Source organism: Microtus oregoni, unplaced genomic scaffold, assembly GCF_018167655.1.
Source record: "Microtus oregoni isolate MIOR12 unplaced genomic scaffold, Mior012 000010F_ref0000083, whole genome shotgun sequence".
Lineage (NCBI taxonomy): Eukaryota > Metazoa > Chordata > Mammalia > Rodentia > Cricetidae > Microtus > Microtus oregoni.
Window position 1 is genome coordinate 32,297 of NW_024543069.1, and position 288,358 is coordinate 320,654.

Here is a 288,358-nt window from a genome sequence, read left to right on the forward strand (position 1 = left end):
CTTAATGTCAATGGACTCAACTCACCTATAAAAAGGCACAGGCTAAGAGATTGGATAAGAAAACAGGATCCAACATTCTGCTGTTTACAAGAAACACACCTCAACCACAAAGACAGGCACCTACTCAGAGTAAAGGGCTGTGAAAAGGCCTATCAAGCAAATGGACCTAAGAAACAGGCAGGTGTGGCCATACTAATCTCTAACAAAGTTGACTTTAAACTTAAATCAATCAGAAGAGATGGAGAGGGGCATTTTATACTCATAACAGGAACAGTTCATCAGGATGAAGTCTCAATCCTGAACATCTATGCCCCTAATATAAAAGCACCCACGTACATAAAAGAAACATTGCTAAAATTCAAGGCAGCCATCAAACCGCACACACTAATAGTAGGAGACTTCAACACTCCTCTCTCACCAATGGACAGGTCAATCAGACAGAAACCTAACAGAGAAATAAGAGAATTAATGGAGGTAATGAATCAAATGGACTTAACAGACATCTATAGAACATTCCATCCAAATAGAAAAGAATATACCTTCTTCTCTGCAGCTCATGGAACCTTCTCGAAAATCGACCACATTGTCGACAACAAAGCAAACATCCACAGTTACAAAAAAATATTAGTAACCACCTGTGTCTTATCAGATCACCATGGATTAAAGTTAGAATTCAACAATAATGCTACGCCCAGAAAGCATACAAAGTCATGGAAACTGAACAGTCAACTATTGAACCATACCTGGATTAAGGAAGAAATTAAGAAAGAAATTAAAGTCTTCCTGGAATTCAATGAAAATAAAGAAACAACATACTTAAACTTATGGGACACTATGAAAGCAGTCCTAAGAGGAAAGTTCATAGCACTAAGTGCCCACTTAAAGAAAACAGAGAAAGCTCACATTGGAGACTAAACAGCCCACCTGAAAGCTCTAGAAAAAAAAGAAGCAGACTCACCTAGGAGGAGTAGAAGACTGGAAATAATCAAACTGAGGGCTGAAATCAACAAAATAGAAACACAGAAAACAATACAAAAAATCAATGAAACAAAAAGCTGGTTCCTGGAGAAAATCAACAAAATTGACAAACCACTATCCAAGCTAATCAAACGGCAGAGAGAGAATTTGCAAATTAATAAGATCAGAAATGAAAAGGGGGACATAACCACAGACACAGAGGAAATTCAGAGAATCATTAGATCTTACTACAAAAGCCTATATGCCACAAAATTGGAAAATGTAAAGGAAATGGATACTTTTTTAGATAAATATCATATACCAAATTTAAATCAGGACCTGGTGAACAATCTAAATAGACCTGTTAGTCGCGAAGAATTAGAAGAGGTTATCAAAAACCTCCCTACCAAAAAAAGCCCAGGACCAGATGGTTTCAATGCGGAATTCTACCAGATCTTCCAAGAAGATCTAATACCTATACTCCTTAATGTATTCCACAATATAGAAACAGAAGGGTCATTACCAAACTCCTTTTATGAAGCCACAATTACTCTGATACCAAAACCACTCAAAGACTCAACCAGGAAAGAGAACTACAGGCCAATCTCACTCATGAATATCGATGCAAAAATCCTCAACAAAATACTGGCAAATCGAATCCAAGAACACATCCGAAAAATTATCCATTATGATCAAGTAGGCTTCATTCCTGAGATGCAGGGCTGGTTCAACATACGAAAATCTATCAATGTAATCCAGCATATAAATAAACTGAAAGAAAAAAACCATATGATCATTTCATTAGATGCTGAAAAAGCATTTGACAAAATTCAACATCCATTTATGTTAAAAGTCTTGGAGAGATTAGGGATACAAGGGTCATACCTAAATATAATAAAAGCTATATACAGCAAGCCGACAGCTAACATCAAATTAAACGGAGAGAAACTCAAAGCCATCCCACTTAACTCAGGAACACGACAAGGCTGTCCACTCTCGCCATACCTCTTCAATATAGTGCTTGAAGTTCTAGCAATAGCAATAAGACAACATAATGGAATCAAGGGGATTCGAATTGGAAAGGAAGAAGTTAAACTTTCGTTATTTGCAGATGATATGACAGTGTACATAAGCGACCCCAAAAACTCCACCAAAGAACTTTTACAGCTGATAAACAGCTTTAGTAATGTGGCAGGATACAAGATCAACTCCAAAAAATCAGTCGCCCTCTTATACACAAAGGATATGGAAGCAGAGAGGGAAATCAGAGAAGCTTCACCATTCACAATAGCCAAAAACAGCATAAAATATCTTGGGGTAAATCTAACCAAGGAAGTGAAAGATCTATTTGACAAGAACTTTAAGGCATTGAAGAAAGAAATTGAAGAGGATACCAAAAAATGGAAGGACCTCCCTTGCTCTTGGATTGGGAGGATCAACATAGTAAAAATGGCAATTCTACCAAAGGCAATTTATAGATTCAATGCAATCCCCATCAAGATCCCATCAAAATCCTTCACAGATCTGGAGAGGACAATAATCAACTTTATATGGAAAAACAAAAAACCCAGGATAGCCAAAACAATCCTATACAATAAACGATCTTCTGGAGGCATTACCATCCCTGACAAAGGTCTGATCTCCAAAATATATAGAGAACTCAAGAAACTAGACTTTAAAATGCTAATTAACCCAATTAAAAAATGGGGCACTGAACTGAACAGAGAATTCTCAGCAGAGGAAGTTCAAATGGCCAAAAGACACTTAAAGTCGTGCTCAACTTCCTTAGCAATCAGGGAAATGCAAATCAAAACAACTTTGAGATATCATCTTACACCTGTCAGAATGGCTAAAGTCAAAAATACCAAGGATAACCTTTGCTGGAGAGGCTGTGGAGGAACGGGTACCCTCATCCATTGCTGGTGGGAATGCAATCTTGTGCAACCACTGTGGAAGTCAGTGTTTCGGTTTCTCAGGAAATTCGGGATCAACTTACCCCTGGACCCAGCAATACCACTCCTGGGAATATACCCAAGAGATGCTATTTCATATGACAAAAGCATTTGTTCAACTATGTTCATAGCAGTATTATTTGTAATAGCCAGAACCTGGAAACAACCTAGATGCCCTTCAATGGAAGAATGGATGAAGAAAGTATGGAATATATACACGCTAGAGTACTACGCTGCAGTAAAAAACAATGACTTCTCGAATTTTGCATGCAAATGGATGGAAATAGAAAACACTATCCTGAGTGAGGTGTCCCAGACCCAAAAAGATGAACATGGGATGTACTCACTCATAATTGGTTTTCTAGCCATAAATAAGGGCCACGGAGTCTACAATAGGTGAACCTAAAGAAGCTAACTAAGAAGGTGAACCCAAGGAAAAACATATAGTTATCCTCTTGGCTAAGGGAAGTAGACCAAATTGCCGGGGAGAAAATTAGGATCTTGGGAGTGGGGTGGGATGGGGGTAAGGGGAGATGGGGAGAGAAAAGGTAGAAGGGAAGGAGGGGGGACTTGGGGAATCAGGAGAATTGGGATAAAGGAAAGGTGGATAGGGGAGGACGGAACCACAATTCTTAGTTAAGGGAGCCACTTTAGGGTGGGCAAGAGATTTGAACCTAGAGGGGCTCCCAAGTGCCCAAGATGAGGTTCCCAGTTAGTTCCTTGGGCAGCTGAGGATTGGGAACCTGAAATGACCCTATCCTAGAGCAATATTGACGAATATCTTGCATATCATCATAGAACCTTCATCTGGTGATGGATAGAGATAGAGACAGAGACCCACACATGAGCACTGGACTGAACTCCCAAGGTCCCAATGAGGAGCAGAAGGAGGGAGAACATGAGCAAAGAAGTCGGGACCACGAGGCGTGCACCCACCCACTGAGACAGTGGAGCTGATCTACTGGGAGCTCACCAAGGCCAGCTGGACTGTGACCGAAAAGCGTGGGATAAAACCGGACTCTCTGAACATGGCGAACAATGAGGGCTGATGAGACGCCAAGGACAATGGCACGGGGTTTTGATCCCACTTAATGTGCTGGCTTTGTGGAAGCCTAGCCAGTTTGGATGTTCACCTTCCTAGATACGGACGGAGGGGGGAGGACCTAGGACTTACCACAGGGCAGGGAACCGGGACTGCTCTGTGGACTAGAGAGGGAGGGGGAGAGGAGTGGGGGGAGGGGGAGAAGGGTGGGAGGAGGGGGAGAGGGTGGGAGGAGGGGGAGAAGGGTGGGAGGAGGGGGAGAAGGGTGGGAGGAGGGGGAGGGAAATGGGAGGCTGGGAGGAGGTGGAAACTTGTTTTTTGTTTATGTTTTTTTTCCTTCTTTTCTTAATAATAAAAAAATATAAAAAAAATATTTTATTGAGACTATTTGCATCCATAATAGACAGTGATCTACAATTTTCTTTTTTGTTGATTCTTCTTGTGGGTTTTGATATCAGGGTAACAGTAGCTTGATAAGGATTAGGAAATGTTTCTTCATTTTCTATTTTGTGGAACAAATCTGAGGAGTATTGGAGTTAATTTTTCTTCTAAAAAATTAAAATCTGGTAAAATCTGGTCCGGTAAAATTCTGAGTTGAATCCATCTGGTCCCAGACTGATTTTGGTTGAGAAAGAGTAAAGACTTTTAAAGTATGTCCTTATAATTCTCTGGATTTCCTATGTCTATTGAAAGGACCTACTTTTCATCTCTAATTATATTAATTTAGATGTCTCTCTATATTCCCTGGTCCTGAAATTTTTTTTCTTCCTAAACTTAACTTTGTCCTCTTCTCTACCAACACCTCGCCAGGTCCAAGAGACACTGGACTGTTCCACATCACAAATTCTGGACAGGAGTAAAGTAATCAGCTACCCCTGCATCTGCCTTCTGCTGTTTAGTGCAGGGCCTGCCATGTTTTAGAAGATCCTGTGGGTTAGGAAATCTGTAGGAAGATACACCTACCTTGACCTGAGAAGCTAAGCAGTCAATTCCATTTGATTCTTAGTCCACACCTGGAGATCTTTAGTTTAGATGAAAGGCAGTTTTACTCAGTGGTTAGTGCTTTCACTTGATGAAACAAATTACAAATGGACATTGTTCTGTGCTCATCTGTCCTCTGTTTGCTTTGGAGGAAATAAGAGTGCTGATGCTAGGGGCCAACCTGTCTCTCTGTTATGAAGAGTCTTTTAAAAACTGAACATTTGAATGCAATATCCCCAGATCTCTAAACAGTTGAGGGCTGTTTATTGGGTATAGATAAGTTATAATTATGGTATAGGATCTGCCTGGAGAGCTGAGTCCAAGCCTGACTGTACTGGTTTTTAACTTGACAGATGAGATTTATAGTTGTGAAGGACAAAGAAGAAAAAACTGTTCACAATAGAGGCTTACAACAGCTTAATATATTTTAAATCAGGGTTGGATCACATATGCAGTATTTTTGTAAGAGATTTAAAACTACATACCAATTTAAAATATGAGATTTATGTTTTCTTAGTCTGGAATGAGATTCAAAGAACAGACTATTTAAAACATTTAACAGTAAGTATATGTACATTTACACACAGTTGAATTTAGTTACACAAAAGTTAAATAAAAAGTGAGTGAGAGAAAGCTGGCTTTTCTAATGGGAAAGCAGAGTTGTTGCAGGGGAAGAGATGTACTATAGTAGCCTGTTAGCAGGCTACCTGCACTGTTTGGCTGGGGGTAGGACCTCCTATGGAAAACCTGGCACTCTTCAGCTAGGGGCAGAATCTCGTGAGTCTGTGACTCCTTCCTTTTTTAAGTTCAAAGAAAATGGTGGTAGCTATGGGTGCCCACATGCTATTTACATTTAACCATACTCTGATAGAAGTTAGAAATGTCAGCCTATTTCTCATGGGTGAGGCAGAAAAAAAAATGAATGCCTGGCTCAGGCTGTTACCTATTAATCCATAAGATAACAGGGGCCAAGAAAGGGCAGTCTCCCAAGAGGCACCAGGCCAAAAGAGAACATTTGGTAAGAATTTCCACATAAAGCCTGAGAAAACTTTAAAAAGGGAGGGAGGGATTCTGTACAGACAAGAACAGAGTCACGTACAGTTTCTTGGTCTTTTCTTCAGTAGATTCTGTTGCTGGTAGTGAGCAGAGGCATGGCTACTTCAAGAGAGGCTTCCTAACTCAGCATTAGCAGCAAAAACCTCACAGTTTTTTTAATTAATTAATTTATTTATTAAAGATTTCTGTCTCTTCCCCGCCACCGCCTCTCATTTCCCTCCCCCTCCCCCAATCAAGTCCCCCTCCCTCATCAGCTCAAAGAGCAATCAGGGTTCCCTGCCCTGTGGGAAGTCCAAGGACCACCCAAAGTTTTTTTTAAGAGGCTTTGCCACCAAACTCTTAAATGGTGTTAATGGGCAGCTGGCATTGGTCTTTGTGGTGATAGCATGGATCTAGAATCTCCAGAGTTTTGACAATAAATATGGCTCCCACCAGAACCTCCACCATAAAGCTAGACTCTCAAAAAGATAAGGAATGGGGTGGAGCCAGACACCAAAGCCACAACTTTAATCTTAGCCATATTGCTTGCTTAGTAGATTAAAAACTCATGTGTCTGTCTCCTTTCATCACCTGATGAAGGTTAATATTCAGGAGGATGCCTATATGTTTTTGTTTGGGTTCACCTTCTTATTTAGCTTCTCTAGGATCGTGAATTATAGGCTCAATGTCCTTTATTTATGGCTAGAAACCAAAAAATCATGGGATAAAACCGGACTTGCTGAACATAGTGGACAATGAGGACTACTGAGAACTCAAGAACAATGGCAGTGGGTTTTTGATCCTACTGCACGTACTGGCTTTGTGGGAGCCTAGGCAGTTTGGATGCTCACCTTACTAGACATGGATGGAGGTGGGTGGTCCTTGGACTTCCCACAGGTCAGGGAACCCTGATTGTTCTTCGGGCTGATGAGGGAGGGGGTCTTGATCGGGGAATGGGGAGGGAAATGGGAGGTGGTGGCGGGGAGGAGGCAGAAATCTTTAAGAAATAAATAAATAAATAAATAAATAAATAAATAAATAAATAGACTCATGTGGTCAGAAAAAGATAGACATATACAGTGATGACAGATTCAGATTTAAAAAAACTCTAAACAGCTTACAGTGTGTTTTAAAATATGCATAGGCTTTGGAGAGAAAAGAAAAAGAATAGAGAATGTCCTTTAAAGGGGGCTGAAGAGATGGCTCAGAGGTTAACAGCATTGCCTGCTCTTCCAAAGGTCCTGAGTTCAATTCCCAGCAACTAAAAGGTGGCTCACAACCATCTGTAATGGGGTCTGGTGCCCTCTTCTGGCCTACAGGCATATATGGAGGCTAAACACTGTGAACATAATAAATAAATAAATCTTTTAAAAAAAAAAAAGAAATAGAATAGTCAGGCATGGTGGCTCATGCCTTTAATCCCAGCCCTTGGGAGGCAGAGGCAGGAGGATCATTGTGAGTTTGAGGCCAGCCTGATCTACAGAGCGAGTTCCCAGACAGCCAAAGACACACAGAGAAACCCTGTCTCAGAAAACCAAAAATTAAAAATAAAAGAAATAGAGGGAAAAAAGCCACATAAAGATGGAAGATACACAAAGAGTCTGGATACTGTATGATATTGTGTCATCTTTGAATTGTTTGCTGAGAAAGGAAGCAATACATTAGATTATAAATGCTGCTGGGTTAATCCAACCTATATATTTTGAAAATGGTTTGACTTCAAAATTTAAGTCAAATGATATGTTACTTTGGAGAAGAGATTTTACTTTTGTTTCCATGGGAAATGGGAGGATGTGGATTCTTTCTTGGTTAAGAAAAATAAGATTTGATGGCCAGATGATCTAATGTTTCAGAACACCTGTGTGCAGTTTACATCCAGAACAGCCTCAAGGCTGCTGGCTGAGATAATCACAGAATATTCCAGTTAGCATTTAACATAATACTAATTATGTTTTGGGTCCCCATAAGATTATCAGTGCTCTCAATCAGCATGAAGTAGCCTAGAAAACTATGCCCACATTCCCAAATATGGATTATGGATGTTTGTCTTGTTTAATGTGTTGGTTTCAAGTTTTTATGGATAATAACCAGGGAAAAAAACTAAACAAAGGAAATTAGATTCAGAAATGTTGTGGGAAGCCGGGCGGTGGTGGTGCACGCCTTTAATCCCAGCACTCAGGAGGCAGAGGCAGGCGGATCTCTGTGAGTTCGAGGCCAGCCTGGTCTAAAAAAGCTAGTTCCAGGACAGGAACCAAAAGCTACAGAGAAACCCTGTCTCGAAAAATCCAAAAAAAAAGAAAAAAAGAAATGTTGTGGGATAATGTTCTTGTACACTGTCACTCATATTAGTTTAATAAAATTCTGATTGGTCAGTAGCCAGGCACGAAATATGGTGGGGCTACCAGACTAGGAGAAATCTGGGAAGAGGAAAGGCAGAGACACAGTCACCAGTCAGATACAGAGGAAGCAAGACGAGAATGCCTTATGGAGGAAAGGTACCAAGCCACATGACTAAACATAGAAAAGAATTATGGGTGAGTTTAAGTTGTAAAAGCTAGTTAGTAATAAGCCTGAACAATAGGCCAAATAGTTACAATTAATATAATCCTCTGTGTGTTTATTTGGGACTGAATGTCTGTGGGATTAAGTGGGACAGAAACTTCTGTCTACAGCAATGAATTAAAGTATTCCCCTTTGCCCACATCCTTGACAGCATGAGCTGTCCTTTTTTAAAACCATTCTGACTTTTGCAAGTTGAAATCTCAAGGGAGTTTTTATTTGCATTTCCTCTGATGACTAAGGATTTTGAACATTTCTTTTAAGTGTTTTTCAGTCATTTGTGTTTCATCATTTGAGAACTCTCTGTTTAGTTCTGTGTGCAAAGTTGTCATCAAAGGCAATCTGTGATTCAGCTAATCCTCTCCTTGGCTTTCACACATCTCTGTGGAATACTGCAGGGTGATCTGATAGCCAGGAAGAAATGCATTTAGATGAGCATTTTCGGGAAGTATATTCAGGAGGTAGTTCCCAGCCCTTATGACCTCTGAAGTTCAGGGCATGGCCTGGAACTCCCAGTTACACAACTCTTTCCTTTAAATAAACCAAACTAAAATTAAGTTGTTCCCTTTTTTCAGTAAAAGAAACCCTGTCAGTCTATATGACTCTCTGCCTTTAGGGCTATTGAGCTTTATCAGGTCTAAAGGAACTCCATCTCCCCTAATTCTGGCAGTTAGACAGAAGCCAGCATTCCTTGGGAACTTGAGAAAAAAGTTCCCTTTTACAAAAGGATCCATTCCCTTATCACTGGTGGAAGGGACAAATGGTGCCTAATAGCATACCAAAGCACATGCTGGGCTCCATGCTCCCTCAGTATTACAGGTACCTAGTTCTCCTTACCACCTAAACTTCTCCAGCTCATGGGCTTCCCTCCCTTCAGCCACTCACTTCTGCTTATAACCCTGCTATTTCAGCTATTTCTTTGTCTTCATCTCTCAATTCCACCCCCACCCTCTCTATTCAACTCCTGCTTCTCTCCTGGCCAGGTCCATGATGATGGCCATGTTTAGTCTACAACTTTCTCTCTCTCTCTCTCTGCTGTGGACTCTTCCAGATGTCCCTGGATAGTCTCTCCCTCATATCTGCATTAAAACCAACCCCTTAACCATACCATGGAGTGGTCATGTCATTACTACTTATACACTCCTCCCTTCCAGAAACTCCAAGTTTTAACATTTGCTATGCTGCATATGGCTACTTTCAATTGGGTATTGGTCTTCTTGATGTCTAGGTTTTTAGAAGTTCGTTATATATTCTTGATATTAACCTTCTATCACATGTGTGTCTGTTAAAGATCTTTTACCATTTTCAGGCTCCCACTTTGCTTAAAGGTGTCCCTTACCATACAGAAAATTTTCAGCTTCATGAGGTTGATTTATTAATTTCTGTTTTTAGTTACTGTGCTATTGGTATGATTGGTATGCTGTTCATAAAGACTATTTTTGCGCCATGAGTTCAAGACTATTCCCCACTTTCTCTTCGATGAAATTCAGAGTATCTGTCCTTATGTTGAGGTCCTTGATGCATATAAAGTTGAGTTTGGGGCCAGGTAATAAATATGGATCTTTTTACCTCCTTCTACATGTAGCTATCCAATCTGACCAGCACCATTTGTTGAGTATGCCGTCTTTTTTTCAGTGTTTATTTTCAGCTTTTTTTTTTCAAAATTCGGGTATTCATAGGTCTATGTCTTAGATCCCATTCCATCAACATGTCTGTTTTTATGCCAATAAATACTATGCCTTTTTATTGTTACTTTAGCTTTGTGGTACAACTTGAAATCGGGGATGTGATATCCCCAGCATTTCTCTTACAATTCAGATTTGTTTTAGCTATGCTGGTGTGTGTGTGTGTGTGTGTGTGTGTGTGTGTGTGTGTGTGTGTTTGCATACGAAGCTGAAAATTGTCTTTTTAATTTCTATGAAGAATTGTTTGGAATTGTGATGGTGATTGTGTTGAATCTATGGATTGCTTTAGATAGGATGTCCATTTTCACTATATCAATCCTTCCGATCCATGAAAATCAGAAATCTTTCATCTTGTGTCTTCAGTTTCTTTACTTACTGTCTTAAAATTTTTACTATGTAAGTCTTTCACATCATAAGTTAGAGTTATCACAAGATATTTTATTTTTACTGAGGCTGTTGTGAAAGATGTTGTTGCCCTGATTTCTTTCTCCATCTGTCGTTAATATATGGGAAGGTTACTGCTTTTTTTAATACAAATTTTTTATTGTGCTACTTCGCTGAAAGTGTTTATCAGCTGTAGAAGTTTCCTGTAGGAAGTCTTATATATAAATTCATAACTGCAAATAAAAATATTATGACTTCTTCCTTCCCTGTCTATATTCTCTATATTCAACAGGTCTGGAGAAAGTAGATTTTCCTGGTTTTGGTAGAAATACTTTGAGTTTCTGTTTAGATTGATGTTGGCTGTGGATTTGCTGTAAACTTCCTTTATTTTGTTGAGGTATGTCCTTTGTATCTCCAGTTTCTCCAGAACTTTTATCAAAAAGGGAGGTTGATTTTGTCAAAGGCTTTTACTGCATCTAATGAGATGATCATCTAATTTTTATCTTTTAGTTAGTTTTATGGCAGATTACTGTCAATGTCTAATGCATTGGGGTCCCTGGGTAAGGGTCTCATGCAAATCAGGACACAGGGGATGCAGAGTGTGAACAACTACATAATAAGCTTTATTTTGTATGGCTTTTTATACAGACTAAAAAGCCTTACCTCATCTCCAAAATCCTCCTTTACTCATGTACATGATCATGAGAAACTCTTGCCTCACCTTGCAAGAAACAATACCTCAATTAATAACAGTAATAAAAATGAAAAGAAGTACATAGAAACAAGACAAAAAGTATACAGGAGCAAAGCACTCCTTTGTAACTGGTAGAGCGTGAAGAACTGAGCTCAGAGGCCACTTCCCTATCCAGGGTACAGATTCTGACAGAACGTTTGAGAAATGGGAAGAGAAAGTTTGCTTTCATCTATGCTTGGTTTGCCAAGCAACCGTTTCCCAACTTCGTCTCATTTGTTCCAGGAGTAGCCTGCACTCTAAGCCAGTTCTGTGTCTCCACAGATTATGTTTATCGATTTATGTATGCTAAGCCATCCCCCCATCTTTGGCCTGAAGCTTACTTGATCATGGTAGATAATCTTTTTGATGGGTTCTTTGATTTGGTTTTCAAGTATTTTATTGTGAACTTTCGAATTTAGAGTCATAGGTCTGTAATTTTTTTCTCTTTGTTGGATTTTTGTGTGGTTTAGGTATCAGGGCATTTTTGGCTTTGTAAAAAGAATTAGACAATGTTCCTTTAGTTTCTATTTTGTATAATAATTTGAGGAGTATTGGCATTAATTTTTCTTTGAATGTATGGTAGAATTCTGGGCAGAATCTATCTGACCCTGAGCTTCCTTTGTTTTGGAAACTTTTAATTACTACTTCTATTTCACTAGGGGTTCTGGCGCTGTTTAAATTGCTTATATGCTATGGAATTGCCTCTTTGAACTCTCTTCATTTTGTCCCATAGGTTTGGGTGTGTTGTGTTTTTATTTTAATTCAATTATAAAAAGTCTTTTAGTTTCCTTCTTAATTTCTGCCTCCAGTTTTCATTCAGTAGTGAGTTGTATATTTCCATGAGTTTGTATACTTCCTGTTATTGTTGATATTCAGCTTTCATCCGTGGTGGTCAGAATGTAGGGTATTATTTCAATTTTCTTATATCTGTTGAGACTTGATTTGTGTCCAAGTATGCTGTTAATTTTAGAGAAAGTTCTATGAGAATACAGTATATTCTTTTGTGTTTGGATGAAACACTCTGTATATATCTGCTAGATGCACTTGATTTATGACATCATTCAACTCCAGCATTTCTCTGTTTGGTTTTGGTTTTTGTCCAGATGACCTGTCTATTGGCAAAGTGTGGTATTAAAGTCACCCACTATTGGGGGCTAGAGAGATTGCTCAGTGGTTAAGAACACTGACTGCTCTTTCAGAGGACCCAGGTTCAATTCCCAGCACCCACATGGCATCTCACAATTGTTTATAACTCCAATATTCAACACATTCATACAGATATACATGCAGGCAAAACACAAATGCACACAAAAGTAAAAATTAATTATTTTTAAAAATATGATGAAGGTAAAGTCACCCACTATTACTGATTGAAGGTCAACAAGTGGTAGTTTTTTTGGTTTTGTTTGTTTGTTTTGTTTATTTTATAAGTCCTGGGTATCTTTGCATTTGGTATATGAATGTTTATATCTTCTCTACCCCAAGAGAGGGGTCCTCAAAGATTTGGAAGTATTGAGGGAAAGAGGAGTTCCTGCAAGTTAGTTGTAGTAAGACAAAGAATAATCTGGAGAGACAGGATAAAAAGTTTATGGGGACCCTTAAAAGTTTATGAGTCTGTAACAAAAACAGAGTCTCCAGTGAACTGAGTTGAGGTGGAAGAGGGGAACCTGCAAGCATGTGGCTCATGGTGTCTGGAAGAGGCATATTGTTCGTGTTTGTGGTATTTGTCCTGGCATCTAGACATCTAAAGTAATGATATTTAAAGTTTTTCTTTTTATTTATTTATTTTTTAAAGATTTTATTTATTTATTATATACACAGTGCTCTGCCTCTATGTCTGCGTGTGCACCAGAAGAGGGCACCAGATCTCATCATGGTTGTGAGCCACCATGTGGTTGTGGAAATTGAACTCAGGACCTCTGGAAGAGCAACCAGTGCTCTTAACCTCTGAGCCATCTCTCCAGCCCTTGAAGTTTTTGTTTGTTTGTTTGGTTGGTTGGTTGGTTGGGTGTGTGTGTGTGTGTGTGTGTGTGTGTGTGTGTGTGTGTATTTGGTCTTGTCTCTATTTGGTGTGCATTCTCTTCTATGGTTCCTGTTGCCTACCCTATATCCTAGGCAAGTGGAATTCTTAGTAGAGAATGTTTCTTCCTGTCAGCCAGTGACATAAAGAATGGAGATAGGCTAGAACAGAAGTCCACAGTAACGAGCTATGAGGATCCTGGGTCTGCACCGAGAAGTGGAGTATCGGGGAATGGGAGCTGAATGCAGGGTTTCTGCGGACAGAGTGCCACAGGACTATGAATAAGTCTGGAGAGACCAGAGTAGAGGGCAAAAAATATAGTGAAAATCTACTGTGTCTCAGTTTCTGTGAGTTTATATGCGCATCAGTCCTACTGTATTTAAGCCTTGTTGTTCTCCAGCTCCTCTAACTTTCATAATCTTTCTGTCTTCACTTACACAGAGTTCCCTAAGCCCCGAGGGAACATTCCATTTAGGACTGAGTTTTCCAATGTCTGTCACTCTCTGCACATTGTCCATTTGTGGGTCTCTGTTTGTTCCCACCTACTGCAGACGGAAGTTTCTCTGATGATGACTGTGCAAGACACTGACTTATGATTAAGAAGAATATCATTAGGAGACATTTTATTGCTGTGTAACTTAATCATCACAGTAGAATCTTGTTTTCCCTTAGGGTCCCAGGTCTACATAGTCTCAGGGGATTTGACACCTTCACAGCATGCACATAAAATAGAATGTAAACGATCCATTTTCTGCTTATTACCAGAAACTCATCTTAGAATGAAAAAAAGATGCCACATGAGAGCTTGGAAAAATCATTCTACTCAATTAAATGGGATCAGGAAGCAAGCAGGGATCTCTTTCCTAATAACGAGCAAAATAGGCTTCAAACTAAAACTAATCAGAGGAGACAAAGAAGGTTATTTCATTCTAATTAAGGGAACAATTAACAAAGAAGGCATGATGTATAGCCCTAAGAACATATGCACAAAACATATGGAGCACCCAGTTTCATAAAGGGCCTTCTACTGGATTAAAGACATAGCTTAGGGATGGAGAGATGGCTCAGTGGTTAAGAGTGCTGCCTGCTCTTCCAAAGGTCCTGAGTTCAATTCCCAGCAACCACATGGTGGCTAACAACAATCTGTAATGGGGTCTGGTGCCCTCTTCTGGCCTGCAGTCATACACACAGATAGAATATTGTATACATAATAAATAAAAATGAATAAATAAATAAATAAATAAATAAATAAAAGACATAGCTTAATGTCAACCCATTAATAATAATTGATTGTAATACCCCCACTTTCTCTAATGCACACAAAGGTCATCTGAATAAAAATAACAAATAAATGGCATCATATGCAATAAAAATTAAAATGGACAGCAAACAAGTCTCTAATAAGTACACAAATTAATGGAGATTAAACAATGCATCACTGAATGATGAATAGAAAATAGAAAAAATAAGAAAAGAAAAATATCCTGGAACTAAACAAAAATGAAAATACAGCAAAAAAACCCCTCTGTCCTATTTTAAAATATATCAGAAAGAGCAAAAAAAGACTTACTGACACAACCCAAAAACCTGGAAAAATAAGAATAAACCAATCCAAAGTACATTAGATAGCAAGAAATAAATATCAAAGCAGATATAGAAGCAAAGAGAACAATAAAAGAATCAGTGGATCTAAGAGAAGATCCTCAAGATAATAAACAAGAAAATCAACAGAACCTTGGCCCAACTAGTCCAAAGAAAAAGACGACCCAAATTAGCAGAATCAGAAATAAACCAAGACACAATGGCATAAAAGAAATTCAGAATATACGTGGGAATACTTTAACACCATGCACTCCATTATTTTGGAAAATCTAAAATAAATGGATATATTTCTACATTCATCCAAACCAGCAAAGTTAAACCAAAAAAAGGTTAATAACCTAAACATACCCATAATAAATGAGGAGATTGAAACAGTAATAAAAAGTCTTCCAAATAAAAGAGAAAATCTCATGTCAAGGTAGATTCATAGCATAATTCTGACAGACTTACATAGAAGATCTATATCCAATTCTACTTAAATTATTATTATTTTATTTTGATTTTTCAGACAAGGTTTCTCTGTGTAATAGCACTAGCTATCCTTAATAAAATCATAGCAAACTGAATACAGGCAAATAAAAGAAATATTATCTACCAAGACCAAGTTGAATTTATCACAGACATTCAGAGACAGTTTAACACATGAAAATCACTATCAGTGTAATAAGTCACACAAATGGATTTAATGACAAAAATCACATGGTCATTTCAGTAGATGCAGAAAATGTTTTTGACAAAATTCAACATGCGTTCATGATAAAGGGCTAGAGAGAGCAGGAGGGAATATACCTCAATATCATAAAGACTAAATATGACAAACCCACACTCAACATCCTAAAGGGGAGAAATTCAAGGCAATACCATTAAGATCAGGAATGAAACAAGGCTGCCCACATCCCGACTCCTCTTCAATACAGTATCTGAAGCACAAAGCTGGAGCAATAAGGCAAGAGAAGGAAGGTAAAGGGGTAGAAATAGGAAAAGAAGTAAAACAACCCCGTTTGCAGATGATATGATATTCCAAAAATTCCATCAAAGAGCACCTTCTAGAAATGATCAACAATTTCAGCAAGGTGGCAAAATACAAAATAAACTTATCAAAATTAATAGCTTTTCTATATGCCAACAATTAACTTGCTGAGAAAGATATCACAGACATACTACAATTCACAATAGTCTCACAGACAATGAAATATCTACGAATAAACGTAAGTAAGGAGATAAAAGATGTCTGTATTAAATCTCTGGAGAAAGAGGTTGAGAAAGACATTGGCCGAGGCACTGGAACATCATATCTCATGCTCAAGGATGAATAGGCCTAGTGCTGTAAAAATGATCACCCTACCCAAACCTATTAAAGGTCTATTGCCATCTGCATAAAAATTCCCATCTCATTTACCCAAAGAAACTGAAATTCATATGGAACCACCAAAAAAAAAAAAACCTGATAACCAAAGTAATCCTTGACAAAAACAAAACAACACAACAGCAAAACCAAAAATGAGGGAGCAATTACCATTCTAGATTTCAAAACATATTACAGAGCCAAAGTAATAAAACAGAATGGAACTGGCACAGAAATAGGCATATAGATCAATTAAACAAAAAAGAAGACCCAAACATGAGTATACACAAATTACAGCCTTCTGATAATTGACAAAGATGCCAGAAACACACACTGGAGAAAGGCAGCACCCTCATCAATTCTGGAAAATCTGAATGTCTACATGTAGAAGAATGAAATAAGACCCACGTCTACCATCTTGCGCAAAAGCTCACTTCAAATGCACCCCAGACCTCAGGGTAAAACCTGAACACTGAAACTCCTGGAAGACTACAAAGGCAAGACTACAGGATGGAGGTGTAGGAAAGGGCCTTCTAAATAGAGCTCCAATGCCCAGGAATTAACCAACAATGACCAGTGGGATCCTTATAAAACCAAAGGCTTCTGCCCAATCAAAAAAACAAAAAAAGAAAAACAACAATTGAGTAAAGAGGAGGCCAGTGGATTCGGGGAGAATCTTTCCAGCTATTCATTTGATAGAGCGTTAACAGCAAAAGAATACAAAAAAAAAAAAGTCAAAACATTAAAGACCCAGAAGAAGAATTCTCAGACAGAGATATAAGAATGGCTAATATTGTGGCAAATGTTCATCCTCCTTAGCAATTAGGGAAAAGCAAATAGAAACAACTTTGAGATTTCATCTCACCCCGGGTTAAAGGCAAAGGTCACACACACACACACACACACACACACACACACACACACAGCTGGAGAAAATGTGAGGGATGGGAGCCTCATTCACTCCTGGAGGGGGTTGTAAACTGGTGCATTCACTCTAGAACAGCTTGGAGAATCCTCAAGAGGCTAAAAATGAATGCAGCACATGGCCCAGCTATGCCACTGCTTGGCATATGCTCAGAGGACGTGACATCCTACCCCACTGATATTTCCTCAGACATGTTTGTTGCTCTTCATAATAACTAGGAAATGGAAACAACCTAAATGATTTTCAACTGACAAGGGATAATGGAGATGTGGGACATTAACACTATAAAATGCTATTCTGTATTGAAAAAAATGAAATCGTGACATATGCAGGTAAATGGATGGACATAGAAAGCATTGTATTCAGTGAGGTAAATCAGATCCCAAAAGTCTGCATGTTCTTGCTCCTCTATTTCAAAGCTTCCAAACTCCAGATGTGAGAATACAACCCAGAATAACCGCTGAAACTAGGAAGGTGAAAAGGGACTATGACAAGCTGTCTTAACGTTTCCACTTCTGAGATTAAAGCAGTATGGTCAAATGTAGCTTAGAGAGGAAAGGGTTTGTTTAAATTTACATCACTGGGGGAGCAGGAACTGCAGCAGAGAGTTGCCTGTTTCTATCTCCCAAGTGCTGGGATTACAAGCATGTACCACCACACCCAAGTAACGGTCTATTTGTTAACAAAACTTTTCAGTGTCATTTCAGACTGTTTTGGGAGCAATATCCAGTAAAATAAGGTCTAGCTGATTAGAGCCACTGTGTTGGACCCACGGGTCCAACAGCCCACCCCAAGATCCCAGCGTAGAAGGGAAAACCTATCCTCCAGGACTCTTTAACAATGCGACATAGCAGGAATAAAATTAATGAAGGCAGAATGGAAGGAGTCGTGGTCAGAAGATGTGACCTTTTTGATCTGATATCCCTACCGGTGATTATAGAAAGAACAAAGAAGCAGATGAACTAACACTTCTGTAATTACAAGGCCTATGTGTTAGGAAGAAAGGTCCATAAAGCTAGCCTCTGTGCAGGGTGTGGAGATGGGGCTTTCTAGCTCTCCTGCTTTCGCTCACACCACCTGGGAAGCTTGAGAAGGCTCTTCTGAAAAAACAGCATTGGGGTTTGGTCTAGTGGAAACAGCTAGCCATGGGCTCGGAAGCATGAGTTCCCTAAGATACCTATTTGTGCAGAGACCTTAGTCAGGAAGAAGCTGCATCTAAGACACTGGATCATGTGAGGCTGAGAGTAGGTTCCAGATGACACTCAAAGGCAGACCAGAGCAGGGCCAGGATGCTCCTCTAGGCCATCCTGATGATGACTTTTTCTTCCCAGGAAGGCTGTTTCCATACAGAAGGTTAGGGTGACAATGAAGGTGGAGATGTAGAGAAGAGGACCCACTTAAGAGACAGGACGAAAAGACAGAGCAAGCTGATGAAGGAGAAAATAAAAAGGAACGAGGAAGACGGTATCCGGTGGCTGAGGTAGTCTGCTTTACCAGTGATGACTTCTTTCTTGGGGTAACTCACAGTTCTGAGTAACTATTTTGTCACTGCTTCTTTCCAGTGTGAGAAATAGGGAATGACCAAATCCTGGACACACCTTGTAATCCTACCTCCATTCTCACTAACTTGAGAAGATTGAGAGTGGGTGGGAAGGCAGAGGAAGAAGCCAGTAGGCAGGGTTGGCCAGAGGGCAGGGAACCTGAAGGAAAGATTCTTTTTTTTTTTTTTTTTTTTTTTTTTGGTTTTTCGAGACAGGGTTTCTCTGTGGTTTTGGAGCCTGTCCTGGAACTAGCTCTGTAGACCAGGCTGGTCTCGAACTCACAGAGATCCGCCTGCCTCTGCCTCCCGAGTGCTGGAGGAAAGATTCTTGATTGCAGATATCCTGCTTGTTTCCCCTGTGCTATGGCCCAAAGAGTGTGCACATCTTGTCACTCTTAGCTTTTCTTCAGATCGGATTGCCACAAGTCTTCAATTTGCACAAACCATGATATAGTGCAATAAAATAAAACACACCTGTACTCTCCTGAAAGGGAGGCAGGAAGACAGAGAACAGATCAGGTTAGGGGGAAAGTGTCTGTGGACCCCTGATACAGGAGATTTGGGGATAGGAATGCTGTGAAGGAACTTAGCCCACCCAATCTTAACCTCTCAGTGTACCGATGTGAGAATCATGTCTATCCTTATTTATTCCAAACGTGTGGAGATCTGGAAGGAGTCAGAAGTGTAAAACAAAGTAGCACCTGCAGATAATCACTGCTAGCCAGGTCGAAACTTTTCTCCTTTCCTCCATTGCATTTTTAATATCAACGAAGTTTTAATAAAATTACGACGTTTTGTCTCACTTTTAACATTTAGATGGCAAACCGGTCTCAACCTCTTTCTTAATGCATGGGAAAGAAGGTTGAGAGAAGTTGATTGCTCTCAGAGGTGCTGATTAAAGCTGTATTCCCAAACTCAACCACTAGGGGGTGACTTTGTAAAAGAATAATTCATTTGCCAGAGCCTGCTCTTCCGCATTGGGCGGTCGCTTTGCCAAAAACCCAGAGCTGTTCTCCTCAAGCAGTGTGAAAAGAAAGGGGCAGAAGTCGAAGCCTAGGGCTGTATAAACCTCTGGCGCCATGTGGAACGTATCGTGCCTGTTGTTTTGGGTGTTCGCGTGGGTCTGGGTACAATCAGAAGGTGAGTAGAAGGGCGCACAGAATGGTCTGGAGAAGGAGGAAGAGAGCGTGAGGCTAGCAGAGCTGTGGTCCTGTGTGGGTGGAGGTGGACCCTGGCTGGCTTGAAGTGCACTGGTGGGAAGAAAGTATGCTGATCTGGCTAAGACCTAAATGCTGTTTTGAACCCTACTCTCCCTTTGAAAGCCCATTAAGGCTTTTTCCTAACAACCTGCCTGCTGAATTGGACACTTACTGTGATCATTCGGTTTTCATTCTTTCCAGCCCAGCAAAAGAATTTCCCCTTCCGCTGCCTGCAGATCTCTTCCTTCCCAAACAGTAGTAACTCAAGCACAGATGGCTTGGCCTGGCTGGGGGATCTGCAAACTCATCGGTGGAGTAAGGCCTCGGACACCATTGACTTCGTGAAGCCCTGGTCCCAGGGCAAATTCAGTGACCAACAGTGGGAGCAATTGCAGCGGATATTTCGAATTTATCGATTAAGCTTTACCAGGGACGTACAGGAATTTGTCAAAATGATGCCTAATATACACTGTGAGTGGAGGGATGGAGTCCTGAAAAGGTACCTAGTGGATGAGAGAGAACCCCAGACCCCAACTGGATAACTGTGGGCCTACTTGATGAGATTCTCTTTTTTTCTCCACCCTTAAGATTTTCACTTCTGTCTAGAGGGATCCTTGTCTCTTCTGAAAATAATCCCTGTCTCTGCTCCAGGACCCAGCAATCATTTCCCTCAACTGGGACATAACTATTATCTCCATGTCAATTTCTTCTCCTTTCTTCCAAACTTTAACCATTCTTGAATCTCTACACACTCCCCTTTACAGATCCTGTTGAGATCCAGATGTCTGCTGGGTGTGACGTGTACTCTGAGAATGCTTCAGAAAGCTTTTTCTATGTAGCATTTCAAGGAGAATATATCCTGAGTTTTCAGGGAACTTCCTTTCAGAAGGCCCCAGATGCCCCACCTTGGACAGAGTTGGTTATTAAAGTGCTCAATGGTGATCAAGGGACAACGGAAACAGCACAATGGCTTCTGTATGACATCTGCCCCAAGTTTGTCCATGGCCTCTTGGAGGCAGGGAAGGCAGAGCTAGAGAAACAAGGTCAGCCTGCTTGCCTCACCCCGGCTCTCCCTATGTTTTTTCATCTCTGTAAACTTTAGAGGAAGGGCAAGGCCTAGAAGGAGGTGAATAAGACATGTGGGGTTTATTCTTGTCACTGGCACTCACTCTTATTGAGTTAAATGAACACTGGGGATCAGAACTGAGCCAACTGGTATTTGAGACATGCTATATCAGCTGAACTCAGGGTGTTCTAGAGTACAGAGGAGGACTGTTCCTGAAACACTTGGATCAAGGAAGGGGTGAAAGGATCACAGACCGTTTCCCTAGTCACAGTGATACAAATGGATTTAAACTAATGGGCAACATCATCTCCAGAAGGGGACCTGTGGAAAGTGTAAACTTAATAGGAATTCTGGAGCCTCTAATATAAATGTTTTTGCTTTAAAATATTTTTATTCTCTTTCTGGGTACAGAGAAGCCTGAGGTCTGGTTGTCCAGTGGCCTCAGTCCTAAACATGGTCATCTACAGTTGGTGTGTCATGTCTCTGGCTTCTACCCAAAGCCTGTGTGGGTGATGTGGATGCAGGGTGAGCAGGAGCAAAATAGTACTCAGACAAGTGACTACCTGCCCAATGCTGATGAGACATGGTATCTCCAAGCAACCCTGGATGTGGAGGCTGGAAAGGAGGCTGGCCTGGCCTGCTGCGTGAAACATAGCAGTCTAGGAGGACAGAATAAAATCTGCCGTTCACGTAAGAAAAAAAAAAAAACCTGTATCCTGGGTGAGAGCAAGTAGAGGTACCATTCAAGCTTGGAATGAGAACTAAATAAACTGAGTTTCAGATATGAAACCCCTAACTATTATAGGAGAGAGAAAAAAGGAGAATTCTAGATACAGAAATCAATCCCAGTAAATTTGAGTTAAGATGTTCTATATATGTGAGAGGAATGTAGACCAAGAAACTCAGAAGACCCAGAGGCATAAGGGTAGATAAAGAAGTTCATGAAGATACACACCCCAGGATAGAGGATCCAAGCCCAAGGCATAGCTGTAGGTTATTGATGCCTCCTCTGTGAGCACTGACCACTCTGTTACCAACATATCAGTTCATCACTTAGTTTTGAAGCAAATAGTGCTATTCTGACTTTATATATAAAGAGGTCATTGCTAAGATAAGGTAAAGTCATTCTGAAAATTCAAGAGCTGGGGTAAACAGATTCACATCTGTTTGGAGAGCATACAGTCAAATCCTGACAATAGATGGTCAGTCTAAACTCATGAAGACTAAAAGAATAGAGTTTAAATTAAAAAAAAAAAACAATGGTATGGCTTCCTCACATGTGCTTAGAATAGGGAACTTGAAATAGGTCTGGGTTCTTTGTTTAGTGATACCTTGCATTCTTCCAAAGCAGGTGGCAGACATTCACCCATGGGTATTATTATCGCAGCAGTACTAGTAGGACTAGTACTAATATGTGCTGGGTGTTATGTGATCTACACCAAGAAGCACCGGTAAGTCTCCCCTGTCATGTGTTCTTTTCTCAACATCTCTGCTTTGTTACTTCCTTTTCTTTCCTAATGGCCTCTCTCTTTTCTCTCAGCTCCTATCGAGACATCCCGTAGGTCTTCCTTATGCCTGCCTTTCCTGAGACTCAGACCTTCTGGCTTCTAGGACTTCAGTCATGGTTGTCTGAGGAACTGAGGAGAATAAAAGAACCTTGAAGAATGTGAAGAGCTACCAGCACACTCTTTCAATATTTATTTTAAAAATTAATTTCTTTTTCATTGTATTACAAGTTTATAAAAGCCCAGGTGGTTTGGAACAAACACAATTGCAAATAAACATACCTGCCAAGAACAAGCGGTGGGCAGTATTTTATGGGATTTGCACTGAACTGGAAAGCACAGATTCTGCCCAAACCAATGGTTCCAAGTTTGTTGAAAAATGTAAAGCCTAATGCCAACATGGCTGAACTCTACAGGTTTCAAAACCTAGAAATACTTATTTGAGAGGAGCAGGGACATACAGATATTAAAGTAAACTCAAATATTCCCAAATATCAGTATTCTTTCATATCTTAGATCCACACCTGATGGATGTCCATCTAATGACAACCCAAGGGCTTCCAGTTTGTGGCTCTTTAAAAGAAAATATTTGTCCTAAATGCAATAATGACAATCTTATGACAGAGTCTCGATTGTAAACATGCATTCATGACTGATGTGTGTGTTCTCTTTAAAATAAAATTTAGGAGGTCTCTTGGGGATTTACTTGGAATCACTGTATTTAAAAAAAGAAGTCACAGTGTATACCTACTTACCTTGAGATATTTCCCTCAAACACTGCTATAATTTCATTTGAAATGTATCCCAACAGACCATTTATCAGCCCATGGTATTATCAGGATGTAGTACTTACGTTAACAGGTGAGGCCCACTAAAAAGGAGTTGACATAATGAGTTCATACAGTCATAGTGGGACACAAAGTCCCTTTTGCCGTAATGTAATTCATGGATTTAGAAGGGAACTCAAGGCCTTTTTTCTTTTCTTTTTTTCTAGTCTGAGATATGCTTTCTTTTCTCCATTTTATTTATTTATTTATTCATTCATTCATTTATTGCTTCTTTGTCAAAAATCAGGTGTTTGTAGGTGGATAGATTGATGTCCAGTCCTCGACTCAGTTCCATTGGTCCTCCTGTCTGTTTTTATGTCAATACCAGGCTTTTTTTCAGTACTGTAGCTCTGTAGTAGAGTTTGAAGTCAGGGATTGTGATGCCTCCAGAAGTTCTTTTATTGTATAGAATTGTTTTGCCTATCCTGGGTTTTTTGCTTTTCCATAAGAAGTTGAGTATTGTTCTTTCAAGGTCTGTGAAGATTTTTCTGGGATTTTAATGGGCTTCGCATTAAATTTGTAAATTGCTTTTGGTAAGATTGCCATTTTTATTATGTTAATTCTACCTACCCAAGAGCATGGGAGATCTTTCCACTTTCTGGTGTCTTCTTCAATTTCTTTCTTCAAAGACTTAAGGTTCTTGTCATAAAGGTGATGGGCGGAGAAATCAGGTGCTTAAAAGACATCTCACACTGGCTCAGAATTGAAAGTTAGACCATTATTTACCTGCCGGAGGCGGGGGGGGGACTTACAATACCATCCAAAAACAATCCTACCAGCCAAGCAGGATCTAGGGGGATGCGAGAATGGGACGGAAGTGCTTCCGCATCCAGAGAAATAGTCTATGAGGCCAACCCCCTGTAGGCGGGTAGTTACTAGCTGTAAACCTTCCAGCAGATTACAGGTTTTTTACTTGTTTTGTTAGAATTACACCAAGATATTTTTTGTTATTTGTGGCTATTATGAAGGGTGATGTTTTTCTGGTTTCTTTCTTAGTCTATTTATCATCTGTATAAAGGAGGGCTACTGATTCTTTTTGAGTTAATCTTGTATCCTGCTACATCACTGAAGGTATTTATGAGTTGTAAAAGCTTCTTGGTAGAACTTTTGGGTCACTTATGTAAACTATTGCATCATCAGCAAAAAGTGAGAGTTTGATTTCTTCTTATCTGATTTGTATTCCCTTGATCTCATTTTTTGCCTTATTGTTCTAACTAGAACTTCAAGAACTATATTGAATGGAAATGGAGAGAGAGGACAACCTTGTCTTGTTCCTGATTTCAGTGGGATTGTTTTGAGTTTTTCTCCATTTAGTTTGATGTAGGCTGTTGACTTGCTGTATATTGCCTTTGTTATATTAGGTATGTTTCTTGTATCCCTACTCTCTCCATGTCCGTTATCATGAAGGGATGTTGTAATTTGTCAAAGGCTTTTTCAACATCTAATGAGATGATCAGGTGCTGTAGGAAGTCTTACAACTAGTGGCTACCCGCCTACTGGGCGGTGGCCTCTTATACTATTTATGATGATGCAGACCCTGCTTCCGGCCTCTTTCCCAGCCTCTCTGTCCTAGTTGCGGATTTCATTTTCTGATCTTCATTTCAGCAGAGGATTCTGATTTGTGAGTCACCCCCAAATAAATAACCATCTATCTCTCAATTCTGAGCTAGTGTGGGATTTCTATTAAGCATCCTTCTTCTTTTGGCACCCATGTGGACAATTGCACCCACATAAAGCTTGGGAGAGCTTGTGAAGTAATTCTAGACAAAAAAGAATAGAGTTTGGCACAGCTTATTGATAACAGCATTTTCTCAGGTGGGCTCTTTGCTAGAGGAAACTGCATCTCATTTAAGGGAGGCTTTCTGAATCATCTTAAGATCTAAAACCTTGCAGTTCTTTTAAGAGGCCCTGCCACAAAACACTTAAATGGTGTTGATGGAAAGCTGACTGCATGCTTTTTGGTTTTCAGCTGCAGCAGGAAAAAAGCCGCACCGTTTTAAAGTGCTGGCTTTTTGGGCCATCCTGCCAGTGCAAATTCTGACTCTTACAGGCAAGAGGTGGCCAAAAAGCATTTGAATGTGGTTTAAAGAGTTAATAAGAAGCCTGAGCTAATAGGCCAATAAGTTTATATAGTTAAACTTATTATATATATACCTCTGTGTGATTACTTGTGACTAAACAGCTGGAGGACCAGGCAGGACAGAAACCCTGACAACAATCATGTGTTTTCTTTTTCAGTTTGTTTATATAGTCAATGACATTGACATATTTTCATATATTGAACCATCCCTGCATCTCTGGGGAGAGGCCTACTTGGTCATGGTCGATGATTTTTCTGATGAGTTCTTGGATTTGGTTTGCCAGCATTTTATTGAGTGTCTCTGCATCAATGTTTATGAATGAGATTGGTCTGTAATTTTCTCTCTTAGTAATGGTATCAAGGTAATTGTAGCCTCATGAAAAGAGTTTCGCATTGTTCCTTCTATTTCAATTTTGTGGCACAATTTGTGGAGTATTGGTATTAGTTGTTCTTTGAAAATCTTGTAGATTTCCGAGCCTTAAACATCTGTTCCTAGGCTTTTTTTGGTTGAAAGACTTTTGATGACTGTTTCTTCAGCAGTTATAGGTATATTTAATATGCTTATCTGGTCTTGATTTAATTTTGGTAAGTGATATTTATCCAGAAAGTTGTCCATTTCCTTTAAGTTTTCCAATTTTGTGGAGTACAGATTTTTGAAATATGACCTGATGATTCTCTGTATTTCCTCCATGTATGTTGTTATTTCCCCTTTTTCATTTCTGATTTTGTTAATTTGGATAGTCTCTATCTCCCTTTCGGTTAGTTTGGATAAGGTGTGTATATATTGTTGATTTTCTTGAAGAACAAACTCTAGGTTTCATTGATTCTTTGTATTGTTTTCTTTGTTTCTATTTTGTTGGATTTTAGGAAGTCTTTAATATCTTCTTTGACCCATTGATGAATCAGGTGAGCATTGTTTAATTTCCATGTGTTTGTGGGCTTTCTGAAATTTGTTTTGCTGTTGAATTCTAATTTTAAGCCATGATGATCTGATGAGATACATAGGGTTATTCCAATTTTTTTGTATCTATTGAGGGTTGCTTTTGTTACTCAGTACGTGGTAACTTTTGAGAGGGTTCCATGAGGAGCTGAGAAGAAGCTATATTCTTTTATATTTGGATGGAATGGTATATATCCGTTAAGTCTATTTGAGTCATAACATCTTTTAATTTCCTTATTTCTCTGTTAAGTTTCTGTCTGGCAGACCAATCCAGTGGTGAGAGTGGGGTATTGATGTCTCCCACTATTAGAGGGTGTAGTTTAATGTGTGATTTAAGCTTTAGTAGTGTGCCTTTTACATATGAGGGTGCCCTTGCATTTGGGGCATAGCTGTTCAGTATTGAGATTTCCTCTTAAATTTTTCCTGTGACTAATTTGAAATGTCCTTCATTTTCTTTTTTGATTGAGTTTAGTTTGAAGTCTATTTTGTTAGATATTAGGATAGCTATACCAGCTTGTTTCTTAGGTCCATTTGATTGGAATTTGTTTTCCCAACCCTTTACTCTGAGGTGATGTCTGTCTTTAACATTGAGGTATATTTCTTGTATGCAACAGAAGCATGGATTCTGTTTTTGTATCTAATCTGTTAGCCTGCATTTTTTATAGGTGAATTGAGCTCATTTATATTAAGGGATATTAATGACCAGTGATTGCTATCTCCTGTTACTTTAGTTTTCATTGTTACAGATGTTATCATGTGTGTTTTTCCTTCTTTGGGATTTGTTGCTCTGCGATCATCTGTTGTCTGTGTTTTTGTGTATGTAGCTAACTTACTTGGGTTGGAGATTATTCTAGTACTTGAGTAGGGCTGGATTTGTGGCAAGGTATTCGATAAATCTGGTTTGTCTTAGAATATCTTCTTTTGACCATCTATGGTGATTGAAAGTTTTGTTGGGTATAGTACTCTGGGATGGCATCCATGATCTCTTAATGTCTGCATATTGCTTGACTAGGACCTTCTGGCTTTCATTGCTTCCTTGGTAACTCAGGTATAATTTTGATATGTCTGCCTTCATTTGCTACTTGATCTTTTTCCATTATAGCTCTTAATATTCTTTCTTTATTCTGTATGTTTAGTGTTTTGATTATTATGTGGTGAGGGAACTTCTTTTTTGGTCCAGTCTGTTTGGTCTTCTGTTAGCTTCTTGTATCTTTGTATCCATGTCTTTCTCTAGGTTAAGCAAGTTTTCTTCTATGATTTTGTTTAATATATTTACAATGTTTTAAAGTTGGACTTCTTCTCTTACTTCTATTTCTATTTTTCTTATATTTGATCTTTTCATGGTGTCCCATATTTCCTGGTTTGTTGTATTAAGCTTTTGTTAGATTTAATGTTTTCTTTATGAGACTCTAATTCCTCTATTGTATCATCAATGCTCTCGTCCATCTTTTGTATTCTGCTGTTTATGCTTGTGCTTATGGTTCCTGATTGTTTCCCCATATTTTCCATTTCCAGAATTCTTTTGGTTTATGTTTTCATTATTGTCACTATTTCAGTTTTCAAGTCTTGAATCGTTTTTTTTTTTTTTTTTACCTATTTTATTGCTTTTTCTTGGTTTTCTTTAAGGGATTTGTTGATTTCTGAAATTTTTTTGTTTGTCTCATCCTCCATTCCTTTGAGGGAATTTTTAATTTCCTCTTTAAGGACCTCAAACATTCTCCTGAAGTTATTCTTTTAGGTCATTTTCTTCTGATTAATCTGTATTGGAGTGTTCAAGTCTTCTTGTTTTAGAGCCGCTAATGATTGTTGGTGTCATGTTGTTCTTTGTGGTGTTGAGTCTCTTCTTACCTTGTCTTTCCTCTGATTGGTATAGTTGGGGTCGTGTCTCTTGTAATCACTCTTCCAGGTGGATGCAAGACTCTGATGGTTGCTCCTTGTGGTGGAGTAGAAGCCATGGTTCCGAAGCCAGAGGTCACTCGGAGTTCCTGGAGGTTACTCTGCAATCCTGGAGGTCATTTGGGCCTGCTCCTACAGAGGTCGCTGTGTGAGAGCTGCTGCAGAAAATATTTTTGACAAAATTCAACATACCTTAATGATAGAGTGCTTGAGAGGGCGGGAGGAAATGTACCTCAATATCATAAAGACTAAATATGACAAGCCCACACTCAACATCCTAAAGGGGAGAAATTCAAGGCAATACCATTAAGATGAGGAATGAAACAAGGCTGCCCAAATCCCCACTCCTTTTCAATACAGTATCTGAAGCACAAAACTGGAGCAATAAGGCAAGAGAAGGAAAGTAAAGGGGTAGAAATAGGAAAAGAAGTAAAACTATCCCAGTTTGCAGATGATATGATATTCCAAAAATTCCATCAAAAAGCACCTTCTAGAAATGATCAACAATTTCAGCAAGGTGGCAAAATACAAAATAAACTTATCAAAATTAATAGCTTTTCTATGTGCCAACAATTAACTTGCTGAGAAAGATATCACAGACATACTCCAATTCACAATAGTCTCACAGACAATGAAATATCTACGAATAAACCTAAGTAAGGAGATAAAAGGTGTCTGTAATAAAATCTCTGGAGAAAGAGGTTGAAAAAGACATTGGCCGAGACACTGGAGCATCGTATCTCATGCTCAAGGATCAATAGGCCTAGTGATGTAAAAATGATCACCCTACCCAAACCTATTAAGTTCCAATGCTGTCTGCATAAAAATTCCCATCTCGTTTTCCCAAAGAAACTGAAATTCATATGGAACCACCAAAAAAAACCCTGATAACCAAAGTAATCCTTGACAAAAACAAAACAACACAACAGCAAAACCAAAAATGAGGGAGCAATTACCATTCCAGATTTCAAAACATATTACAGAGCCAAAGTAATAAAACAGAATGGAACTGGCACAGAAATAGGCATATAGATCAATTAAACAAAAAGGAAGACCCAAACATGAGTATACACAAAATACAGTCTTCTGATAATTGACAAAGATGCCAGAAACACACACTGGAGAAAGGCAGCACCCTCATCAATTCTGGAAAATCTGAATGTCTACATGTAGAAGAATGAAATAAGACCCACGTCTACCATCTTGCGCAAAAGCTCACTTCAAATGCACCCCAGACCTCAGGGTAAAACCTGAACACTGAAACTCCTGGAAGACTACAAAGGCAAGACTACAGGATGGAGGTGTAGGAAAGGGCCTTCTAAATAGAGCTCCAATGCCCAGGAATTAACCAACAATGACCAGTGGGATCCTTATAAAACCAAAAGGCTTCTGCCCAATCAAAAAACCAAAAAAACAATTGAGTAAAGAGGAGGTCAGTAGAGTGGGGGAGAATCTTTCCAGCTATTCATTTGATAGAGCGTTAACAGCAAAAGAATACAAAAAAAAAAATTCAAAACATTAAAGACCCAGAAGAAGAATTCTCAGACAGAGAAATAGAGTGGCTAATATTCTGGCAAATGTTTATTCTCCTTAGCAATTAGGGGAATGCAAATAGAAACAACTTTGAGATTTCATCTCACCCCAGGCTAAAGGCAAAGATCTCTAACACACACACACACAAAGCTGGAGACCATGTGGGGGATGGGAGCCTCATTCACTCCAGGTGGGTTGTAAACTACTGCATTCACTCTAGAACACAGAGAATTCTCAAGACCCTAAAAATAAATGCAGCACATGGCCCAGCTATGCCACTGCTTGGCATATGCTCAGAGGATGTGACATCCTACCCCACTGATATTTCCTCAGGCATGTTTGTTGCTCTTCATAATAACTAGGAAATGGAAACATCCTAATGTTTTTCATCTGACAAGGGATAATGGAGATGTGGGACATAAACACTATACAATGCTACTCAACTATAAAAAAATGAAATCGTGACATATGCAGGTAAATGGATGGACATAGAAAGCATTATTCAGTGAGGTAAATCAGATCCCAAAAGTCTGCATGTTCTTGCTCCTCTATTTTAAAGCTTCCAAACTCCAGATGTGAGCATTCAACCCAGAATAACTCCAGAAACTAGGAAAGTGAAAAGGGATTATGACAAGCTGTCTTAACGTTTCCACTTCTGAGATTAAAGCACCATGGCCAAAAGCAGCTTAGAGAGGAAAGGGTTTGTTTAAATTTACATCACTGGGGGAGCAGGAACTGCAGCAGAGAGTTGCCTGTTTCTATCTCCCAAGTGCTGGGATTATAAGCATGTACCACCACACCCAAGTAACGGTCTATTTGTTAACAAAACTTTTCAGTGTCATTTCAGACTGTTTTGGGAGCAATATCCAGTAAAATAAGGTCTAGCTGATTAGAGCCACTGTGTTGGACCCACGGGTCCAACAGCCCACCCCAAGATCCCAGCGTAGAAGGGAAAACCTATCCTCCAGGACTCTTTAACAATGCGACATAGCAGGAATAAAATTAATGAAGGCAGAATGGAAGGAGTCGTGGTCAGAAGATGTGACCTTTTTGATCTGATATCCCTACCGGTGATTATAGAAAGAACAAAGAAGCAGATGAACTAACACTTCTGTAATTACAAGGCCTATGTGTTAGGAAGAAAGGCCCAAAAGCTAGCCTCTGTGCAGGGTGTGGAGATGGGGCTTTCTAGCTCTCCTGCTTTCGCTCACACCACCTGGGAAGCTTGAGAAGGCTCTTCTGAAAAAACAGCATTGGGGTTTGGTCTAGTGGAAACAGCTAGCCATGGGCTCGGAAGCATGAGTTCCCTAAGATACCTATTTGTGCAGAGACCTTAGTCAGGAAGAAGCTGCATCTAAGACACTGGATCATGTGAGGCTGAGAGTAGGTTCCAGTTGACACTCAAAGGCAGACCAGAGCAGGGCCAGGATGCTCCTCTAGGCCATCCTGATGATGACTTTTTCTTCCCAGGAAGGCTGTTTCCATACAGAAGGTTAGGGTGACAATGAAGGTGGAGATGTAGAGAAGAGGACCCAATTAAGAGACAGGACGAAAAGACAGAGCAAGCTGATGAAGGAGAAAATAAAAAGGAACGAGGAAGACGGTATCCGGTGGCTGAGGTAGTCTGCTTTACCAGTGATGACTTCTTTCTTGGGGTAACTCACAGTTCTGAGTAACTGTTTTGTCACTGCGTCTTTCCAAAATGAGAAATAGGGAATGACCAAATCCCGGGTACACCTTGTAATCCTACCTCCGTTCTCACAAACTTGAGAGTGGGTGGGAAGGCAGAGGAAGAAGCCAGTAGGCAGGGTTGGCCAGAGGGCAGGGAACCTGAAGGAAAGATTCTTTTTTTTTTAAAGATTTATTTATTTATTGTATATTGGGCCAGAAGAAAGCACCAGATCTCATTACAGATGGTTGTGAGCCACCATGTGGTTGCTGCCAATTGAACTCAGGACCTTTAGACAAGCAGGTAGTGCTTTTAACCACTCAGCAATCTCTCCAGCCCCTGAAGGAAAGATTCTTGATTGCAGATATCCTGCTTGTTTCCCCTGTGCTATGGCCCAAAGAGTGTGCACATCTTGTCACTCTTAGCTTTTCTTCAGATCGGATTGCCATACGTCTTCAATTTGCACAAACCATGATATAGTGCAATAAAATAAAACACACCTGTACTCTCCTGAAAGGGAGGCAGGAAGACAGAGAGACAAGGCCAGCAGAGAACAGATCAGGTTAGGGGGAAAGTGGTCTGGGGACCCCTGATACAGGAGATTTGGGGGTAGGAATGCTGTGAAGGAACTTAGCCCACCCGATCTTAACCTCTCAGTGTACCAATGTGAGAATCATGTCTATCCTTATTTATTCCAAACGTGTGGAGATCTGGAAGGAGTCAGAAGTGTAAAACAAAGAGGCACCTTCAGATAGCCACTGCTAGCCAGGTTGAAAATTTTCTCCTTTCCTCCATTGCATTTTTAATATCATCGAAGTTTTAATAAAATTACGACGTTTTGTCTCACTTTTAACATTGAGATGGCAAACGGTCTCAACCTCTTTCTTTTCTTTTTTTTTCTTTCTTTCTTTCTTTTTTTTTTTTGCCACCTAATCCTAGAAGGCATTTGTGAGAAGGGTTCAATTCAAAAGGAGCTTTCCCATAACGAAATCTCAACGATCTCTCTAGGAAGCCCAAATAACTATAATACCCAAGTGCCAATATTTTTTTTATTTTTTATTTTTCATTGAGAAAAAAAAAATTTCCTCCTCCTCCCAGTCTCCCAGTCCTCCCCCCATCCACCCACTCCTCTCCCCGTCCCCCCACTCCTCTCCCCGTCCCCCCACTCCTCTCCCCGTCCCCCCACTCCTCTCCCCCTCCCCCCACTCCTCTCTCCCTCCCTCTCCAGTCCGAAGAGCAGTCTGGGTTCCCTGCCCTGTGGAAAGTCCAAGGTCCTCCCCCCCTCCATCCTGGTCTAGGAAGGTGAACATCCAAACTGGCTAGGCTCCCACAAGGCCAGAACATGTAGTAGGATCAAAACCCAGTGCCATTGTCCTTGGCTTCTCAGCAGCCCTCATTGTCCGCCATATTCAGAGAGTCCGGTTTTATCCCCTGCTTTTTCCCATACTGCTGAATCTTTTGCATATCACCATAGAACCTTCATCTGGCGATGAATGGAGATAGAGACAGAGACCCACACTGGAGCACTGGACTGAGCTCCCAAAGTCCCAATGAGGAACAGAAAGAGGGAGAAGATGAACAAGAAAGTCAGGACCAAGAGGGGTGCACCACCGATGGAAACTGTGGGGCTGATCTATTGGGAGCTCACCAAGGCCAGCTGGACTGTGACTCAACCTCTTTCTTAATGCATGGGAAACAAGGTTGAGAAAAGTTGATTACTCTCAGAGGTGCTGATTAAAGCTGCATTCCAACACTCAACCACTAGGGGGTGACTTTGTAAAAGAATAATTCCTTTGCCAGAGCCTGCTCTTCCGCATTGGGCGGTGGCTTTGCCAAAAACCCAGAGCTGTTGTTCTCAGGCACTGCAAAGAGAAAGTGGAGAAATTGGAGCCTAGGGCTGTGTAAACCTCTCGAGGCATGTGGAACATATCGTGCCTGTTGTTTTGGGTGTTCCCGTGGGTCTGGGTACAATCTGAAGGTGAGTAGAAGTGGGCACAGAATGGTCTGGAGAAGGAGGAAGAGTGTGGGGCTAGCAGTGCTGTGCTCATGGGTGGGTGGAGGTGGACCTTGGCTGGCTTGAAGTGCACTGGTGGGGAGAATGTATGCTGATGCAACTCTGAGCTAAATGCAGTTCTGAACACTACCCTCCCTTTGCAAGCCCAGCTAAGACTCTTTTACAACCATCTGCCCGCTGAATTGGACACTTACTGTGATCATTCGGTTTTCATTCTTTCCAGCCCAGCAAAAGAATTTCCCCTTCAGGATCCTACAGATCTCTTCCTTCCCAAACAGTAGTAGCTCAAGTACAGATGGCTTGGCCTGGCTGGGGGATCTGCAAACTCATCGGTGGAGTAATGCCTCGGACACCATTGACTTCGTGAAGCCCTGGTCCCAGGGCAAATACAGTGACCAACAGTGGGAGAACTTGCAGCGTATACTTCAAGTTTATCGATTCAGCTTTACCAGGGACATACAGGAATTTGCCAAAATGCTGCCTAATGTACACTGTAAGTGGAGGGATGGAGCCCTAAAAAGTTACCGAGTGGGTGAGAGAGAAACCCAGACCACAACTGGGTAACTGTGGGCCTACTTGATGAGATTCTCGGTTTTCACTTCTGTCTAGAGGGATCCTTGTCTCTTCTGAAAATAATCCCTGTCTCTGCTCCAGGACCCAGCAATCATTTCCCTCAACTGGGACAAACTGTTATCTCCATGCCAATTTCTTCTCCTTTCTTCCAAACTTCTTAACCATTCTTGAATCTCTACACACTCCCCTTTACAGATCCTGCTGAGATCCAGATGTCTACTGGGTGTGACGTGTACTCTGAGAATGCTTCAGAAAGCTTTTTCTATGTAGCATTTCAAGGAGAATATATCCTGAGTTTTCAGGGAACTTCCTTTCAGAAGGCCCCAGATGCCCCACCTTGGACAGATTTGGTCATTAACGTGCTCAGTGGTGATCAAGGGACAATGGAAACCCTCCAATGGCTTCTGAATGATACCTGGCCCCAGTTTGCCCGTGGCCTCCTGGAAGCAGGGAAAGCAGAGCTAGAGAAACAAGGTCAGCCTACTAGCCTCACCCCGGCTCTCCATATATTTTCCCATCACTGTAAGCTTTAGAAAAAGGGCAATGCCTAGGAGGAGGTGAATAAGGCTTGTGGGGTTTATTCTTGTCACTGGCACTCACTCTTATTGAGTTAAATAAACACTGGGGATCAGAACTGAGCCAGGTGGTATTTGAGACATGCTATATCAGCTGTACTCAGGGTGTTCTAGAGTACAGAGGAGGACTGTTCCTGAAACACTTGAATCAAGGAAGGGGTGAAAGGATCACAGATTGTTTCCCTAGTCACAGTGATACAAATGGATTTAAACTAATAGGCAACATCATCTCCAGAAGGGGACCTGTGGAAAGTGTAAACTTAATAGGAATTCTGGAGCCTCTAATATAAATGTTTTTGCTTTAAAATATTTTTATTCTCTTTCTGGGTACAGAGAAGCCTGAGGTCTGGTTGTCCAGTGGCCTCAGTCCTAAACATGGTCATCTACAGTTGGTGTGTCATGTCTCTGGCTTCTACCCAAAGCCTGTGTGGGTGATGTGGATGCAGGGTGAGCAGGAGCAAAATAGTACTCAGACAAGTGACTACCTGCCCAATGCTGATGAGACATGGTATCTCCAAGCAACCCTGGATGTGGAGGCTGGAAAGGAGGCTGGCCTGGCCTGCTGCGTGAAACATAGCAGTCTAGGAGGACAGAATAAAATCTGCCGTTCACGTAAGAAAAAAACCTGTATCCTGGGTGAGAGCAAGTAGAGGTACCATTCAAGCTTGGAATGAGAACTAAACAAACTGAGTTTCAGATATGAAACCCCTAACTATTATAGGAGAGAGAAAAAAGGGGAATTCTAGATACAGAAATCAATCCCAGTAAATTTGAGTTAAGATGTTCTATATATGTGAGAGGAATGTAGACCAAGAAATTCAGAAGACCCAGAGGCATAAGGGTAAATAAAGAAGTTCAGGAGGATACGCACCCCAGGATAGAGGATCCAGGGCACAAGGCATAGCTGTAGGTTATTGATGCCTCCTCTGTGAGCACTGACCACTCTGTTACCAACATATCAGTTCATCACTTAGCTTTGAAGCAAATACTGCTATTCTGACTTTGTAGATAAAGAAGTCAGTGCTAGGATAAGGTAACCACCCAAAGTCATTCAGGAAATTCAAGAGCTGGGGTAAACAGATTCACATCTGTCTGGAGAGCATACAGTCAAATCCTGACAATAGATGGTCAGTCTAAACTCATGAAGACTAAAAGAATAGAGTTTAAATAAAGAAAAAAACCAATGGCATGGCTTCCTCACATGTGCTTAGAATAGGGAACTTGAAATAAGTCTGGGTTATTTGTTTAGTGATACCTTGCATTCTTCCAAAGCAGGTGGCAGACATTTATCCATGGGTATTATCATCGTGGTAGTACTAGTAGTACTAGTACCAATATGTGCTCTAATTGGTTATGTGATCTACACCAAGAAGCGCCGGTAAGTCTCCCCTTTCCTGTGTTCCTTTTTTCAGTATCTTTGTTTTGTTACCACCTTTTCTTTCCTAATGGCCTCTCTCTTTTTTTCTCAGCTCCTATCAAGACATCCCATAGGTCTTCCTTACACCTGCCTTTCCTGAGACTCAGACCTTCTGGCTTCTAGGACTTCAGTCATGGTTGCTGAGGAACTGAGGAGAATAAAACAACCTTGAAGAAAGTGAAGAGCAACCGGCGCCCCCATTCAGTATTTATTTTATAAATTAATTTCTTTTTAATTGTATTACAAGTTTATAAAAGCCCAGGTGGTTTGGAACAAACACAATTGCAAATAAACATACCTGCCAAAAACGAGCTGTGGGCAGTATTTTATGGGATTTGCACTGAACTGGAAAGCACAGATTCTGCCCAAACTGATGGTTCCAAGTTTGTTGAAAAATGTAAAGCCTAATGCCAACATGGCTGAACTCTACAGGTTTCAAAAAACCTAGAAATACTTATTTGAGAGGAGCAGGGACATACAGATATTAAAGTAAACTCAAATATTCCCAAATATCAGTATTCTTTCATATCTTACATCCACATCTGATGGATGTCCATCTAATGACAACCCAAGGGCTTCCAGTTTGTGGCTCTTTAAAAGAAAATATTTGTCCTAAATGCAATAATGACAATCTTATGACAGAGTCTCTATTGTAAACATGCATTCATGACTGATGGATGTGTTCTCTTTAAAATAAAATTTAGGAGGTCTCTTGGGGATTTACTTGGAATCACTGTATTTAAAAAAAGAAGTCATAGTGTATACCTACTTACCTTGAGATATTTCCCTCAAACACTGCTATAATTTCATTTAAAATGTATCCCAACAGACCATTTATTAAAGGTCAAGTTACCAGCCCATGGCACTATCAGGAATTAGTACTTACGTTAACAGGTGAGGCCCACTAAAAAGGAGTTGACATAATAAGTTCATACAGTCAAAGTAGGACACAAAGTCTCTTTTGCCGTAATGTAATTCATAGATTTAGTAGGGAACTCAGGGCGTTTTTTCTATTCTTTTTTTCTAGTCTGAGATATGCTTTCTTTTCTCCATTTTATTTATTTATTTATTCATTCATTCATTTATTGCTTCTTTGTCAAAAGTCAGGTGTTTGTAGGTGCATAGATTGATATCTGGTCTTCTACTCAGTTCCATTGGTCCTCCTGTCTGTTTTTATGTCAATACTGGGCTTTTTTTCAGTACTGTAGCTCTGTAGTAGAGTTTGAAGTCAGGGATTGTGATGCCTCCAGAAGTTCTTTTATTGTATAGAATTGTTTTGCCTATCCTGGGTTTTTTGCTTTTCCATAAAAAGTTGAGTATTGTTCTTTCAAGGTCTGTGAAGATTTTTCTGGGATTTTAATGGGCTTCGCATTAAATTTGTAAATTGCTTTTGGTAAGATTGCCATTTTTATTATGTTAATTCTACCTACCCAAGAGCATGGGAGATCTTTCCACTTTCTGGTGTCTTCTTCAATTTCTTTCTTCAAAGACTTAAGGTTCTTGTCATAAAGGTGATGGGCGGAGAAATCAGGTGCTTAAAAGACATCTCACACTGGCTCAGAATTGAAAGTTAGACCATTATTTACCTGCCGGAGGGGGGGGGGGACTTACAATACCATCCAAAAACAATCCTACCAGCCAAGCAGGATCTAGGGGGATGCGAGAATGGGACGGAAGTGCTTCCGCATCCAGAGAAATAGTCTATGAGGCCAACCCCCAGTAGGCAGGTAGTTACTAGCTGTAAACCTTCCAGCAGATTACAGGTTTTTTACTTGTTTTGTTAGAATTACACCAAGATATTTTTTGTTATTTGTGGCTATTGTGAAGGGTGATGTTTTTCTGGTTTCTTTCTTAGTCTATTTATCATCTGTATAAAGGAGGGCTACTGATTCTTTTTGAGTTAATCTTGTATCCTGCTACATCACTGAAGGTATTTATGAGTTGTAAAAGCTTCTTGGTAGAACTTTTGGGTCACTTATGTAAACTATTGCATCATCAGCAAAAAGTGAGAGTTTGATTTCTTCTTATCTGATTTGTATTCCCTTGATCTCATTTTTTGCCTTATTGTTCTAACTAGAACTTCAAGAACTATATTGAATGGAAATGGAGAGAGAGGACAACCTTGTCTTGTTCCTGATTTCAGTGGGATTGTTTTGAGTTTTTCTCCATTTAGTTTGATGTAGGCTGTTGACTTGCTGTATATTGCCTTTGTTATATTAGGTATGTTTCTTGTATCCCTACTCTCTCCATGTCCGTTATCATGAAGGGATGTTGTAATTTGTCAAAGGCTTTTTCAACATCTAATGAGATGATCAGGTGCTGTAGGAAGTCTTACAACTAGTGGCTACCCGCCTACTGGGCGGTGGCCTCTTATACTATCTATGATGATGCAGACCCTGCTTCCGGCCTCTTTCCCAGCCTCTCTGTCCTAGTTGCGGATTTCATTTTCTGATCTTCATTTCAGCAGAGGATTCTGATTTGTGAGTCACCCCCAAATAAATAACCATCTATCTCTCAATTCTGAGCTAGTGTGGGATTTCTATTAAGCATCCTTCTTCTTTTGGCACCCATGTGGACAATTGCACCCACATAAAGCTTGGGAGAGCTTGTGAAGTAATTCTAGACAAAAAAGAATAGAGTTTGGCACAGCTTATTGATAACAGCATTTTCTCAGGTGGGCTCTTTGCTAGAGGAAACTGCATCTCATTTAAGGGAGGCTTTCTGAATCATCTTAAGATCTAAAACCTTGCAGTTCTTTTAAGAGGCCCTGCCACAAAACACTTAAATGGTGTTGATGGAAAGCTGACTGCATGCTTTTTGGTTTTCAGCTGCAGCAGGAAAAAAGCCGCACCGTTTTAAAGTGCTGGCTTTTTGGGCCATCCTGCCAGTGCAAATTCTGACTCTTACAGGCAAGAGGTGGCCAAAAAGCATTTGAATGTGGTTTAAAGAGTTAATAAGAAGCCTGAGCTAATAGGCCAATAAATTTATATAGTTAAACTTATTATATATATATACCTCTGTGTGATTACTTGTGACTAAACAGCTGGAGGACCAGGCAGGACAAAAACCCTGACAACAATCATGTGTTTTCTTTTTCAGTTTGTTTATATAGTCAATGACATTGACATATTTTCATATATTGAACCATCCCTGCATCTCTGGGGAGAGGCCTACTTGGTCATGGTCGATGATTTTTCTGATGAGTTCTTGGATTTGGTTTGCCAGCATTTTATTGAGTGTCTCTGCATCAATGTTTATGAATGAGATTGGTCTGTAATTTTCTTTCTTAGTAATGGTATCAAGGTAATTGTAGCCTCATGAAAAGAGTTTCGCATTGTTCCTTCTATTTCAATTTTGTGGCACAATTTGTGGAGTATTGGTATTAGTTGTTCTTTGAAAATCTTGTAGATTTCCGAGCCTTAAACATCTGGTCCTAGGCTTTTTTTGGTTGAAAGACTTTTGATGACTGTTTCTTCAGCAGTTATAGGTATATTTAATATGCTTATCTGGTCTTGATTTAATTTTGGTAAGTGATATTTATCCAGAAAGTTGTCCATTTCCTTTAAGTTTTCCAATTTTGTGGAGTACAGATTTTTGAAATATGACCTGATGATTCTCTGTATTTCCTCCATGTATGTTGTTATTTCCCCTTTTTCATTTCTGATTTTGTTAATTTGGATAGTCTCTATCTCCCTTTCGGTTAGTTTGGATAAGGTGTGTATATATTGTTGATTTTCTTGAAGAACAAACTCTAGGTTTCATTGATTCTTTGTATTGTTTTCTTTGTTTCTATTTTGTTGGATTTTAGGAAGTCTTTAATATCTTCTTTGACCCATTGATGAATCAGGTGAGCATTGTTTAATTTCCATGTGTTTGTGGGCTTTCTGAAATTTGTTTTGCTGTTGAATTCTAATTTTAAGCCATGATGATCTGATGAGATACATAGGGTTATTCCAATTTTTTTGTATCTATTGAGGGTTGCTTTTGTTACTCAGTACGTGGTAACTTTTGAGAGGGTTCCATGAGGAGCTGAGAAGAAGCTATATTCTTTTATATTTGGATGGAATGGTATATATCCGTTAAGTCTATTTGAGTCATAACATCTTTTAATTTCCTTATTTCTCTGTTAAGTTTCTGTCTGGCAGACCAATCCAGTGGTGAGAGTGGGGTATTGATGTCTCCCACTATTAGAGGGTGTAGTTTAATGTGTGATTTAAGCTTTAGTAGTGTGCCTTTTACATATGAGGGTGCCCTTGCATTTGGGGCATAGCTGTTCAGTATTGAGATTTCCTCTTAAATTTTTCCTGTGACTAATTTGAAATGTCCTTCATTTTCTTTTTTGATTGAGTTTAGTTTGAAGTCTATTTTGTTAGATATTAGGATAGCTATACCAGCTTGTTTCTTAGGTCCATTTGATTGGAATTTGTTTTCCCAACCCTTTACTCTGAGGTGATGTCTGTCTTTAACATTGAGGTATATTTCTTGTATGCAACAGAAGCATGGATTCTGTTTTTGTATCTAATCTGTTAGCCTGCATTTTTTATAGGTGAATTGAGCTCATTTATATTAAGGGATATTAATGACCAGTGATTGCTATCTCCTGTTACTTTAGTTTTCATTGTTACAGATGTTATCATGTGTGTTTTTCCTTCTTTGGGATTTGTTGCTCTGCGATCATCTGTTGTCTGTGTTTTTGTGTATGTAGCTAACTTACTTGGGTTGGAGATTATTCTAGTACTTGAGTAGGGCTGGATTTGTGGCAAGGTATTCGATAAATCTGGTTTGTCTTAGAATATCTTCTTTTGACCATCTATGGTGATTGAAAGTTTTGTTGGGTATAGTACTCTGGGATGGCATCCATGATCTCTTAATGTCTGCATATTGCTTGACTAGGACCTTCTGGCTTTCATTGCTTCCTTGGTAACTCAGGTATAATTTTGATATGTCTGCCTTCATTTGCTACTTGATCTTTTTCCATTATAGCTCTTAATATTCTTTCTTTATTCTGTATGTTTAGTGTTTTGATTATTATGTGGTGAGGGAACTTCTTTTTGGGTCCAGTCTGTTTGGTCTTCTGTTAGCTTCTTGTATCTTTGTATCCATGTCTTTCTCTAGGTTAAGCAAGTTTTCTTCTATGATTTTGTTTAATATATTTACAATGTTTTAAAGTTGGACTTCTTCTCTTACTTCTATTTCTATTTTTCTTATATTTGATCTTTTCATGGTGTCCCATATTTCCTGGTTTGTTGTATTAAGCTTTTGTTAGATTTAATGTTTTCTTTATGAGACTCTAATTCCTCTATTGTATCATCAATGCTCTCGTCCATCTTTTGTATTCTGCTGTTTATGCTTGTGCTTATGGTTCCTGATTGTTTCCCCATATTTTCCATTTCCAGAATTCTTTGGGTTTATGTTTTCATTATTGTCACTATTTCAGTTTTCAAGTCTTGAATCGGTTTTTTTTTTTACCTATTTTATTGCTTTTTCTTGGTTTTCTTTAAGGGATTTGTTGATTTCTGAAATTTTTTTGTTTGTCTCATCCTCCATTCCTTTGAGGGAATTTTTAATTTCCTCTTTAAGGACCTCAAACATTCTCCTGAAGTTATTCTTTTAGGTCATTTTCTTCTGATTAATCTGTATTGGAGTGTTCAAGTCTTCTTGTTTTAGAGCCGCTAATGATTGTTGGTGTCATGTTGTTCTTTGTGGTGTTGAGTCTCTTCTTACCTTGTCTTTCCTCTGATTGGTATAGTTGGGGTCGTGTCTCTTGTAATCACTCTTCCAGGTGGATGCAAGACTCTGATGGTTGCTCCTTGTGGTGGAGTAGAAGCCATGGTTCCGAAGCCAGAGGTCACTCGGAGTTCCTGGAGGTTACTCTGCAATCCTGGAGGTCATTTGGGCCTGCTCCTACAGAGGTCGCTGTGTGAGAGCTGCTGCAGAAAATATTTTTGACAAAATTCAACATACCTTAATGATAGAGTGCTTGAGAGGGCGGGAGGAAATGTACCTCAATATCATAAAGACTAAATATGACAAGCCCACACTCAACATCCTAAAGGGGAGAAATTCAAGGCAATACCATTAAGATGAGGAATGAAACAAGGCTGCCCAAATCCCCACTCCTTTTCAATACAGTATCTGAAGCACAAAACTGGAGCAATAAGGCAAGAGAAGGAAAGTAAAGGGGTAGAAATAGGAAAAGAAGTAAAACTATCCCAGTTTGCAGATGATATGATATTCCAAAAATTCCATCAAAAAGCACCTTCTAGAAATGATCAACAATTTCAGCAAGGTGGCAAAATACAAAATAAACTTATCAAAATTAATAGCTTTTCTATGTGCCAACAATTAACTTGCTGAGAAAGATATCACAGACATACTCCAATTCACAATAGTCTCACAGACAATGAAATATCTACAAATAAACCTAAGTAAGGAGATAAAAGGTGTCTGTAATAAAATCTCTGGAGAAAGAGGTTGAAAAAGACATTGGCCGAGACACTGGAGCATCGTATCTCATGCTCAAGGATCAATAGGCCTAGTGATGTAAAAATGATCACCCTACCCAAACCTATTAAGTTCCAATGCTGTCTGCATAAAAATTCCCATCTCATTTTCCCAAAGAAACTGAAATTCATATGGAACCACCAAAAAAAACCCTGATAACCAAAGTAATCCTTGACAAAAACAAAACAACACAACAGCAAAACCAAAAATGAGGGAGCAATTACCATTCCAGATTTCAGAACATATTACAGAGCCAAAGTAATAAAACAGAATGGAACTGGCACAGAAATAGGCATATAGATCAATTAAACAAAAAAGAAGACCCAAACATGAGTATACACAAAATACAGTCTTCTGATAATTGACAAAGATGCCAGAAACACACACTGGAGAAAGGCAGCACCCTCATCAATTCTGGAAAATCTGAATGTCTACATGTAGAAGAATGAAATAAGACCCACGTCTACCATCTTGCGCAAAAGCTCACTTCAAATGCACCCCAGACCTCAGGGTAAAACCTGAACACTGAAACTGCTGGAAGACTACAAAGGCAAGACTACAGGATGGAGGTGTAGGAAAGGGCCTTCTAAATAGAGCTCCAATGCCCAGGAATTAACCAACAATGACCAGTGGGATCCTTATAAAACCAAAAGGCTTCTGCCCAATCAAAAAACCAAAAAAAAATTGAGTAAAGAGGAGGTCAGTAGAGTGGGGGAGAATCTTTCCAGCTATTCATTTGATAGAGCGTTAACAGCAAAAGAATACAAAAAAAAAAAGTCAAAACATTAAAGACCCAGAAGAAGAATTCTCAGACAGAGAAATAGAGTGGCTAATATTCTGGCAAATGTTTATTCTCCTTAGCAATTAGGGGAATGCAAATAGAAACAACTTTGAGATTTCATCTCACCCCAGGCTAAAGGCAAAGATCTCTAACACACACACACACAAAGCTGGAGAACATGTGGGGGATGGGAGCCTCATTCACTCCAGGTGGGTTGTAAACTACTGCATTCACTCTAGAACACAGAGAATTCTCAAGACCCTAAAAATAAATGCAGCACATGGCCCAGCTATGCCACTGCTTGGCATATGCTCAGAGGATGTGACATCCTACCCCACTGATATTTCCTCAGGCATGTTTGTTGCTCTTCATAATAACTAGGAAATGGAAACATCCTAATGTTTTTCATCTGACAAGGGATAATGGAGATGTGGGACATAAACACTATACAATGCTACTCAACTATAAAAAAATGAAATCGTGACATATGCAGGTAAATGGATGGACATAGAAAGCATTATTCAGTGAGGTAAATCAGATCCCAAAAGTCTGCATGTTCTTGCTCCTCTATTTTAAAGCTTCCAAACTCCAGATGTGAGCATTCAACCCAGAATAACTCCAGAAACTAGGAAAGTGAAAAGGGATTATGACAAGCTGTCTTAACGTTTCCACTTCTGAGATTAAAGCACCATGGCCAAAAGCAGCTTAGAGAGGAAAGGGTTTGTTTAAATTTACATCACTGGGGGAGCAGGAACTGCAGCAGAGAGTTGCCTGTTTCTATCTCCCAAGTGCTGGGATTACAAGCATGTACCACCACACCCAAGTAACGGTCTATTTGTTAACAAAACTTTTCAGTGTCATTTCAGACTGTTTTGGGAGCAATATCCAGTAAAATAAGGTCTAGCTGATTAGAGCCACTGTGTTGGACCCACGGGTCCAACAGCCCACCCCAAGATCCCAGCGTAGAAGGGAAAACCTATCCTCCAGGACTCTTTAACAATGCGACATAGCAGGAATAAAATTAATGAAGGCAGAATGGAAGGAGTCGTGGTCAGAAGATGTGACCTTTTTGATCTGATATCCCTACCGGTGATTATAGAAAGAACAAAGAAGCAGATGAACTAACACTTCTGTAATTACAAGGCCTATGTGTTAGGAAGAAAGGCCCAAAAGCTAGCCTCTGTGCAGGGTGTGGAGATGGGGCTATCTAGCTCTCCTGCTTTCGCTCACACCACCTGGGAAGCTTGAGAAGGTTCTTCTGAAAAAACAGCATTGGGGTTTGGTCTAGTGGAAACAGCTAGGCATGGGCTCGGAAGCATGAGTTCCCTAAGATACCTATTTGTGCAGAGACCTTAGTCAGGAAGAAGCTGCATCTAAAACACTGGATCTTGTGAGTCTGAGAGTAGGTTCCAGTTGACACTCAAAGGCAGACCAGAGTAGGGCCAGGATGCTCCTCTAGGCCATCCTGATGATGACTTTTTCTTCCCAGGAAGGCTGTTTCCATACAGAAGGTTAGGGTGACAATGAAGGTGGAGATGTAGAGAAGAGGACCCAATTAAGAGACAGGACGAAAAGACAGAGCAAGCTGATGAAGGAGAAAATAAAAAGGAATGAGGAAGACGGTATCCGGTGGCTGAGGTAGTCTGCTTTACCAGTGATGACTTCTTTCTTGGGGTAACTCACAGTTCTGAGTAACTGTTTTGTCACTGCGTCTTTCCAACATGAGAAATAGGGAATGACCAAATCCCGGGTACACCTTGTAATCCTACCTCCGTTCTCACAAACTTGAGAGTGGGTGGGAAGGCAGAGGAAGAAGCCAGTAGGCAGGGTTGGCCGGAGGGCAGGGAACCTGAAGGAAAGATTCTTTTTTTTTAAAGATTTATTTATTTATTGTATATTGGGCCAGAAGAAAGCACCAGATCTCATTACAGATGGTTGTGAGCCACCATGTGGTTGCTGCCAATTGAACTCAGGACCTTTAGACAAGCAGGTGGTGCTTTTAACCACTCAGCAATCTCTCCAGCCCCTGAAGGAAAGATTCTTGATTGCAGATATCCTGCTTGTTTCCCCTGTGCTATGGCCCAAAGAGTGTGCACATCTTGTCACTCTTAGCTTTTCTTCAGATCGGATTGCCATACGTCTTCAATTTGCACAAACCATGATATAGTGCAATAAAATAAAACACACCTGTACTCTCCTGAAAGGGAGGCAGGAAGACAGAGAACAGATCAGGTTAGGGGGAAAGTGTCTGGGGACCCCTGATACAGGAGATTTGGGGATAGGAATGCTGTGAAGGAACTTAGCCCACCCGATCTTAACCTCTCAGTGTACCAATGTGAGAATCATGTCTATCCTTATTTATTCCAAACGTGTGGAGATCTGGAAGGAGTCAGAAGTGTAAAACAAAGAGGCACCTTCAGATAGCCACTGCTAGCCAGGTTGAAAATTTTCTCCTTTCCTCCATTGCATTTTTAATATCATCGAAGTTTTAATAAAATTACGACGTTTTGTCTCACTTTTAACATTGAGATGGCAAACGGTCTCAACCTCTTTCTTTTCTTTTTTTTTCTTTCTTTCTTTCTTTTTTTTTTGCCACCTAATGTTGTAAATTAGGGGCGGCGGGGCTGCATTCCCAGCACCCCAGCCGCCTGCTCAGCTAGCTTATGCCCCGAAATAACAACACACAAACTCTATTCATTTAAGCACTGCTTGCCCCATTCTCTTCTAGGCTAATTCTCACATATTAATTTAGCCCATTTCTAATCATTTGTGTATGGCACCCCAAGGTGCGCTTACCAGGAAGATTCTAGCCTATGTCCATCCTGGGTCGGAGCTTCATCCCGGGAGCGGGGCATGGCATCTCTCTCAGGCGTCTGCTCCCGAGAGGACAGCGGTCGAGTCTCTGAGCTCACTTCCTCTTCCTCCCAGCGTTCTGTTCTGTTTACTCCTCCCACCTATCCTCTAACCAATAAAATGGGCCAGGGCAGTTCCTTTATTAGCCAATGACCTTCCTCCATCAACCTAATCCTAGAAGGCATTTGTGAGAAGGGTTCAATTCAAAAGGAGCTTTCCCATAACGAAATCTCAACGATCTCTCTAGGAAGCCCAAATAACTATAATACCCAAGTGCCAATATTTTTTTATTTTTTATTTTTCATTGAGAAAAAAAAATTTCCTCCTCCTCCCAGTCTCCCAGTCCTCCCCCCATCCACCCACTCCTCTCCCCGTACCCCCACTCCTCTCCCCCTCCCCCCACTCCTCTCTCCCTCCCTCTCCAGTCCGAAGAGCAGTCTGGGTTCCCTGCCCTGTGGAAAGTCCAAGGTCCTCCCCCCCTCCATCCTGGTCTAGGAAGGTGAACATCCAAACTGGCTAGGCTCCCACAAAGCCAGAACATGTAGTAGGATCAAAACCCAGTGCCATTGTCCTTGGCTTCTCAGCAGCCCTCATTGTCCGCCATATTCAGAGAGTCCGGTTTTATCCCCTGCTTTTTCCCATACTGCTGAATCTTTTGCATATCACCATAGAACCTTCATCTGGCGATGGATGGAGATAGAGACAGAGACCCACACTGGAGCACTGGACTGAGCTCCCAAAGTCCCAATGAGGAACAGAAAGAGGGAGAAGATGAACAAGAAAGTCAGGACCAAGAGGGGTGCACCACCGATGGAAACTGTGGGGCTGATCTATTGGGAGCTCACCAAGGCCAGCTGGACTGTGACTCAACCTCTTTCTTAATGCATGGGAAACAAGGTTGAGAAAAGTTGATTACTCTCAGAGGTGCTGATTAAAGCTGCATTCCAACACTCAACCACTAGGGGGTGACTTTGTAAAAGAATAATTCCTTTGCCAGAGCCTGCTCTTCCGCATTGGGCGGTGGCTTTGCCAAAAACCCAGAGCTGTTGTTCTCAGGCACTGCAAAGAGAAAGTGGAGAAGTTGGAGCCTAGGGCTGTGTAAACCTCTCGAGGCATGTGGAACATATCGTGCCTGTTGTTTTGGGTGTTCCCGTGGGTCTGGGTAGAATCTGAAGGTGAGTAGAAGTGGGCACAGAATGGTCTGGAGAAGGAGGAAGAGTGTGGGGCTAGCAGTGCTGTGCTCATGGGTGGGTGGAGGTGGACCCTGGCTGGCTTGAAGTGCACTGGTGGGGAGAACGTATGCTGATGCAGCTCTGAGCTAAATGCAGTTCTGAACACTACCCTCCCTTTGCAGGCCGGGCTAAGACTCTTTTACAACCATCTGCCCGCTGAATTGGACACTTACTGTGATCATTCGGTTTTCATTGTTTCCAGCCCAGCAAAAGAATTTTCCCTTCAGGATCCTGCAGATCTCTTCCTTCCCAAACAGTAGTAGCTCAAGTACAGATGGCTTGGCATGGCTGGGGGATCGGCAAACTCATCGGTGGAGTAATGCCTCGGACACCATTGACTTTGTGAAGCCCTGGTCCCAGGGCAAATACAGTGACCAACAGTGGGAGAACTTGCAGCGTATACTTCAAGTTTATCGATTCAGCTTTACCAGGGACATACAGGAATTTGCCAAAATGCTGCCTAATGTACACTGTAAGTGGAGGGATGGAGCCCTAAAAAGGTACCGAGTGGGTGAGAGAGAAACCCAGACCACAACTGGGTAACTGTGGGCCTACTTGATGAGATTCTCGATTTTCACTTCTGTCTAGAGGGATCCTTGTCTCTTCTGAAAATAATCCCTGTCTCTGCTCCAGGACCCCGCAATCATTTCCCTCAACTGGGACAAACTGTTATCTCCATGCCAATTTCTTCTCCTTTCTTCCAAACTTCTTAACCATTCTTGAATCTCTACACACTCCCCTTTACAGATCCTGCTGAGATCCAGATGTCTACTGGCTGTGAGGTGTACCCTGAGAATGCTTCAGAAAGCTTTTTCTATGTAGCATTTCAAGGAGAATATATCCTGAGTTTTCAGGGAACTTCCTTTCAGAAGGCCCCAGATGCCCCACCTTGGACAGATTTGGTCATTAACGTGCTCAACGGTGATCAAGGGACAATGGAAACCCTCCAATGGCTTCTGAATGATACCTGGCCCCAGTTTGCCCATGGCCTCCTGGAAGCAGGGAAAGCAGAGCTAGAGAAACAAGGTCAGCCTGCTTGCCTCACCCCAGCTCTCCATATATTTTCCCTTCACTGTAAGCTTTAGGAAAAGGGCAATGCCTAGGAGGAGGTGAATAAGGCTTGTGGGGTTTATTCTTGTCACTGGCACTCATTCTTATTGAGTTAAATAAACACTGGGGATCAGAACTGACCAGGTGGTATTTGAGACATGCTATATCAGCTGTACTCAGGGTGTTCTAGAGTACAGAGGAGGACTGTTCCTGGAACACTTGAATCAAGGAAGGGGTGAAAGTATCACAGATTGTTTCCCTAGTCACAGTGATACAAATGGATTTAAACTAATAGGCAACATCATCTCCAGAAGGGGAACTGTGGAAAGTGTAAACTTAATAGCAATTCTGGAGCCTCTAATATAAATGTTTTTGCTTTAAAATATTTTTATTCTCTTTCTGGGTACAGAGAAGCCTGAGGTCTGGTTGTCCAGTGGCCTCAGTCCTAAACATGGTCATCTACAGTTGGTGTGTCATGTCTCTGGTTTCTACCCAAAGCCTGTGTGGGTGATGTGGATGCAGGGTGAGCAGGAGCAAAATAGTACTCAGACAAGTGACTACCTGCCCAATGCTGATGAGACATGGTATCTCCAAGCAACCCTGGATGTGGAGGCTGGAAAGGAGGCTGGCCTGGCCTGCTGCGTGAAACATAGCAGTCTAGGAGGACAGAATAAAATCTGCCGTTCACGTAAGAAAAAAACCTGTATCCTGGGTGAGAGCAAGTAGAGGTACCATTCAAGCTTGGAATGAGAACTAAACAAACTGAGTTTCAGATATGAAACCCCTAACTATTATAGGAGAGAGAGAAGGGGGAATTCTAGATACAGAAATCAATCCCAGTAAATTTGAGTTAAGATGTTCTATATATGTGAGAGGAATGTAGACCAAGAAACTCAGAAGACCCAGAGGCATAAGGGTAAATAAAGAAGTTCAGGAGGATACGCACCCCAGGATAGAGGATCCAGGGCACGAGGCATAGCTGTAGGTTATTGATGCCTCCTCTGTGAGCACTGACCACTCTGTTACCAACATATCAGTTCATCACTTAGCTTTGAAGCAAATACTGCTATTCTGACTTTGTAGATAAAGAAGTCAGTGCTAGGATAAGGTAACCACCCAAAGTCATTCAGGAAATTCAAGAGCTGGGGTAAACAGATTCACATCTGTCTGGAGAGCATACAGTCAAATCCTGACAATAGATGGTCAGTCTAAACTCATGAAGACTAAAAGAATAGAGTTTAAATAAAGAAAAAAACCAATGGCATGGCTTCCTCACATGTGCTTAGAATAGGGAACTTGAAATAAGTCTGGGTTATTTGTTTAGTGATACCTTGCATTCTTCCAAAGCAGGTGGCAGACATTTATCCACGGGTATTATCATCGTGGTAGTACTAGTAGTACTAGTACCAATATGTGCTCTAATTGGTTATGTGATCTACACCAAGAAGCGCCGGTAAGTCTCCCCTTTCCTGTGTTCCTTTTTTCAGTATCTTTGTTTTGTTACCACCTTTTCTTTCCTAATGGCCTCTCTCTTTTTTTCTCAGTTCCTATCAAGACATCCCATAGGTCTTCCTTACACCTGCCTTTCCTGAGACTCAGACCTTCTGGCTTCTAGGACTTCAGTCATGGTTGTCTGAGGAACTGAGGAGAATAAAAGAACCTTGAAGAATGTGAAGAGCTACCAGCACACTCTTTCAATATTTATTTTAAAAATTAATTTCTTTTTCATTGTATTACAAGTTTATAAAAGCCCAGGTGGTTTGGAACAAACACAATTGCAAATAAACATACCTGCCAAAAACGAGCTGTGGGCAGTATTTTATGGGATTTGCACTGAACTGGAAAGCACAGATTCTGCCCAAACCAATGGTTCCAAGTTTGTTGAAAAATGTAAAGTCTAATGCCAACATATCTGAACTCTACAGGTTTCAAAAAAACCTAGAAATACTTATTTGAGAGGAGCAGGGACATACAGATATTAAAGTAAACTCAAATATTCCCAAATATCAGTATTCTTTCATATCTTACATCCACATCTGATGGATGTCCATCTAATGACAACCCAAGGGCTTCCAGTTTGTGGCTCTTTAAAAGAAAATATTTGTCCTAAATGCAATAATGACAATCTTATGACAGAGTCTCTATTGTAAACATGCATTCATGACTGATGTGTGTGTTCTCTTTAAAATAAAATTTAGGAGGTCTCTTGGGGATTTACTTGGAATCATTGTATTTAAAAAAAGAAGTCATAGTGTATACCTACTTACCTTGAGATATTTCCCTCAAACACTGCTATAATTTCATTTAAAATGTATCCCAACAGACCATTTATTAAAGGTCAAGTTACCAGCCCATGGCACTATCAGGAATTAGTACTTACGTTAACAGGTGAGGCCCACTAAAAAGGAGTTGACATAATAAGTTCATACAGTCAAAGTAGGACACAAAGTCTCTTTTGCAGTAGTGTAATTCATAGATTTAGTAGGGAACTCAAGGCGTTTTTTCTATTCTTTTTTTCTAGTCTGAGATATGCTTTCTTTTCTCCATTTTATTTATTTATTTATTCATTCACTTATTGCTTCTTTGTCAAAAGTCAGGTGTTTGTAGGTGCATAGATTGATATCTGGTCTTCTACTCAGTTCCATTGGTCCTCCTGTCTGTTTTTATGTCAATACCGGGCTTTTTTTCAGTACTGTAGCTCTGTAGTAGAGTTTGAAGTCAGGGATTGTGATGCCTCCAGAAGTTCTTTTATTGTATAGAATTGTTTTGCCTATCCTGGGTTTTTTGCTTTTCCATAAAAAGTTGAGTATTGTTCTTTCAAGGTCTGTGAAGATTTTTCTGGGATTTTAATGGGCTTCGCATTAAATTTGTAAATTGCTTTTGGTAAGATTGCCATTTTAATTATGTTAATTCTACCTACCCAAGAGCATGGGAGATCTTTCCACTTTCTGGTGTCTTCTTCAATTTCTTTCTTCAAAGACTTAAAGTTCTTGTCATAAAGGTGATGGGCGGAGAAATCAGGTGCTTAAAAGACATCTCACACTGGCTCAGAATTGAAAGTTAGACCATTATTTACCTGCCGGAGGGGGGGGGACTTACAATACCATCCAAAAACAATCTTACCAGCCAAGCAAGATCTAGGGGGATGCAAGAATGGGACTGTAGTTTGAAGTCTATTTTGTTAGATATTAGGATAGCTATACCAGCTTGTTTCTTAGGTCCATTTGATTGGGATTTGTTTTCCCAACCCTTTACTCTGAGGTGATGTCTGTCTTTAACATTAAGGTGTGTTTCTTGTATGCAACAGAAGCATGGATTCTGTTTTTGTATCTAATCTGTTAGCCTGCATATTTTTATAGGTGAATTGAGTTCATTTATATTAAGGGATATTAATGACCAGTGATTGCTAGCTCCGGTTATTTTAGATTTCATTGTAAGAGATGTTATCATGTGTGTTTTTTCTTTGGGATTTGTTGCTCTGCGATCATCTGTTGTCTGTGTTTTTGTGTCTGCTCCCACAGAGGTCGCTGCCTGAGAGCTGCTGCAGAAAATATTTTTGACAAAATTCAACATGCCTTAAAGATAGAGTGCTAGAGAGAGCAGGAGGGAATATACCTCAATATCATAAAGACTAAATATGACAAGCCCACACTCAACATCCTAAATGGGAAAAATTCAAAGCAATACCATTAAGATCAGGAATGAGACAACGCTGCCCACATCTCCACTCCTCTTCAATACAGTATCTGAAGCACAAAGCTGGAGCAATAAGGCAAGAGAAGGAAAGTAAAGAGGTAGAAATAGGAAAAGAAGTAAAACTATCCCAGTTTGCAGATGATATGATATTCCAAAAATTCCATCAAAAAGCACCTTCTAGAAATGATCAACAATTTCAGCAAGGTGGCAAAATACAAAATAAACTTATCAAAATTAATAGCTTTTCTATATGTCAACAATTAACTTGCTGAGAAAGATATCACAGACATACTACAATTCACAATAGTCTCACAGACAATGAAATATCTACGAATAAACCTAACAGATCAGGGAAAGTGTCTGGGGACCCCTGATACAGGAGATTTGGGGGTAGGAATGCTGTGAAGGAACTTAGCCCACCCGATCTTAACCTCTCAGTGTACCGATGTGAGAATCATGTCTATCCTTATTTATTCCAAACGTGTGGAGATCTGGAAGGAGTCAGAAGTGTAAAACAAAGTAGCACCTGCAGATAATCACTGCTAGCCAGGTCGAAACTTTTCTCCTTTTCTTCCCTTGCATTTTTAATATCATCAGAGTTGTAACACAAATATGATGTTATGTCTCACCTTTAACATCGTTATGACAAACCAGTCTCAACCTCTTTCTTTAGTGTAAGCAAAAGAAGGTTGAGAAAAGTTGATTGCTCTCAGAGGTGCTGATTAAAGCTGCATTCCAACACTCAACCACTAGGGGGTGACTTTGTAAAAGAGTAATTCCTTTGCCAGATCCGGTGCTTCCTTATTTGGCAGGCTCTTTGCACAAAGCCCAGAGCTGTTCTCCTGAGGCACTGCAAAGAGAAAGTGGAGAAGTCGGAGCCTACTGCTGTGTAAACCTCTCTCACCATGTGGTACCTACCATGCCTGTTGTTTTGGGTGTTCCCCTGGGTCTGGATACAATCTGAAGGTGAGTAGAAGAGGGCACAGAATGGTCTGGAAAAGAAAGAAGAGAGGGCTGGGCTAGCAGTGTTTTCATCCTGGGTGGGTGGAGGTGGACCTTGGCAGGCTCCAAGCACATTGGTGGGCAGAACAGATGCTGATCCCGCTCAAAGCTAAATGCAGTTCTGACTGGTACTGTCCCTTTTAAAGCACAGGTAAGGCGTTTTCCTAACAACCTTTGCTGCTGACTTAGATTCTTACTGTCCTTATTTGGTTTTCATTGTTTCCAGCCCAGCAAAAGAATTTTCCCTTCAGGATCCTGCAGATCTCTTCCTTCCCAAACAGTAGTAGCTCAAGCACAGATGGCTCTGCTTGGCTGGGGGATCTGCAAACTCATCGGTGGAGTAATGCCTCAGACACCATTGACTTCATGAAGCCCTGGTCCCAGGGCAAATTCAGTGACCAACAGTGGGAGCAATTGCAGCGTGTATTTCAAGTTTATCGATTCAGCTTTACCAGGGACGTACAGGAATTTGTCAAAATGCTGCCTAATATACACTGTGAGTGGAGGGATGGAACCCTGAAAAGGTACTTAGTGGATGAGAGAGAACCCCAGATCCCAACTGGGTAACTGTGGGCCTTCTTGATGAGATTTCTTTTTTCTCCACCCTTAAGATTTTCACCTCTGTCTAGAGGGATCCTTGTCTCTTCTAAAAATAATCCCTGTCTCTGCTCCAGGACCCAGCAATCATTTCCCTCAACTGGGACAAACTGTTATCTCCATGTCAATTTCTTCCAAACTTTAACCATTCTTGAATCTCTACACACTCCCCTTTACAGATCCTGTTGAGATCCAGATGTCTGCTGGGTGTGACGTGTACTCTGAGAATGCTTCAGAAAGCTTTTTCTATGTAGCATTTCAAGGAGAATATATCCTGAGTTTTCAGGGAACTTCCTTTCAGAAGGCCCCAGATGCCCCACCTTGGACAGAGTTGGTTATTAAAGTGCTCAATGGTGATCAAGGGACAATGGAAACAGCACAATGGCTTCTGAATGACATCTGCCCCAAGTTTGTCCATGGCCTCCTGGAAGCAGGGAAGGCAGAGCTAGAGAAACAAGGTCAGCCTGCTTGCCTCACCCCGGCTCTCCCTATATTTTTCCATTTCTGTATGCTTTAGAGAAAGAACAAGGCCTAGGAAGAGGTGAATAAGGCATGTGGGGTTTATTCTTGTCACTGGCACTCACTCTGGATTCTATAAATTGAGTTAAATAAACACTGGGGATCAGAACTGAGCCAACTGGTATTTGAGACATGCTATATCAGTTGAACTCAGGGTGTTCTAGAGTACAGAGAAGGACTATTCATGGAACACTTGCATCGGGGAAGGGGTAGAAATGTCAGGGAAGGTTTCCCTAATCACAGTGATACAAATGGATTTAAACTAATAGGCAACATCATCTCCAGAAGGGGACCTGTGGAAAGCATGAACTTGATAGGAATTCTGGAGCCTCTAATATAAATGTTTTTGCTTTAAAATATTTTTATTCTCTTCCTGGGTATAGAGAAGCCTGTGGTCTCATTGCCCAGTGGCCTCAGTCCTAAACATGGTCATCTACAGTTGGTGTGTCATGTCTCTGGCTTCTACCCAAAGCCTGTGTGGGTGATGTGGATGCAGGGTGAGCAGGAGCAAAATAGTACTCAGACAAGTGACTACCTGCCCAATGCTGATGAGACATGGTATCTCCAAGCAACCCTGGATGTGGAGGCTGGAAAGGAGGCTGGCCTGGCCTGCTGCGTGAAACATAGCAGTCTAGGAGGACAGAACAAAATCTGCCGTTCACGTAAGAAAAAAAAAACCTGTATCCTGGGTGAGAGCAAGTAGAGGTACAATTCAAGCTTGGAATGAGAACTAAATAAACTGAGTTTCAGATATGAAACCCCTAACTATTATAGGAGAGAGAGAAGGGGGAATTCTAGATACAGAAATCAATCCCAGTAAATTTGAGTTAAGATGATATATATATATATATATATATATATATATATATATATATATGAGGAATGTAGACCAAGAAACTCAGAAGACCCAGAGGCAAAGGGCAAATAAAGAAATTCAGGAGGATACACACCCCAGGATAGAGGATCCAGGGCACGAGGAATAGCTGTAGGTTATTGATGCCTCCTCTGTGAGCACTGACCACTCTGTCACCAACATATCAGTTCATCACTTAGCTTTGAAGCAAATACTGCGATTCTGACTTTATATATAAAGAGGTTATTGCTAAGATAAGGTAAAGTCATTCTGAAAATTCAAGAGCTGGGGGTAAACAGATTCACATCTGTCTGGAGAGCATACAGTCAAATCCTGACAATAGATGGTCAGTCTAAACTCACGAAGACTAAAAGGATATAGTTTAAATAAAGAAAAAGCAGTGGGTGGCTTCCTCACATGTGCTTAGAAAAGGGAACATAAAATAGGTCTCAGTTCTTTGTTTAGTGATGCTTTGTATTTTTCTACAGAACATGACAAATATTCACCCAACGGTATTATCGCGGCAGTAGTAGTAGTAGGACTACCAATATGTGCTCTAATTGGTTATGTGATCTACACCAAGAAGCGCCGGTAAGTTCCCCTTTCCTGTGTTCTTTCCTCAACATCCCTGCTTTGTTATCTCCATTTCTTTCCTAATGGCCTCTCTCTTTTCTCTCAGCTCCTATCAAGACATCCCGGGCCGGGCGGTGGTGGCGCACGCCTTTAATCCCAGCACTCGGGAGGCAGAGGCAGGTGGATCTCTGTGAGTTCGAGACCAGCCTGGTCTACAAGAGCTAGTTCCAGGACAGGCTCCAAAACCACAGAGAAACCCTGTCTCAAAAAACAAAACAACAACAACAAAAAAAGACATCCTGTAGGTCTTCCTTACTCCTGCCTTTCCTGAGCCTCAGACCTTCCGGCTTCTAGGACTTCAGTCCTGCTTGGCTGAGGAATTGAGGAGGAGGGTAAAACAACCTTGAAGAAAGTGAAGAGCAACCAGCACACCCTTTCAATATTTATTTCAAAAATTAATTTCTTTCTCATTGTATTACAAGTTTATAAAAGCCCCGGTGGTTTGGAACAAACACAATTGCAAATATACATACCTGCCAAGAACAAGCTGTGGACAGTATTTTATGGGATTTGCACTGAACTGGAAAGCACAGATCCTGCCCAAACTGATGGTTCCAAGTTTGTTGAAAAGTGTAAAGTCCAATGCCATCATGGCTGAAGTCTACAGGTTTTAAGAAACCTAGAAATACTTATTTGAGAGGAGAGGTGACATACAGATTTTAAAGTAAACTCAAATATTTGCAAATATCAGCACTGTTTGATATCTTAGATCCACACCTGATGGATGTCCATCTAATGACAACCCAAGGACTTCCAGTTTGTGGCTCTTTAAAAGAAAATATTTGTCCTAAATGCCATAATGACAATCTTAGGACAGAGTCTCTATTGTAAACATGCATTCATGACTGATGTGTGTGTTCTCTTTAAAATAAAATTTAGGAGGTCTCCTGGAGTTTTACTTGGAATCACTGTATTTTAAAAAGAAGTCATAGTATATACATTCTTACCTTGAGATATTTCCCTCAAACACTCCTATAATTTTCATTTGAAATGTATCCCGACACCCCTTTTATTGAAGGTCAAGATTCCAGCCCATGGCACTATCAGGAAGTAGTACTTACATTAGCAGGTGAGGCCCAGTAGAAAGGAGTAGACATAATGAGTTCATACAGTCATAGTGGGACACAAAGTCCCTTTTGCCGTAATGTAATTCATAGATTTAGAAGGCAACTCAAGGCGTTTTTTTCCTTTTTTTTTTTTCTTTCTGAAAAAACAAAAAAACAGTAGGGCAGACTTTGCTTTATGTATAAAAGCTACTTGTGACTACATGTTATCTGTTTTTTTTGGTCTGTGTTACCTCACTCAATATGGTGTTTGCTTGATCCATCCATTTGTCCGCAATTTTCAAGATGTCATCATTTTTTCCAATGTATAGTATTCCATTATGTAAAAGTACCACATCTTCTTTATTCATTCTTCAGTTGAGGGGCATTTAGGTTGTTTCCAGGTTCTACCTATGACAAATAATGCTGCTATGAACATAGTTTAGTACATGTCTTTTTGGTATGATAAAACATCCTTTGGGTATATACTCAAAAGTGGTATTGCTGGTCTTGAGGTAGGTTGTTTTCTAATTTTCTGAAAAACATCATACTGATTTCCAAAGCAGCTGTACAAGTTTGCACTCCCACCAGCAAAGGAGGAGTGTTCCCTTTACCCCACATCCTCTCCAGCATAAAACTGTCATCAGAGTTTTTGATCTTGGCCATTCTTACAGGTATAAAATGGAATCTCAAAGTTATTTTGATTTCATTTCTCTTATGGCTAAGGTTGTTGAGCATTCCCTTAGGTGTCTTTCAGACATTTTAGATTCCTCTCTTGAGAGCTCTGTTTTTTTCATTAGATTATTTGTTCTTTTGAAGTTAATTTTCTTGAGTTCATTGTATGTTTTGGTTATCAGTCCTCTGTCTGATGTGGGTTTGGTGAAGATCTTTTCCCACGCTATAAGCTGCTGTTTTGTCTTGTTGACTGTGTCCTTTGCTTTGCAAAAGTTTCTCAATTTCAGAAGGTCCCATTTATTAATTGTTGCTCTCAGGGTTGGTACTTCTGCAGTTATATTTAGGAAGTGGTCTCCTGTGCCAATGCGTGCAAGTATACTTCCCACTTTCTCTTCTGTGAGGTTCAGTGTGATTGGTTTTATGTTGAAGTCTTTGATCATTTGCATTTGAGTTTTGTGCATTGTGATAGATACTGATCTACTTTCATTCTTCTACTTGTTGAAATACAGTTATGTCAGGACCATTTGTTGGATATGCTTTCTTTTATCCATTTTATTTATTTGTTTATTGCTTCATTGTCAAAAATCAGGAGTTTGTAGGTGTAGATTGATATCTGGTCTTCAATTCAGTTCCATCGGTCCTCCTGTCGGTTTATATGTCAATACCAAGCTGTATTCAGTACTGTAGATCTGTAGTAAAGTTTGAAGTCAGGGATTGTGATGCCTCTAGAAGTTGCTTTATTGTATAGGACTGTTTTGGCCATCCTGGATTTTTTTTGATTTTCCATAAGAAATTTGAGTATTGTTCTTTCAAGGTCTGTGAAGATTTTTCTGGGATTTTGATGGGCTTTGCATTAAATTTGTAGATTGCTTTTGGTAAGATTGCCATTTTTACTGTCTTAATTCTACCTACCCAAGAGCATGGGGGATTTTTCCATTTTATGGTGTCTTCTTCAATTTCTTTCTTCACAGACTTAAAGTTCGAGTCTTACAGGTTTTTCACTTGTTTGGTTAGAGTTACACCAAGCTATTTTATGTTATTTGTGGCTATTGTTAAAGGTGATGCTTCTCTAATTTCTTTCTCAGTCCATTTATCATCTGTATAAAAGAGGGCTACTGATTCTTTTTGAGTTAATCTTGTATCCTGCTACGTTACTGAAGGTGTTTATGTCTTGTAAAAGTTTCTTGGTAGAATTTTGGGGGTCACTTATGTAAACTGTCGTATCATTAGCAAATAGTGAGAGTTTGATTTCTTTTTTTCCGTCTTGAATCCCCTTGATTTCCTTTTCATTTTTTTCCTATCGTTCTGGCTAGCACCTCAAGTACTTTGTTGAATAAATATGGAGAGAGTGGACAACCTTGTCTTGTTCCTGATTTCATTTAGATTTCTTTGAGTTTTTCTCCATTTAGTTTGATGTTGGCTGTTGACTAGCTGTGTATTGCTTTATTATGTTTAGGTATGCTCCTTGTATCCTTGCTCTCTCCAAGACCTTTATCATGAAAGGATATCGTATTTTGTCGGTTTTTTTCAACATCTAATGAGATGATCATGTGTTTTCTTTTTCAGTTTGTTTACATAGTGGATTACATTGACATATATTCATATATTGAACTATCTCTGCATCTCTCGGATGAGGCCTCCTTGGTCATAGTGGATGATTTTTCTGATGTGTCTTGGATTTGGTTTGCCAGCATTCTATTGAGTTTTTTTGCATCAATGTTCATGAATGAGATTGGTCTGTAATTTTCTTTCTTAGTAATGTCTTTGTGTGGTTTGGGTATCAGGGTAATTGTAGCATGAAAAGAGTTTGGCAGTGAAAACAAAAAAAGTGAAAACAAAATAAGAAAAGAGTTTGGCATTGTTCCTTCTATTTCAATTTTGTGGCACAATTTGAGGAGTATTGGTATTAGTTCTTCTTTGAAAATCTTGTAGAATTCTGAGCCTAAACCCTCTGGTCCTGGGCTTTTTTTTGGTTGGGAGACTTTTGATGAATGTTTCTATTTCTTCAGCAGTTATAGGTGTGCTTAATTTGCTTATCTGGTTTTGATTTAATTTTGGTAAGTGATATTTATCCAAAAAATGTTCATTTCCTTTAAGTTTTCCAATTTTGTGGAGTACAGGTTTTTGACATATGAACTGATGATTCTCTATATTTCCTCCACATCTGTTGTTATGTCCCCTTTTTCACTTCTGATTTTGTTAATTTGGATAGTCTCTCTCTGCCTTTTGGTTAGTTTGGATAACGGTTTGTCTATTTTGTTGATTTTCTCGAAGAACCAACTCTTGGTCTCATTGATTCTTTGTATTTTTTTATTTCTATTTTGTTGATTTTTAGAAAGTCTTTAATTTCTTCCTTGACCCATTGATGAGTGAGCATTGTTTAATTTCCATGTGTTTGTGGGCCTTCTGAAATTTGTTTTGCTGTTGAATTCTAATTTTAAGCCATGGTGATCTGATAAGATACATAGAGTTTTCCTTTTCTTTTTTTGTTTTTCATTTATTTTTCCATTTATATATTTACACTTCATCTCCTCCTCCCATTTCCCTCCAGTTCCCCCACTCACCCTCCCTCCTTCCCCTCCCTCCTTAAGAGAGGGCAGGGAATCCTGCCCTGTGGGAAGTCCAACCCCCCACCACACACACACATCCAGGCCTAGGAAGCTTTGCATCCAAATAGACTGGGGTCCCAAAAAGCCAGTACATGCAGTAGAAACAAGTCTCTGTGCCTTTATCAATGGCTTCTCAGTCAACCCCCATTTTCAGCCACATTCAGAGAGTCCGGTTTGATTGCATCCTCATTCAGATCCGGTCCAGCTGGATTTGGTGAGCTCTCTTTAGAACAGGTACACTGTCTCAGTGGGTGGACCAACCCTTTGCGGTCCAGACTTCCTTGCTCATCTCCCTCCTGCTTTTCAACTGGACCTTGTGGGCTCAGTTCGTTGCTCTAATGAGGGACTTTATCTCTATCTCCATCTGTCACCGGATGAAGACTCTATTGTGATATTCGAGATAATCATCAGTGTGATAGTGGGGCAAAGCTAGTTCAGGCACCCTCTACTCTGCTGCCCAACGACCTAGCTGGGGATATCCCCGTGGGCACCTGGGATCCCCTCTAGAACCAAGTCTCTTGCCAACCCTAAAATGGCTCCCTTAATGTAGATATCTTCTTCCCTACTCCTATATCTGTCCTTCCTCCATCTCCACCCTCCCACTCCCCCAAGCACTCTCCAGTCTTTTTCTTTTTCCTTCTCTCTCCCCCTCTCCCCTCCCCCACCCCACCCCCATGCTCCCAACTTTTACCTGGCAATCTTATTTGCTTCCAATTTCCAAGAGGATCTATATATGTTTTTCTTTGGGTTCACCTTGTTATTTGGCTTCTCTAGGCTTGTGAACTGTAGGCTTAATGTCCTTTGTTTATGGCTAGAGTCCACTAATGAGTGAATACATACCATATTCATCTTTTTGGGTATGGGTTATCTCACTCAGGATAGTGTTTTCTATTTCCATCCATTTGCATGCAAAATTCAAAATGTCATTATTTTTTTACCGCTGAGTAGTACTCTAATGAGTATATTTTCCACACTTTCTTTATCTATTCTTCCATTGAGGGGCATCTAGGTTGTTTCCAGGATCTGGCAATTACAAATAATACTGCTATGAACATAGTTGAACAAATGCTTTTGTAGTATGATTGGGCATCTCTTGGGTATATTCCCAAGAGTAGTATTGCTGGATCTTGAGGTATATTGATTCCCAATTTCCTGAGAAACCGCCACAATGATTTCTAAAGTAGTTGCACAAGTTTGCATTCCCACCAGCAATGGATGAGAGTTCCCATTACTCCATATCCTCTCCAGCATAGGCTATCATTGTTGTTTTTGATTTTAGCCATTCTGACAGGTGTAAGATGGTATCTCAAAGTTGTTTTGATTTGCATTTCCCTGATTGCTAAGGAGGTTGAACATGACCTTAGCAGAAAGTGAGTCTGATCCATTTCATTTCTCATCTGTTGTCCTGGATTAAGTACTGAAGGTTTTTGCCGACCTCCTTCTCCCTGGTAGCTCAACTCCTGCCTCCTTGTCTTCTGTAGGTGGTCACAGAAGCTGTGTATTCTTAACTGCAGCAGCCATTGGATCCTCAAATGACAGCACTATATGGTGTTCTTCTCCAGTCTCTCAGTCTTTCCCTCTATTGCCATGTCCTCTGAACCTCAGAGTGGATGGTATAGATGCCTTACTTAGGACCAAGCCCTGTGCAGTCCCTTATTATCAGCACTTGGTCAAGTTGTGATTCTCTGCTTTGACCATCACTCACTGCCTTTGTTGAACCCTAAATTACTGAGGAGGAGTTCCCCCAAGAGACCACTCTCACACTGCAGTTGATGTAAAAGCAAGAGGATTTAATTCTGTCACGACAGGGTCCTTCAGCATTCGAGAAGCCAAAAGACCCAAATGACTGTCACAAGCTACTTTTAAAGCAAAAAGCCATAGAAACAAGGGGGGAAAGTTGGGGGTTGTTTTTCAACTATTAGGGTTGGCTTATTCAAAGGGCTACTAACAATAATTGGTCTGAGCCAGGGCTGGAGAGCAGTTGCCAGATCAGGCAAGGTAAGAGGAAACATCTGAGGGTTACTTTGACCCCCTTTCCAGGGACTGAGTCAAAACATCTGTGGACATCTGTGGGTTATCTTGTCCCAATTCCAGGAATGGAGCTCTATTTGGAGAACATCCACAAGGACACGGGGAGATGGAAAGTCCCCAACATTTCAGTACATGCATGTGTAGTTGCTAGGTTCCTGGGAGGGGGGGGAGCACGAAGTCTGAGAGGCCTCAGAAATGGCATCAGAGTTGTCCTAGAGTTCTACACCATTAGATTTTTTGACTAAGACTGAGAAATGCACTATTCTACATGCATTACATAAGAATTCAGAAAGCAGTGTAACTACATGTTCTTTAAGCAAACACCAGTAGTAAATTCTTTCACATGATTTATGACCTCTCCAGTCACCAGTTTTTACCAGGTTTACAATACTAAAATCTACATTGTCTGTCATGGATTGGGCCTCAGATTAAACCAGGATGTGGTTTGTTATTTCTGAGACAGTTATGGCATTATTCTACCCCTGTGCACATTTTGTTTAGCTTGTCAGTATTGTAGCATACAGGTTCCACCACTGGATTAGACACTCACTCCCCCAGGAGTTTGCATAGCATCTTCTATACTATGCATACTCAGGGCAGAAGACCCCAGCTCAGTTCCACCTTGCTTTATATATTCTGTATTCAAAATGCTTGTTGTCTTCAGTAATAGGGTCTTACTGCCTACTTCTGCTAAGAAGCAAAGAGAAGTAACAATGCCCTGTATTGTTTTGGGGTGGGGACTCTGTAGCTAACAACTCATTGGGAGATATTCTACAACTGGTACTATGACTTTAGATTAATAACCTATGAGTTCCGGAAGCCACATTACCTACCCATGCAGGGAAGAGCTTCTTTCTGTTGGGTTATAAATATACGTTCCCAGTGGCTGTCCTGGTTAGCTTTAATAGTCAATTTGACATAGCCCAGAGTCACTTTATTAGTCAGGGTTCTCTAAAGGAAAAGAACTGATAGAATAAATATTAAAGAGGAATTTGTTAGAGTAGTTTACAGGCTGTGGTCTGGGTAGGCCAACAATGGCTGTCACCTGGTGGAAAGCCCAAGAATCTGGTCGTTGTTTGTTCATGAGAGTGGGTATCTCCGTCGCTCTAATCTGGTGCTGGAGTCCTGGAGGTTTCCTAGAGAGCTGCTGGCCTTTAATCTTTGAGGGAATCCCCCCAAAAGTAGGTTCTAATATAAGCAAAATAATGTCTCAGAAACAGGATGGGTGAATTTGCCGTGAGAGTGAGGACAAGCAGATATGGCCCAAGTTTAGAGTGACTCTTCCACCATAAATGATCCAATCAAGAAATGTCTCACAGCTATGCCCAGCTGCTTAATGTAGTCAAGTTGACAACCAAGATTAGCCATCACATCATCTCAGAAGGGGGTTCTCAATTCAGGGGTTACCCAAATTAGAACAGCCTGTGGGGATATCTATTGAGGATTGTCTTGATTGTTAATTGATATAGGGGGGTCAGCCAGCATCCTCTGAGTAAGTTATCCTGGGCTGTGTAAGGAAGCTACCTAAATATAAAACCGAGCAAGCCAGCGAGACACACTCCTCCATGTTTTCTGCTTCAAGATGCTGCTTGAGGTCCTGGCCTTACTCAATGAGGAGCTGTAACATTTATGACAAAATAAACTCCTTCTCCCAAATTGCTTTTTGTCAGAGTGTTTTCTTACAGCAACAGAAAGAAATTGGAATAATGTCCAAGAGTGACTGAAAGTGCTAACTATTAAATACTCACTCATTGCATTTAAAACCATGCATATGTTAGTTTTATTAAAATATAGTATGTTAGAAATTGCCACTAGAGGTGATTTTCTAAAAGCTTGTGAAAAAATAATTTCTACGATATTAAATCTTCAAAATGAAACCCTCTCTAGAGATCTTAAGTTTTTCCTCATATGGAAAAACAAATAAACAAAAGTCCCACAAAGAAGAGAGGGTAAGGAACATGGGAAAGAGACACCCATATGCTATCATATGCTATATGACATTTTAAAAAATCAAAGATGAAATGTTATTGCTCTTGTAGACTAAAATTTACTGAAATATTAGGAATATTAAGACCCAGAGCTGATACCTTTTTAATTGAAAGATCTTTTGATATTATAGTATAGCAAAGGTTCTGAGTTCCTAAAAAAGAATTACAAGTTATTGATGAACCAGCCTGACTCCATCCTAAGATTAGGAGCCGTCTCATTACAAGATTAAAATAAGTTCACTCCTCTTTTCTTGGGTAAAACTTGGGTTTGGTCAAGTCTTGACCCATATTCAGGAATTTGATATTTCCATACCCTATACCGCCACCCTGATAAGATATTCTCCCAAATAATTTTAAGATGTTCAGTCAAGTTCCCTCACAACTAAAATTCCTCTGGAAATTTCACAACCCTTGAAAATTCCATAGTCTTTAGAGAGATAGCCTTGTCTGACAGAAAATAAAACTTGCATAATTTGACCAAAGAATTTGGGTATTGGTCTTTACTCTCATTCAGTGGGATTAACAGTTATTTGTGATAAAAAAGAAATTATATGATATTAATGTAATAGGCAATATACATTCTATTTTAAAATACTTTGAAAATGGACAGTTCATTTGATTTGGCAATTAAGGTTTTGGAACACACTTTTCTAACTTGTTTAGCTCAGATGAATATTATAAAAATTACAAAAGTTCCATGTTAAATTTGGGCATAGTGGCAAATGCCTGTAATACCAGCATTCATGAGGCAGAGGCAGCCTGGTCTACAGAGTGAGTTCTGGAAGAGCCAGAACTGTTAAACAGAGAAACCTTCTCTCAAAAAAAAAACAAAAAAAAAAAAACAAATTACATCCTCAGTTAGATACCTATTGTTATTTTAAACAATTATCTTAAAACTCTATGTAAAATTTTTATAGCTTTAGCTCTAAATAGGTAGGTTAATTAACATTAATCTTCATTTGTGAAAAAAAACATCTTCTTTAAAAATTTCATTATAGTGCCATGTGAATATAGTGTTCCGCTCTTTTCATTTATAAAAACTGAATAGAGAACCTCATGGGATATTTTACTGCCCATTTGAAAGATTATAATAGGGAGGCAATGTGGTTATTTGTAATTTCATCAAATCCCTTCACGTGACACCATTTTATTGTGTTAATTTTCTATTTTTAATGTTACCAGAGAATTTAAAAAAAAATGAAATAAAATAGCCCTTGCTTTAGCAGGGTGTTGGTGACATATGCCTTTAATCCCAGTGCTTAGAAGGCAGAAACAGGTGGATCTTTGAGCTTAAGAAAAGATTGATATACAGAATGAGTTCCAGGACAGTCAGAGTGACACAGAGAAACCTTATCTTGAAAAAAAACAAAATCAGTAAATAAGATTAAAAAAATAATACTGTTCCCAGGAAACAAGTTCACATGATTTTATTCTTACAGACAAGTGACTAGAAAGTGGCATAGTTACTATTTTAGAAATTTTGTCCAAAATAGTTACTTTACAGTCTCAGAATCATAGATTTAATAAACAACTAAAACTCATACTTTATAGCTTTTGTTTTTCTTACTGTAGTACATACTTTTCTTCCAAAGACACTGAAGGTAGGTCCAGGGAGGTTCTGGAAAAGTGGTTTAAAGCACACACTGGTGCTGCGGAGAAATGGGTCTCAGTTTATAGCTCCCGTATCAGATTGCTCACTCTGTAACTCCAGCTCCAGGGGATCACAGCCCCTTCTGCTTCAAGATAGTTAGTACGCAAGTTCACAGAGACCACCACTATCCAACTCCACGTATATGCATAATTTGAAATAAAATAAATCTTAATTTAATTAAGAGTTAATGTTTCTAAATTTTTTTAATATTTATTTATTTATTATGTATACAATATTCTGTCTGTGTGTCTGCCTGCAGGCCAGAAGAGGGTACCAGACCCCATTACAGGTGATTGTGAGCCACCATGTGGTTGCTGGGAATTGAACTCAGGACCCCTGAAGAGCAGGCAGTGCTCTTAACCGCTGAGCCATCTCTCCAGCCCAATGTTTCTAAATTTTTACAACTCTTGTATATTTAATGATTATCTTTGCACCTCATTGGAGGAAGTATATATTTTGTTGTCTTTAAATGATGGTACTGTTAAGTTGGGAGTGTAACCCCAGCCCCTGGCTTCTATTCCAGACTCCCTGACATGGGAGTTGCTTTGTTCTGGACTCCAAATCCCAGCATGCCAAGTCCTGACAGGAAGGGGGGGTTCAGGACCACTCCCACAGGGTATTTAAGTAGGCTACCAGAGGACAAACACATGGGCTCCCTGCTGCCCTGTCTCCCCGCCATACACTTGGCCACCCAAAGACAGAGTTAAATTAAGGAAAAACAATTTTTTTAGGACCAGGAAATTGAGGGGGCTGTATCTGACCTGTTTAAGGTGGATCCTTTCATTCAGCTCCCTGGAACTCACAAGAATTCTTTGGGTTTATGAAAACAGAAGTTTTAGACACATACATTGTATAATGACTGTGACATATTTTTGTACAATGAAAAATATTTTTAAGATTATGAAAAGCATTATGAGAGGGAAATTTGATCTGAAATTTGTTTGGTGAGGTTGTTTTTTTTTTTTAAGACAGCTGTCTTCCTGCCACCACACCAATGGACCTTAGTGCCCTTAAGCCTGCCCTGCTCCCCAGGGGACCCAGTACTCAAACAGTTAACTCCTAGCTCTCTCGAACCTCAATGGACAGGACCTCACACCATATTCATCAGCACCCCCTTGGATGCTCTTGGGACACACATGCTGGTACCATCTTTCCAGGCTCAAGCGGGCACCTACTCAAGACACTTGGTCTGTCCAACAGACAGGACCTTCCACCCTCCGGTTTTCCAGGATGCCACAATGAAGGGCCTACCTACTCCTCATTCTGGCACACTGATCTTTAGCAATAACAATTTTTTTTCCTAGACACCTACCTTCTCATCTCCCCCAAGGAACAGATGCCTGCCTTCTCTGGGATGACAGTTCATGGGATGCCTTTCCAGTCACACCTCTCGCTAAATGTGAACACGTAGCCCTCCCCTTCCCCACACTGCCCCGTGCCCGCAGGAAGTAGCCAGAATTGAGTCTACACCCTTTGTTCCCAAAGAGAGACTAAGTGTTTGTCATAATTACCATTCCAATTTTCTGTCACCCCTATATCCAAAGAGTCTGGAATGTCAAGTTGGGAACATAGGCCCCTGCCCTCACGTCTATCCCAGCCCCCAGGCCTGGTCTGGACTCCAAATCCCAGCAGGCCAGAGGTCAGGACCACTTTCCCAGGGTATTTAAGTGATTCCCCAAAAGAGAAACACCTGGTCTCTTTTCCTTTCTGTAGTAAAAAGGGCGGCAGGGCTGCGTCCCCAGCACCCTGGCTGCCTGGCTAGCTTATGCCCGAAATAACAACACACAAACTGTATTCATTTAATCACTGCTTGGCCCATTTCTATCTAGCCTCTTCTAGGCTAATTCTCACATATTAATTTAGCCCATTTCTAATCATCTGTGTTGCGCCCCTAGGTGCGCTTACCGGGAAGATTCTAGCCTATGTCCATCCTGGGTTGGAGCTTCATCGCGTGCATCTGCCCAGGAGCCAGGAGCATGGCGTCTCTCTGAGGCGTCTGCTCCCGAGAGGAGAGCTGTCGAGTCTGAGCTCACTTCCTCTTCCTCCCAGCGTTCTGTTCTGTTTACTCCTCCCACCTATCTTCTAACCAATAAAATGGGCCAAGGCAGTTCCTTTATTAGCCAATGACCTTCCTCCATCACCTTCCTCCCGGTGGTGGTCGCATTCCCACGGCTTCCCAGTTCCTCCTCGGGGCCACCCGAGAGTGCAGAACTCCCATTAAACCTGGATATTTCTTAATTCGGCTTGTTTTGATTTGGCTTGATTGGGAATTTTGCATTGGCAGGGAGCTCGCGTTAGGAAATATTCCTAATACCAATGCCTTCCAAAACAGCTCCTTGAAAGGACTATAGCTCATTAGTATTTGGCACTAGAGATATTAAGACTCACGCTAATGAATTTACCCCCTTAGTCCTGATAAGGCAATGTGAGCAAATAGCCGTGAGCTTGGCCACCTTGTTCAGTTCTTCAGAGACATCTGTGTTAAATTCTAGGACATGGCGGGAGAAGGGAGCTGAGGCAGGAGGATTGCTTGGGCAACTCTATAGAGGAACATAGCAAGACTCTACTGGGGAACAAAAAGCTAAATTATAAAATTGAAAATAATCAACACTTTATTTAAAAGAAACAGATGAAGCAAGTTGTGTCCCCAATTCACGAACAATATAAAATTTACATTAAAAAGCTTATAAACTGCTAATTATTATTAAACACTATTTTAAGCACTTACAAATATGAACTCATTTAATAAGTTTAACAAATTCTCAGCAAAGCTTACCAAAATATGTTGGCATTTGTAATCTAGACAAACACCTAAAAGGTTTTTATAACTGCAGACTGAGCTGATTGCTCACAGAAAGATAAAGGTTTTTATAACTGCAGACTGAGCTGACTGATTGCTCACAGAAAGATAAAGGTTTTTATAACTGCAGACTGAGCTGATTGCTCACATAAAGATAATACCTTTTGTTGTTGTGTGATATTAATTTCATATTTAAACTGAAGCTGCTATGGTAAAATGTGGTATGATCTCGAAAATACTTAAAACGTAGTGTAAGAAGCCTTACTAGGTAAACATATGAGCTAAAATGTCATTCCCTTTTCTCAGGTCTTTCAATACGATACTAGAATTTTATTGCTAAAGTAATACTGAAAACTCTTATCAATGTGTGTTCATGGTGTAGCATGTATGGACAAAATGCTATTTTATTAGTGCAATTTTATATATAGGATATATAAAGGATAAATATAAACATCATCTCCCGTATTTACTCCTTTTTGGCCTTTGAGCTCCAGAACAACAACAACAAAAGGGCTTCAGGTGACTACATGATGGTACGCTTTCAGTTCCCCTTAGCTTGCCTGCATATTTTATGGTTTATAAGGTATGTGTTGAAGTTCTGCCATGTCCATTTGGAAAATTCCACTCCAGAACCAGAATTGAACGTAAACAGGCTCAATGTCTTATTGGACTGTTTATTTAGTACTCATCCCTTGTTGGGTCCAGGGATTGTGCAATGACGGAATGACAGACTGCCAAAGTCTATTAAAGCAGAATCAAGCTTTATTCCAGAAAAAAAAAATCACTATCGGGCACACAAAGCTTATCAGCTATAGCTGTGACCACAGCCAGAGATCAGGCTTCTTAGCTGTGGCCATGGGGGCTGGTTTTGAACCCTCCTCTTATAGTAAAATCAAGCACCAGGTGTGGGTCAAAGAGCTTTTACAACCTTGAGGTCAGGATTAAAGTTACATTACATTTTAAGTTTTACAACTTTTGGTCATAGGATGTTATCTTATGATGTTTGTGAAAGTCTGTGGCTGACACAGCCACTTTTCATTGTCCCTGAAAAAAATGCAAGGCAGAGAGTAGAGTCACATAGGGAGACAGTTAAAAATTAATGAAATATAAGCAGAGGGCCTCATAGAGGCAATAGTTAGAAGATAACCTTTGCAATATCTGCCTAGCTGGGAAGCTGGGAGGCAGGAGACAATTGTTAAAAGTTTACCTCTGTACACAGTGACTGCCAGGATGTCAAATGTTTGTTAAAGGTTAACAGTGGCTGCCAGCTTTATTTTTTTTCCTCCCAAAATGTGTTTGGGCTTACAACTTTATATTTCTATATTCCTGGACCAGACCCTTTATTTCTATAATCTATTCCTGGACTCTTCAGTAGTAATGTTGTACTGATTCTCGGTAGGGTTTCCTTGGCTTGAAGTTCTAGGGTTAGCTCATGACATCAGAGAAGACACAGCAGCAGCTACTTGGTGCTGGTCATACCACATCCATAACTGAGAGCAGTGCTTTCGCTTTCGTTGGGATTTGTTACCACAGTCACAGAAGTGAAACTAAGGTTGTTGTTTTCAGTAGAATTTTTTTAAGCTTTTTTTCTGTTTTGTTTTTTGTTTTTTTGAGATAGGGTTTCTCTGTAGCTTTGGAGCCTGTCCTGGAATTCTTTCTGTAGACCAGGCTGGCCTCAAATTCAGAGATCCACCTGCCTCTGCCTCCCCAGTGCAGGATTAAAGGTTTGCACCACCACCACCAGCAGGAATGGCAAGAAGTTTCAACAAGAGAGTGTGTGTGTTATAAGGACAATGTGTAGGTGAATGCAAATGGAACAGTCCCACACTAGCTCAGAATTGAGTATAATAGGGTTTTTTATGTAGAGATACACTCACAGATCACAGTCCTCTGCATGATCAAGGAACAGGAACCGAATCCAAATCCAAGAGAGCGAGCAAACGCATGCATTTTTGGTACTCAAGGCCACACCCAAAATGGTCCAGCATTTCAAAGGTCATTGGCTGAAGGAGTAAGGATTTTCCCTAGCACCTCCCTCTTTTATCTAAATAATAAAGTTTCAAACCCAATATAAAACTATATACAATAAGAACAGATAACAAGTATAAAAACTGAAATTACAACCAGCATAAATAATATTAAGCAAGAAACATATGCTAAATGTTTCAATAATTGTTTTATCCTAAGAAGTCTAAGTCTTGTATTAGAAATGGCTTGCTTAAGTCATGAGAGAAAAGTACCTAGTCTTCAACCACATCAAAGACCTGAGAAGGGAGATAATATTACTTGAGTAGGCAGGAAGTACAACCAAGCAATTTCCAAAAGGTATAATAAATGACAGAGAGAACTGGCTATCTAGGCAATCACCCAAAGTCTCATTTGCAATGTTGGAGCAACCAACTTTGGCTAAGGCCTAGAATAACTGACAGACCATTTTCAGAGGCAGGAAATTTTTCAAAACCATTTTATCCTGTCCTGGCAAGGTTTGGCAGTCTTTTGTTATTGTTGTTGTTGTTGTAGTCTGTTTGTCCAATCCAAACTGTGCATTTTGTCAGTGGTAGAGACATGAGCAGTTTTTTGCCCAAAGGTCAGTTTTGCAAGAAGAAAACAAGCTCCAAGTGGAGTGTCTTTGGTGCTCAACATTCTCTCAGGAATAGATTGGTGCTGCGAGGAGCACTGATCTCACATCAACAGAACCCTCAGTTATTTAAATGCCATATTTAATTCTTTGAAGATTACCTATCTATGTGGAATACAAACTCTATGTATCTAAAGAATATGATTAGTCTAACTACAAGTATAACTGACATGGATAACTATTAACCTATAATATTTAATGCCTATATAACTTAAAGACGAGGACTTCATATAAGAATATTAAACAATCTTTAAACCACTGTGCAGTAAATGAGGACAATGACCTCAAAATGTAAACAATTTATAAGTATCTTGATCAGAGGTAGAAATGTACAGTGCAATATGATTAATATATCCTAAAATTGTATCAGTATACAAAAATGTCTAAAGTAGAGGTAGAAGCATGCATACATACAAATGGACAAAATAACTTTGCACAGTATACAAATATTATAAACAAAATAGGATCATATTAAATATAATAAATATAATTTGAATTTGTATCAATATACAAGAATCTATACCAATGTTAATTGTCTATAAATAATAGCTCACAAGTATTCACTCTATTACTCACTGTTATTATTAGTGTGAGTAAACTCACACTAATCTACCTATTATCCCATTCAATCTCCATTTTTAAAAAAGATCACAGAGCCTATATAATTTCCACCCCAACCCCCAACCCTATACTAGTTATAATTAACCCCTAATTGATGTCCCTAACCTTGAGGACAAAGCTTGTTGGAAGAGGGGATATCGTCTTCTAGAATTACTTTCAGCTGTCATGGGGGCGATGTTTTTCCTATGGGGTCCTGTAAAACTAAAATGATGGTTAGGGTTCAAGATTGCTGTCTGGTATAATTACAAATAGTCTCTGAGTAATTGGTAGGGTTTTTCTAAAATTTTTACTTGGAGTTTTGGCTAGAATATTGTAAGAATAAAACCAAAGAGCATATTGGAGATCTGATTTTTTTCCAAAATGCTAACCTAGGCTCCTCTGGTAGAAGTAAGGAGAGCTGGAGGAAGAAAATAAAATATCCCCATACAAGAAGCCTTTTTTGACCCAAAGAAAACTCAATGAGGCGTCATGAAAAATGGATACACTTTAGCTCACGTTAGTGGAGGGAAAGGATACATGGACCAGCATCAGACAAGGTAATTTCTGGGTGTATCAGTGGAAGGTAAGAAGATTTCTAAATGCTCAGTTTTCTTAAAAAGCAATTTAGTGATGGAAATTTCACAAGACAAAGAACCATAGGTGACTAAAGAATACCGAGAGCAGGAGAAATAGTCTTCCTCAGGGAAGAGCACACCAATCAATTATCCAACACCAAATATTCAGCCTGGAAACCACACATATTATCTTGACTGAGTAGGTTATATTTATGTGTTTGGGGACAAGGACACACACACACACACTAGAGAGAGAGAGAGAGAGAGAGAGAGAGAGAGAGAGAGAGAGAATCTAACAATAATTAAAGAAAATACTATTAATTTATTTTATTTATTTATTTATTTATTTATTTATTAAAGATTTCTGCCTCCTCCCCGCCACCGCCTCTCATTTCCCTCCCCCTCCCCCTCCCCCGACCAAGTCCCCCTCCCTCATCAGCCCGAAGAGCAATCATGGAATACTATGAATTTAAAAGTGCAAAAGAAGAGGTACATTGTGAGTTAGAGAGGGGAAGCGAAGGGAACATTATGTAATTATATTATAATCTCAAAAAGTTAAAAAATTATTTGCAAAATATTTTGGACCCTTTTCCTGTCTTTAATTAAAAACAAACAAGCAAAGTTTAATGTAGATGAAACTCTGTCAAGTTATTGTAAGTGGAAGAAGAGTAAAGGATATACATGAATTCTGCTATTTATGTAACACTTAAGTCAAAATTACCTTAAAATTTTTTTCTTTTTTTTTATTGAGAAAAGGAAGAAAAAAAAGTTTCCCCCTCCTCCCATCCTTCTCCCCCTCCCCCCACTCCTCTCCCCCTCCCTCTCCAGTCCAATGAGCAGTCAGGATTCCCTGCCCTGTGGAAAGTCCAAGGTCCTCCCCGCTCCGTCCATGTCTAGGAGGTGAACATCCAAACTGGCTAGGCTCCCACAAAGCCAGAACATGAAGTAGGATCAAAACCCCGTGCCATTGTCCTTGGCTTCTCATCATCCCTCATTGTTCGCCATGTTCAGAGAGTCCGGTTTTATCCCATGCTTTTTCAGTCATAGTCCAGCTGGCCTTGGTGAGCTCCCAATAGATCAGCCCCACTGTCTCAGTGGGTGGGTGCACCCCTCGTGGTCCTGACTTCTCTGCTCATGTTCTCCCTCCTTCCGCTCCTCATTGGGACCTTGGGAGCTCAGTCCAGTGCTCCAGTGTGGGTCTCTGTCTCTATCTCCAACCTTAAATTTTTTTAATGAGTGGTTAAAACATCATGCTGTATCCCTCCCAGAAAGGGGTCACATAGAGCACACAGTGGCCCCCTAGTGGCATCACTCTGTCAGACACGTGTTTGAGAAAGTTGTTAGAGAGTCAGCATCAATCAGGCATTCAATTACCATTTTATGGTATATGTTTAGTTTTCCAGAAGGAAAGTGGGCAAGTGGCATCAGTCCTAGCACTTACCCAATGTCGGTTAGGGAAAGGAACAGCTTGTTGGTCCACCTCCTCAGGGACAGCCAAAGGGCAGCTTACAAGCGAGAATCTGCCATATCAGCTCCTTATGTACTCAGTTCACTTCTTTGGTTCTTGGCTGCCATTGATTACCTTAAGCTATTAAGGAGATCCTCTGTAACAGGCGAGACCAAGTTATTTGTGCCTTTTAAGTGTCTTGAACTCAGTCAGTTAAATGTCCTGTGACTTCATTCTTATGTTTGTTTGGTCCGTTTTTTGTTTTGAGGTCAGATCTCACTGTGTAGCCCTGGTTACCTGGAACTCACTGTGTAGACAAGGTTGGCCTGAATTTAGAGAGATCTACTTGCCTCTGCCTCTTTGCTGGGATTAAATGTGACTGTTACCACACCTGGATCCATTATTAAGTTTCCTACTGTTTTTGTCATTCCTGAAATTCTTGGGTTTCTTTCTTCCTTTCTTCCTTCCTTTCTTTCTTCCTTCCTTCCTTCCTTCCTTCCTTTATTTCTTTCTTTCTTTCTTTTTTTCTTTCTGTCTTTCTTTCTTTCTTTCTTCTTTCTTTCGACAGTGTTGTGTTGTTTTGCACAGACTGGTCTTGACTTCAGGATTCCTCTCTTAGTCTTTTAAATGTTTCAATGAGAATTAGCCTTTAAAGTCTGGCCTTGGTATTAGTTCTGATCAGTCTAGGGTTAAACAGCTGTCACTGTAGAATGAACACACAAAATACAGTTCCACAGAGCATATGTTAGCATGCTGCATAGTTGTTAGGGCGCCTGTACTCAGGACATCTGTTAACCCACAGTGAGGTCACTGCATTCCAGTGCAGTTACTGTGCAGCTTTTCACTCTCTTCTTTGTTTCTGTTTCATCCTGAATAATTTGATTGAGTCCCTAGTTTCAGAGGTACTGTGTCAGGCAGTCAGTTTTAAAGATTTTGTTATCTTTGGCTTCAGTTTGTGTGTGTCTAGACTGTGGACAACATTTGAAGGCGTTTGTGGGAAAGTCAGAAGTACAAATCAACCCCTGTTGTCTTCAAGTTAGAGAGAGGCACAGCAACCAGTTAGTTGTCAGGCTAGAGAGAGGCACAGCAACCAGTTTGAGTTTCAACTGATCACAGCAGCTTTCAGGGCAGTGTTGATTTTCACCTTCCAGAGGAGAATAGTAAGAAAGGTTTTAATGACTGATGTCCCCATTCCTCCACACCTCCCTAGGCCTTGGGTGTTTGTTTTCTCTGTGTCATAATAAATTTGATGTTTCCATTAATAATTATAACTTGAATTTTTCCACCTTTTTTTGTCTTCCCATAATATGATTTTAAAAATCTACCTGTTGAGGCTGGAGAGATGGCTCAGTTGTTAAGAGCACTGGTTATTCTTTCAGAGGACTGGGTTCAAGTCTCAGAACCAACATGGCAGGACACAGCCATCAGTAACTCCAGTTCTGTGGGCTTTGTTGCCTCTTCTGACCTGTGTAGACTCCTGCACATACATGGTGCACAGGCACACACCCAGGAAGAACACCATATACAACATAAAATAATTTTTTAAATTTAAAACCTACCTCTTTTATTCTGATTGTATATTCAGTGATATACAATCTAAAAAATGGCTGTCTTTTCTGGGGCCAGCTTCAATGGCCTTACTGAGATGTATGGTGTGTCAGGAGGAAGGTGGTGAGGCTTGTAGAATCAAACTAAGCATGCCTAAACCTAAAAGCTGAATGAGCATGGTAAGTCCAAAGCAATAGATGCTGGCAGAGGATGTTAGCCTCTATGTACACAGAGGGTAGTTAGAAAATCTATGTGTAAGAAGTTGAAGCTTTCCATGAACAACTTTCTGAACATACCCTCTCAGCATCATAGTTAAATTGTACACTAACTGTTTACTTTAAATGTTGTAAGTACCAAGGTTATTCTGTATATTTTACAAGGTGAAGAATAAATTTGCCTTATAAAATATTTATAAACTAATGAAATTACTTCATTTTATGTTATTTCTTTGTAGGCCAAAAAGAAAGATAATATGTTTCCATAAATATGTAAGTATTATTTATAAGCATATTCCCAAGTTTCAATTAATGCATTAATAGCAAACAGGTTTTTTTCACTATTAATGAACATTATAAATTGTGGGGTTTTTATTTTGTTTTTTAGTTTTATATTGTAAAGAAGAGATAATGAAGTCACATGTGCTGGAGTTTCTTGCTGTCCAGTACCTGATTTTAACCACCATGCGACCTCAGACATGTGGCTTTCTCTACAGGGCTTCCGGTGACAACTTCTACACAATGGAGAAAAGATTCTGATGTGGTCCAGATTTCTTCAAGGAAATTTCATTACAGCCCTGGAACAATGTAAGATCCCAAGACTCATTGTTATGCTGTGGTTTTGAGTGTGACTATATTTTCCAGAATATTTTTCCCAACAAAACAATTCAACCACATATACCTTGCTCATGTCTATCCACTGAGTGGTGTCACCTGCTCTAGAACTTGTAGGCCATGAGAGGTTCAAATGACAGAACATTCTACAAAGTTATATTCTTAATCACTTCAGTGTGTCTGTAACACTTCCTGTCCATATTGAGGGGAGGAGGCTGCACTAATGACATTATAATATACTTATATTAGGATGTATTCTATAAAATGTCTAAATATTAATGAAAGAAACATGTTAAGCCTTAAAACCCCATTTAAGGAGCAATAATTCAGTTGATAAAGTACTTGCAACCTGAGTTTGCTACCCAGACACTTTTTTGAAAACCCAGGCATGGCTAGGGTACAGTGGCACACCTTTCACTTTTTGTTTATTGTTTGTTTGTTGGTTTGTTTTAGTTTTTCAAGAGGTTTGCACACTTTTATCCCTGCAGAGGCAGGTATATCTCTGTTGGTTCAATAGCCCAAGCCTAGCCTGGTCTACATAGTAAATTCTAAGCCACCTAGATCTATGTAGTGAGACCCTGTCACAAAAACCAGTTTTCTGATCCCTTTCCCAGGGACATCTACCTAGTTTGTTTTTAATTTCAGGATAGGTAGATGTCTGTCAATGGGTGACTGTTTTAAATAAATATACCACATTTATACAATGCATTATTATGCAATATTACTCAACTGTTAAAAAAATAAAATCATAATGATGACCTACCTGTAAGAGATGCTAGTGCAATGGTAGCAGAAGCTTGTCGTAGTAACCACCTAATATCTGATTTGACTTAAGGCCTGCTCCACAAGATGGAACCCAAAACTGACACCGCTTGAAAGACCAAGAACCTGAAACTAAATAGCCCTGGGACATAGGGTGGAACTATACTAGTTCTTTAATAGGGGCGAGGGAATAAAATGGCTCCTGATGGCATTCTGCTGTACTCACAGATCAGTGCCTTGCTCAGACATCATCAGAGAAATTTCCTCTCGCAGCATATGGGAACAAACACAGATACCTACAGCCAGACATTTCAGAGAATGAGAGACATTGAAACATTCAGCCCTAATGCAATGTCGCCATCAAATCCCTCTTCTCAGGGCTCACGGAGCCCTGCAAAAGAGAATATGGAAAGAGTGCAAGAGTGTCATGCTCAGCCACCATCATGGAAATTTCCTCCTCCAAAATATAGGAACAAATACAGAGACACACGGCTTGACAATGTACAGAGAGCAAGGGGCCTTGGAACACTCATTTCTAAATGGAATGTCTCCATCAAATCCTTCCCCGCAGGGTTCATGGAACCCTGATGAAAAGACCGGAAGATTGGAAGAGCCAAGGGAATAGAGGACACCACGGAAACAAGACTTTCCAAACACAGCAGGACCAATTCACATAAAGATGGGGTTCCAGTACAGAGAGGAGAAGTGGACAAAAGCTCCCATCCCTAACCCAGAAGCTCTCTCCAATGGATAACCACTCAAATGAAAAATTCTTTCTCTCCAGCAGAGTCTCCCTGGGTGTACAAACCACTTTTAGGTGTAGGCCCCATGCCCAGCAGTAGATGACCAACACAAAAGAACTCAATGACGTTTTTGGAGATTGTTTATCTCATTATGCTTTATCAGGACTTTTAAATATATATTAGAGGTTCCTTGTGTGTGTATTATGGCTTCCAGATTTGGGGTTTTGTGGGATTCTTGTTTGTACAAACATGTATATCTCTGTGTCTATGTGTGTGTTTTCTTTGGCTCTTTTTCTTCTGTTTGTTTGGCTTGTTATGTTTTTGTTTATTTTTATTTTATCTTACTGAGTTTTTTCAAATGAATGTCTTTATTAAAATGAGAGAAAGAAAGGGTGTAGATTTGGGTGGATTGGGAAGTGGGGATGATTTGGGAGGAGTAGGGGAGGAAAACTATAATCAGAATATTTTGTATGGAAACATCTATTTCAATTAAACACACAACCCAGAGGGACTGAAGGAGGGAGGGAGGGAAGGAAGGGAGGGAAGGAAGGAGGAAAGGAAGGGAGGGAAGGAAGACAAGAGAGAGAGAGAGACAGAGAGAGAGAGACAAAGAGACAGAAAGATCCAGTCTTATTGTTGGCACTTGTAATCTGGATAGGTAGAAAGAGGTAGGTCCTGGGATTCATTATTCAGTCAGCTAGCCTAACCTACTTGATAAGCAAGGCCAGTAAAGTCTCTAAAATAAAATAAGTAGAGTACCTAGGAGACAGCACACTAGGTTATTCTGGATCATACAAAGAACACAGCTTCTGGAAGTGGACCAGGAGCTAGAGGTCACTCAACAGTAACAGGAAGACACAAGTTTGATACCAAGCACCACATGAAACTAGGCAGACTCCTACAGTCTTGGTCATGATACCTTCTTCTTCCTTATTCCAATTGTGGTTCCACAGTATAGTTCCTATTGCTTGAAGGAATAAATTAACCTTAAGAGATGATTACTACACTACAAGATATGTTTTTTTCTATTGACGATTGCCCTTCCTCAAGATATTAAACTCTTTATTCCAAAGATTAAGAGAATAATTTATACCTGTGCCTTATATATGTCACATACTTGTATATGTAGTTTGTAATATATGTTTGTTTATATATAATGTTTGTATATATAAATGCAAACTTTTTTGTTTTGTCTTATTTTTTCCTTTGGTTTTGTGAAACAGGGTTTCTCTGTGTAACAGCGCTGGCTTCCCTGGAACTTGCTCAGTAGACCACAGAGCTGCGCCTGCCTCTGCCTCCCGAGTGCTGGGATTAAAGGCGTGCACCACCACGCCCAGCAAGAAAACCTGAAGTATTTTTAAATTGTCATTTTGAAAACCTACTTTGAGACTTACACAGACATCTTAGAGTTTGCAGATCATTTTAATGGGAACACATTATCCACATCTATAGTTTGAAATTATTAAGCATTTACAGCTGATATTTTATTTACACATTCCTCAGAGTTAGGTGATGCTCCAGGTATGGCGGAAGAAATTTTGTTAATTTTGTAAAGTCTACTGTAAACTTGTAGTCACCTCATGGTTCCATGATTGGCCATATTGGTGAGTTATAATTATCTGAGATGGACAGTCCCATGCTTTCCCTTAGTAATTCATTCATCTCTTCAGTTTTGTCTTCATGTGCTCCTTTTACAGGACATTGCTTGGCAAAGCTAGGAGGAGCACCATGGGATCCCACAGCTTCCTGTTTTTAAAGCTGTCATGAGAGTGCCTTGTAAAACATTGTCTTTTTAATCTTTTTGATTGGGAGTTTATGTGTCCTAAATTAGTAGTATTACGTTCATTACTGTTATTCATTATGGGATATCATGTGAGAGTAACCTTCAGTGGCACTGGGGTCTCTAATCCCACAATTTGATATGTATGCAGACTGCTTGTATGCATTGTCAGTCCTAACTTATTCCTTCTATTCTTGTTATTTCCTTATTATCTTTATGATCTGTTTTAATGACAGTAACCTGGTTACCAATATCTATAACAGATTTTTATATATGGTAATTTTTATCAAAAAATATTTGAATTATAAGTTAATATACTTTATATATATAACATAATTTATCTCCTGAAATCCAATGTGTCATCCTGCAAAATGCAGTTATCATTTTAGTAATTAAATTACTATAGTTAAATTCCTATCCAAAAGATTTCCACCAAGACATTTTCTTTTTATTAGGCACACTAGGTCTTTGTTTATAAGTTATTATAGGCTCATCTGTAGAATGCAGTAAGACAAATCTAGTCCTGTGTGGTGACTTGGAGTAGCTACCAGGATATCACCCTATGGCAGTATAGTCAAAGATGTTTGATGTTAGCTTGTTGAGTTCAACCACCCTGTTCAATACCTAAAGGTACTGAATCTGAGAATCCCGGGTTTAGATGGTGAATTCCACAGAACCACATGCCTGGTGTATAAACTATTGACCAAGGCTCTCTACCTCTATCAGGGGTATGCAATCTTTACTTTGCATGATAAGAGAGCCATCACAAGTCCATTCAATATGCAGTCCTATAATAGGGTACTTTGGGGATATTTATAATAGGTATATAACCCCATTCTGATTGGTACATTCTTGTGGTTGTAGCTACCCAGAATGTATCCTAAGTCTGAATGTATCAAGTGTCTTTCAAGACAATTGGGTTGTATAAATGAAATCCTATTCTTTGAGTTCCGGATTGACTGTTGATAATCATTAATCACTGTATATTTTCATACCTGACCCATCACACTAGATGCTTATGATAATATCTTGATTATTGTCATATTTTATCCATTGGCAGGTTAGTTGAGCCAATTAGCTCATATTATTGTAGTACCAACCTATGCCACTAGGGGATGCACTTACTCCAGATACAGCTCATCTATGTTTGCTAGTGATTTTAGAGTTGGGGTTTTCTGCATAAGCAATCAGTTTCCAGCACAGGTTGAGTGCCCCCAAATATTGTTAAATTGTACCCACAAGTGTCAGGAGTTTGGTTTTACTTCTAAACATACCCAGATCAATTCAAAGTTAGTCAATATAGAGAGGTATGTAGTGTGGGAGGTGATGGATAGTATGAATATGTTTTATTGCCTTTGGTTAACAAAGAAGCTGCTTTCGGCTAATGGCTTAACAGAGTAAATCCAAGAAGGAAATCTGAACAGAGATGGAGAGAGAGAGAGAGAGAGAGAGAGAGAGAGAGAGAGAGAGAGAGAAGGCAGAGTCAGGGAAACACCATGTAGCTGCCAAAGGAGAAAGATGTCCTCTGGAGCCCACTGGAACCTTGCTGGTAGGCCATGACCTTGTTGTAATACACAGAATAATAAAAATGGGTTAATTTAAGATGTAAGAGCTAACTAGAAATATGCTTACGCTATTGGCCAAACATTATCGCAATTAATACAGTCTCTGTCTGGTTATTTTGGGTCAGGGCAGCCAGGAAATGAACAAGCAGCCTCTGCCTATAAATATGGTTTGAGACTGTGGTAGAATTAAACTGATGCACGCCCCCAAAGTCTGGTTTGCAATACTGTAAACTATGGGGCAGAATTTAGAAGGGTAAGTACTTGGTTTTGCTTTAAACTTTTTTGCTGTGAGCTTACAAGAAAGGTCGTAAGGTTTGATGTCCAGGTTCAGTAAGCACAAATGGGTATTGCTATGTATCCCAATACATTACAAAACAGAATTCCATAATGATGGGATGTCTGGTTGGGAGACAGTAGAGACCAACCAGTACCAAGATGGGATTCATGAAGAATTCTATACCTTGCCAGGCGGTGGTGGCACACGCCTTTAATCCCAGCACTCGGGAGGCAGAGGCAGGCGGATCTCTGTGAGTTCAAGGCCAGTCTGGTCTAGTTCCAGCTAGTTCCAGGACAGGAACCAAAAGCTACAGAGAAACCCTGTCTCGAAAATCAAAAAAAAAAAAAAAAAGAATTCTATACCTTATGGGTGGATAGGTAGAGTTGGCCAAAGTATAGAAGGTTAGGGAAGCTTGCAACATTGTATGTATGTATGTTTGCATGTAGGTTTGAATATATGTATGTATGTATTATGTGTGCATGTTTTTTCCCTATTTAAAATGGGGGCACATGCTGTCAGTATGTGGATTAAAGTGATGTCTGAGAAGTAGGTGGTTCTCTTGTTGTTGTTGCTGTGCTTCTTCATTGTTGGATCCTTCAGTTTCTAATTCAGTCTGTGTCTGATTCCATATTGGGTTGGTACCAGAACTGATACCATTCTGATATAAAGCTGGCTTCCATAGCTGAGCTAAAATTAAGATCAGTGAAGGTTTTAGTATGGTTATTTTATTTGTCTAGGTTGGTGATGGAGGAAGGTCATTGGCTAATAAAGGAACTGCCTTGGCCCATTTTATTGGTTAGAGGATAGGTGGGAGGAGTAAACAGAACAAAATGCTGGGAGGAAGAGGAAGTGAGCTCAGAGACTCGACCGCTTTCCTCGCGGGAGCAGACACCTCAGCAGAGACACCATGTCCCGCTCCCGGCATGAAGCTCCGACCCAGGATGGACTAGGCTAGAATCTCCCCAGTAAGACCGGTTCTCACAGATTATTAGAGATGGGTTGATCGGGATGTGAGAATTAGCCTGTAAGTGCTAGAGCTAAAGGGCCAAGCAGTGCTTAAAAGAATACAGTGTCTGTGTAATTATTTTGGGGCATAAGCTAGCCATGTGGGCGGCCGGGTGTGGGGGACGCAGCCCTGCCGCCCCATATTACTACAGCCAGGGTGCTGGGGTCGCAGCCCCGCTGCCCTTATTACTACAGTTGGCGCCCAGACATGTGGACAGCCGAAACCCACTTAAAAACCTGAGAAGGCTTAAAAATAAGGGAGAGAGAGTTTAACACAGATTTTTGCTGTTTGTTGGTGTCGTGCTGTAGAGAGATTTCCTGATTCAGCAACAGTAGCAGAAAAACCACTTTGTCATTTTAAATCGCAACTTCCTGGGGCTGTGCCGCCATTGCGATCTCTGTCTGGCTCCTGCGGGAGACAGAGCTTTTGAATAGAGCATTTGGAATAAAGTGCTACGATTTGTTTGATGGCAACGTGACTCACTGTGTTCTCGGGTCTGCTCTGCTTGCTAGAGGCAAGCGGGCGCGTCATCTAAGAGAGGCTTCCTGACTCAGCTTTAGCTGCAAAAGCCTGCAGCTCATTAAGAGGTCCTGCCACGAAACACTTAAATGGTTAAAGCTGAACGCATGCTTTTCGGTTTTCAGCCATAGCAGGAAAAAAGCTGCGCCATTTAAAAATGCCGGCTTTCTGGGCTGTCCTGCCAGGACAAACTCTGACTCTTTTACGCAGGCGGTCCCTGCGGTTTGCAAACACAGGCTGCTGAAGCTCGCTTGCTGGCTACAGCCAGTACCTCAGCCATGAGGCTGGAAAGCTAAGGAATGGACTGGATCTAGCTGGCAAAGCCACGCCTTTAATCCTACCCATATTGCTCAGTAATTTAAAGGCTCAAGTGGTCAGAAAAAGAGAGATATATAGTAAAGAGAGATTCAAAGACAAAGAAAATTTCTAAATGGTTTGAAGTGTGTTAAAAATATATGCAGACCAAAATTTAAAGTTCTTAAAGTAACAAAAAAAAAGGAAGAAAGTTGTGTGTGTGGTAGCACACGCCTTTAATCCCAGTGCCTAGAAGGCAGAGACAAACAGATCTCTGTGAGTTCAAGGTGTAGTAGTGTACACCTTTAATCCCGAATGCCTGGGAGGCAGAGACAGGCGGATCTCTGAGAGTTCAAAGACAGCCTGGTCTACAGAGTTACTTCAGGTCAAAGATACAGAGAACCTGTCTCAAAAAGCAAAGAGTTAAAAGTAAAAATAAACGAAATAGAGGTTAAAACACAAAGCTGCACAAAGATGGAAAATACACAGAGAATTTTGATACTGTATGCTATTATGCTCTCTTTGAATTATTTAAATGCTGAGGAAGGAGCAACAGCTGCTAAAAGATATTTATTTATAAATGCTGCTGAACTAATCCAACATAGATATTTTGTAAATGCCTTGACTTTGAAATTTAGATCTAAGGACATGATACTTTGGAAAGGAGTTTCTTATTTTGTTTTCACAGAGGATGAGACGCTGTTCATTTCTTCTATTCCGATTTGGTATGATGGACCACGCCCTCCTGAAGGGTTGCAGTGAACATCTTCAGAAAATTGCTTTGCTCAACTGCCAACTGAGATGAAACTAGCACACAGGTTATACCGTGAAAGACCTAATTAACGACGCCCCCATTCAGCAGGAAGCAGTTTGTAGAGAAAAAACTGCGCCCATGTTCCCAAATATGGTTTATAAACGTCCTTTTACATTTAAAGGGGGATATGATATAGATATGAATAATTTGCATTAGTATAGATTTTGCTTTATTGATAGAGATTTAAGGTCAATTTTGTTATATATATAAGTGTTTCTGATTTTGATTAAGGTATTGTGATTGTGTAGTTCATTTAAATATGTACTGTATAATTAAGAAATATAGGTTAATGGATAATCATCGATAATAGTAAAGCTTGTAGTCATGTTAGTTAGATTTTCTAGATATATAGAGATATATTTTAGATAGACATTCTTCATGTCTTTCAAAGATTACAGAATAGGACATTTAATATTTTAGTAACTGAGGACTTTTCATGACAATGAGACACTCTGCTCCTGGCAGCACCAATCTACTTCAAGAGGAAGATGGGCATCGAAGAGGCTCGTTATGGAGTTTGATAGCCATTTGGGCAAGAAACTGCTCTTGCCTGGACTATTGCATAAACTGGACACAGAGAACCCGCAGAGAGAGGACTACTGAACTTGCCTAAGGTGAGACGATCTTTCGGGGTTCCTGATTCATGAAAGAATCTGCGAGACATTCTGCAGGACACAACAGATAGTGACTGAACTGACTTTGAATTTTCCTGCTTTATGGAAATGTCTGCTGGATACCATGGGCCTGAAGGCTGAAGATGGATGCCCCAACGGTACAGAGGAACTTTGGGTGACTGTTCAGGCAGCGAGACGTCTCTGTCATTTCTAGAGTTTTAAAAGTTTCTTTTTTCTTGTTTGCTTATGTAATATTGCATCTTTCTGGAGTCTTTGATGGAGTTAAGAATAGTTAGTTATAGTTTTCCTTAGTTATGATAAAGATTATTGTAACTTTTACTTGATAACTGTTTTGTTATATGTAATTTTGCTATGTTAAAGGTAAAGCCTTTTTTTTTTTTTTTTTGTTTAAACCGAAAAAGGGGAAATGATGGAGGAAGGTCATTGGCTAATAAAGGAACTGCCTTGGCCCATTTTATTGGTTAGAGGATAGGTGGGAGGAGTAAACAGAACAAAATGCTGGGAGGAAGAGGAAGTGAGCTCAGAGACTCGACCGCTTTCCTCGCGGGAGCAGACACCTCAGCAGAGACACCATGTCCCGCTCCCGGCATGAAGCTCCGACCCAGGATGGACTAGGCTAGAATCTCCCCGGTAAGACCGGTTCTCACAGATTATTAGAGATGGGTTGATCGGGATGTGAGAATTAGCCTGTAAGTGCTAGAGCTAAAGGGCCAAGCAGTGCTTAAAAGAATACAGTGTCTGTGTAATTATTTTGGGGCATAAGCTAGCCATGTGGGCGGCCGGGTGTGGGGGACGCAGCCCTGCCGCCCCATATTACTACAGCCAGGGTGCTGGGGTCGCAGCCCCGCTGCCCTTATTACTACAGGTTGGTAAACTTTTAACTCATTAGTTATGATGATTCATATCTTGCATACTCATTTGCATTTATGATTTTCATGTGTAGTCCAACAGACTGTATGTGCCTGTTCTATTGCACTCTAATAGATGGCTATTGCACTGTATTATTAAGTATGGTGGTTGTATTAAGTCCATTCCATCCTTCTACAAGATTGGAAGTTCTGGGGGAAAGGATGCAGTGGACCAAGTCCAGGTGACTGCAGTAACAGCAGTGGTAGTACCTTCCGCCCTAAATATATCATCAGAATAAAAATAGGGTTGGTCATTTTCATTCTCAGGTCCGTATGGTGTCCCAGTAGGCTTGTGGCATCAGGATGGAGGTATTCATAGTGTCTTGACATAGAGCCAATTCAAAGGAGACGCTAGTAGAACTGCAATTAAGGAAATACAAAGTATGAGGAGAGACAGATACAAAGTGTTAGGCTACTGGGAAGGTAGGTATTTACCATTAAGTCTTAGGATTTAGTCTCATTATGGGCTTCCAGAGTCAAAGTAAAATCTACCCCCAGTATGAGCTTATGTGATAAAGTTCATTTGTGAGTTTTGGAAAGCTTGCTGTCTTAGTTAGGGTTTTCTATTGCTGTGAAGAGACATCATGACCACAGCAAGTCTTACAAAGAAAAATGTTTAATTGGGGGTGGCTCTCTTATAATTTCAGAGGTTCAGTCCATTATGTTCATGAAGGGGTGTGTGTAAGCAGATGAGATGCTGGAGCTGAGAGTGCCTGCAGACAACAGGAAGTTGACTGACTGTCACATTGAGTGAAGCTTGAGAAAAAGACCTCAAAACCCTCCCCTGACAGTGACACACTTCCTCCAACAAGGCCACACTTCCTGATAGTGCCATTCCTTTGGGGGGCCATTTTCTTTCAAACCGCCACACTTTCTATGTCATATAAGGATGTTATGGTTGGAGCAAGGTAAGTTGAATCAAGGGAGCCAAATGTCAAATTAAAATCTTTTTTCATATAAAATGCAAGAAACTGATAAAGCTTAATAACAGTTGTAAAGTCAGAGGTAGCTCTGAGGTGCCATAGACCATCTAGAGTCTATGCGATTAGTCTAATTCTATGTTCTGGTTGAGTTGCTGGAGCACTACATTTGAGGGTGACACATACCAGAGTTTTATCACCTGATCAAGGTGTCAGTGAAGCAAATAGTGTAATTAGCATCTCATGTATTCAGGTATTATTAGGGTCCAGGTGGACAAACAAGAAATGGCCAAGGACAAGGACAACAAGGAGGGGAACAATACAGTTGATGGTGACCTTTAAAAGTAGTGATGGTGCCATAGCAGGACAGGTGCTGTTTGTCTCCTGCTGTGTAGATGGAGGTCACCCTTGGTTCTTGTTGTCCACAAAGAACGTCCATCCATATTTGTCAAGATCTCTGATCTGTGAATAGAATTATCTCTCAGATTTTTACACATATTTTAAAATTAGTCATGGTTTTTAATTTTTCATTTGGGGTGACTCATCCACCAAGGCTTTGATGCTGGAGAGGAACAAAGTATCATGCGTGATCTGGGTCTCAAGTTTAGGATGTAAGCAGCTGGGTTAATAAGAGCCTCCACTTTTGGTGGGGAGACCTCTATGGCTGCAAGTTCCTCAGTCAGGTTGGCTATTCCACCATCCTGTCTGAGTTCTCTTTCTTGGATGTGCCATTTCCAGGTTGCTAGCTTTGTTCCATTTGTACTGCACAGAGCATTTCTCCAGTTATTCTGACTCAAAGAAACAGTGGTGTATAGCGCCATACAGCCATGGAATGTCTAGTCAGCAGCCATGGGTTTATGTGGGTCTCCTTCCTTGGGTATTGTTGGCCTTGGCCATCAAGGAAGGAGGGAGCAGAGGCGGCTCGTAGGGTTCAAAGGGTTGTGAATACGACAGAAGAAGCTTTCCAGGAGACAATGTCAGTGTTACAGCTCAATTTTATTTCAGAGTGAGGAGAAATATGTAGGATGAAGACAGAGACTGGAGACTCACCTAATTCTCATTTGGTAGCACCATCATACTATGCAGCTGGAGTATAATACCTAATTATCCTATAGGCAGCAGGGAGGGGGGCATTGGCCTGGGTCTGTGTCAAAGGTCATGCTTGAGACAGGTCAGGAATCCAGGGTTAGGGACAGTTTCCAGATAGGGCCAGACAGAGAGCAGGAGGCCCTGCGTGGGGGTGGGGTGGGGGTAAACTCTCTTTTGCACCAGGCTCAAAGAGTTTTTCAACAGGTTTAGCCTTTTTAATCTCTCAAACAAGGTCTAAATGTGCTTCTCAAAATTTGGGTATTTATTCTTAGAGTATGTGGAATTTTTACACCAAAATTTGATAGGTTTCATGTTTTGTCCTATTTTTTTTTTTTGCCATGGCGTCCAATTACCCTAACCCTTAATATAAATTAGGCCTAGGATGCAAGGCAAGATTGGGTTTAGATGCAAGAGAATTTTATAGTCTGTTAGGTATCTTAAAATACTGTCACCTCTTGTGGTGAGGTGCCCCACTCAGAGTCCTGCGCCTTTTGGATGATGTTATAGATGGATTGAAGTATTAGCTACTGATAAGGTATTCACCGCCTTCAATATTCAAACAAACCTTTAAGTCTTTTTTCCTATGTCTTATTCTGTGGAGGTTTTAATGTTTGTCATTCGTCAGGGTTAGGATAAGACTAAGATTTGAAGTTAGGGTTATATTTAAAGTGTTAGGATTTGTTTAAGGGTTAATGTTAGTCTAAGGTTTGGATTTGTTTGGTTTAAACAATGTGTTACGTTAGGGTTACAGTTAGCATTAGGCTTGGGGTTGGGAGTTATGCTCAGGATAGCATTAGTGTTAGCATTAGAGGTGATTTTGAATCCGGCGGACTAATTTGCTGAAGGTCACAAAGCAAGGAAGTAAACACCAGAGGTAAGTTTTGAACACGGATCTCTCTGCTCCATGCTGATACCCCTACCTAGTTTGAAATCTCTCCAGAAGAAAAGGTTTATGTCCACCTTCTTCTGAATCTGAGATCTAAAGTTGAGAGACATCAGGAAGAAGGCCGAGTCCCTGGGCAAAGAAACACAAGTCCATAGTCACCATACCGTAAGCCATGGACCAGGTAGGTGATGTTCCCTCTCCTTTCATCCTCTAGCACAGGCGTGGACCAGGTAGATGGGACCTAGGGTAAAACCAAATACTATTGTTCTACTAAATAAACATATAAAATGATCCTTATCAACATTCTGCTATACTCATAGATCAGGGTCCCACCCAGCCTTTATTAGAGAAGCTTCTTCCTACAACAGATGGGAACAAAGACTCATAAGTGCGCAATGTGTAGAGAGTGGAAGACCTTGGAACACTCAGCCCTAAAAGGAATGTTTCCATTAAATCCCTCACCTCAGGGTTCAGGGAACTCTGCAGAAGAGTAGGTGGAAAGATTACAAGAGCCAGAGGGGATGAATGGCATCAAGGAAACAGTGTCTTTCCTGACTTTTCAAGTTCCCAAGAGTACTGGGACTTGAAAAGTGGCAGCAGGCACAGGACCTATACAAGTTTAATCCAGTTGAGGATTCCAGTGTTGAGAGGTAAGTGGACACAAGCCCCCATTCCTAACCAAGAACCTATCTCCAATTAGCAACCACTTGTAAAGGAAAACTGAGATTTTTCCAGTGGACTCTTACTGCATGTATTAACCACACGTAAGGGTAGAAGGCCATCACACAACTAACTCAATGTATTATTGGAGGGTTTTTTAATTTTTTATTTATTTATTTTTTTGGTCTCATATTGCTTTGTTTGGGCATTTTTTTGACACACTGGTCTTTTATTTGTATGTTACAGCTTACAATTTTGTGTTTTTATGGTGTGTGTGTCTGTATATCTTTTTTTCTCATGTTCTTTTTAAAATTCTGATTATTTTGCTTGTTTGTTTTCTAAAGAGAAAGAGAGAGAAAGAAAGGTGGAGTTGGATAGATGAGGATGTAAGAGAGGATCTGGGAGGAGATGAGGGGAAACTGTGATCAGAATATATTATATGAAAGAAATACTTTCAATTGAAAACAAACACACACACACACACACACAGAGGGGGGGGGGAGGCCCCACAGGTCATTTGGACTCCTGCAGGGCAGAGGATACCAAGGTTAAGCAAATGTTGTAGCACTAGAACAGAAAGCCCAGGTTTGTCAGGAGCCTAGAGCCATTCTCACCAGGTCAGTCTTATTTAGACAAAAAGGGGAGATGTATGGATAAGTCCCGCCCCTTGGGGGGCGTGTTCGCCTCGGGCTAATGTCTGCCTATTAATTTGGCGAGCATGTTCCCAGCCGCTGCTTCTGCTTTCCTGGTCTCTGCTGGAACGGTGGTTCTGTAAGTCTATTTCTACATTAAAGCTATAGATATAAAAAAAAAATCAGAAGGGAGATTCTGTTAATTATTTAGGTTAGAAAATAGGTTTGCAAAAAATTAAGACACAAAAAGCACAAATTAGGAGAGATCGCCTACGGACTCTTAATGACTTTCAAAGACTGTTAGGAGACATTTCCAGTCTACGACCAGCTATTGGAATAACACCTAATCTAATTATTCATTTGAACAAAACCTTGGATGGTGATAAAGATTTAAACAGTCCCAGAGAATTAACAGCTGAAGCAGAAAAGGAACTGACAATGATTGAGGAAAAATTACAACAGGTACATGTGGACAGGGTGAATCCAGAGCTCGATTGTATTCTCGTCATACTACCATCAAAAATTTCTCCTACAGGAATTTTAATGCAGAGAGATGATATTATTTTGGAATGGATCTTTTTACCACATAAACCAAGTAAGAAACTGAAAACTTATGTGGAAAAAGTCTCTGGGTTAATTATAAAAGGCAAGCTGAGACTTCGTCAACTAGCAGGCATAGACCCAGCAGAAATTATAGTGCCTTTCACTGCTGATGAACTAAAGAAATTATGGGAAGATAATGAACCATGGCAAAGAGCTTGTGCTAATTTTTTGGGAGACATTAATAACAACTATCCAAAAAGCAAGAGGCTTAACTTCATAAAGAGAACTTCTTGGATTCTTCCTAGAATTGTACGTGATGCTCCAATAACTGGAGCCCGTACATTCTATACTGATGCCAATAAATCAGGGAAGGCAGGATACAAATCAGAAGACTTGGGTAAGGTGGAACAAAGTCCGTATAATTCTGTCCAGAAGGCAGAATTATATGCTATTCTTATGGTGCTAAGGGATTTTAAAGAACCTATTAATATAGTCACTGATTCACAATACGCAGAAAGAGTTATTTTACATATTGAAACTGCTGAATTTATACCTGATGATACAGAACTAACCTCATTGTTTCTCCAGGTTCAAGATTTGATCAGTAACAGGCTTTGCCCTATGTACACAACACACATCCGATCCCATACAGGTCTGCCAGGTCCTCTAGCACAAGGTAATGCAGAAATTAATCAATTATTGATTGGCAGTGTGCTACAAGCCTCTGAATTTCATAAAAAACATCATGTTAATAGCAAAGGTTTGAAGAAAGAATTTTCAATTACATGGCAACAAGCTAAGGAGATTGTAAAGAAATGCCCTACTTGCTCTTTCTATAACCAAATGCCACTGTCTGCAGGGGCTAATCCAAAGGGCACCCAAAGGAATGAAATCTGGCAGATGGATGTGTTCCACTTTGCAGAATTTGGCAAATTAAAATATGTTCATCACACCATCGACACTTATTCAGGATTTCAGTGGGCAACTGCTTTAAGTTCAGAAAAAGCTGATTCAGTAATCACTCATTTATTAGAAGTCATGGCTATCATGGGTATACCTACACAAATAAAGACGGATAATGGTCCTGCTTATGTCTCTAGGAAAATGAAATGGTTTTTTGATTATTACAATATCAAGCCTGTTACAGGTATACCATACAATCCTACAGGTCAAGCAGTCATAGAAAGATCAAATCGAACTATAAAGGATATGTTGAACAAACAGAAAGGGGTGGAAAACACCCCCAGAAATAGGTTACATAATGCTTTGTTAACCTTGAATTTTCTCAGCGCTAATGAGAAGGGAACAACGGCTGCAGAAAGACATTGGATAATGGAAAAGTCTACTGAACTAAATCAACCAGTTTATTTCAAGGATGTGCTGACCTCACAGTGGAAGTCAGGAGATGTGCTATGTTGGGGAAGGGGGTTTGCTCTTATCTCCACAGGTGAGGAAAAATTGTGGATACCATCAAAATTAATAAAGGTTCGGTTTGAAGAAGAGAAGCCACTTGGAAAAGATAAATAACAATTCTTGCATAAGGATGGCGAACATACTGATGGTAAGAAATACAGATAGGTTGGAGGCAGGGTTCTTTTCTTATCTCCACAGGAAAATACTCATCTTCAAAGAAATTGAGGGACCCTGAATATTGAATTACTGATGGATGGACACATTTTGTAAGTATTAATTTATATATATATATGTCTTATTAAACATTTCTTTATAAATATATAGAGCTGGTTTTGAAGTTGGACTCTGGCTCAGTCCCTCTCCAATTCCAAGCCTGTTAGTAAGAGAAAAACCCAGAGTTTCTGGAGTTTCTGTCTCATGTCAAGAGCCCTGATATGGGTCAGAAAGAAATATGAGTTTAGAAAACATCTTTGCTTTTCTCCATATCTATCATACTTTTCATTGAATATATCTATCATGGCTTTCATTGAATATATATATGTATGTCTATATGATTTTTTTTTGATGACATATGCTTTTAATCCTAGGATTTAGAAGGCAGAGGAGGCAGAGGGATCTCTGCCACTTCTAGGCAAGCTTTGTTTAGGGAACAAGTCCCAGGAGAGTTAAGTTTTTCATAATGAACAATGAGTTTTTCCTGAAGTGACATTTGAAGTTTCCAGGAAGAAGATGGGGCCCCACAACAACAACTCTACCTGGTTGATATGATGTCATGATACTGATAGCGCTACTACAAGACCTGTTTTGGATACCAGCTGCACAAGACGATCCCAACTTGGTTAGCTGAAATGGTGCACATCTTGTACAACATTCTGGCCAGACCTCCACAAAATACTCAGAGACTATTTGCAATTTTAAAAGACATTGATCTTGAAATTTAACCATCATTTTACTTTCACAGGATTCCCCAGAAAGAACGTCGCCCCATGACAGCTGGAAGTAATTCTAGAGGACGACGTCCCCTCTCCCAGTAAAATTTACCCCTGGGTTTAGGGACATCATTTAGGGGTTGGGAGGTTGGGGGAGGAATTTTATAAGCTCAGGGATCATTTTGAAAAAAAAAAAGGAGGGAATGATGGGATAATAGATTTATAATTGTGAGTTACTGCTTTTAGACAAATATATTGGTATCGATTCTTGTATATTGATACAAAGTTAAATTATATTGACTATTGTATGCATGCATGTTTCTATCTCTGTTTAAAAAAAATTTTATGTATTGACATATATTGTATTGATAAATATATATTGTATATATTTACCATATTGCAGTGTACATTTCTACCTCTGATTAAGAAACTTATATAATGTTTGTGTATTGATATATATTTACCATATTGCAATGTATATTTGTACAGTGTTTATATTTGGAGGTCATTATCCTCATTTGTTACACAGTTGTTTATTGTCTTAGTCTTTAAGTTAGATAGATATTGAGAATTATATAGATAAATAGTCATCTAAGTTTGTCATTTATAATTAGACTAATCAGGTTCTTTAGATATATAGAGATTATACTCAGTATAGATAGATAATCTTCGACCTCTTCAAAGAGCTGTAGAAAATGGCCTTTAATCTAACTCAGAGTTTCGTGATAGTGAGACACAATTGCTCCTGGCAACACCGCTCTATTCCCGAGAGAATGTTGAGCACCAAAGACACTCCATCTGGAGCCTTTCTATTTGGCAGAACTGGCCTTTGGGCAAAGAAATGCCCATACCTCAACCACTGACAGAGATACAGAGCGTGCATCAATGGATAAAACAGGACTGTCATATCCTGCCAAGACAGGGTAAGATAGTTTTGAAAAGTTCCTTGCCTTTAATAATGGTATGTCAGTTATGTTAGGCCTTAGCCAAAATTGGTTGACTCAACATTGCAAACGAGACTTTGGGTGATTGCCCAGGTAGTCAGTTGTCTCTGTCAATTGTTGCACATTTTGGATATATCTCGTTTGTTGAGTAGTGTTTATTCCCTTCTCAGATCTTTGACGGAGTTGAAGATTATATAATTGTAGTTACTCTCTACATTATTTGGACTCCTTGAGATAGAATGTTTAGCAAAGATTTTGTTCTCAATATTGTTTGTTGTATTTATTATTTGTTGTTATTGTATATAGTTGTATTTGGTTTGGTTCTGTCTTATTTAGACAAAAAGGGGAGATGTAGGGATAAGTCCCGCCCCTTGGGGGGCGTGTTCGCCTCGGGCTAATGTCTGCCTATAAATTTGGCGAGCGTGCTCCCAGCCGCTGCTTCTGCTTTCCTGGTCTCCGCGGGAACGGTGGTTCTGTAAGTCTATTTCTACATTAAAGCTATAGATATATATATTTTTACAATCTGTCTGCATTCGTTTACGCCGTTACATACAGGGTATATTCCAGGACAGCTGGGGTTACACAGAGAAGCCCTGTCTCAGAAAACCAAAAGAACAAAAAAGAAACAATCAAAAGACCCAAAACACCATGATTGCAAAAAAAAAGCAACTAATAAACTAAAATTAGAGAGATAAAATACTAATTTTTAAGTATTTCTATTTGCAATGACTTAAAATAATAATTTTAAAGAAAAAATAACATATATTCCAGAGAGGTGTTGGGATTAATGAGTCCTGGCCTTCAGTTGCTTTTCCCTCCTAGAACCTTCTAATATAAGTTACTAGAAGCTGTGCCTAGTTAGAGGATCAGAGGATCACCTGTTGACCGTTAACTGCAGTGTATTTAAGTCTACATGGTGTTAATAAGGAGGGGCTTTCTGAACCAGCGTTTTGGAGCTGCGTGTGTCAGTCTATCTCTGCGTCTGTCTCTCAGCCTCCAGTCCCTTTCCTGATAATTCGGCTGAGATTTCCAATTGCCACTATCTCGGTGGAGACCTCCAAATGCTGCGCACCGCACCCCCTGTGTCTGGGCTCTGTGTGCTTGAAACCAGATACCGAGCTTTGGGCAAGGGGCTGGAGGTTAAAATACACAGACACACATAGACAGAGAGACAGCGACACGGGTCATCCTTGAATTCCCCAAGAATATCTCCTTTATTGTGTTCAGGGACAGATTATATAGAGATAGCCACGCCCCAGCCAAACCCACCAGAAACCACTCTCCTGCCATCGAGAACTCCTGAAGGTCTCGTGCTCAAAGCAGCTGTAGGCACTCAGATCAGGGGATTACAAGAAATTCAGGATCTGGGGTCTCACTGCTCCCAACAGAGAGGTACTACAATTTTCTTTTCTTTTTCTTTCTTTCTTTTTTTTTTCTGGGACAGGATTTCTCTGTAGCTTTGGAGCCTGTCCTGTAACTAGCTCTTATAGACCAGGCTGGCCTCGAACTCACAGATCTGCCTGCCTCAGCCTCACGAATGCTGGGATTAAAGGCGTGTGCCACCACTGCCCAACTGTAAGTTTTTTTGTTTTTGTTATTTATTTATGTATATGAGTGCCCTATTGCATATGTGTTTGCCTGATAGAGAAGGGCATCAGATCCCACTATAGATGGTTGTGAGTCACCATGTGGTTGCTGGGAATTGAATTCAGGACCTCTGGAAGAGCAGCCAGTGCTCTTAACCTCTGAGCCATCTCTCCATCCCATAAAGTCTATTCTTGTTTCTCCTTTCCCTTATTTACAAATCCTTTTTCTTACAGCAAATCTGTTTATCCTAAAAGCATCTGTCTATGTACAAGTAAGTACAATGACAGTCAGTTTTTGTTACTGCAACACCATAGAACTAAGCCATTATCTGTATACTGGAAATGAAGAAATTGCGTGCAACGTGAGATTAAGTAAACAATAGGGCGGACGTCACAGGCCTACTCTCTGAAATCTGCCTTTGGATCCTCCTACCATTTGTGTTTTCTTAAGACAATGAAACAAAACAATCACTAAGCATTTTTACCATTCCCTATAGTTAACCAGTCCCACACTGTGGAACAGAATTCAAAGTGTCCAAAATAATAGGGAGAATGGATAATGTCAGTTTTGAGAAACAAAACAAAAAATTTGGACTTTGGTAGGAATGGTCTACATTGTAAATGCAAATTCATGTAAAGAAGTCATATCTGACTGTGAATGAAAAACTCCTGGAAGGGGTCTGTGTCTACTGAGACTGACACCAGTCTTGGAATTGGAACTTCAGTACTATGTAAAGGTTGGAATTGTGTAAATTCAGAGGTTAGTTACTTTATGTTGGCTAGTTTTAGCTTCTGGAACAGCCATGCCTTGGCCCACTCTGTATCTGAACTAACACCTCATGATAAATAGAAACCTCTTAGAAGCTATTAACTTAGCAGAACACTAACTTCCACCAATTCAAGGGCTAAGAATGTCTTGAGATAGCATCTTGGGCCTATAAAATGTACCTTCCCCTAATCTCATTGCACCCTCCTCTCTAGTGTACACACGAGTATATTTTAAGTATGCCTTTATGATTTTCTTTGTTCTGTAAAACTATAAAAACTTAATGAAACCGCCTTCACACTGGAACACAAAATTTAGAGAAACCTAAGTCTGTGTTCCTAGTCATGGTCACTCAAAATGGCTCCAGAATAAATTCTTTCTTACTCCCTTTAGAAGACAAGCTGTGGTTTTTACATTGACAACATTTTTCATGAGCCAGAAGCAGGCAGTGAAGTATGGGAAGATACTTTAAAAATAGCGTATGACTGTACTGCACTGTTTTAGAAAAACTAGCCGATGAGATCAGTGGTTTGTTCTGACCCAGGGAACAGATTATGTGAAGTGATTTTGATGTCTGCAAGTTTCTTCTCCACCCTCCATACAGTTCAGCTTGCATGAAGATTATTCAAAAATTAAAACTTGCAATAACAATGTATTGTCAATTAGTCACCCCAGTCACCTCTGTCTCACTGCTTCAAGGTGTGCAGCTTGGGTTATAGCTAGACAGCTGCAGATAATATAGCCATAAAAGCATAAGTAGAATGAACATAAAAAGCAATGTTATTGTACTTCTTTGAGCAAGAATACCTCGGGAAAAAGCATTGTAATTAGAATGTATGCAGTAATTACAGATACACACAAGAGTATGGGCATCATAGGCCTCTATTTTTGCCTGGTTGAAGTCAATTATTCAGCATGTGGGAGCGAGAAGAGGGTGTTGGGTCTCCTGGAACTAGAGTTATAGGTAGTTATGGGCTACCTGATGTGGGTTTCAGAACTGAACTCAGGTCCTCTGCATGAACAGCAAGTGCTTTTAACCACTGAGTCATATCTCTGGACCCCACTGGAAGGCTTTCAGATGATGAAAATTACTTCATCTCTCTAGAGGAATATTTGAGTTTGGCCAGAAACAGATGGTCACTAGTAGATGAACAAACACTGCACTTAATGCGGAATGGGAATGGTCCCTGTGTTCCGAGGCCCAGGAGGGCAGAAGAACCACTAACTGTTTATGCCCCGCATGTGAATACAAACAGGACAGAGTTCATGCACCTCAGAGTTGACTTTTCCAGCTTCCTCTTCATAAGAGGAGAGAGGCAGAGGTCAAATGAACATGCAGTGACCAGTTACAAAAAAAATCCCCAAAAGCTGTCTCCCATAAATTACGTATTATTCAGGGTTATTTGGGATGATTCAGGACAGGAGATAGAAACAATTTTCTGTGTTTTAAGCAGAAATGAGTTTAACACATTGAAATAGTGGTTGACAGATCTTGGTCACTAGAAACAAATCCTCCTTTGAACCAAGTCACTGGGAAGCTGTTTCCTAAAAGCCATGACTTAAACAACTGGATTCAAGAATGCATGACCGTAACTAGAGTGGAGAAATTAGGAAGTGGGACTGAGAGAACTGACCATAGAATTCATCTTGCTCCCCACCTCACCATGGAGAAAGCTGGGGATGTCACTGCTATGTCACTACCACAAAGCTTCCCATTTGGGGCTGGAATGTGCCCAAAATGATTAAGAGCACAGTGGCTGCTCTTCTAGAGGACCAAAGTATGCTATCTTCTAGTCACATGATCTCTCACAGCTATCTAAGGCCAGTTGAGGGGAATCTGAGGCCATTCTTCTATTGAGGGGCATCTAGGTTGTTTCCAGGTTCTGGCTATTACAAATAATGCTGCTATAAACACAGTTGAACAAATGCTTTTGTAATATGATAGGGCATCTCTTGGGTATATTCCCAAGAGTGGTATTGCTGAGTCCTGGGGTAGGTTGATCCCAAATTTCCTGAGAAACCGCCACACTGATTTCCAAAGAGGTTGCACAAGTTTGTATTCCCACCAGCAATGGATGAGTGTACCCCTTACTCCACAACCTCTCCAGCAAAGACTATCATTGGTGTTTTTTATTTTAGCCATTCTGACGGGTATAAAATGGTATCTCAAAGTTGTTTTGATTTGCATTGCCCTGATTGCTAAGGAGGTTGTGCATGACCTTAAGTGTCTTTTGACCATTTGAACTTCTTCTGTTGAGAATTCTCTGTTCAGTTCAGTGCCCCATTATTTAATTGGGTTAATTAGCATTTTAAAGTCTAGTTTCTTGAGTTCTTTATATATTTTGGAGATCAGACCTTTGTCAGTTGCGGGGTTGGTGAAGATCTTCTCCCAGTCAGTAGGTTGCCTTTTTATCTTAGTGACAGTGTCCTTTGCTTTACAGAAGCTTCTCAGTCTCAGGAGGTCCCATTTATTCAATGAGGTCCTTAATGTCTGTGCTGCTGGGGTTATACGTAGGAAGTGGTCTCCTGTGCCCATGTGTTGTAGAGTACTTCCCACTTTCTCTTCTATCAGTGTGTTCAGATTGATATTGAGGTCTTTAATCCATTTGGACTTGAGTTTTGTGCATGGTGATAGATATGGATCTATTTTCATTCTTCTACAGATTGACATCCAGTTATGCCAGCACCATTTGTTGAAGATGCTTTCTTTCTTCCATTGTATACTTTTAGTTCCCTTGTCAGAAATCAGGTGTTCATAGGTTTGTAGGTTAAAATCCGGGTCTTCTATTCGATTCCACTGGTCGACTTCTCTGTTTTTACGCCAACACCAAGCTGTTTTCATTACTGTAGCTCTGTAATAGAGTTTGAAGTCAGGGATGGTAATGCCTCCAGACGATCCTTTATTGTATAAGATTGTTTTGGCTATCCTGGGTTTTTTGTTTTTCCATATTAAGTTGATTTTTATCCTCTCAAGATCTGTAAAAAATTTTGATGGGATCTTGATGGGGATTGCATTGAATCTATAGATTGTCTTTGGTAGAATTACCATTTTTACTAGGTTGATCCTCCCAATCCAAGTGCAAGGGAGATCCTTCCAATTTCTGATATCCTCTTCAATTTCTTTCTTCAATGCCTTAAAATTCTTGTCAAATAGATCTTTCACTTCCTTGGTTAGAGTTACCCCAAAATATTTTATGCTATTTGTGGCTATCGTGAAAGGTGAAGCTTCTCTGATTTCCCTCTCTGCTTCCTTATCCTTTGTGAATAGGAGGGCTACTGATTTTTTGGAGTTGATCTTGTATCCTGCCTCGTTACTAAAGGTGTTTATCAGCTGTAGGAGTTCTTTGGTGGAGTTTTTGGGGTCGCTTATGTACACTATCATATCATCTGCAAATAACGAAAGTTTAACTTCTTCCTTTTCAATTTGAATTCCCTTGATCCCCTGATGTTGTCTTATTGCTATGCTATAACTTCAAGCACTATATTGAAGAGGTATGGCGAGAGTGGACAGCCTTGTCGTGTTCCTGATTTTAGTGGGATGGCTTTGAGTTTCTTTCTGTTTAATTTGATGTTAGCTGTTGGCTTGCTGTAAATAGCTTTTATTATATTTAGGTATGACCCTTGTATCCCTAATCTCTCCAAGACCTTTATCATAAAGGGGTGTTGAATTTTGTCGAATGCTTTTTCAGCATCTAATGAAATGATCATATGATTTTTTTATTTAAGTTTATTTATATGATGGATTACATTGATAGATTTGCGTATGTTGAACCAGCCCTGCATCTCTGGGATGAAGCCTACTTGATCATAATGGATAATTTTTCTAATGTGTTCTTGGATTCGGTTTGCCAGTATTTTATTGAGAATTTTTGCGTCAATGTTCATGAGTGAGATTGGCCTGTAATTTTCTTTCTTGGTTGAGTCTTTGTGTGGTTTTGATATCAGGATAACTGTAGCTTCATAAAAGGAATTTGGCAATGCCTCTTCTGTTTCTATATTGTGAAATACATTAAGGAGTATAGGTATTAGGTCTTCTTGGAAGTTTTGGTAGAATTCTGCATTGAAACCATCTGGTTCTGGGCTTTTTTTGGTAGGGAGGTTTTTGATAACGGTTTCTAATTCTTCGTGACTAACAGGACTATTTAGATTGTTCACCTGGTCTTGGTTTAACTTTGGTATATGGTACTTATCTAAAAAAAATGTCCATTTCTTTTACATTTTCCAATTTTGTGGCATACAGGCTTTTGTAGTAAGATCTAATGATTCTCTGAATTTCCTCTGTGTCTGTGGTTATGTCCCCCTTTTCATTTCTGATCTTATTAATTTGCATGTTCTCTCTCTGCCGTTTGATTAGTTTGGATAGGGGTTTGTCAATCTTGTTGATTTTCTCCAAGAACCAGCATTTTGTTTCATTGATTCCTTGGACTGTTTTCTGTGTTTCTATTTTGTTGATTTCAGCCCTCAGTTTGATTATTTCCAGTCTTCTACTCCTCCTAGGTGAGTCTGCTTCTTTTTTTTCTTGAGCTTTCAGGTGGGCTGTTAAGTCTCCAGTATGTGCTTTCTCCGTTTTCTTTAAGTGGGTACTTAGTGCTATGAACTTTCCTCTTAGCACTGCTTTCATAGTGTCCCATAGGTTTGAGTATGTTGTGTCTTTATTTTCATTAAATTCAAGGAAGACTTTAATTTCTTTCTTTATTTCTTCCTTGAACCAGGTGTGTTACAGTAGTTGACTGTTCAGTTTCCATGAGTTTGTAGGCTTTCTGGGGGTAGAATTGTTGAATTCTAACTTTAATCCATAGTGATCTGATGAGACACAGGTGGTTACTAATATTTTTTTGCAACTGTGGAAATTTGCTTTGTTACTGAGTATGTGGTCAATTTTCGAGAAGGGTCTATGAGATGCTGAGAAGAAGGTATATTCTTTCATATTTGGGTGGAATGTTCTATAAATGTCTGTTAAGTCCATTTGATTCATTACTTCCATTAATTCTCTTATTTCTCTGTTAGGTTTCTGTCTGGTTGACCTGTCTATTGGTGAGAGAGGAGTGTTGAAGTCTCCTACTATTAGTGAGTGTGGTTTGATGGCTGCCTTGAGTTCTAGTAATGTTTCTTTTACATAATTGGGTGCTTTTTTATTAGGGGCATAGATATTCAGGATTGAGACTTCATCCTGATGAATTGTTCCTGTTATGAGTATAAAATGTCCCTCCCCATCTTTTCTTATTGATTTTAGTTTGAAGTCAACTTTGTTAGAAATTAGTATGGCCACACTTGCTTGTTTCTTAGGTCCATTTGCTTGATAAACCTTTTCCCAACCCTTTACTCTGAGTAAATGTCTGTCTTTGTGTTTGAGGTGTGTTTCTTGTAAACAGCAGAATGTTGGATCCTCTTTTTGTATCCAATCTCTTAGCCTGTGCCTTTTTATAGGTGAGTTGAGTCCATTGATATTAAGTGATATTAATGACCAGTGGTTGTTAACTCCGGTAATTTTTTTTTTTGGTAGTAGAGTTTGTGTGTTTCCCTTCTTCGTGTTGTGCTGGTGAAGGGTCATTAGATGCCTGAGTTATTGTGGGCATTGTTGGACTCCTTGGTTTGTGATTTTCCTTCTATTATTTTCTGTAAGGCTGGATTTGTGGCCACGTATTGTTTAAATTTGTTTTTATCCTGGAAAATTTTGTTTTCTCCATTTATAGTGAACGAAAGCTTGGCTGGATATAGTAGTCTGGGCTTGCATCCATGGTCTCTTGTTTCTTCAGTACATCTATCCAGGACCTTCTGGCTTTCATGGTTTCCATAGAGAAGTCAGGTGTAAGTCTGATAGGTTTACCTTTATAAGTTACTTGAACTTTTTCCTTTGCAGCTCTTAATAATCTTTCTTTATTCTGTATGTTATTAGACCATCAAGTGTTTTATACAGGCAAAGAATCACAACTTCACTGAGTTATACAAATGCAGCATAAACCAAAGCAACATGCCTTAAAATAGTATTTCTCAACACATATTACTACCAGGTTATAGGGTGTTGGGGGTTGAACCAGGGCTTTGTGTAGAGTAAGCAAGCACTTATTAACTAAGCTACATACCCAGCTAGAAAAAAATTTAAAGGAATAAAACTGGGGATAAAAATAGCTTTGAGTATGCTGGTTAGGATTAAAATCAAACTGAGATAGGAAAAATATATTCACAGCTGACTGATAACATTTGTTTGTGATTTAATATGAATTTCAAGAGTGTGGTGGTCTGAATGAGAAACATCTCCCATAGGCTAAGACATGTGAATACTTGGTCTGCAGTTGTTGGCACCGGGAGGGTTTAGGAGATATGGTTTTGCTGGAGGAATGTTATAAGTCACACATTGGGGTGACATCTGTCATGTTTCAGCCTTGACAATGTTCACACATTCCAGGGTAGGGGCATGAGGATTAAAACTATTAGGCAAAAGGAACAGAGATATGAGAGAAACAAGAGATAGAGACACAGAACAGCACCGAGAGGGAAATTCAGTGAATATTAAATCCTCCACATTTATTTTCCTCATGCTTATTATATTCTCCACTCCAAAAGGGGAGGGGGAGGTAAGAGACTTCATTAATGTGATATAAGGAATAGACCAAGTATCTTGCAGGCAGCCACTCCCTGGAACCTCCTGCCAATCCCCCCGCCCTTAAGGAACAGGAATAGATTTGAATTCTCCAGCCTTTGGTGAAGGTGGAGCAGATCCACCTCTGTATTCAAACTACTAATTAACCACACCCTAGGTCAGGGCCTCTTATTTGGAGCCATACCTGTTGTCAACACCTTTGAGAGAGCAAGAATAAGCTCAAACCCTCTGAGTCAAGGTGGAACAGGACTCACCTCTGTGGACCCTGGCAGAGGAAGTATGTTTCTGGAGTGGGCCTTGAAAGCTTTGCCACTTCCAGTTCTCTTTCTGCTTCCAGATTGCAGTCGAAGAGGAAAATTTTCTGTGTCCTTCTGCACCATGCCTGCTGCCTGTAGCTTCTGCCTTGCCATTATGGACCCTAACCCTCTGGAACCGGAAGCCAAAATTAGCTTTTGTATGAATTGCTCTCGTCATTTTATCACAGGGACAGACTAATTAACTAAGTAACTAATACAAAGGGCTTTTGTTTTATTTAGTCATTTGTTCTGGATAAAACTGTACTTAAAAACAAATCACCAGCAACCTTTTCAGTAATTCCTTCTTCCAGATGCCAAAATGTACTTTTATTTCATATTAGACATAGACGAATTTCTCCCTTCCTCCCTTTTCTCCTGCCCGACTCTGTCCTTCCTTCCTATCTGTGGTACTGGAAACTAAACCCAAAGCCTATCTATGCTGGGTTAGCCTTCTACCTTGAGCTACAACTTTAGCTCCCCACCCCCAACTTTATACATCATATATTTGAAAATCTTGATATTTTGGGTCACAGACTGAGAGATCTGTTTGTCAAGTGGTTTTATTCTACTAACAAAACCCAAGTTGGGGTATATACCAGGCTTTTTCTTTTTTGGGCCACTAACCAGCTCCTGAATCATGGCATAGAGGCTTCTTATTAGTTCTGAATGCTTGGCCTAGCTTAAGGTCATTTCTGACTAGCTCTGTTAACTGAATTAATCTGTTTCTCTTTACCTTTTGCCTCAGGGCCATTTACTTTTCCTTCCTTCTGTACATCTTACTTTCACTGCTTCCCACGTCTGACTGACTGGTACCTGCCTGACTGCTGGCCCTGGGCACCTCCCTCATTCTCCCCCTCCTTCTTGTTCCTCTTGTTCCTCTTGTTCTCTCTCTCCCCTTCCCACCCACCCCCACCTAGATTCTTCCTTCTATTCATTCTCTCTGGATGCCAGCCCTATCTCTCCTTTCTCTGACTAGCTGTAGGCCAGTTATTAGACCAATCAGGTGACTCAGACAGGCAAGATGAAACAAATGAGACACATATTTATGTAGTTAAACACACATCCTTACGTCATTAAGTAAATGCAGCACAAACAAATGTAGCACACCTTTATATAGTTAAAGTAATATTCCACAGCATAAACAAGTATAACACACCTTTACATAGTTAAAATAATATTCTACAACATGTAAAATTTGTGCTTCAGGGAGTCTGTGAACATACTAGAAAAATAGAAAAGGTGTCTAATGTTATCTACCTATTCAAGCAATAGTCTAATGTCAAAGAAACTGCTTGGATTAAGTCTAAAATAAAGTGGTTGTATATAGAAATATATCAAGGCATTTTTCTGTGTGCTTTCCAGTATCATTCTAGGTTATTTTAAGAATTTCTCATTGGGCTAGAGAGCTGGCTCACCAGTTAAGGGCACTTGTTCTTGCAGAAGACCTGGGTTTGATTCTCGGTGTCCACACGGTAGTTCACAACCATCTTTTACTCAGTTGCAGAGATTTAGCATTCAGTACCCACTAAGTTGCTGTCTTGGTATTATCCTGTGTCTCTGTGTTTCTTTCTTATCTCTGTTCCTTCTACCTCTGGGAAATGTGAGTCTAGAAGCAAAAGTGAGTACCATAGCACTTTTCCATGGACTTGCACTTTTGGCATTATTAACCACAGTTTTGGAAAATAACATCTATATTTATGTAACCATATATGTTGAGTGCTGTAAGGATTGAGTATGCAAGGACAGCAAGTTCTCCTTGAGGAAGCAACAAACGAGAAAATTGCTTCTCCTCACTCTGTTCCAATCTGGATATTGGCTATGGGGCAGGGACAGGAAAGTCTTCCTGAACTCTGTATGTCATTTCCCATTAAAATTTAATGGAAAACACTGGGATTTATAATCATTAAAGGTTATGAAATTAAAAATTGTGCTTTGTTTCAAAAACTCAAGTCTACAATTTCCAGGCCCTTCCACTAAGGAACAGTTACTTCATCACTTTTACTTCTTTCTGGGAGAAGTGCTTGGCACACAGTGAACAGAAACGAAAACATGAGACAGCAGATCTCCAAAGTGCTTGCAGCCTAAAAGGTCTGTAGGCATCTTTTATGTAATAAGTAATGGAATAGCTGGAAAACTGCCTTTCAAAGCGGAAGCTTGAGGCCAAAAAAATAAAGACATGACAAGGCCTTTGAGAAATAGAGTAACATGAGGTGAAACTGGGAAATAGTCAAGGCAAGGGTGTTGGTTTTTTTTTTTTAAATATAAAGCTACTTAGTGGAGTATTTAATGAAGTTTTATTTAAACAGATTATACCACATGAACATTTGCATTACTCTTTCCTAGGCAATGTGGCCTTGAGGAGTAGAAGAATGAATAGGGTGCCAAAGACTGTTCTAAATTACATTGCTAGCCTGGGTGGCCCAAAAGAGAAGTGTGGAGAACAAATGATAGTTCTTTGTTTGTGCCAAGATATTTCTACAAGTTTCTAGAAAATTCTTGTTGCAGATTGTCAGTGAAATTTTTGCACTCACTAGATAGTCTGTGATTATAAATTATGTACTAAGAACAGAAAGGAGTCATATCTAATGTGAGAGAGGGAATATTTTGAGATTTAATTTCTTGAGTTGCCTGTAACTGAGAAATGGAAATGTATTTGAAATATTTCCCTCAATTTTTTATTCAAGTAAATGCTAGACTCAGGGGAGTTACAAAGCAGGATAGAGAAAATTCAGAACCAAGAGAGAGATAAGGTCAATGTGCCAGCTTTCAGAAAGTGACCTAACTGCCAGACAGTCTACAGCAGGTGAGCAATTAGCACGTCAGACTGTGTTTCTGAGAAGGGGAAAATCCCAACAAGGGAAAGGCTAGTTTTAAACATCCTAGTGTAGAAATTCTACAATTTCGTGAAAGAGGAAAATCTGTTATGGTTCTATAAACTTTAAGTCATAAAGCAATCCAGATTAATGAGTCGTTGCCTCTTTTAAAGCCTACCCGCTCCCAATTTGTTTGCATAAGAACTGGAATGCAGGAACAATTTTTCTCTCAAAAGTTTTTACACTTATTTACTGCACTGTATGCCATGGCATGCATGCAGAGGGCAGAGGATAAGTTGCATGAATATATGCTTTCCTTCCACCATGTGGGCTCTGACCATCGTACCCAGGCGATCAGACTTGGCAGCAAGTACCCTTACCTACTGAGTCATCTTGGATGCCTATGGAACAATTTTTCCCTCTACCTCCATGAGCTCTCAAGTTGTGGCCAGCGAGGTCTTGATCTGTATCTTATTCATTAAATCCCTTATGAAAAGTGATTTGCTTCGATGGTATTGAAGATTGTGTTCCCACCCATTCCTGTTTCACGTGGTTCCAGGACTCCAGCTCTTTTGACATCCTACCTTAAAGGACAGTTTCCCCATCATCACTGAAGAACCAGGTGCTGAATCATTAATTTTATATGTCAGATTAGGGCCAAATGTCTTTGAGCTTCAACGCCAAAGTGAAATAACTAAATACGCTTTTATTGTGAACCACACACCGCTAAGGAAAAGATTTCTGCATGGTGGATGTTTGTCAGTCCATTTCTGTGAGTTCAGATTGAACACATGGGGAAGAGCCCAGGGGTTCTATTCTCTGCGTGAACATCCCCAATGATGGGACTGATTAATGCCTGTCAAATGGCAAGCTTTCAACAAATAGTTGATTAAATCGACCTTCCCCAAACCAATAACTTCTAGTCATTTATTCATTCAAAGTTACTGGAACTAGCGCGTTAGCGACTCTTCATAGAAAGTGTGAAGGATTTCCCCCCCAAAGGATCTCTAAATAAAACAATGCATGGGTCGTTTATAAAAAAATAAACATCACGTCTAAACCTAGTGCTATGTTTTTGTATTTCTGCCCTAGGTTGGCCTCGGTTCCCCTCGGAGAGGCGGGTTAAGGATGTGCTTGCTGCCCTTGAGTCTCCTTCCTTTGTAGTTTTTTTGGCTAGTCTGGTTACGCTAGCCCCCGCGGCTGCGGAGCGCGCGGCCACGCCCGGGAGCGCGCAGCTCCCGCAGCCTGGCGGGCGGGGCCTCCAAGAACGGTCGAGCCGCGCGTCCTGCTGCGCCGCCCTCTTCCTCACCACCTCCCTCTCCCAGTGGTTTGTGGTATCCCGAGAGGGACAGAAGGTGTCCTCTCGGGTCCAGGCCCTGCCAGGCGGCCGCGAGCGTGAATGCCCGCAAGCGTGCGCGCGTGGGAGGCGGCTGCGCTCTTCCCGCAGGGGCCCAGCGCTGCGTGAGGATCCCCGGTCAGCCTGGACGCTCACTGGTCGTGGACCGGGCCCGGGAGCGCGCGAGGCGGCGACGGGAACCCGGGACCCCAGGCCGCGCGACACAGCCCCGAGGCGCCTCGCCCACGTTCACGCTCCACCCCACCCCCTCCGCTTCCTTCCTCTGTTCGGCGCGCCGGAGAGCGAGCGCGGGCTGGACGCGAACCAGGGCAAGCCTCGGGCCGTTCTACTTAGTGGTTCCCGGCCCGCTGCCCGCGCGCTGTTTGTGAGGCGTGGCCCGGCGAAGGAGGCGCTTGGGGGGCGTGGGGCTCCCCAGCTGGCGGCGGTGACGGAGAGGGCGCGCGGGACAATGAGCTGGGCAGCTGCAAGCCGCGACCGCTTTTAGCTGGCTAAGCGGGCCCACCTGCGAGCATGGCCCGCGTGCTCGAGCCAGGTGTCCCAACGCTTTAAGGCCGGAGCGCCCAGATCACAGCGCGCTGCGGCTGGGGCGGTGGGGACGTTCCTTCATTAATTTATTTATTTGTGGAGAGCAATCTCTGAGCAGCCGCGATGGCCAGCACCAGGAGCATTGAGCTGGAGCATTTTGAAGAACGGGACAAAAGGCCGCGGGCAGGGTCGCGGAGAGGGGCTCCCAGCTCCTCCGGGGGCAGCAGCATCTCTGGCCCCAAGGGCAATGGGCTCATCCCCAGCCCGGCGCACAGTGCTCACTGCAGCTTCTACCGCACGCGGACCTTGCAGGCCTTAAGCTCGGAGAAGAAGGCCAAGAAGGCACGCTTCTACCGGAATGGGGACCGCTACTTCAAAGGCCTGGTCTTTGCCATCTCCAACGATCGCTTCCGTTCCTTTGATGCGCTCCTCATAGAGTTGACCCGCTCGCTGTCTGACAATGTGAACCTGCCTCAGGGCGTCCGCACAATCTACACCATAGACGGCAGTCGGAAGGTCACCAGCTTGGACGAGCTGCTGGAAGGTAGGAGGGGCGGGCAAGGCTTGGCAGGTGCAAGCAATGCTTGGCAGGTGCAGTGACTGTGGGCAGGGCGCTTCCCCGCCTAGAGCGGGGCAGGTGCTTTCTAGGCAGCCAGGGGGATTAGAGCTCCTCTGTAGTTTGTGTTGGGCCGGGGTGCACACATTCTCTGTCCTTCTCAAGAGATTCCCCCCCCCCTTTTTTTTGAAGAAAATTCTAATGAGTAGAGACAAATACAGACAATGGTACCTTTATAATTAACCAACTTATTTTTGCTGGAAGGGCAAGGGCAAGCTGTTTGAAAGCATGGTCCTCCAGTGAGGCGCGGGGTAACCCTTGGTGGAGCTCAGCGCAGAACCTGTGCTGTCCCCGTGTTTGGGATCCCACTGTACCTTCTGTGCATGGCTGCGGTTCTGACTTGTTCCAGGTTGGCTTTTCTGATTTCACTTACGGCAGAAGTCACTCGAAATCAAGAGGGACTATTCAGCGTAGCAGGTATCTTGGCTTCATCTTGGACCATACTGGACACTTTTAAAAGTATAGGTGACTGGCCCCACCCCTTAGATATTATGATGTGCATGGTTGGGGTGTGACTTGGGCGTTTAAAGTTTGGAAAGTTCCTCAGATGATTTCAGTGTGTAGACAAAATGGAAAAGTAGCCGTGCTTAAAGAATTTTCCACATTTGGTCGACAACGGGGTGAATCAAGATGAATCTCTCCTGCCTTCTCCCTGAAGAGGATAACTAGGGTCGAGGGAAGTGACAGCAGAGGCCTATTAGAAATTAGTAATCCTGGCACAACAACCATGCATCACTCAGAAGGACCACTTGGTAATATGTTGGGTCATTCTTGAGTTTCTGCAATATTTATTAGTTTTCGGGAAGGGATGGGTGGTTGGTAGTTATGAACCTGATTTTTAGTTCTAAACAGCACCCAGAAAGACCAGATACATCCCCTAGTGTGTATGGACTGAATGTATACATGTAGCTACCTCTCAGACATCTTTTGTAATGCAAACAGGGCATTCCATGTAGCCATAGCAACAAGAGGGAGGAAACTGATCTCTGAACTAGGTGATTTTCTTATTTCAGCATAAGCTTATATTCTAAAGTCATTTTCTCCGTTTCACAGGTGAGGAAACCTAAGCAGCATGCATGCCAGGGTTACTGATTTCTCACAGGCCTCAGTTGATGCTTTCTCTTTTACAGTTCACCTCCAAAGGAAATAAGGTAGCCATTCTGAGGAGTCCTCAAAGTGCCTGAGTTTCTCCATTACTTTTAGCAAATGGTACCCTTGCTCTGGCTACAGGACAACACAATTAAAATTGTCTTCTATATAATTTAGCAGTAGAACGGGCTACCTCACACTTTGCCTTCGTAGTGAGTTTTGGTTTTAAAGACTAAAAGAAGAGGGCAAGAAACCTGTAGGTGTGCCAGTAAAATGAAGAAAACATCGTTGAGAGATAAGGTCTCACTACATAGCTTCGGCTGTCTTGGTACTCACTATGTAAACCAGGCTGGCCTTGAACTCACAGAGATCCGCCTGTCTCCAGTTTCCTGAAAATGGATCCTGATAGTTTTTGTCTGATCCCCATGTCAGAGCACCAGCACAGTGAAAGGCTCAACACTGTTGTGCAAGCACGTGTCACTCACGGGTCCTCAGGTGATGTACCCACTCCACCTCCAGATGGTTAATAATGCTAGGGTCCTTCTCTGAAGTTATTTTGACAAGGTATTGTTAAGTTAAATTAAACTGCTTCAAAGGAGAGATAAGAGCATTTTCTGGGTTAATATAAAGACACATGCTATACGTCTAGTCCTAGGGGATGGGTGGCCTTCTGAGTCACTTCGAGTCCAAATAGGTGGTTGGGAAATTTCCTTGAAGTCTTTCACTTGCTGATATTTGGAGAATGGTGATTTGGGCAAACACTGACTACACATACAGTCCAAAAAATTATACCACATTGTAAATAATGGTACAACAAATGGTTTCTGTGCCTTTGCTGACTTGGTTCAAGAGTTTTCGTAATATAAAATGACTGTAAAAGAAATTTCAAGCCGGGCGGTGGTGGCGCACGCCTTTAATCCCAGCACTCGGGAGGCAGAGGCAGGCAGATCTGTGTGAGTTCGAGACCAGCCTGGTCTACAAGAGCTAGTTCCAGGACAGGCTCCAAAACCACAGAGAAACCCTGTCTCGAAAAACTAAAAAAAAAAAAAAAGAAAGAAAAAAAAAGAAATTTCAACTTTTTTGGTTATAGTAGAAATCTGTCTAATAGTGTCTTTCTCTATTAATTTCTTAGTTGAACAGGGTGACATATGCCTGTGATTCCAGAGCCCTGGAGGTACAGGCTGCTGGGGGATCATCAAAAATTTAAGGCTAGCTTGATCTAAATAGTTAAGTTCCCAGCTGCCAGGAATATATAGAACTTGTCTTTAACATTGAGCCTTCTCGCCACCCCCTTTTTAAAAAGTGTTTGTTATGCAAGTGTGGGGAGCAGAATTTGGACCCCCAGAACCCACATAAATGCTGATGGATATGGAGGCTTGCCTGTAATTCTAGCTTTGTGAGACAGAGTCGGGGATCCCCAGAGCAGCTGACTACTGAGACTAGCTGTATCAGTAAGCTCTGGGGTTTATGGAGAGACATCCCCTACCTTACTTAAGGTGAAAGAGTGATTGAGGACAAGTCCCAGCATCAACCCCAGCCTACCACGTGCATGCACACCGTCATGTACATGCATATCCCCACATGTGTGCCTGCACATATGCCAACATGCAAAGACACATATGAAGTTTCAGGTTTCAATTAAAATCATGTGCTCAAATGTTCAGATTTATCCCACTGAACCAGGGTGCTTTCTGATGTAACTTACCTCGGTGAGTACAGTGTTGGCCATGCTGTCAAACTACTCTACTTCATGTGAGTCAGCTGTTAAACTATGTTTCATTTTCTTTGCCTCTTCCATGCTAGCAAACATACTTTAGGAAGTGATTAAAACAAAACTAAAATTGCCTTCAATTAAGACTAGAGAACTTGATTCAGGATTACAAGGCTCCTTCCTAGCCACTGTCCCCTTGAGCTCAGATGACAAAAGAAATTTGCATGGCCCAGTTTTTTTCTCCTACCCTTGACCTTGAAAGTCTCTGGAGACTCAAGCTGGTCTGGTGTAGGACAGCTTTCCTTCAGCATGGTTCCTAAACCAGCTAACTGGTTTATTCAGCTTTCTGGATTAGTATTGCCGAGTGGGCAGTGTGGGTTCCTGTAAATCTGTTTATTCTTGGAAACTCTTGTAGGACTCTATCTCCCAACAGTAAGTGTGGGAAAATTAGGTTGAGTCTGCTGAGCTTGGAGTATCTCTGAAGGTCCATTCGGAATGTCCAGATGAGGGCTTTTAGCACTTTTTCCCACTTGTCATCCCCTTTTGCCTAACATAAATTATAATCACCTGGTTATAGGTATATAAAATGACATAGCATTTACTAAAAGTAAATCATGAAGAAATATATTTTGTGTTTAAAATTTGTTTTATTAAGTTTGTTTCTATGTATGTCTGTGAATGTGCATACCATTTTGAAAAAAGGAATGGGAAGATACTGGTTTGGTAAGATCAATTTGCGTGCTTTTGCTTGCAGGGTAACACTTATTAACATTTTAAACAAACACACTAAGGAACCTGGAGGCAAAAGCCGATGCAGAGGCCATGAAGGGTGCTGCTTAATAGCTTGCTCATCACGGCTTGCTCAGCCTGCTTTCTTATAGAACCCAGGACCAGCAGCTCAGGGATGGCACCACTCACAATGGACTGGATCCTCCCCCATCAATAGTTAATTGAGAAAATGCCCTACAGCTGAATATTGTGGAGGTTCATCTTGTCTAGTTTGTGTGTCAACTTTGATATAAGACCAGCCAGCACATCCTAATGCTTGTGCTGCAGCCACTTGACTGACGGAGCTGTCTCCATGGTCTGCTATTGGAATATGCATATCAGAATATACATTTAGAGCAATTTAGTTCATTGAGCTCTTCCTTAGAATATCTTTTACAAATTTAAGATTAATTTTGAAATAATGATAAAATTGTTTCTCAGTCAGCGATAGTCTCCTTCCTCATTTCCTTGCTGCTCATCTTCATCTCTTAACAGTATTTTGCCTCACCTGAAGAAAGTCACCAAAATGTATTGCTGGATCTATGCATGTTCATTAAGCCCGTGTGAGTGAATAAACCTGAAAAGTGGCCCAGTGGATGTTAGTTTAGTTTAGTTAGTTTAGTGATCAAAGTCAGTAGCTGGGGAGTTACACATGAATCTTATAGTGCATTTAAATACTTAGTAGCCTGGCTCCTAGAGATACTTGAGTCATGGTCTTCAGAATCTTCCAGCAAAATTATGTCTGACACCCACCCCCACCTCCAAGTGCTCGGATTAAAGGCATACACCACCATGCCCTGTCTACCTTTTTTCTGACTCGGAACAGACCATGTGGAGATTCATAAAACGTTGGCTATGTCTTCCTCCTCCTCCTCTTTCCCCTTCTTCCCCTTTTCCTCCTCTTCCTTCCCCCAGCCCCTAACTCCCTTCTCCTCTTCCAGGTGCCCAGGCACTTTGACATCAGAGTTACATCTCAGGCCTGCCCTGCCTATTGTTTATCTGTCCTTCAGATGTGACCCATTTCCCTCAAGTCTTCTCATTCTTGGAAGGCCTGTCTATCTGTCTTTCATTTTTGGACGAACACTTATTTTCTGAACTTTTGTTACTTGTGTGAGTGCTGAATCTAAGTCACAATCGGTATTGCTTGCCGAAACTGAGGGCTAAACTGTGCTTTTAGATCCATGCAAGATTAAGGATGCAGGAGAGGAGAATTGAAGGACCCCAGAGGCAGGCTCATCCAAGCAGTGGTTCCCCAGTTAATGGGATGCTACACTCATTGTGCCCCAGTTTGTTTGCAGATGTCAACCGTCTTTCAGTTTGAAACCATTCCACTAGCCTTATAGTTGCAGTTTGTTTGTTTGCTTGTTTGGACAAGAGTCTCATTGTTGTAGTTCTGGCTGACCTGGTACTGAGATCCACCTGCTTCTGCCTCCCAAATGCTGGGACCACTCCTGGCTATATTTGATTTTATTTGATACATAGGAGTTATAGTTATGGGGTATTGTGAGCTATCTCAATGCATGTACACAGTGTTAATGATCGTGTCACGGTAACCCTATTACCTCAAACATTTTTTTTTTGTTTGTGCTAGGAACTTTCAAAATCCTCTCTGCTATTGACTTGGAAACATTTCACTTAATTTTTGTTAACTGTAGTTATTGTACTACTGTGTGGAACAGTAGAAGTTGTTCCTCATATTCCCCTGAAATTACAAAACCTGAGTATGTTCGTGCCCCCTGGAAATAAGAATAGGAGCCTGCCAGTGGTGGTGCATGCCTTTAACCCAAGCACTTGAGAGGCAGAGGCAGGTGGATCTCTGTGAGTTTGAGGCCAACCTGGTCTACAGAGCAAGTTCCAGGACAGGCAAAAAGAAAGAAAATAAGAATAAGGGTGGCAGGTGGGTGTAGCTCAGTGGTAGAGGGCTGCTTTACAAGATTCCAGCTCGTGGTTCTAAGCCCGTGGGTCATGACCTCCTGGGGCTGAATGACCCTTTCACAGGGGACACACATCAGATATCCCACATATCAGATATTTTCATTACAATTCATAACAGTAGCAAAAATTGCAGTTATGAAGTAGCAATGATGTAGCACGAATTCTCATTGTTATTAATAATAAAAACCGAGAGTCAGATACTGGGAGTTAATGCTGAAGATCAGAGAAGCAGAGTGCCAGCCACTAGAGAATTTTTACCTCTACTAGTGCTCAAACTGAAGGGACAATCCTGTCCTCAGACTGCATCTCCAGACTGCATCTGTCTCCACTAAACCTTCAGATTGCAGTGCTCTTGACTCCTCCCTCCTTATAGTCCTGTCTAGTCCTATCTACCTCCCTAGTGCTGGGATTAAAGGTGTGAGCCACCACTCCCTGGCTTCTTGTGATTTAGCTCTGCACTACGATCTTCAGACAAGCTTTGTTTGTTAAAACACAAACAGAATAACAGTACACAGTGAAATATGGTCTGGGGTCACCACAGCGTAAGGAACTACATTAAAAGGTCACAGCTTTAAGAAGGTGGAGATCCACTGCTCTAGAACACCACCACCAAGAGTGGTAAAACAATCTATATAAAAATCTAGCATACAAATGATAGAGATTGCTAACTGCATTGTAATTTAAAGATATTTATAAATATAAAGATGATATGCAAAGGTTCCATACTGCAATGCCATCCAAGCACAGTGGCCATGAAAGAACTGGCCGACCTTCACGACCTGTGAAAATGTAAGCTAGCAGGATAAAGCTGCAGGTACTGTTTGTGCTAACTGAACTGCTATTCACGGTTCCCTTCAGTGCTTAATGCTATGTTGGTGTGCAGAATTGATGCAATGCCCTTCAGAATGCCATGCACTGAGCCAGCTATATAGCTAACTGACTTCTATTCCTAGTAAGTGTATGTTCTCTGCCCTTAACTTGCTGTGAGCATATCTTTATATTAGGTATTATCTTATTTTCCCAACTAATTCCTGTCCAAGTCACATACCTTGCACCTAAAGAGTTAGAGCTTTGGGCAGGAATTTGTGTGGCTGTGCTTCATTTAGAAGTAGTTATTTAGATGTATTTCATACATTTTATCATAAAAACCAACTCAAGATTAAAATTCCCATTGTCAACTCTAAGGATATCTTACCCTTGACCAGGTGTGGGGATCTGAAGGATCTGTTAGTTTACACTACTGTATGAGAATTATTTTTGGTCTCATTAGTAGAATTTCTATTTTCACATTTAGCTAATTTCTTAGGTCTTAAGACAAACTTCTCTAGTGTCATTTTATTTGTATTTTAAAAAAATAAAGCTTGCCTGAAGCTTGGAAAAGTAAAACAGCCACACTGGCCAGTCTTACTGACTATGCAGCAAATGACACATACTTTAATCCCAGTAGTTACAATGACATACACCTTAAATCCCTGTAGTTACAATGACATATACCTTTAATCCCAGTAGTTACAATGACATAAACCTTAAATCCCAGTAGTTACAATGACATACACCTTTAATCCCAGTAGTTACAATGACATAAACCTTAAATCCCAGTAGTTACAATGGCACACACCTTTAATCCCAGTAACCACACTAGTTTACCAAAGAAACCAGGCAGTAGTGGTGCATGCCCTTAATCCCAGAATTAGAGATGATTATAAAACAGGAGCAGACAGCTCTCGGTCACAGTCTCATTCTGAGACTTCCTGGAGGCAGGATCACCATTTTTGGACTGAGGTTAAGGTCAGAGCCAGTGACTGAATGCCTTGCTTTTCTGGTCTTCAGGTTGAACCCTAATACCTGTCTCTGAGTTTTTATTAATCATGCTCCCACTCCTATGTCTCTATGTGGAAACCTCAGTATATAGACATACCTTTCTTGAGATCTGCGTTGACAGTAGCTTCTCTTCACTTTCCCTGGTGGAAAGCTTCATAAACCCAACAGTTGGGTGTATCTTGAGGAGAGGACTGTGCTTAGCTTTCAGATGTGTTGAAAATGTGGTCATAGAGGTCACCCACCTCATTTTGTGTCCACCGCAGATGGAAGTGGCAGGGATGCTCCTGGGGCCTGACACAGGGGTACAGTGCACATAGTACCCCAGCTGGAGCAGTGGATTTTGTGTTATCTTGATGATTCCCATAATTTTTACTTCAGACAGTGCACAGTTTGGTTAGAAAACCCAATTAAATCATTTGTCACAGTAAACTAATAAAACAGTCTTACTCTTTCCTGCTCTGTATTTTTCTTAGCAGCTATGTGGGGTACTCATCTCCTGATGGAAATGAGCACGTTTGACTACAATGCACTCAGAAGCTCACCCACGTTAGGCTTCACCAAGAGCACACATACCTGAATGTGGTTTTCCTCAGTTGCTTTCTTTTCGGGAAAATTTTCCTTAGATTTGGAAATTAGGAAAGCATTGAAATTCCTAAGATTTACAGGTATTAAGCCTTAACTGTCTTTCCATGTTTTCTTCTGCATTCCCTTGTTTAAGTGTGATGAATGCATGTCTATCAATATGTCTGTCATTTTCTCCAGGAGTGAAGAGCCTGTGTTTCAGGTTTAATCAGGTTTTGTTTTCCTCATAAGGTTGTCTGCCTGCTCCTTCTACAAGAATGAAGTACAACCATGGGCTCCAGATTTCATGTCACAGAATTTCTGACTTGAATGTCAGGATTATTTATAAACTAGTTAGTGACCTAAATAATTAAATTATAGCAAATGTGAGAACTATATTGACTTACACACAAGTAGTCTCAAACTGCTGGTGTATGAATTTCCTACTTTGTAAATCATATGTAGCTCTCCCACAGCCAGCATCACTCTCAATAGTAGAAAACTTCAAAGCTTCTATTTTAGGAGGAGGAAGAGATACTCACACTCACCCCATAAGCAACCAGCACAGCACTGAGGGCCCCCAGGAAGAACAGATTTTTTAAAAAAGCAAAGGTGTTGGAAGAAGTGTCTAGGTCAGCAGTTCTCAACTAGTGGGTTGTGATTCCTTTGGAAGTTGGACAACTCTTTTGCAGGGGTTGTCTAAGTGTCTAAGACCACTGGAAAACACAAATATTTACTTATGATTCATAACAGTAGCAAAATAAGTTATGAAGTAGCAATGAAAATAATTTTATGGTTGGGAGTCACCACAGCATGAGGAACTATATTAAAGGGTCACAGCATTAGGAAGGTTGAGAACCACTCATCTATGTCCTAGATTATAACCAGGGTTTGTTTTCAGAGCAACTAGGGAAAGTAAAAACCTTACGTATGCTTTTATAACCTGTCTACCAGTGACTGTTTCAGCTGGACCAGGGTGAGGCTTAGATCTGCTGAAGGAACAAGATCACCTAATTTATAAAAAAAACCTAAAACTTTCTTAACTAACTAGAGAATGATTATGAGAAACCAATAGCTTGTAAGCTCAGTGTGCAGAAAACTGTATGTGTGCACATGCACACCATTGAAGCGTGAAATTCTATTCTGTGGACACCTTGACTCAGAACTCCCAAATTATAGAACTGCTCTACATGTTTCTAGTAGGAACATTATGAAGGGAAAATGGGGACAGGGAAGGAGTTAACTACCTCTAACTAGACAATCACATGAAGGGCTTGCTCTCCTGTTTGTTTCTGTTCTTCCAAGCCCATGTGTAGAAGGAAATTAAGACATGAGTTGAAAAGCGTGTGTCCTGGGTGGTTTGTCAGCTGTGCAGGGTCTGGTTGATCAAAGGAGATGGACATAGAAAATTTGCTCACTTTCTTTTTACCTTGTTTTTTTATCTTTAAGAAGACTTTACCACTGACTTAATATCTCCGTGTCTTAAGAAACAACTATCTTCTCTTGCTAAGGTTATTTTTACATAGTCTTCTATTACACATTTTGAGTCAGAACATTCATCAAGTTTTCATCAAAAATAAAAATGGCAAGAATTTTTGATATGATTCTTATTTTTTCTGTAAAATTCAATGATAGCACCATCATATTTTTCTCACTAATACATACATGTGCATTGCATGGCTTTATTAATTTGATAACTATTTTTGAAATTCTGTACAATTTTCTTATGACCATACTGTCAAATGGTTCTATGGGGATGACAACTTGGGTGGTGATGGTTGGGGAAGACTTCAGGGTGCTGCTGTAGGAGTGGTATTATAGTTTAGGATTGGTTCCCTGCGTCTCCCAGGCAGAACCCTAACAATTCGTCTACACAGAAGACATGGCATGTCCTCAGAATTCCTTTCCACATCCCTGATCTGTCACTTGTGCAGGAGCCTTTGGGCATCTCTGAGGTTCTCTACTAATCAGGTCCTGGAGAACATTTTGATAATAGTCAATATTGACATTATTAGCTTATCCTCAGGCTTTCTCTTTCATTATTTTGGTTAAAACATTTATGACTCATCTGATATGATTACTATATCAAGAATGAATCTATTTGTACTAAGTATATGAAATAATGTGTTCTTTGTGATTATATCTCAGAGAAAATCTTAGCATGTAACCTTCCATGTCAAAAAGTCAGTACCAATATAATTGTTATATATTTCTTGGAAAAGTACCATCTTTTCAGTAGGAATTTTAGAAATTTTGGAATGTAAAAAATTTAGATATCGATAAACGATAAGCAAACAGTATAGCCTCTGTGCCCTTCTTAATTAAACAAAAGCCTGATTAAGCTTTGTGAGAAATGACTGTATCATTTTAGCTTAATATCTGCTCCCATTTAAGAAGATATAGAAAAAGTTGTCCACTTGAAGTTTTAGTTTTATTTTAAATTTATATTCCTCTAGAGAAAACAGTGCCAGCACTATGCTGCTTTGAGGAGCCAAGCCTTTCACTTCACAGTGCTTCAGTAGTTGAATGGATGATACTACATCTGAATATAATAAGTCCACTGTATAAGAATGTAGTGATTGCTGTTTGAATGAAATTAGAAGGATTTTAATTTTTATGAATATATTTGTTTCAAATATTTCAACCAGAATGAACTATTTATGTTTATTTCTGAGACAGGGTCTCACTGTGTAGCCTAGATGGGCCTGAAACTCCTTGCATAGCCTAGAGTATCCTTAAACTTGGTGCCAATCTTTCTACCTTAACCTCTGCTCCTAGGACTGCAAGCTTGAGCTACCATACCCAGTACAATCCCTCTCCCTTTGTAGTAACAGTTCAGGCTGAGTTCAAGCTGGCCTTGAACTCAGATCTTTCCACTTTAGCCTTCAGAGTAGCTAGGATTACAGGATTCTACCATATCACCATGGCTGGCTAAGATGAGCTTTTATGAAGAATAAATTAGTTTGCATTTGGAATTATGAAGTACTTTGTAATTTAGTTACTTGATTTATTTAATTCTGCAGCTAATGATCCTGAGAATCAAAGTGTGGAGTAATGACTTATCAAAGGTGTGAGACATTTGGGTAAAATAAAACCCAGGTCTCACTCTTCATTTCTGGGCCTAGAGCTTTTCACATTATACCTGTAATTTTCTGAAAACCAACCTAGGTACTTTGGAAGAAAGGGAGGTGGGTGGATGTTAAAGGAAAGGGGTATTATACTGCACCCCCTTTTTGTGACCACAAGTTTAGGAGTTACAGATTTCCAGAAGCCATTGTTTAGACATAATGCATCCAGGCTTATTATGGCCAATGCTCAGAGATCTGATATTGTGCTAGTAAAATTGTTATTTGCTTTTTAGGAGAGAGTTACGTGTGTGCCTCCAATGAACCATTTCGTAAAGTTGATTACACCAAAAATGTTAATCCAAACTGGTCTGTGAACATCAAGGGAGGTACAACCCGAGCCTTGGTCGTGGCCTCTGTGAAGAGTGAGGTGAAAGAAAGCAAGGACTTCATCAAGCCCAAGTTAGTGACTGTGATTCGAAGTGGAGTGAAGCCGAGGAAGGCCGTGCGGATCCTTCTCAATAAAAAGACTGCCCATTCTTTTGAGCAGGTCCTAACAGATATCACCGAAGCCATTAAACTAGATTCAGGCGTGGTCAAGAGGCTGTGTACCCTGGATGGAAAGCAGGTAGGTGGTGCTTCCCACAGCTCGCCATCTTGCCTTCGTTGAGTTTACCTGTTGATTATCTTTGCTGGTGTTTGCTGATGTCCTATACGGTCTGGAACTTGCTGTATAAGACAGGCCAAGCTTGAGCTTGGGCTCCACTGTCCTCCCAAGTGCTAGGATTAGAGGCATGCAGCATGTCCAGCTCTTTATGTGCAGGATTAGGGGCATGCAGCATGTCCGGCTCTTTATGTGCAGGATTAGGGGCATGCAGCATGTCCGGCTCCTTGTGTGCAGGATTAGAGGTGTAGAGCAGGTCCAGCTCCTTGTGTGCAGGATTAGGGGCATGCAGCATGTCCGGCTCCTTGTGTGCAGGATTAGAGGCATGCAGCATGTCCGGCTCCTTGTGTGCAGGATTAGAGGCATGCAGCATGTCCGGCTCCTTGTGTGCAGGATTAGAGGCATGCAGCATGTCCGGCTCCTTGTGTGCAGGATTAGAGGTGTAGAGCAGGTCCAGCTCCTTGTGCTGCTGCAGTTATATCGGCAACAGAATGTCGTGGTCTCCTGGAAGTGGTCCTTGCAGATTTACATGAGGACTATATGTGTGAATTAGCCTTTAGCAAGAAAGATGTAAGGGCCTCCCATTTTTCCAGCTATCTTAGAATCCTCGTACTCCTCATTTTTTAGAAGGAAAGATGTCAATTTCCAGGGAAAAGGATAAGTTGAGTGGTGTTATGTGCTAAACAGGAAGTTATCCAGAAATAATTATCAATTAGTGTTTAGTGGTTTGTGCTGTGGGACAATGGTCTGTACCCTGTCACTTGTATTTTAAATAAATGCTGTTTGGCCAGTAACCAGGCAGGAAGTATAGGCGGGGCAACCAGGCAGGAAGTAGAGGTGAAACAACAAGAATTCTGAGAAGAGGGAAGTTTCAGTCTGCAGTCTTCATCCAGACACAGAGCAAACAAGATGTGATTGCCTTGTCAAGAAAGGTACCAAGCCACGTGGCTAACACAGACAAGTCTTATGGGCTAATATAAGTTATAAGAGTTAATAAGAAGCCTGAGCTACTAGGCCAATCAGTTTATAATTAATGTAGGCCTCTGTGTGTTTACTTGGGACTAAATAGATGTGGGACCTGGTAGGACACAAACTTCAGTCAACAGAATGATGTGCCAATGTGGGGCTGACTGAATCCACTTTAAAGCCTTAGAGAGCTTGGGAAGTTATTCTAGATAGGAAAGAATAAGAGTTAAGCACAGCTGATAGCAGCACTTTCTCGGGTAGGCTCTGCTTGCTAGAGGCAAGCGCTCTCATTTAAGAAAGGCTTCCTGACTCAGCTTTAGCCGCAAAACCTTGCAGCTCTTATAAGAGGTCCTGCCATGAAACACTTAAATGGTATTGGTGAAAAAACTGACTGAATGCTTTTTGCTGGTGGCAGAGACCTTGAAACGCCATAGAGTTGTGGCAATAAACATGGCTCCAGCCAGTACTTCTGCCGTGAGGCTAGACTATCAGAATAAAGCTAAGGAGTGGGCTGGATCCAGCCATCAAAGCCATGGCTTTAATCCTAGCCATATTGCTGTACACGTGTTAAGGGTTGACCACTTGGGATTGGATAACCTATCTGGATGCTCGTTCTTGGGGAAAACTGATTCTCCCTCTGTCAGCCACTATTAGTTGCCGGTAGTTCTTCTTTTCATCGAGGGGTGGGGCCTTGTGAAATTTCCGTCATGTGCATTGGCATGTCGACTGGTGGTGTCACTATGCAAGTCTTGTTGAGATTTCATAGGTACAGTTTTCTGTCATGTCTAGAAGATACTAGCAACAAGTGTCCTGAGTCATCTGGTTCTTCCAATCTTTCTTCCCCCTCTTCCATGGTTTTTCTGGGCCTTAGGAGTAGGAGTTACATTGTAGGAAAACCAGTTGGGGCTAAGCACCTGTGGTCACATATTCTCTACATGTGGACCAGTTGTATATCTCAATAATGCTCTCTATTTACTACAAAAAGAAGGGTTTTCTTGTGGAGGGATGAGAGTTACCCTTATCTTTGGGTATAAGAATAAGCTTTTAGAATATGGTTAGAAATTATATTGATTGTGGCAATTGTGGGTTCTCCCCTAGGGTCTTGGACCTCTCTAGCCATAGATATTGGCTAAGTTTATAGTACTGGGTGTGCATTCCCTCCTATTGAGTAGACCTTGAATTCTATTAGACAAATGTTGGTCATTCCCATGATAAAGTGCCCTTGTGCTGTTATTGTACCATGGGGGTATCTTGTCAGAAAGGTATCACTGAGGTTTATAAGTTTTATAGCTGGGTAGGAATGTTGATTTCTCTTTTCCCCTGACAGCTTGCATAGCATCTTCAGGTATCACTAGAGCTAGTCCTTGGGAAGGAAGCTTGCAGGTCAGTTCCAACTCTATTTCCCCAAGTTCTGTCTGAAATGCATGGTATCTTCAACAAAGGCACTGAAACTATATCAATAGCTATGTCAAAATGGAAAAGAATTTTCCAAGAATAAAAATAGTGGGAAAGTTATAGTAAGTAAGGTTTCTTGGACTGTATAAACATTAAATTTCTGGATGTCAAGCAGCAGTTTTATGTTGAGGTATAGCAACTTAATATTAGGGGATCCTGGAAAAGTGACTAAAAGTTTGTAGAGTTTGAAAGCACAGACAAATGCAGTGACCTTTAAAATGTGTAAACTCGTGATGAAACATTTGAGTACTGAGACTGTGACTCAGAGTATTTGTTTAGTATGAGAGAGACATGGGCTTTGTTCCTGATATCCCCCAGCAGTCCTTCAGTCTTCCTTTTGGTGCTTAAATTGATTTTCTTTTAAGAAGAGAAATTTCTGTTGCACGGATAATAAAAACCCAGAGATAGATATTGGGGTTCAAGCTGAAGATCAGAAAAGCAAAGCAGTCAAGCAACTAGAGAGATCTTACCTCTACCAACTCTCAGACAAACAAAAAATATTCTTCTCTCTGCCCAGCCATATTGCTCCTGTCTTCACCTCTCTCCATTAAAGCTGTGTGATTCCCAAAAGCTGGGATTAAAGGTGTGAACCACCACCACCTGGATCTGTTTCTGGATTGATTTTGTGTAGCCCAGGGTAGCCTTGAACTCACAGAGATCCTTCTGTCTTCTGAGTCTTGGGATTAAAGTTATGTGTCACCACTCCCTGACCTGTAGGGCTGACTAGGGTGGCTGCTTTGCCTTCTGATCTCCAGGAAAACTTCATTTATTAAAACCAAATACTATAACACTAAAAAATGTCCAATGTTTTTGAGGATGCAGTGATTTGACCATGTCAAAAGAGATGGAAGTATACAATTTATAAGCTTTGAAAAGCAGTATGCAAATGTTTGTAACTCTCTCAAAGGTCTTACTGCTTGAACTCATAAATTCATTTTAGAAATTTGTCCTAAATAGCCTGAAAAACAAGCTGGGCGGTGGTGGCGCACGTCTTTGATCCCAGCACTTGGGAGGCAGAGGCAGGCGGATCTCTGTGAGTTCGAGACCAACCTGGTCTACAAGAGCTAGTTCCAGGACAGGCTCCAAAACCACAGAGAAACCCTGTCTTGAAAAACCAAAAAAAAAAAAAAATAGCCTGAAAAACAAACATAAGAAACTGTGCATAGGAACTTTAAGCCCAGCGTGGAATCAGGAAGATGGATTGCTACCAGTTAAATACCGAATGTGAAAACATTCCATTCCTTCCTTCATACTGGCCATTTCCGTGTGTGTTTGGGGAAATCTAACAGTTGAGGAAAAGGCTAAAGGAAAGAAACAAGGAGTGAGCTCTTGTGTGTTGTACTTTTTATTTTGCTCACAAGGATAGGAAAGACAACTTAAAAAGTAATGCAGCAGAAACAGGAGGAGTAGACTGGGGGCACAGAGGGGAAGGGGAGGGAACAGGAGGAGAGGAGGGAGGGGAAACTGTGGTAGGGCTGTAAAATAAATAAATAAATGTAATTCAGAGGTTGTCATTACCATCAGAAACCAACTGTTTGCTGTTGTGAACCCTCTGCTATGTGCTTCACCCACTGCTTTTCTGTCTTGTCTCAGGCCCTAGCTGTAAAGCCAGCTGATCATGGATCTCTGAAACCTCTAGTCCTTTTAGGTTCCTGTAGGTATTTTGGTACAGGGATAAAAAAACAAATAGCCATATTTTTCATTATCTTTAAAAAAGTACAACCTTCACTCAGGAGGCAGAGGCAGATGGATCTCTGTGAGTTTGAGGCTAGCCTGGTCTACAGAGTGAGTTCTAGTACAGCCAGGGTTACACAGAAAAACCCTACCTCAAAAACAATAACAAGAAAAAATCCAAACAAACAAAACAACAACAACGACAAAAAAACCCTAACAAAACAAAAAGGTTCAATCTTGAAGTTGGGAGTAGCTCAGTAATAAACACCTGACTCGCATGGAAGTGGCCCCAAGTTCCATCCCCCTCCCCCAACCCAGCAAAAAGGAAAAAGAATGATAAATGAAAATTCCTAATGTAAAACTCATATATTTATAAATGAGATGACTAAGAAAAAAGATCTATAAAGAGGAATACAGGCTGTTCCATAATTTTGTTTAAACACACAGTGAACTTTGATTAGTTACCCAAATACAGTTTTGTTTTGTTTTTTAAGAAACAAAGCCTTGAACTTTTAAACACATGTATAGGGAAAGAAGGCCTTTCAAACGTGTTTAAAGTTAGAAAGCCTTTTTTTTGAAATAAGCCACAGCGGCAAAGTTCTTTAAAAATGTCTCTTTTTTTCTGCTACAGAACTGAAAGGTCCAAATATAACTTTTCCCACATATGTGAAGAGTTCTAGCTTTTAGCATTCCCAGAAACAGCAGCGTTTAACATGAAAGAAACATTTTATAGAATTTTGGAACAAGTTGGTTCTTGTCATGGACAGAGGCAAAACAGACTTAGAAATTGCTTGCAGTTGATGCTTTTAGGGTAAAACACTTCCAGACTTTGGGACCACTGCCAGCGTTGAGATGCCCACGTGCAGTGTCCTCTTCAGGGAGCATGACAGCCGCTGGTGTGCCTGCCATATGAGCCATTTCAGAGTCTGGATGCCTTCCACCCTCACTTTCGCAAAGCTTAGTTATTACCTGGGTCGTTAGCACATGGCCAGCTAGTTTGCAGATCCCTGCTCTGCTGCATCTCTTCACTCTTCCTTTTCATGGGAGAGGTGCTTATTTCCTCCTTATTGGTTATGCAGAGATCAAAGGTTAAGCTTGGCCATGCCCTCCACATTCTCAGGGAAGAAGAATGAATTGAGTCTAAATTAAATAAAAATGCTTCATGAAGGAAAATACGGTTGCTCTCTCAGTAGCACCATGTAATTTTTCAGATTTAAAAATTGATCCCATGTATTTGTTGATGTTAATATAGAAAAGCTTCACTCCTAGACTGTGTACTGTTTTTCATGATTATTTTCCTTGGGTATTTTTAGGACTCTTAATTGTAGTATGATAGAACTGCCAGACTCAGTGCAGTGAGCTCTGCAGTTAGCATCACCTCCATGGTGATGTTCAGAGTCTTAGGGACTGTTCATATCGAAGCAGCCAGCACCTACCCAGAAGGAATGTTCCTGTTTTCATAGGCATATCAGACTCTTACTTTCTTTCATATGTTTTTTTCTGTTTTGTATTGGCTTATGGTAGGCATCTCTAAGTATGAGCTTGAAGAAATTTGATTATGTTTGAAAATGGTCTCGTTTGTCCACATGCAAGGTCATTAAAAAGCCATTTCAAGTGTGAGTTATGAGTATCGTGTATGAGAACTCACTGATGCTGCTATAATATACACAGTGTATCTCTGAAGATTTTAGATTCCTGAGCATCTAATCTCTAGTGGTTGTTAGTTTACCTATTTACTGTGTTAAAGTGTTATGGCTGAACATTTGAAAATGGAAATGAATTCATTACTGAGCCAGGTATCAAGCCCCCAGGGCTGTGTGATTGCCAGGCAAGGGCTCTACCACTGAACAATTTCGACAGCCCTTTGAAAATGTGAATAAAAATCCTCTCTTTTTATGTGAAATGATGCTTGTATAAATGAAAACTTATAAAAGTCTATTTAGGCAACTTTGCCCATGTTTTAACATTTTGTGTGTTTCTTCACTTAGTATAGTGGTCCATATTTTATATAAGACCAAAGATAAATGTCTTAAAAATTTTAGAAGCTGAAGGTGACTTTTATTTTCCTTGCAGAACATTTTCTCCTAGGTAGTATCAGTGATGATGTAGTAATTTCTCAAACTTCCAAGAAACAGGAAGTATGATCAGTATAATTTGTGCCCAACAAACTAATCATATGGTGTGGATCCTGGGAAGTATAAATATAATTTGATATATTCATTTCCTATGATGTAGTTCTGTTATAGGGCAGAGTTTGTACTTAAGTGGTGAGGGATGACATCTATAAGATTTTTTTTAATGATAGTAAAGTTAATAGGACTCTAATCTTGAGTGCCAGACATTTTACACATGTTTATATTTCAAGATCATCATGCAATAGGTATGTGGTCATATTCTTACCCGAGGAATGCTACAAAGTACATCCAGAGAAAATTCTTAGGTGTGTGTATGTGGAATGGGGTGCACATGGTTATACATGTTCACACGTGTGTGGATGTCTGAGGCCGACATCAGGGGTTCTCCTTTGTTGCTCTCCACAGTATGTGTTGAGGTGAGTCACTGAACCTGGAGTTTGCCTTTTTGGCTAGTTTGGCTGCCAGATCTCTAGGGATTTCATCCCTGCCTTCAGGGATTACAGGCAGGCTACTGTATCTGCTTGGCTTTTTTCCTGTGGGTTCTGGGCATTCAAGCTCCAGCTTTCTTCTTTGCTGGCAAGGGCTTTGCCTACTGAGTCACTGTTCTAGTGCTCAAAGAACCTTTGACTTCGGGTCACCGTCTTCAGTATAAAAGTGTGGCTCCAGAAATGCAATGAGCCATGCAGAAGAGGAAGCTTTTCAGAAAATTGTTCTCATGGAGAAGTTTCACAGTGCGTGTTGAGGTCATTCTGCACAGTGGAGGACTAGCTTTTAAGGTAGATTTAGTTTGCTAAGAATTGTGCAGATTGTGGAATATGTATATTGGATCTTTTTCATTTAAGCCTCTACTTTTTTATGTTTTCACTTTTAATTTTGAAATTAGACATAAAATTATACAATGAATTCATATACTTTAAAAAAATAATTTAAAATTTTATGTGTGTTTTCCTGCTTGTGTATGTCTGTGTACTGTGCGTGTACGTGGTGTCTAGTACCTGAGGAGGCCAGAAGAGGGCGCCACACTCACTGGAACCAGAGTTACAGATGATTGTGAGCCATCTCAATTGTGAGTCGGTGCTAGGAATTGAACTCTGGTCTTCTGCAAGAGCAGCCAGTGTTCTTAACCTCTGAGCCATCATCACTTGAGGCTTTCTACATAATCTCCATCCAGCTTCCCCTAATCTTAATCCTTCCTGGACATGGGCAATTATCTAAACTAGGAGATTGACAGACATGCTGGAAGCTCATGAGTAAACCTTCCACAAGCAAGTGTGTTTCCTCAGTGTCTTGTGTGTCTTTCATTTGATCCAGAAGCCCACATTGCATTTGCTTGAAGTTTCTCTTTCTGCCCATGATTTTGAAAGATTATTGGTTTGTTTTTTTTTTTTTTTTGTGATGTTGTTTGGAAAAACTGTGGCTAGTTATTTTGCATAGTTCTCTTCATTTAGAACTTGTCTTGGTTGTGTTTTTGGTAAGAATACTACTGAGTCATGCTGTGTCCTCTCAATGGTGTCTTGGTTGTGTTTTTGGTAAGAATACTCCTGAGTCATGCTGTGTCCTCAGAGTTCTTTTAGTCAGGCGAGCTTGAAAAATGTCATTTCTGTTGGCCACTCAATTGCGGATTGTTTTTCATTATAAAAATTTATATAATTTTAAACACAAATTAATATGTTGTAGGGAGATTTAAGAATGTGCACATACTTTGCTTTTTCATATTTTGATTTATTAATGTTAGTGCCTGCTGATTATTGCTCACCCCAGCTACTACTATAGTATTTGGTAAATAGCAATGTTCTGATTCCACCATTCTTTCTGCATTCACTACTGGAATGTTATTCCTAGGAAGAGCTTTCCCCTTGTTATTTATAAAAGTCTTGTCTGAGGAGTTTTTAGTCTGTAGATTATGCTTCCTTTACTATCACTGATTTTGTGTTTCAAAATATCTTGCATGTGAGCAACATTTTTCTTGGAACCATAGTCTGTCTATGTATATAGACTGACCTTGGACCCATAAACCTCCTGCAATAGCCTTCAAATTGCTGGGATTGTGTGCCTGCCACCACACATGACTTGACCAATTTTTAAGTTGGATTGTGTATCTGTTTGACGTATTTAAAGGTATATGAGGGTGGACTGGGGTTTTAGCTCCATGGTAGAATGCTTGCCTAGCATTTACTAGGCCCTGAGTAATTCTTATTCTCTTATACACCTCATTAGGGTAAGGAACTGGGTTAGGTTCATAATTAGACTTGTGGAAAACAAAAATCTGCACCTCTGTCTACCACAGTGGCAGCTCCACACCTACCACTCTGAAGCTTTTTAATACTTTGCCTTCTGCATGTGTCTCCAAACACCCATTTCTGTTCGTTCTGTTCATTGTACACTTTTCCAGGTTTCTCTGGAACTCTGTTTCTCTCAGTGTATTTGCCATTAAGTGCCCAGAATCCAGGGTCTAGAGAATGTCTACATTGGTTGTTTTGTGTCCATTATGACAGGCCAGTAGTAGGCTGTTAACATCCATGTTTTTGTGTGTACACGGCTGCGTTTGGATGAACACTGATAATTTGTCTTGGACAGAGTTGCTTTTTAAGTCTTCTAACCTTGTGACCTGTATTTAATGAATTTGGCCCTAAAGGGGCTGCTCTGCAAGCGTCTTGGGATTTGATTACTGTGTGATGGGAGGCAGTTTTGTACATGAGAGAAAGTCAGAAGTTTCTGGAGACACCATTAAATGCTAACCAGTGTGTTGAGGTATGCTGCTGGCATCTAATGGGTGCTGCTACCTGGCAGAGCCTAGGATAGGCCTGCAGACAGAGTCATTTTACCCTAGACATCAGATTGCTGAGGTGGAGAGTCTGGCATAGCATGGTGGCAATGAAGAGAAAAGATACTAAGGTTCTGAGGGAAATGCACGTGGCTTGTGAGTGACTAGGTGAGAGGTATAGGCGGTATGTGTGGTAAAGCATGAAGGTTTGAAATGAAACTAAGCAAGGACAATTGGTGCACCACGGACAGTGCATTTCCAAGAGCTTAGGAACCAGGACTGGACTGCTGAAGGCTTGAAATACAATCCAAGTTGTATTTCAGAAAGTTTACTTTGGAGAATATGAGATGTTCAGACCAAATCACAAAGATGATCAAAATACAGAATTCAAAAAAAATCACAAAGATGGTCAGATGCAAAAATAATTGATGGTCTTAGGATGAGGGCTGCTGTTTTCCAAGTTGTCGTTCATGTATGAGCAGCAATCCAGGCTGTATTCGTGGTGGGAGGCTGGTGCTCAGGGAGAAAGGAACGTGGTTTCAGAGGGTGAAGGTTTGGTCCTGTGAGGGAATTAACATTTTTATGGGCGAGATAATTGAGACAGATATCAGTACTTGATTGGAGAATTTACAAAATCTTCATAATGACTGAAAACAGTGGTGTTTGTTATGAATTTTAGTTCCTTAAAGAACGTTAATTTTCACTGTGCTTGTCATCATCACATTGTGGGAAATATTAGTGTTGCTCAGAAGCAGTGCTGGCATGTAGGTGGACAGTGGTTTTCATTAGATGCTTCTGGACTTGTGTTTGTCCCAGCCTCTCACCAACCTGCTCCCAACCTGATCATTCATGGTCTGAGCAAGGTAGAGCTTAACTGGCTTAGCTTAACTGGCAAAACCTTGCCACCATGGTATGAATGGGATGTAATAGTCTGCTCCCAGCAACACATTTTACTTATGAATGTCTTAAAATATAAAAATTATGACAATAAAGAAACTTTGATATAAATTTACTTCTTGGTAGAAAAAGAAGAAAATTTCCTTAAAATTATAAGCAGCATGGAAAATGAATGGCCAAGTTTTCATTAGCAAAGTCATGACAGAATTTATTTACATAAGTGTCAAATGTTTTTTTGCTTGATTAAAACATTATCAAAAACATAACCTATTTTAAGGAAATGATTGAAACAATAATATTAATTTAATAACAATTTAATAATTCAATATTCTTATAATTTAAGATAATTGACTGAAAAGCTATCATTCCCTGAAATTAAATTTTTCCTCTTTATTTATAGACATAAAAATTTATTTGAAAAAGAAAAGCCTAATCTCCACTAATGATTTAGTTTTCCATACAGTTGTGTGTGCTGATGTGTTACCAAATTAAACTAAATGTAATTCTGTATTGTTTATGTTATATAGTGTTTCCTGATTTGTGACTTCTTCAAACTATCATTAGAGCATTTAGGCACTGAACTTTTATATGGGAGTTATTTACAGATTAATTTTCTTGTTCAGTAAACTCCACAGTGAGCTGGAGTGTGAGAGCAAAGCTGTGGGTCAGTAGTCCTTGACAAGGGCTCCCTGCAAGCTCTCCCTGACCAGTGCATTCAGAATGCAGTGTGTGGAGGACACTGCTTCTCAGCCATCATGCTCTGGTGAGGACACAACGAGAAATTAGTTAATACTTTCCATGTAAAGGATAAAGTCATGACTCAAGAGTTGGGAGGAGTTCACCAAGAAATAGAAGGCAAAGTAGGCTGACTGGGAAGGCTGATGTGGAGTCTGTTCCCCCCCATCACAACCCTGCCTGCCCAAACATGTACTTACAAATGCAATTGCATTCTCTCTCTCTCTCTCTCTCTCTCTCTCTCTCTCTCTCTCTCTCACACACACACACACACACACACACACACACACACACAGATGAGCACTACGTAGGAAGTAAGTAAGAAGAAATTTGGAGGCAGAAACAGACTTAAGTTCAAACTTAAACCTAAGTTTGCTTATGTGAAGAAGGATATCAGCTGTAGATAAAATGAGATGATGAATCCAGGCAGTGGTGGCACCCACCTTTAATTCTAGCACTTGGGAGGCAGGGAATAACTGGATTTCTGAATTTGAAGCCAGCATGGTCTACAGAGTAAGTTCCAGGACAGACCGTGCTACACAGAGAAACCCTGTCTTGAAAAACCAATAAATAAGTAAACAAGCAAATAAATAATAGAATGAAACTGCTTGGGGAGTCATCTGCTCCCTAGTGTGAGACTACAGAGGAAAGAGGAGCCCTGTCATGACCAATTGGGAGACATTGTTCATCTAGGTGTGGTGTCCGGTCTTCCATGGTGGAAGTGGGACAAGAGTGGACCTAGTGCAGAGGGAGGACAGGCTGTCTAGCCAGAGCTTGCAGAACAACAGGGGATTTGATACTTTGTTGCTGCTAATGGGAATGATGATGCACACAGCTAGGTGCAGATTTCCATAGAGAACTCTTTAGAAAATTATTGTATGTGCATATGTTTGTGAACCGCATGCCCGAAGAGGCAAGATGTGGGCATTAGACCCTTTGAAACTGGAGTTATAGATAATTGTGAGCCACTATGTAGGTACTGAGATCAAATCCAGGCCCTCTGGAAGAGCAGCCAGTGCTCTTCGGCACTGAGCCCTCTATCTAGGTCCCATCCTCCCATTCCCAGTAGAGAACTTTTGAAAGTTCTGGTTTCCTAAAGCCCCACTAAAAGTCGAACTAGAGAGAATACCAAGGACAAAAAAGCATGCTTCTACAGTTGATCATTTCAGCTTTTCATGTTTAAAAATGTTGGAAAAAGCCAAGTATACTTTTTGTGTAGGAATAAATTACCCAGTTTGCTTAATGCTGGCCTAATAAGGTAGAAATACCAGTTTTGTGGAATTACACATTCCAGAATGCTGTGTGGGAGGCGTAATGCATAGTAGATATTCTTTGGTGAAATAAAACTATTTTTTTTTATCAAAGTAAAATGTAAACCCAACCTATGTAGCAAAGCTCCTTATTTTGCTGTTAGCCTGGTGTGGTCCAAGAATACGCAACAAAAGAGTAAAATGTTAGTAGGAGCCAGTTCTGCAGAGTATGCATGATAACCTCTGAGCATATCCTTGAGCAAATAGCTCAGTACCTCCTCAGTGTGTTTTTGCATCTCTCCTTGGAGTTTAGGACCACCCTGGGACCGCACCACAGCCTTCTGTGCTCAGGAGCACCAATCAGAACTTCAGCACTGTTCTTGGGGACAGTTTTTAAAAAACAATTTAGTTATGTATGGGTGTATGTGTCAGTGTGTAGATATGTGAACATGAGTCCGGGTGCCTGTGGAGGTCAAAGATCCTCCTGTGTCCTCTGGAACTGGGGTTAGGGGGTGGGTGTGAACTGCTGGTGTAAGTCCAATGTGAGAGTGATAGTGACTGTTCACAGCTGAGCCATTTCTCCAGCCCCCCCCCCAGGGGATAATTTTAAACAGATAAATTAACAACAAAAAAATGTAGAAGCACATGAGTATGAAAAGGATATTTGTTTACAACACAAAGGAGAAACAACACAGACTGCTTTGTTCAGCCCCAGCTGGGTGCATGCTGCCTGACCCCATCTTTCCCACTCAGTGTTTTTGAGAGTGACTACAAAAATTCTGCTAGTTTCTTTAGGAAAAGAAGAGATTTTTAACAAGTAGATGAATCTGCAGGTGCAGAACCCTGAACAATTAATAAAAACCAATTGCTATGCAGTAATGAGCGAATACCGTCTATCAACATGGCAAGAGAGTTTTGATAACCTCTACAGGTGAACCCCATCCCTATCTCTGTGTTTCCTTTAAGAGATGGTGTGCAGCAGGGTACAGTGTATATAATACATGGAGGCAATCTTTTCTAATTTGAGAGAGCTGACTCAGAGGGTGGAGAAAATTTTTCTGTGCCAACATTTCCAAATGAAATCTGAAATGCATAAACTTTTCTTTGCTAAGTCAGAGGGAGCTAGGTGTTGTGGGTTTGATAACTGATTTTACTAATAACGGTTATTAAGTAGCAGCTAATTACTGTGTTAAAATGTCCAAGTAATAATAAATCACATTTGATGCGGCTCATGAGTCATCTCCTGTAAACAGGGATTGTAATGAAGTGGGGAGATGAAAAAAGCAGGTCCAGATAGCAGAAGGGCACAAGGGTGTGGATGCTCCATATTTATTAATTTTTATTTTCTTCTTCTGTTTATTAATTTATTTATGTGCAGATGTATGTGCACCACTGCATGTTTGTGGAAGTCAGAGGACAGCTTGCAGGAGTCAGTTCTCTCCTCCTGGTGTGTGGATCCTAGGGATTGAACTTGGGCCTTAGGGAAGTCTTCACCCACTGAGGCATACCTAGAATGAAAGCCTGAAACATTGTCTTTTATTCCTTGGTTAAAGGAGTCCCTTTAGATAACAGAAATTAACCAATATTTGTGATACAATGTTGATAGTTAAAGAAATGAGAATTATGCATCTTGAAAGAATTACCTGCTGTAGGGAGCTTTTTCTTTCAAATATTTTGAAACATTGTATGAAGTATTTTGTGAAATAAGCAGATTGTATAAAAATGTGGACAAGTTACTTAAGATGTTATCTTGATAAAAATATAATCACTTGGTTAATTTTTTTATGTGAGGTACAGTTCTATCAGTGTTTAAGTTGTCTACAATTTTTCTTTATTTTGGGTTCACTAAAATAGTTCTGCACGGTGGTAATATCATACCCAACCCAAGTGCCTGAGGGGAACGCTGTAATTGTACCTCCAATTGCTTAGCATGTACAAGAGCCCAGTTTTAATTCCCACTATCAAACCAAAAGGTCAACTATTTTCAGGTTACTTTGTTTCTTCGTTTCTGAAAATCCTGGTTCTTTTTTTTCTTTCTTTCTCTTCAACTCAGGGCACTATTGAACCGCACTTCTGTTTGTAATGCTCTTTCCAAGGGTTCTCTCAAATCCTGTGTTGTTCTTCCATGTTGGCTTCTGTTTCGCTCAAGAGACTTGTGAGCATTTTCTCTTTTGATGCTTTATTGTCTTTTTGAGGAGTACTGTGCCTTTCAGAAAACTGTTTGCTGATTTGCCTAATCCAAATGAGTGCATGAATTATGGAAAATTATGATTTCTTTATTTTAGAATGAAAGGGTTCTTAATATGAGTTTGAACAATTTATGAAGAAAATCATTGAAGATTGTATTTCAACTTTTATTTTCTGGTTTTTGCAGTAGTGGCAAAATTAGTCAGTTATGTATATACATGAATGCGTGCATGGCATTTTCTCTCTCTCTCTCTCTCTTTCTCTCTCTCTCTCTCTCTCTCACACACACACACACACATACATACACACACATGTTTGCACGTACATAAAGTCTTAGGTTGTGTTTGGGAAAAGCTTAATTTTTTTACACATCCAGAGAACATATTGCTAGTTGATGAGACATTTCAAAAGTCTTGTAAGTAAGATTATTGCAACATTTCCTCAGATTATTCAAACATAGAACCCTTTAATGCAAGAACTTATCAATATTTGTACCTCTGGAGAAGTGTGTCATAAAATGCTACTGAGTACTTGAATATTATTTACTCAGATACAGTGAGTAGTATTCTGATATGCTCCAGGCACCGAGCTGGTTATAAGGCATTGTAGTTTAATTAGTGATTGAGACTTTCACCATTCTAAAGCAGGGACCACTAAAGGGGATATGAAATATGTGATAAGTGCTTTGAAAGGTTAAGTATAAATGGGCTTATTAAAGAATTTCAAAGGGCACGTTATCTGCCTCTTTCTTTTTATGAACAGCAAAGGCTGGCTAACTTGGTAACTTGGTAAAGAAAAGAAGTCTGTTGAGCTTACAGTAGAGATGAAGGCTACACACCAAACACTATCTGCATTACCACACGATGGGTGGTAGAGGTGGAAGTGCATTTGAGAGGAAGAGTTCATACCTTCAGTGAAAGCCAGTCCCTCTTGTGGGACTGGATCCCATCTGGCCAAAGGACTTTTCATTAGTCCCCAACTCCTAACATTACCACACTGAGGGCCAAGCTCCACACCTATGAGACTTTGGTTAAGCGAGGGAAAATCATCCAAACCGTGGTAGCTACTTACCCCTAAATAGAAGAGAAAGCACCTCCATAGACAGAAATTTCTGTCCTGCCTGGTTCTGTAGCTGTTCAGTCCCAAATAAGCACATAGAGGTTTATATTAATTATAAACTCTTTGGCCTATTGCTCAGGCTTATTTACTAACTAACTCTTGCAATTCAAATTAACCCATAATTCTTACCTATGTTTAGCCATGTGTTTTGGTACCATTTCTCAGTAAGGCATTCTCATCTTGATTTCTCTGCATCTGGCTTGTGACTGCATCTTTGCTTTTCTTCTTCCAAGAATTCTCCTACTCTGGTTGCCTCACCTATACTTCCTGCCTGGCTTTTAGCCAATCAGTGTTTTACTTAAAACCAATATAAGTGACAAATCTTTACATTGTACAAGAGCATTCTTCCACAGCATTTCCCCCTTTTTTCTTTTCAAAACAAAAACCCTGAATCTAATCTCATTTGTTTAACTTCTTACCTGACCATTATCCATAACAACTTGTAACCAATGTGCTAACAAAGATAATTCATAATCAAATTTTTGGAATGTGGGTGAAGTTTTCTAGACTACTTCCTGCTGATTGTGGGCATTGGTAATCTTTGGGGGACCCTGAAAAAATTTAGGATTATGGCCAAGTCCTGACTGGACTGTGTGGCTGGATTACTTTAACCAGTCACCTTGAAGCTGTTCTGGATGTAAAACTCAAAAGAAACTGCAACAGAGGTGCTCTGAAAAATAGGATCATCTGGGTCATTCACTCCTATCAGAGATTTTTCAGGGGGTTTTCCTCAATCAAACCTGATTTTTCTTAATTCAGAATGAATCTGTAGCCTCTCATTTCCTGTGGAAATAAAAGTAGAACATCTTTTCAAGAGTTGTCTTAAGTTATTTTTTGACTTAAATTTTGAAGTCAAGGTATTTTTAAAATATTTAGGTTGGTTCAGTCCAGCAGCATTTATAATCAAATGTCTTTTAGCAGCTGTTGCTCCTTCCTCAGCAGTCAAACAGTTCAAAGACAATACAATAACATACAGTATCCAGACTTTGTATTTTCCAGCTTTATGTGGCTTTTAAAAAAAAATACTCTATTTCTTTTTTAAGGACTTTATCCTTTTTCTTTTTTTCTTTTCTCTCCCAAGCCTACATATATTTTTAAACACACTTTAAACCATTTAGAGGTATTTTTTTTATCTGAATCTGTATTTACTGTATTTCTCTTATCTTTTCCTGACCACATGAATCTTTAATCTGCTAAGCACCATGGCTAAGATTAAAGTTGCAGCTTTGGTGGTTAACTCTGCCCCATTTCTTGGCTTCCTGAGAGTCTAGCTTTATGGCAGAGGTACTGGTGGGAACCACATTTATTGCCACAACTCTGCAGAGTTTCTAAGTCCATGTGAAGAGACAAGACTAAAGCCATTTCAAACCCAGGCCCCATCTTTGTGAGAGTCTAACCTAGCAAGACACTTTTTTGATGGCAGGGCCTCTTAAAAGAGCCACCATGCAGTTTTTGCCACTAATACTGAATCAGGAAGCCTCTCTTAAAGGAGCCGCACCTCTGCTTGCTTCTAGCAAACACAGCCTGCCCAAGAAATTGCTACTACCAAGAAGCCATGCTTGACTGTGTTTTTTTATGTCTAGAATCCCTTCCCAGGCTTTCTCAGGTTTTATGTGGATGTAGTTGTCCACACTGGGCACCATTTGTAGAAGGAAGTCTTTGTCCCACCCAGTCCTACAGTGGTTTAGCCCCAAACAAACACACAGAGGCTTATATTAATTATAAACTGTTTGGCTTATTGCTCAGGCTTATTACTAGCTTGCTCTTAGAACTTAAATTAATCCATGATTCTTATCTATGTTTAGCCATGTGGCTTGGTACCATTTCTCAGTAAGGCATTTTTAGCTTACTTTCTCTCTGTCTGACATAAAACCGCATCTCTGCCTCTCCTCTTCCCAGAAATCTAGTCTGGTCACCCTGCCTATACTTCCTGCCAGGCTACTGGCCAATCAGTGTTTTATTAAACTAATATGAGTGACAAATTTTTACAGTATACAAGAGAATTATCCCACAGCACACACTGAGGAACCTAAGGGTGCACACATGCATTTTGCTAATATGAGCATCTCCTGTGAATGGAGGACACAGATGTGTATAAGACAAGGCTCTCAGCTGACTTACAACTTAACTTCCAGCTGGGTGAGGCAGGAAAAACAAGCAAGTTTAAATTTAGCATTATATATATTGAAAAGAGCTATGAAGAAAGTAAGAAAAGTTGGCGTTAGCTGCTGTGTAGATGGACAGAGGGCTGAGTAAGGAAGAAGCTCTGAGGAGTTCCATTAAGTGGAACTGTGGCTTGAAGCAGGGGATCAACACATAGAGAGTCTCACAGCTGCTGCTTTTTCTTATTTTTCCTTTCCTTTCTTTCTTCTTTCTCTCCCTTCCATCCTCCCTCCCTCCCTTCTTCCTTCCTTCCTTCCCTCCTTCCTTCCTTTCTTTTTTTCTTTTGGTGAAGTTTCTCTTGCTGACTCAGTGTGCCAGTAGTTTTTTTGTCAGCCTGACAAAAACTAGGGTCAACTGGATTGATTGACTTGTAGGCAAGCCTGTGTGGCATTTTCTGGATTGATGACTGGCATGGAAGGGTCCAGCCCACTATGAGTGGTGCCACCACTGGACAGGTATTTCTGGGATGTATAAGAAAGGTAACTAGATATGAACCTGGAGAGCAAGCCAGTAAGTAGCATTCCTCCATGGCCTCTGCTTCAGATCCGGCCACCTGGCTCCTGCCTTGAGTTCCTGCCCCCACTTCCCTTCATAATGGACTATAAGCTGTAAGAGGAAATAAATCCTTTCTTCCTCAAGTTATGATTGGTTAGGATGTTTGTTACAGCAATAGGATGGAAATTAGGATGCCCAGTAGTGCTACAAACAATAGAATGATAGATTAACCAAGAATTCGCGTTTATTGAGGCTAGTTAGGGCATGGAATTTTGCTCCCAAATAGTGGGCCATAGAGACACAACTGGACTGAGAAGGAAGCAATGTTAGGAGTTATCATGGAAGAAGAAACAAAGGTGTTAAGTTCCAAAGTCAGGGTAAAGGTGTAGAGGGATAGAGCAGTGTGTCCCACAATGGGGACTGCAGAAGTGGATTCCCTCTTTTGCAGGATATGGTCATACTGCAGTGGTGAAGAATTTTGACAGAACCGGCTGCACTTTGCCTGGAGAGATGACTACACAATTAGTATGGTTCTTATATAATGGACCAAGTGTCTGAATTTATTATTTTAACTTTTGAAAATCTATTATTTGGAAATCATGTTACTCACCAGATGATTGCCCTAGAACTCCATCTGTGAGCACATCCTCTTCTCCTACCACCGGTTCTGTATAAATGGCATTTTCTTCCTTCCCTTCTGTACATCCTGGTTCTGCCAATGGCTAGGCTGTTGCTGGAAACTCAACCTGCAGCTCATACCGAGACCTTTCATACGTACTCGTTCAGGTTTGGTTTTCTGTTTTTGTTTGGTCCTCTGTGAGAACTGCTCATTCTAGGGCAGTTCCTAGATGTCCGGGGAGAGAGATGGGTAGGATTCCTGGACCTCCTGTTTGTTAGTGGTGTGGCCTTCTTCAAAACACTTGCTGATCTCCTTATTATTTAAAAATGAATATGGTAAGATAAATACTGAAGCACTTAACAAAGAGCCCAGCTTCTCGTGTGGCTGTGGTTGATGTAGAGGTTCTCATTAGTCTCCGTACATCTTGGGAACCCTCACTCAGAAGCACCTACAGATGAAACCAGGGAAGGGGAAGAGTATTTAGAATATATTGCTGGGTATGGTGCTGCACGCCTTTAATCCCAGCGCTCGGGAGGCAGAGGCAGACAGATCTCTGTGAGCCTTTGTCCTCACTGTGGGGCTCTAGTGTGAAAGTGTTCACTCAGCCAAACTTTTGTTCTCCTAGTCAAATCTACATACAGCTCGAGCCCCACAGTCATCCTTATTGACAGGAAAGGAGCCCTGAGCAGGAGGCACTGAGCTGAGAGACAGTATGTCTGCTGTCTGCTCTTATTGATAAACAGGTCTGGGTGACCCTGGATTCTGTAATAGCGAACTCAGAAGAATATAACCTACTGGCCTTTGCTCTACCCTGACAAGCTGTTAATATTCTGTGCTTTTCTTCACCTTTCATCTGATACAAGGTCTTAGTCTAGGAAATTAACTCTTTGTACCTTTACCCCTAAAATATACAGGCAAAAAAGCTTTGGTTACTAAACCAGCCCCAGAGAAAGAAATTCTTTCTCACCTGGGTGCCAGCAGATACAGCACCAGGATGTTTAGCCCAGGGAGCCAAATTTCATCCTAATCCTCCCAGTATCTTCCAGGGAGCTGCACAGCCACGCCCCTTCTGAAACATAAGGCACCACTTGCCAGTCTTTTATCCACCCTGTTAGCCCTAAGAAATGCATGCTTGGTGCCATTGTTCTCACATATAGGATCGCTAACCACGTCTCTGTGGGTGTGTAAACGGGAAACCTTGTGGGATGGGTAGACAGTGAGGAACATTGAGGAGGGCCATAGAAAGGGGAACATCAGGAGAGCACTAGAGAGAGCACAGACAGAAAAAATGGGACTTGATAAAAAGACTTCTGTGAGCTAATTTGTTTTGTTTACCCTCAGACCTTATTGCAGATGTCACCTTCTATTGCAATCCTTCTGAATCCTGAGAGGTCTAGTGGGGCTTAACCCCAACATAAACCTCAATAAAAAAAGAAACAAAGGGTTCATCGAACCCATTCTTTGGAGATTTCTGTTTATAGACCTGAGGTAGGGTCTGCACAGATAATTAGAAATACATAAAAACGGGTTTCTGAACTGATAGCTAAAAATTAGGACTAATGATGTTTTTCCAAAACTGTCAAGATGAAATAAGGTAACTTATGAAATTGTGTAGTTTATGACTGCAGTTTAAATAACTGCATTGGTAGTTTTTGATGCATAGCAAGTTATACCCTACCCACAGAAACAGCTGACCTGAGCTAGGGGGCGTTCACTGACTCTGGACTGATGAGGGGAACCTGCATAGGACCAAACTAGGCCCTCTGAATGTGGGTGACAGTTGTGTAGCTGGGGCAGTCTGTGGGGCCACTGGCAGTGGGACCAGGATTTATCCCTAGTGCTTGAATTGGCTTTTAGGATCCCATTCTCTTTGGAGGAATACCTTGCTCAGCCTAGATACAAGGGGGAGGGCCTTGGTCCTTCCTCAAAGGATGTGCCAGACTTTGTTGACTCCTCTGGGGAAGCCTTACCCTCTCTGAGGAGTGGATAGAGGGTGGGGTGGGGGGAAGATGAGGGTAGTGGGAGGAGGGGAGGGAGTGGGGACTGGGATTGGTATGTAAAATGAGAAAAAAAAATTTTAAAAAAGTTATCCCCAAACACAATAGTGTTCAGAAATAAACATTTGCTCTTCATCATCTAAGAGCTGACTGCAGCGGCTCTGCTGTTCTCACTGCCTGTATGATAACAGGCAGGAGCGAGGTGGCTAAGCAGCTTTTCCCACGTGTGGACCTTCCATGTTCAAGGCCAGCCCCAGCCACATGAGGTACCAGGGAGCAAGTTGGTTACAACACCCAGGTGGCTGTTGAAGCTTGGACTCTGTGTTAGTCACTTAACTAATTACTGCATTAGTTCTTAACTAATACTAAATAGTTACTTAACTAATACTACTGTGATAAAACACCATGACCAGAAGCAACTTAGAGAAGCATCCCCCCCCCCCATTTCCTCCAGCAAGATCACACCTCCTAAACCTCTCCAAACAACATTACTAACTTGGATTCAAGTCTTCACACATCTGAGCTCCTACATTCGCATTCAAACCACCTGAAATTCTTTTCTGTAATTGACTCTGGACTTCCAGCTTTCCCAACTGGCCGCCCCTGAAAAGAACTACTTGGATTGCAACCTGCAGCAGTGTGCAGCTAGCTGTGCCTCTGGCTTGTGCACCATAGCCCCTAGCAGTTAGAGGCCAGCTTTGGAGGGATCTAAACAGATTGTGGTACTGAGAATTAGGAGTTAAGGATTAGAGAGTGGTAAACTTGGGGTGCATGGGTTTTCTTGGTTGGAAGAAAAAGAAGGAATGAGTAACTCTGTAGCAGATAGGAACTACTTTATAAAAGTTTGGAAGATCCTTTGCTCGTGTGTGTGTGTGTGTGTGTGTGTGTGTGTGTGTGTGGTTTAACTTTGTTTTTAAAGACAAGAAATCTTTCCTCACTAGTGCAGCATAATTTCATGCCCTGGAGCATGGTAGTTCTGGTGAGCCATACAACTTTGCTAATAACACACCAAATGGGCTTGAGATTTTTCGAAGCTTGAGATTTAGTGTTTGGTGTTGTAAATGCTTCAGACCCCTTCAGGAAAGATCTATGTGTCAAATAAATTATACTAGGTTAGGTTAAACTGTTTCAGAATTTTTTTTAACAGAGGTTTGTGAAATGTGTGAATTTTTCTTGTTAGCAAAAATGCTGATGCACCTGCCATTGCGAGTGGAATAATTATTTAGTTTAGTTTCTCTGTAATTTCTTTTTTTTTCTTTTTTTGTTTTTTAAACTTTTAATGATGTAAACAAAAATATACCTAAAAGCGAAGCTTCTGGAAAAACCATTTGTTCTTCCCTGTCTTGTATTGTTCCTCAAATTTGACCTTGGCTTCCCGCCTTGCCTTGCGTTTTAGGGCTGGGTCTCTAAAGACATCCTTGTTGACAACAGTTTTGTCCAGGGGGATGTCCACAGAGTACCTTGTGGGCATCAGGTGGTTGTAGTTATAAACCTTCACAAAGGGCTTGATCTTGGATCTCTTAGCGACTTTCTTCTTGCCCATGGCAGCTGTCACTTTTCGGGGATAGCGGTCAATTCCAGCCACCAGGGCATGGCTGTAAGGGCGGTCTGAGGTGCCATCATCAATGTTCTTCACGATGACGGCTTTGCGTCCCGAGTAGCGTCCAGCCAGGATGAGCACCACTTTCCCGGGTTTCATGAACTTGCCCATTTCGACAGCGAGCAGCCGGTTCCCAGCAGAAAGGCTCTCTGTAATTTCTTATACTGCCATGTATTCTTTATGACTCTCCCACAGCTGCCTGACTCCCTATTTAGATCTGTACGTAGTTTCAAGGAGCACATCTGTCATCATCCTGCATATAATTAACAGTGTGTGAAGTAATGTTGTCTGAACTGCCACACAGGGATAATGGTTGGGTGATTTAAGGTGACCCCAACTGTCCTTTTCTGAAGGGTCATACATGATGGTTGTTAGTGCACTTCACCCTTCTCATTCAGAAGGAAGCAGCCAAGTGTCTGCATGCCTGGTTTTTGTTTCTTTACTATTTAGCATGATAATTTTCTACATTTGTTTTCCTTGTGTTCTAAATTAAAATCAGTTTCCCCTGGCATTTGTTGACATCACATTGGCTTCAGGCATTTTGCTTATGGAATCTGTAATTGAGTTACCAGGAGTCAGACTCAATCAGAGAATATATAGCTCGGTGGTAAAGTCATTACCTGGCATGTGAGGCCCTGGGTTTAGTCCAGTTCCATGTAAACAAAAACAAAGAGCCAAACCCCAGAGGAACTAATGTATTAGTTGAATATTTGGCAATGGATGGATTTAAGATGTTAGAAGTCAGAGTCCCTAAAATGTGGTTTGTAAATTTAGTGAACTTTGAATTGACAAAAATAAAGCAGCAGAGTTGGTAAGGAAAACTGAAACTCTTGACTTGTGGGTAAGGTTTTTCCTGATAGAGCCTTGGAAGGAAATGCTGAAGGCAGAGAAGCAAAGATGCAGGGAATGCTTCTGCAGATAGTCCCGTCTCCATGGTACCTTGGTTCCTGCTGGTCCCATGCTCTGCCACAGGGTGCACTGGCAGGCAGCAGGTGAGTTCCAACAAGAGAACAAGCCTTGGAATTGTAGTTGGAGGCTTGTAATTGTGGGCAAGTGGTTTAGCTCACTGTGCCTGTGTCCTTACCTGAGAAGAGAATAGTAGTAAGAGCCTCCAAGGCTGCCGGCTGCCCACTAGGCTGCTGTTATTTTAACTGTTTCCTTTTGAAGCCAACTGTCGGCAAATCCATTTTTGCTGTTGTTTCTTATGTTTGCCATTTGAGCCTCTGCTTATTCAGAGATCAAATCACTACATTGACTAGCCAAAGTAGTTGTTCACTTGAAATGCTAAGATTTATGGGAGAAAAGTGCAATTTACGTAATTAATGCTCAAATCAAGTTCAAGGACTAGTCTCAGTCTTGCCTAGAAGGTTTTAGAAATTCAGTCTCTGGTTCAACCTTAGCTCTCTTGGAAGGAGGAAGCTGAGGTTGATAGTTTGTATATACAGTATCAACATTTGGGACAAGGAAGCTGCAATTGAACTGCACACAGTGGTTTTAGCTAAATGGTCAGAGTTAGTCAAAGTCTCTGAATTTAGACCACTGTGTGCTGGATAGTTTTATGTCAGCTTGAAATAAGCTAAAGTCATATGAGATTAAATTTTAAAAAGGGTCTTCGTAAGATTGGATCCTATGCAAGCTCATAGGACATTAATTAATGATTGTTGGGGATGGGTTCAGCCCATTCTGCGTGATCCCATCCTAAACTGATGGTCCTGGGTTCTTGTAGGCTGAGCAAGCCAGTAAGCAGGCCTCTGCATCAGCTCCTGCCTTCAGGTTCCTGCCCTGTTTGAGTTTCTGTGCAGACTTCCTTCAGTGGTGAATAGTGGTGGAAGTATAAGCCAAATAAACTCTTTCCTCCTCAACTGGCTCTTTGGTCATGGTGTTTTATCGCAGCAATAGTAACCCTAATTAGGACAAATGACAAACAAGCTTTTGGCATTCTTTTGAGCCTGATCCAGGGAATTCCTATCATCCTCTCCACACCATGTGCTCGCTAGTTCCACATGCTGACATCACCATAACTGGTACCATCCCACATAAAGCAACCTCCTCACAATGTCTGTTGTAGAAACTGGGGTGTAAGTAAAGTGCCTATACTTAGTGGAAAGTTGCCTTATGCGTTGAACTGATACAGGCAGTGTACAGGGGTGAATGTTCTTATACATGTTCACTTTGAGAGTGTGCTTATCTCTGTGTGCATGCTTGGAGACAAGAGGTTGACTCCAGTATCTTCATTTATTGTTCCCTATGTTGTGGTTTGAGACAGGGTCTCCACTGAACCCTGGTAGAGTTTGCCATTTAGGCTGTCTTAGTTGGTATGCCCAGCGTCTACCTGAATGTTGGGATCTCAACTTGGGTTCTCATACCTATACAGCAAACCTTTAACTAATTGGTGCTGGGAAACCTCCTTCAGCCAATGGCCCTTAGGTTGGGCGTGGCCTTGAGAACCAAAAAGGCACAAGCTTACTTGTGCTCTCTCCCTTCTCTCCTCCCCTCTTTTCTCCCCTTCCCCTCTCCCCTCTTTTCTCCCCTTCCCCTCTCCCCTCTTCTCCCCCTTCCCCTCTCCCCTCTCTTCCCCCTTCCCCTCTCCCTTCTTCTCCCCCTTCCCCTCTCCCCCTTTCTCCCCCTTCCCCTCTCCCCTCTTCTCCCCCTTCCCCTCTCCCCTCTTCTCCCCTTTCCCCTCTCCCCTCTTCTCCTCCTTCCCCTCTCCCCTCTTCTCCCCCTTCCCCTCTCCCCTCTTCTCCCCCTTCCCCTCTCCCCTCTTCTCCCCCTTCCCCTCTCCCCTCTTCTCCCCCTTCCCCTCTCCCCTCTTCTCCCCCTTCCCCTCTCCCCTCTTCTCCCCCTTCCCCTCTCCCCTCTTCTCCCCCTTCCCCTCTCCCCTCTTCTCTCCCTTCCCCTCTCCCCTGTCCTTCCCTCTCCTCCCCTCTCCTCCTCCCTCTCCTCCCTTTCCCTTCTCCCGTTCTCCTTCCCTCTTCCCCCTTCTCGTCTCCTCTCATCTCTTTCATCTGGCTGCTGGATTTGGTTCCTGTTACCTGTTCCTGCAGAGCACTGTGATCTGTGAGTCCCCCTAAATAAAGAACCCATCATTACACCCATAGTGAGGTCTTATGCTTTGCACGTGTCCCCTAAAAGTCCATGTCTTAAATGCTTCATTTCCCAGGGTAGCATAGTGGGAGACAGTGGAACATTTTAGAGATAGGGCCTTAATAGAAAGCCCTAAAGTCACAGAGGCATGCCCTCCTAAGGGATTAAAGAACCAAGCCTTTCCTCTCCTCTCTGCTTCATGGACTATGTAGTCAGCAGTTTGCTTTGTCACAAGTCCCTGCCACATGTGCTGCCTTCCTCAAAGTCCCAAACCAACGGGGCTGCTTGATGTTGGACAAGAACCTTTGAAGCTGTAAGACAAATATACCTTTTGCTCTGGGCATACAGCTCAGCTATAGAGTACATACTCAGCATTGTACTTATTAGAGCCTTTCTCTCAAGTTTGATATGCCTTGTAGCATTTAATTTAATAGTATATGATTTCAGTAATTTGGCTTTTTTGGACTTTCCCTTAATCATTTAAGTTAGTTTCCATTGAAAATCTTTATTTTCATATTTAGTATTCCTTCCATTTATGTAATAGTTGGCCATAGAACTTTTGCAAGCATGCCTTGTGTGAACAGACTTGGGGAGGAAACAGGACTATTTCTTTGTATATATTGAACTGAGCCAGTGTTTAGATGTCAGAAGGTGGTCTGAGAACACTGGATGAAAGTGTGTCCCTTAAGCCAGAAAGTTCAAAGAGGGAACAGACAGCAATCTGGAGAGGACTTGGCAAATTTTTATTTCAGTGTTCATTTTGGCAAGTGACTTAAGATCCCAGGCTTGGGTGAAGGCATTCTAGTTTGTGGTCTGTGGAGTAAAATGTTTTATGAATACTAACTTGGAGTCGCTTGGCAGATATGTGCTGTGTCACAACATAAAAGCCTCTGTTCTCATGGAGCAAGGACACATTTTCCTTTGTCCCCGTGAATGCCACTTATTCTTGGTCTTTGAATTGTATCTAATACACCAATTCTATACCAGCCCTTGCAGGCTGACTGGAGATAGAGATGAAATGACCCAGAGACTCTCAGAGTGCTAACAAATTGTCTAACATTCTTCCCTAAAATTCACATTACAGACCAAATAAAACATTGCATTTTAAAATATATCTCATAAGTTTTTTTAATTGTGGGTTGTGTGTGTAAACGTGCATGTTTGCACGTGTGTAGGTGTGTGATGTGTTTGGGATGTCGTAGTCAGAAGGCAGTGTTGTGGAGTCAGTTCCTTCTACATGTTTGTCAGTTCTGAGGATTGAATTCAGTTGCCAAGCTTGCACAGTTTTCAATTCAACTTGGTGATTATTACTCAGAGAGCACTTGACAAAGACATTTTGACAAAAACCACAGTTGTTTGTTCATGAGTCTATATATATTGACTTCTCAAAAACAATAGAACTTTCACTGCCCAGTGTTTAGTGAGAAATTTAACAAAATGTGCTTGAGATTCAAAGACAAAGGATAAGGGCATGTGGAGAATGTGAGAAGAGGGGATGTGCGTGTTTGTGTGTGTGTTGTGTGCACATTGCACATTCCAGTGCACACATGTGATTATATTGTAGATGTGCACTTACTGATGTGCATGGGTAAAAGTCAGAGGACCCCCAGTATCTCTTTGCATTTTCCCTTGAGATGAGTGTGAATGGAGGTCTCTTGTTCACAACTAAGTATGCCTATGAGTTATTCTTGTGTTCTGCCTCTCATTTTGCCATAGACTTGCTGGGTTTACAGAGGCATCCTCCTCAGCAATTATTTGGGTTCTCAGAATCAAAACTCAAGCCTTTATAGTTGCACATCAAGTACTTTATCTATGGAGCCATCTTCCAGCCCTGAGAACATTTTATATATGCTGTTGTGCATGTTTTCCCTGATGCAGAAAGGTCATTGTAGCTTCCTTCCTTTTTTTTTTTTATAACAATTGATTTTTTTTTTTTTTTTGGTTTTTCGAGACAGGGTTTCGCTGTGGCTTTGGAGCCTGTCTCTGTAGACCAGGCTGGTCTCGAACTCACAGAGACCCGCCTGCCTCTGCCTCCCGAGTGCTGGGATTAAAGGCGTGCACCACCACCGCCTGGCAACAATTGAAATTTTTATATTTTGTATTCATTGGCTTTAAAATAATTTTATGCAATGTATTTTAATCATATTCTTTCTCCTTTTCAACTCCTCCCTACTTCCATACATATTTTTTTCTCTCTCACTCAAAAAATATAAATCCAACCAAACAATAAAAACCCAAAAAGACAAAAAAAATAGTAAAAACAAAAGGTACACAGAAACATGGAATCCATCTTGTGTTGGGCCCAACTACTTCTTCTGAGCATAGATCTGCCCTGGAGTGTGGTTTATATACCCAAAGATATCCATTGGGGAAATTTGATTTTCTCTGACAGTAGGTATCAAATGCAAACAGCTCCTTAGCTAGGGTTAGAATGTGTGTCTATTTTCCTTTCTTCATACTGAGATTTTGTTTGAACTTCTGCAGGTCTTGTATAGGCTTGTATAGGCAATCTCACATGTGCATCAAGACTGTTGTGTCTGAAAGACACTGTTGCTTTGGAGTTATCCACCACCTCTGGCTCTTAAGATCTTTCTATGTCCTCTTCTACGTAAATCCCTGGGGGTGGGATTTAAATCATCATCCGATTTATGACAAAGTGCCCCAAAGTCTCTCTGCACATTGTCTAGTTGTGGATTTCCATGTTGCTCACCATCTACTGCAAGGAGAAGCAGCTTTTCTGATGAGGAGTGAGTGATACACTGATCTATGGGTATAACAATATGTCAGTAAGACCATTTTACTGCTATGTTCCTTTAGCCGAATAATAGTGGTAGGTTTTCCCCCAAGGCCCAGAATGTATCTAGTTTCAATGTCTTGGCCACTTTGACAGTGTCTGGTATGGGTTGCATCTCATGCAGTGAGCCTTAAATCTATGTTTTTAAAGTGGTTGGTTACTCTCATAACATTGGAACCACTATTGCATCAGTATATCATGTAGGTCACTAATTATAGCTGGGTGTATTGACAATTCTGTTGCTTCTCCAGCACTGCATAGAGTAACCTCCAACACTGTAGTAATAGGGGGCGGCGGGGCTGCATTCCCAGCACCCCGGCCGCCTGCTCGGCTAGCTTATGCCCCGAAATAACTACACGGAAACTGTATTCTTTTAAACACTGCTTGGCCCTTTAGCTCTAGCCCTTACTGGCTAATTCTGATATCCCAATCAACCCATCTCTAATAATCTGTGAGAACCGGTCTTACCGGGAAGATTCTAGCCTAGTCCATCCTGGGTCGGAGCTTCATGGCGTGTGTCTGCCCAGGAGCGGGGCATGGCGTCTCTCTCAGGCATCTGCTCCCGAGAGGAGAGCTGTCGAGTCTGAGCTCACTTCCTCTTCCTCCCAGCGTTCTGTTCTGTTTACTCCACCCACCTATGTTCTAACCTATGAAATGGGCCAAGGCAGTTTCTTTATTATAATTAACCAATGACCTTCCTCCATCACAACACCAAGAATGCTAGGCAGTAGGCACCTTTCTTTCTTGATGAAGAGAAGATGCTGCACTGCAAGCATTTGAAGCCTAGCCTGGGTGATGTCTCTGTGCTGCATTTAGTCATCAGAATCTCTTTTTTTCTATGAACTGAAGGTGGTTGCCCTCTTCATCTACAAGATGGGATTGATAGGGCTTACCTCTTGGGGCATCTCTTAAGTGAACTATTATACTGTAATACTTTTAATTCAGCACTATGTTTGTACCTGATATATGTAGCATTTATCATTTCAAAAATACTGAGGTGAATTTTGTGGGTCATTCCCCTTGAGCCTGACGCTTCTGTTTATGCAGGGCTAATGCCCCTTGTTGGGCAATAGCACTTCTGGGCACATTATTCAGGGCTATTTCCTTCCATCTCTTACTTAAAATACCTCCAAAGTACGGGGAAATTATAGTTAACAGACTCATAGCCATTTGCTTTCATCTTGGCCTCTGTTGTTTGGTGAACCACTGGCCAATAATGAGCTGTAAATTTCTCTGTGTTCTGTAGAGTCCCATTTGGAAACTGAGCTGCCAAGCTCCCCCTCCTTCTCCACTCCTCTCATTCTCAGCAGCAGCATTGTTGCTGCACAGCCTTCCTGGCTCCAGCCTCTGGCCCTGCCTTCCAGGATAGGATTGGCAAACTCAGCATCTACTGCCCTGCTTGTCATCAGCAGTCCCAGAGATATTTGGTGGTTTAGGTCTCCTGGTGGCTTTTTATCTTATCTTACTTTGTTCTCATTACAGCAGGATTCTCTAACATGGAAAAAAACAAACAAAACAAAACTTCCCAAAGGAATTGTTTATCCTTGTAGATCTCACAAAATACCCAAGCTATGTAGGAGGAGGGAAAACATTGTGTACCTCATTTCTACAACCTTCTTTCTGAAAAGGGCAACTCATATAAAGAATTCACATTGGAGTGAAGGATTCATAGCCTGAGGAGGCATCTGAGTAAAGTTATTTTAAGAGCTTCACGTTGCATGTTTGGATGGCCCAAAGTGTAGACCACTTTGCTGCTTTGGAGGCTACTGCCTTCCCTGTGGTCCTGGCATTCCTTTGTACATAAGGACCACTGGATGGATTTGTTTAGAAATATAGGAAGTAGTATGTTGATTGCTTTATTTAGTTCCCCAGGAAGGTTAAAATACAAAGTGTGTCTCTAGATAAGATCGCAGAGTTCTGGTTAGGTTTTGCTGTGATATTTGCTTTTCTGCTGTTGCTAGATTAGTATTGAACTTGTGAGTTGAAGGCTCTTCCTGCATCAGCATCCATGCAATGATGCTCAGAGGCTTGCCCCACTGTGTCTGGTTTGCTAGTAATTGTCGATATGAATCAAATATGGCCCTTATCAAAGTGGACAGATGATGAGATGCTTTGCATAAAACTAATGTTTTGTAAAGCAGTGCATTCGTCTCACAAGATTTGTAGCATTGAATTCATGAAACAAATTGTTCATCAGACTATGGGAAAGTATTAGAATGAAAAGCAGTGTTTATTGACTTTGCAAGAATAAGGGAAAAGAAACAGGTGTGGTGGCACCCAGGAGACAGAGATAGGTGCATCTCTATAAGTTGAAGGCCAGTCTTGTCTACATAGAAGGTTTGTGGACAGCCAGGAATGAATATATATAGATATAGATATAGATATATAGAGAGAGCCTGTTAATAACAAAAAAATCCAGCAAATGCACACACACACAATTTTGTTTCTATGAACCTTCAGGGTCCTGCTTTTAGTTAAAAAGCAACATGGAATAAGAGCATACTTGTGATGTAAAACATTTCTTTTAAAAAGTAATGTGCAGAATAGAGGTGCTGAAAGCCCAATAACTACTGATCTTGTACAATGAATTCCTACCATAGCAGACAATGGTGAGCCTGGTGATGACACAATTAATAGTTAATACCGCTGAAAATACTTCTTCTCAGAGTAATAATAAAAGCCTTGCTCTTTCACTTAGACTCTTGCATTGCTTGTGTTTGGATATTTGAAATGTTCTTTAAATAAAACAAAAGTAAGACCAATATTATCTGTCAGGGAGAAAGGGGAATCATAAGTCTGGGAATTGCTTTAGGCAGCTTAAGTGTTATAGGGACAAAAGTGTGACTCATTTTACTGAGGCACCCCCACTCCCACGCTTTCACTGGTTGGAGCCCTTTAAACAGGACTTGGATGAGTAAGACAGCAGTTGGAGAAGGAACGACAGGGAACTGGAGGAGGTCCAGGCAAAGGCTTCCTGGAACACTTGGCAGTCATTTAGAAGCCCCCAGTGCTGTGTGTTCTCTGTGGAGGATGGGGAGGCAGGAACTGGTGTTAGGAGGTGAACCACTTTTGAGAGACCAAAGCTAAATGGTAATGGGCCTGCTGTGCCACTCCGAAGGCAAGGAGAAACTGCCAGTACCTAATCAGGTCCCATAACCATGGTGTCCAGCCTGCCAGCCCTCACACCTGCCTCTGCATAATCCTCCCCTTTGGCAAACTCCTATGCACCTAGTAAGTCTCTGTTAGGACAATTGCTAGAAAAAATACAAACCAGAAAATGGTACAAACTGATGTGAGTGGAAAATGGAGTCATCTTTTGGCTACTGCTGGGTCCTGGTCTATCAGCTACCTTGGAGGGCCCACCCATCAGCCTTTGTCATCAAGATTCAGTGTATTTCCTTGCTTTTCACTTCCACCAGTGCCTCCTGGCAGCATCTCTCTCAGCAGCTGTGGTTTCAGCTCTCGTCTCTCTAGTCATCTTCAGATGAACACAGGCAACCCTAATTTTAGAATCAAGCTGTATAACTGGAAACAGTGCTGGTCAAAGATTACTCTGGACTGATCAGAGAGGGAGGGTTCCCAAGGAGAAAGTATTCCAGTATTTAAAATGCTGTACTTAATGTTTGGCCTGCATGAATGTCATAAACCGTGTGTGTGTGTGTGTTGCCCTCAGAGGCCAGGAGAGAGGATCATAAACCGTGTGTGTGTGTGTGTGTGTGTGTGTGTGTTGCCCTCAGAGGCCAGGAGAGAGGATAAGATACCCTGAAACTGGAGTTACAGATGGTTGTGAGCTACTAGGTGGGTGCTGGGAGTCTGTTTTCTTAAGGAGCTTACTTTGAAGTGGACCAGCTCAGGGTCAGACTAGTAAACTAGTAAACTCCAGTTTACAGTGAATCTTGAGTTCTAGATGCATCATTATACAAAGAAGTGTAAATGTCAGATCCAATTTGAATTTTTATATGAAATTTTGGGTTTTATTTAGTTTTCTGGTTTTAATTTTAAAAAAAAAGAAACCAATTTTACTATCATGTGCCTATAAGCATGTGAAAGAGGGCTCCAGGGCTAACTCAGCAGTAGGCTACTTGACTTCCATATGCAACAGGGATCTGTGAAGTATTTCCCATGGTTGTATCAATCCACGCAAACCACCATAGAGAGTAGGATTCTTCCTTAGTTATTACATTGTATCTGTATGACTCTTTACTCTGTTTATCCACTTTCCATCCCTGTAACAAATACTCCAGATAATGAGTTTAAGAAGAAGACAGCTGTACTGGAGATTTGGCCCAGCTGTTGAGAACCCTGACTGTTTTTCCAGAGGACTGGTGTTCAACTCAGAGCATCCACGTGGTGGTTCACAACCATCTGTAATTCCAGTTCCAGAACATCTGATGGCCTCTGTATGGTCCTCGGGGGTTGTTAAAGGATAGGGACAGACCACTGAAGTCTAGTAAACCAGATGCAAACTTTATTCCAGGAAAAAAATTAAAATTAAAAACATAAATCTCCATGGGGGCACAAAACGCTTATCAGCTAGCTGATATCACAGCCAGAGATGGACTTGTAAGGCTATGGCAAAGGACACTTTCTGAATTCACCCTGTTTATAGAAAGAAGAAACAAGCATTAGGCAATAACAAAAGAATCTTTACAATCTTGAGGAAAAACTTAGACACAAATTGCCTTTCTCTGCAGTTTCCGGTAACAGGGTTTTTAGTTTTATTTTGGGTCTTTGTTTCTCCCCGGCACTCCCTGATGGTATTTACCAATGCTCTGCACGCTACACTAATGCTGCCAGTTTCATGTAGCAGGGACAGCACATACCCTAAAAGTCACATACATCTCACCCTCTAAAGGTTAATTCAGCTCATACCCGTTGTTGATCATGGGTGGCCGGGGTGTTATCTTAGGGCTAATTCTCAGTTTGCAGAGGGATGTTTCAGTCTTATAAACATTTGTAAAGCAAAGTAACCCACTGTGAATAGTTAATCCTCAAGCTTCCAAGAAAGCTGCTGACAGCCTGGTCTCATTCCCCTAGGTTTACAACTCTGTATTTCTTTATTTATACATTTTTATTTCTGAAATCTACATTTCTATATTCTTATTCTTGGACTCTTCATATGGGCATTGCATGCATGTGGCACACATACACACCAGCAAACTACCCATACACATAAAATAAAAATAAATAAAACAAATCTTTAAAAAAAGAAGAGTTGCTAGGCAGTGGTAGCACATGCCTTTAATCCCAGCACTCAGGAGGCAGAGGCAGGCGGATCTCTGTGAGTTCGAGGCCAGCCTGGTCTACAAGAGCTAGTTCCAGGACAGGCTCCAAAGCTACAGAGAATCCCTGTCTCTAAAAACCAAAAGGGGGGGGAGGTATTTTGTTTTAAAAATATTTTTATTATTTTTGAATTTTCCTTTGTTTGAGGAATACTACAAGGGTGAAAGGTGGATCTAGAGGGACTGAGAAGTGGATGAGAAAGCCGGGCGGCGGTGGCGCACGCCTTTAATCCCAGCACTTGGGAGGCAGAGGCAGGCGGATCTCTGTGAGTTCGAGACTAGCCTGGTCTATAAGAGCTAGTTCCAGGACAGGCTCCAAAACCACAGAGAAACCCTGTCTTGAAAAACCAAAAAAAAAAAAAAGTGGATGAGATTAGGGTGTGTGATGTGAAATTCCCAAAGAATCAATAAAATAAATGTTAAAAAATAAAAAGGGGTTTATTTCTTTTTTTTTATTTTTTTTAATTTATTTATTTATTAAGGATTTCTGCCTCCTCCCCACAACCGCTTCCCATTTCCCTCTCCCTCCCCCGATCAAGTCCCCCTCCCTCATCTGCTCGAAGAGCAATCAGGGTTCCCTGACCTGTGGGAAGCCCAAGGACTGCCCACCTCTATCCAGGTCTCGTAAGGTGAGCATCCAAACTGCCTAGGCTCCCACAAAGCCAGTACGTGCAGTAGGATCAAAAAAAAGAAATAAACTGACTGACTTAAAAAAAAAAAAAAAAAAAAAACCTGTAAAGGGGACAGTAATTTCAAAGCGTTTGAATATAGTTGAAAACTAAATTAATGTGAATTTGAAATAAAGCATAAACAGAAAAAATAAATAAATAAAAATAAATTAAAAGGGGGGAAGATTAATTTGGGCTCATCATTTTATTTAATTAACTTTTTGAGATTCCAGTTCATGATCAACTGATCTTGTCTCTTTTGGGCCAGTTCATGAGGCAGCACAGCACATCAGAAGTCTGTAGCTGAGAAATTTACTTAAATTGTTGCCAGAACCCTGCAGGTGTCACATAGGGAAACCAACCAGTCAAAGAGATAAGAATGAAAACTCAGTACAGATTGACTTTGTCAACCTGAATCAGACTTCAGGAAGTCTAATGCTAGGCAGTTCATTGTCAGCGTATTTAAAACATGGTATAATTTGAGAAAAGGTTTCCAGGCAACAATCGGTTCGATCAGTCCAATTCCAGGTACACAATAAAGCTTAAGTGTGACTACATAGAAACTCTTCCACAAAGTACCTGTGACCGTGAGGGTGGGCTTTATAGCTTAAAGGCCTAGAAGGCCTAAAATCTAGTGTGGTCTCTGAGCTATAGCATAGAGGTTAGCAGGCTATAAAGTGCATGTGACATCTCCCTAGGGGTGGGTAGTGGTCTAGGGAGGGAATAATCATCTTGGGAAGTTAGGTCACCAGGGCTTTTACAGCCTCTACTCTGAGCTCTCTGGGTGGAATTCAGGGACTTGATTTTATCTCCTCCATTGGGTAGATACCCCTGTGTGATTAACACTCCTGGTTTTCTTAGTTCTTCTCTGTGAGCATAAGGACCTCTGTGCCTCCAACGCCATGACTTGAAGATCTTCCTTCAGGCTTCACCTCTCAAAGTCCACCTTCTCCTTGCAGCACCTCACTGGGGGTTATGAACTCATCAGGAGAATCTTTGGGTTATAAGCAACATGTAAGATGCAAACTGTAGCAGTTGTCAAAGGAGAAACTTTTAGGTATAGTCACTAGTTAATACAAACTAATGTCTACATTAATAAGATACATAGCAAAGAATATTAGTCAGGTAGGGTTGACAAAGGGCACAAGCCATTGTGATACCTGAGATTGTTCTTGCCCTTATTTTAGTTTGCAAAAACATATGCATTTATTGAACACCTAATGTATGTTGAGCACTGTGATAATTTGTATGATATAGAGGATGAATATACTTTGTCTAAAATACTTGAGACCAGAAGTGTTTCAGATTTCTGATATTTTCTTCAATATTTTGAATATTTGTTTATATATAGCGAGATATCTTGAGTGGGATACAAGCCTAGTCTGACTGATTTCATATATACTATATATATATATATATATATATATATATATATATATATATATATCCTGAAATTCTGGCTACACTTGGAATGTACCTACATTTTATCTGACTTGTCACATGAAGTCATGAGTGAAATTTCACATTCTGGCATTATTCTGGCATTAAAAATGTTTTGGAGTTTGTATTTTAAACTTTTGGCAAGAGATACATGTATGTTTTTATAGGATTTTCAGATGCAACTAAAATACGGTACCTAGCAGAGAGAGAGAGAGAGATGTTGAATAGCTATTTGTTGAAAGAATGACTGAAGTGTTAGAGTGACTAATTCTGCACAAGAAAAGTGACATGTAAGGGGTGTCTTGAAGAATGTGTTAAATTATGTCATTGTATAAAACTATTCTAAGCAAAAGAATAACTAGATGGGGCATAAAGCATTGAGCTGCAGGTAGTTCAGAAGAGTGATGAAGGGCACAGCATGTGGGAGGTTGGGCAGTAGAATGAGAGAACCAATGAGATTGGAGCATGAATCTGAAGACACCAAGTACCACTTTGCACAAGGAGGAATTAACAAAGCAAGCAGATGTGTGACATTGATGAGGAAGGAGAGCTATTTACATCCTGTGCACTAGCTAGCAGAAGACTGTCTGGGGTAGAGAGGAGCTGTGGAGCTGCCGAGAGCTGTCAGCCACACCAGCTCAGCCTCCAAGCACCTCATACTCTGCTCACATAATTCAAGGCGTATTTGTCTGTAGCACTTCTTTCTTCTCTGTGTCCCGAAGGGTTGCTTCTTTGGCTCATCACCTACTCTTAGATACTTAATTCCCCTTGCTCCCTCACCTGGGAAGCTGTCACAGTCACGTTACTTTGAAGGCATGGCCACTGGCAATGCACACTTCCACCATGTGTGCCCCAGTGTGTGGTGAGCTGTGAAGAGATGAAGTGTCATGAGCTCTCCTGAGCAGAGCTTTTGTGGTGTGCAGTGATGCAATAGAATTCTTCACTGAAGAAAAGCGGCCTTCCCCAACTACACGAAGCTAAACTGAACGGGTCATGAGAGGTCCCAAGGACGCCAGTAAATTTTTATCTCATCAGATTCTCCATATCTTTGGTCAGTTAAGTACCCCAAATGTGGAGATCAAATAACTAACTCTGCTTCTATAGGAGTATTTGTTGTGTGGCTGAGGAAATGGGAGTATTAAAGAGCTAATAAATGAGTGTTTGGTTTCATAGTAAATTGGGATGAGGCCAAAAATGGCGTCCTGTCTGTGTTTTGTTAAAACTACAGTTTGGCAGACTTCCCCCCGCTATTCTGAAAGTTTGTTCCCATTATACTTTTTCAGAAAGGAGGGACAAGAACAGTCCCAATACCCCAGGGTATTAGGAACATTTGTGATATTTGGTAATTTATGACAAGAACTTAAGAAATATGAACCTATGCCAGGTATAGTGGAATATACATAGGATTGCCTCACTTTGAAAGATGAGGTAAGAGAATGGTCAATTCAAAGCACAAGGCACACAGCAAAGCCATATTTTAAAAACAAAACAAAGCAGAAAGTACCTTCTATTACCTTCAGTTTATTAGTGAGATAATTAAGACTCAGCAATTGAGACTTAGTGGAGACTCCTGAATCCAAAACCCACCCCCATTATTCTATTGTGTACTAACTTATATCAGTCACATTTGTGTGTGTGCGTGTGCATGTGTGTGATGTATATCCCTGAGAGAGTTCAAACAGTTTTCAGGAAAAGCAGATAAGGAAAAGGAACAGAACAGTTTTGTTAAAACCTCTGATTGCTTTGAACTTTATGGAGATTGTGAATAGACAAAAAAATCTGTCAGTGTGTAGAAAACTTAGTTTAAGTTCAAGTAGGAGGCTTCCCTTTTGTGATGTAAATCAACATGGAATTGCATTGATGTAGGCTATCTGTTAACTCATGGGGGTCTTGTAAAACAGTAATAAATATGCTTTCTATTTGCAGTTCCAGCTGGCCTCTATAAATTAGAAAAATAAATGGGTACTGGTGAATCTGCAGTCTGTGGAGCTACTCAATAGGTGTTCCCTCAAGAGCTAGTTGTACGTCTGTGCTGCTTGCTCAGAGGGTAATATATCTAGGATGTGCATTACAAAGAAACAAAATACAAATTTTTTGGTTCCCAGAGGCCTAACATGGTTCCCACTTCTTTAGATTATACCGGATAATTTATGAGACATGAAACTGATAAAAGACGGAATGACACCCTATAATTCAATACAGTAACTCACAAAAGTTCTCGGGAATCAGTTTGGCTTTCAGATATATTAACAGTTTGTGAGGGAAGGAAGCCAGATCATATATACATACATGTTTGCACAGATGCATACGCTGTCCAGAGATGTGTTTCAGGAAGGAAGCGAGATCATTATACACATATACATTTGCACAACTCACACTATCCAGAGATGTGTTTCAGGAAGGCCTCCAGATAATATATACGTGTAAGTTTGCACAGTTGTGCACACTTGCCAGAAATGTGTTTCTGTTTGTATTTTTACCGCATAGGCAGTTTGCAAGGGGATGAGAAAGTGGGAGACAAGAGATTGAAATTTGTGGAACTGTTCTTTTAGAGCTGAATTCCAGAGCACCTAAATGAAAAGAAAATAATATAACCCACCAGATGCTTGTGTCTGGCTAATCTTTAAGAGGATGGGAGGTGACGGTGACCTGAGACAACTCTGAATCTTTCTTCCAGATGCTCATGGGCCTATGACATTCCTTCCCAGGCCCAGTCAGGCTTGAGCAGAATCATGAGCATTTTCGACATGCATGACTTCCTGCATGCCTTCATCTTCTATTCTGTCTTTTTGTTGTTTATATAACACATTAATTGTTGAATTACTTGGGACTCAGATAACACAGTTCGATCATACTTAGCTTTCTCTTTCATTCTAGATTTAGGCAACACTTCACTCCATAGAGCAGAATTGTGTTCCAGTGACCCCAGCAGAGGAGGATGGGTTTATGCAAATAGGTTGACGGAAGAAAACAAAAATGGGTGGACTGGTCATTTCCAAGTTACTTTACTTGTCAGGTAGGGTAGGGAGAAAGAACAACTGGAAAATGACTTCTTGGTGAACATCAGGTCACTTTCTTTTCAAAGGATGAAGATAGTGGGAACTTTATCCTCATGTCTGTTATGAAATTAGCCTGTTGGAAATTTTGGTTGCTACCTCTCTCTAACCTGATTTCCTTGGTGTTTAGAAGGCTAAGTTTCAGCTAAATGATAATGAAACTTTAGCACAAAGGACTCCATTTTAAATTTTGCTCTAGTCTGCTGAAGCCCCGTCTAAAAACAGTGACCTTGGAATTTTTATTTAACATTTTCAAGCTACCTTCCAACATGTTTTATTTCTGAGATCTCTTTATTTTTGTGCCAGGAGGATCAAGGTGACCTTCAGTTTTGCCTTGGAAGTTGTAGTGTAATGTCTATTTCTCTTAACCCCAGCTGCAAACTGGGATCACCTGGGAGAGATTTTGATCACTTATGAAATGCAGATGCTTGGCCATGTGCCTGAACCAGCCTGCATGGTTTAGGGTTATGTGGCATCATTTGAAAAAAACAAAACAACGAAACTCTGTAGCCGTGGTAGAAACCTCTTCTCTGAGGAATGCTCCTTTTTAGTACAATATCCTCTTAATGCCTTTCCCCCAAAGCCACAACACACTCCCCAAATTAAAACCTTTATCTCGTCAGTACATTGCTGCAATTCTGGATACTCTTTATAACTATATAAAATATAAGCGAATCTGTTGAATCTACATACTGCTTAAAGATTTGAAGTTTGCCTGGGTATTATGGCACATGCCTTTAATCCAAACACTTGGCAGACATAGGCAAGTAGATCCCTATGAGTTCAGGGGCAGCCTTGTCATGTAGCAAATTCCTGGCCAGCCAAGGCTGCTTAGTGATACTGTCTCTAAAAAAAAAAAAAGAAAAGAAAGAAAGAAAGAAAAAAAAGTTTTTGAAGTCTGCTTGTGACTTGCCAAGGGCTGAACTGTAACTTGTCTCTTTGAATGTTAAAGATAGATTTTTAAGGTGCAGAACATTACAAAGAGGAAACAGAATTTCCGTTACTCTTTGTCACTGTTTTAAGCCTCTTATTGTTCCCTGTTTCCTTTCAAAGATTTTGATCACATTGATTTATGAAAACACTTATTTGGGTTTACATGAGTAACCTCTTGATTTTATAGCTAAGAAATGAGTTTGTCTATCCTGAGACAAGTCAATTTGTAACCTTTAGGGGAGAGTCCCTGAAGGCATGAATGTTACCCTTGTCTGTAGTGAGGAACTGTACTTACACAGAAGGAACTTCAATATTTAAAGACACTTTGCTTAATAACAACTGTGGGTTGGGTTTACGATTAAATGAAAATGATCATTGCACTATGCCTGATTCTGTGGTTTCTTTTGCTCTTTGTCTGTCTTGAATATACAACACTATTTCTGTCTTATAGATGTGGCAGCTGTTAGACATGCCATGCATGTTTCCTGGGAATTGGGTGGTAATTTTACGTACAATAACTGTTGATTGGCTTGCCCAAGGATGTTTTCTTTTATAAATTTGTCTTCCCACAAAAAGGGTTAGATTGGAGACTTTGCCCCAATTACTAAAAACTGGCTTTGAATGTGCAGTGTGTCAGCTATGGCTGTTGCTGTAGGCAGCTGCACACTGTGTGTTATTAGCCTGAGTGCATAGTAACTGTTTCACAGCAGGGATTGTGAAAATTGCTTAAAAGAGAAAACACATTTTCAGAGAGCAAGAATTGGCCCGTAAATTAAACAAACAAATAAAACAACGACAACAATAAAAAACAGCACAAATGTTAAATCTTAGGATGTTAGATTTGTGGATCTCTTACTTAGAAATGACGATTTGGGTATATTTTCAGAACTACTTGCCTTTATTTTTAATTACTTGGCATATCAGTTATCTGAATTAGGATTCTAGTTCTTGGAGAGAATTTAGATTATAATGCTAACACAGTTTATTTTAAAATCCCACCAAAGTTTTGCTTGTTCCTTGCCTATATGTTTGCCTACGGAGAGTGTAGGGTGTCTTTTCCCTAAGAGGTGAAATTCTGGAAGCCCCCTCATGTGATGAGCACACAGTTTTCCATATTCTTTATGTAACAAAGCTCACATAAGCTGAAATGTTAATGCATATTTCATCTGAGTTTGCAATTGGAGCACTCAAAGCAAGGATGAAAAGCCCTCTACTCCCTGGAGTCTTTGTGCCCCACTGTGAAAAGGGCACTGCCCCAGTACAATGCTGGGGGAGATATCCTCCGGGCTGTCCTTCTGCTTCTAGACCCCTCTGAATAGCAGCAATTTGCCGCTACCCCCCTTTCAGAATCCTTTCTTGTCTTGTCGTGGTGATAAATGGTGGGTGTATACTGCTTAATGAGGACTGTGATCATGTAAAATCACCTCTGATTAAAGAGTAGCTCAGTGGGCACATTATTCTCATGGGAGGCATGTTACTGGGGTGGGGTTCAGTGAATTCCCTTTCATGTCCAGGGGGTAAACTGTGCTCCACCATCAGTTAAAGACAATTGGAAATACTTTCTGACTTCAGGGGGAATAGTTCCCCAAATATGATGTATTCCATCTAAATAGAGAAAGCTTGGCATTAGTCTACAGATATAACTCCTTGGGTTGTTTGCAGTGCCCTTGACTTATAAGGCATACAAATCAATGTAAAAGAGACTTTCGATGTAGCTGATAGTCATGGAAGATTTTATGTAAAATTATAGAGAGAAGTAGTTGGCGCCTGCTTTCTGATACTGCACCAATTTGTTATTTTCCCACTTAAACTTTAACAGAGTTTAATTTTTGTTAACAAAATCTAATACATGTGTGGGAAAGCCTATACCTTCCTGGGTTTTCCCATTCTATACAGTGCTACTATTAGATTATAGTCTAAGACAGGAGGGGAGAACCATGCCTCCTCATGTGTGGCCACTGTTGAGATCCTAGAACTGCAATAGGCTTTCATGAACTCTCAGTAGTTATAAGTGCATTGGTTGGCAATGATACTTCATGCTCTGAGCACCTTCCCCTCCTATCAGTGCTGAAAAAATGGTTCTTAAACAATTCTCACTTGTTAGCTTTGGGTTTTAGTTTATTCTGAATTTTTAACTGATTACTGAGTTAGGTTGCAATTCATTAAATAAGGACTCAACCTATAGAGGCAGCCTCAGGAAAATTTTATTTTAATAAGACATTTACATTAAAACAAAGTAGTATATTATCTGTAATTCAAATTTAACTACCATTAATACAAGAAAGAATAAAACAAGAAACAAGGAAGAGTAAGCTTTGGAAATGTAGTGGAGGTGCTGAGTGAGTGAAGAGAGAATAGTGATGTCGTGATGATTCCTGAGCCCTCACACTGTGAGGAAAGTTGAGCTCCAACCAGTTTACGATAAACTAAAAAAAAATGAGAAGTTAGGCTAGGAACAATAAGGGAGGATTGGAATGAAAATACTCTCTATTCATAGATGACAAGTGGGTTCCTTTCGACTTGGGACAATGAAACAGTACACTGCGCTTAGACTCTCTGGAGATTACTTGGTTTGATACCTTTGTTTCCCCTAGAGAGAAATTTTAACTTTAATATTATGAAACTAGATTACCTAGCCACATTTTCACTAAAATGTAGATGCAAAATGGAGACCAAATTAACGTCCCCTGACCTGTTATTTCTGAAACCTGCTTTATCAGTACTTTGTTATACTGTAAGTTTGGAGTAAATCAATGTAAAAACAAGTATTTTTCATAAAATTGAGCTATCAGAAAAGAGAATAATTGGCATGATTTTTTAGGTTGTTTTGTGTTAATAACCTTGGTTAGACATCTACAACTCTGACCTTGTGCATATATTTGATTTTTTTAACTTATTCATTTACAGAAATATTGTCTAGTTTGAACTTGCTCTGTGATGAAAATGAGCTAATTGTGTGTAGTTTGAGTAAAAGGAACAAATCAGATTTTTACATGTTTTATAGTCCTCATGGGTTAATACCTCTAGTTATGAAGCATATCCTAGTATATTTTCTATATATCAAAATTATACAGATTAGTGAGAAGTCATCTTCGTAACCACCCATGGATATATGTGCCAATAAGATCGAGATATAATTATGAGATTACATATACTCATCACATGAGATTACATTACAATGGAGGTGTTGGGGAGACACCATAGTTGCTTTTGCACATGTGAAATTACAGACAGGAACAGCAGTTTCTAGAGTCAGTGGTCCCACAGGCCTTGCCTGGATGGGATTCTCCTCCATCAAAGAATCATTCCTCCCGTGGATTGACATCTGAATACTAGTTGTCACCTGTTGCAGCTCCCATGGCCTCTGAAACTGCCACTACCAATGATGATTTCAGACTTCATGAGAGAGCTTGTCTCAAAAAATTTGGTGGAAGACACTCTTCATTGACCTCTGGCCTCCACACATCTGTGCACACCTACATCTAAGAACCTGTACAACATGAACACACAGGTGTATGTGCACACACAGAAGCCAGTTACTTTGTATCAGCACAATAGCAAAGATGCTTTAAGTCATCTTACAAATCGCCTGGATCTCACCTATCATAGACCTGAGGTATAAATGTTTTTAACTAATTTGAAAGAATCTTAGAGAAAAACTTTCAAGATGGCCTCGTTTACACAGGACAACACAGAGAGAAATGCTTTCCTAGGTTCAGCCACTCATTCACTGAGAAACCCCTTTAGTTTTGGATCAATGGTTCTGACCGCTAATGAGCTGTCAGCAGACTTTGGAATTGGTCGTATGATGTTGTTTTGTAGTCATGAGAAATGAAAGAGGCATAGAGTCATGGACGTTGCTACAAGATTTCAAAGGAAACCTGAAGCCAGGCAGTATATGTCAAAGTCAGGACCCTTACAAGCAGCCTCTGAGGGTGATGGATGTGTGAAGCTTTAAGATTGAGCTACAGCAGAGTCTCAGAAAGTTGAAGAGGCTAGGGTAGAGACTATTGAGGAAAGCCCCCGGCAGCAAGTGGAACCAGCCCAGGAGACAGGGAATCATGTGAGTTGCAAATAACAAGTTTGCATCATATCATCACATGCCACTGTGGTGGATATGAAGTTACAGAATTTCATTTTGACCCCAGCAGGTTTCAGTCTTGCTTTGGTTCTCCTTGTCACCCCTGTGCCCCCACCCCAACACTCCTTGTGCAATAGCAATGCTTACTCTATGACTGTATCTTGGAAGTCTGTAATTTGGTTTTGGTTTTTATAGGAACTTTATGAGTCCCAGAGGAGACTTTGGACTTTAACGTATGAACAGTATTTAGAACTGAAGACCCTTGTAGATGGGCTAAATGCAGTTTAGATTATGATATGACCCTGGGCCTTTGGTGGTCAGGCTAGAATGTCCTGTATGAACTGTCCTGTATGTATTGGGGACTGAGTGACCATCTCATTGGCTTGGGAGAAGTCATTGATCTCTGAACCAGTGGATCTCTTGATAAAGTCATGACAGCAGTATTGGGAAGTGTCAGAGATAGGGCCTAGTTAGAGGAATGTTTCCTTGGGGTTATATCTTGTCTTCTCTACTTTCTGTCTTCTTTTTCTCTGCCTACTGTCTGTCTGCCATGAACAGAATGGTCTGCTCTGTCATCCTTTCTCCTGCTACTTTGATGACCTTCCCATGCACCGTGGGCCAGGCAATTCTAGGCTGAGCCCAGTGAACCTGTGAGCCAAATAATCTGTCCTTTTTAAAAGTTTTTATTTTAGTATTTTGTTCAAAAGTAACTAATGCAGACACCTTGCTTTTCCCCACTTTTTCCTGGTAAGACACATTTTGCAGTATCCAAGGTGTTCTGTCATGTTTCTTAACCTGCTTCTACACTTTCCTGTCATAGAAAGGAGGAGGAGGGAGAAGATTGGGCTTGGGGAAATAGATCAAGACTTCACAGTACTTCACAGGACAGTCTTGGTTTCCACTCTCCTGCCTTTTTCTGCAGTGGTAGCATGGGATGAAAGACAACAATCTCAACATTCAAACCGTGCACTTTTGGACCGTGCACTTTTGGACTTTTGAAGTAACATGCCCTGTCCTCAGTTTGTGTTTATTGTGGTCCAGTTTCTCCGGTGTCTCAGTGTCTGTGAAGCATAATAATAGAAAGAGCAAGAAAGTCTGCTCTTTCAGAGTGTCATCAGTGATGCAATTAAGGTCACTAGAGGACTGAGGTGAACTGTGTGGCAATGCAATGGCAGCTCCCTATGGTGAGGGACAGAAGCATCTCTTCACCTCGTTTGAAGTGCTGATCCTACCCAGAAGGATGTGATTTTCTAGAAGGAAGTTTGCTTTTGGCAGCAGAACTGAAATAGAAAAATTGAGTTTGACCTACTTCCTTAGCAGTGAGTGCCTGTGTTGTCCTCGCAGGGAGTATGAAAATCCTTGGGCTGGGAAACTGACAGCTGCAATCAGACGCTTGCACTGAGGAGAACGTCATGAATTTTAATAGGAGTGCCTCGGCTGGATGAGGTCAAGAGGAGTGAAAACCAAGCCAGCTCAAACAAAAGGAGCAGTAGGGAGGTATCAAAGCAGGGATGGGAGTGATATTCAAATTATTTATCCCACTATGCTTTTGATGATTTAAGAGGGAAAGACTGCCAAACTGTTGTGGAGATTGTATGAATTTGGCATGATTATAAATCCCGCTGTACTGAAGGCAACAACGTGGGTATATCAAAAGCAAGCCCCACGAATCACAGCCACCACCGTGCTGAAAAAAGTTCTTCCTTCCTAGACTCCAGACAGACACTGACTGTACTTGCTCACAGAGCCAAGGAGTCTGTCTAACGTGCTGCAGGAAATCTTTGTTATACATTTTACTTCCCCAAAGGAGTCTTCCAAGCTTGAAGAATCCAGGACAGGCTTGTTTTCACATGCCATAACTCTAATTCTTCTTAATGTTGGTGCCAGCTCTGGCGCGCACACACACACACACACACACACACACACACACACACTGTTCATGTGTGTCAGAACACAGGGACTGCTTTGGGTGTTCATTTTGTGCATATATAGTTATGTTCTGTAGTCGGAGGAGGAGACCCGAGTCTTCCCTTGATAGGGGAGGAGAGTCGTGTCAGAATGCTACTTTTGTGAGTAAACCACGAAATGGTGGAGATAACATATTAAAAAAAATACATTACAAATTTTGTATATCAAGTTCCTCTGCTAATGAGATGGTTTTTAACAGGAAGGTGTGATCCAAACAAAGGCCATTATCTGTGAAAACACTGACCTTCCTGGTTTCGTTCGGGAACTGGGAAGACAGAAAACTGTACTCTATTGGTCAAAAGCAGCAGTTGTTTTCTATGTAAAGGAAGAGTCAGTTTCCTGTTGTCCAAGTTGGTTCTTCTCTGTGGCTGGAAGGGAATGAAACTAGTATTTCTCTAGTGTCAAGTTGGGACTCCAGCCACCTAGGGTAGTACATTTGAGAAATAGGAACAAGGGACTAGATGAAGTTAAAACTTCATATATCTCATATTTGTGACAATTTCATCTTTAGTCTTAATGAGTTTGTGTAGTTGAGTTGTGTGAGTGTTTAAGAAATTAGTTGCACTTATCAGGACCCATTTTGGCATCTTCATATTGTAGCAGGGTGGAAATGGTTGTGTCTCTTCATTGAAGAAAGCTTTTCCCTCTCTAGGTACATCTGCCCTTTTCCTATTCTCGTAGTATTTTCTTCCTGTGCATAGCACTCCTGTCGCTGAGATCTAAGCTGGGCTTCTATTTAGGTCAGATTGTTTCATTAAGTTTCTTTAGATAGTGGTTCTCAACCTGTGGGTCACGACTCTTTGGGGATGTGTGTTATATATCCGATATTTATATTATGATTTATAACAGTAGCAGCAAATTTACAGTTATGAAGTTGCAATAAAATAATATGGTTGGGATCACCACAGCATGAGAAACTGTTTTAAAGGGTCGCAGAATTAGGAAGGTTGAGAACCACTACTTAAGTGAACCTCGGTAAGAAGTAGATGCAGGTTTTTTTTTTTTTTTTTTTTTTTTTTTTTTTGACAAATAACATTGGCTCTTATCTGGAATCCTGACAGTGATCAGATGCTTGAAATTATGGTGCCTTACCTTCCTTCTGTGATCTCATCACATTGACTTTCTGCTGTAGTAGTTAGCTCTTCACAACCAACTCCGTTTTAGTATTGAAAGTGGCTTTCCATGAGTCTATTCCTATGAACTGAGAGAACCAGGAGCCTCCTGCCTGCGAAGGTGTACTTCATCTACTCATCCAGTTTGTATGTCTGCCCTGAGTCTGCACTTAGATGCTCCAGATTCAATAATAGGAAAGACAGACTCTGTCTCCATGTGTTGCATGCTACACTGATCCTGTATTCTTGCAAGACATGCTGACCTGCCCAAGCCTCCGTCCTTGATATTCTGGTTGGCCTGAGCTTCCTGCCCAGAGCCCAGATTGCTGTGTCACATTAGAATTCAAGGGCAGCTTCTCCTCATTGTGACAGAGAAATAACATAGCAAAGCATCTTCCTAGAGAGAGCCTGAGAGGCATTAGGGCTGTATTGGGGCTGGTGTTCTGAGTCATTCGGGTGCCAAGACAGATTGGAAAATATCCAGGAAGGAAGGAGGCTCCTCTTTTCAAGCTAAATAACAGTCTCCTTGTTGGGAAAGGACTAATCAATCCCAGCTGGAGAAAAGAGACTAAATTTCCTTTGCTTCCCCATTCAAATCTAATCTTATGACATGAGTTTCTGACATGAGTAGCATTCTTGCCCAGACTTGTGGCCCCAGGGAGGGGATGGTTATTTAAGACAGCTGGCTCCTCAAGCAAGGCATATAACTTGATGATAAATGCTTACAGACAACTTCCCTTACTTGCTGGTCCCAGTGCCAGTTTAATTGACAGCCCTGGAGACTTGCAAAAAATAAGTAGATGTTTCTTTGAACGAATATCATGTCTCTGGATGCAAGAAAAAGATAAGAAAGTCTGTAGGCACACAATCCATCAGTGTTTCTCAGCATGCAGAATTCTTCAGGGAGGGATTCCTTTTATGCATCCTTCATGAAACAAGTTTGCTGTGCCTTCAGACCCCATCTTGTGTTATGGTGCAGAATGCATCCCTTAGGATTCTGTGTTTTCTTCCTTTGCTTTGCATTTTTCAAGGACCTATTTTAAGGAATTAGTTAAGTACTCTTGCAGACACCCCCCCCCCCGCCAAGTTAGATATAGCTCTTTTAAGAATAGTTCAAGGTTTTAATTATTAAAAATTCCCCCTGAGTTGTAATACTCCTTTCTATCAGGAAACCTTGTTCTTTGGAATAACAATTTTGCCTACATCTCTAGACCTAAATGTCAAGCATTTGCTACATCTTCCTAATTGACAGTTGGAGATATGAAGTCTGTGGGCAAAGAATGGATTGATTTTTTTTGTTTGAATCTTTATTTGCATATTAGAACTTGATCATTAAAATACCTATAAATTTAAGAAAACATTCTGAGAAAACAGACATTTTTGAAAGGACCAGGAGACTATGTAGAATTGGCTTTTTAAATTAAAATTATTTATGTAGATTGTAGAATGGCAATCTTCTAAAAACCAAAAAAAACAAACTTTAGGGATGCACCAAGGGAATGTAAAAAACTAAGACCTGGTTAGATTTCAGAATCAACACAGTTAAACCGTCAAGTTGCTGGGTGATACATTCAACATGGCATAACTTACAGGGAATTTTTAAAAAGTCCTAAATGATGCTTTTGGAAGTCTGTGGACACACATAATTTTTACTAGGAGGTCTACAAACTTAACTTAGAAGGAAGGGTACATGCCAGATGTTTAGTAATGTTTTCCTGAAGGAGGTGAAGGAAGGAGGTGGAGTGGGGGTGATCAAGCCGTATGAGGACCAGGGGAAAGCAATGGAACACATTTTTACTTTGATGTATTTCTACTTGTTAAAGGGGGATCCAAAGTAGACAAGACCAAATTATCTTATCTCGAGGTCTGTGGCATTGTTTCCTGTCATTTTAACCCTAAATTAATGTATAAATTAAGCAGAAATATTTCCTAACTTAATTTTGAGGTTCTACATAAATAAGGGTAGTGTGCCTAAGTAAACAGAAGTAACTTGCAGTGGTATTTGCGTTTTGGTGTGAACCCTGAGAAACAGGAACAAACTGTTGGATGTCTCACTTACAGCCTTTCTCTAATGACTTATGTACCTGCTCTGTGTTAGGAGAGCAAGCTTTCGCTGTATGTCGAGAGCAGGTGCCTTCTAAATGGGGATTTGCCCCAGCCAACATCAGCTTTGCTTTTTAAAATGTGGCCATGAATAATTTGAGCGAGTGCTGTGCTGTGCTTTCCTTCTGAAATCGAAACTTTTATTCACTAAGACTGTACTGGGGAGATTTTTTTTCTCTCGCTGCTTTTCTCATAGGATTTATACTGGTTCAGAAATGAAATTTTTGGCATTTTGTCCTGTGAAAATAAATAGAGCTGCAGAAACAAAAACCTTATTTGTCTACAGCACATTATTTTCCTGCTTGCTTTGGACTTAGCTCTAACCTGTCCTCCTGGTTGGATCATAAGTAAAAACTAAGAAGAGAGTGGAGTGAAGTTTGTCTTTTGGAATATGAAGTTTGGGTGCTGGAGCTTGTTTTCTCCACAAAGCCACCAGCCCGTACTCATTTTTCTTTAATTTTTTTAAATATATTTTTATGTGGATGGTCATCTATGCATATGTGGGTGTACATGTGCCGTGGTGTGTCTGTGCAGGGTCGGCAACACTTTTTGGTTGTCAGTTCTCTTAGTGTTTGGGTCAGGAATCTAAGACTGTCGTTCTCTGTGATGGACCCCTTAACCATGACATCATCTGACCAGCCAGCCCTCCATTTACTGTCAAGATCCATTTACATTCTGAAGCTTGATGTCTCCCTAAAAAGCTTGCAAGATATGAGCACTCAGCACTCGGGAGGCAGAGGCAGGTGGATCTCTTTGAGTTCAAGGCCAGCTGTGAGCTAGTTCCAGGACAGGCTCCAAAGCTACAGAAAAGCCCTGTCTTGAAAAACAAAAAAAAAAACAAAAAAAACAAAAAAAGGGAAAAAGGGGGGCTGGAGAGATGGCTCAGAGGTTAAGAGCACTGCCTGCTCTTCCAAAGGTCCTGAGTTAATTCCCAGCAATCACATGGTGGCTCACAACCATCTGTAATGAGGTCTGGTGCCCTCTTCTGGCCTGCAGGCATACATGTAGACAGAATATTGTATACATAATAAATAAATAAATCTTTAAAAAAAAGATATGAACTACACCAAGTCAGGAATGGGTAGAGGAGCTGCTCAAAGGGATGTCTGTTGCCAGAATCATTAGGATCAAAGCCTAATCACCAGGGCCATGGTGGCACCGACACACTGGCCCAGCTACCTGTCCTCCGTGCACCAATTAGGGAGAGAAGTCCTAGTGAAAAGAGAGAAGTATGGGAAGAGTGACAAATAACTGCCCAGGGACCCTCAACGGCCCTGTCAGGGTTCTGATGTGAGATTTGGGTTTAGATAATGGGTCATCGCTGTGCATAGCCAAGCAGCCCTGGTCAACATGAGGGTCTCCCATCATAGCCCCATCATGGCCCCATCCTGTTCTCAGCCCCAGACTCTCCGCAAGGTGAACTGGGTGAGATCTCTCCCTGGAAGACACCGGGCTTCAGCTTTTCCCAGAATGAGACTCCTGGGGAAATTTTGGTTCCTCATTGCTTTTCTTATAGAATTTATACTGGTTTGAAAAGGAAAGAAAAATTTGGGGGGGGATAGGTTCTATGAAAATAGATACAGCCTCAGAACCCCAGACCTTGTATTTCCCTTTGTTCCTAGTGAGTCAGTAGTTTGATGCATGAAGGGAAGGGTACAACAGTGTTTCTTTTCAATTTTTCTTGCACTTTACAAAATCAATTTACTGATTGTTAAGAATTCTGTACGTGTATACAGTGAAATACAACCATACTTCCTTCCCTCCAACTTTCTCTGTGTCCCTGTTGCCAAGTTCTCCCAACTTCATGGGTTTGTTTGTTTGTTTATATTTTTATAACCCACTAAGTCCAGTTAGTGCAGCCCACAAGTGCATGGGTGTAGGACCTTCCACTGGATCAGGAAATACACCAGTGGCCACATTCTCAAACAGGAAACGTATCTTCTCCTGCTGAGATAATTAAGTTAGGATGGTTTTTTGATGTAAGGTGTTTTTTTTTTTTTTGATAACAGTAAAGAAGTTTGGAGAATAATTCAAGAAAGAAGGGCAAAAATTTTTTTAAAAGAAGGGATAAAGTAGAAGTAGACATGATTTCTTTTGAAGATTTTTTTTTTGTAGAAACCCAAGTTTTACATTATAATTAAAGGTAGTGACAGTGTTTGTGCTGGCAGTGTGGAGGACTTTTATTTTCTAGAATTAGTAGACCTAGTATAGGATTGATTGATCAGGTTTCCCCATATCATCTGAATTAATAATTCTAAGGATCACCCTTCTCTGAATGTGATCCCTGTCTGGTGACACCATACTGATACCAGTGTGAACTACTCTGATTTGTACATGAAGAGAATCAATTCCTGAAAGGTCCTGCAGGTTCTGCCTTTTTAAAAATATGTACAGGTCATAATATTCATTAACACACATTTATACATTTAGGATTTCCAGTCTGCCAAGAAGTGGAGTCCTCTTTTAAAGCCATATGATCGAAACTTGTGTTTATAATTTGTTTCAAAAGAGTTAGCCAATTTGTTTGAAGATATCAATTTCAGAACATATTCACTATTCCCTAAAGTGTAAGAAGTTGGCCTGAACTTGTAATGACCTTACAGCATTACTTAGAAGTTGATCCTTTAAAAAAATTCCTAGATATAAGATTACATACTTGTCATTCACTTATTTCATAAAGGACAGAAAAACAGCCCAGTTGTTTGGATCTCAGACAAGTGTAAAAGCTGCTGACTTACTTCATAAGCTCTTTTATGTTTTCTTAGAGGTTGTAAATCACAGTTAATACGTTCTTTAGGGAAACAGTATGTGGTCCGGTGAAAAGTATGTTTTTCTGGCTGGCTATGTGACTTGGTGCATTTTGTTTAACCTCTTTGAGCCTTGTTAGCCTCTTCTCAAATAAAATGGGGTTGTCAGTCCTTGTTAGGATTGTCCTGGTGGCTAAGAGAAACCGAGAACAAGGTTCTTTGTGTAAAGTGTGCACTTCTTCTCCATGGATGTTCCCTTACCTCATCTAAGTAAATAAACCACTTTTGGTTATTGTCACCTTGTGCTGTGGTCCCAGTTGCCCTTTTTCTGTAACAAGTTTCTTTTAATGTTTGTTTATTATTTGGAAATGACTGGGTCCTAGAAGGTCATGATGCTGTTACATCTCCATAGATGTAACATTTGATTCCAGAATGTCTAGAATCACATTAGATGAAGGATGGCTGGCTCAGTAGACTGACGTCTGGCTCCCTTGTCTGATTTCTTCTGGCTTTTGTTGTGGCTTCCTTCCTTAGGAGATAACCCTAGAGTTCACGGGGCACCCATTCCTATAGGCTTTAAGCCTATGGAGATGAATTCTAGGGGGAGTATTCAGATTATCTTGGAAGTTGTTTCTTTTTTGAAAATCATTGTCTCTCTCCTAGGAAGTATCAATTGATTTGCTAAGTAGCTTTGAAATTTTAAGATCTTCCCTCTTTGTTGGTAGAAAGAAACCCTTTCTGAAACCAAATATTTGGTCAAAGGACCCTATGATTAGTAGCGATTGGTGGGAGCGGTAAGAAAATGAAGCTCAAATCCAGTTTTGTTTTGTTTTATTTTTTAAACAGACAAAGACTAAACGTAGGGAGTAGGGAACTGTCTGTGGGTGCCATTGAGAAGCCTTTTTACTGTAAGTGCTGTCGTCTTTGAGCTTTGGTTCTGTTTCTATGGCAACCGTAGAATCTGTGTGCCTGGCTGAGTGGATTTACAGGATACTGAAAACATTGCTATTCTAAGTAGCTTGCTGTGTAAAGTGCAGCCAGCTACAAAGAGAACAAAGCAGGCAATGTATGCTAATTGTATTCTATGCTGAGGATAAAGAATTGGGGAAAATCCTAGCCTCTGCTTGCCGACTAGTGGAGTGTATGTATATGTGTTTATTTGTACACGCATGTGCATGCGTGTGTGTGTGAAGACCAAATGACTTACACTTTAATTACTTCAAATTTCATATTTGGTTCCCCTGTATCTCTGTATCTACCCTACTCCTTTCCGGCCTCCCAGAGTTGAGGATGGGGTTCATGTCTCAGCCATGCTAGGGAAACCCCAAACTTCCTATTCATTTTAAACAGAACTATTCTGGTAGAATTTATTTAAACACAACAGTGTGTGTGTGCTTGTGAAAGCAGTGAAATAAAAAACGGCTCAGGTGACTCTTAGGTTCACCCCTTATGTCAGAACTCTTACTCTTTGAGTTTTCTTGATATATAAAAGCTGGTTTTCTCAATATTTACAAAACAGAAAAATCAAATAGTACAGTATTGTTTGGGAGATCAAGATGGAATGCAATTCTTTGTTGTTTTATATACCTGCAACACTTTTAAAGAAGACAGTGAATGAATGTCAGTGTAGTTACAGTAAAAGGCCATACAATCAATGATTTTAGTTTCAACATATAAATTGTTATTGGTCTTCCTTTTGAGATTTTTCAAATCATTTTTGTAAGTAAGGTAAAATAATTGTCTCCAGAATGTAAGGTACTCTTAAATAGAAAATCCTATAGCAGACCTCTGATATTGAAAGCATTTGATTTCAGTAACTGCCTCCCCCATTTCCACCCCACACACAGCTAAAATAGAGGAAGACTCATAAATTCTGATGTGTATCCACCATCCTATTATTTCTCCTATAAAATGTCTTTGTTCTCCCAGCAAGGCATTTGAAGGGGCTAAGATTTTCACCCTTTCTCTGAGACCCGAAGATGTTTCCTTTGCATTCATACCAGGTATTGGGATATTTCTGTAAGTGTGCTTCTGAGATACCTCAGGAGGCCCTTATTTATGGGAACTCTGAGCTTATGCGAGAGTCGAGTATCCGGCAGAACTGCACATTGTGTCTCCTTTATCCCCATAGTTGGACTCTCAAAGTATCCTGAGATAGTGATGAAAGGGTTACTCCTTCAGAGCGCTTCTGTAATGCAAGATTAGCTTCTAGGGAGCATCTTAAGATGTCTAGGACCAAACTTTGATCAACCAGTCTTTTCTGAACTCACCCTTTCATAGGGAGTTACAAGCTTTGACTGGCCTGTCCTGGTATAGAAAACATCATCAGCTGGTGACAACCTGCATGCTGATGGGTTAAGAAGAATTGCTGCAAGATTATGAGACAGCTGTGAGAAGGGAGTAGGAACTCAAGCCATTCCAGTCCCGATTCACTGCACAGAAATCTGGAGTGAAGTCTCCCTAGCAGGAGCTGTGAGGGACGGGAGACTGAACCTGATTATGTGGTGTTCCTTCTACTGTGAGATCCACAGACGAGCCAGGCAGTTACCTAGGTAACAACACCTGTGTGGTAATTACAAAGCATGAGGGGGCAGGGGACTTGGAGGCCCCTGGGGACACTTAGAGGACTCATGAAACTGAGATTTGAACAGAAGAAAGCATGACATTTGAACTTTAGTATTTTTTTTCTTTCCTGTCAGAAAAGTTCACTGATTTGGTAGCAGTCTCCTAAAATATATGTAAACTTTTTTTAGAAGATAAATTATTCGACTTTGGGGTTTTAGAGCAGGAAAAGAGCCTAGAGAGATCTGGCCTGCTTCTTCAGCTGCCCCTCTCAACTCTGAGAAGAACAAGAAGTAGGAGAGTCCCGGAGTGAGGGCCAGCAGGCCAGTGTGCTGGCCTTCTCTGCATTACTACACCAAAGTACCTAAAACAATTTATGAGAAGAGATTTTATTGGCTCATAGTCTTAGAGATTTCAGCCGTGAGGGTTGGGCCTGAGGTGAGGAAGCACATCACGACAGAAGCTCTTTACAGCAAAACCACTCATTTCATGAATCCCACAGTCCTCTTTGAGGGCCTTTCCCTGCCACCTGAAGACTTCCCATTAGAAGACCCGCCTCCTAATGGTTCCATGGCATCATAATAACTCTAATAATTCTACAAGCCTTTAGCACATGATGCTTTGGGGAGGCATTCATAGCAGTTAGGGATTGGGACGCAACACAGCCTCCTTGGGTTCAGAACATAAGTGCTTCATGAAACCTCTGTGCCGTTTTTGTTTTGATAAAAAGTTTACCACATTTGGAACACCAGATAGTCCTTTCATCAGTCCTTATGCCTTCCACGTTTGCATTCTCTTCAACATAGATGAAGAAGGGAAGAGAAAGGGGAGGGCCGTGGTAAATCGTTAGGAACAAGGATTGAAATTTCAGCTGCTCCTCGTTCACCTTGATTTAACTCATCTGTCTACTGCAGGATAGAAACATTGACTATAATTGTAGGTCTGTAAATGCCCCCTTGGTGTGTTTAGGCAGGCTCCTATCATATACTGTATTCTTTTATTTGTCTCCATTATATCCTACTGACAGCTTTAGTTTTGCACCTTGGTAGTAATATTACATACCCCCATCATATTTGCACCTTGGTAGTAATATCATATGCCTTCATCGTATTTGTAGTAATATTACACACTGCCCCCCATATTTGTAGCTTTCTTTCACAAGCCACATAACTTTTTGCTGTTCCTAAAGAGCTTCTTGGCTTCTTGAAAGAATTAAATTCCTTAAATTAAAGAATTTAGAAGCAAGCTAAGATCTTCTAGCTGAATAAATTTTTCTTCCCACTCTTGTTGAATCAATTTTTATTTACAGTATTGATATTGTCTGACACAGATTTATAACGTGTATCATACCTCAATGTGTAAATCTCAGTTTTTAAAGAGAAATAAAAATTAGAAAAAAAATCCCTCAGAATTCAAGTATATTGTAAAGTGTCTAAGTAGCACTTGATTGACCAAATATGGAAGTATGAGAAATATGTAAAGTCACGTTATGACATGCTGTTTTTCTGTGTGTGCGCACGCATGCACACGCATGGATGTTTGTATGTGGGTAGATGGGATGCATTGGTGGCAGTGGGCTCAGTGCTCAGGTCTGCTCCTTTATCTGTGTTTATCTCATTCTCCATAGGCTTGTACCTGTGCTGAAACAGCACTGAAGGAAGCTGGAACTCGTGGCCTTCCATGAATACGGGCTTTTATCCATTTTTAACTATACCCTCACCTTGCCCCTCTGTTTTATTTCTATGCATTCTGGTTTACAGTTTAAACAGAGTAATGATAACCTAGCATAGTAGTCCGAGTCTACTTTGTGAAAAAATGTGAACAGAGACCTGTACTCTAAAGGAACAGTGGTAGGGAAAGGAATTCCTACGCCTTCTTTCTTGTCATCAGTGCTGTCTGTGGGTTTTGCTTTGTTGTTCTTCCTTTCAGGTTTAATAGGAAGTGTTGCTCCATCCCAGGCTTCACTGGCCTGACCTATAGCATGGCTTCCGAATTCCTGCAACCCCTGTAGAAACAACCTGTCCAGCTCCCACCTCTCAGTGTCTGAACCTCAGGAAAACATTCCAGAAGAGGTTTTGTTCTTGTGTCTAGTTTATTTTTATCATCTGTGTTCTTAGCACTCTTTTCTTCCATTTCTAGGGAGATATAAGCCCTTGAAATGCTAATTCTATCACAAAAGGTGGGAAAAAGAGGGTTTGATTGCTCTAAAATGCCCTACAGGCTGAAGCATCTTTCTAGTTTCACAATTGAGAATTTCTTTTTTTTTTATTTTTTAAATTTATTTATTTATTAAGGATTTCTGCCTCGTCCCCACAACCGCTTCCCATTTCCCTCCCCCTCCCCCGATCAAGTCCCCCTCCCTCATCTGCTCGAAGAGCAATCAGGGTTCCCTGACCTGTGGGAAGCCCAAGGACTGCCCACCTCTATCCAGGTCTCGTAAGGTGAGCATTCAAACTGCCTAGGCTCCCACAAAGCCAGTACGTGCAGTAGGATGCTACAGTATTGAAAACAGCTTGGTATTGGCATAAAAACAGAGAAGTCGACCAATGGAATCGAATAGAAGACCCTGACATTAACCCACAAACCTATGAACACCTGATCTTCGATAAAGGAGCTAAAAGTATACAATGGAAAAAAGAGAGCATCTTCAACAAATGGTGCTGGCAAAACTGGATGTCAATCTATAGAAGAATGAAAATAGATCCATATCTATCACCATGCACAAAACTCAAGTCCAAATGGATTAAAGACCTAAATATCAGTCCGAACACACTGAACCTGATAGAAGAGAAAGTGGGAAGTACCCTACAACAGATGGGCACAGGAGATCGCTTCCTATGTATAACCCCAGCAGCACAGACACTAAGGGCATCATTGAATAAATGGGACTTCCTGAGGCTGAGAAGCTTCTGTAAAGCAAAGGACACTGTCACTAAGACAAAAAGACAACCCACTGACTGGGAGAAGATCTTCACCAACCCTGCAACTGACAAAGGTTTGATCTCCAAAATATATAAAGAACTCAAGAAACTAGACCGTAAAAGGCTAATCAACCCAATTATAAAATGGGGCACTGAACTGAACAGAATATTCTCAACAGAAGAACTTCAAATGGCCAAAAGACACTTAAGGTCATGCTCAACTTCCTTAGCGATCAGGGAAATGCAAATCAAGACAACTTTAAGATACCACCTTACACCTGTCAGAATGGCTAAAATAAAAAACACAATTGAGAATTTCTCCTGTGCCGGCTTCCTGTTCCCCAGTGACTTCCGTGTTGCCTTGCAGGCAAACGTTACGTCTCCTCCCCAGCAGCCCAGATCTCAGGCTTCTGGCTCCCCGCACCTGCCACATCTCCAGGCCTGTTTCCTCCCTCACTGAGAACAGGAAGCCTTTAGGAAACCTCTGCCCCCAGAGGTAAAGCAGACTAACGAGAATAAAGGAAAATCACCTACCATCTGTTAGATGTCTGCCAGCTGCCCCGTGCCCTCTCACTCTTCCCTGTAAAAGACCTACATGGTGTTGCCCAAAGCCCACTGATTCCGTTCTCTCTTAAACAAAGCAGCCCTGTGGGGTTTTTTTATTTCCAATAGCCTAATGGGTCTTTACAACAGTGTACTAGTAATGTTCGGTTGTTTGTCTCATCTTGGAAGAACAAACAAACAGTCTCTTGACCCTTTATCTAGACTCACTCCCCCACTCTTACTCTGACCCACCTTTAAGTCAGAACTCTTGGGACAAGTTGTCACCCTGCCTGTCCTTCCCACCCCCTTAAACCCTCCACAGCCAGACCTTTACACCATACACCAAAATTCCCTTTGTCAAGATTCGAATGGTAATCATGTTGCTAACCTGAGTTGTCAGTTTTCTTTTTCTTTTTTAATTGTTATTTATGCACACAGGTGTTTTGTCTGCATGGATTCTATGCAGCTGCCCTCGGAGCCCCTGAGTTATCCACGTGGGTACTGGACATTGAACCCAGGGCCTCTAGAAGAGCAGCCGATGTTTTTAGCCATCGAGTCATCTCTCCAGTCCCCAGCTGTTAATTTTTAATCTTCGTCTTATTTGGCCTGTCAGTAACTGACACTAAGGCCCCTTGAAACACTTTCTTGATGTGGTTCATTGTAGACATCTTGTTTTTTTTTTCCCTGCTTTTGTAACTTCTCTCTGAACTTGGCTTGTTGCTAAGCTTTGGGGGTCAACTTTGACCTCTTTGTTGTGCGTGGACTACTGGACTTGAGCAAGAGTTTAGAGGCTAAGACCATCTGTACTGGTATATCCAGCATTCACCCTTGCACCTTGACCTCTCTCCTGAAGTTTGGATTTGTACATGCTCTTCTTTCTCCTCACCACCTATACTTGACTGTTTAATAGGCATTTCATGGTTACTATTCCAGATCTGAATTTTGCATCATTCTGTCTATCACTAAACTCATTTTGCCCTTTTTACTGTTGGAGCTAATGGAAGCTGTACAATTTCTGTTACACAAGTCAAAAGCCTTAACTTTTCTTCATCTCTCCTTTCTTGGACCCTTCTTTCTGCCTCACTCCCTTTGAATAGATTATCCTCATCTCTTGCTCTGATGATAGTCTCCAGCTCACCATACTTTATACGTAGCCTTTTACAATCCAGTCTTTTTGTTTGTTTTCTGGTTGATGTATAATGTACATTTTAAATGGGGTTCATCCAGAGAAGCTGTTCTTGTCTGATACTCAGCTCCAATAGGAATAGTCTCACGCAATGCTTCAATTAATCATAAAACCTGTTAAACATCCAACAGTGCCATAGTCTCTACTGAGTTCCTGAGATAATGGATAGGACACATCCTTGGTCAATTGTTGGTCAGAAAAGCCTCCGAGGTGCTGGAGAGATGGCTAGGAGGTCAAGAGTTGTTATGGCTCTTGTAGAGGAACTGGGTTTTACTCGCAGCACCCGTGTCAAGTGGCTCATAACTACATGAAACTCCACCTCTGTGGGATGAGACATCCTCTTCTGGTTTCTGCAGGCACTCACACTCAAGTGCACGTACCCCTCCCTACAGAGATATATGCATATATACAAAAAATAAAAGGCCTGGGGTACCACATGAGAAAACTAGTGATGAAAACCAACCCTGAGGCAGAAACACTGAATGTTCATCAGCTGGTATGCAGAGAAAAAAAGTGGCGCTTCTGTACAAGACAGTGTTACACAGCCATAGAAAACAATTAAGTACTCAATATTTGCTACAACCTGGATGAACCTTAAATAAGCCAAGTGAAAGGCCAATCACGAAGTACCTTATACTGTGTGATTCAATGTCTGTGAACTATCTAGAATGCACCAGAGAGATGGCTCAGTGTTTAAGAGCTCAGCTGCTCTTCCAGAAGACACAGGTTCAAGTCCTAGCATGCACATAGTTCACAGCCAACTGTAACTCTAGTTCCAGGGAATATGACACTTTCTTCTGGCCCCTGTGGACATCAGGCATGCATGTGATACAGACATACGCAGGCAAAATACACATACATATAAAATAAAAATAAAACATAGTTTTAAAAAATATCTGTGCTCCATAGAACCAAAGGCATAAGGCAGAGAGTGTAGGTGCCTTATATCTTTGGGTGGTAATGTAGGTAATGGAAGAGGCCATGCGGAGTGACCGCTAATGGGCTCAAGACTTCTCTTCTGGTTGTGGTGATGGCTGTACAATTCTGAATACATTAAATGGTGCTGAATTGTGTGCTTGAATGGATGACTGTATAGTATTTGTGCTGGTTATGTTTCACCATTGTGAAACATGCTGGAGTCATCTGAGAAGAGGGAACCGCAAGTGAGAAAATGACTTCATCAGATTGACCTGTAGGCAACCCTGTGGGCTGTTTTCCTGATTCATGATTGGTGTGGCAGGGCCTAACCCACTGTGGGCATTGCTACCCCTGGACTGGTGATCCTGGGTTGTATAAGACCGCAGGCTGAACAAGCCAGTAAAGCCACACTCTTCCAAGATTCTGCTTCACTTCCTGCTGACTTCCCTTTATACAGACTATATCTGTAAGGTGAAACAAACCTTTCTCTCTCCGAGTTGGTTTTGGAGAGTGTATTTTCACAGCAATGGAAACCTAACTAGGACACTATATGACTCATATCTTAATAACAGAAAACCAAAACAAACCACAATTACCCTGCTGGAGGGAACACAGTGCCATGGCTGAGAAGTGAACAGAGGATATGTCAGAGACAAGGCTGAACGGACAGGTGAAATGACACTAGTTTCTAATGAGGGTAGCAAGTGATGTGGTTGCCCTGGCATTGTGATAACAGGGACTGAAGCTAGGGGATATGGGGAGAGTGGAGGTCAGATGGCCAGTGTCAGGACAGTGGTGGAGCCCTCGCAGGGAAGAAGACGCATGTGAACCATGTAGGAGCTGAAATACTTGAGAGCCTTTGAGTAGTGAGATCTGCTGTGGGGAGCAGAGCCAAGCATGAGGACATGACTCCCAGGAGTATTGTGTGGATAAAGGAGTCTGTGCCATTACCACCTGAGGTGGCCCACAGAGGCAGGGTTAGCAGGATGCTTTTAAAGAATTGGTCTGGGCACGCTGAAGTTAAATAAAGAAGCTGGGTCTTGCTTCATAGTTGGAAGAAATGGGCGGTATCCAAGCCTCCTACACTGACTGAGTCTGCACCACTAGCCTTCTGGTATTGCAAAGCAGTACAACATTTTATCACTTAACTACTAATGGGGAACCTTGGCTTTTGTCAAATCCAGCTTTGCCACATCTGCCAAGGAATCTTGGGAGAAAATGTACAAGTACATCTTCATTTGCTTAACAGGTGTACTGGGGTCAGAAGGAACCCTTCATTCTGTTGTGTTGAAGTCAGGGGGCATGGGAACCTGCTTTGTGCAATGAAATTCTGGAAAACGCACACCGTAGTGAGAAGGTTCCATTGCAGTGCTGTGGGTGATGTTAACTTTACTGACTTTACTGCACTCTAATATTTCTGATTTCTTGAATTCTTTTTTTTTTTTTTTACAGGTTACTTGTCTGCAAGACTTTTTTGGTGATGATGATGTTTTTATCGCATGTGGACCTGAAAAATACCGTTATGCCCAAGATGACTTTGTCCTGGATCATAGCGGTGAGGCAATTCATTGACCATCTCTGTAGCTCCTGAAAAGGCTCAGACTTTAGTGACAAACATGTTGAGGACATAGGAATACTGGAGAAAGATGACCCAGCATGGGTGGTGCTCATCTCTCATTCCAGCTCCTGAGGCCGGAGGATCACATGACTCTAGGAAGACTCTAGGCCAGCCTTGGCAACATAGTGAGACCTTCTCTCTGAAACATATGTTGAAGGATAATTAATAAACTGTCCATGACAATTATCTGAGATTTCTTTTTACATCAATTTTGTGTACAGCTTTAAAAAAATCATACATTGTTTATATATTTATAAAAATAACTTGGGTGGGATGAAAATGCCTGTTTGTTGACTAATCTATTAATAAGTTTTTAACTCTTTCAATGATTTCAAGTGATACTGGTATAGTAAATGATTATAAGATGGAAAAGGTAGCCGAAGATAATTTAGCCCTGGCTCTGCATCCTTCTAACTCTTACAGCAAATGAAGTTCTAATCAGTTAAGTCAGTCTTGTAGAATGGTCACCGTAAGTGGGACTAACCATAGCAATAACAATAAAACATGTTTAAGTGCTTACTACACATGCATTGGTAGGACAACTGTTGCTTTATGTGTAGTAAATTTATCAGAGCTAGTTGGATCGTTTGCTTTTTGTTGTTGATAATGGCCCTTGATAGCCTCTAAACACAGGGGTGGGGAGGGAGAGAGAACACTATTGACTTCCCCCCCTCTCAATTTCTAGTTATTTCACCTTCTTTAAAAATGGGAGTGATAATGGATGTTTTATAAGATTTTGTGAAGGTCAAGTGAATGAATATATATCTATAGCTAAGGATCCATGTGTGTCTTGCTATTTTTGTTGTTCTCCGTATTGTAGCACCATCATTACATGGTGAAGTGTTTACAGTGAGAGCCAATCTCAAATTGAATTCTACCACAAATACACTTATCAGGCACAAAGGTTTTTTTTGTTTTGTTTTAAACGTCAATCGTTTCATTGTGTTATCTTAAGAGCTCCATCTTAGGCTTCTGAAAGTATCACACATTAAAGAGGCATTAAAATGACAAAAATCAAAGGAAACATAAATTTGAAAACCTACTCCCTCCAAGCAAGAAGGAAGGAATGGAAGAAGGCCTGGTGTGGTGGTGGAGGATTTTAGTTCTAACACTTAGGAGGTAGATACAAGCCAAACTTTGTGAGTTGAGTTGAGGCCAGCGTGGTTTGCATAATGAGTTCTAGGGCAGCTAAGGCTACGTCTTTAAAAACAAAACATTCAGAATGCATAGAATTCTGCTAACCTAATTTTGATCAAGTCACAATTTCCCCCTAATTCTTTTTTTTCTATTTTTTTAATATTTATTTATTTATTTATTATGTATACAATATTCTGTCTGTGTGTATGCCTTCAGGCCAGAAGAGGGAACCAGACCTCATTACAGGTGGTTGTGAGCCACCATGTGGTTGCTGGGAATTGAACTCAGGACCTTTGGAAGAGCAGGACCTTTGGAAGAGCAGGCAATGCTCTTAACCTCTGAGCCATCTCTCCAGCGCGCCCCCCCCCCCCCCCAATTCTTAAAGCTGGATATGGCTCTGAAGTTCCTGGATATTGGGGTCTGTTTGGGGTAACAACCTCCACAGCACACTTTTAAGACACAATGGAACATAATCTACATTGCTAATGGCTTAGCAGAAACTGGAACTGCCCCATTTACATTAGCTTTGATTAGAGCCTTTCAGATGTTAACTAGGCTTCCCTGGTGATTATTCCCCTGATTTATACTTCACTTGTTAATTTGCCACCCTTAGGGACTAGATTAAAACTAACTCTCATTTTAATCTTTTTGCATAAATTGAAGTATTTTGAAGTAAATGATAGACAATATGTTTTCTGATTTATCCCTTATAACAAGCCTATGAAGCATATTTTATTCTTACACTAATATGTTAGGAAGAAATAGTGAGGCTTTGAACATAAGCAGGGTCTTCCTTCTAGCCGGCAAATGTCAAGCCATGACTCATCCCCAGTCTGCCTGACTGCAGAAACCTGTGGTCTTAATTACTCAAGAAGTGATGTTCGCAGCTGTAATTTGTTCTGTTCTCCAAATGCTGTCTTATTTGGTGGCTTATGGAAAGGTCAGTGTTATTGTTTAAAGCTATTTTTCTCATTTTTGCTCTTCCATGCTTTGGAGAGATGGGTAGCTAGATAGTAAAGAGACCATAAGTTAGTTTCTGTCCTTTTAAAGTAAGGATTTGAAGACGACGTTAAATTGCGGTCTATGCTGCCTGTGAAAGCTGCAAGCTGCCCGCAGATAGACGTGTGGTTTAACTGTGAATGATTCTATACATTCCCTTAGGACAATAGAGTTTCTGTGCTCATTAAGAACTTAGTCCAAACAATGACATGTCACAGATGTGTGGTCTAACTGGAGAGGTAAATATGACATGTACTTTTCGGAACTGCTGCTCCATACATTGAATTTAGGGAGCTCAGTGGCTGGCAGCTCACCAAGTCTGGCATTCAATTCACAGCACTAGAAAAATAAAAGGTAGAGTGGGAAAGAAAAGGTCAGGTAATAACTATGGGGCTGGAGAGATGCCTTGGTAAGGTGTTCAGTGTGTAAGTGCCCACCAGTTTACAGAATCCCTGAGTTCAGTGACAGCTTATCTCAATGTGGTGGAGAGTGATGAGGAAGGTGGCTGGCTTGACTTCTTGCATTCGTGTGATTGCACATACGCGCGCACACACACACACACGCACACACACACACACACACACACACACACACTAGTTTCAGGCAGCTAACCATAGCGCATGTGGTATGCCTTTGGTCATTGCTGAAATCTGCTTTACCTACAAATGCACTTTTGTTCTTTACAGAATGCCGCGTGCTGAAGTCATCTTATTCTCGAGTCTCAGCTGCTAAGCATTCTGGATCCAAAAGCCCAGGGCCCTCTCGCCGCAGCAAGTCACCAGCTTCAGGTAGTAACAGAAAAACTTAGAAGGGGGTGCTGTCTTTGGTTTTCCCACATTTTTACGAACTTAACAGCCTTTACCAGCTTGTGTGCAACCATGTTCTAGAACAATAATAGTAAGATGTTTTAAACAAAATTAGATCTGTCTTCAAAAGGCAAAAGTCTTTCAAAGAACTCTTGGACTTCGTTCTGACACATTTTCTTGTAGATAGCCTCACTGTCCAATCTTCCACTGATGTGTGCATAAATGTATTTCACATTCTGGGCACTGTATACTATATTTTGAATTCTCTGCTTCATAATTGTGGATATTTATCTTCCTAGAATTACTTCTTCCTGGTGCATCACACACACATACACACACAGTTCCATGCAAAAATTTTTCTCCTTGAAAACTTCCATAGTCTTTTTCTTCATCAAACAGTTGTAATAGCAGTAATGGTTATTCTCAGAAAGGATGACTTACTTAAGTTCTATAATTTTCAGATCCAAATCTTAAAAATTTTGTCAAAATTTACACTGTTCTGATATTTTTAACATTAAAAACACTAGTCAAATTATATCTCAGTAAGTTGGTTTGATGAATTGTTAGCTATTACAAATAATTTTGCTCATTTAATTTATTGTTAAGGAAATGATTTTAGAGAAGAAACATCTGTTTTTACAGACAGTATTCCTATTACTGCCCAGCCTGCTGCCCTTTGGAGTAAACTAAACTTTTTTTGAAACACAATGATGATTTGAGTGGTGAGTTATCGAAAGGTTTGAAATGTCAGACTGGGTCATTGTCTCTGCTGTTCCCACTGCAGCACCCGCCTCACTTCCTCTAGGGCAGGCTGTGTTACTGTCTTTTAGACCTGCTGAATAACCACTGTCCTTACTGTCTCCTCCTGCTCTGTGCATATGCGTGTGTACAGTAAAGAGGGCTGGCCACTCCAGTGCCTATTCTACAGCCAAATCCCCAGGTGAGCCAGGGTCCTTACAGCTTTGTCACTCCGCTGGGTTTTTGTTTCTGTCCTTTGCTGCATTTTTGTTTCCTTTGCTCCATTTCCATGAGTGTATCTGGTCTTCTCCTGTGGACATCTGTGCCATGTGCAATGTTTTACAGTGCACAGGCCACTTCAGCCTCTCTGCTGAACCATGTAACCTAAGAAGATTCCTAAATGCCTGTCTGTGTAGTCAAAGCACAGTGATCCAGGGGAAGGCAGCCACCTCCAGGATGTCTGTGTTCCAGTGAGCTGTAGAAAGTGTTACATGACTAGCCGGGCGATGGTGGCGCACGCCTTTAATCCCAGCACTCGGGAGGCAGAGGCAGGCAGATCTCTGTGAGTTCGAGACCAGCCTGGTCTACAAAGCGAGTTCCAGGACAGGCTCCAAAGCCACAGAGAAACCCTGTCTCAAAAAAAAAAAAAAAAGAAAGTGTTACATGACTGAAAAGCTAAAGTTTGTTAGCTGAGGCAGGCAGTGGTGGCATGCACCTCTAATCCCAGCACCCAGGAGGCAGAGACAGGCGGATCTCTGTGAATTCGAGGACAGCCTGGTGGTCTACAGAGTGTGTTCCAGAACACTGTTACATAGAGAAACCCTGTCTCAAAACAAAACAAGTTTGTTAGTAATAGAGATAATGGAAGGAATTCTAACCTCACACTTTGTTGATCCCTGTGTTAAAGGATTGGGAATCATTAAAATCTTCTACTTCAAAGTACTTTATGATGGCCTGTGCCAGACTAGGATAAAAAAGTGTTTTCTGTGCATAAAAAGAAGCAACCAACACTGCATCTTTTTAGTTGGGAAGCAATTGTTTTCATACAGCGTTCTACGCGCAGACTTTCTGCATAGGTGACAGTTGACACTGGGTTTTTTAACCAAAGGTTAAAATTGAACTTATTTAAATTGTATTGACTCTGTAGTGTCTTAAAAATGGAAAAGCTAATGGAACATTGATGTGTTTGGATATAGTTTTCTGGCACGGTGCTTCCTAGCTTTTGATTTCAGGTGACAGATTTATAGATGTTTGTCAGGAAAATTATTAAATAAAAGTAGAGAGAGTGGCTCAAGAGTCAGGTATGATTAACTTTGTCCCCTGAGATCTGAAGAGAAAATTTACTGAACATTTTGTGGCTACATTTGTCTTCAGACCATCTACTATTCTATAACAAAACTTAGTGAATACTTAAATGATGTGGGGTTTTTTTTTTTTTTATCTGAATTTGGATAGTGTCAGCCTCAGACTCCTCAGTGAAAGTTGTGAGACTTGAAAAAACACATCTCAGAAGCAAATGGTCTTTAGGCGAGGCCACTGGAAACATGCTTAGCACTTTAGAAAACTGAAAGCCCCTGCCGCTGTTGGCTGTCCACAGTGACTCTAAATTGTGCTGTGTTACCAGTAGTGTTTTCTCCTCATTCTCCAAAGGGCAGAGAGTACTGTTACAACCACACTATCAGAAGTGCTTGCTTGTACAGAGGCTTTGCTGTGCTGGTACCTGTAGTCCAGCTGTTTAGGAGGCTAAGGTGGGAGAGTTGTGAGCCTGAGCAATGCACCAAGGCTGTTGTTAAACAGCAGCAGCAACAGCAGCAGCAGCAACAACAACAACAACTTCAGGGATTAACTGAAATTTCAGACAGTAACTTTATAAACATAATACTGTTCATGTCAATCTTAGGATAGAAAGTGCTGCTTTGAGAGAGGTTTCTGAGTCTACGTAACCTTCCAACAAAACTGTGTAAATTTTAAGTTAAGTACTCTGTTAAAATACACAGATAGTAAAGTAGATAATATTTAGTCAGTCTAACTATAATCTGAGTCCTATAAATACTGCTCTTAGAGAATGGAGAGGTGGCTGAGTGGTTAAGAGTGCTTGCTCTGTGGTTGAGGACCAGCCGTGAGATCTTAGCACCAACAGCACAACCAAGTGTCCTATGGATGCTTGTGTTCCCAGTTCTGATGTCAGGTGGAGGCATGGTTGCTGGGGCTTGCTGCTTTCCAACATAGCAAAGAAAATACAAACCATGGATAGAGGGGGAGTCCCCATCTTGAGGGAATAGACAGAGAGTGATGGTGAGGACATTTGATGCTCTTTTCTGGCCTCTTTTGTACAAACTTTTAACCATTCAGTCAGCGTACACACACACACACACACACACACACACACACACACATTCCACACTTTTCTGAAATGCTGGTTTTAGGTTTCTAGTTGTGAATCTTTAAGCATAGTTTGTAAAGATAAAAAATATTCAGAGCCATCAAATGGAAATCCTTCCCAATGTATTTCTTACCTTTTAATTGTAGAAGGGGGATAAAGTCACCTGGAAGGAAGTTAGAGGAGGTGGTGGAGGGGTGGGAGTGCTGTGGACATGCTGGCTGGTCACCACACTTCCGCGGGTGCAGCCATGAAGGGAACAGATGTCACATGGCACCTTCAGGACCATGATTAGTCTCTGTAGAATTTCACAGAAACACACAAGTAAGGGAAATTAAGGACGTTTTACTAAGATTCTTAGAATGCTGTTGAAAACTCACTGGCTCCGAGAGTCGGTGTCTTATAATGGGAGCTCTCTGGGGGAAGATGGACATGTAGTTACTGATGTGGGGCTAAATCCCTAGCAGTGAGTTTCCTTAGCTAGACTTTTAGGAAACCTGTCTACTCCCAAACCGGCCTTGCGAGGAACTAATTTTTCTGTTAGTCCCACTCCGCCACCTTCTAATGCAGCCTCGCTCTCAGTGTGGTGCCAGAAGAAAGCCCACAGTGCTTGTGGACTGTGATTTGGTGACCTGTACAGATCTGTGAGTGGGATGAAGGGTTTTTAAAAAGTGAGTGAAATTGTCTCCACTCCCAGCAAGCTTCCTAGCTTTCTGCCCATAATGATCTATTTTATGTGAATCGCCTTGAAAGAGATTTTAGAGACTCCTCAAGAGCAGTTTTCAGGCTTACAGCAAATCTGAGCCAAAGATTCAGGTCTCCTGGATCTCTTTTTTGCACAAACACTTACAGCCTCCCTTATCACCACCTTCATGAAGAAGAGCGCAGTTGTTGCATCCAACACTTTATTATCACCCAGAGATCATGACCCGCAAATTACTCTTGATGGTTGTGCATTCTGTGATTTTGGCAAATTCACATAACAAATGCCCACCATCAATGTCATGCAGAGTAGTTTCTGTGCCTTAAAATCCTTTATAGGAAATAAGTAATTGGGCCTGCAGAGGTATCTCAGGCAGTAAGATGCCTGTTGAGCAAGCGTGAGGACCTGAGTTCAGATCCCAGTACCCTGTGTAAAGGTGGGCAAAGCCATGCATCTATAATCCCAGCACTGGAAGGTGGACACAGATAGGTCTCTGGAGCTCACTTTTCCAGGCAGCCTAGCTGAATTTGAGTTTATATTCAGTGAGAGATCTTGTCTTGAGAAATAAGGTGGAGGGCTTTGTCCTCCTCACACATGTATTCATACACATGAAGGAAAAATACACATGCACCCCCCACCCACCCACTAAAATCTATGTTAATCAAGTGATTTAGAATTAAGAATATTAACTGGGTGGTGGCGCATGCCTTTAATCTCAGCACTTGGGAGGCAGAGGCAGGTGGCTCTTAGTGAGTTCGATGCCAGCTTGGTCTACAAAGTAAGCTCCAGGACAGCAAGGACTGTTACACAGAGAAACCCTGTCTCGAAAAACAAAAACAAACAAACAAAAAAGAATTAGAAAAACTAAAAATGTGGGTTAAAAAATTTTAAATATTGAAAAATATCTACCCATCGTAAAAACACAAAATAATAGACAGAAATGACTTCATAAACACAGCCATCCCTGCTCACAAATGGTTTACTGTTCATATATGCTCCTCGGTCTACAATCTCTGCATCCACTCAGAACTGGCACTGCCTTTTAGTCAACTGTGCAGGATGTCTGCCTTCACATTTGACTTTATGCACTTAATTCAGGTGATCTAAAATAGCACTGCCTGCCTCCTATGTTTGAAAACAAAAGTGGACTTCATTCTGCTTTTCACGAAGATGAGTGGCAGCTTTCATCTGCTTTGGGCAGGAGCTTTTGAGGATTGCTTTTGAAGTAAGAGGGATTACAAGTTCTTTTCAGAGGAGAACAACGACTGATCCCAGATATTAACCAAAGCTTCTTGAGATCCCCGCAGAAATAGATCAGGATGATGGGATTGGAAGTGGGTGAAGGATACTGTGATGGTTGGCCAACACTCTGCAGGCTCGTGTCTGTGATTGACCTCCCCTACCAACAGGATTGGCTGTTGTCTGTTCGGCATAGACTCCCATTCGAGCTCTCTACCAAAGAGATATATGGAGGTGTAGAAGGTGGTACATAGAAAACTACCAGCATTTGCTAAGGAATGTGGGAAATTAAACTGTGAAGAAAATGGGAGGATTAGAAATAACTAGCCTATATTAAAAAGTATTTGAATAATTTATCTTTTAATGACCTTGAGTTAAATAATAGTATAAGAAGAAATAGTTACTTTCACTTTCCATTAAGAATATAGTTAAAGGTTAGGGTTGTAGCTCAGTGGTAGAGCATGTGCAAAACATGTATGGAAAGCTTAGCTCAGTCAGCACCAAAAACAGAATAGGAGGAAGAAGGCAGGTGCGTGCATGCGCACGCGCGCGCGCGCGCACACACACACACACACACACACACACTCAGATACACACGCATACATACCAGATACACACATGCACTCATGTTATTTGGACTGATTTGAAAGAACCATAAGCATTTCTCAGCGACTCACGTTGGTACACATCACGATAAAGATGGATAGTGGCAGTTTGTAATGGCTGTCATCACAGACCTTCATGACACGGTAGCCATTTGTCTGTGTTTTCTGGAAGGCAGGTTGTGTGGACAGTGTTTCCCGCTCACACCTGTAATTCCATGATTGTCTTCTATATTTGTTTATATCATTGTTGGGACACTATTATTGCAAATAATTCTAATTTCACGCCTTGTCTGACTTTGTCTGTATTGCAGTAAGATACATTGCTTTTGCTTTGTGCTGATTTGTTATCTGCTTTGGGCTTTAAATGAAGCAAAGCTTCATGGGAGCCTTTTTGTGCATGTGCTCGGTGTTTTCACAATCGAGTTGTTTGGAGTTCTGATGGCCGTCTCTCTGTTGTTTCCTGCCCAGTTAATGGAACTCCCAGCAGCCAACTTTCTACTCCTAAGTCCACGAAGTCCTCCAGTTCCTCTCCAACCAGCCCAGGAAGTTTCAGAGGATTGAAGGTATGAAGGGAGAGATGTGGCCCGTTTATGTAGTCTGTTATTTGGGTGGTTTAACAGATTTGTTTGTGAGCTTGAAAAGCCTGCGCTCGAGCCTGTCATCATATCAACCAGCCTCCTTAGCAACTCTCACCGTGTTCACATTCTGTGAAAATATAAGGTTGTGATGGGTTGAACAAAATGTGGTGGAACTAAGTATTATTCTAATTCTTGTAGAGGATTGCAACAGCAAAGCACTGGACAACACTGTAATTCATCTCAAAAGACCCTCTGCAATCATGATTTTAATTTCACTAATGTATTTTGACTTTATTGAAGTCTACAACTTGGGAGAAAGATCAATATAACATTGTAGGTGGACATCTGTCCCACCAGCAGCTAAAAGGTCAGAGTCTAGACTGTTAACCGCTCTCAAGGGTTCTCTCCTAAGACACACATTTTATTCTAACTGCCTTGGGTTCTCTGCTTAAAGAGGCCAGACTGTGGATGTCCTTCTCCAATCCTACAATACCGCATATGAATGCAGCAGTTATATTCCATAGGGATGCTACAAAAACTATGCATGGCTTTGTGTCTACAAACATTCAGCTGATTAGTAGCTTTATTTCATGTAAGTTTTTCTTCTTTTAGACAAACTGACAATTAAGAATTCAATCATGGTATAAACTGGCATCATCCAATTTAATACTTCAGGAAAATGCCTTTAAAATTTTAATATACTTATTTAAAGATTTATTAGTTTATTTTTTAATGTGTATAAATGTCTCCTGTGTGTATGTCTACTGCCATGAGAACCCAGAAGAGGGTGTCATATCTCCTGGAATTGGAGTTACAAACAGTTTTGAGCTGCCAGGTGGGTGCTGGGAACCAAATCTGGGTTTTAAACAGTTCTCTAAACTGCTGAGCCATCTCTTAAGCCCCTAAAATATTTTTAATTACACCTGTTTAGTGTGTGCCTCTGTGTGTGCGTGAGTGTGTGTTTGCATGCAGAAGTCAGAGCACAAGGTGTAGGGTCAGTTCTCTTCTGCTGTTGGGGGTTCCAGTGACCAACCTCGGTCATCTGGTGTCAGGCTTCACTTGGGAAATCACCTGATCCCTCCCTCCCTTCCTTCATTTAAGACAGGGTATCATTCTGTAGCCCCAGATTGCCTGGAACTCACCATGCAAACCAGACTGGCCATGAACTTACAGCAATTCTCCTTCAATCTAAACTAACTTATAAGACTAACAACTGTTTTCATCTTATCAGCTATAACTTGCCAAAAGGGAAACTTCCCAAAGTTAGGGTTGGGGAAGAGTTTTATTTTTGTCTTTCCAGAAGAATGAAGGGATCTGAAGACCACTGAACAAATCAGACATCTAAAGAAAAAGAATGAATCAATGAGAGAAAATGTTCCAAGAAAGAGAGTAAATTGGCCTATTGGTATATCACATTTTCAACAGGATAAAATTTCATAAATCTTCCCAGATGTTTGTTTCTGCTGTTCTCTACAGACATATAGTGCAAAATGGTCTTTTTGTAGTTCTAGTCCAGTTAAAAGTTAAAGCTGGATTTGGAGTTGGAATGTGGCTTTCTCCTTCTCTAAACCCAAGCATGCTTGCTAAAAAAAAAAAAAAATACAAAATCTCTGTCTCAGGTCAAAAGAACCAACTGATATGAGACAGAAGAAAAACAAAAATTAAGGGACTTTCTGTTGCCACTAATCTCATAACTTTGATTTTGACCCTTTAAAACTTTCCTTAAGGTACAAATATCATCTCAAATTTATAAAATTAATGTATATTATATATATTAAACTTTCTGTCATGATATTAATGGTTATATAGAGTATCAGCTAATTCTAGAAAAAGGCTTCATCTAGCTTCCTGTAGATGGTTTTGGATTTGAGTCTCTATCTGGTAACTAGGAATTAAGTTTTTATACTCTGAATGTATATAATAAATTATGGTCCTTTAACCTCTTCAAGATCTGCTGCATATGACATTTAAAATGTTTAAGTTTTCAGCAGTGAAGCAAGACTGTGTGTAACAGAGACATTTGAAGTCTCCAAAAGAAGGATGTGGCCTCACAATGATGGATTTGGATTGTGGACTGTTTCAGTGGGTGTACCCATCATGGCCTTGACCTCTTTGGTCATATTCTCCTTCTTCCCACTCTTCAACTGAACTTTGGGAGATCAGGAGCTCGTGGGAGCTCACCAACACCAGCCAGACTGGGAAGGAACAAGCGTAGGACCAAACTAGTCCCTCTGAATGTGGGTGATAGTTGCATAGCTGGGGCAGACTGAGGGGCCACTGGCAATGGCACCGGGATTTATTCCTACTGCATGTACTGGCTTTTTGGGAACCTATTCTTTTGGATGGATACCTTGCTCAGCCTAGATACAGTAGGGAGGGCCTTGGACCTTCCCAAAGCAATGTGCCTTTCCCTCTCTGAGGAGTGGATGGGAGTGGGGGGAGTAAGTGGAGGAAATGGGAGGAGTGGAGGGAGTGGGAACTTGGATTGGTATGTATAATGAAAAGAGATAGTTTGTTTTCTTTTTTTAATTTATTTATTATGAATACAATATTCTGTCTGTATGCCTGAAGGCCTGAAGAGGGTGCCAGACCTCTTTACAGATGGTTGTGAGCCACCATGTGGTTGCTGGGAATTGAACTCAGGACCTTTGGAAGAGCAGGCAATGCTCTTAACCACTGAGCCATCTCTCCAGCCCCGATAGTTTGTTTTCTTAAAAAAAAAAACAAAAAGTTCAAAGAAAACACAATAATATACATAATCCAGACTCTGTAATTTTCCATCTTTATGTGCCTTTTCTTTTCCTCTATGACTTTTTAATATTTTATTATCTTTACTCCTTTAACCTATGAGTGTCAGTATTATATTTATTGTCTCTTTAAAGACTTTGTTTTATTTTTAAAAACTATTTTCTTTTTATAACTGTCTATAATCTTTTTCTTCTCTCTCCCTATGTGCATTTTTTAAACACATTATGTCTTGTTTAGAGATCTTTTATGTCTGAATCTGTCCTGTTGTATATCTGAAATCCTTTTCTGACCAGGATCTTTTTTTAAAATGGTAAGCAGTGTGGTCACGGAGGCCCCGGATGCTGGCTCCACCTCTCTCAGGCTTTCAATATGATGGAGATATGTTTACCGCCAGTTCTGGGACTGCTGGATTGGAGCCGTGCTTACACATCAACTCTGGGAAACACCATACAACACATAAACCTTTTTTTGTCAGAGTAAAACCTAAATCTGCCATGCAGCATGCTGGGCGGTCTGGAAGTGTCTCTGTGTGTGGCAGTGGGAGTTCACAATGCTCTCCTGCCTGTGCCTGCCTAACAGACCTGATCTCGTTGTTTGCCCAGAGTGTTGAGCAACTGGCATGCTTGCTTTCAGCTACTTTCTTCCTAATCCTGGGCCAAAGTGGGTGTCGGGCCATGCCAGTTAGCCCCAATTGTTTGGGCGCCATTATGTAAACAGAGACTGTGCTTTCATTTCCTGGCCACCCAGACCCAAACAATCACACAAAAACTATATTGATTACAATGCTGTTTGGCCAATGGCTCAAATGTATTTCCAGCTAGCTCTTATATCTTAAATTAACTCATTTCTATTAGTCTGTGTATCGTCATGAACCTGTGACTTACCAGTGAGGTTCTGGGTGTCTTTCTCTTTCAGCAGCTCCTTGACATCTGCCTGACTCCGCCTTCTTTCTCCTTGCATTCAGTTTAGTTTTCCTGCCTATATATACTCTTTCCTGCCATAGGCCAAAGCAGCCTCTTTATTAACCAGTGCTAATAAAATATATTCACAGCATACAGAGGGCAAGCCTGTATATTCCCGGAGAATGACACTGAATTAGGTTAGCCAGGTGCTCATAAAATCAGAACCCACAAGGCTACAGTTCTTCCTACCTTCGTCCAGTTGGGAGCAAGCATACATGCTGACCTACTTCCTGCCTATGTACCTCCCACCTATGTGTGATCAAGCACATCCTTTCCAGTTGGGGTAACCAACCTTGTTTATCTTGGATAAACAACAGCCCCCAGCATTCCGTGAAGTTACTTGTTCTTGGCAAGCAGGGCTTATAGGTTGACTTGGCCTTCACACAGTTCAGACAGGAGTCTCCTTCACAGCAGGTGTCTGGCTACCTCTCATAATCTTGGCACCAAGAGTTCTTTGCAGTGAGGCCAATTCGTGAAGGTTTACAAGGGTGCTTAGTCTCCTGGTGCTCTCGGGCTTTTTTTTTTTTCCATCCTCTAGTTGTTAAAGAATTCTGTGAATCCCTTGGCAACTAAGACCAAAGTCTTTGATCAGAGGGTTGAGGTAGAACGAGAGAAGCTAGTGTGCAGCCTTGTGGACACCTGAGTCAGCTCTCTCTGGTTTAGAGGCAGACACAGGGTATCCAGTCAGACTGTCTGGGTTTGGTGTTGATGTGGCCTGCCACTGCCTATGTGACCTTGGGCAAGTCATATGTTGCTCTTTCCTATAAAAAGAGGGTTCAGCTGGGCGGTGATGGCAAATGCCTTTAATCCCAGCACTCTGGAAGCAGAGGCAGGCAGATGTCTGTGAGTTCTAGCTAGGCCAGCGTGGTCTACAAAGTGAGTTCCAGGACACACTCCAAAAGTTACACAGAGAAACCCTGTCTCAAAAACAAAGCAAAACAAAAAAGGAGGGCTCATAGGTTGGACTGAGGCTCTGAGATAGACTCAACACTGAGAAAACACTTAGGACATCTTTGATATTCTTACTCTAACTGTGGGGTCTCTAGGTTCAGACTCACATGACGGAAATTTCAAATGGAACACGTAAGTGCACAATAGTGTGTAAGAAGGAAGGTAAACTTGGGAGAAGTCAGACTGAGTTTTTCTTTTCCTTTATTTTATGTTCTTAGAAATATTCTGGCCAAGAACCCCTAGCTCCAAGAGAGTAAAAATCCTAAGGAACATTCTTAATCCTTAAGGATCCTAAGGAACGTTCTTGGAATCCAGGAAGCTGCAGGCACATGAGGCATAGTCTTGTGGTTCATACAGATTCCAGAGCCCCCATCACCGGCCATGCGCTCTGGGATGGAGTTCAGGCTTCAGAAGGTTTGTTACAAACAGGTCCTAAGTTTTGTAGCTGAGGGAAGGGAGGTTCAGAAAGGGTAGAGAGGCTCACATTTCACTGCTTCCTCCTGCCTATTACTGACTTTACTTCCCAAATCGCCCCTTCTTTGCTTCCACGTCCTTTTCATGTATCCCAACACTTAATGGCTTAACAACAGTAAATACTTATCTCCTCACGGGTTCTTTGGAGTTGGGTTTCAGGGGCAGACTAATTAGGGGTTATGGGCAGACTCTTTCATTGCTAGTTGGTGAGGTACACATCAGGGTAGAGTCACCTGAGGCTTGATAGGAATGGGGTATCCACCTATCAGGTGACTTCTTCCTTTGCTGACAGTTGGGTTAGAGGCAGGGCAATAGAAACTGGAAGAGGAGGTTTTACAGGTTAACGTACCAAAGGTAAAGGGCAGCTGGGAAAAGATTGGCAAATTTAGTTTACTGAACTTCCTTCAGCTAAGAGAGCAGGAGCACTACGCTAACAACCCATAAAAGGTCACCTCAGACCTCACCCCAACCCTTTTTTCTTGCCCACAGAGTGCTGAGCCACAGAGAAGATAGGCCACATCTCCAGGCTCCTCTATGTCTCCCTTAATGAACTGTCTCCTCTCCTGTCATTGACTGACTCTGTGTAATTCATTGTAGAGGCGCAAGAACCTGACCTGTGGGCTCAGATCCACACCCCCTGGAGGTCCAGAAGGCCCTGGTTCCTCCCCCATGGACTTCTCCACGGGTTAACTTTATGTCCTCAAACGGTGCCTGCTAACTTTTCCTGGAACTAAGTGACAGGAAAAGGATGCCAGACAGCTCTTGTTTCTTTAACTTAACTTTGGGAGCCAGACCTTATATTCCCACAGTGTCTTAGAAGTCACACAGGGCCGGGTGGTGGTGGCGCACGCCTTTAATCCCAGCACTTGGGAGGCAGAGGCAGGCAGATCTCTGTGAGTTCGAGACCAGCCTGGTCTACAAGAGCTAGTTCCAGGACAGGTTCCAAAACCACAGAGAAACCCTGTCTCGAAAAACCAAAAAAAAAAAAAAAAAAAAAAAAAGTCACACAGGTCAGCCAGTTCAGCATGGGAGGAGGAGGGTCCAGCTCAGGGTCTAGCTGCCTTAGCAGCAATCCCCCATTTCCATCTTTTTGCTAACCATGCAGAACTTTAGTTTTAGGCTGCCTTTCTTTTCCACTCTGATCTCCCCAAATTCCTGTGCGTGTGCCTGCTTGAAGGTGACGACCGTCTGTCTCCTCATCAGTTCTACTGCTCTGTTCTCTTTCCCAAACTTTTCACCTATAGTCTGAACCATCCATTCCCTGCCAATCTTTTTTCTTCAGGTCTTGGAACCCCCTCCCCTCTTAATCCTACGTTTCTGGCTTTGTCCTTGACCTCAGCCTGTGATTTCTTTTCTTTGGCAAGGCACTTTAGAGTCCCTTGGATGAGGCTGGCAGCTTTCTTCTGCAGGATTACATACTCTCCTTAAATCACGGCATTTGGGGCAGGGACGCAGATAGGCAATAAAGAGTACTAAATGTGTCATCGACTGCCAGACAGATGAGGAAAGCACCTCCCTGGACTTTAATTCATCATCTGTCCAAACTGAAGACTTTTAAGGTAGCTGTAACTTCAGGCTTCAGAGTCAGGGCACACACAGGTTTTAAATGCCTGAGTTTTGATGCAGAGCTCCAAGCCTGGGAGCTCTCTGTGGTGAGTGTTCTTGCTGGTTGAAAGGAGGAAGAACAAAGTCCATGTGGAATATCACCAACATCTTGCTATTATAAACTGTCTGGCGTGCTGATGTTTTATCTGATGGTGTCTCCTGGGTCTGCTGGTGGTGAAAGGCGTCCCAGATTTGTGAGGTGTGATGAAAGTGCTGCCTGATTGGCAGAGCTAAAACGTAACTCTCTGACCTCCTGAACTTGGAGCCCTCTTTCCACAGCCGTGAAATGTAAACCCACAGTAGCTGCCGACCTTAGACATTGCCGCTTCTCCCTGGAGCTTTGGCTTTTCTGGTGTATTTAAAACTAAGTTAATAATTTTCAGAATAGGGAAGTGGCCACTCTGAGGTGCTTTTCATTTCCCCAGAAACACTGTGTGGTGACTTCATCTTTGAACATAATTGATTTTGTTAGACAGAAACAGAAACAAAGAGGCAGATTAAGTAGTTTTGAAGACTTTGGTGCCCTAACAAAATAAATCATGGCATTGAATACCAGATGCTGTTTGTACATGGTGGTTACTCGGTTAGTTTGGTGAGTTTGGGGATAGTTCAGCCTCCTGGGCTGCAACCCATTAGGGTAGATGAGGGTTCACCATGCAAACCAGTGTGTACAACTTAGAACTTTATTCGAATGTGTTTGTGTTCAATGCTCCTTTGGTCGTGAACACAGGACACTGGAAGCCCTTCATGTTAGTAACATTAGAAGTAACTGGGTGAAGTTAGACTTAGAGGTCGCTGCAGTGACAACCACGACACCCTGGATCCTAGAGATTATGAAATTCACAGTGAAGGCATGTGGTACCTCCAGTCTCTTTCTTACTCGAAGGGCTCACTCATGGACAGGACAGAGTTCTAGCTGATTTTGACCGACCGCAGTCTATGGAGGTGTGCTCAGAGACGGGTGGGTTCAAGTCGGCACATCCCACACAGCTGTCAAGCTAGCCACTGTCTTGCTTCTTATTTACATACACAGTGGGTTCTGTTTATCAACATTAACAAGCTACATATCTCAAATGAATTGAGTATGTGGGTAATTCTTTTAGTAGGGACAGGGAAATGAAAAAAAATATTTGCAAAAGAAATAGAACTTTTAATAGTCATTGCGGCTTCCTGTGTTTTCATTACTCTTTGTCTGTGTATCTCCAGACCACAGGGAATATTATGCCTTCTATAAATGTTTCTATTCAACCACTGCCCTTCTGCAGAGCATAATGAAAAACCAGCTTTTATGGTCCTGGAGAGCCAGGCTTCATGGTGACTTTAATCCTAAACTGAGTGATTAGAAGGTATATTTTAGTGAGATCTTGCACAAAGTGACTCCCTCTCCTAGCCCTTCCACATTGACTTCAGGCTTTCAGCCCCTGACATGGCATAGGCAGGCTTCACGGAGTGTTTTTAACTGTGCTGTATGTCTGCTCATAGGATTGTCAGTCATGGTCAGGATTACCAATGGTCGTGTCTCTTCATCTGCATCCTTTGGCACAGCACAGTGTGTCGCTGTAGATCCGACTGAACAGTGAGGAAAGAAAGGAAAAGTTTAGATATTTTATTATGTCTTGGGCTCTTCATCCGTGCCACAGTAAAATTATCCGCTTTAGTATTATTTTATGACTTTTTTAAAAAAAAAATGAAAGCCTTGTTTCCAAGTAGAGGAATATATTGGATAAGTCACTTCTATTAACTCAATACAGGGATTTTGAAAAGATTTAGCACTTAAAAAAAATGTCAATATGAGAGTTGAAAAATGGTGGCTGTCATTTGCTAAAAAAGCTACAACTAAGGGTGATTCATGGAAGGTTCTGTTGGATGCACAGGAATCTAGCTAGCACTGTGTGCTCTCCCTCCACAGGGCGCCTCTGCCTTTCACACTGACTGCTTGCTTTCCCTTCTGGCACTTTTTGTTTGTCAGAGAACTGGCTTCCACCACCTGTTCTATTTCCTGTTTTCTTTCCATGCTTTATCTTACCCCAGACTCACAGTACAAAGCAGGTTTACAAGGAACTGGGATAGGAGAGGAGAGGGGCTTTCTAAAATAAACAGTAAGGAAGTTACTAAGGTCCACAGGAACTCAGTGGATAAACACTGCAGGACTTGCAAGTATGTGTGGAAGTAAATGTGGGCTTTAGGGAGTCCTGGTCTCAATCAGGACATTCAGAAAGAAAGGGACTTAGCAGAATGTTACTGCTTGCAGGAAAGCTGAGTGCGGCTGGTCCTAACATCCCAGAAGTAGTGTGGGGACCTGTGTCCTGAGTTCTGAGCGCTGGAGACAGATGACAGGTGTCCATTCCTGACCTCTTTCTGGGCAATGAGATTTAGACGTGTGGTGCACAGATCCCTGTCCCTGTTACTTCTTAGATTTTGGTGACCCAGCTTCCAGTCTGTTTGTTCAGAGTCCTGGGAGTGATCAGCAGGGCTACTTTTATTTATCTTTGAGATTTAACTGCAGAAAATTTCGTTCTTTATTCCACCAAGAGTGAGGGTGCTGGGAATGGCAGTGCATATTTGTAATCCCAGCACTCAGGAGGAGGTTTACACAAGGGTCATGAGTTCAGTGTGAACATGGGCTACATGTACAGTAAGACACCTGTCACAAACAAATAGAACCAGGCTGATAGTAGCTTAAGTTGGAACTTTGATTTCTCTGGCAATTTTCAGTTTAGGAAGGATTTTATTGGCAGGGGAATCAGCTTGGAATGAATGATTTAACAAATTAAAAAGTTATTTACTAGAGAATCATTTTAGCTCTGTGTCAGGCATTTGGAGGGAAAGCACTCCTATCTGTGGTTGAATTAATGTGCCACATCAGTGACTTTGCTCAGTGGTTTTACAGGGGTGAGCTTGTTTCAGTTCTCTAAAGTTCAGACTGGGGACTGCTGCTTTGCCTTTTGAGAGCGAAAGTTAGACTTGGGAAGTTTAAGTAACAAATAAATAAAGGAAATTATTTGAGTTAGGGTTGTACTGGCTAGGAGGGGGAGACAGCCCATGGCCTAGATGCCAGGCTGAAGATCTGAGCTTATTTTGTTGGGAAAAAAGACCCATTGGAGTTCTTGGGTCCCTAAAATTCTCTAACAGCTTGTGGAATGGGAGACATGAAAAGCGCAAGAGGCCAGGTGAACCCCGGGGGGCGATCTGACCCCAGAGGTAGCCGTAGGGAACAAAATATGTTTTGTTTTGTTGTTTGTTTTTTATTTATTTATTTATTTTGGTTTTTCAAGACAGGGTTTCTCTGTAGCTTTGGAGCTCTTGTAGACCAGCCTGGCCTTGAGTTTACAGAGATCCACCTGCCTCTGCCTCCTGAGTGCTGGGATTAAAGGTGTGCCTGGCGTTTGTGTTTGTTTCTAAGCCTCCTCTTAGTCTCCTCTTTGAATTTGCTTTTAAACATCTCAACTTTTAGATATTTTCTTGTACAGTGCTATCAATTCTGGTGCCACTTTCAATTTCAGTGCCAAAATATAAATAAAATAGGACAAGACAAATAAAAAGGTTAAATCCTGAGAATCTGATAGTTTTGTAAGAGCTGGCTGGAGATTTAATCTATTAGAATTCTCTGTGGTGCTGAGACTTACATTTGCACTAATTTTGGTGTCTGCTTAGCTGTGATGTCATAAAGCATGCTTTATTTTGTTGAAGTCAAAAGTAGCAGTTAATTTTAAAAAGTAGTACAGTATGAATTTTTGTGATGTTAAATGTGAATTGAGACTATATCTGTGAAATACATTTATTAATGTGTTATGTTGTATAAAGGGAAAAAGGAGGAAATTCTGTATTATTTCTGGTATCAGTCAGTTGAAATTCTATAAATACCATCTTATCACGTAAGAACTAGGGAGCTAATGATTTGTAAATGTATCCTCATAATCAATGGTTATTTTCTTCTTCTCGCAGATTTCTGCTCAGGGCAGATCATCTTCCAATGTGAACGGTGGACCTGAACTTGAACGCTGCATGAGCCCTGAAGGTGCTTCTCAATCTGATCATTATCTTTATAAAGGAAATCATCTGTCTGAACTTGGTGGTAATCATAATCCCACCTGTGCCACATTCTTCCTAAATCGGGACATGATGTGTCCACCTGATAGCCCAGTTAGTTTTAGGTGTTGAGGGTGGAGTCACCTGAGGGTGTGTAGTGTCTCTTTGCTATAAACCACATTATCCCTGTTTCAGATCTGAGACCTGGGATTACTGTCTTGTGCTCTCAATTCCTAGGTATTTCTCCATTCTCTCAGTTAGATGAACACAAGTATGTTCTGCTTTGCCTGGAAGTGGTCTGATCTTAACTCACAGCCTAGCACACTTTTTCTGAGAAGGCTTTGAGCCAGGAATTGGCCTCAACACAGTGTCGTACTTTGATAGGACTTCCTTTGCTAGAACTAAACTCTCTCAAGAGTACTCCTCAGGTAGAATCCAGCCTTCTCTTGCCCAAGAGAGGATTTGTGAAGAGGTTAGGTTAGATTTCCCTAGCTGGCATTTCAGGGTTTGTTAGGCTGCTTATTCATTGTAACCAACAAGGTCAAAAGGAAACTGGTGATTCAGGCATTCTATTTAGGAAACATGCTGATGAATTTTCTTTAGTTTCGCTATAGACCTATAAATAATTGCCTTGCATTATTTCCCAAGTACGTAGGAATCGATATGAAAGAAATTTCCGTCTGACTCTGTGTCTATCCTTGGTTGCAGGTGTGAATGGGAACAGGTGCTCTGAGTCCTTCACCCTTCTGGAGAAATACAGAATCGGGAAGGTCATTGGTGATGGCAACTTTGCAGTAGTTAAAGAGTGCATGGACAGGTGAGTGGCTGAATTTGTTCCCCCAGAGATACAGTTTTCCCTCTGGAGTTTATTCTTAAATTACTGAATTGTTTTAGTTAGGGTTTCTATTGATGTGAAGAGACACCATGACCACGGAAACTCTTATAAGGGAAGCATTTAAGTGAGGGGCCTCACAGTTTCAGAGGTTCAGTCCTTTATCATCAAGGTGGAGAACATGACAACATGCAGGCAGATGTGGTGCTGCAGCTGAGAGTCCTACATCTTGATTCAGAGGCAACAGGAAGACAACTGACTCACCGGGCAGTGTCCTGAGCATAAGACACCTCAAAGCCCCACCCCCCAGTGACCCACTTTCTCCAACAAGTCCATACCCACTCCGACAAAGCCGCACCTTCTAATAGTGTTACTCCCTATGAGTTTATAGGGAGTAACATTCAAACTAACACATGAATGAAAGGCCTTTCTGGGAAATGTCTCTTTTTCCTTTCCTAAAATAATCTGCCCTTGGGACTAGTCCCAAGCAGTTTATTTGCAGTTATATACATAAATTGTTTTGTATGCATGTGGTCTAAAGGACGTTCAGAACATTCAGAACTCACCCACCGCCTAGAGAAAAGTGAGGAGGAAAATGAGCCACTGGAAGAAGAAAACCTTCTGTAAGGCCCACATCGGGCTCTGCCCCATGCACTGTGTTACTTCATTGGACCTCCACAGCAGTGCTGAACTAGACCCATAGCTCTGGATAAACAAGCCACGACTGAGAGATCAGAAGGGACCAATTCTGCTTGTTCTTAGCCTTCTAAAACAATATGAAAGTCATGGTGGATGCACAATAAAGACTTTGTGTCTATAGAACACTATCCTACCTGCTTTGAATAGCTGAGTTTTATAGTTATGGCAGGTTTTCTAGAAGGTCCTGATAATTGCAGTTAGTCCATCCTATCGGATCTTCAATGATGGTTTACTTTCCCTTATATATTGCTATGTAAGAAAACCCCTGTTCTTGAAGCCTTTTACAGAGCTCTGGTGCACAGATTGCTCCCCAAAAAAACAATGAGGCATTTAAATGTACTTCCAAGGACCTGTTAGAAATGTGGTTTATAACATGAGGGGAGGAATTTTTTTTTTAAAGATTTATTTATTTCTTATGTATACAGTGTTCTGCCTGTCTGTATCCTCGCTGGCCAGAAGAGGGCACCAGATCTCATTACAGATGGCTGTGAGCCACCATGTGGTTGCTGGGAATTGAACTCAGGTCCTCTGGAAGAGCAGTCAGTGCTCTTAACCTCTGAGCCATCTCTCCAGCCCAAGGGGAGGAATTTTTTTTACTTCTTTTCCAGGCTGGGCCTCATCCCTGTGGACTTTGGCAGAAAGATCTGCAGATGAGAAAGCGCATATCTTCTGAATACTTTCTAAGAATACTGTGATGGCCTCTGTTAAACTGTTTATATTTGAGTAATTTTTTGGCCTGTTTAAATTTAAGTATGCTAATATCGAGTAACAAATAGTATTGGATTAAGATTTAAGATTTTTGTGTCAAGTAAATGATTTCTTCAGTGCCAGGTGGGGTCTCATAGGGTGGGAATAATCTACCGCCAGATCTTGCTGAAGGTGTTGAGTAAAAGTAAGGACTAAAAGGACTGCAGTTTTCAACTATAGAGTCAGGTTGTTGAGTATTTTCTCCCGTTAATCTGATCTACTTTTATTTATTCTTCTTAGAGACCTGTCTTGAGATTTATACTTCAGTATGAGTTAATAATGTAAAAGATTTAATCAGCCTGGCTTTGTTTTTTTCTTTTCTTTTTTTGGGACTTCCTTCCTCCTCTGACCCCTCTCCATACTGTGTGTCTACGGGTCAGAAGTGTCGGTGCTGGAGAGGAAGTTGGGAAGGAAAGTTTATTCTGATTTACAGTGTTAATGGTCCTCACTCTGATCATTCCTAGGTCCACTGGAAAAGAGTTTGCTTTAAAGATCATAGACAAGGCCAAATGCTGTGGAAAGGTATAGTATGTGCAACTGCTACGTAGAAAGAATGTGGGGGTTCACGGAGAGGGGGGTGTTTACGTGGGGACCTGAGGCCTTTGTGGAGGGAGATTTCCTGTCAGTGACAGCAATGGAAGTAATAGTGTTCACCCTGCTGTTCCCAGCAACTTTAACTCTAAGACGGTAAGTTTATTGATCTTGGTTATACCTATAAAAACATAAAATGCTCTTTTCTGGGAAATTCCTCATCTCAAATCCAGCAACATTTAAAAGGCTAGAACTGAGGGTCATTAAATGTTACCTACTTTCATGCTAAGAGTTGGCCTTCCAGCTTCAGGAAGCTGGCAGAAAACAAGGTTCCCACAGCAGAGACAAAAGGCTCCCAGGTGCTACCCAGGGCCCAGTCGGATGCTATGTTCATGGGCTTGTATTAGGCTGGAGGAGCCCCAAGCTTGAACACCTCTAGTCTTATGAGGCAGCTGGTATTGGCTAGAGGAAAACCTTGGTTTCCTTATCAGGGCCAGGAATGGTCTGGCCTTGTCCCTTGTGCCTGAAGTGACTCCTTCAGGCACAAGTGCCCATTTCTCTCTGTCCTGCTCTGAGACTGCGGTAGGAAGGATTGACTGATGACGGTAAATAGGCAGACGCTGCCAACCTGTGGTGTTCCTCTGTGGTAGCAGGTCTCTTACAGGAAAAGACTGTGGCGCTGTAGTCTAACACCAGGTGGAGCTGCTGACTGATACAAGTCTTAAATAAGCTGTGGGCTCAAGTACACAATGGATTTTGAAGACTTGGTGCTTTAAAAAATATATATATATATATATATATATATATATATATATATATAAAGAAGTACCTCAATAATGTTTTTTCTGTGTTACTACATGGTAGACTATTTTAAATATAATGGACTGTTATACTTTTAAGTTAATATTTCCTGTTTGTCATATTTCTTAGTGTGGCCATCAGACACTTTAGAATTATGTTTTCGAATTGTGATCCTGTTGTAAAGTTACTCTAGGGCCAGAGTATACAAAGTCAATCCTGGTTTTACTTCCTGCAGTGTGACCCTTGACAAATGTTTAAGTCATCTGTGTCTCTGTTTGTTCTTCCTCTGAATATGTTGACTGATAGTGTGTACGACACAAGGCAGTGGTTGGTGGGGTCGTGGAATGGAAAACACGTACAGGGCGCCAGTGTGTGTAGAAAGAACTGACATGTGTTACTGTCAACATTGTTAGCATGCCAGAAGACTTTGGAATTTATAATTGGAGGGTGTTGTGGTAGTACTGACTTTACATTGTGAAATTGCTAAAACAAAGCCAAAATAAAAAAAACAAAACTCCTAGATTTAGTGGGCATTTATGAAACTATGTAATATCAACCGAAAATTTAAAATAGGGTTAAGGAAGTTTTAGAAAAATCTTCTACCTAGTAGACAAACTTTTCATTTATTATTTTCTCTTGTCATTGCCAACAAAGCAAAGGTGTAAGATGGCCCTTTTCTGCATGTTTACTTCTGTCTGATCTTACGTGCTTTTGCATATTCTTTAAACACTTTAATGTTCATTTTTCTTAATCTGTGTGTGTATGTGTATATGTTGTGTTATGTGTTTTGTAAAGTGTGTTTATGTACATGTATGTGTGTGTATGTGTGCATATTCCAAGGATAGCTTGCCTAAGTCAGTCTTCTTCCATTATTTGGGTCTCAGGAAACAAACTCAGGTCTTGAGTTGGGCAGCAAGCACTTTTACCTGCTGAGCCATCTCTTGCTGGCCCTCTTTGTTTACAATTCTAATGGTTTTATTAATTCTCAAATGTAGCTATCTCTATATGTGGCTGTTAGTCTTTCCATTTTTGAGGCAGTTAAGCATAGTGTGTCATGATATAGCCCCTGTTCTATAAGACTATTACATTTTCTTTAAAAATATTAAGGATAATGGTTAAGATGTAAGCAGCTATTTTTCATTGTTAAAGATAATTGCATGCAAGAATTTAATCTGATACAGTGACTGCCTAGACACATGAGAATAGGCCACGTCTCATTACTGAATATGGATCTGTTTTTGCAGCTCATGATCTTATGCTTCTCTGAAATTTTTACATTTTGCATATTTGACCAATAAATTCCATATCAACATTGTATAAAATTATAATTAAAAAACTTCATGCTGCACATAAGTTGATTTTTTTCCACTGTGAAATTATGTTTTTATTAAAATTAGCATAATTTGTTTACAAAATTTTAGGGGATCATCTAGCCACTATTATGGGGAACATTGGTCTCCTCTGCTTTGTGAGTTTTAGGCAGAAAACTCGTGTGTTGAAAATAATCACCATTTTGGGAATATAGGGACTTTTCATAGTTATGACTCAAAACACACCAGCTGGGCAGAGGAGGAAGCAGAGATTTGGGTTAAATAGTTTCCTGCAGATCAACAGAGGCAAAGTCCTGACTTGAATTTGGGGGCAGCCTGTACTTCGGCCAATCTGCCGTGCACCTCTGTGTCTCAATTGGGGAAATACCTCATTCATTCTTGTCTTCTGTTTCTTCTTCTAATATACAGGAACATCATTAGATTAAATTATTCACTCACTTGAATCTTGGTGTGTGTCCTCTGTGTAAGACACAATGCTGGGAGTAGGTACCTCACCGCAAGAACTAAGAACAATGCTTCTGAGTAGGATGTGAGCGCCAGGAAAGCTTACAGAAGAGGAATTGACATTCAGTGAGGATGCCACGGGTGGGATGCATTTGAGGAGAAAGGAGAGATGGCTCAATGGGTTAAAGTGTCTCCCATGCAGCCAGAGGTCCTAAGTTCAATGCCCTGAAGCTGTGGAAAGGCAGGTCATGTAGCTCATGCATCTGCAATCCCATTGAGCAGAGACAAGAGAATCTCTGGAACTTCATGGGCCAGCTAGCCTGGCATACAGAGCAGAGACCTTTCTCAAACAAGGTGAAGGTGATGATGGCCTGAAGTTGTCCTCTGACCCCTATGATTGCTCTGGCCTCTACACACCTTCTGCATCCACACATACATGCCCATCATATCGATATACAGAAGAAACATTTGTGCTGGTCTTGGACTTGTGGCACGTTTTCAGCAGGCCGTGATGAAAGGAAAACCTGCCAGGTGGTCAGAAGGGACTGAACGAAGGCCCAGAGGCTCAGAGTGCACTGGGTTCCCATAAGCAGATCTTTGAAGCCCTGCCTTGTGACTCGATTGACAAACATGGAAGGCTTTGGTATCGTGTTAGGATTCATCCTCTTCTGTCCTAAGATCCCCTCATCCTAAATGAGCATTGACTGAATCTCCACAGTAAAGAAGCCCTGAATTGTTCTCTCCTTACCTTATAGATGCTTTGCATTCATTATCTGCATATTATGAACCCAGATAGGACATAAACCCAAGAGTATATTATGCTAGTTTTGAGCTGTTGGAGTAAATCAACAGAAATTATCCTCTCATGGTTCTGGCGGCTAGAAATCGGGAATCTGCACTTTCTCTGGGGCTCCTGGGGAGAATGCTTCTGGCCTCTGAGCATGTTGTGGTGACTGACAGTCTTGGGCTTTTACTGCTGCTCCTACATCTGTGTGAATTCTCCTTCCTCTTTCTTAGAAGGCTGCTGTGACTCATCTGGGTTAATCCAGGGCTGTCTTTACATTTCTGAATGCCTTTTCCAGATATGGTAATATTTATAAAACCTGGGGATTAGGACTTGATGCATTTGAGTGACTACTGTTTTAATTCCACTACAAACTCAAATACCGGAAACCACACACAGTGATTTGAACACACTGTCTTCTTGGTATTATCCTTGGTGTATTATCCTCATCAGTCTAGCTGTGAGTTGTGAAGGCACTGGTGGGTGATGTTTGGGGTGCCTTTCTAACTATGCTGTTTGCTGGAAAGTGAGGTGCACACCTCTAGGATGTTTAAGTTTAGGTACTCCAGACCAGCCCACAAACAGAAGACGGTAGCAGGAGAGCTATGGTTGTTGGAAGTGTGGGGGGAGGGTGGTGGCAGCCCAGGAACGTGTCACTTAGCTCAAGGGTAGGGGGAGGCTCCTCACCAGCAGATGAGTATTGTCAGCCTGGTTCACATGGTACTTGTGTTCTATGCAGAGAGGATTAGAAAAAACATATTGTGGAGAACAGAGTCAAATCTGCTGTGAATTGCACAGGGCACTGGGGAGAGAAAATCGCATAGCTTTATATTAGTACTTTGTTTAGCTTTCCGTGGTAGGTTTAAAAGGATTCTTTCTTTATAGACAGGAATAGAAAGCCATGGAGAAACAGAGGAACAACTTCTACATCCCAGTAGAAATATCTATTCTGTGCTTAGATAGGACTGTTGTCAAGAACGGGCAATAAGTTAATATGGCTTATATAAGGATAACTTATATGGAGCATGTTCCAATACTCGCTCAGTGTTTGAACTTAACACTGCCAGTAGTAGCCTTCTAACGCGGCTGAGAGAGGTTCCACAGTGGACTGTTTGAGTGCCTTTTGTTGAAAATAATAGTCATTTGGGGAAGGGGTCTCAGTATGTGATAGTATATTTTAACTCCATACAAAGAGCTTCCTGACACTGCTGACATGGACTGCTGTACATTTATAAATTGGCGTCCTAAACCGCCCCTGAACATGAGTTTATAGACCCTCCTAACAGTGGAGGAAATGGGCAGGAGGAAATGGCAGGGTTGGGGATAGAAGGCAAGATTTATGTAGTTTTAAAACAAGCCTATGCGGGGCGGTGGTGGCGCACGCCTTTAATCCAGCACTTGGGAGGCATAGGCAGGCGGATCTTTGTGAGTTCGAGACCAGCCTGGTCTACAAGAGCTAGTTCCAGGACAGGCTCCAAAACCACAGAGAAACCCTTTCTCAAGAAACCAAAAACAAACAAACAAACAAACAAAAAACCTGGTGATAACTGCTCTTGTTTTTGCATGGTGTAGAGTGAGTCAAATTCCCACCATCACTTTTCCATCTGAAACCTCCACTTGAGGGTGTAGAAAAGGTGTGGAGGGTCTTCCGTATCTTCCTTGTGTGATCTCTGTGGCTGCTTTCCAGGGTTGGGGGTCTCAGTGTTTTTGCTGTTAATAGTAAGCTCTCCCCAGCTGCCCAGCCATGGCTTGTTAGGATTTGAGACTTAATACTTTTCCAAGGAGATTTGGAGTGTTGAGTTCTACACCACCCAAAAAGCCTTCCCAGTCCTCTTCCGTGAAAGGAAGTACAGAGGTTTTCTCCTCATATAAAGTTGGTGTGGCTCTTCATCTCCATTGAAGATCTGATGCTACTGTTTGTTTCTATCTTTTCAACACAATAATTTCTTCATTTTTCCAGCTGTCATTTTCACTTTGAAAAGTTCTAGCTTTAAAATTTCACTCAGGGGTTCCCTTTTAAAAGTGGTGATGCCCAGTACAAGAGATGTGGACTTGGAGGCATGAATACTAGGCTTGCATCCCCAACTCTAAGGACTGAAATAAAGATAAAATGTCAGAACGTTGCACAAGAGCTTTGCTCCGTGCCTGGCAACTAGCGAGTCGTTTTCTGGTTGATTTTTTGATTTGGCATTTGCTATCCTTTGCCGACACATATCCCGCCCGTGACTTCTTGGATAGGCATAGTACATTCAGTGCTCAAGAATATCAACTCAGCATGTGCAGGAGTTTGCAGTAGATTTTGTTCTCTGCGTGGCATTTGTTCATTTCTTATAATTTATTCCTCCAGCTATCGTCAGGAGGTATTTAAATTAGAGTAAAAACATAAACACATGTATGCACCAAAGATATAGGAAAACCAGAAATGGTGACTGAAACGAGGTATTAAAATGCCAAGTTAGAACACCAGATCTGGCTCTGAGAGCCATGGTAAAGGGCAAATCTAGCAACACAGCAACACACACGCCGGAACACACGCACTCCCCTACGTAGATGTGCATATGCCTGCATGTAGATGATAAGTGATGATCTGTCTTCTATAGAGAAGTCTTATTTCAGCATTTAGAATGCTGAAGAGAGCAGTCTGCAAATTTTATTGAGCATTTTCTAAATTCAAATGGATTTGTTATTGAAGTTTGTGAGGATCCACACGTGCAGCATGTAGAACAGAATGTTCACTGTGTAGCTTGCGGATAATTTCTTAATTCTGTAAGTGAGCATTTTACTACAGAGTAGTTCTTGTCGGCATCACTCAGCTGAGCAACACTGAGGTAGTGTTTTCATGGCAGAGCAGGTTACAGTTAAAATGAGCGGTGTGGCCCGGCGCCTTCCAGATTTCTGAAATACGAAGTGTAAGGAACACCCATCTGGTGAATGACTTCATACCCACTCATAGAAGAAGAAAGCTTATTTTTCATGAATTTTAGCATAAAATTAAAATTTATATGGGTCACAGCCAAACATTTTAACCTGAGAGCTTTTCTGCCAAATTTTCTAATATGCCTAGTCATTATTTTTGCATGGAATACTGAAATTAGAAAGTGGTTCTGGTCTTGCTGACTTTGAGAAGGCACAGTGCCGTGTGGACTCTGTCTTTAGCGTCATTGCTTAGAATGGAGTCATACACTGTATGCGTCAGTTTGGTAACAATGAGCCCTCTGGGCACACTCAGACGGCAGTTTCTTAAGGGTCTTAGTGGCAAAGAGATACCCATCCCTGGGGGACTAAGTAAGCAGGTTTGGTTGGCCTGTGTCAGGAGACATGCTACTGTTGGTGTCAGAAATGAAGACTATGGTCTAGTGCCCTTCAGGCTTCTGTTGTTTTTGATGTCTATCTCCATGTCCTTTGTTTGACAGGAACATCTGATTGAGAATGAAGTGTCAATACTGCGCCGAGTGAAACACCCCAACATCATCATGTTGGTCGAGGAGATGGAAACCACAACTGAGCTCTTTCTAGTGATGGAACTCGTCAAAGTAAGAAGGCGGACAGGTTTCATTGGCGTCAATCTCAGGGCTTGAACTAGTCAGAAAGTATCCTACAGCCGACACATCTGTTTCACGGGTGGCCCTTCCTTCACCTACTCTAGACTGCTGTGACCCCCTTCTTATCTCACTGGACTGGACTGTTGACATTTCTCTGCATCTCCGTTTCTGTCCTACAGGGTGGAGATCTCTTTGATGCAATTACTTCTTCAACCAAGTACACAGAGAGAGATGGCAGTGCCATGGTGTACAACCTGGCCAATGCCCTCAGGTACCTGCATGGCCTCAGCATTGTACACAGAGACATCAAGCCTGAGAACCTTCTGGTGAGTTCAGAATCTCTGCTGTTTCGTTTTCAACTCAGGCTTCTGCCCTTTTAAAATGATCTCCATGCTGTGAAAACCATCACACATGAAAAGTGACATTAGAGTGTAAACCAGTATCACAGTAATGAACAGAGCACTGGAGGGAAGCAAGAAAAATCAGCAAGTTCAAGCTGACTGGGGTGTTCTGAATGCACCCATAAAATCCTAATGGTTTTTTTTAGTATGTGCATTTTGTTTTCCAGACATTAGAAAGTACATTTTCATTTATTTTTGATTCATGTTATGGTAATGGAATATATGACATAATATGTAAAGAGAAAAGTTTTTGGATTTGTAAGTCCCGTAGACTGGAGGTCATAATCCTTCTCTCCCTAACATCTTGAACAGTGCCAAGCAGGTACACTGTAAATGTGTGGAGTAATACCTGGTGGTGACTCTCGGTTACTCAGCTAGCCAGAAGTTGAATAAAAATCATTGTAACTAACCTCAGGCACCACACAAATGATGGTTAAAAGGGATATGTTGCAATCACCCCAGGGACTTCCTTTTTTCATTTGAAAATTTAAAAATATTTATTTTTGCTAACCCAGACTGTCAGTTTCTCATTTGGTAATGCTAACCGCTCATATCTTGTTCATCTGGAAGACTAAGTAGCCCTCTCCCTTCCCCTCCCCTCCTTTCCCGTCCCCTCCCTTCCCGTCCCCTCCCTTGCCCTCTTTGAAGGAAACAGTTTATTTCCCATCATCTTTCCGTTTTGTTTAAGTTTCTGCAACAGAACAGCTATTGGTTGTTGTGAACAGCAGTGGTTGTTCCTCTCCACTCAGTAGCTAGGCAGTGGGAGATGCAAACAGTCCTCTGCGGGTACTTCTAGACAGGTGCAGAGGGTGCCTGTTGACCTGCAGAGCAGTCTGCCACCTTGGGCTGCACAGCAGTGAGGTCAGGAGTTGGCACAGCCCATTTGTCTTGGCGCTTCTCTTGGTCACAACCTCTCAGCCGCTGCCTTCCTTCCCTTTCCAGCTCTTCAGGACTTCAGTAAGGCATGCCCTTGCCCAGATGGCTCTTGAGAGATAGTACCACACGTGGAGAACTTCCTGTACTGTCACCTAGCACCATAGTAGTTCCACGGAGTGGGCTCCTCTGTCGTGTGAGGCAGCAGCATCTCCATAGCGTGGGCATCTGTTACACAAAGCATGGCAGGCAGATGGGCATAAGATTGTAAGAGAGGCCAGCAATCAGTTCCGGATTATGACTCCTCCAGGCTGCCTGGATCTGGTTAGCAAAGGACCCAGGCACGATGTAGCTAACAGTAGAAGCGCTCTGGTAGCAGCAGGAAATGCCAGCACAGCCTGCCAGCTAGCTTTCCTGTGGGAGATGACTCTGATCTGCACAGGATTTTCCATGGCTGAACCGCCGGCAGAAGCTGTCCCTCTTTAGTTTAACATAACACCACCAGATTTCTTCTGTAGCCTTGCAGTGCTCCTGGAAATCAGGATTGCTGTCACTGACATACACTCCCACTGTAAAGAATTTAAGGACATTTTCCTCATCCATTTTCAGGACAGTTTTCCCTTTACAAGGAAAACTAGGAACAATGCTATATGGACCCCTCCCTGGTATCACAAAAAGGCAGAATTCTTTTCTTACTGGCTTCTGCCTTGAGGTATTTACATAGGTTTACCACCCACAAAACCCTGATCTGAAATTAGGAAGCATTAAAAAAAATGTACTTTGAAAGTTAGGCATGGTGGCACATGTCTGTAATATAGTGAGTTTGAGGCTAGCCTGGACTGCCAAGTGAGATTCTCTCTCAAAAACAAAGGAGACTTTCTGTGTGCCAGCATGTCACCAAGCGGAAAATTCCATACCATGAGATGTCATTTCATACACAAAATAATGTAAAATACTGCATGAATTTATTATCTTCCAGCTATGTTTTTAAAGTATATGTAAAACATAAGTGAGTTTTGTGGTTGGTGTTGGAGCCCATCCCCTAAATCCTCAGTAGGTTATACTTTAGGATCTGAGACATTGCTTCTGAGCTTTAGTGTTTAAGAGATTGTGACGTGCAATGTTTTCAAGGCTGATCCTGACCTCTGAATTCTGGCATTGAGATCACCCTGTCTTAGCTTCCTGAGAGTACCTCCATCCTTGGTCCCAGACATTTGTGTGTGTCCAGGGTTCTAAGGATTTAACCCGAGGCCTGGCTTATGCTGGCCCTCTATCACAGAGCTATACCGCAGCCAGTCTCAAAATTCAAATACTGTCTCAAGGTATTCAGTGTGTGGATAATGTGTAGTAACACTGATGTTTCCAACCTCTGTCTCAGAGATAATCAGGAAATCTGATTGGAGTTTTTCTTCTGCTCTAAATGTGTTTTTTTCTCCTAAATCTGCATTAGGGGCCTGGTGGTGCCCACTGGGGACGACAATGGTTAGAGCTAATGGTTGATGTAGCCAGGCTGTGGGGTCAGACTCCAGAAATGGTAACATACACATGTCCAAGCAGCATGTGTGCCAGCATGGAAGACCAAGTCACTTGGCATCGGCCCGAGGAGAAAGTGTCGTGGAAGCACTAAAAGTAAATGCCCCGCGTGTCTCTCGCTCTCTTCCTCTCTGAGAACTAATTCAGTTCTTAGGCAGCAGGGCATCTGACACCTGATTTGCATCCCGTTCTCTGGCAGCGCTGTCATAACTTAGAGCCCTGCCAGGGCAGATGTATGAGTCGTGTGTCAGGGAGCATGGAGGTGGCCGTTAGTGCTGTGAGTTACAGCCCAGGGGTGCCCTGCCATAGTTAACTGTGAGAGACTAGAGATAAATTCAGGGTTTCCAGGAGTTCTGGGAACGGGGGAGAAGAGGTGTGGTTTCTCATAGTTGATGTCCGTCTAAATCATTGCGCTGGCATTTTATTTAGCGAGCATAAGGGATTCACTTTGGATGCGGGACCTGTATTTCTCACATTTTTTAGCTTTGCACTCTGGCAGCCATTTGACAGAGCAGCTCTCAGTGTGAGCTGGGCCATTGAGCGTGGCAGGGCTGGGGTTTCACAGTTGTTTAAATTCATTCAAACTCTGCACATGAGGCTGCCTGGGTTTTGGCATTGCTTACATACAGAACCCATTGCATGGTGGTTTAGTGTGAAGATGAGCGGTCCTGGCTGCAAAGCCTGCTTGGTAGCTTAAGCTGAGTTCCACCTGCCTCAGTTTCCTTGTCTGAAAAATGCAGGTAGCAGTTCTTTTTTCTGTTTGGCCAGTGTGGTCCCCATTCCAAGTCTAATGGTGTGCTTGAGAGAATATTTAAATCTGCGAAGTTCCCGAGGCTATCAGTAACTGCCAGGAAGCTTTGGGATCTGGTATTCTTCATTTGTCTCTTTGTGACAGTCATTTTCCCTCCCTCTCTCCTTCCCTTCCAGGCCATGTGCAGGCTAGGCAAGCTCTCCACCTCTGAGCTCTGCCCCAGCTCTACAGTCAAATTCATAAAGCAGTGTCTCTCTGCCATATAGATACACAGTGCTGTTTAATTTTCCTTATAGACTTGAAGAGAATCTCCTGCTAAGATTGAAAGGTTATTAATATTTTATGTATTTTCTTCTGCATTGGGAGGAGATGATTCAGATAAATCACTGTTATTTCCCACTTCTCTGTCCAAATCATACTTTCTTTTCATGTTTAACCATGAGTACCACTTGTCCAGACAGCTCGGCAGATAGAGGCTACTCACTCCTTTTCTGTCTGTATGTGTCTGACTCTGAGTTCTGTGGGGGATGTGGAAATGTGGCTTCTGGGACTGTCTGACAACAACCTCCCAGCACCCCTAGGCGTTTCTAAATGGAGTATTTAAAATAAACACAGTTTTATAAAAACAGCACCTAATGAGTTGTAAAAACAAAATAACAGTGACATTAGTGAAACTTTGACTCATGATATAGACATTTAGGAAATCATGCTTATAAGTATTCTTATCACTACAGTTTCTTAGGGAATTTTGTTCTAATGTTTGGGTTTCAGTAAATGCACCATAAATCCTAACTCCAATTATATTAGATTGTTCTCACTAATGTTTATATTAAACACTCTGGGTGGAAAGCTGTCCTGTGTGGTGTGACTAAGAATCTTGACTCTGTGGCTTCAAGCTAGATCATTTATATATTATAGTATGTTTCTGTTGTGTTGTGGGGTTCACACAGAGGGATAAATACTTCAGAGGGGCTCAAAATCATCACGGTTACTCCTTTGACTCTCTAAAATCATGAAGCTGTGCATGAGTAGTGTGCCAACACAAAATATACCTCCATAGCATGGGAGAAACTGTTTGTCCCAAAGGAAGAAATGCTCTGTAGCAGAGGAAGCCAAGCAGGAAAGGGAGGTGGGCCATCAGGGGCCTTCAGAATGCCTGTAAGGCTTACACAACATGTCTGTTGATAACTACCTAAGCCAGTCCACTCAGTGGATGCTTCTGTTAACTGCTATGTTGAGGAAACAGCATTTTCTAAATATCTCCCCTTCCAGAGTTTATCGTGGTTGAAATGAAAGTCCAGTTCAGTAGTAAAACACGAGGAAAAACACATAGTCTAAAATATATAAGAATGAGACTTATATATTGATTTGGTCTGTGCAGTTATTTTTTGTTGAAATTTGGATCTTTCAAATGGACATATAAGAGACAGCATATACTGGCCTGTTTTGGATTATACAGCCAATCCCAAGTTAACTATGTATATGCCCACTGACTTCCGAAACTGGCTACTTGTAATATTTCTAGGCTTTTATATCTTAAGGAAGGTTTGCTTGACTATAAGGTAAATCTTTCTCAGTTATGTGGCCATTGTAAACACATGGATATGTCTACAAGTATAAGAAATATCAAGAAGTTAAAGTAATTCAGTACTGCTCAAAACGAGCCCTGTTAAGGCTGGGGCATTGGAGTTCATGTACAGTTCTAACTTTGTAAAACTGTATAATATGATCAATAACTCTCATGGTAAATACTTATTGAAAATAATATTAGCTACATGTCATTTTATTATGAGTATGTACCATAATTTATTTAACTACCAGTCAGTTAGCCGATTGGTTGACTCTGTGTTTAAAAATTATAAATGCAGACATTAAGAGATGTGTATAATGTTTGGGTCTTTCTGTTCCCTTTGAATAGATTTAGTTGTAGATTTATTGGGAAAAGTTCCTGTTTTTCTGTTCCTTTCGAATAGATTCTTAGTTGTAGGTTTATTGGGCAAAGTTCCTCTTTAGATTCATGCTGATTTCGATTCCAAAGTGCATTTTCATTTTAAGCTTCTGAGTTTTTTTCAAGTAATATTTATATTTTAGGTTCAGGGTTTGGCTACTGTTAGCATAACTAGACAACTGAGTTCAACCCTCACTACCAAACATGGGGCCAAAATAAAGCACATAATACTCCGATTTCACCAGCTTCCCAGAAGACAAGTCAGCAGCCTCTGAAGAAACATGCAAGCCTCTTAAATAAACGCCCCTTCTTTGTCCACTCCAGGATTTTAAGAACGACATTAAGCACTAAATGCAGGTCAGTTCCTTTCCTGCTGGCTTTGGGGCCTTGTCTTGCCACACCAGCAGCCCTTAGTACCTGGCTGCTTCTGTAAGCAAGTGCAGGGTTTGTCAGAATCTGCAAAGACAGAAAATAGCATTGTCCAATTTCACACAGTTGAATAAAAATCTCTGAGGAGATATCTCGACCCTTTAAATCTATGGTACTCTTACCAGAAGAACTTTCTTCAGGTGTTACCTGCCTCGATCCTCTCACAGTTGTTGTCGGGGGGAAAGTGATTGTTGGCTTGTTTTTGTTTCAGGTGTGTGAATATCCGGATGGGACCAAGTCTTTGAAACTGGGAGACTTTGGACTGGCAACAGTGGTTGAAGGCCCTTTGTACACAGTCTGTGGCACACCAACTTACGTGGCCCCAGAAATCATTGCTGAAACAGGGTGAGGGTCTGTTGGTCTTGGATCACACTTTGACATCAGAGAGAAGGCACATAAGTTGTCCTTGCTGCTTTGTGCTCGGTGTCCTGTGAAGAAAGCCTGGGAAGCAGAGAGACGTGTGACATAAACCATGACCTTAATGTTAAAGAATAGCTTGTTCTTATCTGGCCAAGAGCCCTAGGCCTGTACTTCTGTCCTTTGGTCAGTGTCGGGGGTGAGGGACAGTGGTCACTGATTGTGGTTAGATTGAGAGGAAACAGATGGCTTTTTCAGAGGACAGCTCCTACGTGACAGTAACAGACACCGTACCTCAAGCAGTGTGGCACGTGCTCAGAAGATCTGCCATTACGTACTCTCCCTCACTGTTTTCCAGTTATGGCCTGAAGGTGGATGTTTGGGCAGCTGGCGTGATTACATACATACTTCTCTGTGGATTCCCACCATTCCGGAGGTAATTATATTTGAATTATAAATTCTCAGACACTTAACTCCTGGCAGAAAGGACTGTAAGCTTGTGAATAAAATTCACAAATAAAATTCACAGCTGAAAACGATATAAATACACCTTTTGCTGTTTATCTTAATTTGTAGCCTGCTAATGCAAACTCATGTTTTTTCTTTGATGTTTTGGTATGTGTGTGTGTATTTATATATGTGTGTGTATTTTTATATATGTAAATTGTGCTTGAACACAGGGATCATGCCTGCATACTCTGCCTCTGAGTTGTTCCTAGCCTGACCATACTTCAGATATGAGGTCTTTGCTTTGCGTGTGAACCTCTGCTCTTCATGAAGTCTATACCTAACACAGACTCTAGACTTTGCAGCTTCTCATTATAAAGAAGGGGGCAATTAAAGATTTCTGAGTAGAAACCAGAATCACAGGTGTCCTTCTTTAAGTCCTTAATGTAGGTATTTTACTTAATTTGAGAGCAGTGTTTTAAACTACTTGATTTTTATATAAAATTTCTAAAGCACTCAATTTGCTTCTTGTGAAACCAGAAACTCTTTATGGTAGTTCTAGTTACACACGTAGAATTTATTACCTGAGAAATAGAGTTACAGAAAACCTCTGCATCAGCTGGCCTGGAAACAAACAGCTGACCTGGTGGGACAGAGGTGAACGCAAGCATGCTTCAAGCTGGCTTGCCCCAGTCCGTCCAGGACTGAGTCAGCCACATTGGCTGCAGCTCTTTCGGTCTGTTTCAGCACTTGCTTGGGCAGGTTCGGGCTTTGAAGCAGAGCTACATCTGCTAGTGCAGGGTTACTTTTCTGCCCTTCATTTGTGCCCCCCCCCCCCACTCCGTCTGGTGAGTAGCTACCTCTGGTGAGCCAGGAAATGCACAGGCATCGTCTGTGATGCTGCTGCGGTTTAGTTCATTTCTGCTGCTGTAAGGAACTTCCGCAAACTATGTGGTTTACTGACAGTGGAAGCTTTTTCTCACAGTGCTGGAGGCCGGGAGGTTCAAGACCAAAGCACCAGTAGGCTTGGTGTCTGGTAAGGACCTACCTCCTGATCCATGTGCAGACATCTTTGTGCAAATTCACACAGCAGAAGGGAAAAGGTGACCTCTAGGAACTTCTTACTGTCTTACCTTTTTTGTAAATGATGTTGTGGTTTGAGTTCAAGGCTTCATGCTAGGCAAGCACTCTACCACTGAACAATATCCTCTCTAGGGACCTTCACAGGAACACTACAGTTGTTTTCATGAAGGCTTCTGCCCTCACTACTCTTCCTGTGTCCCCAAAGCCCACGTCCTAATGCCGTCCAGGTGAGGATTAGGGTTCCCCATTAGGAGTTTTGAGGCATACGCCATAGAGTTTAAGTGTTGTATTGGATCAGCAAATGAAAATAGTTTATCCTATCTCTCCTAACATTTGTCAAGAAAACTTCCTGGAAAAAGAAAGTTTAGATTTTTTTTTCTTTAAATTCTCACATCTTCAGTTTGAGTTCAACAGTGGTTTAATTGATAATTGCTGTGAGCAGACCACACAGAAATGTTAGTCTACTCTTGAAGAGCTGGTATAAGAGACATGGAGCACAGAATAATGACCAAACCAAATGATTGGGTGTCCGTGGCTGATTCAGTGCTGGCTACGCATAGAATGCATGGGAAGAAATTAACTAAAGGACCGTTATGTAAGGCAGAAATGAGGGGAGCTAGGCAAATGTAGAAGGATGGTGTGTTTTTGTTAACATGTGATGTCTGGACCAGTTAACATGGAGTTCCTCTTCATGATTCTTTTATTCAAGTTGATATCAAAGAAACGGGATTTGAGGGAATCAGAATTAGGGAGCGTATGCTCACAACTCCCTCTAGTGTTTATAGTTTCTGATGCAGCCAGGGAGAGTTGTATTTTTATTGTTGTGGAAGTGGGTTCAAGTTGGATGTCACTGTCACTGGTGGGCAGCAGCAGCTTTGTGAGCCGGAGAGGTGAGTTGGGCTCATTAGGACAGCCCACTGCGTTCTGAAGGGGCCGTCTAGTGTCCAACCTCCCCCCAGGTATCTCACTTTTATGTTTCAAGAAAATGTTTTTCCTCTCCGCTAGTGAGAGATCTGTGACATCAGACACTTCTAGAAGCATCTTCAAAGCACAGCCGTAAGGCAGATTTCACAACCTACTGTTAGATTAAAAAAATATGGAAAATTAAGTACGTAGTGGCTTAAGTGATTATTGTCTAGCATGGATGGCATAATCTTGTGTATCTAGGGCTGGGGAGGGAGCTCACTTGGTTGGTAGAGGGCTTTATAACACATGAAGCCCTTGGTGCAATCCCCAGCACCATATATATGCCTATAATCCCAGCACACAGGACATGGAATCAAGGAAGATCCTAAGTTCAAAGCCATCCTTGACTATGTAGCAAGTTTAAAGCCATGCTGGGCTACATGAGACACTGTCTCAAAAAAATAAAAATAAAGCAACAACTATATACATATATCTCTATATTAAAGTCCTTTAAATAATCACTTCAGAATGCTTTCTTTGTCTTATACAAGTGTGCCTTTAACTGAAAGCTTTTGAACTGAATTGTTACCTGGAATTCACTTTCAGTGTCTGTAATGGCAGCCCCCTTCTTCTTTCAAAGCCTTTGGGGTTTAGTTCCAGCTTGATTAGTTGTTGTTGTTGTTGTTGGTCTTAGTTCTTGAGCTTGATCATCCTGCCCCCCACCCCGAAATCAGCCTCATCTTCACAAAGACTGGTTTTCAGAGACATCCCAAAGGTTCCTGAGGAATAATATGCTATAGCTGCTGACTAAAGCATCTGTAAAGTTGTTCCCAGATTCTTGAACATTCCCTCTTAGTCTTCACCTCACCCCAGTTCTCTCTGTCATTCTTTCATATCGAGTGTTGCTTGTGAAATAACTTACCGACATTATCACGGTGTCCGTTTTGAACCTTTCGTCATCTGTCACTGAAAGAGGGACTGTCTTCTAAATCGACTGTTCTACACTCGCAGCCCCTTCATCTAAAGGATACAGTGTCTTAGAATAGAAAAGCAGCCCAAAGCAGCTTCACCAGACCTTGCGGTGCAAATGTAGTGATGAACCCCGTGTGGATTCGGACAGGGCAGCTGTTTGTACCTGACTACCACACATGACGGACTGTCTGCAGGGGCTGCTCCTCTACTGGGCGCATAGCTCTGGTGGTTGATAGCCTTGCTCCTCGGGCCACATTCTAACTGTTTAGCGCTCTACGGTCCTTTTTGCTGAGGTCGGCTGTATTGCTTGAGTCCTTGGATACTGTACATGGCTGTTGCAGATGGATTCCAGCTTTTAGCTCTGTATTGGCTAAATGATCAAGTCAACATAAGCTACCCGTGACTCCAGGAAAAACCAGGAGAGGTGACTAGAATAATAGGAACAGTTTTGAGAGTAGGTTTTTTTGTCTTCTTTTAATGCCGTCTGGTGTGCTCTATAACTGTAAAATCCCACTATGTTCCTCAGTGTGGTTTTCACTCATTTTATGGAGCACTGAACTGATGGCAGCAGGGCAAAGGAGACCGACCATTGTGTGTGTGCACTCACTTCCCCAGCGAGCAGTGATGACCTTTGGCCTTCAGTGTGAACCGGCAGGTGTCTCACAAGTGCTTCCCTTGACTATAAGAGGCAGTTGTGCCATGAGACAGACCTAGCTATTGTTCTAGGTACCACCCTAAGTGATCTGTTTCTAAGGACTCCATGCTTTGTGCCCTTCGAGAAGGTGGAAACCCAAACCCTAAAAGCATGGCAGAGAAATTCTAAGAAATTTGCACTTTTTCCAGGTGATTCCTGACTTGTCCTCCTGAATTTTAATTTTAATGTTAACAGCATATTCTAAGTTTTCTGTTGGGGCCTATGGTGAACCAAGAAAGCTAAGCATGCTTCCTGTTTCTAGTCCTGTCTTTACCACATGTGGGGACACCCCACATCCAAAATCCTTCCCTCCAGTGTGGTCACTGGCACCTTCCATCAACTGTTGAGTGCCAGCATTTATTAGACACCATGTGTTTGCGGAAAGGCCAAGCCTCACGGGTTAAAAGACCCCACTTGAGAGCATCCAGGGTGCTTTGCCTTGACTGAGAAAGCCTAACTAGCGTCTCTGAATATGTTCTTTCTGAGACCGAGCACAAAGAAAGTTGAATTGTGGTGGGGAACAAATTAAGGTCATTTTTAAAATCTAGATTCTGAATTCCATCTGATTTTCAATAATCTTGGTGTTTTATTGAATAAGTGGAAGAAGAAAGGTTTAGCGGAGGCTGCTTTTTTACTGTTAGAGGCATGAGCAATGACAAAACTGCCATCCTTTCCCAAGGGTTTCCATTATTTGTAATTTCTGGTTTTATTGTAATATATATGCATGTATGTCTGCATGTGTATAAAGATCTCATTTATATACATATATGTATATACATATATATCTATATCTTATGTGTATAGAGAAGATATACAGTGTATATGCACATGCGCACATGCGCGTGCGCACACACACACACACACACACACACACACACACTAGTTTTTCTTCCGGAGTTGGGCCCTGGCTATGTTACTTTGGTTGATTTTGAACCTCTGGGCTCAAGTGATAATATTGCTTCAGCTCTCCAAGTATCTGGTACTGCGGGGACATGCCCCAACACCTGGCTTTCATTTTAACCATTTATACGCACACTTTGTGGGGCATTGAGTACACAGCCATTTGCACCATCCGCTGCTGGAACTTTTCCGTCTTTTTAAACTGAAACTCGGCTTGGGTTCCCAGGCCTAGGAAGGGTCCTTTGGCTGGTTGTCTAGAAGGAAAAGTCTGCTGTCATCATGCAGCTATGATACACAGCTGAGCAATGAGACACCCAAGCCAAGTGCCTCGACTTCTTCCTGTTGCTCAGACTCTTAGTGACCCTATTCTTTTTTCTATTCCCTTCTCACTAGTGAGAACAACCTCCAGGAAGATCTCTTTGACCAGATCTTGGCTGGGAAACTCGAGTTTCCAGCCCCCTACTGGGACAACATTACAGATTCCGCCAAGGTACTGTAGAGGGCTCTTCCTGTGTACACTGCAGGGCCTGCATGTGGGGCTGAGCAGCCCCAGCTCGGGGCTCCAGAAACTTGACTTTTAATGTGTGGTCTTTTTGTAAGTTTGATCTACAGTATATATAGTCTCTGAAGTCCCTAACTAGATTACTCTTCTAATCTCTATAAACATTGCCTTTTTAAAAAGAACTGTATGTTGGGTACTCATCAGAGTGTGAGAATGAATTAATAAGTTAAGTGATGAAAGGGAAAATATTGCAATATTCTACTGTGGAGTGAAGATAAAGACCGGAAGTCTTAAGAGAGCCAATCTTAGTTCCTGCAGATTCAAGGGAGACTTCTCGTGTACTGTGCTGACATTGGCAGTAGGTCTGTGCCATGTCTCACATCACTCAGAGTGTGGGGAGCTGGCTCCGTGCTCCAGTGGCTGAGCTGCTTTGTTAGCTTTTGATTCTGTATTTATTCTGGAATTACCCTCTTTCTCCTCTGTGGTTTTCTTCCCCTTCCCTTTCCTCCCCTTTCTCTCCTTTCTAGGAATTAATTAGTCAAATGCTTCAGGTAAATGTTGAAGCTCGCTGCACTGCAGGAGAAATTCTGAGTCACCCCTGGGTGTCTGTAAGTACCCACATTCCAGGGAATGAATGAATTTGTGTTGTGTGGTCAGCATGCCTCCTTGCCATGTGTTTTGCACGGACATAGATGAGCATTTAACTTCTATAGCAGATGAAATGTTTATTTTAATGATTAGGCAGCTGGGAGAAGGTATCTGGTACCAGAGCCCCCATCTGTGTCTGTCTTTCTGTGGTCTGGAAGGAGAGACAGTCTCTTCCAGAGGTGGCAGAGAAGATGTGGTGCTCTTCACATGTCCCCTCAGGGCAAACATGGTGAACTTGAGGGCAACTCACTGTATACCTCCTCCATCCTGCAGACTGTTTCCCTGGGCTGAGTGACAGGTAGAGGAGATGCCACAACTATGTGAGAATTACGCTACCAGCTGAAGGACGTTTGTGTTGGGGATTGAGCTTGAGCCTTGAGCATGTAGCATGGTCTTAAGAAATGGGTCAAACATTAGGCTCAAGGCACATTCCCTCTTCAGCCTGCCATGTAACCGGAGCTACAGCAAGGCATTTAATTAAATTCTTGATTAAAATAATACACTGTTCATTTTTATATTTCCGTGGGACGACTTGTGTTAGATTTGCACTGGAAGAGGAATGCCATCGTTGACTGCTTCAGAGGTGGAGGAGATGGCGTAATATCTCTCTGAAGGCTTGAGGCGCATTGCCATGCAGAGTAACAGTACAGGATTTTGTGTGTCTCTGCCACACTGAGGATGGAGCTCTGTATAGGGGCAACAATTACTTTCAAAAGAACTGAACTCCTATTCTTACTAAGAGGAGCCTGTTCAGGAAGACAGCCTTAGGTTGATGGTGGGGGGAGGGTGGTAGCTGTTGAAGAACATTTGGAGTGTTAAGGATCCAGCGTCAACTGTATTTGGGTTTTTCCCCCTCTGTAGGATGACGCATCCCAGGAGAATAATATGCAAGCTGAGGTTACAGGTAAACTAAAACAGCACTTTAATAATGCGCTCCCCAAACAGAACAGCACCACCACGGGGGTCTCTGTTATCATGGTAAGTGGGACGCAGACCTCTGCCTGGGGAGTTGGGGGCATCTGGCCTGGCTGCTCAGGGGGAGTTGTCGTCTGAGCTAGGTAGTTGGGGTTCCGCTCATGGAAGCTGGTGTCTTCCATGTTCCTGTTTTCATGGGAGGATGGACTGGCATGTGAAGGGTGCTTTCGAGGACTCCTGGACTCTGCATGGCAGGGTAGAGGCTGGTAGGTGGCAGGGAAGCCACAGTGGTAGGTGGTGCAAGGGAGCTCCAGGACATGGGGCTTCCAGGGCGTTGCCTCCCTCTCATACCTGCTTTACATCTAGGGAGAAATCACCAGCCAGCCCTGGCAGGATGCACCCTGCAAGGCAGTAAGGCCCTGCCTCCTCCAGGCTTATGATTGTTTGACATGATTTCTTCAGGACTTGGGCTAAGAAAAAAAAAAACAGCCAAGCTAACAAATTTCACTTTTTAAAGACAATGTTTGGTTAAAAAAAAAAAATAGTTGGTGTATTTTTAAAGCCATAAAAGAATACTTTTTTAAAAAATTAATTTCTCATGGTTAAAATTTTATCTAAAAAAGTAACAATGACCCAATTTTTGTACTTCTTCCAGAATACTTAAGGCCACATATCTAAGTATTTAAGCACAGAAAATGAAAAGTAACATTAAGGGAAACCAAAAGAAAATATAGGACATAAAAATAAAACACAAGCGAGGTCATTAATTTCAGCTCTGGCTGCCCAGGCTTGAGCTGTTGAGAAGCGGGGCTGGAGTAGCTCTGAGCATCTCCCACCTGCTGCTCAGCCAGGGCATCTCCAGCAGCAACCATGCTGTCCTCCTGCCCGCTCACAGCAGACAGCAGGGCCAGGGGCATAGACATGGGAGTCACCCTCTCCCGAGGGGCTGGTGCCTGCAGTGGGCCTTCTAGAGCAGCCTCTTGCCACCCTGGAAAGGTTCTCTGTATTCCCACACTACAGGGAAAAGGGCTTGTTCTCACTGCCCCATGCAGTCTAGGAACGTCAGGAAAATGTGGGAGTCCAGGAAGGCACACATTGCATGTACCCCTTACAGACATGACCGGAAGGCACACCCTGCATGTACCCCTTACAGACATGACCGGAAGGCACACCCTGCATGTACCCCTTACAGACATGACCGGAAGGCACATACAACATGTACCCCTTACAGACATGACCGGAAGGCACACACTGCCTGTACCACTTACAGACATGACCGGAAGGCACACCCTGCATGTACCCCTTACAGACATGACCGGAAGGCACACACTGCCTGTACCCCTTACAGACATGACCGGAAGGCACATACAACATGTACCCCTTACAGACACGACCGGAAGGCACACCCTGCCTGTACCCCTTACAGACATGACCACTCTGCAGTTGGTTAAGCACCTCCTACATGCCGTTCCTTTCCTCCAGGGAGGCTAAGTTCATTTGGTAGGCCCCTTCCATTGTCCTTGCAACTTCCTATGCACCATGCTGGGAATTGTGTGCTCCGTCTTCCTGTGCAGAGCTCGAGTCTACAAATTGGACTTTGTGCCGTCTCGCAGGACGGAAAGAGTGGAGTTACGGTTTTTCTTTCCACTGTAGCAATGTTTTACTGAAAACCTGAGAAAGTCTGAGATGTCACAGAATTCTGGCGTCACTGAGTTGAAAAAAAACCATCACTGATGAGCTGGCAACAGGAGGACCCTTCCCAGGGATTGTATTTTGAGTCCTACCCCATGATTAGAATCAGTGTGCATCTGTGCCATGCATGGTGTTGTAGGCAGCTTCTGTGTAAATGGAAAAAGAAAACCATTCAGAGTCAGCATTTGTGCTAGGGGTGCAGTTAGTGGTGCCCAGTGTGTGTGATCTTAGCATGTGTGTAGGCCCCAACAATCTCCCAAAATATACAATTTCATGAAACGTATGGTAGAGAATCTTTAAGAGAATTTGTTGGAATCAAAATTTCATATCATATGTTAATTAGCTTTCTAATCTTCTAAGATTACAATCCTGTAGGAAAATTTATACAGTGGGTCACTCGAATCAATGGCCATAGGCCTGGGCCCTGCCTTCTGACCACTGAAGCTCAGTTGAGGTTCTAGAATGAGTGACAGTCCTCCCTAGGGCTAAGTGTAAGCTGTGTTCTGGATGATAATGCAGAGAATGTCTCAGCACTTGCAGATAGCAGTTTCCCTCTTGCTAATGGAGTTAGTCAGATGTCAAACCCTCAGGCTGTAATGGGGTGTCCTGTGAAAGAACAACCCTGGGAAGGTGACTGTATAACAGTTGTGTGTGATGTATGTGCAGGAGCTACCTGACGCATGCTGGCGACATCCAGCTAAACCAGGTTCTCTGCAGATTGTGAGCACCGAGGAGCTGCTGATGGTATCATTGCATTCAGAGTCTACTGGAGATATTGCTGGGATTTTTTTTTTTTTTCTGGCAGCCTCTGTTCTCAGTGGTTCAAAAGACAGCCTGCCAAATTTGACTTGTTCCCAAAAGTAGCTGAAGGCTTCTTGTTTGTCCTTCCCCCAGTCAGGGCTGGGCCTGGGCCTAGGTGTGGTTGCAGGGTAGGGCATGTGTGTCACATCTGGGACCTCTATCATAGAATGACTGTACTTTGAGGCATCCCTGAGGACAGTTAAATTATTTTTATATTTAAACTACCAGAGAATGCCTGTGTCTGGCATGAATTTGCCATCACTGAATATGCAGTCTCAGTAGCAGAAGAGTGGTGTTTTATGGCTGAATTGTTAATGACCTCTGTGCATAACTTAAAGAGGGGGGCCTTCTTGTCACCCCAGCATTCTCCCCAAAGTAGGTACCCGAAGTTTCAGTGAAAAATATGAGAAGGAAGGGACTGATCATAAAGGAGAAAGAAACCAAAGTTGATGTTTTGTCTACATTTCATTTGACAGTTTGATTTGACAGTCTGAGAGACACCTCACAGAGTTCCGTTCTTTCCCCAGTTGAGGCTGTGGGAATTCCCGAAGCAGATCCTGGTATTCAACACTGTGCTCGTGGGAGCCACACCTAATTCTCAGTCCCTCTTCCAGCTGCATGCTTGTCTCAGACTTTTGACCCTCAGCTTCCTGCTGGAATGGGTCCTCTGAACCACTGACTTCCTTCTGGCCAGCCCAGCCCAGCACGCTTTGGGGAGCTTTGTGTTAGCCTTCTCAGCTTGTCAGTCTGCTTTCCTGCTCAGAGTGGGGCTCAGACGTTCTGTGCCCTGCTGCTGTTTACACAGGTGAAGCAGGGATGAGTGTCTTCGTGAGGTTTCTGTGCTGTCGAGAGAGCTGCGTTTATCAGTAAGGCAGTGTGTGTCAGCCAGCCTGCAGGATAAGAACAAGATCGTACTGGAGAGAGACTCAGAGAGGCCGGTGGCGCTGACAGTCCTCAGCACACTGATGAAGGACAGTGGGAGGTGACTTCTTTGTCCAAGTGAGGGACAAAGTCTCAGAGAACAGAAGGGGCCATCTTGTGGCAGAGAAGGGAATGACAAGACACCTCCTACCATGGTCTCGCAGAGGGAGAGAAGTCAGAGTACACTCTTTCCACCCCAGGGGGCGCAAAGTTTGCTTTCAGGAACATTGGGGTGACGGTAGGGATTTGGGGTTACTCCCGATTTAAGGCAGACAAGACTGTTTGAATCGTGTTGCTTCTGTTGAAAGTAAGTCTAGTTTCTGTCCCTGCTTCTCTCCCTTCTTGCCTCTCCCGCTGCTGCATTGCTTCCCCTGCCTAGGTCCAAGGCCATGGTATGTACTCACTGCACCGCCAGCTTCCCTCTGCCCGCACGCTCATGTTCTCTCTGCCAGAAGAGAAGAGGGGAAATAGCTAGGGGTTGTGACTTTCTTCCAGCCAGGAGAAAGTGTGATAGAAGTTAAGCGCTGCCTGTCTGGTAGGTGCTGGTGGGGCGGAGTGGCCGGCCTTGTCCCAGCAGCTCAGGAGCTAAGTTCTAGGCCAGACTTTACCCACTTACCCAGTTAACTGACACAGTCCTGGGAAGGTAGTGATGGCTCAGCTTGAGGTTGGCAGGAGCCGTGAGGGACCCAGCCCAGAGCCTTGCCACTTGCTCTGTTCTCCATCCCCCTCCCACTTTTAAAAAAAATGTGTTGTTGTACATTTCCCTTCCTATGGGGACTGCAAAATGCCTACCTGTCCTTTCATCTTACAGACGAGGATGGTACCCAAGACCACCTGCAGTCTCTCCACCTTTAGTAAACACAGTAACATGGCAGTTGCTGGTTCCTAGGGCCCACAGTCTCTAGTGAGGCAAAGAAGACTGCATGCCTGGGTATCCCCAGGATGGTTCAGAAGGAGGTGTTTTCCTCATGGAGCCTCCCATCCCTTGAGAGGGTTAGTGGATGAGCCAGCAGGTGCAGGCCCCCTCATAGGGAGAGAGGCAGTCAAAGATACCATGGAGGATCCCCAGTGGATTCCTGGGCATATTACAGATGCCTGGTGGTTGTAAAGATATTTATTTCTGACATGTAAAGGCCATATATCTGACAAGAACTTCCTGTCATAAGTGTACTACAGCAGCTGGCAGACTCCTCGGTATGGGTGTGGGCAAGACAGAATCAGCTGCAGCTCACAGCCAGGACCCTTGAGGCCACCTCCTGCTGGCCAGTGTCCAGCTACCAGCAAGGTCGTGATAAGGGCAGAGGCAAAGGGCGGGTGGGGTAGGGGTGGGAGTGAGGCTCAGTTCCCATTAGACTTAAGGCCTGGTGTATTCCTCCTCTTCTGTTCTGTGTCCTGTGCATGCCGAGTCCTGCTTTCTGGTCCTGCCCGTGTTATGGAGCCCGGCCTGGGTCATGTGTTATCTCTGCTGCTCTCTCCCCAGAACACGGCTCTAGATAAAGAGGGGCAGATTTTCTGCAGCAAGCACTGTCAAGACAGCAGCAGACCCGCGAGGGAGCAGAGCTCGCCAGTCCCTTCCTCAGGCCAGGAGGCCCCTCCCCCACCGGAGTCTCCCAAACCCTCTAGTCCCCCAGCCACCTCTGGCTGTGATCTGGCAGGGACCTGGCGCCGTCACCGAGACTGAACTCTGTGTAGACAGGCCCACACTGCGCTCTTCCACCAGGCCTCACCGGCTCCTTTCGGAAAGAGCCTGTCTCTCCTGACTGCTGCTTTGACAGAGTGTTGGCATGTTCTGTCACTGCCCGGGAACAGGACTAGAGCATCGGGAGCCAGCATGGTCCCATTTACTTGGGGCTCTGCCCGCTCGAGTTCCTGGCCATGTCGAGCCATGTCAGTTGTGGAGACATATTTAAAATGAGCAACTTATTTTAAATCATCCATGTTTCTAGTTGAGTAGACAGTTGGCCGCTTTACCCAGCGAATGTGCAACTTTTATCTGGAATTACATTCTTTTTATAGAAATTCACTGGATGAACGAAGATTCTCCTATTGAAGGATTCTCCAAGCGCTCCCTTCTCATGGGGACACAGCTGTGGTTGTTTGTGTCCTGTGAGAGGCAACATGGCCTCTTCTTCTTCATAGGGGGCCTGAGGCTCCTGGCTTCTGAACAGAAGAAATGAGTACCTGAGAGGTACTCCTGACTTAGGGAATGCACTCTGATGCCCCAGAAAGCAGCTCCTCTCTGACTGGGGTGCAGGGCTCACAGACCTACATGTGAGCCTATGTGTACTAAGAAATACTCATGAAGGTGGCCTGTGGCTTTTCAGTGGGATGTGCAGCAGCTCTTGGCAGAGCAGGATCAGCTCGGCTGCATCATCGCTGGGGCTTCCTCTGCCTCTGAGAGCAAGAACAGCAGAATGCCAGGCAGGTCTGCTGAGACCCAGCGGGGACTGGGGTGCATGGTGCTCCTTGAATGTCCTGTGACCAACCCTCTGGAAGGCTGCTGGCAGTTTTTCCTTTTTTCCATCGCCCTACTCTTTTTAGTAATTGTATATAACTGTGTATTTGTTTTACCTGCTTGTCTTCTAAATGGGTGGGCCCTACAGTTCACTCTCGTTGTTATTCTCCAAGTCTCCCCAACCTGCAATAAATCCTTCCCTCTTCGGAAAGCCATGGGGTGGGCAGAGGTTTTGTGTGGTTGTTTCAGAAAGTGCATGGCACCTCTCCTTGGTCCAGGCCCTTAGGGGCCAGTGTCTGGGGCCGCTACCAGAAGAGTGCACAGATCTTTGCCTTGGCTGAAGTGTATGTGATCACAGGTGCTGGGACTCATGACCAAAACACCAAAATAAGCAAGTCGTTTATAGAGGAGCTAGGGACAATAATGGGAAAGCTGGGGCTCATAGAAAGTGGGCTGGAAGAGCTCTTCCCATCCCAGCCCTGGCTGGGACTCTGCTTTTCTCTGACTTGTAAGTTCCAGGTTTTCTTGTTAAGCTCTGCTTATGACTCTGCTCATCTGTCTGTCATCTCCTTGGAGCTTTACAAATGTCAGCTTGAAACCCCTGGCCAGGCTCTGCACCTCTCCATTCACACTGCTGAGGGAATGAGACAGTTGACCTGCTGACCTTGGGTCCCACCCAGCCCGGAGCTGTAGCAGACACAGGAGGAAGAAGTGATCAGAAGCACTGTGAGGTGCGGGGTTAGAACACTTCATGCGTCTCTCTACTAACTGGTTAAAAAGTGAGCTTTAAAAACAGATTTATTCTAGATTATGTGTATGCCTGTCTATGCGGATGCAAATGCATTATCCATGGGAGTCCAGAGGAAGGCAGCGAATCTGGACAGTTGTGAGCTGCCAAACATGGGTGCTGGGAATCAACATCTGGTCCTCTGGAAGAACAGTAAGTGCTTTTAACCTCTCCAGCACCAAAAACAAGATTTTTCATAGCCTGTGGCTGTGTCATTTTCAGAGGGGGAGGAGACGGGACAGGGGGTGGGACAGGGTGTCTGTGCTCACACCACAGCTGCCTCCCTCTCCTCAGCTGCGGTGCTCCTAATGCAAGCTAAAGACTGTGAGCCAAGGGCAGTGCTCACCGTGTCAGCATGTGTCCTTCTGACCGTCCTGTGGGAGGCAGACAGGTGGTGAACCCTCACAGTCTTTCCCTCCGGAACAGAGAGAACACAGGGTAAAGGAACAAGCCTCTAGGCGGTCCTGGCTAGCCAGAGGGGTGGATGCCTGCGGCTGTGCCCCACTGCGGGGTACTGTCCATCCAGGCGGTGAAGCTGGAGAATCCCGCACAAAGGTTTGAGACACGGTTCCTCTGTCCATTTGCTGTGCAAACACTTAGAAGCTGTGATTCTATTCTCAAGCTCCAAATTAAATACAGGTACTTTATTTGTGGCTGCTCAGATCCTGTTGGGAGAATGGTACGTGCCTGTTCAGACTCATTCTCCCCAAGGAGGGAATCGGTGTGAAGAGACTTAAACGTGGAATATGGCAGAGAATACAAGTGGACAGACACCGTGGGAAGTGGGTGCCTGATGTCCTCCACAGCGGAGGGGTCTCCCGCCCCTTTCTGTCTCTGCCTCCTTTTGCAAAAGGTGGTGGGCATAGAAGTGTGTTTATTCCATGTATTCATTAAATGCCTTTGGTAAAACTCCCAGAATCTCATCGTGGCTAAGACGGTAATATGTGACTTAGGAGATGGGACAGTGTGGGGTGGAGTAACCATATTGAAAAAAAAAAAAAGGACTGATTAATGTCTTGTGGAAAATGCTACAGCAGTTTACCATCCCGTGGAAATAAATATTTACCACTTGTGTTAACATTAAAACATTTAAAAGGAACAGGTAAAGTACATCTTGCGGCATAGCTTATTTACCCTAACATCTAAACATGTCCAAAGTATTATTTCAGCATGTAGTCAGCATCACTAAGAACTGGGTGATACTTCACCTTCTTGTGTGGTGTGAGTCTGAGGTCTAGAGTGTGTACAGTCACAGTCCATCCCAGTCTGAAGTCACATGGGCTTAGCAGTTGCCACCCTACAGTTCAGATACACCATGGCTCTTAATATTAGTTCTAGGTGAATCCATTTTTGTGGGCACATGATGTGCGTGGCAGGTAAAAGGGCCCTGTCATTTTAAGTGTTCATGGGAACAGGTTCATGGGAAGTGACGGCAGGAGGTTATAGCTCTGTGATGTGAAATTAAATGTGTACTCCTAACTCTGTGACTGTCCTAGGCATGGCACCGGCTGCTGCTTACCGAGTAATCTTCACCTGCCACCCCGGGAAAGTGTGCAGGGCTTGGGGACACTAGCTGGGAGGTCAGGGCACTTCTGCAGATGAGAGCATGTGAGGCTTCGAGGCTTTGGCACCCAAGGATTGCTAGGAAAATCAGACAAACCCTGAGGTGCTAGAACTCAAGGCACACGGCTTGGTGTCCTGCTGCTATAGGAACTGTTCTTTGCAGGCTTCAGACGTGTTTTTTCCCTGGATTTGAGTCTGAGGTTGATGCATAAGAACTACAAATGAGTCGGATTCCAGTGTGGAGATCAAGACCTGCTTCCTAAAGGGTTCAGACTCCTGGAAGTGCCTAGATGGCAGATCACAGTCACACAGGTACACGGTGCGCTGTGTTTTCAACCTTACTGGAGCACTGCATATCCAAGGGGAAGCAAAACATGGAGGCCCTCACCTTTGCCATGCGCTTAAACAGGAGCCCTTTCTTGGTGGTGGGACTGGGCCTTTGCCTCGCAGGCCTCCCGTGGGACAGCGGTCAGTTGGGATGTCTTCATCTGCATGGACTGATCTGGGAAGCTTGATTGGCAGCCTGTGGAGGCAAAAGCTGAATCTGGGTTAAAGTGCTCCAAGTCCAAGCTGTGGGGCAGCCGCCTCTTCCTGCAGGCCCTGTCCAGCTGCTCAGAAGCTTAGTTTGGGCAAGGATCTGCTTCATGTTGCACACATGTGATCATGAAGACTGGAAGTGGCTTCTGGGGTGTCATCTTCCCTGACTGGAGAAGCGAGACAATCTATCTGTCTCAGAGGATGTGGCCTTCCTGAAAGCCAAGACACCCTATGTTGTTCAAGACAAGAGCCTGATGTGCTGTGTTTCTGGTTTGTGGGAGCCAGGGGCAGGGTGAGGATCACTGTGAAGATGCTCGTAAGGTGGCAGACACCTACAGCCCCAGCACAAACCCAGGAGCTCGACAGTAGCCTCGGCAACATAGCAGGAGTGGCCTCAGATTTCAGTTTAGTTTGGGGTTTTAACTTATTTTTGAGACAAGGTTTTTATGTGTAGTACTGGCACTCAGAAATCTGCCTGCTTCCACGGCCATGATGCATGGCTAGCTCTGAGTTTTTAAATAATGATTTTATGCTTACAGGAACCAAGAAAAATGCCAATGGACTCATTTTGTTTGTTTTTCGAAACAGGGTTTCTCTGTAGTTTTTGGAGCTTGTCCTGGAACTAGCTCTGTAGACCAGGCTGGCCTCGAACTCAACAGAGATCTGCCTCCCTCAGCCTTCCGAGTGCTGGGATTAAAGGTGTGCTCCACCACCACTGCCTGGTTCCAGGAGGCCATGTCCTGCTGGACACGATGCAGTTGCTTTTCTTCTACCTTACTCCTTTATTTCCAAAGTGAATGTTCACTGCTGTTAACCTCTAGCTGGTAACTCAGCGTTTCCCGCTCCCGTGTTTGCTATTTATTGTTTTTCTTCATGGTTTGTGAGATGCTGGTGAGTCTCAGGGGCCTTTGTTTGGTTGTGGAAGTCGCAGTAAGACACAGAGATTTGGCACGAGACAGTGTTCTTGTTTTTTATCAGGGGAGTCTCTTTAGTTGGTTACTACTCAAAACACTAGCAGAACCACTGTGGCATTTTCTTTGTGAATAGCTATCCTGTCCATGTTAGGTGAAAAAGACGTTTCCAACAACTTAAGCACAAATTTGTCTTTTTTTTTTTTTTGTCAAATTGAATTTTTTTCTAGATCTTTGCTTTAAGAGGGCATCAAAATGTATAGGGGGAAGAGAAGTTCAGGGAAATTGTACAAGAAGCAAAGACAGAATTCAGTTTCAACTTAAAGTTTACAACATACAAAGAATTTATTTATGTAATACAGACCTTTTCTCAAATATTTTCACAGAATTCCATACAGCAATCTACTAGAAAAAAGAATTATATGACACCAAAATAACATTGTTTCTTAGTATAAATTGCTAATCAAAAGGAAGGTAGAGACAGTTTCATAACAAATAGAGGATAGCACAGTCCCTGGCAGCCCCTGATCTAGTGCCAGGAAGGTGGGGGTCGAGGTCGTGAGGGAGTGGCCCCACCTGGCTCTGCCTCACTGCAGGGCACCGACCTCGGGCGGGCTTTGGTACTTACTCAGAAAACTGGTTGTAAGCCCAAGATGGTTTCCATCCTTTCACCTTGTGCCATGAGGACGCCAGACCAGGAAGAAGCAGTGAATATTTTATGATTGCTATAACTTAGATCGTTGCTGTTTACCACACAGTAAAATAAAATAGCCTTCCCCAAACCATAATTTTCTAGGTCTAACACATGCTTGAAGAAGAATATAGAAATAAGTCACTGAGATGTTTTAAATTACATTTGTCATAATTTAAACATTACTATTAAAATCCTAGAAATTTCAGCACTGAAGAAGCACAATTGTCTAGAAAAATACAGGACACCAGTACAGAAAACTCCCTGTCCCAGCATCAGAACCCATTTCCCTATTGCTAAAATCATATTTCTCAAGATTACAGATAAATGGGAAATGGTTTCCACAACATCATTAGCGTTGGTGGGATTGTGGCTCCACAATCTGAATCCATAATTGGTGAAAATAGACTTTTCATTATGACTAAAAATATAGATTTTTCTTAAACTACAGAAACCAGCAGCCAGTTTTCTGCTTTGCTGTTTCCCACCCCCCAAAATGTCAAGCAAAGTCTACAAAAATAGCAATTAACTTTTAAAAATATTTTGCTTGTTCAAGCAAATTTAAGTTACATTCAGATGTGATAGCTATTTCTATAGAATGATGTTCAGAGTTCTTCCTTGATCACCTGTAACAGGACCAAGGTACATTTGTCTCCATCAGTATCGGGTTTGGTACTCATGATGCCAGCGGTTAAAGTCGTTGTAAAACAGAACAATGCTTCCTGAAGCCATGCCGGAAATGATGCACCTGGGGGGGAGGATGGAAATGGGGTCACAGGGCTGTATTTTCTGCTGTGGCTGAAATGTAGACAAAGTAACCTTGGTGTATGGGGCACTGCTCTGTGAAAGGGTAGACACCGTTGTAGTATGCAGAGACTGTCACTGAACTGTGAACCAGATCATTGCCACAGAGCTGGAAGCCATGCTTCCTGCACAGTCAGAAGGAAAACCTGCAGAGCAGTTGCCACTGGAGGGAGCACGCACATTCCAGGACCACAGCTAGTGCTTCTGACAATGCAGAATTTAAGAGTAAGCTGATTGCTGCCCAATTTGGGGGGCGGAAACCCCTAGCCTCTGGGTAAGCACCTGTTCCTTTTAACCCAGTGACCTGATGTGGTGATTGCTGAGACAGGAGCTGCTGCCCCCCCTATCCTGAGAAGGTGGTGCAGGGACAGATGTAGAGCAGCCAGAGGTGGTTCTGCTACTTGAGCCCTTTCCCTGCAGAGTTTGGTCAGGGCCAGTTCTTAGCACATTACATTCAGTGCCTTCCTGTAATTCTTACTGAAATTGGAAATTACAATCTATCACTACAGAAGGGAAAATGAGGGGCAAACTTTCAGCAAACCGAACCAATCAGCAAATAACAAATTCTACAGCCACTCATTAAACCGGCCAAATGGATTAAAAGAGATAACCCAAGTATATGTGGTATACAGGGCATTCATTTTAGAAAAACAAATGGATTGAACAAACGGGCAAGCAGTAATAGTAAGAGAGTTTAAGAGGCCCTGATGTCAGGAGGCCTTAAAACAAAAGCACCATGGCAAGAGACAATGCTATATGTTACTATATGCTATATATGTTACTATATTTACTATAACACACTAAGCATCTGAGCCCCAAGAATGATGTTACACAAGAGGGAAGGGAGAAATACATGATCATCCAGCCAGTTGCAGGAAAGGGAGAAATACATGATCAGCCAGCCAGTTGCAGGGAAGGGAGAAATACATGATCAGCCAGCCAGTTGCAGGCTTTAATACCCTACACTGAAAAACAAAGAATAACCAGACAAATGGATAAGAACCTCAAAATACCACAAGCCACACAGACTGAACACAAAGCCAACAAAAACAAAATACACTTTTGTTTTGCCAATGCACATGGAACAATTTCTGGGATAAAGCATGGATCAAGATTTAATGTGAAATCATGCAAAGTATCTTTTATACTCATAACAACCAGAAGTGAGTAACAAAATGAAAATTGTAAAATACATATACATGAACAGTAACAATTGTATCTAAAAAAAACCAGAAACCACACTAACACAAGGCAGCAAGGGCAGAGAGGAGAGGAAGAGGTGTAGGTACAAACACATTAGAAAGCAAACAATATTACTGACCTAACTTTAAACCTTAATGACCTAGAAAAAGAGTAAACTAAACCCAAAGCTAGAACATTTTAAGAAAATAGCAAGAAATCAAACTAGGACTCAAGAGATCTGCAGAACTGATGCAAATTGAGCTAAAGGTAACGAGAGATTATGAACAATTGTGCACCCAGCAAATTCTGTAGCTCAGATAAGGTTGAAAGATGCTTACTTAGTAAAGGAAAGCTGTAGGCCACATGGTGGAGTGATCCTACTACAAATTTAAAGAAAATCAATCATCGCCGGGCGGTGGTGGCACACGCCTTTAATCCCAGCACTCGGGAGGCAGAGGCAGGCGGATCTCTGTGAGTTCGAGACCAGCCTGGTCTACAAGAGCTAGTTCCAGGACAGGCTCCAAAACCACAGAGAAACCCTGTCTCGAAAAACCACAAAAAAAAAAAAAAAAAAAAGAAGAAGAAAATCATCACAATTGTTTCCAAATTCCTCCAAAAAAATTAAGTGGGAAGGAACACTTCTGGTATTTACCATTTTGCTGATACCAAAACAGACAACACTAAACAATATTACACACCAGTATTATTCCATGGCCAAGAAAAATCCAGAAAAGGGGGAAAATTCGAGGACTCTTTTTACAAACTTAGTACAGAGTAGTGTTGTAGTGACACAGGAGCAAGGGGGATATCAACTGGCTCCCGGCAGGATCCGACCATCCCCAGGGAAGGGACAGGTGTGTGCAGATCACAGTGCCCCACCATAAGTGAAACTAACAGAGAATAAGACAAACCTTAACAATGAAGCTAGAAGAAAGCAGGAAGCATTCATGACTGATATTTGTGGTGGTTTCCTAACAGACAGCAAAAGCACAAACAACAGAAGGCAAAAAATTGTTCCTGAAATTCGTGAGAGCATCACAGCCCACTGGACAGACATGCGGACATGTGCAAGGTCAGAGTGTGAAACTGTAGAGCAGTTCAGGAATCCTCCAAGATATCAGTAGCAGAATTACCATATGACCCTCAATTCCACTCCTGCGTATAGACCCAGAGGGACTAAGTGGGCATTTGTACACCACTGTTGACACCAGACCATACATGCATAAAAACAAGCCACGGAGCCCATACATGGATGGATGGACACACAAAATATGCACATAACAATCTAAGAAAAAAATCAGGATTCTGACATAGAACATGGAACCTTGAAAACTTGCCAAGTGAAACAAGGCACTATAAAAAGACCCTGTCAGTTTCTGTGTACAGGAGGCGCCTGGAAAGGGCAGACTCACAGATAAAGCAGGGTGATGTGAGCAGGGGCTGGGGCAAAAGTAGGGGAGGTGGAACTAGGTGAATGGGTACTCTGGAATGATGGGAAGTTCTGTAGACTACAGAAGCACAGTGATGGCAGCTGCAACATGCTGAGTGCACTCTATGCCACGAAACAGTACACCAGAAGTGGTTCAGGTGGGAACATGCTGAGTGGTCTATGCCACGAAACAGTACATCAGAAGAGATTCAGGTGGGAAGTTTTACACATATGCTGCTATAACAAAAATTGGAAGCTAAAAGAAATGGCTGAATTTTAAGGGTAAGTTGCTAGATAAACAGCATCCTTCTCAGATTTACAACTTGGGAACTTTGAGGACATTAAGTCAGATCTCTCCAGAGGTGAAGATAAGAGGTATTTTATATACACCATATGTACAGTTCTTGAAGATCTTGCTAAAGACGCATTAAAAAAAAGCTGGGGCTAGGTGAGGCAAGTGCTTGGTCGGGGGGCAAGTGTGAAGACCAGAGTTCGGATCCCCAGCACTTCTATTCAGCGTTCAAGAGGCAGAGTGTGACCCCCAGAGCAGGCCAGGGCTAGCCTAGGCGACTGGCAAGCTCTACACAGGTGAACACACTACGTGCACACACACAACATAAATATTCGACAAGCTTTATGGCAGTTCTGAGCATTTGTGGCTTAATCCTATTTTTAGGAGCCCTGTCTCATCTAAGAGCCATCAGTAACTTAGACTGTAAAGTGTGCTTGGACACTCGTGCATTGTTAGCTCTTTGGATTGTGCAGATGACCCCAGGACTCCACAGTTCCTCACCTGTCAGTGTTCAGTGGTCCCATGGTAGATCGGGATTCCACTGTTACCTACCTCTGGTCGAAAGAGAGGGCCATGGCTCGGATCCCAGCATCGCAGCCTGGGTAGGCAAAGAGCTGCTTGAGGTCAGACACCTGCCGCACGATCACCACGCCGTTGTCTCCTCCTGTGAGCAGGTACTGCCCATCTCTGCTCAGCTGTATGGCCTGTGAGACAGCAACAATCCGTCATGGCTGTAAGGCAGTGGGCCTAGCTGTGACTGCTATAGCAGCCCAGGTGTGGGCTGGGAAGGTGGCAGGGGCATTGGAAGCAATCCGTGGTTCTTGGGACCCTGAATTATGGAAGGGCTGCCATTGGTCAGAGGTCAAATGGACATGATTAGGAAACGCTATAGTGTTGTGGGGTAGAACCAGCACATGGAGATGCTCCCTGGAAGCATGCCCATCCTGTATGGGGGCTACTGCCTTCTCTGGCCTGGCCGGGGGGGGGGGGGGGCACTGGCAGATGCTGTACCTTCCCTAGGCCTGCTGGGTTTTGAAGGTAGTGGGGGAAATGCCACTGAGAGCCAAAACTTCCTGGGGAGTTCGGCCCCAGGCTACCATGTTGTCCGCTCACCAGCTCTTATTCAGCCCTCTCTTCAGCATCCAAGTCTACTGTGCTAGAGACGTGAAGTGGCCCCAGGGATGCTCTAACTCAGCCCTGGTGTTTTGGAGGGTGCTGTGGCTACCCCAGTGCTTGAGGACATCCACAGGCCACAGCAATCTGCTGGGGATGCCCACATCTTAAACAGTCTGGGGAAAAGAGAAGAGTTCTCTCGAGGGAAGTGGTGGCTAGACTTTATGATGTCGTCTTGCTGGAGGAACTGCCTGCTTAAATCCAAGTTCTTCATTTTACAACACCTGCACAGTGTGCAGCCAATGCACAGTGGTATCTTTAAACCAAAGTGCCGGTGAGCAAAATGACATCAAAGCAAAGGCAGGTGGGAAACCTTGGTTAGCACTCAGGTGGCCATGCTGCCTGGTTTTGGTCTGTGCTGGTGACTGACTCTTTTTATTTCTGGAGATCTGGGGTTCCAGTCCACAGTTCCCTTGCTTTCCTCCTGAGGCAGTGAGCTGGTAAAGTGTCTCTCTCTGGAGCCTGGGACAGAGTGCTCCTTTTAGGCTAGCTCGCTTTAATCACATGGTTGCCACTTACAAGTTAGAATGATAAAGTGCAGGCATGCTGGGGAAACGCAATGGATTGTTTAGGCCTAAAATCCAGTAGGGAGTTTCACAAGGGAAAAAACGATGGCTTCAGGGTACAGGGGAGCCAGTGATGTGAACAGTCCACAGGAGCCCCCCCTGCTGCTGCCTCGAGGCTCTTCCCAGAGCCTCTGGTCTAACTGAACACCATGGAAACTGTTCCAGCTAGTGAATGGCTTCAAATTATTTTTACGGATTTATTAGTGTAGCTGACAATATAATCGCAGCTCACGATGACAGATTATCAACATTATTATTGTAAAGAAAGGAGGAGGGAGAAGCCGCTGATGTGCACTTGGCTTAAACGGCAGATGATGGGAAATAAGGGAGAAATAAAAGCAGAGTGAGTTTGCCTGAGCACATGCGTCTGAGGTGGAGGGAACTCAGTCAACCAGCAAGGAGAGGGGAGAAGTAACCTTGTACATGGGTCACATGCACCTCTATTCCCGTTTTAGAAAATGACAGGACACCCCAGCTTTCCCCATCCCATAATACACACAGCAGCCTGGAGGTGAGAAGGAAGGGACCTTGAAAAATAACCCCCCAAAGAACACCCTGGCTCCTTTCCCCGACCTCTAAGGTGTTGGAAGCAAAGCAGGACCTGGGCTGTGCACTAGATTAACACTCCGTACAGAGGGGAAGTGGTTCCTGCTATGTGCCCAGCTCTCCAGCATGTCAGGGCAGCCATCAGCTGCCGACCTAGAGGATGTACAATCTTCAGATGTGACGGGAAACCAGCTTTAGGTACACGCTTTGGTTCACAGTAAGTCTTAGAGAAAATAAACGAACTGTAGGACTACTGAAAGCCACCGGGCTCCCTTCACAAGCTGATGGCCACTGGCTGCACTGTGGCCATCTCCAAGGAGTGGCCACTGACTGGTGTCCCACAGCTGACCATATCCATGACCCTATCCTCTGAGTGCTATCTAATGACCCTTTGGCATGGGAAAGAGGTGCCCAGCTATTCAAAACCAGGTTTCTTCAGTGATCTGTCCCCCTTACCAGTCAAGCTTCCCAGTAAAGTTGGGAATCTGCAGAGCCTGTGGCACTCACCCTTATGTGATCATCAGTCTCCACGGTGGCCTGCAGCTTCCCGTTCACACTGAAGGTGCAGAAGCAGCCATTTTCATAGAAGATGACACAGTGACCCTCTCTTGACGCTTGGATGAGTTTTGGTTTCAGGCAGTTTTCAGGACCCTCTAAAGTCCTTAGCAAGTCTCCATTCATGGAATGTATGAGACATGGCCCTTCTGAGAAGAGGAACAAGAAGAAAAACGATGTAATGAAAACAGACATGGTGGGTGGTGTAGCTCTGAGGGAGTGGTAAGCATGAGGCCCTGGGTTCAATCCCCAGTATCGGTGAATGGAGGAAACTAGACAGATTAGCTGGGCTGCGGTGCCATGGTACAGCTGTACACAGCCCTCAGAAAGTTGTCATTGTCAGCTACTTCGCAAAATCCTGTCTTTATGTTTGCCAGCTCTTGCTTTCCCCTGGGGTCGTGAGAAGCCAAGATGCACATGCTCACTCCCCCTCAGAGACAGGAAGTTTATAAATTCATAATGACACAAGTGGGAAGAAGCTAGAAGAAGTCCAGAAGGAAGAGTTTCTGATGCTAGAGTAGCTTTATGGGAGGTTGGGAGGCAAATGCTGCTGCCACCAGGCACATGGGATCCCTTCCTCAGCACCCAGCCCAGACAGAGCAGACTGTGTTGAGTCAGCCGACCAGGGCAGCTTCCTTCCCACTGCTTACAGCTTCACTCCTGAATGGAGGCCCTGGTAACATCTTCCAAGCTCCAAATCCACACTGAGTTCCTTCAGCTACTATTAAATGGAGCAATCTTATATCCTCAAGTCCCTAAAGAAAGCAGTGACTTCTGCCACTCTCAACTCCCCAGGGGCACCCTGGACACACACACACACCAGAGCCTTTTTGTTTCTGCAAAGTAAAGGAAATAAAAATGTGTGGTAGGTGTGGAGCGATGGAGAGCATAGGGGTCTGTGCCCTGCCTTACACTTGGCCACATGGGATAACTGCCTGCTGCCCACATGGCTACTGACAGCAATGCCTTTGCAAGGGATGACTCCAGTTATCACAGCAATTGTACAAAGCACACTTGTAGCTAGTCTTCAGTCCAGGAACCCTTATGTTAATAGCAGCTGAGCATTGCTGGAAGCCCCCACATCACAGTGAGCACGGTACATCTGTAACCAGTATGTATTGTTCAGCTCACACCCAGACAGCAAACATAGCGTCTGCTTCGTCTCCTTGTTTCAAGGTGATAACCATGTGGCATTTTATAAGAGGAGATAACCAGAAAAGGGTACTGGAATGAGAACTTCAATAGAGAGATGAGTATAAAATGGAGTTTTACGTAGAGAGCACAGCGTCAGCTTCGGATGCTGCCAAGACATTAGATGTGCATCCAGGAAATGAACAAAGGGAACTGTTGGCATACGCAGGAAAGCACTGTAACAAAATTGATGATGTCCAGAAATGATACCTAAAAAGCCTTATGTTAAGGGAAGCCCAGAGGGTATTTTGTGACACATGAACAAAAGAGAAGTTAGAAGCTGGCACAACACAAGGGGACTAGCAATTCCCCAAGGCACAGAAAAGATGCTTAGGCACTCAGAACTAGAAAGTGCACTGTTCACCTGCTCCTGAGAACTGGTTCACAAGAACATGAATATACATGGCTGAGTTTGTTTTTATTTTTCAGTTTGTTTGTTTTTGACAAGGACTTACTATGTAGCCCTGGCTGTCCTGGTTCTCGCTGTATAGGCCAGGCTGCCCTTGAACTTAGAGATTTCCTTTGCCTCTGCCTCCTGGATGATTAGATTAAAGGTTGTGCCATGCCTGGATTTTTTTTTTTTGGCAAAAAATTTTAGACCATAGAAGAATGATTAAAAGAAATAATTAAAAGAGATTTCTGTTTGCACAGCATTTTACTGTGCAAGCAGGGATGGTCTATAATAGTAATTAATCTTAAGGCTTAGATACAATCTAAGAAGTCAATTACTTTTTCACTGCTTTAAATATTCACTCTTCCTTGTTAGCTATGGTGGCTCAAATAACCGGTCTTCTGAGCTTAAAATACACAAGTGACAGAAGTTCTGCTCTCAGCATGGAGAGGTGGACACGGACAGACTGTCACAGTGGATGGAGAGGTGGACATGGAGAGACTGTCACAGTGGATGGAGAGGTGGACATGGAGAGACTGTCACAGTGGATGGAGAGGTGGACATGGAGAGACTGTCATGACGGATAGAGAGGTGGACACGGAGAGACTGTCATGGCGGATGGAGAGGTGGACACGGAGAGACTGTCACAGTGGATGGAGAGGTGGACATGGAGAGACTGTCACAGTGGATGGAGAGGTGGACATGGAGAGACTGTCACAGAGGATGGAGAGGTGGACAGGGAGACACTGTCACGGTGGATGGAGAGGTGGACACGGAGAGACTGTCACAGTGGATGGAGAGGTGGACACGGAGAGACTGTCATGGCGGATGGAGAGGTGGACAGGGAGAGACTGTCACAGTGGATGGAGAGGTGGACACAGACAGACTGTCATGGCGGATGGAGAGGTGGACAGGGAGAGACTGTCATGGCGGATGGAGAGGTGGACAGGGAGAGACTGTCATGGCGGATGGAGAGGTGGACACGGACAGACTGTCATGGCGGATGGAGAGGTGGGACACGGACAGACTGTCATGGCGGATGGAGAGGTGGACAGGGAGAGACTGTCATGGCGGATGGAGAGGTGGACACGGAGAGACTGTCATGGCGGATGGAGAGGTGGGATATGGACAGACTGTCATGGCAGATGGAGAGGTGGACATGGAGAGACTGTCACAGTGGATGGAGAGGTGGACACGGAGAGACTGTCACAGTGGATGGAGAGGTGGACACGGACAGACTGTCATGGCGGATGGAGAGCTGGACATGGAGAGACTGTCATGGTGGATAGAGAGGTGCTGGACTGCAGACAGCTCCTTTGCTGGAGGATCTCAGTTTGTTGCACATGCTCTCGGAAGGAGCACTCACTATATCTCTAAATACAAGACAGTGCTAGCAGCAGAAGCATCCAGAAAACCAAATCCTTTCCATTGCAGTGTCTGTTATTCTAGGCTTGCCTAGTCCTGAAATCTGGAAGTTAAGCAGGGACAGGGATTGTTGAGGTGGCTTAGCAAGTACAGGGACTTGTTGCTGAATCTGATGCCCTGATTTCAATCCTGGGAACCCACATGATGGAAGAAAAGAATCAACTCTCACACCTCATCTGACCTCTCTACACATGCTATAGCCTACATGCAGGCATACTCAATATAGGCAGGGTCAGGGTTTCCATTCAGCTTACTGGAGATCAGAGAAATAAACACACACACAAAGATGCTCCTGGCTGCTGTCTACAGAGTATCTTAATTCCTTTAGACTAGGGAGCTAAAACTTGGCTTTTGGCCCTGGTCAGAATGTTCTACCTCTATTCTGGTTGTATGTGGGCCCCTCTACCCCACCCCCAAGTGTAACTACTGATAACATGGAACGTGCCATTTAATTACATTTAATTTTAGTTAGCTTATATCTAAGTAGTCCTGTGTGGCTACCATTACAGACTGGAGCTTTAGAGAACAGAAGTCAACCTCATTTCTGCTCATCATACATAATAATACATCATAAGAGGATCCAACATTTGTATAAAACATAACTTTACCTTGAGATCCACTTAACACCAGACCCAGCTCAGCGCAGACGGTAGCACAGGTTATCTCATAGTCGTGTCCCGTGAGAATGGCCCGAGGAGTGGTGGTCTCACCTTTAGCAAGGAAAAAAAAAAAAAAAGACAAATCAACCCCAGTGTAGAAAGATTTAATAACTTGGTGTCGATTATTATCTCTGCTGAAGCCTGCAGAGTTTTCAATTTGTCCACAATTTATTTTAGGACTAGATCCAAACTTTGCTACAGTTTGATTTTGAATTTTACATGTTTCTGAATTTCAAGAACCCTTATGTGATTACCTAGCAACAGCAGTTTGCAACTCAGAGACAAAGATGGCAAAACCTAATGAGCCTCTCAAGTAGACAGATGATTCCAAGTTTAGGATCTTGGTTAGAATGAACCCACAAAAACCATCACACAGCTAGATTAAGGCAACAACTCAGACATTTGTCCATCTGATCCTCAGCGCTCAGTGAATTCCTACACAGTCAGAATGGCGGGGCACTGCAGGGTTTACACTTTGACTACACATTGCATCTTTATGAATTTACCTACAATGCTCCCAAGCCCACAGAGTTGAAATAATTTGTTCCTAAGGCTGATCTATGCCCAAGTCTATATAATTTAAGATTCTGTCCAAAAATTATTACAATAAAGCAACTAAAAATAAGAACTCAGCCGGGCGGTGGTGGCGCACGCCTTTAATCCCAGCACTCAGGAGGCAGAGGCAGGCGGATCTCTGTGAGTTCGAGGCCAGCCTGGTCTACAAGAGCTAGTTCCAGGACAGGAACCAAAAGCTACGGAGAAACCCTGTCTCGAAAAATCATAAAAAAAAAAAAAAAAAAAAAAACTCAGCCTTAATTTACATTTCAAAGAAAGGTCTCCTGCTCTTCCTCAGTAGATGACAACTCCCCTAACAAGACAACTGAAGTGCAACTCGAATCTCCAAGCAGCCTTTCTCTAAAACACCTCATAGCTGAGTGTTTCCTGATGTGTAGCTCTCACAGAGTACCTCCCCACATTCCAGTCCACCAGTAGAGGCATGATGAACCCCTGTGTATTGTACTGATGGTGCTGGAGGGTTTGGAGGAAAGAGCGTGGGGGAAAGGGACTATAATAATGGAAGAAAGAACTCACCCTGCTCTGGGTCACAAAGTAAAAACTGGCCACAGCTCAGACAAGTGACAAAATCACAGGTTTCGGTTATGACTTAATTTGTACCACAAGGACACACAAGATTCTGTATTTAGCCAGAAGTACCCTGGTTTATGGCATAGTTGAGAACTGATACTGTATAACCCCAAAGGACAAATATGCCCAGAAAGTAGCTCAGTCTGAGCAGCTTCATAAATAAATAAATAGCTTGCCACTGCAACCCAGAGACTGGTTGTCTTTAGAGCCATCGCTCACCCTGAGGAAATGCCCCTAACAGGTCAGGAAAATCTGTCAGAGCCCACTATACCTATAGAGGCCAGTGTTGCTGCTAAAACACATATCTAGCTTTGAAAGCAGGTGTTCTCAAGATGTAGGTCATTGAACTCTCCCAATATTCTTGTAAAATACGTGCACATGCCTGGTTTTCTGGGTGGCAGAGGAAGGAAATAGGCTTCATTGAAGGCACAGAGGTACAAGACCCCCAAAAAGGCAAGAGAGAGGACTCTGCTCCCAAGAAAGGAGCTTGCTTCTTGTGCCTTCCCTGGAGGCAGTGGTAACTCTATCATGACATGTGACAGGTATCCCCTGCGTATTCCACAGTGTCACCATGGTATCTCTTTTTTTTAAAAAAATATTTATTTATTTATTTTATTATGTATACAATAGTCTGTCTGTGTGTATGCCTGCAGGCTAGAAGAGGGCACCAGACCTCATTACAGATGGTTGTAAGCCACCATGTGGTTGCCGGGAATTGAACTCAGGACCTTTGGAAGAGCAGGCAATGCTCTTAACCACTGAGCCATCTCTCCAGCCCACCATGGTATCTCTTAAGGCTTTGGTGAGTATCAGTAATTCTGAGTGAGATTTTAGCCTATAAGAACTTATGTATTATCCTGGGTCTAGGGCCCAGTGTCAGCCTAGCCCATATCCCCAGAGAAGGAAAACAAGACCTCAGCTAATAGACTTATGGGCCAGGAACAAGTGGAACCAGGAGCCTGCTTTTATCTGATTTCAGATTGGAAACACATAGGAGGAACACACCTAACTTGTTAGAATGCCTTCTTGATATTTTCCAAATCAAGAGGAATATCTCAGAGACTATTTTTTCTCCTTAAATTCATAAAAAAAAATTTTTGGGGGGGGGACCTTCAAAGAAGGAAATGATACAAGCCCATCTAAGCTACTTAATTTTGTATTAAAAATCATGAGATTTAGAAATAAACATTCTATGTTTGAAAAAGTTAATATGTTAGCCATCATTCATGGTCCCTTCCATAACCCCCATTGTCATATTTTAAATTGCACAAAAATAGCATTGTGTTATTTTTGAAATCACTGTCTAATTATATCTCTTGGTAATGATTTTTTTAAAATAAACCATTAAAATCATTATGATTTAATGACTACATTTTCAGTAGTCATTCAATTGTTCCTTTTTTGTTTCCATAAATTACAAATGATTTTAATGGTAGTGAAATTTGTGTTTTAAATAATCTTTCCTCAGTGGAAAGGGAAGGCTTGAAGGAAAATAAAATGAAAAATGAAAGCAATTTATATGTAAGCCAAAATAAACAAAGGACAGATGGGTCATGGAGGGGACAGACAGATATCTTTAGGTAGCCAATGCTCTTTCTTGTTTTGTAGATTTAAGAATGTTTTCTCAGGAGCTTAGTGGAGGGAGGAAGGAGACTGATCTCATCTATTTTCTTTGTGAAATGTAAGAGATGAACTAGGATAATCTAGAACTATGAAGTCAGAAGGTAAGGAACCTCAGAAAGGAGGCTACATTCTAAACCTCCTCCTTTGCAAACACAGTTCACAAGTGTGTTCTACTTACAAAATACCAGCTTCCACAAATGCCAAACATACCACTCACTTTCATCACAAAAATCAGCAGATACATGAACAAAATAACACCAGGATAGAAAAGGGCCTTCCCTCTCCTGGGGTCTGATCTCTAACTAAAGTGCTGGACTTTGTTGGCAAAGGGTTTCCTACTCCAGGAAACAGGTCCAGGAAACGCGAGGGGCGGCGGGACGACTGAGGACACAACCTCAAGTAACACAATAAACTAAAGCGTAAGGCAGAGTCATGGCGGGGCTTCTCAGGGAGCTGGATCTACAGTGAGAATTAACAACAAAACAAAAATCCAACCATGCTCAACTTCCTCATGTATAGGAAAAACCCAGTCTACAACACATGAAGAAAAGGCCATTTCCAGCTCCCTTAACTAAAGCACAGACACAGCATTCTCACGCTTTCACCTTATTAAAAACTATGTTCAAAATAAAAAGTCAGATTTTTATAAATCCCAATAAGCCAAGGATTTTAATATTAAAATTTCACTATTACTAATATAATTCTATGATATTGGATTTAAACCAAACAAATACAAACGGCTTGAGCTCAGCGCACATACTGGAAATCACTTGGCATGAGACTGAAGGCAGAGGGAATCATGAGAGACAGGACACTGGTTCTCTGTGGAGGTAGTGTGTCTCTCACTTCTCTTTAGCTACAAGGGATACATCATCTCCTGGGCTGCAGAGGAGCCGGGGGATATCATCCAACAGAGAAGAAAGGTAAGAGCCCACTGTATCTCCACGCGGCTCTGGTTATACCCTCCCTGTCAGCTCTGGAGCTGCCCCTCCTGGCCACTTGCCAGCTCAGATCAGGATGGTAGCGGGCTATCAATACAAACAAGACGGTTCAGCACACGCATTATGTTTCAGATTCACCAGTCTCACTGAAAGAGCAGAGAAAGTCTTCAGAAAACTACTAGGTTCATTCTTTTGATAAAAACCTTCAGTCGTTAGTGGATGCTGACAGTCCATATCTTTGCTCTCTCAGAGAACAGGATCTAGGATCTACCAAAGCCTAGACCATAAAGCATGGCAGATTCCCTTAAACCCTTTAAAGTCTTACTGCGTGAAAACCATCATGGCTTTTAATAATGCTGGGAGAAAATTTTATCTTGGTAGTTTAAGAAGCCACACTTCAAACTTCTTAAAGAAAAATGAAAAGAGAAAAAGGACAGGCTTCCAGGACTGCTTTGAAAGCTGGAGCGCAAACTTCAAAGGCAGGGTCTTTGTGTGAGAGCAGTTTTATGACTACTGATGCAGATCCCACCAAAGCTGAAAGGGAGACTCAGTGCATCTTAGGGATGGCCTTAGAAGAAGATGAACAAGTCAAATGAGATTAAAGACAGCCCAAAGCCTGCCACAAATCCCAGGCACGCCAGCTTTACAGATGTGAGTGTGCTGGTAAAAGTGTTTGCCTTGAAGAGCCCAACTTAAGCAACGAGGGGCTACAACCCTGTCTGTGTCCTCTGGGCCTATGCTTCTTCATAGCAGTTACCACAACACCACTGAGGAGAATGATATACTTTTCTATTAGTAACTGTTTGTCTTTGTCCCCCTCATAACATTAAATATTTTTATTAAATGGAATCTGAACTTCTTAAAATTTTGTATCTGAAAGAGGAAAAGTAATTCCTGTACTATCATAAGAAAGAGGCCAACCTGGTCTACAAGAGCTAGTTCCAGGACAGGAACCAAAAACCTACAGGGTAACCCTGTCTCGAAAAATAAAAATAAATAAATAAATAAAATAAGAAAGATAATTCCCAAGATTTATCTCCATTAACATAAAGGAGATAAATAATCCATGTAAAAATGCACTTTTTCATTATTTTAAAAAGTGGAAGGAGTTCTTGCCATTATCTGCATCACTGCCCCAGTCTTAACAAACGAAGCATTTCAGAGCACGCTGTACAGTCCTCAATGCAGCTTAGCATGCAGCAACAGGCACACAGCACGCTGCACTCACAGCATCTGCATGAAATGGAGCGGGCTCTGCGCTTCCCTGTCCTCAGTCTTAGAAATACAAAACTGCTTCTTTCCACCCATGCAGTGATGGCTCCTTGGTCGTTAAGTCCTCATATCCTGCTGCTCACAACCTCGCTCCCACACTCTTGACGTTCACTCAGCAATGTTTACTGATGCTGTGGGTATTATGTGACACACTGGAAAATGAGGACAGAAACACAGTATGGCCCTTTGTTTGAAAATGACTTGATCTACAACAGTCACTGGTGTCTGAGCTTGCAACTCAACGGTGCAGTGCCAACTAGTGTAAGGCCCTGGGCTCAATTCCAACACTTCAAAACAAAAAATCAGAAATTAAATGGTTATCAAGTCAAGTTTTATCTATTTTCTCATAACCCTATAAATTATAAGTGGTTTTAAAGGTTAAAAACACCATTGAAGCTCAAGCACTTATAAAAGGGCTTCATATGAAGAGTCAGCATTTAACATTAATCAATGAAGTCTTAAAGTAAACACCAGTAATACAATTTTCCACATTAGTAAAATCTTGTATACCTAAAGAAAACTAAAATGGAATATGAAACTAGATTTTGTTTAAAAAAACAAAGAAACAGAAGTCACTTGGGATCTAGGTATGGTCAGAAAATGAAGAAGAAAAAACACAGAAAAGCAAAAAAAAAAAAGGCATAATGAGGTTTTAAGTCTAAGTATTTTAAACACTATAGAAGATATACAGGTTACTTCCCAAAGATAGGTAACTGTATTTTACACATGCACTTTGTCTATTAATGGCTGTCGATTAATACAAAACATTCATGTGAAAACCAAATACTGAGCTTTCTCATGTGGCTCACCACAAAGGTAAATCAAGAAAGGAAATGGGTTTTCACCGATAAATGTTTCCTTTTTCCCCTGATAAATGTTTTTTAACCCTTTCCATTAACTTCCTAATTTTTCAATGGAAATTCTAACACCTTTTAATTATGCAAAAACTAAATTATTTGAAATTTGTTCTAATCATTCCATCTTTATCACCCCCAGCCCACCCCGACACTGGGTACCCGTCATGGTCTTTGGGTGTAGTTAAACATACAGACTACAGTCGACATTGCCACGGGTACATTAAGGTGCCTGCCGTGTGTACCAGAAAATGTTGATGGCTTCTTTTGTAAATACCACTAGAATTACTAATGTAAGGCTAGACAAGGTTGGTATGAAAGTCAGTCTAAGCTCTGGGCTCATATCATTTCCCTCCTCTGCTACATATCTGGGTTTTGTTGTTGTTTTACATGGACTCATCTTCCAAGCCTCTGCTGAACAGTGAGTTTGTGTGGGAAATTCTGTGTGTAATACTGTTCTAGAGAATGGGGCACAGTTAGTGCAGAATGCACACTCAGCAGGGACAGGCCCTGGGCTTAGACCTCAGCATGTTGTGTGCTCACACAAATGCGAAAGGAAAAGAAACCAAACCCCACAAGTTCTACCATGACACGCACTGCCATAAGAAATCAGTGTAACAAAACTGTCTTTTTATGTCTTTTGTAAATACCACGTGCTTCTGTGATAGGACTGCATCAAATTCCGTACTGCTGATAATCCAATTAAATCCAGTAAAAACTGTAGTACAGTTTAGTGACTAAAAGAGGCCTCTGGGGCAACAGCTCAGTGGCAAGGAACACACTTAGCATGTGTGAGTCCTAAGCTCCATCCCCAGCACCATAAAAAAAAAAGATTGTAGCTACGAGTGTCTAAATTTGAATCCAGACTATAGTACCTACCCACTAAATGTCTTCTCAGTTCTAGGTGAGAGACTTGGGCCTTAAGGCCAAGGCAGAAAAAAAATTTACTTTCATAGTTTCTCCATGTGTTATCCATAAAGACAAGGGACAATAAAAGAGGCTATCATAAGAATAGTCTTAGCTGGGTGTGGTGGCGCACGCCTTTAATACCAGTTCTCAGGAGGCAGAGGCGGGTGGATTTCTGTGAGTTTGAGGCCAGCCTGGTCTACAAAGAGTTCCAAGGACAGCCAGGGCTGTTATACAGGGAAATTCTGTCTCAAAAACAAAAAACAAAACAACAAACAAACAAAAAAGAAGAGTTAATATGCAGTGTGTCTGCAAGTCCTAAGCACCCATGAGTGATCCACCCATCTGTGTGTGTGCGTGCGCATGTGTGTGCATGTGCACGTGTGTGTACATGTGTGTGTACATGTGTGTGTGTGCATATGTGTGTGCGTGTGCACGTGTGCGAGCGTGTGTGTGAGCGTGTGTGTGAGCGTGTGCATGTGTGTGCATGTGCACGTGTGTGCGTGCGCATGTGTGTGCATGTGCACGTGTGTGTATGTGTGAGCGTGTGTGCGTGTGCACGTGTGTGTGCATATGTGTGTGCGTGTGCACGTGTGTGTGTGTGAGCGTGTGTGTGTGTGTGTGCGTGCACGTGCACACTGTTTCTCCGGTGTTGTTATCTGATCTTGGGCTGCATAAGTGCCAGCTACAGATGGTTCTCATTTTTCCTTCTTGAAAAGGAAAAATATGCCTTAGTTTCTCAAAATTATACTCTGATTTCGCACATTTTGCCTTGTCTCCAATTTTAAAACTTTCCCCAACAATCACACACCTGTGAAGTAGAGAAAATGCAGTTAAATTTCCACAATCAGGCTTATTTTCTAATTATAAATATTTCTAATTTTCTCTCATTATCAAATATGAAATGTTCATTATTAAATGTACAGGTAAATTAGTAACTCATGAGGATGATGAAAACTTGCTTCCAAGTCCCAGTAACTTGAAATGAATATTTCTGGCCTTGCCTGGCTATGATTCCAGTTTTTGTATGCACTCATATGCACAGGCTTTTGAACATATGCATGTAATTTGACAATACTTACAAGACATGAAATACACAGTTCCATGATTTTTGCGCTTAGTGGCACCGAGAACATATGTTTCGGTGTCCGTATCACACATCTGCAGTATCCACGATAGAATTTGCACAGTTCTTCAGTTTGTTTACATACTACCCTTCACTTGAACTACCACACTGTTTTTCTCCTAGTCTGAGACTTCATTTATGGATTCTCTACAGTGGGATTGTTCATCTGTAGCTCCTGCACCTAAATACAGGTGTCTAATAAAGTAGATATATAAAGTTTACCTGCACAGAAGGCACAAACCTTCTCGGCACTGGGGAGGCAGAGGCAGATGGATCTCTGAGTTCTGAATTTGAGGCCAGCCTGGTCTACAGAGTGAGTTCTAGGACAGTCAAGGCTACACAGAGAAGTCCTGTCTCAGAGAACCAGAAAAACATAAAAAAAAAGAAAAAAGAAAACTGATGAGGTGAAACAGTGTTCACATTTATTTATATCCAACACTGAGTTTTATGAATACAAATTAAATTTTTTTTAAATTTATTTATTATTTATACAGTGTTCTGTCTGTATGTATGCTTGCTGGCCAGAAGAGGGCACCAGATCTCATTACAGATGGCCATGAGACACCATATGGTTGCTGGGAACTGAACTCAGGACCTCTGGAAGAACAGTCAGTGCTCTTACCCTCTGAGCCATCTCTCCAGCCCCTACAAATTAAATTTTTAATCTGTTTATTCTGATTATCCAAATCATTTAAAATTCTTATTATTGGTGCTAGCTTTTTTTTTTTTTTTGTTTATTTTTTAGGTTGGAGTTAATTGCACGGTTTCAGGGCTGACCGTCTGGCACCAGCAGTACACTACAATTGGTATACCCCTCTCTGGGTACCACTCCTGTTCACAGCTGCACTCAGATGCTGTTCCCACCCAGCTTGTCATGTTCATTACATCATCCTCGTGTGGCTCACATCTGGGCGGTCATGTTGGTGAGCGTCTGACATTGTGAGGAGACAATCTCACAGCAAACGCCCTGATCTTCTGTTCTTACAGCCTTTCTGCCCCTCTTCTGCAATGAGCCCGGTGGTGTTCAGATTGGGCTCAACAACTATAAATTTTGATTACTTGGGAGTTTTTTGTAATAGTCTTTATTTTTTGAGACAGGGTTTTACTATGGTAGCCTTGGATGGACTCAAACTCAGAGACCCATCTGCCTCTTCCTGGGATTAAAGGTGTGTACCAATACCTAACCCTAAAATTCTTTTTAATGTTTCTTCCATATTTGTAAGGTTTCTTTGTTAAATACATGTAAGTTAGGTACTCTGCAAGTAATAGAGGGTTTTCACATCTTTAGCTATTAACAATACCTTGATCTGCCCTGGTGTAATAGTGGTGCAGGCTTTTAATCCCAGCACTTGGAGGGTCAAGATGGTGGATCTCTGTGAGTGTGAGGCCAGTGTGGTCTACATAGTGATTTCCTGGACAGCCATAGCTACATAGTAAAGATTGTGTTCTGAAACAAACAAACAAACAAAACCAAAAAACTTTGCCTAAAACATCCCAAAGAAATAAAATAATCTCAGTTATAGAAAACTACAGCCTATAAAGATGAACACCTGAATGCTCAACAGAAACAGAGTTCAGCTATAAAAAGAACTGAATTCCAGGGAATTTTTTTTCTTCATTTAAAGCACTCCAAGGGCCTGGAGAGATGGTTAAGGTTTAGGGAGAACCTCAGTTTGATTCTCAGCACCCACATGGTGGCTCACAACTCCAGTTTCAGGAAACCCAAAGCCCTCCTCTGGCTTCCATGGGCACATATACACATAAAATAAATAAATCTACAAAAACAAAATCTTCCAATCCTAAATCTGAAGTCTGACCAAGCCTACTAGAATGTAAGAAAACTAGATTATTTTTAAAAATCATGGATAATGATAAGCAATGACCTATCTAAGTAGGTGATGCCAACTTAAAAACCCAACACTACACCCACAAGCTGGGTGTGGTCATCCACACCTGTAATCCCAACCCTTGGGAGGTGAGGCAGGAGGATTATGACAAGCCAGTCCAGACTACTGGGGATCCTATATGAAAATAAATAAATCATCCAGATAAGAACAAACAGAAAAGCCCATGATATAATCAATTCTAAAATTTGTTAATTAGCACTTTTAATTAGCTCTATAAAGTAGTGGTTCCAGCATGCGAAAAGGAAAGTAACTAGAAAAAGTAGGGCAATTGTTGCTTTATAAAAGAAGTAATTAGAAAGACACAAATAATTTCATAGAATATGGCTCTTCATACAGCTTCAGGAATATCTACTTCATAATATAAGGTACACATACATGTAAGGTCGCACATAATCTTTCTAATAAAAAGCTGAAAGCAGGTAAAAAAAATCAGTTTAATGTTGGCCCAGAGGTCTCAACTAAACGCGTACTTATTAAAGCTATAGTAATGCCACACTCATGGGGGATGGGGACTCGCTATACCTTATTCTATCGGCAGACAAATCTTACTTTAATATGTGAGAAAGGGGGCAGGGCACCAATTACAGTTTCTGGGTAATATTTGGCGTCTGTGTGTTCTAAGAGTCTAGATAATGACAGTCACTAAGTAGTATGTAGTCTCAAATTAATTTGTCATTGTTTGAAATTAAAATACCTGTTTTGAGCATAAAGTGTGTGCAACTTCATTTGGGATTGCCCCAGTGCCTACATATGAAGATACTCAGTTTCAGTTTGAGGGCATAAATCAGCTCCCCGTCCTCGTATTTAAGTGGCTACAGCCCATAGGACGAATGGTATAGTGATTTTTCTCTGTAACCAAACAAGGTAAATAAATGTGATATATTGGCACATCATCCCACTGCTCTGCATATGGTGCACATTAAGGTTGTATTCATTTGCCATATGAATATAATTCCTTTTACCACATCTACTATTAGCTACAAGAAGTAAATACAGAGTTGTTTTGCTGGAATTTGAGAGTCTGCATTACATCACAGAGCACTAAACATCCTGGACCTTCTGGAGAGTTTCATAGACATTTTTAATGTCACCTGAACATGCTGCTTCAGACCCGTACTTTGAATTTTACAAGAAAATAAAGAAGAAGAAGGCAGAGCAGCAGGCCAGGAAGAAACTGGATGCAGGCTAAACAAGGCACACGGAAGAACTGGGGTCCTCGACAAAGACCCAGATCCACCTCATCCCTCACATGAAAGACCTCATGCCTCAAGCACTGCTTTCATATACATAACCGAGTGAGTATCAGAAACCTACGATTAGGTATTATCTAAACAGTTTCTGCCAACCACAATTTACTGAAGACCTGAGAGTCTCTTGGACAAACTGTAGTGCTTTGTTTTATCATATAGGTACTGTGCTTTCCTTAAAATATTTATTACAAAGTCCCAATTTCAGGTTAGGGTGGAAGTAGAAGAAAAAAATGATTTAAAAAAACTTACAAGGTCCAACACATCATACATATCCTGACATTTGAGATGCATGAATAATATATCACAGGCAATTAAGACAAAATACACTGGTGTTTCCAGGCCCGGCCTTCCCCATTAGAGAGCTGTACATCCCCGGTGCGCCCAGCAGATGGTGCTCTAGGCTACCTACTTACAGAGAGGACACTCCACTACAGCCGCCTATATTTTGCCAAGACAAAGAATAAGAATTTATCAGTAGCTTTAGTAAAACATATCAGGTTTTATGATAAAAGAACATAATTCCTAAATACATGCATAAAGACATACATATGCATAAGCACTTGTGCATGGAGGCCACCAGTAAATAACTCACACTGGACACGTTACAACACCACTTCTTTTACAGACTTGATGAGTAGTCTAATATCACTGGTATTTATAGTCACAGGGCAAGATCATTCTAAATTCATTAAAAAAAATTTAGAATGCCTTAAAGTTGGAATTCATTTTTAATTATAGCAGGGATGTCTCATTAGGGTGATACTAGTAAAATTAACAACAGTAGGATTTACGATAATGACTTATGTGACTGATGAGAGTATAACAAAATGAAGTTTTAGACAGAGAAAAAACAGGGCAGCTCTGGAATACAGTACTTTACAGAGCGGCTCTGCAGCCTGTGAGTGCTACCAGCCTTACGGTTAATAAAATTTTCTTTCTAATTAACGGTGCTGAAATACTCTTAACAGAATCTTGTTGTTTTATATATATAAACTACCCCCCCCATAGACGCCATTCCTATAAATGGAGAAGGCTGACATAGATTACCATGTCTGATTGCAAAGAGGGAAAAGAAATATGCCACCTTTCCATCAAATCAAAACCAGAATGCAAGAATGTTAAAGTACTTTACTGAAATAGTGTGCAGCAAATCCACGCGACACCCTCACCGTCTGCAATCACCCGCTCCAAAAGCGAACAGACTGACTGTAAAACAAAAATCACTTTGAAATCTAAAAGTGTTGCCTAAGTGGTTAGTTTTTAAAATTCAAGTTTATGATTTATTAGTATAATATAAAATAGTGAATAAATAATAACAGTGTCGTATGCTTTCAACTTGTTTATGTAAGCACAATCATGTCAAGGTTGGAAGTGTTTAAATACCAATTTAGGGCACTGAGGGAACACATTTTCTCTGGAATTTGGAGGGCGATGCAGTCGGCATTGTTCTGAAGAGAAAACCTTCCTTTGGAGGAATCTCAGCCTAGGACAGCAGCCGGGGTGAGGTAACCAAGTGCTGGGCTTTCCGCAGAAAACACCTTTCACTGAAATCGTCCTGGTTAATGTTACAGAAACCATCCGCAAGCAAGTGGAACGCTATTTTCAGCCTTCTCATCGCGAAAGCCGCATTCCACCGCAGATAACCATCACAAGACAATAGAGCCAAAGGTGAAAAACGGCCTGTCTGCGGAAGGCTGCATAATCTAGACAGGTTTCATAAAACATGTGAGTCATTTTTAAAGCCCCAAATTATACTATTTATAGGTTTCATCCAAGTTGAGTTAGCCTGATTTTTATCCAACTAATAATACACCTATTAACATTGTATAACATTAGGTTAAAATAGTTACGGAGCTATCAACTTTATATGCAGCAACAACATCAGATTTGAAGAAAATGGCATTTGGCTCTTGCTTATGATACTTGCAAATAAAAGTCACTAAATATTCTTGTGATTTTAAAATTTCAAATAAACTTAAATAGCTGAGAGACCTGTAAACTGCAGGGGAAAAACAATAGGTCGCCCCAGCACCACTTTTCTTCTTTTAAAGAAAGAAAAATATCTAGAATAAAAGATTTGAAGTTAAGTAGTGCTGTGTATATACTGGCCTTCCGACAAGTGCATTAGTGTGTGGCCGCTCTCTTGGGGTGTTCCTGCGGCTCTGAGAGACACAAAGCAGGAAGGCAGCAGGAGGCGGGCAGGCGGGCAGGCGGGCGGGCAGGCGGGGGCGGTGGACACCGGAGCCTGAAGGCTCAGAGGTGCCGGACTCAGGGGCTGCTCACAGCCTCCGCTGAACCAGAGGCTCAGCAGACTGTATCAGCTCGTGGGAGGGTTTAAAACAGTTACATAGTAAAAATATCTGGGTTTGCCTGCTATTTGTTTTTTAAAAGCTTAGATTGGCTTTTTCGAATTTTCTATTCTAATGTACATAAATTCTCATAGTAAGTAAAAGTACCTGTATGTCAGGATTCACTACTCAAAGCTAAAGCAGAATTGGATTGGGGCATCAGACATTATAAAGGGCGAGACAGGATGAAGTAATACATTTAGTAAAAATACATAACAGTTTTCTGAAATTTGTATTAGATGTGCCTGTGTTCTTCTGTTCCTCCCCCTCATCGTTACCTGTATTCCTAGGTGTCCACGTTCACCGTATTACAGACAGTAAGAGAACGTGCACACTGCACGGAAGCGATGATGTTTTTATATGTACCAAGACGGTGTTGGTGTGGGGCTGACTGCCTCTGATAACAGTCACCACTGTTGCTTTTACAGATGAGAGACAAGGGCCACAGCAGAGCTGGGAACGCAGATTTCTCCTCTACAAGGAGTCCCAGTATTCCCTCACTCCTCCTCAATTCTCTATTTAAATGTCATACATATAAAAACCAACTCTGGGCCATTTATAAGGGACTTAAATAAGTAACACACATTTAAACATACGTACATATCAGTTAATGTGTAAAGAGATATAAAATACTTACTCTGAAAATGTGACGCTTTCTAATTTTAAAACATAATTAAATCTCTGAAATGCTACAGCAGTTTCATGCAGGAATAGCCAGCACGGTTTTAATATTTCTCAGAATACACATGGCTGAGAACTCCACATAACACAGAGAAGGCAACCAACTCGAACGAAAAGCAAAGACTCAAATATTTGTCTTTGGGGGTATAAGTTGCGATATATGCATAAAACATTTTAAGGCAAGAATCTAAATTCTTTGAGACAAATAACTCTAAAGTGGTAGATTTATATAGTATCTATGTCAAATCTAGTTTTGCCTGAGACATTTATTTAATCTTCTGTTTAAAGAAACAGGAAAAGAAACTGAAAGTAGTTACTCAATCTAGGAGGCCAGAAAGGAAGAGGCATTAGAATGATCAGATAGTGGATATCTTATAGAGAATGAAAAACAAAATCCCTGCATTTTTACCTTCTTTAAGTTGACTGTGTAAATAAGAGACATGTACAAAGTATACTTTCCCACAGTGCAAATGCAGTGGCTTGCTCTGACGTCTAAGGCTGGATTACCTACAGTATCAGAACTTTAAAATTATTTTCCTATTCTATTCACATAGAAGATTATCTTTGATTAAAGTCATAAATATGTCCACTAGATATCAACTGAATATAATGCTTCTTTATGATCTAATCCAAAGTCTCTAACGTACATAAAAATAAAAAATAGTTTTGAAAAAAAACCTCTGGATTTTACTAAATAAATATCAGCATTCTACTAAAAATTTTTGAACAAAGTGTTCACTTTCATACAAGTATTAACTGTTTTTGCACAACCTGAGAAGTCAACCGAAAACATGACAGGGTGAAATACACTTATACCCAGACACAACGCCCCATGGTATTTAGGTGATAGCACAAGCCTTCCTTAGCCAAATACACTGCAACCAGCCTTAAATTAAGAAATGTCTACCTTATGAAACAGAAATCTACAGCTATTCTTACAGGAACTCGTCTCTGTTGTCATAATCATTTTAATTAAATTCTCATTTTTCAGGTGGTCCCTTTAATTGTTTTTCCTACTTCTTAATGTGTTTTTTAAAGCCCTCTCTTGACTGCAGCTGTGTGCGACTGGTTTTAATGGTGGCTGTTTCCTTTTTTGCCTTCTGTGAATTACAATTTTAAATGGTTACACATTTTTGTGTTGTTGTTTTACTGCCTCCAGTGCAGTTTCTGAAAGATGTTTAATGCTGTTGTGAACATTTTCATTTCCCATCTGAAAAGTCAAAAGCCAATGTGACTATTTCATATTGGCCTTTTATGACCTGTTTTATTTTTTAATATGTAAATAAAAGCATAATTTTATAAAGTTATAGATTCCAAACATAACTTTTATTTTGTTCTTTTAAAGCATGAGTTTAATAAACAAGATAATACGTAATTTGTCTTTTATGTTGCATGTTATTGTTCATGAGAACACCTCCAGTTTACTTTGTGTATAAGAATGACCATAATGTAAAAATGAAGGTTTCATATGAGGACCTGAATTATCAGTGACTATGGGATGTTTTAGTAACCATGCCATCTAGGTCTACCTTAAATTACAGCTTAGAAATTGAACATACTTGATAATTCAGTGTTGTTCTCACCGTAATGAAAGAGCGCTTCCCCCTCGAAGTGTTATTAGTCTACATTATTTCTAAAAGTTCACTTTAAAAAATAGTACTTACTGCCTGGGTTATCTCCAATTCCATTGCTTTTTCCATTCCAGTACCACAGAAGAAGGGTTGCGTCACGTGACCCTGAGAGAATGTAGCAATTTCCCCCTATATATGACTCAGAGCGAGCCAGGCAAGTGACGACATCCCAATGGCCAAACACCACTTGGATCAATTTTCCTAAAATATAAAGCAAATTTTCTTTAGCTGCAATTAAAAGACAAAGCAAGCTTCCAGCAAATACATAACCTGCAGAACGCCGATGCCAGGATAATTCAGTCTGGGAAGGTTCTGACCTGGTAAGGTTTTGTTTTTAAATACTATCCATAATACTTTCAAAAAATCAAGTGAATAGCAGTAACATTTTTGAAAGGCATATGATAAAACTATTTCAACAAATAATATTTGAGTATGAGGATACCATATCCTTATAAACAGCCACTATAAATTACACAGGAATAATATTTACTGGTTAAAGCAGGCCCAGGAGAGTCCTTACCCTGGAACCATTTAACACTTTCTTGAGTTACTCTGTGACTCAAAACCAAAGCCTGCTGCCTGCCTTCCTGTGAAAGTACTGCAGAACTCAGCTCCTAACAGCCTCCGCTAATGAAGCTCTTCTGTTTCTAGGTCACGGTGAAGAGAGTTCCTTCTTTTTCAAACCAAGGCTATACATGGACTAACTTTTCATGAAAGAACAGTTTATCATGATTGCAATTCAAACCCCGGTGTTCCTTATTTTAGTTTTCTGAAGGATGAAGATTCTTTTAAGGGTGATGATAAAACAAAGATTACAGTAGTTTAATGGGAAGGACTGAGGACAGTGGAGAGGAACTTAGTCAACGTATATGCAGAAGAGTGGCCCACAAACCTGTGTCAAACATAAAAACCAAGACTAAGAGAAAAATGTATAGCTCAATAAGAAAAAACAAACAAATAAAACAACAACCCCAAGTGCTTGCTGTGGAGAGTCACCGCTTAACTGACACTGTGGTACCATTCATAGACTGGTTTACAGAGTTAGACAGACATCCACAGCCCCTCTAAGCCACCGTAGGTCATTGCGACCATTTCCTGGAAAAGCCTGAGGTCCACAGATGTGCTACACAACACTCTCAACTGAGTGTGGCAGGGCTAAAGAACTCACACGTTAAAGAAATGAAAGTTTTCTACTTGGAACACACAGAACAACATTCAGAGGCCTAAGCTCTCAATTAAGAGCTGGCATCTAAAAGTACATAACCTCTCTTTTATTTTCTTTCTTCTTCCTTTCCTTTCGTCCTTCCTCCCTCCCCTTCCCTTCCTCCCTACCTTTCTTTTTCTGTTTTGGTTTTTCAAGACAGGATTTCTCTGTGTAGGCCTGAAACTTAACAGACAAAGCTGGCCTCAAACTCAGAGATCCACTTGCCTCTGCCTGAGAGCTGAGATTAAAGGTGTGCACCACCGCCACCTGGCTACTTTTCAAGATAGTAAGTGTAAATAAGAAAGTATTCACTTAAAATTTTAAAGCATTGATTACAGTAAACCTAAAACTTTTTATAAATGTTTCAAATTTAGAGATAAAATAGTGAAACACTTATCTACATCAGGTAAAAGTCAAATGCAACTTTTTCACTCATGAGCAACAGGCTTGCAGAAGCAAATGCTACCAACCTTAAAACCAGACTTATTTAATTTTATTTAATTAACACTTTTTATTTTTCACATCTTTTTAAATATTTTCTCTTATAAAAATTTATTTTATTTAATTAAAATTCAGACTTATTTCAATTACAAATTACAGTTAATAAAGGACATTAAGGCAGATCAAAAAATCCCTTAAGGCCAGTATTTGAATTGTTAAATGTGCCACAAGTTTTTGAAAAGTCTTCAGCCTTCTAAATTGACGCTAGACATTTCTCTTACAAAGTCAGACTGTATCAGTAAGGCATCTGCTAGGAAGAATTCAAAATTTTAAAACTAAATATGAAACGTATATCAATTTTTATTTCATTTTTAAGTGAAGATGTTTAGTAGTAAACAGGCTAGGTGCCTGCACTCCCATAGAGTTCACAATGTGTCTTAACCGCTGAAGGAAGCTGGTAAGTCATACTGGCGTTATGTCTTGGTCACAGTCTGACCAGGGACGTCTGCTTTGGCCTCTCCCTAAGTGCGAGAGCTCGGGAACTGCGGAAGTGACGTGAACATGTTACTCAAGCTAAGGTCTGTTCTGAAGTCCAGCAACTGTGGAGTTGTGTGAGCACTACCAACTAGGTAAGTGAGGTACAAGGTACCCAAGAGACCTAGGAGTCCTGGTGCAATGGTCCCGGAACCTCACAGAGAACTATTTGCTGGGCAGCTTACTTTATTTCCAGCTAGTTCAGGGGCCAGGTGGGAAGCGGTCATTACCGACACAGGATGTTCCATGTTCCTCCTTAAGCCACTACCCTGTTCCTCCTGTGTGTGAGGAAAACAGATACCCACTTGCTGTGCTTTCTTTTCCTTCTAAAATTACCTAGTTTTAATTTACCTAGCATCTACTAGGTGCCGAGCATTAGGTTTTCTTAAATGTACACAGTGGTAAGGACACTGTTCACACCCTCAGGGCCTTTGTTGTCTAATGCTGTAGACAAACACTGAAATAAAGTGAACAGATACACAGTGATGTGTTCTACAAAAAAGAACAATCTAAAATCAGTGAATGGAAGGAAAATCCAAGTGGGAGGCAGATATAAACATTATACCAAAGGAGTTTCCTGTCTAATCCTGCTTAGCTTTATTCTCTAGAAACTGTAGGCTCAACTCCAACAAACATTCTCTCTACAGGTTTGCTTGCCCTGCTCTGGCAGCCCAGCTCGGCAGTCTCCACCGCTGTTGTGATATGGAGGGTTGCTCCTTCCAAATAAATCACAGTATAAATACCTGCTGCTCTTTTGGTAAATTATTTTCTGATAATCTCATAAGTGCTCTTCAGCCTTTATTTTTTGTTTCCTTTAATACCAGGCTACCTCTCCACACATTAATATCAAAAATTACCACAAACACTAGAATATCCCTTTTTTGACAGAACAAATTTTCTACTTAATGCTTTATTTGACAGCTGTGCTACAAATAAAACAATCCCAGCACAGAACTCCGCACCACTGCATCTAAATGTGGCCAGAAAATAATTCTGACTGCCGGGGGAGGTTTTATTGTTGCCTCTGCTGCTCTGGTTGTGCCATGAAAACATGATTTATGTCTCAAGAATTTCCTGTTACAACCCAAATACCCCTCCCCAATCTAATAAGAGGAAGATTTTTTTTTTGGCTTGTGTGCTAAAATATAATTGAATTCAACACTTGTGATGGCTTTGCCATTATATATTAACTGATCATACAATTTTCCCTTACTTCTTCACCAAACTTAAGGAAAAAATTAGTTGATAATACCTATTGTCATAAAAACACAAATTCCTATTTTTCTCACTGAAATTACTTTTAAATAAAACTAGCAGCTGAGTATGCATAGACGACATACAAAAGGAATATCACTTGAGGGTTCTTTTTTCTGCACTTTTATAGAAAATATAAATTTTTAAATGTCAGTTAACTTGATATGAAGTTTAAAATAATGCTATTTCTTATGACTATTTTACATACACAGAGTCACATATTTTTTATACAGGGTATTACAAGGTTTCTGTTGGGGGGAAGTGAAATGATATCAACTATGTTAAGTCTAACGGAACATGGCCTGCCCACAAGAAACTTAGGGCTACAGATCATGGTGGTTTTCAAATTAACCACGGATAGTGACACCTGTGTGAGTCAATGTAGAAAAAGAAAAAAAAAAGAGAGAGAGAATGCTACATATAAAGTCGGAAGTGCTAGGCCAAGCCCCATTCTGTTACTGTTAGCTACTGAAATTTCAATATACCACTTAACTCTCTAAATCTCTGTCCATATTGTCTAAAAATGGAATAAGGACATGTATCCACTCCACAAGAGTTTTATGAAGCTTAAACAATAATATGTATGCCTAAGAACTCTGTAATTTCTAAAAAAAAAGAATGGATACAGGAATTATGTAAATTATTAGTACAGTAGGAAAGTTAAGCTCTACTTAACATATATTGGTATTTAATACATATAATACAACAAATATAATAGAGAATGTCAATGAATTCAAAAGTTTTATAATACCAAAATTCATGACTCTACCCATATTCTGACAAAGGTCAACCCTGGAGAAGTGAAGTAGGCAGTGGTTGCCAGGACTTCAGAGTGTGGGAAAAGGGGACATCCAGCCGGTGACATGAGGGGATTGGGGGTCATGGAGCTGTTCTGCACAGAGTCTGTGAGATGGTGATGTAATTCTGTGCACTGTCAAAACTTAAACACTATAAGTCAAAAAGCATGGAATAACTTACTGTGTGAATTTAAAAATAACCTTTCTAAGTGTGAGAACAATAAGCAGTCCAAAAGACTACTAAGAAAAAACTTATGAGGGACATATCACGTGTAACCCAGAGTCTGTGAGGACAGAGGGTGCATCAAATAATACTGAGGTTATTCTTTTATGCTATAATAATGAAAAGTAGAAATCTAAAATAGCCCATCAAAACAGAAGATTCAGTAAAATAAAGAAATAGTTTTAGAAAACATCAATTCACTCTGCAGTTCTACATAAAGTTTGTGGAATTTTAATTTCAAAATAATCCACCTCACAAAATGAAATATCTAAAAGAAAATACCCTCAGCTTCTCAGAAAGGCTTGGGTGATCATGTTTGCTTTCATGAACTTACATCAAAATAAAGTGGACTGTAAGAAAATGAGAATCAATTTCCTGAAGTAGAAAATAAACAGAAATTTTTCACCAAATAATTTTAAGGCTCATTCTCTAAATATTTCAGCAGAAGAGAGTAATTCCCCCATTCTCTCAGCTGTGCTACAGTAGTCTAAAAATCACACATATAAACTCCGTCAAGAACCATCTACTGTTCAGTCACCTATTTATTAAGAGGAGCAAGAACCCATGCATTTCATAAGAAAGAGGACTTGCTAAAAGAAACTTAATTAAAAATTTCGATTAAGTAGAATTCCCACTACCAGAGCATTAATCAAGATACACGCATTTCCTTCTCCACTGACATATCTTCTTCCAGGGACGGGGCATCTGACAGTGGAAGACACCATACTCAAAACAAACTCAGTCAACAACAGTTCATGTCATGATGTGGGAACCCCCTCTGTATGCTATGAATGTTTTATTACCACTGGTTAATAAAGAGGCTGCTTTGGCCTATGACAGGGCAGAATAGAGCCAGGCTGGAAGAGATACAGAGAACAGGTGGGGTCAGAGAGATGCCATGTAGCTGCCGAAGGAGACAGGTGCCAGAACCTTACCCGGTAAGCCACAGCCTTGTGACAATATACAGATAATAGAAATGGGTTAATTTAAGATATAAGAGTTAGTTAATAAGAAGCCTGGGCTAATAGCCGAACAGTGTTGTAATTAATACAGTTTCTGTGTGATTTTTCAGGTCTGGGTGGCTGGAAACAAACAAGCAGTCACCAGCTAAAATGTTACAGTCCTATTGATTAATGAAGTAATATGGAATTAACATCTAACTCTAAGCTGGGTGGTGGTGGCACACATCTTTAATCCCAGCACTCAGGAAGCAGAGGCAGGAGGATCTCTGAGTTCTAGGTAGATCTCTAGTTCTAGGAGAATCAGGACTACACAAAGAAATCCTATCTCAAAAAAAAATCTTTAACTTTATTCAACTATATATTACCTATACATTTATTTTTTCTTCTCACAGTTTCTAAAATGTTTTAAGGACATGCTGTTAAATTTATCAATAGTTTAAATTTCTGCCATGCAAACATTCCTTGGATTATATCTGCTGTTGGTTTGTCCCTCAGGGATCTGAACTTCAAAAGCATCTGTCACACGCTTAGTCAGTAGTCACTACTCTTCATTGGGGCAGAGGTTTCAGCAAGATTCTTTGCAGAATTGGGAAAGACAAGGTTTATTCTCAAAGGATAGACTTCATGATTCTTCCTAATATGGAACAGAAAACCTTTAAAATAATTGAAATGTAAAAATACTTCGGTGTTTGTACACTTGTCTAAAATTGTATGTACATGTGCGTATAGTGTTTACATCCATAGCTTTGTTTGTACATGTTTGTACACTTGTCTAAAATTGTATGTACATGTGTGTACAGTGTTTACATCCATAGCTTTGCCTACAGAATGGAATTATTATTTTGTAAACATGTGCTTGGGAGACAAAACTGTTGAAAAACTTCCTCTTACAACATAGTGAAGCTAGCTCAACCACAAATGTTGTAGCCCACTATTTCCTGAAAGGGAAGATACATCCTCTTTATTTTTGGGAGTAAGATGAGAAAGCATTCTTGACTCTAAGTCATGATCTTTGGATCATGGATGAAGAAAATAAAAGTTACCTGTGTCTGTGGAGTAGACTCGGAAACTCTTATCCCAGAAGCCGCAGACAAGAATGTAGCGGTTGTCAGAGGTGATGACGAAGCATTGGGAATGAACTTGGATGCTCTGGTCCAGAAGGTCAGTTATCTGCCTCCTGTGTGTCCCTGTGCCGCAGGCTGTGAGAACAGGGAAGAAGAAAAAACTACTAAACTTACATGGATAAAGACATCCTACAGTGCCGTCACCTCGGGAGTTGGGGGTGAGAAAAGGAGAGATGAGATCCAGAGTACGTGACCAATATGACTGCTGGAGGAATGGAGCCATTACAGTCAATATCTCAGTAAAAAATGTTTTGCTTAGAGGGAAAAAAAGTAGAATACACCCATTTTTAAAAAAATTGTACAACTGTCAAAACATGCTTTCTAGTTCTTGGCCAGGACAAGTAGGTTACAGCCTCTAGATCTCACCACAGTTTGGGTTGTTTCTGACAATCTCATTACGTCTATTGCCACGAGATAGATTCATGTTGTGACAATCTATTACCTTTAACATTTTGTCATAAGGGAGAGAATTAGGATTTGAATGTCATATATTTGAAATATTGCAGCATCTTGTACTACTTTGGCTTTTACGGGTCTTTAATTTGACTAGAAGGGAACTTCCATCCTCCCTGCTTACAGCTGCACACGTGTAAAAAAGGCAAGAATGAGGGGGGATTCATTTAAGATCCTTGTGGGTGAAAAAGTCACAGCACACTGCCATGTTTCAATCTTCACTCAGTGATGAGATGAGAGCGACAACCCGGCCAGCTGCCCCCAAGAGCTCCAAGGCTCCTGAGATGGGGCTGTCTCAAGGCTCAGGTTAGGCAGGTTGTGACACCAAGCACTGGGGAAAAGGAACACAGGTTTGTCGTTGTCAGAAGAGCAATGTCACTCTGTTGTTTTTTTTTTTTGAGGGGGGGCGGGGGGATATTATTAAGCCAACAAGACAGAACCTTTGTTTTTAGTGACTTTCCATCACAGATAGAGGTTTTCACACCATGAAAATTTGATTGCTCCAGAAACCAGAACGGAGTGGTTAAGTCTAACTTCTGTTTCTAGTTATTAAGTTCTTTATGCCAGTTTTCAGTTTGAGGGAAGAAACTATATATTAATGATAAAAACTCAAAAATACTGGCTTTATAGTCATTGTGTATGATATCTAAATAATGTGGGGGGTTTAACAGAAGGCCTGCCAAATCAAATAAACAAGCAGACAAAGCATTTAAAATATTCTCAGGGCTATGCTGAAAACCAATGATGCCCGAACTATCCTCGACATAAACAGAACACACCCCACATGCAGGTATACATATAAAATCCTGCTAATGTCTGCTGACACAACTTATATTGAAATCAACAGGTGACAGAATGAGCTTTGGAAGGTTAATGGGGTAAGAAACTGCACCAATAGTAAAATGGGAAGAGTTCCAGTAGGGGGATCAGTTTTACTTCTCACACAAAAGGAAGTTGTGGCAGATGAGGAAAGGTTTTACAATGAATCACACACAGAATAGCCCACTGCAGTAAAACTGTGACATACATATAGTCCATGAAACCTAGAAAAACAATGATTGCTGCCACACTTCACTATACACAGAACCTTTAAAAACATCTTTTTGCCAGTATTTCTATGACTTTTGCTCCTCGACTATTAATTCTCACTAATTTGGGGGAGGGCAGGCATGCACATAATTCTGAATTGAGGGATCACAGCGCCCGTGACTAAGGCTGATATTTCTCCAGCACTCAGATGAACTAGTGTTTGTTTGTTGTGGCTTTTGTGTTTGGAGAAAAGGTCTCACTCTGTTTAGGTCTGCCTTGAACTGGAGGTCCTACTGCCTCTATTTCTGAGTGCTGGGACTATAGGTGTGTACCACTAAACCCAGCAGCTTAACTATTTTCTAAATGAATTCTTCTTGAAGTTTAACACCAAAAAGCTTTTTGTCCAGCCATCTGTCCATCACCGATCCATTTGTTAGTTCATTTGGACATCCTTTGTTTGTCTAGCCCATGCACTTTATGAGAGCATTTATATTATCCCACTGTTTTGTTTGTAAATTTACTTTGTGATTCAATCCCACAATATGTATTTGTAGGATATACATAGATTGTATATTTGATTAGATAAGCAGCATCCAAACTTGGACATGACTACTTTGGGAGTATAAGACTTCCCACGGGATACGGCACAGATGGTTTTATGTGAATCAATTTCTAGTTTCTCAACTTTCATATATTCTCTTGTCTGAAACTGATTTGCCTGGGAATTCTCCTGTGGGTTTTCTTTCTTATTTCTTCTTTTGCTTTAGATGAAACCATGTTATACTCCTATCCATAATCTTTGTATGGTTCTTTACCCCTGGGGATTAAAATCTCTTGGGAGCCAAGGACAGGAACAATGAAAAATATTGATTATACTAAAAAGTGAGTGCCTTGGTGTTATCAATTTGTAGGTCAGATGGCTTCAAGATACTGGAATGAGGATCTAGTCACACTGCTAATCAACATTAAAAGTAATCTTCAACAGCAAGGTTAAAAGGAAAGATACCTAATATTAGACCATAAAGATGATTCTTAATAGATCATTACGTGAATTTTGTTACATATTACAAAAAGTACAAAAATCTATATGGCATTGTTAGAGCAAAACATTTCCCTTTCTTCTCTACTTTCTTATGTAACATTCCTCAGCTACAAAATCAAAGCAATAGGGACAGCTCTGTTGAACAAATCTACCTAGCCAACTTAGAGTTAAATAATGTTTATCAACACATGCACTATTAGAAGGGGAAACACCCCATTTAGTTAAATGAAGACTTATTTCTAAAAAGTGCTTGCTTTTATATTTCTTTAGTATTAAAGTTCATTACAGGACGGGGTTAAACTTTGGTGGTACAACACACGTGCTCAGCACTGCTGAGGCCCAGAGCTGCATCTCCAGCGCCACACTGAGAAGCCCACATACTTAGCTACAAGTGTAAACTGTAAGGCGGTGAGAAGTGGCGGCACACACCTGTGAACCCAGCGCTCGGGAGGCTGCAGTGGGAAGGCCTAGAGTTCAAGGCTGTTTTGCGCTATAATGAATTCCAGGTTAGGGTATAGAATGAGACTTTAGTTGTTGTTTTCTGAGACAGAATTTCTCTGTGTAGCCCTGACTGTCCTGGAACCCGCTCTGTAGACCAGGCTAACCACGAAATCAGAGATCTGCCTGCCTCTGTCTCTCAAGTGCTGGGATTAAAGGTGTGCGACACCACCGCCTGGCTAGAATGAGATTTTAACACACACACACACACCCCAAAACAAAACTGTTGGGACTAATGAGTCTTGGCCTTCAGCTGCTCTTCCCTGTCTAGAGTCTTCTAATTGAAGTTACTAGAAGCTGTGCCTAGCTTACAGGATCAGAATATGGGATTTTCACCTGTTGGCCATTGACTGGAGTGTATTTAAGCCTCCATGGTGCTAATAAAGGGGGCCTTTTGGTATCAGTGTTTAAAGGTCTGCGTGTGGTCTGTCTCTGCGTCTGTATTCTCAAACCTCCAGCCCCTTGCCCAAAGCTCTCGAACTGGGGTCTAGCGCATAGAGCGCAGACGGGGGCACGGTGCGCAGCACAAAACAAAAGAAAGAAAAATTGCAAAGGCTACTCGGTGTAATTAATTAAAGATTTTAATTTGTACTTTTGGGGTATTATGTTTTTATTTATTTCCAAATATTTTTTAAAATGAAGCATAAAACAAATCTGAACCTTGAATGCACAGAACAATCTAAGTTTATAGACATATGTTTTAACTTTCCATACATATGTTCATGGCTGAAAAGTATAATAGCATAACCAGTTAAGAGTTAAGATAAAATTATGTGAAGAAAACAGGAAATAAATCAAAAGTAAAAAAATAATTTGGTGAAATTTCCAACTGTTGAAGGTTTTCATATGTATTTTTAAAAGTAAAAGATGTTGAATACCAGTTCATTTTGATATTGGGATTCCATTGGATATATCACAAATGTTTTCTACTATGTCAGAAATTTTAACTACTTGGAATTATGCTAAAAACTTTTGTGTATAAATTTTAAGATTAGTGAGGAAGATGGGATTATGCTCAGTTGACAGAGTCCTTGCCTAGCAAGTCCGAAGTCCTGGGACTGACACTAAATGGTGGCACACACACCTGAAATCCCAGCACTCAGAAGTTCAAGGTCATCCTGAGTCACTACTGACCTTGAGGCCAGCCTGGGCTACCTAAGACAGTTACTGTGGTGAATGGAGGGGCTGTTTGATGGCCAGCAATCTGGAAGCTCCTGTGGTAAACCATGACCCACAGGCTGAATGAGTCATACCTGTAGGTCATTAAATATGAAGCATTATTGGAAAGCAGGAACACCCATCTATTGTCCGTCCATGGTGGCTTTGGTACTGAGATCAAAGAGTTAAATAACTGTCTGAAACCTTAAGACCCACAAAGCCTGAAATATTTAATATTTGGCCTTTTACCAAGAAACATTGCCCATATTGACTGAATTCATTTAATTATATTACAGAATATTCATTGCCATGTTTTAAAGTGGTGAGCCTATAATTCAGAAAGAGTGTTTTACATGTCTTAGCAAATGGGCTTTATTTTCCTGATTTTAAAACTACAGAGTGAGCATTTTTCTTTGCTACTTTTAACAAGTAGCAAACAGTATCTTTCCAAAGCAAAATGAAATTAAGGGTCTCGAATGAAATTCAGAATAGTATTTACTGGGGAAATGACTAATGAATTGTTTTTGAATTTCAAGTTTTATTCATCCTGTAGTAGAAAATCATCTACTGAATGATAACCATTTAGTGTTCTATTGTGGTGAAGACTTAAAAAAAAAAAAACAGGGTAACATGCAAATCGGGAACATAGATTTTTAAATAATAAATCTGCTCATTTATTTGCAAAATTAATATGTAAAATGGTAACATTCTAACAAATTTATTTGTTCAGGGTAAATTTGCCAAAATTAAAGGCCAAATATCCATGCTGGTTGCTTACCCCCATGGTAAGGCAATTACGGTTTGCTTTTTTTTTTTAATTCTAAAAGTTATCAAGCTTAACCTTTTTGGTGACACCACATTTGAAATCCCGACGCATAAGAATGACAAATGCTAGCTAGAGATCTCAGCTAAATGACTCCAAACCATACCAGCAATTAAAAATTCTACGTCATCTGCTGCAGATGCTTTCCTTTCCTAGCGACTCTTTCTTGTCTCCTCCCTATTTTTTTTCTTTCTCCCTCAACAAATTTAACGTCCAATGGCAATTTATTGGCTGTAGGACTCTAGGAAAATGAATACAAATATCTTAACACTCCCATTGGCTGGGCAATATATTTCAAATTTGAAACCGCTCTGCAATTGCACACTAACCCCCCTGACTGAACAGAGGACCCGGGAAGAAAGGATTCATCTCCTTTAATGATGAGACCCTGGCATTACAGTTTTATTTTTTATAACACAGTGCTGCTAAGAATCCCACTGTTATTATGAAAATTTCCCTGGCAAAGAAGCCCCATCACATCACGCTTGCACCAATTCATCATAACGCGCCTCGCTCCTGCTCATCAACAAGTCTGAGTGATGAAAAGATCCAATATTATCCTGACAGTACTTCATGCGCATTCTCAATCACACATTATTACAGCATCCATATTAATTTTCAGTGACACGCGTCCTAGGCCTGTTCAAATTAGGCAAACCAACGAGGGGGAGTTGATGAAATACCAGCATAGCCACAGCTCATTGCATTCCAATTTGCATGCAAATGGTTTATCAGGAAAATTCCATTCCCAGCAACCAGCAAGTGAAAAACAACTGTAATCTACACTTCAGGGCCACCATACAGAGCTTAATGAATCGCAAAGAGAGAGAGAAGTGACAGACCTATGAGAGGATCGATTTCCACTGGCAGCTGGTATGGCTGGTCTTGTACAGCACCTTGGTGAGCTAGAATTCACAAAAGAAAAAAAAAAGCATTATTTTTCATACACTTAACTACAAAAAAGCACACGTCAACCTTACACAGAATCGTTTCCAACCTCCAAATCTCTCGCGCAGTTTTGTAAAATTTAAAGAATAAAAGTCCAGGTGTTTTTACGGCTCACTTATTAAACATTTATCTTAGACTAGTGCTGCTCTGAACATGCGCCTCTGCGGTGGCTCCAGTCCTAGGCCATAAGCTATAGCAGATGCTTGACTGGCAGCCTCCAATGCTGCAGCAAACAGAATTAAGTGGTAAAGCGTGCTGAAAACAAAATGTGACAACCATCTGCCGACTGCAGCAAACACTGCTTCATTCCTTCTTAAAAAGGCAGTTTTGAATGCTGCAGCACAAAGGATCCACAAAAAAATGTCAGTTTATGATGGAGAAAGAGGAAGGTCTAAGTCAGGGAACGTTTAGTGTTTCATCCATCACCAAAAATCAATCAATTGAAAGTTTGAATAAAAATAAAGGTATCCGCAGATAAATGTCGTAGTTAAATGCATTTGACTGAAATATTTTCTTAAAGATTGGAGTGAGGGTTTTTACAAAGTTTTATTAATATTTAATATTTCCATGGTTTTGACTTAAAAATACCCTGCAAAGCAAATGAATTAAAAAAAAATCAATCCAGACTAATAATATTTTGTTCCATCCTCAGAATGGTTTTGTAGATGCAGGCAAATTATGCTGCAGTTGAATAGAGGTTTTGTAAGCTATTTCTCTGCAAGAGTGGAAAGACTTTCGGTCCAGAGGGAATGCAGTGCACTGGCTCGCTCTGCAACTCGGTCTTAGTGTACAGCAGGTGACCTTTCCAGATGCATAGTTCTCATCACTAAATTTTAGGCCCCTTTCTGAATTCTTTCCTCAGACCACTGCTCTTTACCCTGGTCGGTATCTGCCTTTAGATGCACAAGTATCGACAGCCTTGCTTGGATGAGCCCCAGATTTTACTCAGTATTATCGGATACCAGGGGGTTTTCTGACTGTCGTTGGTGGTTGAAAATAAACAACAATGCATTTTATGAGCTCATCAGATTACTTTAAAACTTATTAGGGTATATTTTCTCTAGTTATTAAATGTCACCTTTTCAAGGATGCTTGGCAAACTTTAACATCGATAAAACCTGAGCGAGACCAATACTGGCAGTAAAAGCTATAGGCAAATGTGTGTAAGAAACGGAAGGAGCTGAAACCACACAGTAGAGCCAGTGACTTCCAGCCACACCAGTGCCATTCACAATGGGTCTCTGCTTTGAGACCTGAGGCCGTAAGAAGCGTTAAAGCCAACTGCTGAAGAAAGGAGCCTCAGGAGCTCAGCCACCTCCAATCCTACTTCTGCCATCTCGGGCAAGTCGTGAAGCCTCTGTTCATGCTCAACCTCTGCTCTCCAGTGGTTGAGGGACTGAGTCAGTATACCCCACAGGATGGTCAGAGGCTCTTCAAGGTCCTTTTAATGGGAGGAGAAAATAAGATTTGTGTCCTGTTTTGTTTTGAATACTTGGGGTTGAGCCCAGGCCTTTGAATATGCTACACTATTTGGCTAATACCCAACAGAAATTACTTGTTTTGTAAATCATGACACAAATATTATTTAAAAAAAAAAACAACAAAGCCAGCCCAATGAATAGATATGGAAACCGTAGGTTCTCAAAGAAAACAGAATCAAAAATTAATAAAAACTGATTGAATATGAATTGACATTCACCAAGAAGAACTGCTAGTGATTTCTGTTTTAAATCAAGACATACTGGCTGGTAAAGGAATTACGAGGTAGACGAAAAATGAGGGTCTCCTCTATAGATCTGAAACGAGGCAGAGGTATAAGGGAATTATGCTTAGAATTTTTTAGATGTAAACATAGTTCAGATCTGGATATCATATTCTAGAAGGGCAAATTTCTTTGGTAATGTCCATGTCATCATTCTCTATATTGTCTGTGGCAAGCTGTGTGTCACACTCCGAAGGAGGCATTATGTGAAGTGTGGGAACAAATACTACTAGTGAAATGGGTGTGGGGCCATAACAGCTCGCTGGAGACAATGACAGGCAAAAACTGCAGAACCATGCTGACTCCAGGCTCTAACCTTAGAATGCTGTGCTGATGCTAGGAACATCAGGATACACATGAATGGGACTCTATTGGTAGAAACAGACATTAAGTTACCTTGCATATTTATAGAAAAAGTGGACTTGGGAAGGAAACTCCCACCTGCCAAGTATTAAAGGAAGCAAGTAAGTTAGAGAAGTAGCTGGTTCAAAAGGGAAATATGAGACACTTAGTTCTCAAGACTTAAGGTGCTTTTCAACAGTTGAAAAGTCTATCTCTCCAGCACATACATTGAAACATTTGGAAAGCTCCTGGGTAACTATACACAGAGTGGGGAAATCCTCTAGTGTATCCACTAGTATGTTGTTCTCCTCATGAGAAAGAATTAGAGAAATGAACAACTACATTTCTTAAAATGTTCACTCCCAAATATAAACATGTCTCCTGGAGAAACAAGAACAAAAAGATAAAATCATAGAAGCATTAAGGAACTGTCTCAATCTTTCTGTTTTTACTTTTTTAGAGAAATCTGTTCTCTAATCAAATACTAGCATTTCTACACACACTGTATCATTTCCATTGGCCATGAAAGTGGCTACGTTTAACCAATTTTCATGCCAATCCCAGATTCTTTTTGAAAGATTCCTTATTGAGTTTAGCCAATATGGCAGATTTTCATTTGAATGTGTTTTGCCTTACTCCAAAATCTCTTACATTTAATTTGGATAATTCTCTCATTCAATAATTTTACCTTTGCAACCACTTCAGTTCAGGTGCTTTATAAAAACTTTACAGATTTAATGATAAGCAGAACACCAAGTCATTTCTACCTGTATCATTAGCCAATTCTGAGGAAAAGTCAATTATCTTTAGGACTTTAACAAGTTTTCCAAACGTCTTAACAATATTTTTAAAATTATAGTGAGCTGGAGAGATGGCTCAGTAGTTAAGGCACTGGCTGCTCTTTGAGGACGCAGGTTCTGTTCCCAGTATCCACATGGCAGCTCACAACTATCTGTAATTCCAGTCTCAGGGGATCTGTCACCATCTTTTGGCCTTCACGGACACTGCATACACCATGGTATATAGCAGCAGAGATCCTGAGACAGAAGTTGGTACCTCTTTGATAGGTTTGACAGTGCTTTTGTTTGGAAGAATTTAGACTTTGGTACTTTGGGTTAGGAAGGCAGTGGAGTGCTTTAAGCACTGCTTAATGGGCCACAGTAGTAGGAGCGTGGAAAACAGTGGTGTTAAAAGAGTTACTTGAATTGGAGTGGGGGAGGCTGTCTCAAGAGGGTTCAGAGGGGAAGAATATTAATATGTGGCCTAGAGATTGTTCTTGTGGTATTTTGGTGAAGAATGTGGCTGGTTTTTGCCCTTGTTCAAAAAGTTTGCTGGAGGCTAAAGTGAAGAGTTATGGATTAATTCTGTTGGCAGAGAAAAATCTCAAAACAGCCTAGTATAGACTCTAGTTGTGTGGCTATTGGTGTTAAGTTTGACAAAGACTTATAATGAAAAGGAGCAAGCTGAGCAAATATAAATATAAAATATACAGATTAAGAAAAGGGCACTAGGAAGTGGACTGGAGCTAAATCCTGTGTTCAACGAGATAAAGGGATTAAGAAGTGGAATAAAGGGAGTGATGACCTCGGGGCAGGATCCCACCCAGCTAAGTTTCCAACCTGTGAAAAGTTTAGAGTCCAGTGCAGTGGTACACTCTTTTAATCCCAGCACTCAGAAGGCAGAGGCTGGCAGATCTCTGAGTTTTAGGCTAGCCTGATCTACAAAGCAAGTTCCAGAATATTGGACAGGAAAGAAAACCATGGAAACAGAAAGCAGGTAAAACTACAATTGACCAAGGGGCTCACATTCCAGCCCCAGAAAACAGCAGAACTTGGCAGCTTCAGCCACATGATTCTGGCTTGAGTCAAAGATGTAAGAAAGGCATTATGGAACCTTCTTCTGTGCTGAGGCCAGACAGACATGTGTCAGGGGTGTTCCTGGAGGCCTAGAGGGGAATTTTTAAATTGGACTGAATGGATTTTTGCATTATGATATGTCTATAAGTCTTTGAGAGCCAGGGAGTGGAATTTGGTGGTTTGAAAGAAAATGGTGCCCAAAGGGAGTAGCATTTTTAGGAGGAGTAGCTTTTTTGGGGTAGGTGTGGCCTTGTTGGAGGAAATGTGTCATTATGGGAGTGGGTTTTGAGGTTTTCTATGGTCAAGCTACTTTCAGTGAGGTAGACCACTTCCCGTTGCCTGCATGTCAAGATGTAATCGGCACTGTGTCTGTCTGCATGCCACTATGCTTTCTGCCATGAAGATAATGGACTGAACCTCTGAGATGTAAGCCACCCCAATTAAATGTTTTTCCTTTATAAGAGTTGCTGTGGTCATAGTGTCTCTCACAGCAATAGAGACCCTGGCTAAGACAGATGGTTTGGGATACTAGTGGTTCTTTCAGTTGAATATGGCTATTTAGCACTCAGTGGAAGAAGGCAGTACTAATGGGTAGGCAGTACTTATTAGTACTCTGTCATTTATATGTTCCACAACAGATTCTACCATGCCATGCATAAAAGGATAAGTTTGGGGTAGAGATTTAACCAGTGGAACAGAATTTGCTGTAAAAGATCTTAGGTTCAATCATCAGAGCTGCAAGAGAGTTAAAAACAAAAAACAAAAAAACCAGAACATTTAGCAGATTCTAGACAAAAGAAAGTTTTTTGTCAGATGTAATCCAAATGAATAATTTGGGAAGTGGTACCTGATAATTATATGCCAATTGTAGACATAATACACAGGACCATTACACTAAAATATTTTGTTAGAAAAAATAATGTTAGAAATAGTATGTTTGACAAGTATTAAATATCAGGTGCTAAAAATAGCTCACGTTTTTACATTTACACTATATGCCTTAGGTGGGATCTCTTTAAGCCTTTAATATTCACCATTTCGACTGACATTAATGTTTAAAAGTTCAGGTATTTCTTACTCACCAGGAAGGTTGTGCCACTTGTTCACAGCAAAGAGTCTGTTAGCAGTGACCGTGATGACAGCAGGAGTTATCAAACCTGGCTGGGTGTTGGCTGCCACGTGGGTGACCGGGGAGTTAGAAGGGAACTTTAGGACCATGATGACATCTTGCTGGGCTTGGTCTGTGAACATCAACGGACTCTGCAGGAGGAGATACTGTTGAGTGGACAGACAAAACCCAAGTAAACAAAAGACAAAGAGAGAGAGGATACGGGAGAAGAAGAGGAAGAGCGTGTTAAAACAGGCTGCAAGTCAAAGTGTAATGTTCAGAAAGTTTGTACACTGTGCTTATGACTGACTCGCTTTGTCTATGGCACATGACATTAGAACTTTTTTCCCCAGCACTGGGGACTGAACCTTGGGCCTCCAACATGTTAAGCAAATGCTTTACCACTGAGCTACACCCCCAGCTCATGTTGGTGTTTTTAGTGACTAAAGTAGGATGTGTTAATGAAACATGTTAACAGTCTACAAATCTGGGCTGGAGAGATGGTTCAGCAGCTAAGATCACTGATTGCTCTTCTAGAGGACTAGGGTTCAATTCCCAGCACCCTCATAGCAGCTCACAACTGTCTATGCTCCAGTTGCAGGGGCTTTGACACCCTCACATATATATGCAAGCAAAACACCAGTGCACATTAAATGGATATTTTTTTAAAGAAAAAAGTGTACAAATTTTATTGGCTCCCTTTCTTTGTCTACTGCCATGAAATGCTAAAAGATGGTGTGATTTAGATTCAAAGTATTGGGGGTGTACTAATCCATCCCAGTTGCCATCATGTGTCACCCAGTAATCTTTTCATTTTAAACAAAAATAAAAAGAATGAGAATAGGCAAATGTCATGAAAGCAAGTTAAGATAATTTCCAAAGATAATCAAAAGTAAGCCTTGAGTAGCAAGAGTATTTTGACAACTGAGGCATGATTAAAACAAATATAATTTTTTAAAAGCGGGAAGCATGTGTTTATTACTATGGTGGAGAATTTATGAATGTAATATATAAACTTAATTATAAAGTTGTTTCAAAGCAATGTAAATGTACTGGCAATATATTTGTATAGCACATCAAGCCATAAATAGGGATAAAGAGAAATGCTTATGTTTCTTTTCCCTCTCAGTTACAAACAACAACAACAGAAAAACCTCAAAGCTCAAGACATTTTTTGCCTGTCCCTAGAAAAGTCAGAAATTAATTGAAAATACTATGCAAAATACTCTTCTAATAACCATCAAGAAAATAAATCTTGAAGACTACCAAGGGTTTGTATCATTTCTATAGCCCATATGTCATAACCTAAGACACGGAAACACTACCCTAATTCACTGGTTTATTTGTCCGTTTCCTCGGCTATCACATGGTAACTTTCCGCAGTGCTCCCTGACCATGTCTGTTTTCTAATAGCTGATTAGTATCGTTCAGGACTGAAACACTTAGATGAAATGCTTCTGGCTGCTTTCCTACCCTCATATTTCAGAACACCAGGTATATGTAAATGTGGAGGCACATATATTTAACACATTTATTCAGAACTGCTAATAAAAAATTAAATACATTTGCATTTTTATTATCAGCCCTTTTAAAAAAGTTATTAAGAGTACTTAGAAAAACATATTGCACTAAGATTTCCTATTTGCACTCTTTGCATAAAGGTGTAAATAAAGGCAACTAATAAGCTACCCAGACACCCTTCTGAGCAAGTGGCTAAAAGCCAATCAATATTATGAGTTAATCCTCCCTGGATGCTCATTCAATTAAAGGTGTCAGTAATGCCTCAACTGATGTGGCCTCAATTAAATCCAACTATCTGATGGTGTGAAAACACAGGGGGATACAGCAACAGCGGCAGAACCAGACAAATAGGCAGCTTCGTGCGCCTGCTAATTACTACACCTGGTGTATATCATGGCTCCTGCACTTATCGCAGCATGAGCTGGCTTTAATTTCTGCTATTTCATATGTGTGTATGGTGGGAGACAGTGGGATGGAAACTCATCTGAATGTTAGTAAAAACAATCAATAAATGAGGGCCCTTAATTCCAAAATAAACCCCTGATATCAGAAATTTTTCATACAAAGACCCATTTATATGATTTTCATTAAATTAGATCTAGAAGATGAGGAACAAAGAGCAATGACAATGTTCTGTAAGCAAGTGTTTAAAAAACCTACTGGAAAGGAAATGAACACCATTTCTGTATCCCAAGTCTTATTTTTCAACTACATTGTTTAAAAATATTTACTAAAGTGAATTTATAAACTCAGAGAAAATCAGAGTACAACAGATTCATAAAGTCTCCCTGAAAGGAAGTTCCTACATTTTTTTCTGAGATTAGCAGCTCATACTGTAAATATTATTAGGCTTAAATTGATGTTTCTAGCCTTAAAAAGCAGGTGGGGAAAACCAACAACCCAATGTGTAGGAACAACATTGTGCTTACACAGTGACTCTTAGGGCCAACTCTTGGTTACGTGGCGAGGACAAAATACTTTACACAGCAAGCAACAGACACAACTTCTATAGCTATCCACTGCTGCTTACACCCAAGTGACCCTCCAGTCAGCATCTCCATCACATCCTAGGAAGGAGAGCACACTCTGCCCTGAGGATGCAGCTTAGCAAGCCACCCCAGGGAACTCTGGGAAGAAGAGCATGTTCTGCCCTCCTGGGCTGGGCTGTGCCAGTGGCAACAGCTATAGATAAACTAAGAACTGGTAAAACTTGGAGGAGAGAAATAATCTCTTGTTAACCCTAGGAGCTTCTGCCAGCCACGTTGAGAAAGAGTAAGAAACAGCTAGCCAAGTCAAATCAGTCTCCCCAGACTAATGGCATGCTTTCTGAAAACTGTGGGTTTTTTTCTCTTTTTTTTATATTAAATTTATTTATTTATTAAGGATTTCTGCCTCCTCCCGGCCACAGCATCCCATTTCCCTCCCCCTCCCCCAATCAAGTCCCCCTCCCTCATCAGCTCGAAGAGTAATCAGGGTTCCCTGACCTGTGGGAAGTCCAAGGACCGCCCACCTCCATCCAGGTTTAGTAAGGTGAGCATCCAAACTGCCTAGGCTCCCCCAAAGCCAGTACGTGCAGTAGGATCAAAAACCCATTGCCATTGTTCTTGAGTTCTCAGTAGTCCTCATTGTCCGCTATGTTCAGCAAGTCCGGTTTTATCCCATATTAGAGTATTACTCAGCAGTAAAAAACAAGGACTTCTTGAATTTTGCATACAAATGGATGGAAATAGAAAACACTATCCTGAGTGAGGTAAGCCAGACCCAAAAAGAGGAACATGGGATGTACTCACTCATACTTGGTTTCTAGCCATAAATAAAGGTCATTGAGCTTATAATTCGCGATCCTAGAGAAGCTAAAGAAGGTGAATCCAAAGATAAACATATAGGCACCCTCCTGAATATTAACCTTCATCAGGCTATGAAAGGAGACAGAGACAGAGACCCACATTGGAGCAGCAGACAGAAATCTCAAGGTCCAAATCAGGAGCAGAAGGAGAGGAAGCACGAGCAAGGAACTCAGGACTGCGAGGAGTACACCCACACACTGAGACAATGGGGATGTTCTATCGGGAACTCACCAAGGCCAGCTGGCCTGGGTCTGAAAAAGCATGGGATAAAACTGTGGGTTTTTTTTTAATGTGCCTTCTTTGCTACCCGCTTATGTATCAGATTAAAAATAGAATTTGTATAGGTCTGAAAAGGAGTTCAGCTATGCAGTTCAAAGAATAAAGATAGTAAGGGCCTTCTACCCTATAGATCTGCCTCCAGGAGGTAATAATCTTTTGCCACATAGAAGAAATGGTACAACAGGCTCAGAAACCATGGCTGTGCAGTGACTCTGGAGCAAGTCAATGGAGCAGTGGAAGGGTTTCTATGAATCATCACCCAGCAGCCTGAGACCCATCCTCAAGTTATTACCAAGACTAATTCATACATCCCAATGTAAATCATTCTTTCTATGTTTACAACATTATCTGTCATTGTTCTTGCTAAACATGCATTCTTTGTGTTTCTTTCTGCACACCAGAGTCATTTGATGCTCATTTAAATCTGATTTCACTGGTTTAAAAACACTTCAGAAATGATGATACAAATAATTTTTTAAATGTTTGTAGTATATTATGTATAAGTCATGTTACCATACATAAAAGGGAAAACCCCTGGAGGAAAAAGAAGAGCACTAAGAGGAAAGAAAGAAAAAGACATGGGGGGGAAAAAAGGAAGGAGAGAAAAGAAAAGATCAGAGGGCAGTCAGCAGGGCATCACCTCTTTCTCAGGCCCTCCTGGCTGCCCATCTCTCCTTCCTACCATCTGTCATCTCTATGACACAGCATGGAATTTGGATTTGTCATAAGTTGATCATAAGATTAGTTCATATAGATTTTATAGTCTCTACTCTAAATCTAGGACATCAAGGAACAGTTTTATGAGGGATAATGCGAGAAAAATATCTACAGTCATCATGTGAATCAATTTGTTGACTGTAACCCCCCGCCCCCGGGCCCACCACTGAAGACATGACGGAAGACATGCTTCAGAAGCTAAAGGCGATTAGCCATATTATTTTGCTGCCTAAGTCCTGACTCTAGGCTAGATTTTGACTTGTTTTGACCAAGAAGCCTCATCAACTACTGATCTACCATGGGAGTGACCCATTCTATCTTCAGATGGAAGAGATGAAAGCTCACCTAGAGAGAGGAGCCACCCACCTCAGGCCCCGTGGTGACGTAGTGAACTAGAGCAGAGTGTACGGCATGTTCAACAACGTCTAAATCACAAGCAATAATGAACTGTTTTAAGCTATCCAGGTCTGTGTAGGCCAAACTACCATTCATTCCCTCCCCTCTGGGTTCTGACCATTACTGAACCTACACATCAGAATAATTTTAAAATTCTGGAACTAGAAAATACAGTGGGTGTTAATAATAAGCACAATAGCTGGGTGGTGGCGGCTCACGCCTTTCATCCCAGCACTTGGGAGGCAGAGACAGGCAGATCTCTGCAAGCTTGAGACCAGCACAGAGTGAGTTTCAGAACAGTCTCCAAAGCTACAGAGAAACCCTGTCTCAAAAAACCCAAACCAAAGAAACAACAAATAAACAACAACAACAACAAAAAAAAACCCACAATAGCAAAACAAATCAAGAAAACAGGATCAAACTAGAAAAAAGTTGAAATTTTATATGTGGAGCTCTTTATTCTACAATGAAGAGATTGTGGTCCTACAGAAGAAACCATGAGCTGATAAACATGAGCACTAGAGACTGTTTACTTTCTCGAGACTCCAGGGGAGAATATGATAGTGCTGGCTGGTTGTAAGCTGGCTGGTGACACCATGTAGGTGAGAGCCTGGTGAGGGTAGCAGGGGTGAGCTGAAGAGGCCAGAGAAGAGTGAAAACAGCACTCACCGCTTGCATGGCCGAGCCTCGGGGAGGGTGAGGCTCTATGAGCAGTTGAGATGGTGTCTGTCCAAAACTTCGGATTTGAGCTTCAACGGCCTGAAAGGGGCACAGAAAAGTCTGAGGGTTAGGAGGGTTACGAGCAGAAGGACAACAGCCATCCCAAATGTTACTCTATACTTGCTTCCAGTTTCATGTTGAAAAATCAACCCGTTGTTCCCGCAGGGGACCGAGGCACCTGGCCAGGGCACTGAGGGTGAGGTCACCCTGCAGTACAGTGGGAGTTTCTACAACACTAAAATCTTTCTCGTCATGCTCAGTGACGTGAGGCAGAGAAAAGCGATCACAATAACAAAGTATCTCTTCCTGCTTTTCATTTTCTACTCCTATCACGTGGAACGATGAACAGTTGCTCTTTTACAGGTAGCTAGAAACTGCTGCTGCTTTGATTATAGTCTCCATTCCATCCTGGCAAGGGGAGAGCAGGGTGAAAACAGCAAACCTAATACAGTTCCTCTGAAAATAGCCTGACACTGCATTACCTTTGCCACAGCAAGATCATTATTGTTGACAGCCTCTTTGAACCTCGGGGGCTAAATAACAGGGTAAAAGCCATATGCTGTGTCCCAACATGAGATAGTGTAGCCAGGACCAGTTAAGCAGAACAGCATGTGTATGTGCCCTTTTGAGAAGGTGTAATGTGTGTGTGTGCATATGTGCACGTGTGTGTGTGTGTGTGAGTGTGTTTTGCAAAACATACACTATTAGTTCTTATTTGTCCACTTGGCATAGATGACCACTTCCCAAGCCCCTCAACATAGGAGAAGATTCCTGCCCACAGTTATCTAGTGACTTTGTTTACTTGTTTAAGTCTGTCTCCTCCCATGAATAAACAATGACCATGAAAGAAGGCCCTGTGTACCTGCCCTGGATCTCTAACCTGAATGTTTGACTAGGACTTGTGATGAGACAGGAAGCCAGAATAAACAGGACCCTTAAATACCAACAAAGTTGTCCAATCTAACTCCAAGACTAAAAGATAGAGAAAATCCCTCAAATCCAGAAGAAAATATATGTTCACCTTGTAGATGATGTAACTGTAATCCTTAAGAGAGTAGGTTTTCAATTTCTCTATGCTCTAAAGAACCTTTGTGCCATAAAACACTTGACAGATCATAAACAAGGAAATACAACCATTGTCCAATATTAATTTCAAATTTTAATATGCTGTGGAGAACGCTAATGGCCTTTGCAAGAACCTTGTAGAAACAATGAAAGCATTTATTTATTTATGCACTCAGTAATCAGGAAATGCAAAAATACATAGTTTCATTAGGTCTGTCTCCCCTTCCCCTGTCTTACTTCCTTCCAACAAGGTGCACACAGCTGACCTTCGGCATAGGTCTTCCCTTTGAGAATGAATTCTTGGAGCTGGGCGGTGGTGGCACATGCCTTTAATTCCAGAGGAAGGCCAATCTCTGTGAGTTTGAGGCCAGCCTGATCTATAAGAGCTAGTTCCAGGACTGGCTCCAAAGCTACAGAGAAACCCTGTCTTGAAAAACAACAACAACAACAAAAAATGTATTCTTGGACTGGAGAAATGGCTCACCAGTTGAGAACACTGGTTGCTCTTCCCAAGGACCTGTGTTCCATTCCCAGGACCCATATAGCAGCTCAAAACTGTCTGCAATTCAAGTTCCAGGGGATCTGACATCCTCACACAGACATACGTGTCATGTCGGCAAATACAAATATATGTAAAATAAAAAATAAATAAAAGAATCTATTCTTTATAGGAAGAAGGGTAAATGTAGTTGGAAAGCTGAATAATCTGTCTAGTGTGTGAAGGCAAGCTGTAAAACCTACAGAGGATGAAAAAACTTGCAAGACATCTGTGAGAACTAAGTGGATAAGCAAAGCCAGCATGAGCAATGATCAAATTTTGCACTCACAGCATCCACAAACTATGTGATCTAATGCTGTTTTCTAAGTTAAGGTTGTGTTCTTATTAACTAACAATAACAGGTTAAGCAATGTTTCTATAAACACCAATGCAAAGTGTTTTTGCATAAATTAGATCCTCAATGCGGAGTCAACCAACATTCCCTGAGGGCAGCTAACAACTACTTATTTGGAATTCAATTTCCCCAGGAACTTGTTTAAGTAACTTCAAATTTTATCATAACGTTATTGTGTTCATTTTATAGGTAAGGAGAAGGAAACCCTGGATATCTTGCCTATGGTCCAGTCAAGATTTACACCTAAGCAGCTTTCCCTTCTGGGCCAACCGGTCAATCCTTTAGTGCTCCAGTCACTGTAGGGTGTTAGGGAGGGGGCCGAGAACAAGAAAACCACAGGCTTGCAGATGAAAGGTAAGTATAAAATTTATAAATTACCTTTATTAAGTCATCACCATCATTTCAATGAACAAAGTGTGTTTAGTTACAGTCATAGGGCAGCATAATGAGGCAAGGGCTAGTTTCTGTGTGTCCAACCTTTTAACATTTTTTTTTTTTTTTTTTTTTTTTTTTTTTTTTTTTTCCGATTTAAACCAATTTATTAAAACAGTTGACTTAGGCATCTGCAATGGTGACTTCAACCTCCACGCCCGGCTCAATACTGATGGACGTAATCTGTTTAACTATCTCGGAGGGGCTGTGCAAGTCAATGAGGCGCTTGTGGATTCTCATTTGGAAACGATCCCACGTCTTGGAGCCTTCCCCACAAGGTGTTTTTCTCGTAGTGATCCTCAGGGTCTTGGTGGGCATGCGCACGGGCCCCTTCACTTTCAGGTTCTTCTCCTTGGCGCCTCTGATCAGGTCGGCACACACCTTCTCCAGCGACTTCACGTTGCGGCTGGTGAGCGTGATCCGGATGCGATGGATCGCCACCTCGGGCTCCACGGGCGTCTTCCCGGTGTCTTTGAAAGCCATGGCTGCCGTGTGGGCTTCCTGACCGACTTGTTCCTCGGCGGGGAGCGAACAGCGGTGAGTCAGGACGGGAGCAGGCCGAGCAGAGCTGCGCGGCGCACACCACGACGCCTCAGAAAGCCCTTTTAACATTTTGACAGGACCTGGTCACCTACAAAGTTCACACTAAAAAAACCTCACTGTCAAATAATCAAAGAAAGAAAAAAAATTGCAAAAAAAAAAACCCGTGTGTGTCCCTGTGTGTGTCTGTGTGTGTGTGTCTGTGTGTGTGTCTATGTGTGTGTCTGTGTGTGTGTCTGTCTGTGTGTGTGTACATGTGTGTGTCTGTGTGTGTGTCTGTGTGTATGTGTGTGTCTGTATGTGTATGTGTGTGTCTGTATGTGTATGTGTGTGTCTGTATGTGTATGTGTGTGTCTGTATGTGTATGTGTGTGTCACAGGGCATATTGTTTCAGTGCTCTGACTTTGGGCGAAAGGCCCATAATTGGTGGTTCGCATTCAAGAAAACTGAAATATAGCTTGGATTTTGAAGTGTAGTTTTGGGCTAAGTGACAAAAGACAGAGTCATCTCTTCAGAGGTTTAGAAAGCCGTCTGAAAGCTGAGGTGAGCACCTTAATCCTGCAGTTATGTGACAGAAAGGAATGAGCATGAAAATTACAACTTAAAAATCAATAGGTTGTAGAGACAGGTGACTTTGAGCAATGAAGTAAAAAGACAAAATTATTTTATTCCCTTTTTGTTTGAGCTCACAGTTTCAGATAATAGGAAAGCAATAAACAGAAGTAGGGTTTCTGTTGCATAGAACCAGTCTGACAGGAGAAAGATAGTAACTTGATGTTAAAATTATGAAATCTGCAGTCCAATATGCAAAAAAAAAAAAAAAAAGCCCGCGCCTGACTCTGAGATGAGAGATGGAGGTGCTGATTTGGGTGTCATTCATCCCAAAGAGAAACTGAAGTCACCTGCTTTGGTTTTGCTGTCTTGCAGGCAACAGGAAATAAACTGAGAGTCACACTGAGGAAAGCTTGAGCAAAAGAGACCTTAAAGCCCACCCCCACAGTGACACACTTCCTCCAACAAGACCACACCTCCTACTAGTGCCAATCCCTTTGGGAGCCATTTTCTTCCACACCACCACATCATGTGTTCTACCCCTCAACTATATCCCCAGACTCCATCTCCTCTACTTCACAACAGGATCAAGGGAAAGACAGTATGTGTTGTATTGAGACAGAAGCATGGAATTCTGTCTGTAGTAAAGATGTATGTGGCATTGGGTCATGGTGATTTAGCATGTGGTCTGTGGTCACAGCATTATTAGCCATTGTCATAGCTGCTTTTGCTGCCCCTGTGATAAAGGGCCTGAAACTGTGATCGAGCCACCCAATTAAATGTTTTCCTTATAAGAGTTGCCGTGGTCACGGTGTCTCTTCACAGCAATAGAAACCCTAACTAAGACGGTACCAGGGACTGGGGTATTGCTTTGATAGACCTGACCATGTGTTTATTTAGAGGAATTTGGACTTTGGTACTTTGGGTTAGGAAGGGTTAGGAAAGCAGTGGGATGCTTTAAGCCCTGCTTAATGGGACATACTAGTAGGTGTATGGAAGACAGTGGTGCTGAGGGTGATTTGATGAACTGTGGGAGGCTACGTCGTCAAGGTTTGGTTTTAGAGGAGAAGAATTTTAGTATGCCATAGTTCCTGGCATGTAAAAACATTCTCTCTCTCAGAGGTCAGCTGGAGCTATAGGCAGTTTTGAGTACTGAACCCTAGAAAAACATATGCTCTTAAACACTGAGCCATCTCCCAGCCCTGAGGATTATTCCTGTTAAGGGCAACACAGGAGCATGGCAGAAGATGGGGAGCATTAAGTGAAGACGCATGTCTGCTACCATGGAGACCAAACGGTCTCCCTGGCCAGTGCTGAAACATCACTGAGGCAGTAATTCCAGCCTCAAACCCCTTGAGGGACATGACAATACTCCTGTGTCTCACTACAGCAGTTACTGTTAAGGTACAGTGAGAATTCATGGAGGAATAGTGTGTGACCTGAAAAGGCCCCTAGGGTAAGTCTGTTTACACTTCTCTTTCTTGTTTCTACGCAGCCTTCAGGATGCAGCAACAGACAATGTAGGGGATGTGGGGACTGGAACTGAGAGCAGAAACCTTAAGACATATAGAGATATTCAGACTGCATGATGTTCAACAGTGTGAGTTGGTAATAGGGTAGCTTAATAATATCAAATGCCTAACCTGATTTTAATTAAATCACTTTCAACTGCAGAGCTTTACTTTCCAGGATGTTTTCTTAAAATCTGCTATGTAAAATTCTTATTTTGATATGGGGCAAAGAATCTCAATTTACCAGTTAGTCAACTTCAATGAAAATGACAT

At 41.3% G+C, this 288,358-nt stretch overlaps 8 protein-coding genes across 14 annotated transcripts in view; 5 read left to right on the forward strand and 3 right to left on the reverse strand.

Moving 5' to 3' along the window:
* The first annotated feature begins 19,735 nt into the window (after positions 1-19,735).
* LOC121452845 (antigen-presenting glycoprotein CD1d1-like) lies at positions 19,736-22,622 on the forward strand. Its single transcript, XM_041659173.1, has 5 exons — positions 19,736-19,900; positions 20,161-20,430; positions 20,724-21,002; positions 22,377-22,476; positions 22,566-22,622. Exons 1-5 carry the CDS (start codon positions 19,840-19,842, stop codon positions 22,585-22,587), a joined length of 732 nt encoding a protein of 243 aa, XP_041515107.1. The 5' UTR covers positions 19,736-19,839; the 3' UTR covers positions 22,588-22,622.
* A 10,770-nt stretch (positions 22,623-33,392) lies between these two features.
* Positions 33,393-36,178, forward strand: LOC121453008 (antigen-presenting glycoprotein CD1d2-like). The gene is made up of 6 exons (XM_041659519.1): positions 33,393-33,453; positions 33,713-33,982; positions 34,258-34,536; positions 34,971-35,249; positions 35,913-36,015; positions 36,107-36,178. Exons 1-6 carry the CDS (start codon positions 33,393-33,395, stop codon positions 36,126-36,128), a joined length of 1,014 nt encoding a protein of 337 aa, XP_041515453.1. The 3' UTR covers positions 36,129-36,178.
* Positions 36,179-47,267: 11,089 nt separating this feature from the next.
* LOC121452844 (antigen-presenting glycoprotein CD1d2-like) lies at positions 47,268-50,252 on the forward strand. The gene is made up of 6 exons (XM_041659172.1): positions 47,268-47,367; positions 47,627-47,896; positions 48,172-48,450; positions 48,884-49,162; positions 49,825-49,927; positions 50,019-50,252. Exons 1-6 carry the CDS (start codon positions 47,307-47,309, stop codon positions 50,038-50,040), a joined length of 1,014 nt encoding a protein of 337 aa, XP_041515106.1. The 5' UTR covers positions 47,268-47,306; the 3' UTR covers positions 50,041-50,252.
* Positions 50,253-52,999: 2,747 nt separating this feature from the next.
* On the forward strand, positions 53,000-107,431 carry LOC121453009 (antigen-presenting glycoprotein CD1d-like). Its single transcript, XM_041659520.1, has 9 exons — positions 53,000-53,136; positions 53,399-53,668; positions 53,949-54,227; positions 54,672-54,950; positions 55,630-55,732; positions 55,821-55,874; positions 95,349-95,386; positions 102,819-102,935; positions 106,683-107,431. Exons 1-9 carry the CDS (start codon positions 53,076-53,078, stop codon positions 107,429-107,431), a joined length of 1,950 nt encoding a protein of 649 aa, XP_041515454.1. The 5' UTR covers positions 53,000-53,075.
* A 153-nt stretch (positions 107,432-107,584) lies between these two features.
* Dclk2 (doublecortin like kinase 2) lies at positions 107,585-231,568 on the forward strand. Of its 3 annotated transcripts, XM_041658986.1 has the most exons (18): positions 107,585-108,016; positions 119,335-119,666; positions 180,609-180,711; positions 183,597-183,698; positions 184,609-184,656; positions 189,850-189,944; positions 200,645-200,717; positions 201,437-201,545; positions 203,471-203,528; positions 210,311-210,430; positions 210,619-210,765; positions 216,586-216,719; positions 217,090-217,167; positions 222,127-222,223; positions 222,763-222,843; positions 223,745-223,861; positions 227,592-227,604; positions 228,693-228,859. In XM_041658986.1, the coding sequence occupies exons 1-18, from the start codon at positions 107,596-107,598 to the stop codon at positions 228,707-228,709; spliced, it is 2,145 nt and encodes a 714-aa protein (XP_041514920.1). In that variant the 5' UTR covers positions 107,585-107,595; the 3' UTR covers positions 228,710-228,859. The 3 variants fall into 3 exon arrangements, with proteins under 3 accessions (XP_041514920.1, XP_041514918.1, XP_041514919.1); XM_041658984.1 differs by lacking the exon at positions 227,592-227,604 and having other exon boundaries at positions 228,693-231,568; XM_041658985.1 differs by lacking the exons at positions 184,609-184,656; positions 227,592-227,604 and having other exon boundaries at positions 228,693-231,568.
* On the reverse strand, positions 141,415-141,881 carry LOC121452744 (60S ribosomal protein L27-like). Its single transcript, XM_041658987.1, has one exon. The coding sequence runs from the start codon at positions 141,867-141,869 to the stop codon at positions 141,459-141,461; it is 411 nt and encodes a 136-aa protein (XP_041514921.1). The 5' UTR covers positions 141,870-141,881; the 3' UTR covers positions 141,415-141,458.
* A 2,200-nt stretch (positions 231,569-233,768) lies between the features above and the next one.
* Positions 233,769-288,358, reverse strand: part of Lrba (LPS responsive beige-like anchor protein) — a 478,937-nt gene continuing 424,347 nt past the window's right edge. For 3 of the 5 annotated variants that reach the window (XM_041659437.1, XM_041659438.1, XM_041659435.1), the window contains exons 49-57: positions 283,042-283,131; positions 277,587-277,779; positions 272,439-272,501; positions 266,513-266,668; positions 260,088-260,255; positions 244,319-244,420; positions 240,656-240,852; positions 238,416-238,567; positions 233,769-234,904 (exon numbers count right to left, since the gene is read on the reverse strand). In XM_041659437.1, coding sequence (XP_041515371.1) covers positions 234,814-234,904; positions 238,416-238,567; positions 240,656-240,852; positions 244,319-244,420; positions 260,088-260,255; positions 266,513-266,668; positions 272,439-272,501; positions 277,587-277,779; positions 283,042-283,131 — 1,212 coding nt within the window. In that variant the 3' untranslated portion in view covers positions 233,769-234,813. The remainder of the gene's footprint in view (positions 234,905-238,415; positions 238,568-240,655; positions 240,853-244,318; positions 244,421-260,087; positions 260,256-266,512; positions 266,669-272,438; positions 272,502-277,586; positions 277,780-283,041; positions 283,132-288,358) is intronic. The other 2 variants (XM_041659440.1, XM_041659439.1) reach the window with 1 other exon arrangement.
* On the reverse strand, positions 285,577-286,068 carry LOC121452964 (40S ribosomal protein S20). The gene has a single exon (XM_041659442.1). It carries the CDS (start codon positions 285,963-285,965, stop codon positions 285,606-285,608), a length of 360 nt encoding a protein of 119 aa, XP_041515376.1. The 5' UTR covers positions 285,966-286,068; the 3' UTR covers positions 285,577-285,605.

Coding starts and splice junctions, on each gene's coding strand:
- LOC121452844 (XM_041659172.1), top strand. CDS start 47,307: ATGTGGAACATATCGTGCCTGTTGTTTTGGGTGTTCCCGTGGGTCTGG. Junction 47,368..47,626: donor GGTCTGGGTAGAATCTGAAG/GTGAGTAGAAGT, acceptor CATTGTTTCCAG/CCCAGCAAAAGAATTTTCCC. Junction 49,928..50,018: donor ATCTACACCAAGAAGCGCCG/GTAAGTCTCCCC, acceptor TTTTTTTCTCAG/TTCCTATCAAGACATCCCAT.
- LOC121452845 (XM_041659173.1), top strand. CDS start 19,840: ATGTGGAACGTATCGTGCCTGTTGTTTTGGGTGTTCGCGTGGGTCTGG. Junction 21,003..22,376: donor GGCAGAGCTAGAGAAACAAG/GTCAGCCTGCTT, acceptor CTTCCAAAGCAG/GTGGCAGACATTCACCCATG. Junction 22,477..22,565: donor ATCTACACCAAGAAGCACCG/GTAAGTCTCCCC, acceptor CTTTTCTCTCAG/CTCCTATCGAGACATCCCGT.
- LOC121452744 (XM_041658987.1), bottom strand. CDS start 141,869: ATGGGCAAGTTCATGAAACCCGGGAAAGTGGTGCTCATCCTGGCTGGA.
- LOC121452964 (XM_041659442.1), bottom strand. CDS start 285,965: ATGGCTTTCAAAGACACCGGGAAGACGCCCGTGGAGCCCGAGGTGGCG.
- LOC121453009 (XM_041659520.1), top strand. CDS start 53,076: ATGTGGTACCTACCATGCCTGTTGTTTTGGGTGTTCCCCTGGGTCTGG. Junction 53,137..53,398: donor GGTCTGGATACAATCTGAAG/GTGAGTAGAAGA, acceptor CATTGTTTCCAG/CCCAGCAAAAGAATTTTCCC. Junction 54,228..54,671: donor GGCAGAGCTAGAGAAACAAG/GTCAGCCTGCTT, acceptor TCCTGGGTATAG/AGAAGCCTGTGGTCTCATTG.
- LOC121453008 (XM_041659519.1), top strand. CDS start 33,393: ATGTGGAACATATCGTGCCTGTTGTTTTGGGTGTTCCCGTGGGTCTGG. Junction 34,537..34,970: donor AGCAGAGCTAGAGAAACAAG/GTCAGCCTACTA, acceptor TTCTGGGTACAG/AGAAGCCTGAGGTCTGGTTG. Junction 35,250..35,912: donor GAATAAAATCTGCCGTTCAC/GTAAGAAAAAAA, acceptor CTTCCAAAGCAG/GTGGCAGACATTTATCCATG.
- Dclk2 (XM_041658984.1), top strand. CDS start 107,596: ATGGCCAGCACCAGGAGCATTGAGCTGGAGCATTTTGAAGAACGGGAC. Junction 119,667..180,608: donor GTACCCTGGATGGAAAGCAG/GTAGGTGGTGCT, acceptor TTTTTTTTACAG/GTTACTTGTCTGCAAGACTT. Junction 203,529..210,310: donor AGGCCAAATGCTGTGGAAAG/GTATAGTATGTG, acceptor TTTGTTTGACAG/GAACATCTGATTGAGAATGA.